The sequence below is a fragment of the Pinus tabuliformis genome, chromosome 4_1 (assembly GCF_031772625.1).
Source record: "Pinus tabuliformis cultivar Carrire ecotype Pingquan chromosome 4_1, CPIR1, whole genome shotgun sequence".
Lineage (NCBI taxonomy): Eukaryota > Viridiplantae > Streptophyta > Pinopsida > Pinales > Pinaceae > Pinus > Pinus tabuliformis.
In genome coordinates, this window is record NC_142303.1 from 114344586 (window position 1) to 114632943 (window position 288358).

Genomic DNA, 288358 nt, shown 5'->3' on the forward strand with positions numbered 1-288358 from the left:
TTTCTGATTTTGCATTGTTTATGATATAATAGATCAAGATGCTTTGATGGTGTTTTGTTACTTTGTTTCTACAGGTATTCTTTAAGTGGGATAAGTAGGAGAGCAGTTGCAAGCTCTGTCAAGGGGGAGAGAAATCAAGAAAGGAGTCAAGCGGAAGGTCCAAGTTGGTTCCTTTGCTTCTCTCTTATCTATCATACATAGAGGAAATCACAAATTGCTTTAAATTGTTTGTTTCTAGGATAGTTGCCAATCCTAGAGGGCTAGTCGATCGAAAAGACACTAGTTTTCTGAGAAACAAAATGGCGACTCCACTGGGGATCAAATAGATGATTTTTTGTTGTTGTTTTTGTTTGATTTATAAACTATAGACAGAGCCTGAAGTTAGCTAGATAGCCTTCGAATTTCTCTTGCTCTGCAATTGCATAGTAGATGAATGTCGCTTCAGTCAATCTCCAGTTTAGTTTATGAATTGAACATCTGACTTACAAGCATTATAGATGCTCTTTTGGTAGCTCAATAACCTCTCAAGATCATACCTCTGTACTTTGCTCTTTGCTGTCCATCCTAGCTCAGCGTCACTAACTGAAATCAATTACAAATTTGAGCCAAAACCCATCTCAGTTGCGCTCCCTGGCCCATCGCATTGTCTGTCACTATCTACCAGTATGCATCGCACTTCCTCAGCCTGAAAATTTTGATGCATCCCTATTTCTATGAAGCACAGGTGCGATGACTGACTGAGCCTATTTCTCTCCTTGAAATTTGGGGGGTTTTGTCCTTGTTTTCAGTTCTATTTAGTTGTTTTAGTGCTTATGAACAGTATCTCATTATTGAAGCCTCCTTGCATTACATAGACCAGCCTCCATTGATTAGGATTAGTAAATGTTTTTATGTATTTTTCCATCATTTACAATCCTTTGTCGAAAAGTTGCTTAAATCGATCTGTCGTTTTGGTGCAAAAAGTGTCGTAACTGTCGTTTTGTGTCAAAAAGAGAAGTGTTGTTGAGTATACCTTCCCTGAATATTCAATTGAAATTTTCTTCAAGTATTTGATTTGATTTGTTGAAATTTGAAGTGTCGAAAGAATTTTCTATTCGAAATTGAAAAGTGTCATTTAGTCTTCCTTTCTATTTTGAAAAAGAAATTGTCGAGATGTTGCTTTGAGTAAAAATATTTCAGATCTTTGCTCTACTTAGTTTTCCTTTTTGGAAATTTTCACATTAAGGCAAACAAAAAACAAATACATGCATTTGCATTTCCATTTAGACTGTGTGTGAAAAATGATTTAGAAAAAGTGCATTTAGTGTGTGCTCTTTGCTCTTTGTTTGAAAGAATCGTAATCTTCTTTCCTTAGTAGCTAGGATTTTCATTGCTCAAAATAAACAATGACTGTTTATCATTGTAGACTTCATATTTAGGAATTTTAAATCTACATCATGTAGTGAACCATTGAAAGGCAAAATTTTAAACAAGATCAACTTTAAAATAAATTTCAATGAACTTAACAACACTTTGGAACCTAATGCAACAGATCTAGAGGTCTAGGCTAGAGATGTGTTCCGGCGTCATAAAAACTAGTAACTATCATTTTCAGAGAAGGTTGGGTGATTCCTCCTCTTTGATACAACAAGTGCTAGCACGGACTTGTGCTTCCCATACCGTCGAGTATATATTGGGAGATCACAATAGGCTTATATCCTTTATCCATAGGAAGTCGTTTCTGCCGCCCTATCAATCGCAATGCACTGAACACAGCATTCGTGAAGATTGACTGCCATACATAAGTCCTTGGTAATTTCTCTTTAATTTATCACCAAGGTGTATATTGCAGTTTTGTGATTGGTTTGCTAATCCCTCTGTCTAGATTTATAAAGTAGTCACTTTCGTTCCTTTTCGACTCCTTAAAAGAAAAGGTCCATCTCAGCACTTGTCACTTTGGGCTCATTAAAAATTGAAGGGGACTAGGGTCATATTTAGCTTTTTATCGACTCTTAAAAATTGAAAAAGAAAAGTTGTGTCAAAGCATCATTAAAATTTGTTAAATTCGGAATAACATCATTGTTCCTTCGTTGATCTTAGGTTGAGATATATGGAGACAAATTCAGGATCCACCAATCAAGGAATCCCTTTCGAAGGGAATCCTAGTCCTTTTTCCTCTTGGGGAAATATTGGTGCTCCATATATGGCCACATTGTCCCTTTCAAGAATTACAATTGGATTGTCGGTATGGCTATTCTCAACCTCTGTCATTCAAAATACTGTAATTCCTCAGCAATCAAATCAGAAACCAGTTGATATTGAAGTTGACCCTTCACCTTCTTCTTCATTTGTTTCTCCCTCCCTTTCTTCCTCTTCGCTTGGTGAAAATGGTAATGCTAGTAACGAAGTGGCTGGGAAGAAGAAGAAAGGGAAGGAGAAGAAGAAGAAGAAGCCAATTTAGCAAGGGGGCAACCATGCAGCATGTGGTGAAAATCAGTACACTAAATCTGCTAAACCTAGAGATCCATGCATAATTTATAGAGGAGACCATTTTCATTGAGAATGTTCGTGCATTCCTCAGATCGTGTGAGAATGGTCCCCCCATTCACAACAACCAGTGTCATCGACCTCTGGTGATCATGTTGATAGCACACCATCAACTAGTAATAATGGGCAGAAAAGAAAGGTCCAATTTCCATGTAGGTTATGTGAAGGGGATCATACCCTTCCCCGTTGTCCTTTTTTGGATGAAGCCAAAGGAGTCTTGCATGACCATCCTACTTCACCACAGCAACTTCCATCCAGATACAGGAAACTCTCCCCAAGTCCTTTACTAGTTGAAAATCTAACTAACATAACTCAATTGTTGGTCGAAGCGCCTATCATTGAAAGTGAATCTTTTGAGTCCATACTAGACCAAAGTCAACAGGTCAAAATGGCAGTCGACCTAGTTTTACCTTCAGAAGATCATATCCTTCCCAACGAGAGTGAGAACGATATCATTCAAATTCCTTTTGTCACTTCAGAGTCCGATGAACTTGGGGGCGATCTGCCCATTCCTTCACAACAGGAGGAAAATACCCCAATTCCTACTACTCAAGGGATTATTTCACTCATTTATTCGATACTCCCTCCAAGTAGTCTAGTCACCTCCTTTGATTGGAATTGACTAGCAAGATCCCGCCTCCCTTCTAATGTACCATTTCAGATCATAGTACAAGTTTACAAAATGATTGTGTCTGGCACTATCATAGATGAGGGTGCGTAAGTGAGTATCCTTTCCTCAACTGCTTGGAAAGTGCTTGGTTCGCCATCGCTTATGCCTATTACATACAATTTGTTAGGCTTTAACAAAGGAACCATTCAACCGTTAAGGATCCTTCCTAAGTTACCGATAACTTTGGGAAGGAAAACCGTTCACTTGAATGTGATGGTAGTCCAAGGGCCGTTAGATTACAATCTACTCCTCAGATGTGACTATGTTTACAACATGGAAGCTATTGTTTCAACACTCTTTCGAGTGATGTGTTTCCTATGTGAAGGAAAAATTGTCACTATTAACTAGCTTTCATTTCCCGGTTCAAGCATAGCTCCAAGTCGATCATCATCCTTGAATGGTCCTGTACATTAGCAGTGTTTCTCGAACCTTCATTCCATCCATCTAATTACCACAAGTAGTCCGGTGAATGTAACAAAGCTTAGGAGGCATGCACCCTTGTCTATTTTGAGATGAACCCAACTGAAAAGATAGGTTTCCCTGTAGGTTATGTTATTGGAAGTGCCATCCCACACCATTCACCTTTGTCCACTATGTGGACGAAGCCCAAGAAGTGTTTTGTCTAATCGCTGACAAAACCATCCTACCATATGAATTTTCCTTTAAGTGATTGGTCTGACACACCATTCACCTTTGTTTATTTGGTGAGCAAAGACAAGTAAGTGTTTTGTCTAATTGCTGACAGAAACCATCCTGCTTAACCACAGTGATTTTCATATGGTTACTAGAGACTCTCCTTTTCTCGATGCCTGGGAGCATGTAAACCTTTTTATGCAAGCTAAAAACGACTAATTTCATTTTTTTTATCCTTTTAGATTTTAAGCTTTCTAGCTTTTTAGCTTTTTATTTTTTAAATTCTTAGGTTAGGTGATTGGTCTAACACACCATTCACCTTTGTCTGCTCTATGGACAAAGCAAAGGAAGTGTTTTGTCTAACCGCTGATGAAACTATCCTACCTAACCTCAATAGTTCCTTAGCTTTTTAGTTTTTCTAGATTTTTAGTTTTGTTGTTTCTAGTTTACATAAAAAGAAAACAAAAAATATAAGCATATGTTGTTGCATGGTTCAAGCTCGTTAAAAAATAAACCTACCTCTGGGAAATGTTATCGCATGGTTCAAGCTCATTAAAAAATAAACCTACCACTGAGCATAGTTCCCCCACAGGTCAAGCTCATTAAAAAATGAACCCGCCTTCGTTAAACAACCTTTGTGATTGCCCTGCTATCAGCCTCTTGAGCCTTCATTGTGTTCCTGCCATCACCCCCATCCTTTTGCCTGATCATCTGCTTCCACTTGATTGTTTACCTTTTTGAGGGACTGTTACACTAAAAAATGTCACCATGACTATTTACAATTAGTATGGCTCTATCAACAGTCATGCTACCCTCTTAGGCAAGTCTTATGCCTCTGCTCTCCATGTCAAACTCCAAAAAAGAGAGAAAGTCTTTCTAAATGTATTTATCTCTGGGGACGCAGGTTCTCTCAACCTTACCTGCGGGTATGCATCCAATGTTCACAAAAGCTGCGTCTTTGGACGCTTTGTATGTAAAGGGGCAGGTGCGTCCCCCTGTAAAGGTTAAAATGCGCAAGTTTCATCTTTAAAAAGTCACTTGTGGTCATTTCTAGAGCATTCTAGAAGGTTGTTCGACGTGTATTGAGCGCCTCTAGATGGTTCATGCACTCCTACCAAAGAGGAACTTATCCCATCAATAGGGGAGCTATCCCATCCAAAGAGGGGATTATCCCATTGATGGTGGACCTGATTAACTTCCTCTTGAGCACTATAAATACAGGCATTGGGCCAGAAGGAGGAGAGGTTGAAAGCTATACATTTCTAAGGGTAAATGCTGCAGGAATTAGGACTCCCATTTAGAAGCTTGTGAGGAGAGATTGCCATCTTTGCTTGTTCTATTTGGAAGTGGGTGAGCTTTGTCAAAGTAAAGGAGAACTCTTGATGGACCCTGGGAGGGACTTGCACAACACCAAGGCTCAGGTTGTATTTGTTCCTTTTGTTACCTATTAATGCAAATGAGTCCATTCTTCTCAATAACTTGTTATTTATGAGTTATTTCATGTACTCCTTGGTCTATGTGTTAAATATGTTTTATTCTATGAGATTATCAAGTGATAATTAATTGTTTGATTGTTAGTGTATGCAGGTTTCAAAGTGAAGGAGGAGCTCATCCGGATCAGCGGAGCTGGACTGCTACAACAACGTTGGATTACAGGTAGGATCTAAACACTTGATTTCCCGTATAGTAAATGCATGTTTAGAGAAGGATTGCTCTTGTTTGTCTTGTTTGTCACTAGAGAGTCTTAGGCTCCTAGGGAGGTTGGTTGTGTCCGCACAATCGACTCTTTCCGCCTGACAAATTGGCGACTCCGCTAGGGACTCCATTGATGTGAAAGTCTTTTCCTTTGTATGAACTTTGCTCTGAGAAAATTGGTTTAATTTTCTGGTTTTTGGCTCTGTGACTTTGTTTTTGGGCGGGTTAGCTTAGGGTTAGATTCATTTTAGTTTTTCTTGAATTTTCCAGTAGGACGCACCCTCTGAGTATTGCACAGTGCGTGCCCGGACGCACTGTTGCTGTGTGCACAGAGTGGGCCTGCACCTGTCTTAACGGGTTGCCTGCATCCCCTGCTAAAATTTAAGAAAATTCCATTTTTTGCATTTTTTCTGTTAGATTTTGCTTTTTCTTAGTTTTTACTACCCAGATCCATTAGTCTCTTGTCAAAGATCTTCACCTAAGCTTGTTTCATTGGCATTCCTACTAAGCTTTCATCAATTGGGTGTTTTAAGTCTCTTTTTTGAGAAATTCTTGATTTGTTTTCCTTTGATCATTACTTGAAGGTTTCTCTCAGTCCTTTCACAGTTTTGCATCTTTTTGCTTTTGTTTTTATTTTTTGAGTGTTTTTATTTTTTGATCTTTGGAACTCTCACCCAATTTTCTCGACTTGCACTTGATTGGTTCTTAGATCACATTAGAATCGTCTTGTGTTTGAGAATTCTCTTGCATAGATCACATTTGCATAATTAGAATTCTCATTTTCAGGATATGAATAAAAAATGTGCATAGATTACATTTGCATACTTTTCAAGTGAATTGTGCATAGATTACAATTGCATCGTTTACATTCTGAAAAATCAATCGTAGATTTAGATCAGTTTTCTTTGATTTGAATTTACACAAAAATAAAAATGAAAAAAATGGTTTGGAATTGATTTGCATTAGTTTTTCTTGATAAAATTAGTGCATTAGAGAATTTGTTATATTTTCTCTTAGTGATCAATTTTTTTGCATTGTTCGAAGTGAATGGAAACTCTCTCCTTACTTTAGTTAGGATTCATCGAATTGAAAAGTTTACATTATCATATTCGATTGCATTCAGTTGAGTCGGGTCATAACACCATTGGTTTCGTATCCATTTACCCATTTGAGTAATAACAGCCTTAATAACACAGCGCTTAATTAAAATTCATCTAGTAATTTTTACATTTCTAAGGGCTCTGATACACCAACATAGCTTAGGCTAGTGTCTTGGAGTAGGAGAGTAATTAACTCTCCAAGACAGTAAAACCAAACAAGTAGCTCATCTTGTGGTAGGATAAATCCAATTGTTTCATTTGTACTCTGGGAAAGCTCCTCTTAAAGGAGAAGCACGAGCTCGTGTCCGAACCAGTGAGGGGATCAATCCTCCCTCGTTGGGAACGACGCCAGACATGCACCGATTACAAACGGTAAACCTCGGATTAACCATTGTCGAGGAGCCAGGGGTCACTTGTCGGTAAACCTTGGATTATTGTCAAGGAGCCGGCAAGGGGATTGAGCTTGATACTCTGCCCTTGCGTGCTGTCGGAGTGTAGACTGTTCCCCCAGGTGCATTTGTTGTTGTTGGTAACCTTAGTGACCATTATCTTTAGGGTTCTACCCAAGGTGACGGTGGAGGGAAGATCCCACTGTACCTGGAGCAGACGTCGGCTAGACTCACTTGGATTTTCTGGGGGGTTCACTTCACTCGAGACGGTTAAAGTGGAGGAACTTGGTCCAGTCTATTCATTAAGCAGGTTGTCGGGGTAACTGTTCCACCCGCCACTTCTGTACTGAATCTGACGATGTTGGGCTTCATCACCAACTAGTGTTTTCGGTCCGGAAGGCTTAATGTTTGTGTATGGTTTGACTCCTAGATTTGATAGCGCGTGTTAATTTGTTTGTTTTTACTTTTAGAGACCATAGGTGTGAATTGTGAATTTTAATTATCAGGTGTGAATTGTGAATTGTGAATTGTTAATTTTAGTTTTAAAAATTGTTAATAAAATTCACTGAAGTTGAATATAATGGCAAACGTTCCGGAATTTACCAACCTAGGAACCCCTCCTAATGAGAATCCTAGTACTTTTCCTTACTTTGGAAATGTTGGTCCTCCTTATATGGCTACTTTTTCATTACCTGGATTTACAATAGGTTTACCGATATGGTTATTTTCAACTTCGTTGGCCCAAAATACTCCAATTGTTCCATCTCAACCAGATGCTTCACCTCAACAGAGTTCACCATCTCAACATCACCAACCTTCTGTTGACCCTTTACGTTCTTTGCCTAATTTTTCTTCCTCCATTTCTTCCTCTTCGCCTGGTAAAAGCCTTGATGCTAGTAACCAGGAGGCTAAGAAGAAGAAGAAAGGGAAGAAGAAGCAGAAGAAGAAGAAGCAAGATAAGAAAGAAGTCAACCAACCAACCATTACTGTAAGTCTTAGTGGTGTTGAGGAATATTCCGACATGCATCGTAAACCAAAATACCCTTGCAGGCTTTGTAAGGGTGACCACTTCCTTGTCAATTGTCCTGGCATTCCAAAGGTCTTGGAAGTATGGTCAGAAAAATCTCATCAACTTTCCGTTGATCCATCAACCAGTGATAGTCAGGTTCCTGGGAAAAAGGGTAAAGTTAGGTTTCCTTGTAAGTTATGCAAAGGGAGTGATCAAACTCACATTTTCCCTCACATGGATGAAGCCTCAACATTGTTGGAAAATCTTCCTGTTCCACAGCAAGAATTTCCAACTGGTTACCGTAAACTTTCTCCCAACCTACCATCAACTGACGGAGTGATTGATCTAACTTCAAGGACAGTCGATCACACTCTTCCATTGGAGAGTGAAACTCATGTCACTCAGGTTGATGATCAACTAGTTGATCAAGTGGTCGATTCAATTTCACATTCGGTCGATCCCACTTTCCCTTCAGAGAGTGAACTTCATACCGCTCAGGTTCTTCTTGTTACATCAGATTCTTCTATGCCAGGGGGCATTTCACTTGTTTCTATAGAACCCCCTCCAAGCACTAAGCTCTTTTCCTTTGATTGGAATAGACTGACAGAACCTCGTCTTCCTTCCTCCATCCCTTTCCAAATCATTGCCAAGGCTGGTGGTAGGGACATACATCGTACTCAGGTAGATGAAGGTGCTTCTGTTAGTATTTTATCCTCAACTATTTGGAAAGCTTTGGGTTCCCCTCAGCTTGCACCTATTACGCAGAATCTGAAAGCTTTTAACAGAACCATTAGTGAACCTTTAGGGATCCTCCCTAAGTTTTCTATTACCTTGGAAGGTAAAACTGTCTGTATTGATCTTATGGTAGTTCGAGGTCCCTTGGATTTCAATTTACTCCTTGGGCGAGACTATGTTTATGCAATGAAAGCTGTCGTATCGACACTCTTTCGCGTGATGTCTTTCCCTCACAATGGCAGTATTGTGACTGTAGACCAGCTTTCGCTCCCTAGTCTTGTTTCAACTACCAATAATATGACATCCCTAAATGTTCCTGATTCTAAAGTGGTATCTACCCTGCCACGGGTTAATTATGTTGCAACTGGTCCCATGTTTTCAGTTACCGATGTAAGTGAGCCTCTCACTGTTTGCTCATCTTCCTTTGATTTAGATCCGGTAATTGACATGGAAAGCTCTATGGGATTACTTGAACACGATGTTCTTATCCCTTTTGAGTCCCTTGACATGTGTTCCTTCCAAAGAACTATTCTTCCTTCTGATGAAGACCTTTTGGAAGCCATGATCAAGGTGTGTCCATTGACATGTCTTTCTTCCAGTTGGAAGCCATGATCAGTGAGTACGAGGAAAGTTCCTTTTACTGTGTCAACCTCGTTAAAAAATGAATCAGTGAGTCATGAGCAAAGTTCCTTGTCTTGTGTCAAGCTCATTAAAAAATGAAACAAGGAGTTGCGAGGATAGTTTTTTCTTGTATCAACCTCATTAAAAAATGAAACAAGGAGTGGTGAGGAAAGTTCCTTTTACTGTGTCAACCTCGTTAAAAAATGAATCAGGTATGAGGATAGTTCTTTTCTTGTGTCAACCTCCTTAAAAAATGAAACAACTCCCTTTTCAAGTTAAATATTGAAAGTAAACCTTCATTCCATCCATCTGGTTGAATGCAATGAAGCTTGGGGGGCATGTACCTTTCTTTGCATCGTTATGCTGGGGGCATGCGAACTTTTAGAGCAGAGTTCCTTGTCTTGTGTCAAGCTCGTTAAAAAATGAAACAAGGGTAGGTTAAGTAGGTAGATTGTAGATAGTAGTCATGAGCATAGTTTCTTGTCTTGTGTCAAGCTCATTGAAAAATGAATCAAGGATTTTAGAGCAGAGTTCCTTGTCTTGTGTCAAGCTCGTTAAAAAATGAATCAAGGTTTTTAGAGTAGAGTTCCTTGTCTTGTGTCAAGCTCGTTAAAAAATGAATCAAGGTTTTTAGAGTAGAGTTTTTGTTAGGTAGATTGTAGAGAGTAGTAATGAGCATAGTTCCTTGTCTTGTGTCAAGCTCATTAAAAAATGAATCAAGGATTTTAGAGCACAGTTCCTTGTCTTGTGTCAAGCTCGTTAAAAAATGAATCAAGGTTTTTAGAGTAAAGTTTTGTAGGTAGATTGTAGAGAGTAATTATGAGCATAGTTCCTTATCTTGTGTCAAGCTCGTTTAAAAAATGAAACAAGGCTGTTGAGGATAGTTATTTTCTTGTGTCAACCTCACTAAAAAATGAAACAACTCCCACAAGTCTTTCCACGATCTTGAAAGTAAATCTTCATTCCATCCACCTCATTGAATGCAATGAAGCTTGGGGGGTATGTACCTCGTTTTGCGTCATTATGCTGGGGGCATGTGAACTTATAACAAGCATAGTTTTTCGTTTCAAGCTTGCGTAAACATGAAACCGAATCCGAGCATAGTTCTTTTCCTGTGTCAAGCTCGTTAAAAAATGAAACAAATCCTCCTCTAATTGAGTCGAGAGTTTGACTAGATCTCATAGATGTTAAGTTTTATTTTTTAGGTTAGTTATTTCAGAATTTTGCATAGTTTTCTTACAGTTTTAGGTCAAGTCTTTCAATGATCTCGTAACTCAACCTTCATTCCATCCAGCTTGTACTTGGTTGAATGAAATGAAGATGGGGGGCATGCGCTCTAGCAATCATGCTTAGGGGGCATCAAGCACAGTTTTCTCTCTGTTTCAAGCTTGTGTAAAAATGAAACTACTTTGAAGCATAGTTCTTCCCTGTTTCAAGCTTTTATAAAAATGAAACCTATCTCGAGTCAATTTCAGTTATTTTCAAGACTCGTTAAACTCATGAAAATACCGAGATTATTTTTCCATCTTTCATTCTCGTAAAACAAATGAAAATGTCGAGTTCTTTCCGTCTTTTCCTGCTCGTAAATTAAATTGAAAGTCGACCATATGAGTACATTTTTATCATTTTTTCGAACTCATTAAAATTTACGAAAAAATGAAAACCATGAGTACATTTTTATCATTTTTTCGAACTCGTTAAAACTTACGAAAAAGTGAAACCTCAGAGTCATCTTTTAAGCCCTTTTCTGACTCCTAAAAATGAAAAGATTGCCAAGCATTTCTTTTACACTCGTTAAAACGGAATTAAAAGACGGTCCCCTTATAGCTCTTTTCTGAGCGTAAAATCAACAAAAGATTGCCGGGTTTTTGTCGTTTGAAACTCGATACGGGAATAAAACGACGTGTCCTTGATCACTTTTTACTTTTCAGGTCAGTGGCACTAATTATGAAAGTGCTCCTTGGTCGCAAGATCAAGCGGTTCCCCCAGGTATTATTTTATACTTTTTCGGGCTTGAGGGACACAAATCTACGAAAAAGTTCAACTTGGAGTCTTCTTAAGTTTTTCAGACTCTCTAAAATTGAAAAACGCCGAGTTTCTCCTATACTAGGCTCGTTAAACATTTCACAGTAAAGGACCTGTTCAATTACAAACAGGAATGAACCACTCCTTCCTAGGGTTCGAATCAAAACTAGGTTGGACTCATCTGAAGGATGAGCTTATAATCAAGCATATGTTATCCTCCTCAAGCTTGTTAAAAATAAATAGGTACTTGCCAGAAATGGTGGGGGAAAGAGAGAAGAATGAGCCTATTTGTTACCTTTTGTCTCAGAAGAAACTTTATTACCACTCTTGAACACGACACTTTTCATTCACCTGGGTTGGGAAATCCTTTACCTCACAGTTGATCAAACCACTTTGAAAGTCTTCAGCCGGGTTCCAGGGATTAACTTTGAGTCGTTTATCACCAAGCCATCTGTTGTGTCATTATGTGTTCAAGAGGTCTGCAAGCAAAACTTTCATCTGCAAAATAATTGTCATCCATTTGACCATCCCTGAGTCAGTCCTTACAACAACATTTCTTCAACTTGAACAATGATTTCGTGTTGTGGGCTTGCCTGCAACGGGTCGCTTTCTATCGACATCAGCACATTATCTAGAGAGATGACTTAGGAATCGTCAGTACCTTGAAGTCTGCATGCATCAATGGCAGGTTTCTCGCCTTTGACGTCAGTTTAAATCATTAACTTTCGATCGAAGGACTCCGTGAAATGTTCGACATCGACTCATTCATTCACATCTCATGGATTGTACTGGGTACTTTGAGAACCATTAACATTACTGGTGGTCTCTCTCACACTTGTTAACAATTTACATCATCGACTGGTAATCAAGTGGTTTCTACCATGTTCGACATCAACTCATTTATTCGCATGGCTAGAATCGTACCAATTCGAGAAGTAGAAATGAAGACCCTGGATCTAGTTTCCACCATCCAGGCTGCGAGGAGTTTTGTATTCATTATCTAAGTAGACTAATCATAAACAGATGGCTGCGCCCATACTGTGTCTACAAAAGTCTATGATTATGATGTACTGCAAGATCATTCCTGTATCAGAGTAGTTAGTCTGTTAGTTAAAGTTTTAATCTGAGTATGGGAATGCCTACCTCAGTGATGATATAATCTTATACATGTATTTTGTGTTGAAAATTTCAGGTTCTGACCAGGCTCTCCACGAGATAATCCTTGAAATGATAAAGTGCTTCACCCTTCCTAGATAATACAAAACCCTCATCTATTACAGGCTTCGCACTTTAGGGGTCAATCTGTTACACTAAAAAATGTCACCATAACTATTTATAGTTAGTATGGCTCTATCAACAGTCATGCTACCCTCTTAGGCAAGTCTTATGCCTCTGCTCTCCATGTCAAACTCCAAAAAAGAGAGAAAGTCTTTCTAAATGTATTTATCTCTGGGGACACAGGTTCTCTCAACCTTACCTGTGGGTACGCATCCAATGTTCACAAAAGCTGCGTCTTTGGACGCTCTGTATGTAAAGGGGCAGGTGCATCCCCCTGTAAAGGTTAAAATGCGCAAGTTTCATCTTTAAAAAGTCACTTGTGGTCATTTCTAGAGCATTCTAGAAGGTTGTTCGACGTGTATTGAGCGCCTCTAGATGGTTCATGCACTCCTACCAAAGAGGAACTTATCCCATCAATAGGGGAGCTATCCCATCCAAAGAGGGGATTATCCCATTGATGGTGGACCTGATTAACTTCCTCTTGAGCACTATAAATACAGGCATTGGGCCAGAAGGAGGAGAGGTTGAAAGCTATACATTTCTAAGGGTAAATGCTGCAGGAATTAGGACTCCCATTTAGAAGCTTGTGAGGAGAGATTGCCATCTTTGCTTGTTCTATTTGGAAGTGGGTGAGCTTTGTCAAAGTAAAGGAGAACTCTTGATGGACCCTGGGAGGGACTTGCACAACACCAAGGCTCAGGTTGTATTTTTTCCTTTTGTTACCTATTAATGCAAATGAGTCCATTCTTCTCAATAACTTGTTATTTATGAGTTATTTCATGTACTCCTTGGTCTATGTGTTAAATATGTTTTATTCTATGAGATTATCAAGTGCTATTTAATCGTTTGATTGTTAGTGTATGCAGGTTTCAAAGTGAAGGAGGAGCTCATCCGGATCAGCGGAGCTGGACTGCTACAACAGCATTGGATTACAGGTAGGATCTAAACACTTGATTTCCCGTATAGTAAATGCATGTTTAGAGAAGGATTGCTCTTGTTTGTCTTGTTTTTCACTAGAGAGTCTTAGGCTCCTAGGGAGGTTGGTTGTGTCCGCCCAATCGACTCTTTCCGCCTGACAATTTGGCGACTCCGCTAGGGACTCCATTGATGTAAAAGTCTTTTCCTTTGTATGAACTTTGCTCTGAGAAAATTGGTTTATTTTTCTGGTTTTTGGCTCTGTGACTTTGTTTTTGGGCGGGTTAGCTTAGGGTTAGATTCATTTTAGTTTTTCTTGAATTTTCCAGTAGGACGCACCCTCTGAGTATTGCACAGTATGTCCCCGGACGCACTGTTGCTGTGTGCACAGAGCGGGCCCGCACCTGTCTTAACGGGTTGCCTGCGTCCCCTGCTAAAATTTAAGAAAATTCCATTTTTTGCATTTTTTCTGTTAGATTTTGCTTTTTCTTAGTTTTTACTGCCCAGATCCATTAGTCTCTTGTCAAAGATCTTCACCTAAGCTTGTTTCATTGGCATTCCTAGTAAGCTTTCATCAATTGGGTGTTTTAAGTCTCTTTTTTGAGAAATTCTTGATTTGTTTTCCTTTGATCATTACTTGAAGGCTTCTCTCAGTCCTTTCACAATTTTGCATCTTTTTGCTTTTGTTTTTATTTTTTGAGTGTTTTTATTTTTTGATCTTTGGAACTCTCACCCAATTTTCTCGACTTGCACTATATTGGTTCTTAGATCACATTAGAATCGTCTTGTGTTTGAGAATTCTCTTGCATAGATCACATTTGCATAATTAGAATTCTCATTTTCAGGATATGAATAAAAAATGTGCATAGATTACATTTGCATACTTTTCAAGTGAATTGTGCATAGATTACAATTGCATCGTTTACATTCTGAAAAATCAATCATAGATTTAGATCAGTTTTCTTTGATTTGAATTTACACAAAAATAAAAATGAAAAAAATGGTTTGGAATTGATTTGCATTAGTTTTTCTTGATAAAATTAGTGCATTAGAGAATTTGTTATATTTTCTCTTAGTGATCAATTTTTTTGCATTGTTGGAAGTGAATGGAAACTCTCTCCTTACTTTAGTTAGGATTCATCGAATTGAAAAGTTTACATTATCATATTCGATTGCATTCAGTTGAGTCGGGTCATAACACCATTGGTTTCGTATCCATTTACCCATTTGAGTAATAACAGCCTTAATAACACAGCGCTTAACTAAAATTCATCTAGTAATTTTTACATTTCTAAGGGCTCTGATACACCAACATAGCTTAGGCTAGTGTCTTGGAGTAGGAGAGTAATTAACTCTCCAAGACAGTAAAACCAAACAAGTAGCTCATCTTGTGGTAGGATAAATCCAATTGTTCCATTTGTACTCTGGGAAAGCTCCTCTTAAAGGAGAAGCACGAGCTCGTGTCCGAACCAGTGAGGGGATCAATCCTCCCTCGTTGGGAACGACGCCAGACATGCACGTATTACAAACGGTAAACCTCGGATTAACCATTGTCGAGGAGCCAGGGGTCACTTGTCGGTAAACCTTGGATTATTGTCAAGGAGCCGGCAAGGGGATTGAGCTTGATACTCTGCCCTTGCGTGCTGTTGGAGTGTAGACTGTTCCCCCAGGTGCATTTGTTGCTGTTGGTAACCTTAGTGACCATTATCTTTAGGGTTCTACCCAAGGTGACGGTGGAGGGAAGATCCCACTGTACCTGGAGCAGACGTCAGATAGACTCACTTGGATTTTCTGGGGGGTTCACTTCACTCGAGACGGTTAAAGTGGAGGAACTTGGTCCAGTCTATTCATTAAGCAGGTTTTCGGGGTAACTGTTCCACCCGCCACTTCTGTACTGAATCCGACGATGTTGGGCTTCATCACCAACTAGTGTTTTCGGTCCGGAAGGCTTAATGTTTGTGTATGGTTTGACTCCTAGATTTGATAGCGCGTGTTAATTTGTTTGTTTTTACTTTTAGAGACCATAGGTGTGAATTGTGAATTTTAATTATTAGGTGTGAATTGTGAATTGTTAATTTTAGTTTTAAAAATTGTTAATAAAATTCACTGAAGTTGAATATAATGGCAAACGTTCCGGAATTTACCAACCTAGGAACCCCTCCTAATGAGAATCCTAGTACTTTTCCTTACTTTGGAAATGTTGGTCCTCCTTATATGGCTACTTTTTGATTACCTGGATTTACAATAGGTTTACCGATATGATTATTTTCAACTTCGTTGGCCCAAAATACTCCAATTGTTCCATCTCAACTGGATGCTTCACCTCAACAGAGTTCACCATCTCAACATCACCAACCTTCTGTTGACCCTTTACCTTCTTTGCCTAATTTTTCTTCCTCCATTTCTTCCTCTTCGCCTGGTAAAAGCCTTGATGCTAGTAACCAGGAGGCTAAGAAGAAGAAGAAAGGGAAGAAGAAGCAGAAGAAGAAGAAGCAAGATAAGAAAGAAGTCAACCAACCAACCATGACTGTAAGTCTTAGTGGTGTTGAGGAAAATTCCGACATGCATCGTAAACCAAAATACCCTTGCACGCTTTGTAAGGGTGACCACTTCCTTGTCAATTGTCCTGGCATTCCAAAGGTCTTTGAAGTATGGTCAGAAAAATCTCATCAACTTTCCGTTGATCCATCAACCAGTGATAGTCAGGTTCCTGGGAAAAAGGGTAAAGTTAGGTTTCCTTGTAAGTTATGCAAAGGGAGTCATCAAACTCACATTTGCCCTCACATGGATGAAGCCTCAACATTGTTGGAAAATCTTCCTGTTGCACAGCAAGAATTTCCAACTGGTTACCGTAAACTTTCTCCCAACCTACCATCAACTGACGGAGTGATTGATCTAACTTCAAGGACAGTCGATCACACTCTTCCATTGGAGAGTGAAACTCATGTCACTCAGGTTGATGATCAACTAGTTGATCAAGTGGTCGATTCAATTTCACATTCGGTCGATCCCACTTTCCCTTCAGAGAGTGAACTTCATACCGCTCAGGTTCTTCTTGTTACATCATATTCTTCTATGCCAGGGGGCATTTCACCTGTTTCTATAGAACCCCCTCCAAGCACTAAGCTCTTTTCCTTTGATTGGAATAGACTGACAGAACCTCGTCTTCCTTCCTCCATCCCTTTCCAAATAATTGCCAAGGCTGGTGGTAGGGACATACATCGTACTCAGGTAGATGAAGGTGCTTCTGTTAGTATTTTATCCTCAACTGTTTGGAAAGCTTTGGGTTCCCCTCAGCTTGCGCCTATTACGTAGAATCTGAAAGCTTTTAACAGAACCATTAGTGAACATTTAGGGATCCTCCCTAAGTTTTCTATTACCTTGGAAGGTAAAACTGTCTGTATTGATCTTATGGTAGTTCGAGGTCCCTTGGATTTCAATTTACTCCTTGGGCGAGACTATGTTTATGCAATGAAAGCTGTCGTATCGACACTCTTTTGTGTGATGTCTTTCCCTCACAATGGCAGTATTGTGACTGTAGACTAGCTTTCGCTCCCTAGTCTTGTTTCAACTACCAATAATATGACATCCCTAAATGTTCCTGATTCTAAAGTGGTATCTACCCTGCCACGCATTAATTATGTGGCAACTGGTCCCATGTTTTCAGTTACCGATGTAAGTGAGCCTCTCACTGTTTGCTCATCTTCCTTTGATTTAGATCCGGTAATTGACATGGAAAGCTCTATGGGATTACTTGAACACGATGTTCTTATCCCTTTTGAGTCCCTTGACATGTGTTCCTTCCAAAGAACTATTCTTCCTTCTGATGAAGACCTTTTGGAAGCCATGATCAAGGTGTGTCCATTGACATGTCTTTCTTCCAGTTGGAAGCCATGATCAGTGAGTACGAGGAAAGTTCCTTTTACTGTGTCAACCTCGTTAAAAAATGAATCAGTGAGTCATGAGCAAAGTTCCTTGTCTTGTGTCAAGCTCATTAAAAAATGAAACAAGGAGTTGCGAGGATAGTTTTTTCTTGTATCAACCTCGTTAAAAAATGAAACAAGGAGTCGTGAGGAAAGTTCCTTTTACTGTGTCAACCTCGTTAAAAAATGAATCAGGTATGAGGATAGTTCTTTTCTTGTGTCAACCTCCTTAAAAAATGAAACAACTCCCTTTTTAAGTTAAATATTGAAAGTAAACCTTCATTCCATCCATCTGGTTGAATGCAATGAAGCTTGGGGGGCATGTACCTTTCTTTGCATCGTTATGCTGGGGGCATGCGAACTTTTAGAGCAGAGTTCCTTGTCTTGTGTCAAGCTCGTTAAAAAATGAAACAAGGGTAGGTTAAGTAGGTAGATTGTAGACAGTAGTCATGAGCATAGTTTCTTGTCTTGTGTCAAGCTCATTGAAAAATGAATCAAGGATTTTAGAGCAGAGTTCCTTGTCTTGTGTCAAGCTCGTTAAAAAATGAATCAAGGTTTTTAGAGTAGAGTTCCTTGTCTTGTGTCAAGCTCGTTAAAAAATGAATCAAGGTTTTTAGAGTAGAGTTTTTGTTAGGTAGATTGTAGAGAGTAGTAATGAGCATAGTTCCTTGTCTTGTGTCAAGCTCATTAAAAAATGAATCAAGGATTTTAGAGCACAGTTCCTTGTCTTGTGTCAAGCTCGTTAAAAAATGAATCAAGGTTTTTAGAGTAAAGTTTTGTAGGTAGATTGTAGAGAGTAATTATGAGCATAGTTCCTTATCTTGTGTCAAGCTCGTTTAAAAAATGAAACAAGGCTGTTGAGGATAGTTCTTTTCTTGTGTCAACCTCACTAAAAAATGAAACAACTCCCACAAGTCTTTCCATGATCTTGAAAGTAAATCTTCATTCCATCCACCTCATTGAATGCAATGAAGCTTGGGGGGTATGTACCTCGTTTTGCGTCATTATGCTGGGGGCATGTGAACTTATAACAAGCATAGTTTTTCGTTTCAAGCTTGCGTAAACATGAAACCGAATCCGAGCATAGTTCTTTTCCTGTGTCAAGCTCGTTAAAAAATGAAACAAATCCTCCTCTAATTGAGTCGAGAGTTTGACTAGATCTCATAGATGTTAAGTTTTATTTTTTAGGTTAGTTATTTCAGAATTTTGCATAGTTTTCTTACAGTTTTAGGTCAAGTCTTTCAATGATCTCATAACTCAACCTTCATTCCATCCAACTTGTACTTGGTTGAATGAAATGAAGCTGGGGGGCATGCGCTCTAGCAATCATGCTTAGGGGGCATCAAGCACAGTTTTCTCTCTGTTTCAAGCTTGTGTAAAAATGAAACTACTTTGAAGCATAGTTTTTCCCTGTTTCAAGCTTTTGTAAAAATGAAACCTATCTCGAGTCAATTTCAGTTATTTTCAAGACTCGTTAAACTCATGAAAATACCGAGATTATTTTGCCATCTTTCATTCTCGTAAAACAAATGAAAATGCTGAGTTCTTTCTGTCTTTTCCTGCTCGTAAATTAAATTGAAAGTCGACCATATGAGTACATTTTTATCATTTTTTCGAACTCATTAAAATTTATGAAAAAATGAAAACCATGAGTACATTTTTATCATTTTTTCGAACTCGTTAAAACTTACGAAAAAGTGAAACCTCAGAGTCATATTTTAAGCCCTTTTCTGACTCCTAAAAATGAAAAGATTGCCGAGCGTTTCTTTTACACTCGTTAAAACGGAATTAAAAGACGGTCCCCTTATAGCTCTTTTCTGACCATAAAATCAGGAAAAGATTGCCGAGTTTTTGTCGTTTCAAACTCGATACGGGAATAAAACGACGTGTCCTTGATCGCTTTTTACTTTTCAGGTCAGTGGCACTAATTATGAAAGTACTCCTTGGTCGCAAGATCAAGCGGTTCCCCCAGGTATTATTTTATACTTTTTCGGGCTTGAGGGACACAAATCTACGAAAAAGTTCAACTTGGAGTCTTCTTAAGTTTTTCAGACTCTCTAAAATTGAAAAACGCCGAGTTTCTCCTATACTGGGCTCGTTAAACATTTCACAGTAAAGGACCTGTTCAATTACAAACAGGAACGAACCACTCCTTCCTAGGGTTCGAATCAAAACTAGGTTGGACTCATCCGAAGGATGAGCTTATAATCAAGCATATGTTATCCTCCTCAAGCTTGTTAAAAATAAATAGGTACTTGCCAGAAATGGTGGGGGAAAAGAGAGAAGAATGAGCCTATTTGTTACCTTTTGTCTCAGAAGAAACTTTATTACCACTCTTGAACACGACACTTTTCATTCACCTGGGTTGGGAAATCCTTTACCTCACAGTTGATCAAACCACTTTGAAAGTCTTCAGCTGGGTTCCAGGGATTAATTTTGAGTCGTTTATCACCAAGCCATCTGTTGTGTCGTTATGTGTTCAAGAGGTCTGCAAGCAAAACTTTCATCTGCAAAATAATTGTCATCCATTTGACCATCCCTGAGTCAGTCCTTACAGCAACATTTCTTCAACTTGAACAATGATTTCGTGTTGTGGGCTTGCCTGCAACGGGTCGCTTTCTATCGACATCAGCACATTATCTAGAGAGATGACTTAGGAATCGTCAGTACCTTGAAGTCTGCATGCATCAATGGCAGGTTTCTCACCTTTGACGTCAGTTTACATCATTAACTTTCGATCGAAGGACTCCGTGAAATGTTCGACATCAACTCATTCATTCACATCTCATGGATTGTACTGGGTACTTTGAGAACCATTGACATTACTGGTGGTCTCTCTCACACTTGTTAACAATTTACATCATCGACTGGTAATCAAGTGGTTTCTACCATGTTCGACATCAACTCATTTATTCGCATGGCTAGAATCGTACCAATTCGAGAAGTAGAAATGAAGACCCTGGATCTAGTTTCCACCATCCAGGCTGCGAGGAGTTTTGTATTCATTATCTAAGTAGACTAATCATAAACAGATGGCTGCGCCCATACTGTGTCTACAAAAGTCTATGATTATGATGTACTGCAAGATCATTCCTGTATCAGAGTAGTTAGTCTGTTAGTTAAAGTTTTAATCTGAGTATGGGAATGCCTACCTTAGTGATGATATAATCTTATACATGTATTTTGTGTTGAAAATTGCAGGTTCTGACCAGGCTCTCCACGAGATAATCCTTGAAATGATAAAGTGCTTCACCCTTCCTAGATAATAGAAAACCCTAATCTATTACAGGCTTCGCACTTTAGGGGGAAATCTGTTACACTAAAAAATGTCACCATGACTATTTACAGTTAGTATGGCTCTATCAACAGTCATGCTACCCTCTTAGGCAAGTCTTATGCCTCTGCTCTCCATGTCAAACTCCAAAAAAGAGAGAAAGTCTTTCTAAATGTATTTATCTCTGGGGACGCAGGTTCTCTCAACCTTACCTGCGGGTACGCATCCAATGTTCACAAAAGCTGCGTCTTTGTACGCTCTGTATGTAAAGGGGCAGGTGCGTCCCCCTGTAAAGGTTAAAATGCGCAAGTTTCATCTTTAAAAAGTCACTTGTGGTCATTTCTAGAGCATTCTAGAAGGTTGTTCGACGTGTATTGAGCGCCTCTAGATGGTTCATGCACTCCTACCAAAGAGGAACTTATCCCATCAATAGGGGAGCTATCCCATCCAAAGAGGGGATTATCCCATTGATGGTGGACCTGATTAACTTCCTCTTGAGCACTATAAATACAGGCATTGGGCCAGAAGGAGGAGAGGTTGAAAGCTATACATTTCTAAGGGTAAATGCTGCAGGAATTAGGACTCCCATTTAGAAGCTTGTGAGGAGAGATTGCCATCTTTGCTTGTTCTATTTGGAAGTGGGTGAGCTTTGTCAAAGTAAAGGAGAACTCTTGATGGACCCTGGGAGGGACTTGCACAACACCCTTAGTTCCTTATCTTGTGTCAATCTCGTTTAAAAAATGAAACAAGGGTTTTGAGGATAGTTCTTTTCCTATGTCAACCTCATTAAAAGATGAAACAACTCCCACAAGTCTTTCCAAAATCTTGAAAGTAAAGCTTCATTCCATCCACCTCATTGAATGCAATGAAGCTTGGGGGGCATGTACCTTGAATTGCATCATTATGCTGGGGGCATGCGAACTTATAACAAGCATAGTTTTTCGTTTCAAGCTTGCGTAAACATGAAACCGAATCCTAGCATAGTTCTTTTCCTGTGTCAAGCTCGTTAAAAAATGAAACAAATCCTCCTCTACTTGAGTCGAGAGTTTGACTAGATCTCATAAATGTTCAGTTGTATATTTAGGTTAGTTATTTCAGTTTTTGCGTAATTTTCTTACAGTTTTAGGTCGAGTCTTTCAAATGATCTCGTTCATGAACCTTCATTCCATCCAGATTGTACTTAGTTGAATGAAATGGAGTTGGGGGGCATGCACTCTAGCAGTTACGCTTAGGGAGCATCAAGCACAGTTTTCTCTCTGTTTCAAGCTTGTGTAAAAATGAAACTACTTTGAAGCATAGTTTTTCTCTGTTTCAAGCTTTTGTAAAAATGAAACCTATCTCGAGTCAATTTCAGTTATTTTCAAGACTCGTTAAACTCATGAAAATCCCGAGATTATTTTGCTATCTTTCATTCTCGTAAAACAAATGAAAATGTCGAGTTCTTTCCGTCTTTTCTTGCTCGTAAATTAAATTGAAAGTCGGCCATATGAGTACATTTTTTATCATTTTTTCGAACTCATTAAAACTTACGAAAAAGTGAAACCTTAGAGTCATCTTTTAAGCCCTTTTTTGACTCCTAAAATATGAAAAGATTGCCGAGCGTTTCTTTTACACTCGTTAAAACGGAATTAAAAGACGGTCCCCTTATAGCTCTTTTCTGACCGTAAAATCAGGAAAAGATTGCCGGGTTTTTGTCGTTTCAAACTCGATACTGGAAATAAAACGATGTGTCCTTGATCGCTTTTTACTTTTCAGGTCAGTGGCACTAATTATGAAAGTACTCCTTGGTCGCAAGATCAAGCGGTTCCCCCAGGTATTATTTTATACTTTTTCGGGCTTGAGGGACACAAATTTACGAAAAAGTTCACCTTGGAGTCTTCTTTAGTTTTTTCAGACTCTCTAAAAATGAAAAACGCCGAGTTTCTCCTATACTGGACTCGTTAAAATTTCACAGCACAGGACTTGTTCAATTACAAACAGGAACGAACCACTCCTTCCTAGGGTTCGAATCAAAACTAGGTTGGACTCATCCGAAGGATGAGCTTATAATCAAGCATATGTTATCCTCCTCAAGCTTGTTAAAAATAAAGAGGTACTTGCCAGAAATGGTGAGGGGAAAAGAGAGAAGAATGAGCCTATTTGTTACCTTTTGTCTCAGAAGAAACTTTATTACCACTCTTGAACACGACACTTTTCATTCACCTGGGTTGGGAAATCCTTTACCTAACAGTTGATCAAACCACTTTGAAAGTCTTCAGCCGGGTTCCGGGGATTAACTTTGAGTCGTTTATCACCAAGCCATCTGTTGTGTCATTATGTGTTCAAGAGGTCTGCAAGCAAAACTTTCATCTTCAAAATACTTGTCATCCATTTGACCATCCCTGAGTCAGTCCTTATAGCAACATTTCTTCAACTTGAACAATGATTTCATGTTGCGGGCTTGCCTGCAACGATTCGCTTTCTATCGACATCAGCACATTATCTAGAGAGATGACTTAGAAATCGTCAGTACCTTGAAGTCTGCATGCATCAATGGCAGGTTTTCTCGCCTTTGACGTCAGTTTACATCATTGACTTTCGATCGAAGGATTCCGGAAATGTTCGACATCAACTCATTCATTCACATCTCATGGATTGTACTGGGTACTTTGAGAACCATTGACATTACTGGTGGTCTCTCTCACGCTTGTTAACAGTTTACATCATCGACTGGTAATCAAGTGGTTTCTACCATGCTCGACATCAACTCATTTATTCGCATGGCTAGAATCGTACCAATTCGGGAAGTAGAAATGAAGACACTGGATCTAGTTTCCACCATCCAGGCTGCGAGGAGTTTTGTATTCATTATCTAAGTAGACTAATCATAAACAGATGGCTGTGCCCATACTGTGTCTACAAAAGTCTATGATTATGATGTACTACAAGATCATTCTTGTATCAGAGTAGTTAGTCTGTTAGTTAAAGTTTTGATCTGAGTATGGGAATGCCTACCTCGGTGATGATATAATCTTATACATGTATTTTGTGTTGAAAATTGCTGGTTCTGACCAGGCTCTCCACGAGATAGTCCTTGAAATGATAAAGCGCTTCACCCTTCCTAGATAATACAAAACCCTAATCTATTTCAGGCTTCACACTTTAGGGGGCAATCTGTTACACTAAAAAATGTCACCATGGCTATTTACAGTTAGTATGGCTCTATCAACAGTCATGCTATCCTCTTAGGCAAGTCTTATGCCTCTGATCTCCATGTCAAACTCCAAAAAGAGAGAAAGTCTTTATAAATGTATTTATCTCTGGGGTCGCAGGTTCTCTCAACCTTACCTGCGGGTACGCACCCAATGTTCACAAAAGCTGCGTCTTTGGACGCTCTGTATGTAAAGGGGCAGGTGCGTCCCCCTGTAAAGGTCAAAATGCGCAAGTTTCATCTTTAAAAAGTTACTTGTGGTCATTTCTAGAGCATTCTAGAAGGTTGTTCGACGTGTATTGAGCGCCTCCAGATGGTTCATGCACTCCTACCAAAGAGGAACTTATCCCATCAATAAGGGAGCTATCCCATCCAAAGAGGGGATTATCCCATTGATGGTGGACCTGATTAACTTCCTCTTGAGAACTATAAATACAGGCATTGGGCCAGAAGGAGGAGAGGTTGAAAGCTATACATTTCTAAGGGTAAATGCTGCAGGAATTTGAACTCCCATTTAGAAACTTGTGAGGAGAGATTGCCATCTTTGATTGTTCTATTTGGAAGTGGGTGAGCTTTGTCAAAGTAAAGGAGAACTCTTGATGGACCCTGGGAGGGACTTGCACAAGACCAAGGCTCAGGTTGTATTTGTTCCTTTTGTTACCTATTAATGCAAATGAGTCCATTCTTCTCAATAACTTGTTATTTATGAGTTGTTTCATGTACTCCTTGGTCTATGTGTTAAATATGTTTTATTCTATGAGATTATCAAGTGCTATTTAATCGTTTGATTGTTAGTGTATGCAGGTTTCAAAGTGAAGGAGGAGCTCATCCGGATCAGTGAAGCTGGACTGCTACAACAGCGCTGGACTACAGGTAGGATCTGAACACTTGATTTCCCATATAGTAAATGCATGTTTAGAGAAGGATTGCTCTTGTTTGTCACTAGAGAGTCTTAGGCTCCTAGGGAGGTTGGTTGTGTCCGCACAATCGACTCTTTCCACCTGACAGGGATAGCTGCAATTGCACTTGTTAGCCACCCTCTTCACATCACCATGTTTTAAGAAGTTTCAAGCTTACCCGGAACCAGTTGCTACCCTAAACACCACTCGTTCCTAAAAAATGAGTCTCCTTTAAAATCTTTTTAGACTCGTTAAATATGAAAATATTGTCAAGCTATTGGCCTTTATAGCTTCTTAAAGTAATGGGAAGTGCCATCCCTCCTATATATTTTAATCTTTTTCGGACCTAAGGGATTATCTCATGAAAAATTTTGAGCGCTTGTCTTTTTCGGCTCACTAAAGTGATAAAAAAGTCATCCCTTTCGTATTATTTTATCCTTTTTCAGACTTAAGGGATTATGCTACGGAAAATAATTGCTGGAATTTCCTTTTCATCCCTTTTCAAACTCTCTAAACATGAGAAGGACCGAGTTATCTTTGTTGTTAAACTTGTTAAAACGATAGCGACAAACTTGTCAACCCAGACAAGAACGAGTTTCACTGTCATTAGGCTCGCTAAAACATAGCAACAGATTTGCCTGAAGGGAAAATTATAGAACAAGCATATGTTATCCTCCTCAAGCTTGACAAAAATAAAGAGGTACTGGTCAGCAATGACTGGGGAAAAAGGGAAGAAAACTTGAAGAATTCTATGGTAGTAGGTCGCTCTTGAACATGATACTTTCACTCCATCACCATGATTGAGTCGGGTTGGGTTATTCTGTTCACCGGTCATATCACCATTGGTCCTCCACACCATCCATCTTTTGGGGTTAATGCTACCAATCCATCTCAGTGTCACCAATATGTTCAAGAAAAGTAATTCAGTTGAGAATTCACCATCCAGTTATTGCCTCATCCACTGCAATACCTTCACCCTTCATTTTTCATGGCCGACATTCCTGAACCTTGTTTCGTCAGATCGTTTTCACCTCCATAAAATCATTTGCTTTGTTTTGAGTCATAGATGTGGGATACATTAAGTCCCTCCTATGATGGGTCACTTCTTGTTGACATCAGCTCATTATCCAAGAAGTTGACTTAGAAACAACCCTTTTAGTACTTTGAAGCTTGCATGCCTCAATGGCAATTTTCTCACTTCCGGCGACAGGTTGACATCAATGGCCTTCGATCGAAAGATTTTGCGTGGTGTTCGACATCGGATCATATATTCACACCACGTGAATTGTACTATAGTACCTTGAGGGTCATTATCATTATCGGTGATTCCTCTCGCATTTGTTAACAACTTACATTATTGGCTGGTAATCAGGCGATGTCTTTCCATGTTTGACTTCAGGACATGTTTTCACATGGATTGACTTGTATATCAGGTGAAGATTGAACGAGTTTGAAGACCCCATATCTAGTTTCATCCATCCAGGCTACGATATATCCAAGAATATAAAGACATCAAATGTACACAGAAGCTGCACAGATGGTCATCCAAGCCAGGGATGATGACTCTACATATAAAGAATCACCAGCCTGCAACCGCAGACGATTATCTGTTCTATATACATGAAAATGAATTTATAAAGCTGAGCATGGGAATGCCCGCCTCAATTGGATCATGAAAATAATATGATGATGATGTATTGTATTGTATCTTATACAGGTCACCTTCCAGTTCGAATACCTTGGATCCTCATTGTTGGGGGGAAAAGTATCTAATGCAGAATGCCTCTATCCCACTCTAAGGGTGATAGTACCTCAGCAACAATAGAATGCAAAGCTATTCAAGGATTCTTCTTTATGAGATGAGAGAGGGAAGAAAAGGATGATCTACTAACCGTTATCTTGCGCTAATAGTCGATCCAGTCTTCACTCCTTGCTGCTTGCTCCTAGCTCCTTGCCCTTTCACCGGCCCAACTGCACACAGATCCTGTAAAAGCACAAGAAAAGGAAACTACAAGAAGCATACATCCATAATCGATTATAGGATTAGCATAAATCAAATATACAAGCATCTATTCATCATAAAGACACATGCATATAGAAGAACCTCAAATACTTTATTGATAATAGAAGTAAAGTTCTGAGAGAGTTACAACCACAATGGGCCCAATCCAGCAACACCTCCCAGCTGGAAGAAATCTCCTCTTCACCTCCTTCAAGCAAAACACCCAATAGCTCTATACACAAACCAACAACACTTCCTTACTTGCACAAAATTCTATCCTCCCTAGACCTCATGAGAGAGATCTATATATAGGGTTTTGGAGAAAGGATGAGTCATCTTGAGACTGGCCTGAAGCTGACTTGTGTCCTCTCCCACTTTAGTTAATCTTCAATTCTTGAGTCCACTTGGAGAATCTTGCTTCCACTTGGAGATCAAGACCCTCTTACTCATCACTAGGCGAATTCCTTGACCCAAGTGTCAGTTTGGAAGCTTCCTGGGCAGTTGACACCTTGCAGAATGACTGTGCCACTTGGCCAATCTCGCCCAGCGCAGGTAGCCTTCATTATTTTTGACCTTCAGCGCAGGTACAAGGAGGAGCAGTTGACATTCAGCGCAGATGCTCAGTGGAGCAGCTGACATGATCCTGAAATAGCCTGTTTTTGAGTGTTTTCAGGTGGAGAACTGATTTTCAGTGCTGTGGTTTGCAGACCTTGTTCCTCTAAGGGTAAGAACAACATGTTTAGGGACTTTGGATCCCTCAGATTATTGACATTTAATGCTCCATGCTGTTAGGCACAAAAATGTCTATAACAGTTGCCCCCTAAAGTATGAGGTCGTTTATCGGGTGAAATGCTTTATTAGGAGGATCCAAAGTTCATTCAATCGGCTGAGAAGTGCCCTGCAATAAAACAATACAATACATTATTTTTCATTCTGCTTTCATGATCTAGCTGAGGCGGGCATTCCCATGCTCAACTTTATAAATTCATTCTGGTACATATAACAGACGACCGTCTGATGATAGACTGATAATTCTCTGCTGAAATTATCATCCTTTGAGTAGGATGATCATCTGCTGCAATGATGTACATATCAAATGTCTTTATATCCTGAATATATATCGCAGCCCGGATGGATGAAACTAGATCCGGGGTCTTCAATCTCGTTCGATCTTCACTCTAAGTACAAGTCGATCCATGTGAGAATTGCGTTGAAGTCGAACATGGAAAGACATCGCTTGATTACCGGTCAATAATGTAAACCGTTAACAAGCGCGAGAGGAATCACCAATAATGACAATGACCCTCAAGGTACTGCAGTACAATTCACGTGGTGTGAATAAAGGACTTGGCGTCGAACACCACGCAAAATCTTCTGGTCGAAGGTCATTGATGTATACCTGTCGCCGGAAGTGAGAAACTTGCCATTGAGGCATGCAAGCTTCAAAGTACTGGGGGGGTGTTCCTAGATCAACTTCTTGGATAATGAGCTGAAGTCGACAAGAAGCGATCCGTCAAAGGAGGGCCTTAATGAATCCCACATCAGTGACACAGAACGGAGCTAATGACTTTAGTGGAGGTGAAAACAAACTGTGAGATATGATTCAGGGTGGCGATCATGGGTGGATGAAGGATAATGTATGGCAGTGGATGGGACACGGTTGACTCTTTCTGAACACATCTCTTGAACATATAACGACACTAATGTGATGGATCGGTAGCATTACCCCAAATACGGATGGTTTGGCGAGGACCATGGTGATGAGACCGGTGAATGAAACAACCCAACCCGATGTGGTACGGAGGACAAAGTGTCATGTTCAAGAGCTACTTGCTACCATCAAAGCTTTGACGTTCTCCCAATTTTTCCCCAGTCATTTCTGACCAGTACCTCTTTATTTTTGTCAAGCTTGAGGAGGATAACATATGCTTGTTCTATAACCTGCCCTTCGGGCAAGCCCATCGCTATGTTTTAACGAGCCTAGCGATAGGGAAACTCGTTCTCGTCTAAAGACAAGTTTGTCGCTATTTAACCATTTTAACGAGTCTAGCGACAAAGACAAATCGGTCCTTTTCATTTTTAGAGAGTCTAAAAATGTACAGAAAGTTAACTCCAAAATTCCTTTTTCGTCATCTAATCCCTTAAGTCTGAAAAAGTATAAAACAATACAAAAGGGATGAATTTTCGATAACTTTAACGAGCCGAATAAAACAAGCGCTCGACCTTTTTGTGCAATAATCCCTCAGGTCCAAAAAGATTAAAATCTAGAGGAGGGATAGCTCTTCCGGTCCTTTTAACGAGCTGGAAGGCCAAAACTCGGCAATCTTTTCATATTTTACGAGTCAGTTGAAAAGAGCTTAAAGAAGACTCGTCTTTTGAGGAACGAGTGATAAACAGGGATAGCAGCAGATTCCAGGTACAGGTTGGAATTTTCCAATCACGGCAGTGTCACAAGGATGGCTAAGTGGAATCACTCTTCGCAGCTGTTCCTCAAAATGGGTAAACAATCATATGGAGGTGAACGATAGGCCAAATGGAATGGAGGTGGCAGGTGCAAAACACGACCAAGGCTTTTATGGCTAATAAATTTACGATCACAATGGTTATTTACCAGGATAGGTTCATTTTTTAATGAGCTTGAACTCTGGCGGAACCTTTTCTCACGCTTTTCTATTTTTTAACGAGCATAAATTCCGCGGTAAAACTGCTTGAACTTGCGCTTATTTTTTAACGAGCATGAACTTTATGCTAAAACTGCTCGAATTGTGGTCAAATTTTTGATTTTTTTTTTTACCATTACTAGCTTTTCTCTTTTCAAATATAGTACTGTATTTTCAGTTGCTGCAACAAAATATGTTAGAAATGGATAATATTTGCATGAAAATGAGAATATAACCCTAATATTTCACTTTGTACTATGTAAAAATCCATTAAAAGGTGTTTTTACCTCTCATTTACCATTTCATTTGCATTTGGTTTATTGGAGCTCTAGAGGTGCCTCTTCCCCCTTGATTTTCACCAGCTGATTCTAGGAGATTCTGCGGACGATTTTCGGCGCCGTCTGGACCAGGTAGGAGCTAAACCCTAGCTCTTTCTTTTCATGGTTTCCTTTTCCTGTTTTTTGCCTGTTTTTCGGTCTTTCTGAGTCCCTGGGGTTTTGCCAGGGCGCCCTAGGATCAGCGTAGGTTTCCCTTTCGAAACCTGCGCTGAAGGTCAAGCTGCCTTAAGGCAGCCTGACCCTCAGCGCAATTGGGAGACTTCCTGCCTGCGCTGGGCTCAAAAAGACTGAGTTTTAAGGTTATTTTTTATGATTTTTCGCCAGTTTTTCACCAAAACAGGAACTCATTCTCTCTCTTGTTTGCTTTGCAGGGTGACTTGAGCAAAATGTCTCTTACATGGCGAGAACGAGAACATGAAGAGGAGGACATGATTGCCCTCCATGACCCGGTCACGGTGAACGCGCTGCGGAACTGTGGCCTGCTGAAGTTCTTCCGGATCTCTAGTATGAGAGCACAGATTTCTTTACTGCAGTATATGCTTGATGCTTGGGATCCTATTAACCAAGTATTCTAGATTAGGGGGAAGATCATCCCCTTGACCATAGAGGACATGTACTTCTTGACTGGGTTGTCAAGACGTGGTGCCTTCGTTTCCTTATCAGGTACGGCCCGGGGGACTGATTCCACCAGAGATTATGTCCGCCGGTATTGCAGGGAAGGTTCTCAGCCGAGCAGAGACAGCAAGATTGTTATCCGTGAGATTGCTGATCGGGCTCTCAGGTCCATTCTATTTACTATTGGCAGGATGGCCGACAGCGCAGCTTTACATGTTGCCAACAGGTCTTATATGCAGCACGCCCTGGAGTGTCTCCAACCGAAAGTATTCAACTGGTGTGATGCAGTACTTGTTCAGATGAAAAGTCAATTGACCAAGATAAAGGACGGGAAGCTGAAGAACTTTGGATTTTGTTCTATTCTGACTGCCTTTGCCTTGGAGAAAATCCCACTGATGCAGCCTCAGTACATCATGCTTGACTTGCCCTCTCCGACCGAGCCACGCATGCAGAGGTGGGTTAACCACATGTCTAGGCATGCAGGTCAACCTCAGATTACTTTCACTGAGGCCTTCTTTAGGTGGTTCGAGCGCCAGGAGATGGCATTTTCTGAGTATCCATATGTAGGTATGGATTTCCGAGGTGATCCAGATTTGGTTCTACCGGATGGCGAGCAGTGGGGTGCCATTGGTAAACTCTTTGACCACATTACTATTTATTGTTCTTATTCATAACGTTGCTGTGCTTTATTCTATCAAGACTTTTAATTGTACTCATGGGTGCATGCAGATATTGGTCCTGTTCGTCCAGTAGTTCGTCCGAGATCGCCAGCTGCTGCCCCAGCAGGGGAACCTGCTAGGAGAGTTGTTATCCGCGATCTTGACGACACCGAGACCCTTACAGCTGTGCAGGAGCAGGTTGAGAGCCTTACTCGTGGCCTTCCGGATGTACAGATCGACGAGTTACCTTTACAGATGCAGCGTCATACCATTGGTGTGCCTAGACGATGGACTCGTCTCTTACGCATGATTGCACAGGCCGTGACGTACTATCATGAGCACCATTAGGCTAGGGTGCCCCCTAGCATCTTTTTGAGTTTTTAGGTCACATGACCAATTTTGTCTTGGTTACAGAACATTATGTATGAACTTATATAAACAGCTTATATATTTTGATTTTCGGATTTTATTCTGGTTGATTTACGTGATCCATATGTACAATCTTTGATGATGTGTCCTTTTTATAAATGTTGCAAATGTCTATCTAACACATAGTTTGCTAATGAGTCGGTTAATGTGTTTAAATTTCTTGAAATATGTTGATATTGAATTGAATCAAATCGTCTTTCCAAGATCTTAACTCTTAGGAACATGCGATAAATAGCTGGATTGCGAACAGAATATATACCATTGAGTTGTAGTATGACGAGCTATGAGTCTAGCCTGACAATTAGTCGGCGTATGCCACGTGCGATGGCATCAGAGAGTAGTTCTATCAACGCGCTATACATAGCGATGTTATTCGTTGATTGCCCAATACATACACCTCTGAAACTTACTAACTCGCCGCTTGGATCAAAAATGGGCCAGGCTGCGGAGGACAGGTTTCGCGAACTACGACTCGCTCCATCGGCATATCCAACACATGTCTCCATAAGGTTTGACATCTGTCATCAATGAAAAAGGTGGATCACTCGACCAGAAGAAATGCTTTAGCGAAAACAAAATACAACAAAAGCATACAAGTTACTATTTAAGCATAGTAACGCTTGAGATACAACCCGTTGCGGGGCTGCGCTAGTGGAATTCCATCGTAATCCATTAACTCATAGGCTCCTTTTGCTAACACCCTTTTAACAATATAGGGGCCCATCCATAAGGACTTGAATTTACCTGCTCCCAATTTATCGGATTCTTGATCATAAAGCAAGACCAAATCACCTTCGGAGAAGACACGGGGTTTGACATTTTTGTCGAACTGAGCCTTGACTCGTTTCGTATGGGCCTCGTTAGCCAACGCGGCATCACGACGGGTTTCATCCAACTGGATTAATTCCAAGAAACGAGCCTCTTCCTCTGAAGTTCCGAGGAGGAGGTCGATCGCGAGTTTAAGCGACGAAATTTCGCACTGGATCGGCAAGACTACTTCCAGGCCATACACCAATTGAAAAGGCGTGAACCCGGTTGCGTTCTTTACCGAGGTCCGGTAAGACCACAAAGCTGAGTACAGGATTAGGTGCCATCTTCTTTTATGAACCCCGATCATCCTTTGCAACATACGCTTCAGGACCTTGTTGATTGCTTCAACTTGTCCGTTGGCTTGCGGATAATATGGGGTAGAGCTGTCGTGAGATAGCCCTAGCTTGGCAGCTAATTCGACCCTCATGTGATTGCGAAAATGCGATCCATGATCTGTAACTATAGCCTGTGGTATGCTGAACCTGGCGACTACATGATTGAAAAAGAAAAGGGCAGCTACTTCACCGGTGTTATCCAATGTAGGCATCGCCTCGGCCCATTTGGTAAAATAGTCAACAACGACTATTATATACCCATGCCCCCCGGTCGAGGTGGGGTTACATTGCATGAAATCGATGCCCCACTTGGCGAAGGGCCCAACAGCAACTATAGGCTGCAAGGGTGCGGGTGGTCGTTTGGTTTTGCTATCAAAGATTTGACAAGCATGGCAACTTCTGACTGCTATTATGCAATCTTTGAACATGGTTGGCCAGAAGTATCCTGCTTGTAGGATTCTTTGTGTTGTTGCATATCCAGACTGATGCCCCCCACACGCGCCTGAATGACAATCATTCAGGGCTTTTTCGGCCTCCTCATGGGTAAGGCACCTCCTCAGAACTGTATCGACACCACGACGGTAAAGTGTATCACCGACGATCATGTAGTCTTTTGCTTGGTATCGTATACGTTTTTGTTCTGAATGAGAGGTATTAGACCTAAAATTTTGGGTTTGGAGATAAACTATGATATCTCCATACCACTCATCGCTTGCAAAAGTGAGAAACAAACTTTCGTCCACGATTGACTCTTCTGATGTTTCATCGTTGGACGACGATGGGAAATCACATAATAATTCTGCGAAAACTAGAGCTTTCTTTGATTTGGATTTTACAAATTCCAGATCAAACTCTTGAAGGATCGCTATCCATTTCGAATATTTGCCCCCAAGCAACTGTCGTGACAATATATAAGTCATGGGGTTGCAATCTGACAAGATGGTAGTTTTCCGAAAGAGGACATAATGTCGAAACCTTTGAATCGCTTGAACAACTGCAAGCGCTAGTTTTTCCACATAAGAATATTTAATTTCTGTATCGTTTAAGTTTTTACTTAAATAATAGATAGGATGTTCAATTCCATCGACTTCTTGAACTAAAACCATCGCAATGGTCGTATCCGCTGCAGCCAGATACAGGTTAAAATCTCTTTGATAGTCCGGGGCGTACATTAATGATGCTTTTACTAGACAATCTTTCAGAGCATCAAAGGAAGCTTGCGCTACCTGGTCCCAGACAAAAGGTACATCCTTTTTCAAAAGACGAGTATAACCTTTAGCAATTTCAGCGTAATATGGAATGAACCTCCTTAGAAAGTTTGCTTTCCCTTGGAGTTTCTGAATCTGAAGCAAATTTGAAGGTGGAGGCAAATTAATGATTGCCTGAACCTTACAGGGGTCGAGACGAATCCCATCTTTAGAGACTACAAAGCCAAGTAAACGACCAGAACTGACGCAAAACACACATTTGTGCAGATTGAGTCTTATCTTGTAATGTCGACAACGTAGAAATATCGCTCTTAAATGCTGCGGATGATCAGTCCGCTTTCGTGAATGAGTCGGAAGATCGTCGAGATAAGGTTGAACAATGTTCTTGATGTCATGGAAGGCATAATTCATCGCCCTCTGAAACGTCACCCCTGCGTTCTTTAAACCAAAGGGTAATTTTCGATAAGCGAATGTGCCCCACGGACAAATAAATGCAGTCTTTGACTAGTCCTGTGGGCGGATATTTATTTGATTATACCCGGAAAATCCATCCATAAATGAAAAGATTTCACATCCGGCGCATTCATCAATTATCTGGTCGATGAAGGGTGTAGGGTAGTTGTCCTTCGGACAAGCTTGGTTTACATCCCTATAATCAACACACACTCTAATCATCCCTTGTTTTTTCATAACAGGGACAATATTCGATACCCAATCGGTTAGAGGAACCGGGTAGATGAATCCAGCATGGAGGAGTTTTTCAACTTCCGCCTTAATGGCAGCGGCTTTCTTCGGGTGCACCTGCCGAAGCCGTTGTCTTACTGGTTTGACATCAGGATACATTTTGATTTCATGTTCAACGATACTCGAGTAAATGCCTGGCATTTCATCATATGACCAAGCAAAGACATCTCTAAATTCACGAAAAAGAGCATTATATATTTCCAGTTCTGAAGGGGAACAACCTTTGCCGACATAAATATTCTCTACAACATCTGTTTTAGTCGAGATATTTATGGCTATAGTCTCTTCAATATTGGATAGGTTTCGCTCGGAATCCACCGTATTTACAGTATTCGTTAGGAATTCAAATACTGAAGGGTGATAAAGGTCGCTTTGAGTGTCTTCTTCATATTCCGGAAGAAGGGAACGATGGTGGTGATCATTCCATGGTGTCCCCTCAATCATCATTGATTGTAAGATCCCTTCATCAGTCCCATGTATTTTCGACCAAGGATCTAGTGGGGTTCCATACTCTCTAGACCTATCTACCCAAACGCTTGACGAGCGTTGATTTGGGCTCGCCTCCCATGCCTGAAACATTGATTGCTACAATATTTCCAAAGGGCTTGGGGACAATGCCGTTGTATGATCCATGTTGACCTTCGTGGAAGATATCATGTTGCAGGTTGCTACAAACGGTACACTTCCTGAATAAACAGGAGGTGGTAGCGCGAAAGTTCCCATCAAAATGGGGTCTTTCAATAATCCTACTCCGATATCTTGAATTGAATGGTTACTTTCATGGATCATGGGAATGCTTCCTGTAACTTGTGAACCATTTGGGAGGAAGTTCTGTTGGTCGACGATCGTAATCCCTCCTTCAAACGGGAATGCGATCTTCCTAAAGTAAGTCGACACGACAGCTGCCATGGCATAAATCCATGGTCTTCCCAGTAGGATGTTATAATCAAGATTTCCATCAATGACTTCAACATCAATTTCTACTATTTTTCCTCCAAGTTCAACTTTCAAGTTATTAAGGATACCGTAAGGGGTATAAGTCCTTCCATCGAAAGCCTTTAATGTCGTCGATGATCGAGACAAGGTTGGAGATCCTAAAGTTTTCCAGCAGCTCATCGACATAATACATGTCGATGCCCCCTCATCAATTATCGTTCTGTGAACAGTTTTGTTGAGGGCTTTCACTTGAATAAGGAAAGCTAATTGAGCCGGTAACTGAGGATCATATCCCTTGTGATCAAAGGATACCAGATTTGAATCCTTAGGATCTACTCCACCAATTACTGATAACAATGCCTGCCTTTGGGTTGGACAATTTTGTAGCACTTCAAGAGTCGACATAGCGGATGGCGATTGGGCCAAATATTCCACTATATTATAATGTTGCGCCACTCTGGCGCGAGGATTAAATGTCGACTTATGTACTACACCCTTTGGCGGTTTTATTGTTAATTCAGGGATGGTGGGTGTAACTTCTGTCGAAGTTGTTGTCGAACTACTTGGTTGATCTTTACCCTTTTCGTTCGACACCTGAGGATTTCCATAATCTTTGTTCCTTGTTGAAATCAAAGCATCATTCAGCTGTTTCGAAACCGACAACATAAGAACTTGTGACGGGGAAGCATTTCCACTATCAACCAGATTTTGACTTGGGTTAGGAAATGGATCGGTTAACACAGCTGATGTTTGGGAACTTTTAAAGAACCTCTTTAACTCAGCTTTGAATGGGAAATTCTTTATGTTATGATCCTTATCATCACATATTAGACATGGATAATTTTGTTTCCCTTTTCCAGGAGGGTTTGAAGAATTCTCCTTAGGCGATGATTCACCTTGTTTTTTCTTCTTCCCTTTGTTTTGTTTTTACTTCTTGCTTCCTGGTTGATTGGTTTCTTTGCCTTTATCTTCCAAAACGGCATTTACTTCCGAAGCAAGAATATCCGTTTTTGCATTTTGATCCAAATTCTTACGGGCTTTCTTTGCGGAAGCCTTTATCGATTTCGTGTTTGCGGTGCCAATCACGCCATCACCGGCATGAGAGTCACTATTTGATTTAGGAGGGGGAGGAATTGAAAATTCCGGTCTAGGGGCATCAGGTATTTTGTCATAGAGTGTGCCGGACTGGGTATACACCAAGTCCAAATACTGTGCACGAGCAATAACTTGCTCCTCTGTTACGACTCCCCCCTTAGCCACATTTTCCGTAATAGCCGGAAGTAACGACTTTATAAACCATTCAGCTAATAGCTGATCGGGAACATATGTTTTCACCATCCTACGACGACGACGCCACTCATGTATATGATCAGATATATGGGTAGCAGTTGTCTGTTTGAAGTTGGTCAATATTTCTGTTCCCGTTTCATACCTTATCGGTAATTGAAAATGGTTTAAGAAGGTTGTGGCTAGGGAACTAAAGTTGTCGAAAGAGGCTCTTGGCAATTCAATATACCATTTGGCCGCTGGACCTATCAATGTCCTCTGAAAAAGGCGAAGTCTTATCGAATCATCGTTAAGGGTGTTCGACGAACACCACAGATGAAAGGTCATCACGTGATTCGACGGGTCTTCACCTGGATTTCCATTGAATTTAGGAATGTCAGATGGAAGTTTATGAGGAATCGCTAGCCACCAAGGGGCATAAGCAATCGGATCGTTCGTTAACCGATGTAAATCAGGTAACTCTAAAGTTGCCACGAATGGTAACTGTTGATTCAGGTTAGGCGAAGCGTAACCAGGGTACGATGGAATCGCTTGAGCAGTGGATCTTTGCATACCAGCATAATGTAATTGATGTTGGTATGATTGATACGGTTGGTGGACTTGACCACTGTAAAATGGTTGGTTTTGACCGTTTTGGATATACGGTTGTCCACTATTTGCAAAGATGTGCTGCTCAGAACCTTGGTATACTTGCTGGAACTGCGGTTGGTGGTATTGTACAAGCCATGGTTGTGACGCCATGTTCTGTTGCGCCATGCTAACCATTGGACCAAGGTGTGGGGTAATTGTACCCGTTTGTACTTGTGTCGACCCACCAGTTGGCGATTGTGGTTGTGACCCATGGTCAAGCGACTGTTGCATTACAACCTGAGGTTGACATGTAACAGGTATCGCTTGAACTTGCGACACGGTTACAATAGCCGGTGTGGTTGGGATGTTTGTCATAGGTACACACTGTTGCATAGAATATACAATCCTTGGTTGTTGAGGTAGCATGGGTACCCAACTACTTGATGCAATTCCAGTATAACCTGAACATTGTTGTGAACTCACATACGGATACCCTCCCGGAGGGGGTAATGAAAGGGCATATTGCCCCCCATATGGTAGCAATCCGGAATTAAAAGGGATTGATGGCCCAGATTGTCCTCCATGAGGGTCAATCTGTTGAGTCTCAACATAAGAGTTGTCGGGTATTACTCCGGATGAACAAATTGGAACAGACCACACTGTCGAAATAGTCCCTTGGTGGACTCCTTCTAGCTGTTGAGAACTAGTTGGGATAGCTGGTATGCCGGCAAACATCGTCAGGGTGACGGCAGGAGCTTTTGCTGTCACTATGTCTTTTGACACAGTCCTAGATGATGACGGTTGTTCAGACATTTTAATTCTATCCAATAGATTGCCTAGCGATTCTACAGGAACTTCCACTTGTGGTGGATTAACTTCTGATGAAGGAAATAGAGTGACCCCGACTCCAAAATGAGTTGGAGTACTTGCTTGCGGATCCTCTGCAATTTCCTCTATCGCAATCAAACTTGGTGGAAGAGGAAGACCGTCAGGTCCGTAAAATATATCTGGTGCCGAAGAAGTGGTTGCTTCGACAGCGACAGTTGTTTGAGGAGCAAAACTTTTTGGACTGGTTACAGATGGAACTGGTTCAGTTACACAAGTATTTGCCCCCAGACTAGGATCAGTATTACTGTCCTTCTGTGGCTGTTGAACTTCTTCTATAGAGGCAGGGTTTCCAGAAATGTTAGGAGTAACCGGAACCTCGGATGTAGTAGGAACACTTGTCCTAACTTTCAAAGGAGATTTTGACCTGGTTAAACGCGTTCGCTTTGCTCATACTGTTTTCGATTCCGGGGACAAAGACGGTTGACTCGCAAGCATCCGCGAACGACGAATTTTGAATTGAATTTCTTCCACGATTGCGGATTACTCGATCAACCAAAATATTAAAAGGGGAAATTTGTGTTTCCGAATTGAATGAATTTTATTAGACGCTTTTAGACACAACTTGCTTTTTCACTTTTTAAGAGTCGAGAAAAAGCTAAAGATGACTCTAGTCTCCTTCGATGTATTAACGAGCCCAAAGTGACAAATGCTCGGTTGGAATTTTTCAATTATAGAGTTTGAAAAAGGCCAAAAGAAACTGCTCTAGAGATCTAGGCAGAGGGTGTGCCAAACCTTTCGCAAAACCACAGAATACGTTTTACGGTACGAGTGGTCGATCTTCGTGAATGCTGTGTTCACTGCATTGCGATCAGTAGGGCGGCCGACACGGTTTCCTATGGATAAAGGCTTTGATCCTATAGGGGTCTCCCAATATATATGCGACGGTACGTGGGAGCACAAGTCCGTATTAGTGCCACCGACTCTCAGGAGGAATCATCCACCTTCGTCGAGATCGACAGTCACTATGTTTAACGACGCCGGAACACGTCTCTAGCTTAGACCTCTAGATGTTTGCGTTATGTTTCAAAGCGTTGTTAGGTTCATTCAATATATTTTAAGTTGATCCTTTCAAAGTTTGCATTTCAAGGTTCACCACGAGATGTATTGATACAAATTCCTAAATGCAGTCTAAGATGAGAAGCAAGCTTTTCAAATCTTTTCGACTTATGAAAATCTTAACTACTGAGGGAAAAGAGAGATACCTTTTCACACAGATCAAAGAGCACTCGCTAATGCACTTTTTCCTTAAATCAACATACAAACTTAATGCAAAATGCAAAAATGCAAGTATTTCTTTTCTCTTCCTTAATGTTTGATGAGATACAGAAAGAAAGTTGTTGTATAATTTCGAATTCAATTTCAAGTGAAAGCAAACAAGTTTGTCCAAAATCGAAAAACACCTTACGATTCACTTGTTTCGACACTTAGAAATATATAAATTCAAACCATATAACGAAAGCGACAAACTCAATCAACTATGAACAACAAATAAACTAACTCTTAAGATCAGAACGACACTTAATCACAGGTCTAGATCTAAGAGGTCAATGCAAGACTGGTTCACTTTTGTTATGGGAAACTGTAAATGACACAAGAAATACAAAATAAAAAATACAGTTTCTTTATACAACTGAGGCGGAATAATGACAAAGGAAGATGGTTTTAGATAGGCCTACTGACTGGCAACAAACAGCAAAAAACAAGAGTGAAAACAAATCAAGACACAGCAGGAAACCTCAGTAACTCAAGCCAAGACTGGTCCAGTGCAGGTGTAACACTGCCTGTTTGACCTTCAGTGCAGGTAGCCCCTTCGGGAACTGCGCTGAAATGCAGACTGCCTTTGTACAGCCTGCAATGAAGAACGAGACTTTCGTCCGTCTTGGTTTCCGGGTCACAGATTGCTCAAAAATTCACAGTTTTTGCTCAAATCAGAAGCTATCAGTCAAGGACACACTAAGGGATGTAAAGGAGGATGAAAAGCTATCACTAAGAGCTTATTAGAGTCCTTGTGGATCAGCTCTTCAAATCATAAACTTGCTCAGAAACTGAGCTAGAGTAGCTGCCCTCTACTTTGTATTTGATGGATCCAAATACAGTTCGATTCGGTACTCTCCTTTTTTATGAAATGAATAGCAAGAAACACAACAAACCAACAAGATACGCTCCCCAGCGGAGTCGCCAATTTGTTGGGGGGAAAAGTATCTAATGCAGAATGCCTCTATCCCACTCTAAGGGTGATAGTACCTCAGCAACAACAGAATGCAAAGCTATTCAAGGATTCTTCTTTATGAGATGAGAGAGGGAAGAAAAGGATTATCTACTAACCATTATCTTGCGCTAATAGTCGATCCAGTCTTCACTCCTTGCTGCTTGCTCCTAGCTCCTTGCCCTTTCACCGGCCCAGCTGCACACAGATCCTATAAAAGCACAAGAAAAGGAAACTACAAGAAGCATACATCCATAATCGATTATAGGATTAGCATAAATCAAATATACAAGCATCTATTCATCATAAAGACACATGCATATAGAAGAACCTCAAATACTTTATTGATAATAGAAGTAAAGTTCTGAGAGAGTTACAACCACAATGGGCCCAATCCAGCAATGCCTCCCAGCTGGAAGAAATCTCCTCTTCACCTCCTTCAAGCAAAACACCCAATAGCTCTATACACAAACCAACAACACTTCCTTACTTGCACAAAATTCCAGCCTCCCTAGACCTCATGAGAGAGATCTATATATAGGGTTTTGGAGAAAGGATGAGTCATCTTGAGACTGGCCTGAAGCTGACTTGTGTCCTCTCCCACTTTAGTTAATCTTCAGTTCTTGAGTCCACTTGGAGAATCTTGCTTCCACTTGGAGATCAAGACGCTCTTACTCATCACTAGGCGAATTCCTTGACCCAAGTGTCAGTTTGGAAGCTTCCTGGGCAGTTGACACCTTGCAGAATGACTGTGCCACTTGGCCAATCTTGCCCAGCGCAGGTAGCCTTCATCAGTTTTGACCTTCAGCGCAGGTACAAGGAGGAGCAGTTGACATTCAGCGCAGATGCTCAGTGGAGCAACTGACATGATCCCGAAATAGCCTGTTTTTGAGTGTTTTTAGGTGGAGAACTGATTTTCAGTGCTGTGGTTTGCAGAACTTGTTCCTCTAAGGGTAAGAACAACATGTTTAGGGACTTTGGATCCCTCAGATTATTGACATTTCATGCTCCATGCTGTTAGGCACAAAAATGTCTATAACACTCATGATAAAGCATTTCACCCGACATCAAAAGGTTTATGATTTCATGCTTTAGGGGGCAACTGTTATAGACATATTTGGGCATTGCAACCCCAAACTTATATGTCAATAAACTAGGGCTCTTTAACCCCTAAAAGTGTTGTTTCATACCCTAAAGGATCATGGTCAACTGATTACATCATTCCCCAAAAGTTCTGTTAGTGTCACTATATTCATCCCTCCATCAGTGATCAAATTCTCTTGTTGCATTGTAGGTGTCTCATTCGATCAGTTGCATTCCATTAGGGTCATGGATCATCTAATGGTAGTGGTATATTATAATTTTTCTCTCATGATCTTTACCTGCTAGCCCATTTTCATACATTTAGGTCATTTGCAGTCATTTTTGTCTTTATATCTGCAAAAGTCATTTTTTAGGGTTTTAGGTCTCATTAGGTCTAGGGTTTCATCAATAAGGTCTTGTAAACACTTAATAATGTTCAGCAGGCACATGAGGAGGTGAAATAAGGTCTCAACAACAATAATTTCAATAATCACATGTTCAGTGATTGATTTTTCCTCAAAACCCTGTTTTGAGGAAAAACAAAGTTTTTTATGTTTCATGTACAAATTTGATGTAATTTCATTTTTTCCATATGTAATAATTTCAGAGGCAGCCATGGTCACCTTGCCAAGCCTCTGCAACTCCAGTTCCTGCAAAAGAAACAAAATTCCAAAGTATTTAGTCCATCAAAGGAAAAAAGCCAAGCAAAATGCCAAAACAAAGTTTTAAAAGAAAGTGAAAGTCAAACATTAGCAAAGTGGGTTTTCTTGAGTGAAAAATCAAAGCCATTGCTATATAAAGTGTTTTCATGACAAAGAAGGCTCATTTGTGTTCACAAGTGAAGGAGAGCAAGAGAATTTCCATCTCCAAAGCCGAGAGAATGATTTTCTATTCAGAACAGGGGAAATTGTAGGCGCGGTGCACTCATCCAGTGCGGCACACCGGGCAGTAGTTTACAGTGTATTTTTATAAGGGGCACGATGCATCGAGGTAGCGTGGTGCACCTGCGAGGTGGTGTGGCACACAGGTCTACAAAGCCCAAAATCATTCACATCTTCCTCCAAAGGCTCTCAAATTGTAAACTCCTCATCTTACAAGTAAGTCGACACTCCCTCATGGCCAATGAATGAGTTTGCTTAGTGTTCTTGGTGATTCAATAGGGAAATATTGAAACCCTAGCTCCTTGCATTGCTTATTGAAAAAACACTACCTAGGGTTTTCAAATTGTTGTTTTTGTTGCTAAATCCCTCCCTTATCATTTTCACTTCCTCACTCCCTCACTTCATTTTCTCCCTCCCTTTTCATTCATATTTACCCATTCCATATTCCCCATATCCCTAAATTACTAACCCTAATCCCTACCTTTACTTATCTCAAACCCTAATTAAAAAATCCTAAACCCTAAGTATTATTCCCTAAACCCTTTCATTCCCCAAAAACCCTACAAACAACATACCCAACCTCTCATACACAGTCCCTCCAAAATCCCTCATTCATTCTTATCTTTTAGCAGTAATTTCCTATTGTCACTCTAAAATCTCTTCATACTCATCTAAGAAAAATTAGGCATTGGAAAAACATGGAGTTAGATTCTTCCTATGACAGAAATGAGGAAACAGTGAGTGACTCTTCCAGAGAAATTCATGAACCAGAGAGACCCCACAAGAGTGGAAAACATAACTGGGAGGAGCCTACTTCACTTGTTGAGCTGTTGGCTTGTCCTCTTGTAGTCACATGCTTCCAACATCAATCTTGTTATCAATTTTGTGAGATGGTGGAAAGAGTCAAGTACCACCATGAGCTTGCTAGACTGTTTGTGCTCCATATTCACAATGGCCAAGTCAATTTGGCAGGTGTGACATTCACCTTGACACCTGAGACTATAGCCCAAGAAACCGGTATTCCAAATGTAGGTGAGCAGTGGAATAAGGGGCAACTGGTAGACAGAGATCATTATGAGCCTTATATCAAGGCTGGTTTTGAGAGACATGTCAGTAGGGTCTTCCCATTTAGGTAACTACAAGACACATATGCTCCCTTCATGAAACTCATAATTAAATATTTCAGCTGTGAGGGTAGATTTACTCGTCTCTACACCTATCACATCAGATTGTTGATGCACTTTACTAGGGTGAGGATGATGAACCTCTCCTATTTCATTTGCCAAAATATTGAGAAGATGACCAGACTAGTGCAAATGAATCCTCCTCACCAGCAGTATAAAAACATCTATCACTTTGCACTAATCAAAATTCTGGTTTTGCAATAGCTTAGTCTACTGAATGTTTCATGGGAGGATTTCATCTCACATGAGGTCTTTACTAGTCCTTAAGTGCCCCCACCAGTTTTTCATGAGGTAGGAGAGCCTTCACAACAGTGAGAGGTGCATGAGACACAAACCACCAGTGTGCTAGTGTTGTCACATACCAAAAGGGCACTAGGAGATTGTTTGCAACAACAAAACGAGTACTATCTCCACCCAGGGTGGAAGGGGTCTCATTTCCTCCATCATCAGAGTAGGTACAGGACAAGTGTAAGTAGCCATTACATGATGAGGGACCTTCAGAAGGTCAAGAGGCAGATTTCATTCTTATTTAGGATGATGACACTGATTTGGGCTCCCAAAGCTCAAAGCTCAAGGAGATCATTTAGGAGAAACAAGAGGACATTCATCACTTGTCTCTCAACCTGGAAAGAGCCAAGTGTATAACAAACTATTTGGAGTAGAGAAATAAATAGTTAGAGGATCAGCAAACCATCATGGAGCTTCAAAACATAAGAGAAAATTGACAAGCTACCAAGAGGAGGAAAGTCAAGTTGACACCACTTGAACAAGAAATTGAAGCTGATCGTGAATCTTGGCTTGAGAGGATAAACATGCACTTGGAAAAGATGCTGGAGAAGGTTAACATAGAGAAAAAGATGTTGAGGCACATGGCCTACCACTACTTGGTGAGAAACAAAGCTTGCAAAGTGAGAATTAGGACTTTGAAGGCCAAGTTGAAAAAAGAATTGAGGAAGAGAAAAGAGCAAGATAAACTCTAGATCTTGGCTGAGGCTTCCTTAGCCCAACATAGGACTTGATGAAGGACACTCAGCCCAAATTTCTTGGAGTAAAAAACAGGGTTTTCTGCCTGGTGCGCCATGCCACCTGGTGCACGCTTTTTCTAGGGACCTCCTTTGGAGGAAAGATTAGCATTTTTGGATTCCTCAGGAAAAAGTATGAATAGTCACACATGGCCAAGAAATTTTGTCAAGTTTTGAGCTTCCAAAAGGGTCAAAAATACCTCAAAAATGCCCTTTCTACCCCTTTTTTCCCACACAGGAAGCAGTGTTGAGAGAACTCATTTTTGGAGGGGCAAATGGACACCCAATTAAAAAATTCCACTTGTTTTGGAAAGTAGATAGGCAGGCCTTTCCAACAAGCCTACTTGGAGAAAATTTGGTGCATGGAAAGGCCTCCAAAATCAGCTCCAAAGTAGCGCAGCACACAGGGACAGGAGCGCGGCACATAGGATGAAAATTTGTCATTTTGGCCAAAAAACTTTGTATTTCGCCTAGTTTTTTCTCAGTTTGAATTTTCTCTCTCTAATAGTCAAACTCATGATGTAATTTGATGTGACTTGATGGATTTTGATGTAAATATGCTAAAATTTCACTCTTGGAGGTAGATACACCATGAAAAGGTAGTTTGAAACTGAATGAATAAGTTTCCTAGGTTTTAGAGGCAAGCTATTCCACTGCCTACTTTTTAGTTCTTAGTTTAGATCTTGTTGAAACAGCTCCTAAACTCATGAATTCGACCCCTAAAGCCTAGCATGAGTTGTTTGTTGCCTATATCTAATATTTTTTCAGTCATTTTTAAATGTTGGACTCTTGGGAATGTTTTGAGTATTATTGTACATTCATATCTGCAGTTTGGCAAAGGAATAGACCAGGGTTTGGAGCACTTTATGGGATTCTTGTGGCAACTTGATTTGGTATAGTTTTTCCTTATGTAATTGCAAGTTTACATGTTTATGTATGCCATCATCTCTCTCTATTCATCTTAACTAAATGAAATAAGGATAAAGGTAGAATTCATTGAAGTTGTAGTGCTCTACCTAGGGTTTGTTTAGTTATTTATGTTTTCAGCTGCTTGAAGAGGATCCCTGAGACTTTCATGCCCTATCCAACTCCTCACCAGTGTAAAATCTCTCCATCTCACTCAATTTGAAGTACTAAACCATTTTCCTACCCCACCCCATAGAGATCTCTGCAAGATTGTGTCCATTCCCCGGACCCAAATCTGCCTTTCACATTTGAGCCAACAAACCAAAATTAAATTCAATCAAACTCCTCTGAGCATATACCTAGCCTAAAATCAGTCTTTACATTAGTCATCTCAAGCTTTATTGGCCATCTTCTTTTGAGATTGACAAGGAGAGAGCCCTCTCCCGACCTAGTAGGGCTAGCTACCAGGTTAAGCATGGTTTGATGTTACCCTAGATCCTGCCTTTCTCAGCCTAAGGTAGATTTAGGCCCTAACAGGTTCCACCTAAAAAACCATCCAGAACTGGCCAAAAGTGGACCATACTGACTACTCCACTATTAGTTTGTGATGCATACTGGCTCCTACACTAGCTAGGTGCGATGCAGAGTGAAGAGGCCTTATGTGGGGTGCAATGAGCGAGAATGGACAAATGTTAGAGACAGTTTGCTAAATGGATGCTCATGGAATCTTCTAGAAACTTCTCCTATGACACTTGCCTCTCTGAATTTGCCCAGGGATGAGTAAGAGATCCAAGAAATCTCCAAGTGGAACTAAGAACAACAAGTGGAATGACACTAATCAAAAACCCAGAGATGAATCACACCCTTGCAGAAATCTATAAATGGATCTCTCATCTGAGAGATCTAGAGGCTGGAATTTTGTAATTTGTAAGGAAGTGCTGATAGTTTGTATCTGAGAAAGAACATTGTATTGTTGGGTGATCTTGCTTTTCATGAGGTGAAGAGGGCTTTGATGCTGGAAGGATGATGATGGATTAGACAGTTGGGTTGTGATTCTCCCTTCATATTTAATAATTTTTTTTGAGTTTTCCTCCATACAATCGTGTATTTGTGAATGTTGTTATTTGTGAATGTTGTTGTATGTTCATTGTATTTTTGATTCTGCATTGTTTATGATATAATAGATTAAGATGATTTGATGGTGTTTTTTTACTTTGTTTCTACAGTTATTTTCTAAGCGGGATAAGTAGGAGAGGAGTTGCAAGCTTTGTCAAGGGGGAGAGAAATCAAGCAAGGAGTCAAGCGGAAGATCCAGGTTGGTTCCTTTGCTTCTCTCTTATCTATCATACATAGAGGAAGTCATGAATTTATTTAAACTATTTGTTTCTAGGATAGCTGTCAATCCTAGAGGGCTAGTTGATCGAAAAGACACTAGTTTTCCTAGAAACAGAGAGATACCTATATATAGAGATCCACGAGATCTTTTTCTGCTCCTTTCCAATTGAGCTATACGAGTGGATCGCGAAGCTAGTAGATAGCCAAGGAAGGTGGAGACTTGACGGTCCTATTTTTTGGACCCTAGAGTTAGTATAGAAATTGGAAGCATTTGACAACAAGATCGTCTGCGCTGTTGATCATTGGCTCAATCGCGTCATAGGAGGGTTTGTGACTAAATTCACGGTCAACACCTCAGTTAGCTATAGCGAGGCGGAGCGACACTTTTTCAAAGGACCACGAGGTAAGTACATGAAATATTTGAATACGTAGGTTAAAATGCTATTGTGCGAAAAATGGGTTATGCAGCTACCTTGATGTTCAGAACTACGCGAAGTGGAAAAACTTATAGGAACAAAGGAAAAAAAGGGTCCGGAGTATAGCCCATTGGTTTCACCTCCATGAGGTGACAAGGAAGGGATAACAAATATTTCTCTACGAAGTGTTATTCAGTTAATAAGAAAAGGATTCCCACGAATACCACCTCCAACCACACCGCCTCTGACTTCACCACCTTCACCTGTGACTTCACCCATACTAGCTCCACCTCCACCGCAGTTCAGTGTAGAAAATTTAGTGATGCTTCCTTTATTTAAAGGCTTGGGAAATGAGGACCCTGACCAATTCTGGTTCATTGTGAAAGCTGTATGGGAAGCTCAAGGCATTTCAGATGGTCATATAAAGAAGGCGACAATGGTTAGTTCTCTGCAAGATCGTGCGCTAAGATGGTATATCAAGTAGTCTAATGATAACCCAAATGTTGGAGTGGCAAACATCTAGACAACACTGAATAGGGAGTTCAGTAGGCCTAAATCTGAGGCACAACCGATTATGGGATTCAAGGAGATCACGATGAAACTAGGCGAGATGCCTTGGGAGCTAGATCAGAGGTTGAAGTGTAAAATCCACGAAGCCAACATGAATTTGACAGACAGAAAGCATCGCGAGTGGTTTGTGGCTTCGCTACTCCCACACTTAAGGGTTGCACTATCACAACAAAATATAACGACTCAAGTAGAGGCCTTGGAGATTTCCACGAGACTACATGAAACTCCGATACAAGATCCAAATCTATGGGTTTAGTAGATCCATCCACAATTGAAGAATATGTGCCTTGAGATGTAAAGTCTGAAGAAGGACAAAACGGTTCAACCCGAGGTGCACGAAGAGGTATGGTGCCTGAAATGCAAGTTAGGTTCATGAAAAAGACCATTGCTCGGTCTTTACGAACTATATTGTAGGAGGAAGATTGATGCCTTTGAGGCCAAAAGCTCAAGCATGACCTAACGCGGGGCCTGCATTTTGGTGCGCTATATGCCAGGTAGTAGGAAAACATGCCACGAGTAACTGCCATTTTCTACAGAGGTTTGTACAGACACTGCAATAGCTGTTCTGCAACTTTTGTAGGTTAGTAGGGCATGATGAGCATAATTGCAAGAGTTATGAATTGATGATGGATAGAACTCCCACCTAGAGGGTTTAGGCAGAAATGTGGCCCCTTGACTAGAGCATAGGGATGGCATAGACGAGGCCAAGGTGGAGGAGGACCTGGCAGAGGTTGAGGATAGTTAATTTTCTATAATTATGAAGGACCAAGACACTATGCCCGTGATTGCACTAAACCAACACGTCCGTCATGAAAGTATTGCATGTTGTTCGATCACGAAATGGAAGATTGTCCTACACTGATAGCAAGGATATGTGACAAAGGGGAACTACCACCTCTGCCAACTTAGAACCTGTAGATGATGAGGTCTGAGCTGTGCGAAGTGGATCCAAATGTAAATATAGTGCTCAGAAGTGGAATCACGAGAGGAGATGACAAGGAGAAACAACTAGAAGACAGTACCTAGGTTTGTAAAGCTTTGGCAAAGGAGGCTGAGTTTGATTTGGAGCGTGCACATGAAATCTTCATGGAAGCTAAGAAGAGCTTCACTGAGGCCTCCACCTCAGGAAGCAAGGATAAGCATGATAAATAGATGGACCCTTTTATGGTCACAACCTTCCTTGAGACCTACATGAAGTTACTGCGCAATAGTAAGGCTGTGAAGGGATTACAAGAGCTCATCAATAGATGTGATGGAACCGCTCCGGGTGAGCCATGCGTAGTACGAAAGATTGGAAAGCTGCTATAGGGATTAATGCATGGTGTATGGAGAATGAAGGAACCCTCAAGGGTCTTCCTAGGACCCTTGGAAGACTATAAGATTATCTGCAACTGTCACAAATATACATGCATGTCCATATTCAATAACTAACTATCAAACCAAGACAGATTCATTACCTCAAGTCTCCGTGTAGAGTTGCTGGAGAGTGCAATGCAGCTAGGTGGAAGTCTCTTGAGTCGGCTCCAGATCAAGCCTTACACATAGAAGAGACAAGCGTAATCACAACATAGAACCTTGAAAATTGATCTATGAATATACAAAAGATATCTAGTTGCACATAACTAAGCTACTCATGCTAAAAGACATTGAATAAACATATAAATGAATTATAGTACCAACAACATGGAGTAGATAGTACAACTGCATTTCTATATTAATGTTGAAAGAGTGATTACAACCATTGGTTGCATCAGCCTTCCCTTATCCCTCTAGATCCTCTCTCTCTCTCTCCCTTCTTACCAACTTCTTATGCTTAAGTTTGAGACTCTGCTCAACAATCAAGTAAGCTATCCTTTCAAATGATTTGACCTCTATCACAATATCCCTAGCTTTCCTTATGTAGCATGTGAAGTTAGGGTTGCTAAATTTCTCCCTGAGTTTCCTTAGGTAAAAGCAATGATGTTGTCATTCTTTATAGCTCTTTCCCATTTTCTTACTTCATTAGGATTAAAAATCCCCCAAATAGGTCGAACTTGGATGTTTCCTTGCTTTTCTGAGTTGATCTAGGAGAGAATATAGGGATATTTCTTAGTTAATCCACTCCTTTGACTTTTAGATCTTCATTAGGGTTCACTAACGATGTCCCCGACGTAACATGTAGAGTTACTTGGGTCGCTAACGCTCCCTTAGGCTTGCAAAGAAGCTTTATAAAGTAGGTTGTTAGTGTATGGGCAATGTTAGCTTGGAAATAAGTGTTACACAGTAATTTATCACTGCCTTCCTGTCAGTCACCCTGCTGTGTCCAGAAGTCACAATCACTAAGTGTTTGATCCCTGAACTGGCTTAAAACCCATTTTTCCAAAGTTTTGTGCATCAGCGCGTCTGTTCCTAAAATAACCGCGATGACCAGTGCCTCACAGTGTATTTCGTGCGCTGCCATCGCGGAAGAACATCACTTTTCCGCGATGATGCACAGCGCGGCTTTCTCGTGTTCTTCCGCGCTGACATGACTTGTTCAGTTATTGTTATGTGCTGACAGCGCGGCAGTCTCCATATAATCCGCGCTGATCCAGTTTGGGCGAATTTGTTCAAACAACCAGCCTTCCAGATCTCTCCAGGCTTGGTTGTTAGCTTTGTGAATATCGACTCCCTTCTATGGCATGTCTGTTCGACCCTTTGCAACTACTCCCCTTGAAGATAAGCTCATCCTTCCACTTTTTTAGGAGACTCCTTCTCCTATATAAACTTCCACCACTACCATGAGCAGCTAGTTAGAAACTAGTGGGAACTAGCTAGACTTAGCTTGGATTGTACAGAGCTTGTAGTGCTCAGATTGCTGCTATAGGTTTGGTGTGTTAGGAGTGGAAGTGATTGATTGCTTGGGGAAGTTTGTTTGTGACATTTGTGTGAGAGAGAGAGAGTTGTTTGTCTTGGGAGAACCATCCTCAAAGGTGAATGCTTGAGATACATGCTGACTGATCCCTCCTGAGAAGTTTATCGACGTCAGAACATTTGGTTGTACTCTTCTCTATTCTGATTAATAATAGATGACTGCTATTATTGTTCCATTCTCGTTTGTTTATGCAATGGATAAATGTGAATTATGTCTTTTCTGACTGGCATATAGTTACTTTTACTAGATTTCACGCTTGCGTTTGCCTTCTCTTCGTGTGTGCAGGTGTCCGTTCGCGGGGATCGCGGAGGACTGTGACCAGCCGAAGCGGAGGAGCGAAGGAGACATCTCTTCGTCCAACGACAGCGCAGGAATCCAAGTAGGTGCTCTTTACTTCTTGTTTAATTGTAACTAGGAACATGCGTGGCAGCATTGTGTGATTGTTGCTAGACCCCTATTGGGCTAGTAGGGATCGCCTCTATCCGTAGAGGGGATTTACCTCTCCAACAATTTGGCGACTCCACTGGGGAACAGCCTTTTTGTCTCTTGAGTCCATCTTTGTGTTTGAATTTGATTGCTCTCTTTTTGAAATTGGGGATTAATTATCAGTCTTTTGCGTTTCCTGGGTTGATCTGGGAGATGCCCCTGTTTGATTGAAAGATTGGCTATTTTGATTTGGGAGTTTTGATTTGCCTGTCACTATTTTTGAGCTCCATCGCGGATTTAATTTTAACAGTCGCGCTGAAAATCGGATCATCGCGGAAAAGACGTGTATATCCGCGATGTCAGCGCCGCTTTCTAGCTTAATTCCGCGCTGACTGTGTTTTTCTAGCTTAATTCCGCGCTGACTCTGCTTTTCTGATATCATCTCGGTTTTTGGGGCAAAAGTCGCGCTGACAGCTCGGGTGGTCTGTGTAAAAGTTGCGCTGACATGGGTTTTTAGTGTAAAACTTGCGCTGACTCCTGAAAAGTTGTTTTTATAACTTTATCTCCTGAATTCATCAATCTTTCTTATCCCCTGTGGTTTCTTGTCCCTCATTAGCTTGTTTTGATTGCTTTTTGGTTAAGGGATGCTCTCTCTTTGGTTTCATTCGAGTGACTCTTGTGTTTTTAGACCATGTGACCGAGCCCTTTAGAAGTTTCATCGAGAAACCGTTTGCTTGGGTTACTTGTCTATTCAAGTTTCATCCACAACCTTCTTATTGATTTGCTTGAGGCTTTTTCACTGCTTGTTGCTGGTTGATTTTTAGTGTCGATTATTGAACCACTTTTTATGTTGATTCGATTTCTTCACTACCAAGCATAGATTACGATTGTTTGGATCGATCAGTTCACATTCGCTTCCTCCTTGTTACAATCCTTGCTTGTCTTGACGAGCTTAGATTACATAGCTCGTGCAGACCTTTGTTTTCCTTTGATTTGGAAGCTTTGGTTGAATGTTTAGGGAACTTAGTGTGCTTTCATTAAGTAGTTTACTTGGTGTTCCGGTTCCTCCAAATTATTTTAGATGCTTTGTGTCACTGAAAGAAAATCAAACTAGTCGCTTTGTTTTTAAAAATTGAAAAGGAAAAGAATGTTTCATTGATTTGCATTTTCAAGAGAAAAAGCTTTCCTTTCCTCGCTTTTAGTTGCATTAGGCTGTTTGATTGATTGTGTTCGTTTTGTTTGATTGAAATCTCTTTACCCTTTCATAGCTAGGATTCATCGAACAAAATGATTTTCTTTGGCATGTAGTCTGCATCTAGGTAATTGTGAGAGAACATACGATAGAGCTTGAAATCGAAACTTAATCTCAAGATCAACTATAAAATGAACCGAATGAATCTAAAAACGCATTGGAACTAAACGCAAATATCTAGAGGTCTAGGTTAGAGACGTGTTCCGGCGTCTTTAAACATAGTCACTGTTGTTTCACATTAGGTTGGGTGATTCCTCCTTCTGTGACTCGATAGTGGTCTAACACGGACTGCGCTCCCACGTACCGTCGCGTATATAGGGAGACCCCACTAGGCTTTTATCCTTTATCCATAGGAAGCCGAGTCTGCCGCCTTACGATTCGCAATGCAGTGAACACAGCATTCACGAAGATTGACCACCCGTACCCTAAAAAGTATTCTGTGGTTTTGCGAAAAGTTTGGCACACCCTTTACCTAGAGTTCCAGAGCAGTCGCTTTTGATCCTTTTCGGACTCCCTAAACGAAAAGGTGCCTGTGAGCGTCTTGTCACTTCGTGCTCATTAAACATTCGAAGGAGACTAGAGTCATCTTTTCGTCCTTTTCTCGACTCTTGAAACATGAAAAGGTCAAGTTTGGTTCCAGTGTCTTAACAATTTATTCGGCCTCGATAACATTTCCTGATTAGATCTCGTGTGCGTTAGCTTGAGTAGGTTTCGTTTTCGTTTGCTATGGCAACTTTTCCGGGATTCACTAACCCAGGTTCCCCATCTGATGGGAATCCAGGACAATTCCCTCCTCTTGGGAATGTTGGTGCTCCATATATGGCGACGTTGTCCCTACCAGGGTTAACTGTCGGGTTGCCTGTGTGGTTGTTTTCCACCTCTTTGGTCTCTACCGTATCGGCTGTTAGTCCATCAGTCCCTCCACCTGAACAACGTCATGTTGATCCAAAGGTGGATCTCTCCCCTTCGACGCCTACTTCTACGTCATCCTCTTGTACTTCGCCTGGTGAAATTCTCGATGTGAGTAACCAGGTGGCTAAGAAGAAGAAGAGGAAGACCAAGAAGAAGAAGTCCCCTAAGGGAGAGCCTACACACACAGTCCCCCTCTCAAGTCCAGCTATCCACTCCAGTGCACCTGAAGTCGGGTCACCTTCTGCTCCTCCGCGGAAGGTCAAGTTTCCTTGTCGATTATGCAAGGAGGACCATCTCCTTCGTGATTGCCCTGGCATTCCCAGGGTATTAGAAGTTTGGTCTCACGATTTGGCCCGCCCTCCATCGTCCACTGATGATCATGGCGATGCTACCTCATCAGCTAGGAATGGTAAGGAGAAAGGGAAGTTTCGAATCCCCTGTCGACTTTGTGAAGGCAAACATCCCCTTCACCTTTGTCCCCTCATGGATAAAGCCTCTGCTGTGTTGGAAAGTCTTGCTGCTCCTCCGAATCCATTTCCCGCCGGTTATCAACGTCTTTCTACAACTGTAGATCGCGCCCTTGTTGACAAAGAGATTGTTTCAGATTCCTCTTTTGTCCAAGCCCCTCTTCCCGAACCTGGCTGTTCCCAGTCTGTTCCAGACCCGCCGTTGGTCGGAAAGAGTGTTGATTCGAGTTCACCTCCTCTCAAGCACTCTGTTTCGGAAGAGCAAAATTCTCATGTTCTTCTCGTCTCCTCAGATTCTCCTGAGCTTGATAAAGGTTCTCCTGAAACCTCTCCGGAGAATTTAGATTCGGTTCTTTCCGAGCAGGGGGGCAACCATATGGTTCCCCCACCAAGTAGTTCGGTCATTTCCTTTGATTGGAGTCGTTTGACTACCCCTCCCCTTCCATCCCACGTGCCTTTCTGGGTCACCGCCTATGCTTGCAATAAGGCGCTACCTGGCACTGTGTTAGACGAAGGAGCATCGGTTAGTCTTATGCCCGTTACTACTTGGCGAGCTTTGGGTTCCCCATCGCTTGTACCTGTCGCACCGCATCTCACCGCATTTGACGGAGGAACGAGTCAGCCATTAGGGATCCTCCCGAAGTTTCCTATTACTTTGGGGGGCAAGACTGTCTATATAGACATCTCAGTTACCCAAGGTTCTTTAGACTTCAGTCTTCTCCTTGGTCGTGATTATGTGTATGCCATGGGAGCCCTTGTTTCTTCACTTTTCCGTGTGGTTTGTTTTCCACACGATGGAAGAATCGTGACGTTCGATCAATTATCGTTCGTTCGTCCACAAGCCCCTCCGGCGCACTCGTCCTTCCCTCCTGGCTTTCATCCACAAGTTGCATCTGCCTCGCCGCAAATCAACTATGTGGCCACCTACCCTGTGCCCGTACCCAGTGATGACACCATCGTGCATAGTGTCCTGGGGGCATTGGATCCTGACTTCCGAGATATTGACCTCCCACCGGGAGCGCCACTCTTGGAAGCCCCGACTTCCTATTCATTATGATGAAGTTCGGGTGGAGCATAGTTCCTTTCCTGTGTCAAGCTCCTTAAAAAATGAAACTAGGTCTGGTCGGAGCATAGTTCCTTTCCGGTGTCAAGCTCCTTAAAAAATGAAACTGGATCTGGCCGAGGATAGTTTTGATCTTGTGGCGACCTCGTTAAAAAACGAAACAAGGTGGTCGGAGCATAGTTCACTTTCCTATGTCAAGCTCCCTAAAAAATGAAATTGGGCTTGGTCGGAGCATAGTTCCTTTCCTGTGTCAAGCTCCTTAAAAAATGAAACTAGGTCTGGTCGGAGCATAGTTCCTTTCCGGTGTCAAGCTCCTTAAAAAATGAAACTGGATCTGGCCGAGGATAGTTTTGATCTTGTGGCGACCTCGTTAAAAAACGAAACAAGGTGGTCGGAGCATAGTTCACTTTCCTATGTCAAGCTCCCTAAAAAATGAAATTGGGCTTGGTCGGAGCATAGTTCGCTTTCCTGTGTCAAGCTCCTTAAAAAATGCAACTAGGTGTCCGAGGATAGTTTTGATCTTGTGGCGACCTCGTTAAAAAACGAAACAAGGTGGTCCGAGCATAGTTCCTAATCTTGTGTCAAGCTCGTTAAAAAATGAAACAAGGGTTATGAGGATAGTTCTTTTGCTGTGTCAACCTCATTAAAAAATGAAACACCTCCCTTTCCAAATCGAGTCTTTCCTAGATCTCGAGAGTCAACCTTCATTCCATCCACTTTGTTGAATGCAATGAAGCTTGGGGGGCATGTACCTCGTTTTGCGTCATTATGCTGGGGGCATGCGAACTTATAACAAGCATAGTTTTTCGTTTCAAGCTTGTGTAAACATGAAACCGAATCCAAGCAAAGTTCTTCGCGGTTCAAGCTTGTGTAAAAATGAACCCATACCCGATTTACATCTCGTGATTGCCATTTTTATCCGCTGAATTCTGCTAGATGAGCCTTGGTTGTTTCATTCCATCGCCACCATCTCTTTGGCCGATCATATGCTCTCACTTGGTTCTTTATCCTTTCCTGAGGAACCGCAGCGATGAGTGGTTTTATTAGCCAGCCTCTTGACCATTACACGTTTTGAGCAGTTCCACCATTGCCGGAACCAGTTGCTACCTTTTATACCACTCGTTCCTCTAGGACGAGTCGCCTTTAAGCTCTTTTCTGACTCGTAAAATATGAAAAGATTGCCGAGTATTTTTCCCTTTTTGACTCGTTAAAGAGAATAAAAATGGAGGTCTTCTTTCAGCTCTTTCCCGACCGTTTAAAGATGAAAAGATTGCCGAGGCTCCCTTTCAGCTCGTTAAAGGGAACGAAAGGCGGTCATTTTTAAGCTCTTTTTCCGACCGTTAAACCAAAAAGATCGCCGGGTGTTTGTCGTTTCGCACTCGATATTGGCTCTAAAATGACGTGTCTTCGACCACTTTTTTACTTTTTCCGGTCGGAGACACTATTCATGAAAAGTACTCCTCGGTTGTAATGACCGGGCGGTTCTTTCGAGCACAGTTTTATACTTTTTCGGGCTCGAGAGACACAACTGTACGAAAAAGGACCCCCCTGGAGTCTCCTTTTCCGCTGTCTTTTCAGACTCTCTAAACAAGAAAAGACGCCGAGTTTTTCCTTTGTCAGGCTCGTTAAACACTTGATGACATCGGACATTGTCAAAATGACACTCTTCAAGCATATGCTATCCCCGTCAAGCTTGTCCTCCAAAAATAACCGGGGTACCTGCCAGAAATGGTGGGGAAATGGAACTGTAATCACAGTCGTCTCGGCAGTACGTCGCTCTTGAACACGGCACTCCGCTGTTTCGTGTCTGGGTGGGGTCATCTCATCTCGTTTTCACTAACCTCCATGGGTTTGGGACATCCTATTTGACCTCTCATCTGTTTATTGCCATCATCATCCTACCCGCTGCTCATTTGATGTCAAGTACTGCCAAATCCGTTATAGTGCCGTTATGTGTTCAAGAGAAGTTGTCCTCTGCCACAAAGCAACCTCGTTCGCTATCTCATCACAAATTATTATACCTCTGTCTCGTGTCGCTGATGTGGGAAACATTATGGCCCACCTTCGATCAAGGCCACTTCTCGTCGACTTCAACTCATTATCCGAGAAAGTGACTTAGAGACTCCTTCCAGGTGCCTTGGAGCCTGCATGCCTCAATGGCAGGTTCCTCGTGTTCGACGCAAGGTTTACATCATTGACCTACGATCGAATGATTCCGTGGGTGTTCGACACCAACTCATTGATTCACACGCTACGGATTGTACCTATAGTACCTTGAGGGCCATTGTCATTATTGGTGGTACCTCTCGCGTCTATTAACGGTTCTCATCATTGACCGGTAATCAGGCGATGTTCATACATGTTCGACTCCAACCCCTGTATTCACATGTGTGGACCTGTACTCTGTTCGGGTCGAGATGGAGCGCAAGACCCTGGATCCTTGCTCACTGTGGTCCAGGCTGCGATTTTGTGGATAATCATTACATGACTCATCGATGGATGGCTGCGCCCATACCTGAGTCTTCATGGATGGCTGCGACCATACCTTGTCTTTATTATGGTCTCTTTAGCTGGGTGGCTGCGTCCATACCATAGACCAGTCTCGCATGTCTTTTGGATGGCTGCGCCCATGCCTAGACTGCATGTATATGATTGTCAGAGATTTTTCGGTACTTCCTGGTGGTGTTCCAGTTCGGCGTGTGTTGTAAAGCATTTCACCCCTCCCACTCTCTCGGTCTTCATGCTTTAGGGGGCATCTGTTACACAGTAATTTATCACTGCCTTCCTGTCAGTCACCCTGCTGTGTCCAGAAGTCACAATCACTAAGTGTTTGATCCCTGAACTGGCTTAAAACCCATTTTTCCAAAGTTTTGTGCATCAGCGCGTCTGTTCCTAAAATAACTGCGATGACCAGTGCCTCACAGTGTATTTCGTGCGCTGCCATCGCGGAAGAACATCACTTTTCCGCGATGATGCACAGCGCGGCTTTCTCGTGTTCTTCCGCGCTGACATGACTTGTTCAGTTATTGTTATGTGCTGACAGCGCGGCAGTCTCCATATAATCCGCGCTGATCCAGTTTGGGCGAATTTGTTCAAACAACCAGCCTTCCAGATCTCTCCAGGCTTGGTTGTTAGCTTTGTGAATATCGACTCCCTTCTATGGCATGTCTGTTCGACCCTTTGCAACTACTCCCCTTGAAGATAAGCTCATCCTTCCACTTTTTTAGGAGACTCCTTCTCCTATATAAACTTCCACCACTACCATGAGCAGCTAGTTAGAAACTAGTGGGAACTAGCTAGACTTAGCTTGGATTGTACAGAGCTTGTAGTGCTCAGATTGCTGCTATAGGTTTGGTGTGTTAGGAGTGGAAGTGATTGATTGCTTGGGGAAGTTTGTTTGTGACATTTGTGTGAGAGAGAGAGAGTTGTTTGTCTTGGGAGAACCATCCTCAAAGGTGAATGCTTGAGATACATGCTGACTGATCCCTCCTGAGAAGTTTATCGACGTCAGAACATTTGGTTGTACTCTTCTCTATTCTGATTAATAATAGATGACTGCTATTATTGTTCCATTCTCGTTTGTTTATGCAATGGATAAATGTGAATTATGTCTTTTCTGACTGGCATATAGTTACTTTTACTAGATTTCACGCTTGCGTTTGCCTTCTCTTCGTGTGTGCAGGTGTCCGTTCGCGGGGATCGCGGAGGACTGTGACCAGCCGAAGCGGAGGAGCGAAGGAGACATCTCTTCGTCCAACGACAGCGCAGGAATCCAAGTAGGTGCTCTTTACTTCTTGTTTAATTGTAACTAGGAACATGCGTGGCAGCATTGTGTGATTGTTGCTAGACCCCTATTGGGCTAGTAGGGATCGCCTCTATCCGTAGAGGGGATTTACCTCTCCAACAATAAGGCTTGCAAACTTGGTCATTGCTTTAGTCATCATGTCTTTCCCCTCTGAGCTGATGAGGAGGTCATTTTACTATATAACAGATGCCCCCTAAAGTGTGATATCAGAGGCTACAACGATGGCCGAAATACTTTACTTAACTATTCTGTTCCTTCTTGACAAAAAGAGAGAGAGGATCGGAGCTTTGGGCGATATGGGAACCCTGATACAACACATATATAAAATAACTAAAATCATGTCCTGAGTCAGGCATTCCCACGCTAGTAGCTATCTCAGAGTGATTTTCTCAATGAAGAGATATGACAACTCTGGCGCCTGGTAAGCACAATGAAGATCTAGTGTCATAATAGGATCATTTTGATGACCTATCTCCAAAAAACAATATACGCAATTTGGGAGAGGAAACAAGGCTGAGTGATGTAAGCATCTACCCAAGGTCTTGAATTCCGCTTCACTGAACAACATAGATCAATGCATGTGAATATATGCGTTGATGTCGAACGTGCACAAAATCGTCTGATTACCAATCAATAATGGAGACTGTTAATAGACGCGAGTAAGGCCACCAATAATGGTGATGGTCTCCAAGATGCATAGTACAATCTAGCGAGTGTGAAAAATGTTTTTGTCATCGAACACTCGTAGAATTGCTTAACTAGGAGCTAATAATGAGAACCATTGATCAAACACAAGGTGACTTGCCACTGAAGTCTGCAAGTACCAAGGCACTGAATGTGTTTTTGGGTTGTCTTCCTAGATAGAGTGTTGAAGTCGACAGGAAGAGACTTGTCGAAAGGTAGGCAATAATATGTCCTACATTAATTGACATGAAATGGGACAAGAATGATTTGTTTTTTGAGGAATCTTTGAGCATTGGTTCAAAATGACGGAGGGCATGAAGAAAGAATATGCTTGATGGGTTGATGGAGGAAACAAAAGGTTATCCCTTGAACAATAGAAGGCACAACAACAGTCTTAACCATGCAGCACTAGACTCATGAACACCAAAGAGTGTTAGGATACAGAGATGCAAGAACATCGGGGTATTTAGGCTAAACTCATAGGATGGTAAGATTCATATTGAGAGGCCGTCACAAGGAAGGTTTATCTGAGGGAGTGCCATGTTCAAGGGAATGACTACTACCAAACCACACTTTCAAATACTGAACATAGTTGTATTGTCCACTTTCCCCATCTGATTAGTTTAGTGAGTCTACAGGGGTAAACTCATTGATCTTTTCATATTTTGATAGTCTGAAAACGACCCCAAAAAGAGAAACTCTATGTCCTATCTGATTAGTTTAATGGGTTCAGATAGGCAAACTCGTTGATCTTTTCATGTTTTAAGAGTCTAAAAAGAATCGTAAAAAGAGTGACTCTATACCTTGCCTGTGTAATTTAATGAGTCCATACGAGACAACTCGGTGGTATTTTCATATTTAGAGAGTATGAAAAGATCGTAAAGAACGTCTCGAGGGTGGTCCCTTTGTCATAGTTTTTAACCGGTTGTGACAAAAGTTTAATAGTATACCCGGATCGGTTACTTTTCCATGAGTTAATCTATTGAGTCCAGATAAAGAGAAAGATCAATAGATGTTGACCTCATTTTGTTACGAGTACGAGGAGACAGACTAAACTCGATATTCGTCGTGAATTTTTAATGAGTCACGCGACGACAAACTCAATACCTTCATCGAATTTTAATGAGTCAAATGAAGAAAACTCAAGGTATCTTTTTCAGTTTAGTGAGCAAGGAAAAAGAGGTAAAATAACTGTTCATTCCTTCTTTGTAGATTTAATGAGCCCGAAGAAGGGAAAAACTCAGGGATTTTTCGATTTAAGAGCGAGAAATTGTCTCAAAAAAGCAAGTGCTCTTGTTGTTGCCATAGATTTTTAATGAGCCCGGTGACAAAAAATCGTGATTTTTCAGTTTAATGAGTGAGAAAAGTAGCTAAAAGAATGCTCGGGCTGTCTTCATAAGTTTTTAACAAGCCTGAGAAAAAACTCAGGATTTTTTTTAGTTTTACAAGTGAGAATAAAACACCTAAAAACAATGCTCAAATGATATTTTTTAGTTTAATGAGCTAGAAAAAAAGTGAAAAAGAGTTGCTCAGACCGTTGTCGTATGTGTTTAATGAGCCCAACGATGAAAAAATCGGGGATTTTTCGATTTAAGAGAGAGAAATTATCCCATAAAAGAAAGCGCTCATTGAGAATTGCATGCGGTGATTGTTGCCATTCATTCCTAAAAGTACTTTCATAAAAAAAACAGAAAGAAGTAGAAAAAAGCAACAATTCCTGTCAATATGGGGTCATGCATGATAATAAATAATGGGGAATGGACTACTTCCTCTTTAATTATTTCAATAAATCATGTCTCCAAAAATAAATGTAAGAAAGTTCTTGAGCTTTCACATTCACCCTTTTCACTATTTGAGAACTGTGAGAGCGTTTTGGAGCCAAAGAGGAGCAAATTTTCCATGGATGATTGCGGGAGATCTGAGCGACCATTCGATGTGCTATCAATCTAAGGTAGATTCCAAAACCATGATCTTTTCTTTACTTAAACTCTATTATGAGTTTCTAGGGTGGATTTTTGCAGATCTGGGGAGCCCTAAATTAGTATTTGCACACTAATGCCCTATTGCAGGCCTGTAGGGAGTGTTAAATGTCCTTTACGATCTGATGTAGGGTGTTAATCCCCCCTGTGTACCACTGGGGGGAGCGTTAAAGCCTTAGAGTGCATTTTAAAAACCCATGCAGTGATTCTTGAAGCTTTGTTGCCCCATTTTGACTGATTTTTGGGTTGTTTTGCACAAGTTTCAGGCCATTATGACTAGCCTATGGAGAGAACGGGCCCATGACAGTGAGGAATTGCTGATGCTAAATGATCCAACATGCTTAGTTGAATTGCGCCGATGCAGTTTGTTTACGTATGTAAAGTTGGACTTGATGAAAGGGTAGGAGGACTTGTTGAGATGGATTATCCAGCGGTGGGATGAACATGAGCAAGTGTTCAGGATTGTAGATCATGAGTTGTCCATTGACCATGATGATATTTACTTTTTAACTAGTTTATCATGCCGAGGAGCACAAGAAAACCTGGCCGAGGTTAGGCCTGATCTTAGATCCACCCTAGAGCTGGTTCAATCTTACTGTATCCCTGAGAGTGAACTCGTCAGAAAAAACGTCCCAATAGAGAGTGTTAGAGCCTAGATTTGCCTCAGGTTGAAAAGACAAGGTTCTAGGTCTACATCAAACCACGCTCAGCCTCCTAGCTAGCCCTACGAGGACAGGAGAGGGCTCTCTCCGGGTCAATCTCAGCAAAAGATAATCGATGGGGCTTGATATGACTGATTTAACAACTGATCTTAGGCTAGGTATGAAGTGAAAGGATTTAATTTGAGTTTTTGGGGGTTTTGTTGGAAAAAAGGGACGGGCAAATTTTGGGTTCGGGGATGAGGACTAGTTTTTGTAGAGTTCCGGTTGGGGCAAGGTAGGCAGTAGTTTTGATGCTTTAGATTAAATGAATGGATGGAGAAGACCATTGAGGAGATAAGGAGGGCGTGAGGGTATCAAGAATCCTCCTCAAACTGAAGAAAACATTGAGAATTAAACAAAACTACAGGCAGAGCACAAAAAACTCATGGATTTTACCTTTGTCACTTAACTTGTTTAATTCAGAAGTAAAGAGAAGGGAAATAGCATACATAAAACATCAATGAACTTACAATTACATGAAGAAACACACCATCAAAACACAGAGCCACAAGGATCCCAACAAGTGCTGCAAAACCTTGGTCTTTCCTTAGCCAAAAATGCAGAGATAAAATGTACAATGATGTGCCAAGCAATCCCAAGTGTCCTATTAGAGCCTAGATTTACCTCAGGCTGAAAAGGTAATATTCTAGGTCCACATCAAAACACACTCTACCTCGTAGCTAGCCCTACGAGGATAGGAGAGGGATCTCTCCGGGTCAATCTCAGCAAAAGATAATCGGATGGGGGCTTGAGATGACTTAAAATGGGAACTGATTTTAGGCTAGTAAATAAATATGAAAGAGGTAATTTATTAGATGACTGAATTTTCTGGGTTGTATGGGACAAAGGACAACATGAGCTGGGAAATTAAATTAAAGACATAGAATATTTCGTGAGTCAAGATAGGCAGGAGGTTTAGCAATCAAACTAAAATAACATGGAGTGGAAAGACTGTTGAGAAGCTAAAAAGGGCATACACATGAATCCTTTTCAGACAGAAGAAGAGACACAAAGCATGAATGCCTTTCCAAGGCAGGGCAGTAAACTGGATTCTACCTTTCTTACTTAAAAGCATTCAACTGGAAATGATCATGAATGGACAGTAAAACATAACAGGATACATGAAACAGAAAGAAGAAACATATGCTAAACTAATACCACATGAATCTCATGAATCAGAGCTGCATCATTTTATTAATCTCTGGGCCAAACTGTATAGTGAAGCACTAAATTTTTCTTCCAGACCCTTTTCCAAAACTCAGACCTCTTACAAATGATTTACAATACAATAAATAGACAGATGGATGAAAATAAGGAATTGTTTGATCATTATTAACAAACTGAAGTTGAAGAGCTAGCCATCTATTCTGAAAAGGAGCAGCATTACATGTGAAATCTGTTTGATGACCAATGGAGAGGCGGAAACTATAGCTATAGACCCTTTGAATCATAACTGAAGTCAAAATCGAATCCTATTCCTTTGCTAAATTTTGAGCCTAGAATCGTGTAGTTGCTGATTTTAGGCCTAAAAACTCCACTTCTTGAATGCCACTTTGCACATTCCTACACAACTGCCCTCAGATTTCTGGAGATGCGTTTGCCACTTTACTAAAATTGGGAAAAGATCTCCAATATTTTAATGCTAAAATATGGGTCAAATCCGCCACATATGTTCTTTAAATCTAAAGATGAATCGAATGCCCAAGTATAGTAATGACTGCCACCTAGGACATTTTTCAAGCCTTGCTAGAGGTCAAATACTTTTAATGGGTTATGACTAAATGCTTATGCAATGAAATTTTCCAAACAAGGTACTGTAATTATTAGATTATGTTAATTCTGACAAAGAACTCCTTGTATGTTTGGAAAATATCATGAAATCGCAAATGGATATCAACCATGATGTTGGCCTACGCCAAGAACTCCTTTCCAGCAAAACACCCCACGCCAAATGCAACTGCACCAGTTGAAACGCAAGAGACCTGGGCTCCATGTTGGGGTTGCAAGGTGAATATTACGGCAGTAGCATCAACATATAATGGAAAGACATGGCTAATACGACTTTTGCTTCCAATAGTGCGAAGTTCTGACCCACACATGTTTTTGGACCAGATCCAAATGGCACAGTGGACGTTTTTGCGACCTTCTTTAATCCCTTCATTAAATCGCCCTGGATTTAAACTCATTTTCATAATTTCCAAACCACTTCCAAACACCAGCTAACATCAATAGTCGAAGCCCACAAACTTACTTGGATCACTAGAAAACCGAATGGATTTGAAATTTGGTGAAGCGGCGGAGAAAATTTGATTGGGGGCTCTGTGCGCCGCGCACAAACCCAGTGCACCGCGCTCACTGGATGCACCCTGCCCATTGGAAATTACACAGTAGACTTCGGCTCTATGCGCCGCGCGGCCTATGTGTGCTACGCCTTCTCCCAACGCACCGCACAGCACTCTAATACCCAGTTTCAGCTCCAAACTCACGATTTCATTCCTCCACATCGACTTTTGTGATGTCTTTGGCATGCAAATGAATTGACAATTGTGGAAACATCTTATGCATCAAAATGATTTTAATTCTCGCTTCCATCTTTGTAGTGTTTCAGAATTGGCATTTCTTCCCTTTGATTTTTTGGCTAAAACGATGGCTTTTTGGTTGATTTGTTTTGTAGGGATCACAAATTTGAATATACCAATTTGAATAAAGTATCGTGGATTGTCATGGACATTTGGAGACATAACTGCCCGTGCTATTCTTTGAGAAAGGTGATGAAATGGTAGAGTTTGGATGAAAACAATACTAGGACCTGTATATTTAATGTGGGAATCTATAGTGCTTGACAAAACAACAACACATGATGCGTCAACAACTAGTACTTCTCCAAGTGCCAAATTTTTCTGTACAACAGACCCTCTCATAGCTATAAAAGCAAGGCCACACCCAACCAGTTTCTATCTCAAAATTCCCTCACCACCAAAAACTCTAGGATGCGCCCTCCTTTTCACCGTAGTTGACATTGTCACATCATTAAGTGAACAGAGGTATGCATCTGGCTGACAAATAATTTCTCCACCAAAAGTGGCCAGATCAATCGGAAGTATTCTTGCAAGAGACGGTGCTGCCACTCCAACAAAACCATCTTGGGAGCCAGAATTCACAAATGCAGTGGTTGCAAAATTCTTCCCAAAAAACCATTGCCATATACCGCCTCCATTCTTTGGAGGCAATATGTTTTCCATCTGAATATATCTAGACATATAGCACATCGTACCAGGCTTGGCAATGACTATCTCATGTGGTTTTAACATAATTTGCAGTGTCTGAGCTTCTCCACCCAATATCTGGAATGGTGTTACCGCTGCCTGTGGACTCTAGTACATATAAGGCCGAAACGGAGTAGAAAGTGAAGGAGCATCCACTGTTTAGAGTGCCACCATTGCTCACCAAGGCTGCGCCTGAAGATGTTGACAACTGGAAACTTGAAAACTGTATATGACATTTATTACAAAGAACAAAATGACGACTTTCTTCAAAATAGGGTTTTGAAGAAAAGTCATGATCAAGCAAGATAACAACGAAATTTTTCAATGAGAACTTATTCTGATCTTCCCTTAGGCCTACTGTCCTGTAAATGACTGAAATCAACTTTGATGATCTTTGAGAAATTTTGACCAACCTAGGAGGTACAACCATGAGGGAAACAGGTGAAGAGACCCTTCCGTCAGACATTGGCATGACCCTAATGGAATGCAAATAGAAGCGCTGAATGAGACACATAAAATGAGATGCAATAAGAGAAATGATCTCTGATGGAGGGATGACCAGACCGACTCTAACGGAGAGGATTAGGTCTAGATCTATGAGGGCCATTTTATGGTTGATTGTGCATTTGGTGGGGTCAAAGAGTCCCCACATTGCAACAAAGACCCAACTATTGCTTGTAGTTGACTGTGTCCAACCTCAGATGTTCAACTGGTGTGAAACAGTGGTTTTCCAATTGAAGGCATAATTGAATGCATGCAAGACTCGAACCCAACAGAGTTTCGGGTATGGCACTGATCTGAATTTGATCCTCAAACAATTCCATGATTGTTAAGAATGAATGACAGACTTCAAGAAATCTTATAACTATTAGAAATAACCTTTGAATAATGGTAATTTGTAGCCAGCATGGAGCAATGAGGACGTTCGGTCAAAGCGCACTGACTGTTGGCCCATGGAGATTGTGCATGGCTCAAAAATGGTAGTTGCATAGACAACTTTCAGTCTGCTAGGATTTCAAAGAAACATGCATTCATACAGCCATTATGCTATTATAAGCAAATTCTATGATAAGGGTACGTACCTTTGGTCCTAAGTTTGAGAAAGCCCTTAGGGTCCAAACCCTTCTTGGAGTTCCCTTCTTCTCTTTTGTCCTGCAAAACAACCAATTCAAAGAACATAGCAGTATATGGACAAAAACTTATAAAGAGACCATCTTCATGTTATAAAGAAAGGTAGTTAGTTATGAAATCCAAACAACCATTTACATACGAATTCAAACATGAATATCATTAACATAAAGAAGATTCATTTCGGGAACCAAGACATGTGTTTCTTTTATTATAGACAAATAAAGTACATAAAAAGGAATATCTTCACCTGATTCACCTTCAGCAGGCTCCAAGCAAAGCTTCCTTCCGGATCCGTTCCAGCCTCAAGGCTCTAACAAACTCCTTCCATGACTCTCTCCATGATGTCATAAATGGTGGATGAACATCAACACACAAGGAAACAAAGGTTTCCTATACAAAATGGGGGAAGTGCATAAGGCACAAGGGACTTCAGACTTGGTCAAGGGAAAAATATCAGCATAATAACCTTTCTCTCTCTTCTCTCCTCCTTTAGGCCTTCCCATTGAGGTCCTTTTATACCTTCTCCAAACTAGTTTTTTAGTTAGGAGTTGGTTGGGAACAGTTGGGCCACGGGCTCTAACAGGTGATCAACAAGTAAAACCCGCGATCTCCACCTGAAAATAAGGAGTTTTATATTTTTTTAAGTGTTTTAATACATACACGCGGGTTGGCTATACATAGACCCGCGTATACACACGTTTAACTTAGGGCAATGTCACATATAAGGGATAAAACATTGTTTTTTTAAATTTTGGGACCAGGTCTGGAAGGAGGGGTTGCCCTAGGCCATGAGTGTAGCATCACAAATCATAAGAGTGAGATTTGGAGCTATAACAGATGCCCCCTAATATATGAGGTCAGAAGGGGTACATGATGGCTGAAATATATTATGCAAGTACATGGAAAGGAAGTTTGTCAAAAACCGAGGAGGACTTCACCAGAATTCAGCCTGCCAAGCCACCAAAGGAGATCAGAAAGAAACACTGTTTGAGGCGGGCATACCCATGCTCAGAAAAAGTAAAGCATGTCCGCATATAAAGTACAAGCGGATCCACTAAGTATACAAGTATAAATGACTTAAATATACATAATCGATCATCTGATCATGATGAAAAAGTACATGTTTGAATATCACATATAAGACTGTCAATGATGCTGAAAGATACAACGGATCACTGATATCAAAGACTGATCCTGTTGGGTCCCTATAATACTAGTGATTACCCCATTACTATTGTAGTTATACCCCTTATTTATATTGTTGTGCCCCTATTACCCACATATTGTTATTTCTGTGCCCCATAGAATCCCTCTATTATTATTTTTGTGGCTTTATATTATTATTGTTAGGTCGACTGGATTATATTGTGACTCCTTAGACTCCTATATATAGAAAGGAGGTTTTGTCATTTGTATCATCCAGGAATGGTTCATTTATGTAATGTAAAGGAGGTTTCCCCCTCGAAGAGGCTGAATTCTAAGGCGTTGATCTTTCTTTTCTATATTTTCTTGAGCTGGTTTCATAACATTTGGTATCAGAGCTTTGGATTCTAGGGTTTCGCTGCTCCAAACAGGTCATAGTGGCATTTTCGATATAACGTTTTTTCTGTAATGTTTCAGAAGTTGCAAAAAAAGCCCATGTGAGAAGAAATCACGCTGAACCTTGGGTCCGAATTTCAGATTTGTTTGCGTGATAGTTTCGGAGATATGATCTGAGGAAGTTGGTCTTTTTGCAGACTCCTGAATTACACTCAAAACAGGTGACCTAGGGAAAATCGTCATAACTTTCTTTCTGAGCATCGGATTGAAATTTCGTAAGAAGTTACAGAAAGAGGACGGACTTTAGTTTTATTTTATATATTTTCCAGAGTCAAAGGTTGAAAAAGTGACACGTGGCACGTCGTACAATTTCGCTCTACTGAACTAGTCTATAATCAAGTCACTGTGGGAGATTTCACATAACTCTTCCTTGGAGAATCCAATTTGGGTCAGACTTGTGACATTGGAAAGAGAACACAGAGGGCTACTACAAGTCACAAATTCAGAACTAGATAATCAGAAAGTACAAAGATACATCGGAGGCAATATCGAGCTCCTACAAAGTGAAAAAAGGTGTGTAGATTTTCTTTAATTTTTGCTTAAGCTTGGTTTGAAAATTTATTTTGAAGGAATTCAAAGGGCATATTAGAGAATTATTATCGGTAATGGATGCCCCGAGGAAAGAAAATGCAAACACCTAGTAAGGAGCCTGAAAGCTCTAGCATGACTCATGAAGAAGAAGAAGAAATGCTATATGATATATCAAAATTACAAGAACAAGTGCAACGAGTGTCACTTGGACAAAAAGCAACAGAATCTAAAATGGATGGTTTAAGGAAAGATGTAGAAGCTAAGATGGATGGTTTAAAGAAAGGTGTAGAAGCTAAGATGGATGGCATGGAAGCTAAGGTGAATGACATGGACGCTAAAATTGATGGCATGGATGATAAGATGGATAAGTTGCTACAAGAAATGGTCACTAAGGGTGAAAGAGTACTAAAGGAAACTCATGATGAAAGAAATGTTAATCATGATTCCATAGACTCTAATGTTGGATAGAAGACTCACCATGTTCCAAAAATCGATATGAGGAAGTTTGATGGCAAGGATCCCACCACATGGATATTACAGATGGAGCAATTCTTCGATCTCAATAATGTGCAAAACACACAAAAGGTACGTATGGCAACATTATATTTGGAACCAAATCAGTTTGTATGGTATCAATGGCTTTGTTCTCATAAACAGTTTATCACTTGGGCAATTTTTACGGAAGAATTGATAGCACATTATGAGGATACAAAAAGCAACACTTTTTTTAGCCAATTGATAAGTCTCAAACAAAAGGGTTCAATAATGGAGCACATTGAGGAGTTCCAAAAATTGAACATAAGGGTAAAAGATATTCCAGAGGAGCATAGGATTGATGTGTTCATAGGGTCTTTAAAGGATAATATCCAACATGATGTGCGCCTTTGGGAACCTAATTCATTAGAGAATGCATTCAGGTTAGCAAGAAAAATGGAAAGCAAAATTATGGCAACTAGGAAGCATACCATTCACAACTATAAAGATGGAAGTGTTGTTGCCCATAGTCTTCCACAACCTACAAGGTTGACACCACAACAATTGGAAGAAAAAAGAGCAAAAGGGCTTTGTTACAATTGTGATAGCAAACACACAAAAGGTCATAAGTGTGCTGAGAAGAAATTATTCTACATAGATTGTGAAGAGGAAGAAGAAAAGGAGCAAGAAAGGTCAAAAGAAGAGGATATATTCCAGGAACAAAGCCTAGATGAAGAACAAATAAATCCGACCATATCTTGTAATGCTTTAGCGGGAATTACCACTCCTCAAACCATCAAGATAGAAGGACAAATCAAGAAGAAAAAGGTAATAGTGTTGATTGATTCAGGAAGCACCCACAATTTTATTCATTGTAGGGTAGCAAAAGAATTGAATTGCTTCCTATATCCAGCACCAGAGTGTCAAGTGATGATTGCAAATGGAGGAACAATAAATTGTTCTGGAAAGTGCCATAATATCAAGCTATCCATGGGAGAATATGTATTGACTAGCCCAATGCTTTCCATTCCAATGGGAGATGCTGATGTTGTACTAGGAGTCCAATGGCTACAATCCTTGGGTACAATAGCTTTTAATTTTCAAGAAATTTTCATGAAATTTTCTGTGGAAGGAAAGGAAGTTGAATTAAGGGGTATTGCAGGGAAACCAGGAAAGATAATCAGCTCTAATGGCATGACAAAGCTTCTAAAAAAGGAGCAAAGAGGTGTAATTGCACAATTATGTTCGCTAGATGTTTCCACATTGGAATCATCTATTTCTCCAGATCTCCAAAAAGTCCTGGACAATCATTCCAAGGTATTTGAGACTCCCAAAGGTCTCCCACCTATGCGTGATCATGATCATGCTATTCATCTGATTCCAAGAAGTGTTCCTCCAAACATCAGGCCGTACAGATAGCCATATGTCCAAAAAAGTGAAATTGAACGTATGGTTGCAGAAATGCTAGAGGCTGGTATAATTCAACCGAGTCAAAGTTCTTTCTCAGCTCCAGTAGTATTGGTGCACAAGAAGGATGGATCATGGCGCATGTGTCCAGATTATAGGGAGCTCAACAAGCTCACTATTAAAGATAAGTTCCCCATTCCTGTCATTGATGAATTACTGGATGAATTGCATGGATCAATTTACTTCACCAAGTTGGATCTTCGTTCGGGATATCATCAAATCAGAATGAAGATTGAAGACATTCCGAAAATGGCATTTAGAACTCATGAGGGTCATTATGAATTTTTGGTCATGCCTTTTGGCCTTACCAATGCACCTTCAACATTTCAAGGTTTGATGAATTCAATTTTCAAACCATTCCTTAGAAAATTTGTGTTAGTATTTTTTGATGATATACTAATCTACATCAAGTCTTGGAAGGATCATGTTGAACATGTTGACAAGGTGCTACAACTATTGGAGGAGAAACAATTATATGCAAAAAGATCCCAATGTTTCTTTGGAGTCCAGGAGGTGGAATATTTGGGTCATATTGTATCTCATGAAGGAGTTAAGGTAGACCCTAGCAAAATTAAAGCCATTAAGGAATGGAAAATCCCCACATCCATAAAGCATCTGCGAGGATTTCTTGGGTTGACAGGGTATTATCGCAAGTTTGTTAAGAATTATGGGAGAATAGCAGCACCTCTAACAACATTATTGAAGAAAGATTCATTTTCATGGACTCCGGAAGCAACAAAGGCCTTTAAACATCTTAAAGAGGCAATGTGCCAAGCACCAGTCTTAGCTACGCCAGACTTCACAAAAACCTTTATTGTGGAATGTGATGCTTCAGGAAATGGAATTGGTACTGTTCTAATGCAAGATGAAAGACCCATTGCTTTTGAAAGTCGTCCAATCAAGGGAAAGTTTTTAAGCAAAGCTATTTATGAGAAGGAAATGTTGGCAATACTCCATGCACTTAAGAAATGGCGACCCTACCTAATGGGAAGACACTTCAAGGTAAAAACGGATCATGATAGCCTTAAATACTTTTTAGAACAAAGATTATCCTCTGAAGAGCAACAAAAGTGGGTCACAAAGATGTTGGGTTATGAATTTGAAATCATCTACAAAAAAGGGAAGCAAAATGTGGTGGCAGATGCACTCTCAAGAAAGGATGAGGATATGGAAGCATTGTTGTGTGCCATTTCTATTATCCAACCAGATTGGATAAACGAAGCAAAGGAGGAATGGAAGAATGACGAAGAAGTGTGGGCACTTATTCGAAAGCTACAACAAGATTCAAGTACTTCTGATACATTTAACTGGAAAAATGATTCGTTATGGTACAAAGATCGCTTATACCTCTGTAAGAATTCCCAGCTAAAACAAAATATTCTTATGGAATTGCACACTTCTCCCTTAGGAGGGCACTGAGGATTTTTAAAAACTTACCACAGGGTCAAGAAGGAATTTTTTTGGGATGGCCTTAAATCAGATATTCAAAAGTTTGTAGCGGAATGTTTGGTTTTCCAACAAAATAAAGTTGAAACAATTAAGACATCGGGTCTATTACAACCTTTATCCATTCCAAGCCAACGTTGGGAGGAGGTTTCAATGGATTTTATCACAGGTTTACACAAGTCTGAGGGAAAGAGTGTCATCATGGTGGTAGTTGACAGACTTACCAAGTATGCACACTTTTGTGCATTATCACATCCATTTAAAGCCAGTACAGTTTCTACTGCATTTATGGAAACAGTTCAAAAGCTACATGGAAACCCAAAGATTATTGTAAGTGACAGAGATCCCATTTTCACTGGAAATTTTTGGACAGAATTATTTTCTTGTCTTGGTACTCAGTTAGCTCATAGCTCATTTTATCATCCTCAATCTGATGAGAAAACTGAGATAGTAAACATATGTTTGGAAGGATATCTTCGTTGCTTTGTATCTGATAAACATACACAATGGGTCAAATGGTTGCCTTTGGCTGAATGGCAGTATAACACTTCCTTCCATAAAGCAACAAAAATGACCCCATTTATGGCACTTTATGGGTACCAAACACCATCAATCACATCATATTTAAGAGAAAATTCTAAGGTTCAAGCAGTCACAGAAACAAATTATAGTGGAACCGGAAGCAGTCACAGAAACAAGAACTCGACAGCTACGAAATCGATCATTTTCAGAGTATATTATCAAGTGGAAGAAATTATCCGCTGAAGATTCCACATGGGAGGATGAGAATTTTATGCAGAAGTATCCAGAACTGCTCAAGCATTGAGGACAACACTTTTTTTGAAGGAGAGGGGCATGTTGGGTCCCTATAATACTAGTGATTACCCCATTACTATTGTATTTATACCCCTTATTTATATTGTTGTGCCCCTATTACCCACATATTGTTATTTCTGTGCCCCATAGAATCCCTCTATTATTATTTTTGTGGCTTTATATTATTATTGTTAGGTCGGCTGGATTATATTGTGACTCCTTAGACTCCTATATATAGAAAGGAGGTTTTGTCATTTGTATCATCCAGGAATTGTTCATTTATGTAATGTAAAGGAGGTTGCCCCCTCGAAGAGGCTGAATTCTAAGGCGTTGATCTTTCTTTTCTATCTTTTCTTGAGCTGGTTTCATAACAGATCCCAAAAGGTACCAACTAAACATGATGGAATAGGATGGTACTACACTGCAAACTCAGGTGCCAGCATATAGAATGTCGCCATGACTGACTGCAACATATAAAGTGGAGTGGTATCAACTAGCAGCAACAGGAGCAACTGTCAAGTGAACCAATGAATGCTGATACAACCTGAGGTCTTCACTGACTGCCGTGGTACATTTCTACACCATGGGAATAAATGATCTGAAGTCGACCATGTGAGAAATCATTTGATTACCGGTCATTGATGTATACCGTTAACAAACGCGAGACTACTCACCGATAATGATAATGAGCATCAAGGTACCCAGTACAATCTAACAAGTGTGAATAGATGAGTTGGAGTCGAACACCTGTAAGAATCTATCGATAAGGAGACAATGATGGTTTCCCACTGTCGATAGCGAAGGATCTGCCACTAATGACTGCAAACCCCAAGGTATTGCCAAATGGACTCTAGATCTTTGCCCCAGAGCAATGAGTCGTAGTCAATAGGGAAAGATCCGCTAGAAGGAAGGCATTAAGGCATCCTTCATCAATCTAGCGCGAGTGTAACCCGTAGGCCAATAATGTGGAAGGAATCAGACGAAAAAGATGTAGTAACCCAACCGAAGTACGTTTCCGGCGTACACAAGATGTGGCTAGCACACGGCAGAAACCCTCTGAACCAACCAATAATGAAAGCTGACACAGAGGCGAGGTATCCACCAATAGGGTCAAATGGAAACCAAGGTACTGAACGAATCCCAATGTGTGATAATGTAAGTTGACGTCGAACACAAGGGAAACCACTCAGTCAAAGACCCATGATACTGATCGATGCTGAGCACAAGGTGACTTATCAATAATGAAAATAGGGCTAGGGTGTGGCTCTAGGCCTGTCCTCAGAGAAAGATGTCGTTGTCGATAAGGACAAGACCCGCCAGCAAGAAGTAAATGGGGACCTTCTCAAACCGGCACGAGTAAAGGACCAATATAACTGATGTGACGATAGACATGACACTGACAACCAGGGATGGCCGACTGAAAAATGAGTCAAGAGACACCGCAGAGAGGCCGACTCAGGCTAACTTCCCTTGAACAAAAGCACGACTCAATGTGACTATGTGGCAGCATATGATGACTCTGTATAAGTTCGTCATGCAGGAGGCACGAACGAACCCTCCATATGATTGGAAGAGATAACCAATCGGGGGAGAACTGACTCAATAACAAGGTTAAGGCGTACCTAAGTCAAACTAAATCCTGCCCAAACGGAGGAGACTTTGTTTTGAGTGCTTTGTTCAAGGGCGACACGACTGACTCTAGCTGCCAACAATAAATGGAAATACTGTCCCGTTCCCGCTCTTTTTGGAATATTTAATTGTTTTGTCTTTTTCTGTTAAGATGGAAAAAGAATAAAAGAATGCTATGGTATAGTGGAAAGAACGAGTGTCGGTGAAACATATGATCTAGTTCCTGGGAAAGGAACGTTCCTATGCTCAATGCAGGGAGGTGAAAACTGGTCGGTGACACTCAAAGGTATGTTCCTTCCACGGGTCAAGGTGTGTCAAGCTGCAGAAGTCAAAGGTATGCAAGGTTGATTTTGCAGACATCATGGTTGAAAGTTGGCTTAAACACGAGTCCAAGTGAAGCCGACTCTAGGCCAAAAGGTGCAAGTGGTCAACATGCACTGCAGTAGTACAACTCAACACAAAGGAGCCTCTAGGGTATAAGGCTAGAACAAAGCGGAGAAGCTAAGAGGAATGAGTCTTCAATGCATAAGTCATGGCGGGACTACAGAGGACTCCTGAGCCTACTCAAATCGGAGCAGCATGGGCAACAAATGTCAGTGAGGTGCTAACTACGATGCCCATGTAAAGGATGGCTCTACCATCATGTCATGATTTAAAGAATCGGTGAGTGAAGATGGCTTACGAACCATAACACGATGGGATCGACCTTATGGCAGATGTATCAGTCAAATGGAGGCTAGTATGCATAATGCAACGGAAAAATGGTGTCCCTAACCTATATGCCAGTGAGAACACGATACCTGCCATGACGGGTTAGCAGTCATGGAACCGTCTCGAAACTGAAAAACGTCCAAAATGTCCTGAAAAACAAACCATTCTCGACATTCCAAGCTCCCAAGTTAAAAGTCACATGAGGCCAAACAAAATAAAATTTTGAAAAATTTTTGCATTTTCAAAACTTATAAAAAGAATTTTGGACTCACCATTTTTACCATTTGAGTTTGAGAGCAAAGGTTTTGGAGCAAAAGGAGCAAACTTCCCATAGCCAGATTCAACCATTCAAATTCGTCAAAATCCTCCAGGTAACTCTTATACTTAGGTTGCAATTGATTGTGACAGGTTTTAAGATTTTTGATTGATGTTTCACTGTTGAACTTTTGTCAAAAATTTCCTCGCGGCGTATACGCGGGTTGGTAATATTGAACCCGCGTACACGCGGGCCCTATACGCGACTGTGTGCACAGGGACCCGCGTATACGCCGCGAACCATTTTTAAACAAAAACTAACGGTTTTGAATTGATTTTTTCTCAGGATGCCTGTCACGTGGTGTGAAAGAAAGCACACAGCGGTAGATAATGAAGTTATGAATAGTCCAAAAGCATTAGATGCCCTACAGGGATGCGGTTTGCTTAAATTTTTCAAATTTCCAAATATGAAAGCAAACACGCGTCTGCTTGAGATGCTCATTGATTATTGGGACGTCGATGAGGAAGCCTTTATGATCGATCAGATGCCGCTCAGGGTAGAAGTGGAGGATATCTATTTTATCATGGGACTTTCCCGAAGGGGAGAGGTAGTACATTCCCGAGGCAGGACACGGAGTAGCCTCACGATAGAGGACTATGTACAGATATACTGCCCGGAACATCCCAAGAAGGTTGGGAGCCATATTTCCATCACACATGTGGCGATTTTATCACTTAGGATAATCCTGTTCACCATAGCTCGAGTGAACGGATCATCCTCTCTGCATCAGGCATCACGGCTAACCATAAGTGTGGCAGTTGCAGGGAAAATTTTAAGAACCCCCCCTAAATTTATAAATATAATAAATGGGCGAATCTCCATGGTATATAGGAAAAATGGAAGGCGATTTTATCAATAATATAATATGTATATATAATTTTTTGGCGAATATCTCACCAGGCATGGCGAATATTTTACTCAATTATAAAATCTTGTAAGATCTTGGCGAGTCTTTCACTAAATAATAAAACTTTGTAAAGTCCTAGTGAATCTTAGAATAGGCTACATGCTGGTTTAATTCCCCCATTTAAATAGGCTACATTCCAGGTGAATACCATGGGTCAATACCATGTGCCATTTTGGTGAATACCATGGGTCAATACCATGTGCCGTTTTTATTTTTATTAATTCTAATATTAGGGTTAATAATGGTTTTTTGCATGGTATTAATAACAATCTAGTCCATGGTATTTGTCCCATAGTATTTTGGCCATAGGTTTCACCTAAATATAACCCATTTTTTGAGTGTTCGTAAATATAAAAAAATGTTTTATTTGTTTACCATACCTCTCGTTTATTTATATTTTTATTAATTTACCATACCTCTTTTAAAACTATGGTATTTGGCCCATAGGATTCACTTAAATAAAACCTCTTTCTTTAGCCTTCATAAATAGAACGAGGGTTATGGACTAAATATAAAAAGAGGTTTTATTTATTTACGATAAGTCTAGTTTATTTATATTTTTATTTATTTACCATACCTTTTGAGTAAGTATAAAAAGACGTTTTATTTATTTACCATACCTCCACTTTACTTATATTTTTATTTGTTTACACCCTTACATGTATATAAGGTGACTTATGGAGTAAATATAAAAAATGTTTTATTTATTTACCATACCTCTCGTTTATTTATATTTTTTTTAATTTACCATACCTCTTTCATAAATATGGTATTTGGCCCATAGGATTCACTTAAATAAAACCTATTCTTGAAAATGGGCGAATGGATTCACTTAAATAAAACCTATTCTTGAAAATGGGCGAATGGAAGGTTGTAAGTCCTAATTTCAAGGGCTAAATTTACCTTATTTACCCTCTCCCTTAAAATAAGGTGGGCTATTTGAGGTGATTTGTAAAAATGTACTATGATACAAAATATTCGCCCACTAAAAATTTAAAACCCCTTAATTTCGCCAAAGGGCGAACATTCGCCCCTAAAATTATCCTTGGGCAGTTGACTGTCTCACTACTATGTTCGACTGGTGTACTCCTCTTCTGGCCAACATGAAGAGCCAACTCACTTCTATCGGGAGGGGACAGACCAAGAACTTTGGATATGGGACTATCTTGTGCACTTTCTTTTTCGAGAAGGTTCCCGCACTCCGCCCCAGGGTAGGAATTTCCATCAGCACCCCATGCGATCCACGCATGGGCCGGTGGGCTGATCTAATGAAACATCTGGGGGGTGGGGAGGTCCCAAGGACTGCCTTCAACGATGATTTCTTCATCTGGTGGGATCAGCAGATCATCGCCGTGGATGACTACCCCTATGCTGGGCTGGATTTCTGAGGAGATCCTGATCTAGCGTTACCACCGAATGCAGCATGGGGCGAGATTGGTAAGAATTTTTGATTTTATGATTTTTTTGGATTTTTCAAATATAATGATGAATTTTGAAAAATATTTTTGATGAGATTCAAATGACTGATATGATGATCATGTTCCAGACATTGGGCCAGTACGACCAGATGGATTCCCGCGGCATGGACGGCGCGGCCGAGGAGCCGAAGAGGCGGCTGTTGATACAGAACGGACTCTAAACAACGTCCAACGACACTTGGCGAGACTGAGCTGCCGAGTACCGATGGCTACTATAGAGGACCTTCCTGAGGATATGCAGCGTCATGTGGTTGGCATGCCACGTGACTGGGTTCGCACTTTTCGGCGTGTGGCCACTGCGATAGTTACATACTTAGATGCTCATCCTGAGCCGAGGCGTTAGATATTCCAGACATGATTATGGGCATTTGAGTCCCAATTTTGTATATTTTTGGACACACATATTTACACTCGAGACGCTTTATGATATATATATATATATACAGTTTGACTTTTTGATGCTTGATTTTATTGTGATGAGTGATTGATGTGCCAGCCTAATGCTTGATTAGCGATAGAATCAGCTAACCAATTATGAGATCTTGGAATATGAAAATAATTAATATAAATAAATGATCTTTGCAACAACCTCACCCTTAAATACTAGCGATATAAAGATGGATCCCTTACCCGATAAATGTTATTTAATTGAGACACTATCATTGAGAATCAAGATACACTACCAACGAGTCGATCCCATGAGAGATTGCCTCGGATAATAAATTAATAACAACAATATACTCGGCCATATTGTTTGAAGCAGGACCGATACATACACCTCTTGATGCCATCAATTGACCAGTTGGATAATAAAGTACCCAAGCCGCGGAATCAAGATTCCGAGTGTGCCGACTAGCACCATCGGCAAACCCAAAATAGACCAAATTATCCATCAACACCTGCCACAGCAGACCAAAAAGTGCTGATATCAGAAAACTCTCGATGATATATGTACAAATATACATAAAGTACAAAGAAGCCATTGCCTGGCCAAAACTAAGCAAAGTACTTCTTTAGGTAGAGCCCGTTTCGGGGCTCCGCCAGCTTGTTTCCCTCGAAATCAATTAACTCATACGATCCTTTTTCTAAAACTCGTTTAATAATGAAAGGACCGTACCACATAGGCTTAAATTTGCTTGCCCCCAAGGTGTCTTTATCTTGGTCATAGACCAAGACAAGGTCACCTTCAAAAAAGATTTGAGGACGGACATACTTATCATACTGTGTTTTAACCCTTTTCTTGTGAGCCTCATTCATCGTGGCGGCATCTTCGCGCTGCTCATCGAGATGTTCCAAGTGAACTAGGCGCTATTCAAGACTCGAAGTCTCAGGAAGGAGCTCAACAACTAAATTAAGAGATGTAATTTAACATTCAACCAGAAAGATAGATTCCATCCCATAAACCAACTGAAAAGGTGTAAAACCAGTAGTCGTTTTGATGGAGGTTCGGTATGCCCAAAGAGCTAAATACAACATAATGTGCCAATTGGACCGATTTTTATCGATCTTTCGTTGGAGTATCATCTTAAGAGTTTTATTGACTGCCTCGACCTGTTCATTGGCCTAAGGATAATAATGGGACGAATTCTCCTGGCAGAAACCTAATTTAAGAGCCAATTCGGACATCAGTTGATTCTGGAAATGACTGCCATGGTCAGTGACAATCTCTCTTGGGATACCGAATCTTGAGATAACCTGATTGAAAAGAAAAAATGCTGCCGTGTCACTATCATTCTTATAAGTAGGCATGGCCTCAGCCCACTTCGTAAAGTAGTCTACAGCCACGATAATGTACTTGTGACTTACCGCTGAAGGCAGATTACAGGTTGTAAAATCAATACCCCACTTAGTAAAGGGACCGACGGTGACAACGGGAAAAAGAGGAGCTGGATGCACACACATCTTCCGAGTAAAAATTTGACACGGGTGACAGCGTTTGACCGCTTCCACACATTCTTTAAAGAGTGAAGGCCAAAAATAGCCGGCACATAAGATGTGCTGGGCTATAGCAAGCCCTGATAGATGACCACCACAAGCTCCACTATGGAAGTCATTGAGCATGGACTCTGCTTCCTCTAAGGTTAAACAACGCCGAAGGATTGAATCAACCCCTCGATGGTATAATGTGTCACTGATGATAACATAGTTTTTAGCTAGGTGACGTAATTTTCGACGTTCATCCTTGGAGAAAGTAGAGGGAAACTTCGAAGTCTGGAGATAGACTATGATATCTCCATACCAAGGGTCGAGTGAAGAGATGAGGAATAAATGTTCGTTGGGAAAACTTTCCTCATAAACAGTATCCTCTCCACAAGGTAGCTCAAAAATTAGCTCTGCGAAAACCATGGATTTCTTAGACTTGGCAGACAAGAACTCGAGATCGAATTCTTGCAAAATGACTATCCATCTATTATATTTGCCCCCAATCACTCGCCTACTGAGGACAAATTGAAATGGATTGACCGCTGCTAAGACAAAATTTTTGCGTAGCAGGATATAATGACGGAGCCGCTGGACAATGTGGACAACTGCCAAGGCCAACTTCTCAACCAGAGAATAGCGAAGTTTAGGACCTATTAAGCCTCGACTCAAATAATAAATCACGTGCTCGGCGAGAGCATCGTCCTCCTAAACGAGAACCATACCAATGGTTGATTCTGCTGCAGCGAGATATAAAAGGAAGTCTCTACCATAATCCGGTGGACTCAAAAGCGGGGCAGAGACTAATGCCTTTTTCAAAGCATGAAACAACCGCTGCACAAAGTCGTCCCACACAAATGGAACTCCTTTCCATAGCAAACACATGAACCCTTTACTGATCTCGGCATAGTTTTCTATAAACCAAAGAAATTAGCCTTCCCTTGAAGACTTTGAAGTTGTCGAATTGAGGACGGCGGAGGCAACTGCACTATTGCCTCAACCTTGAAGGGATCAACCCGAATCCCTTCATTGGACACGATGAACCCTAACAACCGACCGGACGTAACCGCAAAACGCACTTGTTGGTATTCAACCGGATTTTATAAAAATGACATCGCCCAAAAACCAATCGAAGATGACTAGGGTGATCAGTTCTCTTTCGAGAACGAGCAGCGAGATCATCCAAGTATGCCTCGATGACATGTTTGATGTCGTGGAAAGCATATGACATAGCCCGCTGAAAAGTGGCTCCAACATTTTTAAGACCAAAAGGCATCTTTCTATATGCAAAGGTACCCCAGGGACATATAAAGGCTGTCTTATGTTGATCTTCAGGACGGATAGAAATTTGATTATAACCCGAAAAACCATCCATGAAGGAAAAAATTTCATTACCCGCACACTCGTCGATAATCTGATCAATGAATGGTGTGGGGTAATTATCTTTCGGACAAGCCTTGTTTAGGTCCCGAAAATCGATGCATACTCGGATTATTCCTTTCTTTTTATCCACAGGGACTGGATTAGAAACCCAATCAGTAAGAGGAACAGGGTATATAAAACCCGCCCTTAGCAGCTTCTCAACCTCAGCTTTGATAGCTACTGCTTTCCTAGGGTTAACCGGCCGAAGCCTTTGACGAACCGGTTTGGCATTTTCATACGTCTTGATCTCATGTTGAACTATAGAAGGATCAATGCCAGGCATTTCCTCATAAGACCAAGCAAATACATCACGAAATTCCTTAAATAGGTCGGTGTAAATTTGAATTTCTTCAGGGGAACACTCAATTCCGATGAAGAGATTCTCGATGACGTTAGGGTACCTAGAGATGTTTATAGGTATCGTTTTTGAAATCATCGACATATTACCTTCAGAATGAATGTGTGCTGGAGCCAAAGGGTTTGACACCGTACAAACATCACTAGTGAGGAGCTCGGAGAATCTAGATTCTACTTCCTACAACAGAGGAAGAAAGTATGAACAATGGTGTAAGTCTTCCCAAGGTCGATCTATACCCATCATTACTTCGAGGATTGCTTCTTTAGAAGGTAAAACCGAATCTAAGCAGTCCAAGGAAGAGGTAGAATCAAGGCTCCAGGCCGGGGCCACATGACCATCTAACTCCTCTTCGGAAAAAGGAATAGAGTGGTTGTCTGCAGAGTCTACGATAGACTAATATCTAAGCTTAGCTACAGATATAGGAAATGCCATTCCATTTACTTGTCCTTCAATTAATGTGGTCGTAGGTGAAGGCAAGGTCCAAGGGTCTAAAAAATAACGAGTTCGAAAGAACTCTTCTCAAGGAGACTCCTTAGATGATGAAATAACATTGATTTTAGTGAAAGGAGAGGGAAGATCAAATGTACCCATCAATGAGGAATACATCCATACTCCTAAATTCTCAGTAGGCGGGTGAGGGTTATCCACTAAAGGAACATTAGAGTCCGAGCTTGCTTGAGGATCGACTGGACAATAGTCCAATTGATCAACCTTAACGATTTTTCCCTCATGAGGAAAGCAAATGACACGAAACAGAGTCAAAACAACGTCATCCATTTCGTATACCCAGTTCCTTCCTAATAGGAGATTATAGTCTAAGTTAGCATCTATGACTTCTACTTCAATTTTGACGACCTTCCCCCCAACACATATAGGAAAGGCCGGGATAATCCCATGCGGCTTATGAGAATGACCATCAAATGCTGTCAAGACGGTGGGTGAAGGAACAACCGAAGGCGATCCAATAGCCTTCCAGCATGACATCTACATGACGCATGTGGAAGCTCCTTCATCTATAATGGTGCGAAAAATATTTATTTTTTGGTATGTAGACTTTATTTGGAAATCCATATGATGAGGGAGTCACTTTTTGACATTTAACATGTCAAAAGTGAGCACTAAAGAGTTAGCTGGATCGACTGCTCCAATCGCAGAGAGTAAAGCACTTAACTCAGCCGAACATGACTGGAGAACCTCTAAAGCGTACATGGCGCATGGACTTTGAGCCAGATCCTCCACAATGGAGTAATTCTGGGCGGCCCTAGCATTAGGATTAATAGTCGTACGTTTAGCGGAACCTTTCGGTATCCGTGGTATAGTCTCGACAGGGGGTCGCTCAATATGAAGGTCAGTACTTCCGGGAACAGTCTTGTCCTTGGAAGTTTCGGCTTCACCATAATCACGTGACCGAGTAGCCACATGGATGTTAGAACCCATCATGAAAACGTTTGACGATTTTTCCCCTTCCTGGTTGCCCCCTGCGGAGGTTCCAGGGTTTGAACTCGTGCCAGCAAGAAGTTGCTGCCCTTGGGGAAATGGGTTGGTTAACACAACTTGAGAACTAGAAGTCCCTTGCTGTCCGAACAAGCGCTGAGCATCTTCAATCTTAGGGCAGAGATGAGTTAGATGGTCTCCACTGCACAACTTGCATGGAAACTTGACTTTCTTTCTCGACTCATTTCTACCACCACTAGCATTGTTGCCGGACTTATTTGCATCAGGCTTCCCATCTTGGTTCTTTTTCTTACCTCGTCCTTTCTTTTTCCCATTGGAATTTTGATTTCCTTTGGGGTTATCATATTGGACGACATTAATTGAAGAAGTTTGGGAAGCGGAGGGATTAGACGACGTGACTTGGTTGTTAGAAGCAGTTTGCAAGGACAACTGTTGCAATTGATTCAACAAGTTCACTGTAGTTATGTCTATTGACCCAATGATACCATCCGCATGCAGACCTGGCTTCGACTTAGCTACGTCAACCTTAGATCCAGGAGCATCTGGCAAGTATTTTTGTAGGATCCCAGACTGAGAGTAGATCAATTCTAATTGTTGGGCCCTAAAAATGGCTTTCTCCTCAGAATAGACCCCAGACATGGAGAAATCCTTGGAGATCTCGGGTTGTAAAGATTTCAAAAACCACTCGAGACGGTACTCCAGAGGGATTTCGGCTTTAATGAGCCTCTTTCTCCGTCTCCATTCCTGAATATGGTCAGAAATGTGAGTTGCCTTATCCTGACAAAAAGTGGCCAGAAGTTCAGTTCCGGCATCATAGCGGACAGGCAACTGGAAATGATTTAAGAAAATATTGGCTAAGTCAGCGAAAGATGTAAAGATGCCCCCTGGCAACTCTATATACCATTTGGCCGCATTACCAGTCAATGTGCGCTGAAAGAGTCTCAACCTAATCGAGTCATCGATAAGGGAGTTAGATGAGCACCAAAAGTGGAATGTGGTCACATGGTCGCCTAGGTCTTCACCACTCTTCCCTTCGAATTTTGGAATGCCCGAAGGGAGTTTGGTTGGGACCGGAGGCCAGGCCGGATTGTACTTGATTGGGTCATTTGTTAACTTAGTGAGATTTGGCAAGTTCAACGTTGCCAGAAACGGAAGCCTAGGAGGACCTTGGGGATTCCACCCAGACTGGGTAGAACTCCCAAAGTTCTGAAAAGATTGTCCTAGAATTTGGGAGGCACCAGGCTGCCCGAAGTAACCAATAGAACTGGCTGAACCAAAAGGCAATCTTTGTGATCCAGCAAAATTCAGAGCTTGACCAACTCCGGCTGTATAGCCTCCATAACCAGCAAAGTTTCCTCCTAAAGGATTGTAAGGAGTTGATAACCCCTGATATGGATTCCAAGCCGAGGCTAGGGGAGGAATACTTTGAAACGAACTAACTGTGGAGTACGGCCTATTCCCTTGTTCGCCGAAAAATGGATTCCCAGTTCCCGCGCTACTAACCCCAGGGTTAGTCCAACCTTGGAAAGGATTGCTGCTTTGTCCTATAGAAGAAAAAGGCATGGATCCTACCATTGGGTTGGAACGTGGTATATGACCACTTCCGAAAGGAAAACCTTGGAATGAAGCCGATCCGCCCATCATGGACGTAGTGGCACTAAATGGAACCGATGGAATACCCTGTGAGTGGGTGCCAAATGGGAAGAATCCAGTACCAAAAGCATTGGTTTGGGCATTTCCACTAGGGGACGGAATGGAGGTAGGCCCAACGAAATATGTGCTAGCAAAAGATCCAAACAAGGAAGCAGAGGAGATGGAAATCGTTCCTCCCCCTTGCACCGATGTTGGGGTTTGCATAGTTGTAGAACTTGTAGAAGCCATGCTTTCAGTAGTGGTCATCGATGGTAAGCGCGTAGTGTAACCTGGACTTGACGGTCTATGCGTCGGAGTCCCAACGTATTGCAATACGTCTGGATGAATAGATGGTAGGGGAGAATTCAGAGCCACTAGCGACTCTGAGAGTTCTTCTACCTCTATGTTATTCTCCGCTTGAAAGAGAACTCGAGAAAGGACTGGAGTGTCCCTCTCTTGTTCAGAAGTGCCATGCCTTACTTGAACACTAATGCCCCCGAGAGGAGGATCAATCCCCGATGCGTCAACCGACGTGGGACGGAACCCACCGGTAGTATTGCCTCTGCGCCTTCTAGGAGAAGGCTCTAAACTTGGTGGCGAAAGACCACGAAGTCTTCGAGACCGTCTAGGAGATCGGTCAACCACTTTGAATTTTTTGTTATGATCTAACTAAAGACTCAAAAAATTGAAAGCTAGGCCAACTAAGAGCACAGACCACACACTATAAAGTCCCTAAAGATACAGCCAGTCAAACAACTTCCAAGTATTTTCCTTTAGGGTGATTAAGACCGGACACCAAAATACGAGAAAGTGAATTAAGGGGACTTCCGAAGATAGTCTGGGATGATGAGGGCCCAGTCCTATCAGCAAAGGTATCAGAGGAAGTTATGCTGACCTCCTAACAACAGCCTGCGCTAGTGCAAGTCCCCAAGCTTCGCAAGGGTGCCCTCCAGTAGTACTGTCGAGAGTGATGCAACGTCAACCTCAGGTGCCACGGGATTCCCCTCCGCAGCCACCTGTGTAGATCCCTAGGAGTAGCAACTATGGATACCAACTCGTCACAGAAGCTAGGCGGAACAGTCGTGAGGTAAGTTCGGACAAGTAGGAGAGGGGGTATCTCTCTTCCCTGTCTTCACAGACCCTCATGCTTAACTCCCAGATCCGGAGCTTTCCCGGTCTTCCTAATGCTATTGGATTTTCTCTCGTTATTCAGACTCCTACGTTTGACATTTATATGGCCTTGGAGAGTTAACTCTCCACTCGCCTAATCCAAGGCCCTAAAATCCTAAACTTGTTGGTGTAACTGACTAAAACAAAAAGTTCTAGTGAATTTTAGTTAGCGCTTGATTTTAAATTAGGCTTTTCTTTAAGTCACAAGGTAACGGAAGTGAAACTAGTGGTGTTTTTTGACGCAAAATAAATTAATAAAAACTTAACTACATGCACATGCACTTTTTTGTTTTTCGATGAAGAGCAATTTCTATAGGGTTCAGAGGTACTTCTAATAAAACAAATTTTTCTTTTCTTTTCGTTAATTCACGCTTCACACTCACAAAGCTATATATGCCTAAAAAGATATGCAAATCTATCCTAATGCAACAAATATATGCGGATGAAAGATTTAAAACTACTCTAAAAACAAAAATAAAAGTTGCTTGCTTATCAATCTTTATCTTTCCACTTACAATGTCTAGATGGAATATGAGATGCTACCATTCATTTCGTCTAAACACTAAAAACAAGTTCTAAGACAAACATAAAGCACTTTCACTTCACTAAAAGGAAACCAAATGAAAACCAAGTTCAAGAAAGCAAAAACTAAGTTTTTCAAAAAGATTTTCTTCAAAAGTAACAAGCAAAAAAGTCTTTTCAAAAAATGCTCTCAACAACACTGAAACTTGTGATTGAAGAAGAGGCAATTAAACACTTTTGCAAATCGACACCACACAATGGATGAAAACTCAACAAAAATAAATGTGTTTGAAATTGCTCTTAACAATCAAAAGTAGCAATGAAAGCTTTGGCAATGAAAACCAAAAGATCAAAAAGACAAATTCCAAGAAAGTGTCAATCAACAACTTTCATGAAACAAAGAAGGGGATGGTCACAAAAAGGGGTTTTGTCAAGCAAACAAAAAGTCACCAAAAGCAAGATTAACACAAAGATTGAAATCAATCTTCCTACCCTGATGAAACAGAGCAGCCAAGATTCCTAGCAAGAAATCTTGCGTTCTTTAGCAAAAAACGATGACGCTTGCAATCAACAAAAAACAAGACCAATACTCCTTATAATCAGAGAGAATTCGGAACAAGATGCTCGCTTTAAAACAAATAACTGATACTGGACAGTGATTGTTTCAGACTAAATCAAACCACTAGACAAACCTTCAGAGACAAAAAGATTTACAAATCTTGAAAGTTGCAAGATATACGTGACTGTATTGATGTACAGATTGCGTGTATACGTGACTATAACTGAGGAAACATGCATGTACGCGGGTTCACTCAAAGAAACTAGCGTATATACGCCTCTGTAAATAAGAAAAACAACGTATATGAAAGGTTTCAAGAAAAATAAAAAAAACAAACTGAAGAAACTGGCAAAACTTAAAGTTCAAAAACAGACCAGATAGTAACAGCAAGCAGACAAGGTAGCTGAGCCCTGATTGGCTTGAAAAACACCCAAACTAGGAACAACAAGAGTGTTGTCCCCAGCGAAGTCGCCAATTCTGATGGAGGGAAATGTTCCCCTAGGGCTTTTGGGTTGAAACCCTAGCATACTGAAAGTTGTCTATGCAAAGAAACATGCATTCATACAGCCATTATGCTATTATAAGAAAATTCTATGATAAGGGTATGTACCTTTGGTCCTACGTTTGAGAAGGCCCTTAGGGTCCAAACCCTTCTTGGAGTTCCCTTCTTCTCTTTTGTCCTGCAAAACAACCAATTCAAAGAACACAACAGTATATGGACAAAAACTTATAAAGAAACCATTTTCATGTTATAAAGAAAGGTAGTTAGTTATGAAATCCAAACAACCATTTACATACGAATTCAAACATGAATATCATTAACATAAAGAAAATTCATTTCGGGAACCAAGACATGTGTTTCTTTTATTATAGACAAATAAAGTACATAAAAAGAAATATCTTCACCTGAGTCACCTTCAGCAAGCTCCAAGCAAAGCTTCCTCCCAGATCTGTTCCAGCCTCAAGTCTCTAACAAACTCCTTCCATGACTCTCTCCATGATGTCATAAATGGTGGATGAACATCAACACATAAGGAAACAAAGGTTTCCTGTACAAAATGGGGGAAGTGCAGAAGGAATAAGGGACTTCAGACCTGGTCAAGGGAAAAATCTCAACATAATAACCTTTCTCTCTCTTCTCTCCTCCTTTAGGCCTTCCCATTGAGGTCTTTTTATACCTTCTCCAAAGTAGTTTTTTAGTTAGGAGTTGGTTGGGAACAGTTGGGCCACGGGCACTAACAGGTGATCAACAGGTAAAACCCGCGATCTCCACTCGAAAATAATGAGTTTTATATTTTTTTAAGTGTTTTAATACATACACGCAGGTTGGCTATACACAGACCCACGTATACATGCGTTTAACTCAGGGCAATGTCGCGTATGAGGGATAAAACACTGTTTTTTTAAATTTTGGGACCAGGTCTGGAAGGAGGGGTTGCCCTAGGCCATGAGTGCAGCATCAAAAATCATAAGAGTGAGATTTGGAGCTATAACAAATGGTTTTTAAGACGCCATTGACAACCTCTACTTGACCATTAGCTTGGAGGTAGTAGGAGGATGATTGATCCTAGCGAAAACCTAACAGGGATGATAAGTCAGACATCATGTGATTCTAAAAATGAGACCTATGGTCTGTAATGATCGTGCAGGGTACACCGAAGTGATAGATGACTTTATTAAATAAGAATAGCACCGCAGTTTCCCCATCGGTCCGGAAGGTGGGAAGGGCTTCGGCCCATTTCGTAAAATAGTCCACAACTACAATAATATAGTTGTGTCCAGTAGAGGAAACGGGATTGCAAGTGATGAAGTCTATCCCCCATTTGGCAAAGGGGCCGACGGAGATAACCAGGTGCAGTAGGGCTGGACGAGTGCGCATTTTCTTTGTAAAAACTTGACAAGGATGGCATTGTCAGATTGCCTTGATACAATCCTTGAACAAGGTCAGCCAGTAGTAGCCTGCGCACAAAATTTTCTTTCCAATAGATATGCGAGAAAGATGACTGCCACATTCCCCAACATGGTAGTCATTTAAAACGTGTTCCACATGTTCATGAGTGAGGAAACATCGAAGAACTGTATCCACACCACAATGATATAATGTATTGTTAAGCGCTAAATAGTGTTGCGCTTGGTGGCGGATGCGACGATGGTCACCTAACGATAGCTCAGGGTGGAACTGTTGCACTTGGAGGTAGATAAGAATGTCACCATACCAAGAGTTAGTAGTGTCAATAAGATATACTGCTTCATTCAGAAGAGGATCGTGGGCTATCTCGTTAGGATCGACAATGGGAAGATCCGACATAAGTTCGACGAAGAATAAGGAATTTTTCGCCTTGGTAGCAATGAAAACCAAATCAAATTGTTGGAGGATCACGATCCATTTTAAATATTTCTCTCCAATAACTTGACGAGACAAAATGTGTCTCATGGGATTCTCCAAGGCGATGACAGTAGTCTATCGCAGTAGTATGTAATGTCGTAACTGGTTGAGAGCAAAGATGACTGCCAATGACAACTTTTCCACATGTGAATATCTGAGTTCAGGCCCATCCAGGCATTTTGACAGATAATATATCACATTTTCACTCCAGTCATCATGAAATTGAACCAAGACCATTCCTAGAGAGGATAGCGAGGCTACTAGGTATAGAAGAAAGTCGTGTCCATAATTGGGAGCGCTAAGGAGTGGGGATGATATAAGCACCTTTTTCAAGGCATCAAATGATCATTGAGATTGATCATCCCACAGATTTGAGACTCCCTTCTTAAGTAGGCACATAAAACCTTTCATCAACTCAGCATAGTTTACAATGAACCATCGTAAAAAGTTTTCTTTCCCTTGCAAACGTTGGAGCTACAGTATGGATTGTGGTTTGGGCAATTAAGTAATTTCCTTTACCTTATTAGGATCAACCCTAATCCCATACTTGGAGACAATGAATCCAAGTAAGCCTCTAGAGTCGAAAAAGAAAATGCATTTATGTGGATTTAGATGTATGTTATAAAACGGACACCTAAGAAAGATGGCTCTTAAATGATCTAGGTGCTGCGTTTGCTGCTTGGAATGGGCTGGAAGGTCATCCAAGTAAGCTTGAATGATATGTCTAATATCATGAAATGTGTAGTCCATCGCCTTTTGAAATGTTACTCCAACATTCTTTAAACCAAATGGGATTTTTCAATAGGGAAATATTCCCCATGGGCAAACGAAGGCAGTTTTGTGCTAGTCTTTGGGTTTTATAGAAATCTAGCTGTAAACTGATAATCCATCCATGAATGAAAATGATTCACAACCGACGCAGTCGTCGATGATCTGGTCGATTAATGGTGTCAGATAATTATCCTTGGGACACGAAACATTCAAGTCTCGATAGTTGACACATATGCGGATGGTTCCTTGTTTCTTATCCACAGGAACCACACTGGAAACCCATTCTATTAAGGGAACGAGATAGACAAAATCAACACGTATTATGCTTTCCACCTAAATTTTAATGGTTGCCATTTTGCGAGGATGGACTAGTTGAAGCCTTTGGCAGACAGGTTTAACATTGTCATATCTATTGATCTCATGCTCGACAATAGATGGATCTATTCCATGCATTTCCTTGTAAGACCAAGTGAATACATCGCGAAATTCCTTAAAAAGGCAGCTGAAGCTTGGAATTTCCTTAGGATTGCAATCTTCTCCAATCTGGATGTTTTCCACGATGCCCGTCATGATAGAAATATTGATGAGAAATGTCTTTGAAATATTGTCCATGTTTCCTTCCATGTCCAAAGTTTGGATAGTCATATATAGTGAGGAAATGATTTATAGTGTGTTAGGTGAGAGGATTTGAAGAGGCATCATGTTCGAATCAGATATCGAAACATGATGGTGTGAGTCCTCCTAAGGTCACTCTTCTAAAATCATGATTTCTCTAATAGATTTGTCCGTAGGTAGGACTTGATTGAGGGGATCAGAAGAAGGAGCAGTTATGGGAGGGGTAGTGGTATCGTTGGCCGTGACCAAAGTGACTGGAGATTCAGATGCAGATTGAATGGCTTGGTAGGCCAATTCAGATAGTCATAGCGGCATTTGTTCTTTATAAGTGTCAATTTCTGAAGGGGCCAGTAGGATCCAAGGGTTGGTCGGTTCATTAGGAATGGATGAAACCATATTGACCATTTGAGGAACCGCTTGCGATATAAGAGGGAAACAACTCGTCAAGGAAGAGACCTTCAGTAGAATGGTATCGATACTGACATAAGAGTCAGGTACACCACCCACTAAGGGTACAAAGCTGCTTGGTAATGGGGAATAATCAGGGGTGCAAAAAGATAGCTGGTCAATTGTGACTACCTTTCCATCCAATGGAAATAGGATGATGTGAAAGACAGTAGACACAATGGTCATCATGGCATAAGTCCAACTGCGACCCAATAAGAGATTATAGTCAAGCTTTTTATCTACGACTTCGATGTCCACCGTTACCATTTTCCCATACAAGGTGATGGGGTAGCTAGCTAGGTAACCTTTTGGGATGAAAGTGTGGCCATCAAAAGCTTTAAGGGAATTCAACGGTGGGGATAGGATTGGAGAACCCAAAGCGAGCCAACATGAAGCCAACATTACGCAGGTAGAAGTACCTTCTTCAATGATAGTTCTATGTATAACTTTACCTTTTGAAAAGATTTGGACTTGAAATGCAAGCTGGTGAGAAAGGGGAGGTTTACACTTTTCCGTGTCAAAAATTGCAAGCATGGAACCCTGTGGGTCGAAACCACCAATGGCCAAAATCAAAGCTTTCCTTTGTGCTGGACATGTTCGTAATAATTCGAGTGCCGACATAGCTGATGATGCTTGCACCAAGTCCTCTACAATGTTGTAGTTTTGGGCGGCACATGCAGATGTATTGTGTGTTGTGTGTTGAAGTGCCCCTTTAGGGTGGCAAATCACAAGGTCAGCAATTGGCCTTTTGATATGAAGATCGTTAGGCGGCGGTGGGTTCTGACTTGAGGAGGGTTCCTCTGCATAAGCGAAAGGAGCTCCATAAGATTTGGCTTTGGTTTGTATATGTACTGTTTCAAAGGTGTAAATGGTAGAGGGTCCTTCACTAGCTGAAGGATGTTGCAAACCACCATTACCCCCTTGCTGGGGTTGGGGTTGGTTTGCAATAAGGTGTTGCTTCTGTTGAGCAGGGAAAGGATTATTCAAGACAGCAAGGGTCTTTCCAGTATCCTTTTTAGCAATGAAATTTGTGCATTCCTGAAGATGCGGGCATTGATAGGTCATGTGGCCTTCGACACAGATTTTGTAACGAAATCTGGCGGGTTTATCCTTTCCATCATCAGGGGGCGCAATAGCCTTTTACTTTGGGTTTTGCTACTTTGTTGACTGCTCTTCAACAAGAGTGGTCTTTTTATTATTATTCTTGTTCTTACCACTGGTTTCTTGCGTAGACTATAAAGAGTTGATCATGGTGGTAGGAGGAGCAGTCGATTTGGTAGAGGGGTCCACTGAAATCTGGGCAATGTGACTGCTGAGTTGTTTTACAACAGCCCCGAAGGTTGCGTTGATGATCCCATCGGTGTGAGCTCTAGGTTGCTGAGTAGCGAGAGCATTGGAGTTGTGAGGGGCATTGGGAATTACGTCGTATACAGTTATAGACTGTAAATATATCATATCTAAGTCCTAGGCACAATGTATGGATTGGTCTTCTATGACCGCCCCACCTAAGGCGTCGTCCTTAGCGATTTAGGGGAGTAGAGACTTGCATAACCAATCCACTAAGAGATAGTCTGGGAGGGGAGCTTTGACTAACCTCGACCTACGTCTCCATTCATGTATATGATCAGAGATGTGGGTGGCAGTATCCTGACGTAATGAAGTGAGAAGTTTTGTCCCAGTTTCATAGCAGATGGGTAGCTGGAAGTGCTTTAACAATTCCATCGCTAGAGCGTCAAAGGTATTGACTCACGCGTGTGGTAGCTCAATGTACCACTTGGTTGCGTTGCCAGTAAGAGTGTAGGGAAAAAGACGTAACCAGATACTATCATCGACCATGGAGTTAGAAACACACCATAGATGATAGGTGGTGATGTGTGTACCTGGATCCTCCCCTTGTTTCTCTTCGAACTTAGGGATGTCTGCCGGTATTTTATGCAGGATTGGTAGCCAAAGTATGTTATGATAGATGGGGTCTGTTATCACAAAATCAGTACTAAGGGCTGCAACCAAGTAAGATCTTGTGTAACTCTTTCAACCAGACTTTAGACTAGGAATTAGCCTTCCTAGTCAGAGAGGGCTCTCTCACAGACTTTTGATAGAAATCAATCACAACAACAGATGGCTAACTCTTCACACACTTATGAAAATAAAGCTGGTTGGACACACATCAAATTTGGTCTTCATTGGGCTATGGAGTCTCACACATTTAATAAACAAAAGTACAGTCATTTCATAGAAGTCAAGGCTCTTTGCATCAGATGTTCAAACATATTTCACATAAACCACAGCTTGCTAAACATACAGGAAGTCAGAGCATTAAAAATGAATTCTGAGTGATTATGTTATAACAAGGCTGTAAAAGAACATTGAGAGAATACACCACCATCACATTTGAACAAAATAATCCATTGAGAATCTTGAGAAGAAATAACCACTGTTTTACTATTACTGTAACAAGTCTTTACATTGGCCCAAATAAACTCTGTTTTTGTATAAAATATCCAACCTTTTTTACATCAGAGTCATTTCTATATATAGGAAAACCAAAAATACAACTACTTGAGACTCCTCAACAAGCATGAAGGGAGCTCGAAATCCTATCATTAATTGCCTTATCCATATCTTAACAAACTAATTAATTACAAAGGTATTGCGCTGTGAAAACATAGAGTCCCATTCCCATTGAAACTCTAAGTCTATCTCCTCGTGTGCATTGATACTTTCTTGAACTTTGACACCTGTATCACTTCAGTAATATCCAAGACATGCTGGAGGAACATACACTAAATGAGCAGCTTCGGATACTTGATATGTGGATGATTCATCAATTAATAAGGATCTGTGCCCTATTTTCACGGTCTCTGCCTCCCATTAGTCTTTTTGCATTAAAAGAGTATGCTCCAAGCCATTTAATCTTCTAATAACCACGCATAATGCAATAAGCCTTATGATCTGGACACCTTGTGAACTGAACAGGTGTACCACTCAAAATCTCGGTAACCCTACCAGAACCCTAATAATTCGGATATAAAGTGATTTTAGGAAGACTTTAACAAAAGACAAAAATTTCACCTTTTCCTTAAATACTCACACCTGTCACCTTTTGAATATCTGAATAGCTTTGTATAATCTCCATGCTGGCCTCAAGTCATCCCTTTAAGATTTGCTGACCTCAGCATCAATTTCATTTTTTTCACATAAACAGTCATCTACAGCAGTTTCGTAGCGCGCTACGAAACTGCTGTAGGTAATCAAAACAAAGCATATGAATCTTAAAGCACTAATGACTTAACTCTGTGATTTCTTCAGCTATTTTACACGGGTGTAAGGACTCCAAAAAGTTTCAAAACAATGACAGCCAAAATTTACCAAAACTTGAAAAGCAAATTTCCCCTTTGATTAATCAGCTAGTTTGCCTAGCTTCCTCTTTAAACTGCTAACTTCTTCCTTTAAAGCCTTGTTTTCTGCTCTTAAGCTTGTGTTCATTTGTTTCATGATTTTTGCCTGCTTCAGAGCTGGCACTGTCCATAAATATGCATCAGACACTGAATCAGTTTGGCTCATTAAACTTGTTCTGCCTTTTATTACAGCCTTTTTATAATTTGCATATCTCACTGCCCTTTCCTTAGAAACATTTTTAATCTGAGGTATTTCTTCTTGTGTTGTTCCTGCTTGTTTCTTGATAGCAATAACATTTCCACCTTGACTGATGATAACCCTATTACCCTTGCTCTTACTTTTGGCTGCTTGAACTGTTCTGGTCAAAACCTCAAGTACATCTGTACTAGGCACTTCTAAAGGTGCCTTCTCTTTCTGCGCTTTCTCCACTTCTTTCATTTGTCTTCTTGTGACTGGTCTACGTGGCTTGAAAGCATATTCTTTACTAGGCTCTTCAAATTTCAACCTTTTTGAAGCTCTTGGTTTTTTAGTACTTTCGGGTGAAGATTGAGTGAGGTCAATATGCATTGGCTGCACTGGGTGATCTTGCTCAAATTCTATTGGTTCAATCTGTATTGGCTGATCTTGCTCAAGTTCAATGGCTTCAAGTAAGTCATTTAAACTGCCTTTTGAAATAGGGCTTTCTTCCACAGTAATTGACTTACCCTTCTCCTTGTTTAGTTGACCTCTGGTTTTCACCCTTGAAATCTTTTCAACTTCACTTGGTTTAGCTTTATCCTTCTTTTTCTGGATCTTCTGCTTTGATGACTGAGGTGTCTCCTTAGATGATGGCTTAGGAGTTTCCTTTGCTGATGATTTAGGTGTCTCTTTTGCTGCCACAGACTTCTCTGATTTCCTTAACTTGGTTTTAGGCTTCTTTTGGTCTGTCACCTCTTTTCTGAGCTCAGCCAGAGTGGGTTCTTCACTCTTTTCTTCCCTTTCCCTCACAGGCAATGGAGTGAGGCCTGTTTTGCTTGGAAAACCGGCCATAAACACAAATGAATCCCAATCTCTGCCAATCTTTTGTAAACCATCCAACACCAGCAACTTTACTAAACCATGATGAAACAAGGATGTTTCACAACCATCTTTCTTTAACTGGATTTTATCACACATTTTACTAATGCTTCTGAACAAATAGAAAGGTATATCTATTGAAGCCTTACCTGTGAAATGCAACAAAAGTTTGAAGTGGTAGGAGTAAACTTTATTGTACCTTCCCTTGCATGTTAGGTATTTCTGGATGCATGTGAGGAGCATAGCATAATGTTCTTTTATGTAACTCCTTGGCACCGCTTTGGTGAGGTCTTCATTTACATAAGGTTCCTTCAAAAATTCTTTACAGGGACTCATGTCGAATTTAAAGTTTTTGAACCATTCTTGACCTCCCCTCGGAATTTCAGTGACAGTGGAAATAGCTTCAGGAGACACAGGAAACTCTAACATTGACACCTTTGAATTCAGTCCAGTAAAATTCAATGCGAAAGCCTTCATTACCTCTGCATGTCCTCCCTTCAACTTCTCGCAGAACCTCCAACAACCAGCATTTCGAAAGGCTCTTGCTACACCTTCATCCCTGAGTGTAACATCAAGCCCCTCTGGCTCTGTCCTCAAGCACTTACCGGATCGATGTTCCCTCTTTTCCATCTTGCTTCAAATGTTTTCACACAGGGAACTAATGGCAGCTATAGCGCGAAAACAATATCAACTCTGAAGTGCAGGCTCGCTTGCAATGATTCCTTTAAATAGGACTTGGGCTTCTCATACAGCAAACATGTTTACACATTATGAAAACACATTATGATATAACCATACCTCGTAAAATCCCTTAAGCTGACATTCATATGCATGACTCTGGACCTTATGGCGGAATGATGATTTATCATGACCTGGAGAGGACGTGAACTGACAAACATGAACGGACCTATGACTCACCCCTCCCGGATTTGACATTCGAAGAAAAAGCGCTACAAAAACCCTGAAACCCCGATTTCGTAGCGCCGACAGTTCAAATTTAACAAGACGCGCTACGAAATGGCTGATAAACAGTACGCTGTGAAAAGACAGAAACATCATTGCGCAGCTAAATTGACCAATCAGACATGCGCTGCGAAACTGCGCAAAGTACTAATGACATGACATGCCTTAACTGACAATGATGGAGGGTATCTAACTATTTTTTTCTTACACGAACTTACATCAATACCTTTTGAAATTCAAATTTCAAATTGACATACACCTATAAACCTATTCACAAAACTGAAAACCTTTATATGAAACTTGTGGACAACATTACATACATGAACTATAGTTCTAAGTGATAACAGGGTCATTTGTAAGTTTGTACAAATTGGGGATACCAAGCATTGCCAAAAAAGGAAAAGTGTGTGATGCCCCTGAATCAAACCAAGGCGATGACATATGACATGAGGATCCTTGCGGTTCTCCCATCATGTGGTTCCTAATATTGTACATAGGTTGTGTGGTATAGTAGGTGCCTTGGTGTACGGTATTATAATGTAGATGTCCATAGGGATTGTTAGGCTAGGGGACAGAATTGTCCCCAGGATAAGTAGTGCCCCCTTGACTCATTTGAGGTTGAGAGTAGGGTGCCCCCATGAATTGATTGGGACCTCCTTGAGGAGTCCCGCTCGCCACAGAACTAACCATAAGTCATTGACTAGCATAAGGAGTGTTCATGTCAATCAGTGACTAACCATCCATGCTTGAGAACGGAGGGGGAACTGTTATGCTCCCCGTTGGTATATGCATATTAGGAGTGCCCCCAGATATTTGAATCTGGGGGTTATAACTATACAATGGATGCCAACCATATTATTAGTTGAAGGGACCCACGCTAATTGTGCTATATTGAGCATTATAAGGAGCACTGTATGTAGCACTTGTAGAAGGTACAGGGTTTGACACTAAAGGGGTGAAACCCAGAATAGACTAGGTTCCACTCGTGGAGGGTGTCATGTTAGGGTTTGAACCTGGGACAAATGGGATAGCAGGGTTCACCATCAAGGGTGTGGTACTGACTGTCGCTTGGGGAAGTGGTGGGGGACCAAAAGATTCCAAAAAGTCCCACGACTCATTAGTGATTGACGAGATAGGTGGAAGTGTTCCAACTGCAGACAAAAGAGGTACAGATGCAACGGGAACCAAGAGTGGGCCCAATGGATTCATGATCAGAGGATTGTATGGAGGAAGAAATCCATCGGCAAATAAATCCTCTAGTAAGATTGAATCGTCGGATGTCCAAACTAATTCTGTGTGAGATCTCGTAGACTGGTTTCCCAAAGACAGGGAATCTGGTTCACTGGAGCTCGGTGGATCCTCCACAATGAGTGGGAGAAGTCCTAACAATCGTCTAGATTAACGACGAGGGCCGGATGTAGCCATGGTGGCAGATAATTTTTATCAATAAATTTTACAGTGATGTTTATTAAAGTCTCAATGATAACACTTTGGCACCTAAAAAAATAAAAAATACACTAATTAAATCAATTAGCAAGCAGAGGGAAATGACCATGTCTGATAAGCACCGATCACTGGAGGTGAAACACAGTATGAAAATGAATAACAGAGAGAGTTAGCCAAATGTAGAGTTATAGTTACTATAGAGCTTTGCCCGAACCTCAAATTGAGGGGCCAAGTACTCTCGTGAAGGCGAGCACCCTCCCAAAAACTGAAGACAGAGTAGGTCCATCTATGTTAGTTACCAAGGCAGCTCGCCCCAGTCACCTTGTGCTAGTCACTAAAATTATGGCCACTAAGGATACCTCAGATCACAGACAATAACAGGGGGAAATAGTCATAGAAAATACATTGTATGGGCAGGATACCTGAGTCCCCAACTTAGTTCTGATATCTCTGAAGGGATCCCTGATACATAGAATACCCAAAGGAGATGTAAGCAAAGGCGGGCTACCTTCACATACAGTCCAATGTTGTCTCGTATTTAGATTTTCTTTTACTAGAGTGGTCCTAGTAGTATGAGTGCAGAAGCATTTCTCTCTTTAATGACACTAGTTTTGGTGTATGATCTTGTGCAATTTACTCACACTTCCTATCCTAAGATCCTAGCCTAAACTAATGTGTGTTTACTCTATAAAGAGTTACTGATTGATTTCATTAGGTAGATTTTAAGTGTACATTGTTAGAGTCTTCGGTAGGGGTGTTGACGTATAAGATTTTATGGAACTTTGACACAAATCATGCAAAGACAATGCTTGTAAATTTTCAATTTCGATGAATAAGTTGTTTTTACAAAGGGAGAGTCATTCATACATCAATATTCATTCCATGCATCCTATTTAGTACAACACTAGAATAACTGGAAAAAAATTTCAATGCTCACTAACAACCACTGAAACCAAATAATGTAGAACTTAACCACCTAAGAAGAAAACAAAAAAAAATTGATTTTTTCTTTTATGAAAATAAAAACTTTTAAGAAGAAAAGCTATTTTCTTTAAAAAAAAAATTCAGGACACAAATCAGTCAAACAAAACATAGCTATAGTTCCCTTATCAGTCCAGAAGCAAGTTTCCCAACCCTTTGAGGTCACAGACACAACTCTACATCAAAAAATGGGTGACTAACGCTCTGTTGTAGAGGCCACAGAGAGTTACTGGAGGCACTAATGCTCTATTTGTGTAGCCACAAAGCTTTATAAAGATCTATTTACACTGCTAACTTGCGTTAGTGAGGGAAAACACTTCAGAAAAGGGTTGTGGGGATCAGATCCATGGCTGAGCAATGAAAGAAGAGTGCTACAAGGTATTGAGTGGTCAGAAAAGGAATGAAGAAGTACAGGAAGGTTTAGAAGGAGGAGAAAACTAGGAAATTTTTGGGAAAACTGGGAACTAAAGTGTAGTCCCCATTGGAGTCACCAATTCTGCTATAGGGATTAATGCACGGTATATGGAGAATGAAGGAAACCTCAAGGGTATTCATGAGACCCTTAGTAGACTGTAAGATTATCTGCAACTGTCACAAAGATACATGCATGTTCAAATTAATAACTAACTATCAAAGCAAGATGGATTCATTACCTCGAGTCTACATGTAGAGTTTCTGGAGAGCACAATGCAGCTAGGTGGAAGTCTCGTGAGCTGACTCCAGATCAAGACCTGCACATAGAAGAGACAAGCGTAATCACAACATAAAACCTTGAAAATTGATGTATGAATATATAAAAGACATCTAGTTGCACATAACTAAGCTACTCATGCTAAAAGACATTGAATGAACATATAAATGAATTATAGTACCAACACTGCAGTGTAGATAATACAACTGGAGTTCTATATTAATGTCGAAAGAGTGATTACAACCATTAGTTGCATCAAGGATTCCTTCCCAGTCCTACAGTTCATATGCCCCTGAGTGGAGGACTTTGGTTATGACATAGGGACCTAGCCAAATGGGTCGAAGCGTACATGCCTCGAAGAGATTATCTTTTGGATGATATAGGGATACGAAATCATCCTCTTGGAAAGAACAAAACCTAACCTCTTTTGCCAATTAGGTTTGTACCCACTCCTTGTGAGCTGCGAGTGCTAAATCGTGATATTGACGGGTTTTATCCAGTTGTTTGAGGTATAGTAGGTGTTCTTCTTTGGCTGTGGGGCCCGGCATGGGTCCAACGGCTGTTTCGAGGGAAGGAATTGGCCACCCATTTCATTTTTCTTCATCGTAAAGTTGGATCTCATGTGCGACAAACGACGGATTAAAGTCAGGCATTTCCTCATGAGACCAAACAAATTCATCATGGAATTCCTCATGTAGGTAGGTGGAGCTTGCAATTTCCTTAGGACTGCAATCTACTCACATCTGGGTGTCTTCCACAATGCCTGTCATGATAGAAATATCTATGGGCATTGACCTGGAAGTGTCGTCCATATTTTCTTCCACCCCAAAGGTTTGGATGCTTGTATAGGGTTGGGAAATGATTTCATTCATGTTAGAGGATAGGACTTGAAGAGGCATTATGTTCGAATTAGATGTCAAACCCCAAAGATGCCAATCCTCCCAATGTTTCTCTCCAAAACTCATGATTTCATCAACGGCTTCGTCCGTAGATGGGAGTTGATCACATGGATCTAAAGGAGGAGTGGCTATGAAAAATTGGCTGGTACCGTCGGTGATAGCCAACATGACCAGAGATGTGGATGCGGATTCAATGCCTTGGTAGGTCGATTCAGTTGGTGACAGTGGAATTTGGTCTCCGAATGTGTCAAGGCTTGAAGACGCCGTTAGGATCTAGGGATCGGTCAGTTCATAAGGAATTGATGAAAGCATATTGACCGATTGTGGAACCTGCGATGACCGAAGAGGAAAACAACCCATCATGGAGGAAGCCTTCAACAAACTGATACCTATACTAACAAAATTGTTATTTACACCTCCTACTAGGGGTATGGATCCACTTGGTAATGGTGAATAATCAGGGGTGCAGAAAGACAACTGATCCACTGTAATGAGCTTTCCATGCAATGGAAATAGGATGATATGAAAGACATTGGATATGACAGCCATCATGGTGTATGTCCAATTGCGACCCAGCAACAGATTATAGTCGAGTCTCTTGTCCACAACTTCTACGTCCACCGTTACTATTTTCCCAGCCAAAGTGATGGGAAACCTAGCTAAGTATCCTTTTGGGATAAAGGTGTGGCCGTCGAAAACTTTAATGGATTTCAATGATAGGGAGAGGGTTGGGGAACCCAAGGCGAGCCAACATGAAGCCGACATGACGTAGGTTGAAGCACCTTCATTGATGACAGTTCGGTGTATACCTTTACCTTTTGAAGTGATATGCACCTGAAATGCAAGCTAGTGGGAAAGGGGAGGTTTACACTTGTCCATGTCAAAAATAGCAAGCATGGAATCCGTAGGGTCAATACCCCTGATAGCCAAAAGCAAAGCGTTCTTTTGGCTGGGGCATGTTTGTAATACTTTGAGCACCGACATGGCGGATGGCACTTGCGCCAAATCCTATATGATGTTGTAGTGTTTGGTGGCATGTGCAAATGTGTTGTGCGTTGTGCATCAAAGTGCCCTTTTTGGGGGTCGAATTACAAAGTCCCCAACCAGCCTTTCAATATGCAAATCATTGGGTGGCGATGGGTTTGGACATATAGATGGTTCTGCTGCTAGAGTGACAAGAGCTCCATAAGATTTGGCTCTTGTGGCTAGTTCTACCGTTTCAAATGTGTGAACGGTAGAACTTCCTTCACTAGCTGAAGGATGTTGCGAACCATTGCTGCCCCCTAACATGGGTTCTGGTTGGTTGGCAACAAGATTTTGCTGTTATTGATTAGGAAAAGGATTTCTAAGGACAACAAGTGCCTTACCAGAATCTTTCTTGGTAAGGTAATCCGCGCATTCTTGAAGACACGGACCACGCCAGGTTACGTGATCTTCAAGACAGAGTTTGCATGAATAGTTGGTGCCTTTATCCTTTTCATTATTGGTAGGCGCAATGACCTTCTGTTTCGGGTTGGGCTGCTTAGATGGCTGCTCCTCAGAAGAAGTAGTCTTGTTGTTATTCTTCTTGTTCTTGCTACTGGATTTCTATGTAGACTACACAAAGTTAATCGCAGTGGCAGCAAGAGCAGTCACTTCAGTGGAGGGGTTCACTGCCAACTTGGCAATGGAACAATTCTAATCTGTCACCTAGATATATATACCCTAAACCCAGCTCATGGATACATCATTGATTAAATATTATCTATTGTCGCGTCCCCTGATGATGGACTCACTTGGCAGTCCGAAACGTTGGGTTCACAAAACTCTTCAACAGGTCATTCCTCCTCTATCTAAAACAATTGAATTGTTTTACAGTGACCCCGGAGGTTGTGCCGACGATCCCATCGCTGTGTGCTCCAGGGTGCTGAGTGGTGGGAGGATTGGGGTTACTGGGAGCATAGGGGATAATGTCGTAGAGAGTGCTAGACCGTGAATAAATCAAATCTAAGTGTTGGGCATGACATATGGATTGGTCCTCTATGACTGCACCACCTAGAGTGACATCTCTAACGATTTGTGGGAGTAATGACCTACAAAACTAGTTTGTTAAGAGAAAATCAGGGATGGGAGCTTTGACTAACCTTTCTTCTACGTCTCCATTCATGGATATGATTAGAGATGTGGGTGGCAGTATCCTGATGAAATGAAGTAAGGAGCTCTGTCCCTATCTCATCACAGTTAGGTAACTGAAAGTGCTTTAGAAACTCCATCGCTAAGGCATCAAAGGTATTCACTGACGCACGTGGTAACTCAATATACCACTTTGCAGCATTGCCAGTGAGGGTGCGGGGAAAAAGACATAACCAGACATTGTCATCCACCATGGAGTTAGAAACATACTAGAGATGGTAGGTGGTGACATGAGTGTCTGGATCCTCTCCTTATTTTCCCTCAAACTTAGGAATGTCCATCGGTATTTTATGCAGGATAGGTGACCATTGTAAGTTATGGTAGATGTGGTCATTTGTCAACTTGTATAAGTAGGGAATATCCAATATTTCCAAAAAAGGCAAATTTTTGGGTGCCCCCGACTTAGAACATGGTGATGATGGATGACTTAAGGAGCTCTGTGCTCCTCCCATTGTTTGGTTCCCTATGGTGTACATGGGCTGCGTGGTGTAGCAGTTGCTTTGTGGTACGGTGTTGTAAAGTGGATTTCCATGAGGATTTTGATATTGGGGTATGAAGTTGCCCCTAGTATAAGTGATGCCCCCATGACTCATCTGAGCTTATGAGTAGCATGCCCCCATGGATTGGGTGGGAATCCCTTGTGGATTCCCAACTGACACAGAACTAACCATATGGCTCTGATTGATAGAGGGAACACTCATGTCAATCAGTGACTGTCTATGCATGCCTAAGAATGGTGGGGGAACTGTGACATTCCCCGCCAGCATGTGCATATTGGGAACCACTCCAAATATCTAAATCCGGGGGTTGGTGATCAGGTGTTCATGTCTTAAGTGTCGTAAAAATGCTCAAAATTCAAAGCTCTCAGAACTAGTTCAAAGCTGAATGACTGGAAAGTGCTCGTCCTCCCGATTCCGGCGCCGCAAACGGTTTGAAAAACAGTCGCCGTATGAGGAAGATATGGCCAAAAGAATATTTTGCCCAAAACATTAGAAAATTTGAATTTTTAAAAAAAATTAAAAAAGGAATATTCCGCAGAATATTCCTTGGAATATTTCGCAGAATATTCCTTGGAATACTCCGTAGACTATTCCTTGGAATATTTCATAGAATATTCCTTGGAATATTTCACAGAATATTCCTTGGAATATTCCAGAGAATATTCCCTTTCGGCAGCCATTCACAAGCCGCCACGTGGCCCCAAATGACGTCAGCAAAACTGTTTTGTGCGCATGTTAAAAATTTTGGGCTTGGGCCGGGTTTGAACCTGCAACCTTTGCCCGGTCATTACAACAGCTTACCAACGCGCCACCGAGGGCGGACTTGATCGAGGGCGGAGAAATATTATTTTAAATTTTAACTGTTGTTGAGCGGGAAAATGAAGGGGGCCAGCCCTAAGCGGCCAGCCCCCAACTCCATATGACCTTGACCCAGAACCAGGAGCTAAGCGCTAACCGCCAGCCCAAACGGTCAGCACGCAATCCGAGGCAGACATTTATTGTAACAGCAGTTCAGTTGGCGGCGGATTTGGAGGAGCGCCAAATTTGGCGGTCCCGCCATATTTGGCGGGCTTAACTGGCCGTCACTAAATGTAACTGGGGTTTTGTTAGGCCAAACTGGCAGTCAGGAGTAAATGGCCATAACTTTGGCTAGGAAAGTCGGTTTTGGACGAATTGTTTGTTGATTTTGGGTATTTTCGACCTTCTGAAGCTATTGGTGCAGGTATTACAGCCATCAGAGGTCATTTGCATATGTTTTGGAGCCGTGAAAGTTCTAGGAGCCACTAGGGGCCAGTATTGGGAAGACTGTACAAGGTTGCAGGTATCCATTGGAGGTGATCCAATAGTCAATATTGAAGGATTCAAGTATTCTGAATCCATTTCTACCATCTATTTCTCTTGTAGATGCTTCTATTCAGCTGTATTTTCAGTTTGAGCATTTAATAAAAACAAGGACAAGCCCGGTTGGGAGCTTTGGACCCAGCAGACGTAGCCCTGGAGGGGGTGAACTGCTTTATCAACTTCTTTTGCATATGTGGTTGATTTATTTTGCAGAACAAATTCATTTTAATGTGTTAAACAGTAAAAGGAAATAACTCTGCTATGCTTGAATGGGTCATGAACAGCTGAAAATTTCATGTGTTTTCCTTCTGCAAGACATGGAAATCTTTTAAACATGTTTAATTCTGAATTGAATACCTTGCAAACAAATTTCAAGTAGTTTCAAATTCAGATCAAGTTGGTATCAGAGCTCAGGGTTTTTGTGCAAAGATCTTCTAACTGTCTTGCAAGTATTGATGCTTACCAGGTTGAAACTTAAAAGAGGGGAAGGACAGTTGACTAGAGAACGAGAGAATCCTCAGTCAAGGAAGGCCAGAGAGCCATCACCTCCACCTTCAATTTCACCCTCAAGAGTCTCAACAGAAGCTTCAAGGATGTCTGAACATGAAGGAGAAATTCCTATAGAGACAGATCCAAGAGAAGAAGAAAGAGTCTTCAGAAAGGCTTTCTTAGATCTCACTGAAATGGTGAGGATATTGTACCAAGAAAGAAATGAGAAATTGGCTGGAGAAGGGTCCAAACATCCACATGAAGGAGAGGGCTCTTCAGGAGGTAAGAAGGATGATGATCATTCCAAGAAAGGACATGGAGGTAATGGTGATCCACCACCCCCATCTTCACCTTCTTCCTCTTCATCCTCGTCTCCTTCTGTTCATAAGCATAGATCCTCTGGAAAAAGTCCTTTTTTGAAGCTTGATGTAACATTCGAATTACCTATGTTTAATGGTGAAGTGAATGCAGAAAAGCTTGACAACTGGATTAGGCAGTTGGAAGTTTACTTGAGGATCCAAAATATGCATGATGATGCCACAAAGATTCAGTTGGCTTCTTTGAGAATGGATGGAGCAGCCTTGGTCTGGTGGGAGGCCAAGACTAAAGAGGAGATCAAGAAATTTGGTAAGGTTACCTTAACATGGCCTGAATTTCTGTTAGCCATTAAAAAACAGTTTTATCCTCTTGCTCACATGCAGAAAGCCATTATGAACTGGCAAAATTTCAGACAACTTAAGGGTCAGAGTGTCCAAGACTACACCCAAGAATTCAGGAGAAGAGCTCTCTTGCTAGGGGTAGATTTACAGACCCAAGAAACCTTGCTGAAATACATTGGTGGCTTGCATAGCTACCTTAGACACACCATCTTGATGTTTAACCCTACTAGCCTGGACGAGGTTTGTGTCCAAGCTACCCATTTAGAGGCAAGGGGAAAAAACACATTTGAAGAGGGTAGAAACAAGCCCCCCAAGGGGAAAAGCAAAGAGAAAACCTCCAAGGGAAAGGGCAAAAAGAATGCATCTGTCAAGCAGGAGAGTGAGAAAGTGATCTGTAAACAATGTTCTAAACCAGGCCATGAGGAGAAAAACTATTGGAAATTACATCCTGAAAAAAGATCTCAATCTAACAAATCCAAAGGGAAACATAAAACTGCTGCTACTACATCTACACCACAAGATTTAGGGGAAGATTCAGGTGATGAAACCAAAATTGCAGCCATGGGTTTGAAAAACTTGAAGGGAAAAGAAATTGAAACTCAAGCCAGCACTAGTACCTCAAACTGCCATGTACAAGCTCCTAATGAGGAAGAAAGAATTGAACTGTTTCATGTGAGGGTGATTTCAAAAAATACTAAGATTGACACACTTTTTGATAGTGGGTCACAAGCAAACCTTATATCAGAGGACTTGGTCAAGCAACTTAAACTTGAGACCGTTCCACATCCGAAGCCATATCCACTTGGATGGATTTGCAAGGATGCAAATTTACAAGTTTCAAGAAAGTGCACATTGCGCTTTGCAATTACTGCACATTTTATTGACACAATTGAACTTGATGTGGTACCTTTTGATATAGCAGGAATTGTTTTGGGAAGTCCTTACTTGTTTGACAGGAAAGCTATCTTTCATCGCCATGAAAATAAATATCATCTGTTCAAAGATGGCAAGGAGTTCATTGTTAGAGCTCATCGCAAGAAGAAAAATATAGCGACGGTGAATGCAGGACAGGTAAAAAGGTTGGTCAATTCAAGTAAGAATTTTGTTCTTCTTATGATTAAGCCCAAGGTTGATGTGAATCATGAGTCATTTGACAATTGTGATCCAAAACTTAAATCAGATCTATATGATGTAGTTGATGCATATCATGAGATGTTTCAGGAGCCAACAGGTTTGCCTCCTAAGAGGGAGATTCAACATGAAATCCATTTGCATCCAGATTGTCCTATTCCAAACATAGGCATGTACCGCATGTCTATTATGGAGAATGCTGAAATAAAGAAGAAAATCAAGGACTTGTTGAACAAGGGTTTCATAAGGCCAAGTACTTCGCCATGTGGGTCACCGATTGTATTGATTCCAAAGAAATATGGCACTTGGCGTATGTGTGTTGATTTCAGGGCCTTGAACAAGATAATGGTAAAGAATCATTATCCACTCCCAAGGATAGATGATTTGCTAGACCAACTGAAAGATGCTCGATATTTCACTAAGCTAGACTTGCGCAGTGGATATCATCAAGTAAGAATTGAAGAAAGTGACATTTGGAAGACAGACTTTAAAACCAAACAAGGACTCTTTGAGTGGCTTGTGATGCCATTTGGTTTTTGCAATGCACCTGCAACTTTCATGCGGGTAATGGATGATGTCTTGCGTCCTTTTCTTGATGATTTCGTTATTGTCTACTTAGATGACATCTTAATTTTCAGCAAGTCTAGAGAAGATCATGTCATGCATGTTAGAAAAGTACTTGATGTTTTGAAGAAGAATCAGTTATTTCTTAAAATGTCAAAGTGTGAATTTGGAAAGACTTATTTGGTTTATTTGGGACACATAGTAGGAGGAGGTGCTTTGAGAATTGATCCTGCTAAGATTGAGGCTATTGTGAAGTGGCCTACTCCCAAATCCATAACAGAGGTAAGAAGTTTTTTGGGTGCAGCTCAATATTGGAGGAAGTTTATCTCTAACTTCTCTTCTATAGCAGCTCCTATGCATGCAGTGACAAGTGTGAAGCATGCTTTCCAATGGGGAGGCAAGCATCAAAAAGCTTTCGAATCTTTGAAAGAGAAGATTAGTTCAGCTCCAGTCCTTGCATTACCGGATTTGAGACAGCCATTTGAGATACAAATTGATGCTAGTGATTATGCTATGGGTGCAGTTCTTCTATAACATGGTAAGCCTATTGCTTTTCATTCTGAAACTTTTAATGGTGCTGTTGTAAATTATCCTACATATGATAAGGAGTTGTATGTGTTGGTACAAAGCTTCAAAAAGTGGAAACACTATTTGATGGGCAAAGAAACTGTTATACATACCGACCATCAGCCCTTACAGTACTTGCAATCACAAAGCAAGTTACAACAGTCACGACACTTCAGATGGATGGGCTTCTTGCAACAGTTCCATTTGGTAATAAGGTATAAGAAAGGTACTTTGAATAAGGTTGCTGATATGCTTTCAAGGCCTATTATTGGTGTTGTTACTTTACTTAAGAATGCTTCCATTGTACATGATAGTTACATAGAACAATATGCATCTGATGATGACTTTAAAGATGTGTATGCTAACTTGAGTAAAGGGAATCATGTAGAGGAAAATGATTATCACATGCATAACAATTTGCTATTTCATTTGGGCAAGTTGTGTATACCACACGGGGAGAGGATAAATGTCATAAGATAAGCTCATTCTTCTCTTATTGCTGGTCATTTTGGTGTGAGCAAAACAGTTGCACATCTACAGAGGTATTGCTATTGGCCTCGCATGGTAGATTCTGTTTCAAGGTTCATAAGAGGTTGTTCATTATGTGCTACAAGCAAGCCTAGCAATAGGAAGCTTGGTTTGTATACTCCTTTGCCGGTACCTTCTAGACCATGGGAGAGCATCTCTATGGATTTTGTAGGAGGTTTGCCAAAATCTAGAAAGCAGCATGATTATTTATACGTAGTAGTTGATCGTTTCAGCAAAATGTGTATACTTATGCCTTGTAAGAAAACTATAACTGCTGAACAAACTACTGAATTATATTTTCATCATGTATGGATTCAGTTTGGTTTGCCTACTTCCATTATTAGTGACAGGGATTCCAGATTTGTGGGGAATTTTTGGTCCAACCTATGAGAGATGATGGACACAAAGTTGAAGAAAAGCACTGCTTTCCATCCACAAACAGATGGACAAACCGAAGTTGTGAACAGAACCAATGTGCACCTCTTGAGAGGTTATTGCAGCAAGCATCCCAAGCTTTGGGATGAACATTTTCACTAAATACAACATGCTTACAACCATGCCAAGCACTCTTCCACAAACACCTCACCGTTTGAAGCTTGTTTTGGTTACTTGCCAAAATCACCTCTTGATTTCATTCTTGAGAAAGATGTCGCCATTGAGGGACATAGTGACATTGACAAAGCTCGTTCATTCATTGAAAGAATTCAGCAAATACATCAGCAAATTCAAGAACAGCTTGAGAAGAGTCAAGGCAAGTACAAGGAAAGACACGACAAGCATAAAGTCGATCACAAGTTCCAAGAAGGGGATGAGGTATGGCTGTACATTAGTAAGGAAAGAATGCAAGGAGAAGGTAAAAAGTTGAAGCCTATTCGTTATGGTCCATTCAAAATCCCCAAGAAGGTTGGAAATAATGCTTTTCAATTAGATTTGCCTTCCTACATGCAAATGTATTCTGTTGTCAATGTGGAGAACTTACGTTTGTATGAACCTCCTTTGATTGTTGATCATGAAAGTGCTGTTCAACTACCATCTATAGAAGATTTCTCGCCAGAATTCTTAGATGAGCTGAAAGAAGATACAATCCTTGACAGAAGGACACACACTTCAAGGAGGGGTAGTGTAGATTATGTTCGGGTTGGTTTCAAAGGCAGCAAACCGAACAAGGAAAAGTGGATGGAGGTGGACAGAGTGAGGGAGCTATACCCTCACCTTTTTAACAGGTAGTTGAAGGCTTTTGGGGTCCAAAAGATTCCCAATGGGGAGGCGTGATCAGGTGTTCATGTCCTAAGTGTCGTAAAAATGCTCAAAATTCAAAGTGCTCAGAACTGGTTCAAAGCTAAATGTCTGGAAAGTGCTCTTCCTCCCGATTCCGGCGCCGCAAACGGTTCGAAAAACGGTCGTCGTATGAGGAAGATATGGCCAAAAGAATATTTTGCCCAAAACATTAGAAAATTTGAATTTTTTAAAAAAATTAAAAAAGAAATATTCCGCAGAATATTCCTTGGAATATTCCAGAGAATATTCCATTTCGACAGCCAATCACAGGCCTGCCACGTGGCCCCAGATGACGTCAGAAAAACTATTTTGTGCGCATGTTAAAAATTTTGGGCATGGGCCGGGTTTGAACCCACGACCTTTGCCCAGTCATTACAACGGCTTACCAACGCGCCACCGAGGGCAGACTTGATCAAAGGGCGGAGAAATATTATTTTAAATTTTAAATGTTGTTGAGCGGGAAAATGAAGGGGGCTAGCCCCTAAGCGGCCAGCCCCCAACTCCATATGACCTCGACCCGGAACTAGGAGCTAAGCACTAACCGCCAGCCCAAACGGTCAGCACGCAATCCGAGGCAGACATTTATTGTAACAGCAGTTCAGTTGGCAGTGTATTTGGCGGAGCACCAAATTTGGCGGTCCCACCATATTTGGCGGGCTTAAGTGGCTGTCACTAAATGTAACTGGGGTTTTGTTAGGCCAAACTGGCAGTCAGGAGTAAATGGTCATAACTTTGGCTAGGAAAGTCAGTTTTGGACGATTTGTTTTTTGATTTTGGGTATTTTCGACCTTCTGAAGTCATTGGTGCAGGTCTTACAGCCATCAGAGGTCATTTGCATACGTTTTGGAGCCGTGAAATTCTAGGAGCCACTAGGGGCCAGTATTGGGAAGACTGTACAGGGTTGCAGGTATCCGTTGGAGGTGATCCAATAGTCAATCCTGAAGGATTCAAGTGTTCTGAATCCATTTCTACCATCTATTTCTCCTGTAGATGCTTCTATTTAGCTGTATTTTCAATTTGAGCATTTAATAAAAATAAGGACAAGCCCGGTTGGGAGCTTTGGACCCAGCAAACGTAGCCCTGGAGGGGGTGAACTACTTTATCAACTTCTTTTGCATATGTGGTCGATTTATTTTGTAGAGCAAATTCATTTTAATGTGTTAAACAGTAAAAGGAAATAACTCTACTATGCTTGAATGGGTCATGAACAGCTGAAAATTTCATGTGTTTTCCTTCTGCAAGACATGGAAATATTTTAAACATGTTTAATTCTGAATTGAATACCTTGCAAACAAATTTCAAGTAGTTTCAAATTCAGATGAGTTGGAACTATACATTGGTGGCCAACCTTGTTGTTGGTAAACTAGAACCGCGCCCATAGTGCTGGAATTGAGTGTTATATGGAGCACTATATGTGGCACTAGTCAAAGGTATGCTTTGTGGCACCATAGGAGTGGAACCTGGCATTTGTTGGGTTCCATTTATAGAGGGTGTTATGTGGGTTGCAGTACCTAGGATGAACGGGATAGCGGGATTCCACATTACCGGTGTTGTGATGATCGTCGACTGGGGAAGTGGTAGAGGACCAACAGTGTCTCTATAATTCCACAACCCTTGAGGCATTGACTGGATAGATGGGAAAGTTCAACCTACTGAAGAAGGAAGTACAGGTACCATGGGAGTAACGATAGGTTCTGACAGATCTATAAGCGGAGTGTTAAAATGAGGAAGAAACCCTTTCATGAAGAAATCCTCTGGCAAACTAGAATTGTCAGTCATCCAGATAGATCCCGTGTGCGATTTAGGAGATTGATTCCTCAAAGATGAGGAATCTAAGTTAGTGGAATTCGATTGAACCTCCATAATGAGTGGAGGAAGTCCTAACAATCGTCTAGATTGACGATGAGGGTTGGATGTAGCCGTAGTGACTGTTAAGTTTTATCAAATAGATTTAATGTGATATTCTTTAAAGTCTCGAAAACAATAGCACTCAGGTACCTAAAAAGAAAAAATATACTAAATATGTCAATCATCAAATAGAGGGAAATTACCTTGTCTGATAAGCACCGATTACTGGAGATGAAACCCAGTTTCTCAATGAGTAATAAAGAAGGATGGCCAAATGTACGGTTACAGTTACTTTTGAGCTTCGCCTGATGTTGCACTAAAAATTGTCACCTTGACATTCTGCAATATGTGTGAGTCCATTACCACTCATATTTTCCTCCTTTGCATGCCTAAAGCCTCAGTTCTTCATATCAAGCCTTGAAAGTAAGAGAAAAGTGCTAAAAGTCTTTAAAACTCTGGTTCTGCACTTTCTCTTTGCATTACTTGCGGTCCTGTACCTAATGGTCATGTCCCCTACGCACCTAACTGCTCTGTCTCTGTGTTATGGGTGTGGACCCCTGTAAAAGTTAAAAAGGCAAGAGTACATTCTAAAAAACTCACTTTTAGTCATTTCTAGAAGCTTCTGGAAGGAATCTTGAGTTGGCGAGTTCACTCTCTTAAGGTTCATGCATCCCATACCTTAAGGAGCTAACCCCTTGATGTGAGGAGCTTATCCCTTTGAAGGAGGATTCTATCCCTTCATAGATGGACTTGTAACCTCCTCCTCTGCACTATAAAATGAAGCATTGGGCTGGTTACTTGGGAGGTTAGAAGCTGAATATTTTTGAGGTGAAATGCTGCTAGAACTTAGTCTTCTTTAGTTGAGCTTTTATGAGGAGAGATTACATACCTCTAAGATCTCATTTGGAAGAGTGCAAGGCTTGTCAAAGTAAAGGAAATTCCTATTTCGGACCCCTGGAAGAGCTTGTTCAACATCAAGGCTGAAAAGGTTGTAAGGTTCTTCTACTTCAAAGTTAATACAAATAATTTTCTTTTTCTCAATAAGTTGTTCATTTATGGTTTATTTTATGGATTCCTTGATCACCATAATAGACATGATTTATGATATTTTCTATGCAGGTGCTATTTAATGTTTTCTTTTTTGTGATTGCAGGTCCTTAAAGATAACTCTTTTGAATGATTGAGGGATGACTACAATGAACAAGCACTGGATCTAAGGTAGGATCTTAACACCTTTGTAGTATTTACTTATAAATCGCATATGTCTAGAGAAAGATAGGTTTGTTTGTCTGTTTGTTGCTAGACTATATTCTGATACTAGGGAGATTGGCCTTATCTGCAAGATCGATTTATCTGGCCAACACCCGAACCTTAGATTGAGGGGATAAGTACTCTCGTGAAGACGAGCACCCTCCCAAAAATTGAAGACAAAGTAGATCCGTCCGTTTGAGGTACCAGGACAACCCGTCACAGTCACCTTAGGTAAGTACATAGAAGTTTTGGCCACTAGAGATACCTCAAATCACAGACATTACCAAGGGGGACATAGTCATAGACAACACGCTATGTGGGCAGGATACCTGAGTCCTTGACTTAGTTCCGAAATCCCCAAAGGGACCCCCAATACATAGAATGCCCAAAGGAGTTGTAAGAGAAGGCGGGCTATCTTTAATCAAAGTCCGATGTTGTCTCGTATTTCGCTCCGTTGTTAGTGGAGTGGTCTTGGTAATATGAGTGCAGAAGGATTTTTCACTCGTTAACGACACTAGTTCTGATTTTCAACCTTGGGCAGTTCACTCACATGCTTATTCCCAGGTCCTAATCTAGCTAATGTTGGTTCTGTTATCACCCCAAGAAACTCACCTAGGTTGTAAATCGGCGATGCTCAAGAACATTACAAATTCAACAATTATGTTGGATAAAATGATGAATAAATGGAAGGTATGGTGCACATTCAAGCCAGATAACCACTCCTACTATGATTATCCCCAGACATGGGTGAAGACCCCCAAACTACAAGGCTTTTAACTACCAACTACTCACAGTTTAAGGTAAAGGTGATGATGGAGAAGACTAATTACAGCAGTAGATGCACAGGACCCTGTGATGGCCAGCTGCAACCAGTTAGTAGATCTGTAAAACTATTATTTAATACACAGATAGGATGACAGCTCTCTGGTATTTAAACAACAACAATCTGCAAGAAATTTCAATGAACCACTAAATTATAATATAGAGGTGGGATGACAACCCATCTGATGTTAAACATTTACAGCACATCAAATAAATGCAAAGCAGGCACAGTCTGGAACATAAAAGAAGTGGGAAGTGAGCAAGTGACAACAAAAGAAGCTTGTATTAGTTGGAAATCAAGACCAAAAGCTGCAGGTCTCATCGTATTTACAGTCTCCATAAGTTGAAGATTACAACAGCCTAGCATTCATCCAATACTCATCAACCTGATTACATCTCTCTTCTGGGTATATATGGTGTTTCATTACAAAATATCTCTGCTAACCTACGCGTGAAGGGATCATAATGGATCACCAACCGCTCTAACTGCTTGGTATGGGTCTCTGATGCAAATCTGACTGTGTTTGTAAAGGATTTGACCTTCTCTGGTGCCCCGTAGTCCTCCTTTGGCAGGTGGAGTGAAATATGGATGAAGTCCATGACTGATAAATGTTGTTATCTGCCCAATGCCATCCATGCTTCTACTCGGCCATACTGCGTATTGAATGTAATTTCCTGTTGCGCTGTACTGCTCCATGTCCGCTTTAACCAGCTCTGTGCCATTGATAAATCCTGCCCCCTTTGCCTCATTTGAACATCAAAGGTTCATTCATGTATATTTTCTCTATCAGGTCCGCCTTTCGGGTCACAGTCGCATATCATAGCCGGCTTCTCCCTTTATTTGAAAATCTATAAAAACGCTGCAAAACACGAAAACTTGCCTTTGGTGGACTTCAAAAGTTAAACAGTTTTGTTTTGGAAACCCATCGGGTCCGGGTTTCATCGCATAGCACGCATATACGAAAATGTTGTGTACCCTTTGGTTTTCCCAATTGCGATATTTCCAATGCGATCTGGGCTGATGTCGCTGATCACTTGCTTTTCCCTATATTTGGAAATAAATGAAAAAATCTAGAAAAACATGAAAAAATGCCTCCGGCGGACTTGAAAATATATATACTTTGCTTCTCGGACCCTTTCGGGTCTGGGCTTCATCGCTATCAGCGCTTGCCCAATACCTCCTTATATTTCGTTATATAACGAAAATGCGCCAAAAACCATTGAAAATGGCTTTAGCGCGGACCTGAAAATTTATCAAAGATCACTTTAAATGCCATCGGGTCCGACCCATTGGGTTGCACGCATGCCTTATATAAAAGCCCCGCCCCTTTGGTTTTGTCGATAGCGAAAAACTGATGCAGCGTGAGCCGTTGATCTGTGCACGCGATCAACGGTCCTCGCTTAAGCGCTATTCTCCATTGCCATTGCCCTTTTGAAAGCGCCGATTGTGATACGCCGATGCAACCCGCCGATGCGACCATCGGCGATTGCTGATCAGCAGTGTCCCACTATCTGTAAGTCCTCCTCTGCGACCTGCCGATCTGATCATCGGCGATCGCTGATCGGCGGGGTCCCGCGTCGTTGCCACTGCCCGCCTGCGCCGATTGCGAAATTCCGATGCGATCTGGACCGTTGATCAGCTAGATCAAACGACTGTCGCACATTTGGTCCTTTAAGCCTGCTATTTGGGTTTTTGCATGGTTTTGGAGTGTTTTTGCCTCCCGATAGTGTATTTCCGCCCTCCCAAGGGCTTTCCTCTTGCGATAGTTCTGATCGGTAGAAGGCCTTAAGAGGATTTTGAACACTTCCATGTGTGCTTTGAACCATTTTTAAGCACCACCAAGCGGATCAAGCCTGTCTCTAACCATAGGGAATCCTCGTTGTATAGTAGAGCTAACATTGGCTCCTTCTGGGGATGAGATCCTCCCTGTGAGATCTCAAGAACCTGCAGATCAATGCCTTTCTAACAACAAACAAATTAGCCAAAATTCCTAGTGTTCCATTGGGCATGGAGTCTACTACACCTAAAAAAAATTGATAAAAGGACAATATTTACAGCTTTAAGGCCAAAGACCTTAAATCACATAAATTTTTAAAAACCACCCATTAACTGGGCCATCAAAAATTGTCTCTCCTCGCATACTTTTCAGTATGAAGGTATTGTTCCCTTGAATTTGTGAAATGATGAAAGGGCCTGTCCAGAGAGCATGAAATTTCCCATGATTGCCTTTCTTTTCTTTAAATGCATCCCATTTCAAAACCAAATCCCCAACCTGCAAATTATTTCTTTTTGCCTTCTTGTCAAAGGCCTTGATCTTTTTCTGATGTGCTGCAGCTTTTTCAACCAACTGTTCTCTAATCTGATACAAATATGTTAAATCAATGATTCTACTTGCTATATCATCTTCTTCATCCCGCTCTGTTTGGAGAAACTTTTCCACAGGGAGGGTAAGTTGAATAGGAAAAACAGCCTCAGTACCATACACCAGCTTGAATGGAGAACTTCCTGTAGATCTCTTGATGGTCACTCTGTCCGCCCAAAGTGCATACTTGAGCTTGGCATCCCAATTCTTTTTATTATCCTCTAACAGCTTCTTAATTATCCTAAGTAGACTTTTATTAGAGGATTCCGCTAGACCATTCCCTTGAGGGTAATAAGAGGTGGAATGAACAAGTTTAATGCCCATTGAATCACACATTTCCACCAACTCTTTTGCCCTGAATGCTGCTGCATTATCTGTTATTAGCTTATGTGGGCAACCAAATCTGCTAAAAATGTTTTCTGTTAAAAACTTCATGACCACATTATGATTAGCTTTCCTTGTAGGGATTGCTTCAATCCATTTTGCTCTTTTTCCATCCACATTAGGTTGCATTAAAACATCCTTTATTGCAGCAGAAGGCACGTATGCAATTATCTTGGAATGCAAGATATACACTCTGAAAGCTTTCAAAGATTTGATAAGAGCATATGCCTGCTTTTCAATAATATCATACCTTAGTTCAGCATCCCTCAAATTCTTGCTGAAAAAAGCCACTGGATGCTCTGGACCTTCTTCATCTTGCTGCAACAGAACAGCTGCAATGGTATCCTTAGAGGCAAATGAAAACAGGTGAAACTCCTTGCTATAGTTAGGGCTTATTAACGTGGGAGCTTCCATAATAGCCTTCTTAATGGACTCGAAAGATTTTCTTGCTGCATCAGTAAATTTTACCTCTGCTCCCTTTTTCAACATGGAGGTTACGTGCTTAACTAGCTCTGCAAAATTCGGAATGAACCTCCTTACAAAGTTAATTTTTCCCAGAAAAGACTGTATGTCTTTCTTTGATCTTGGGAGAGTCAAAGCCTGAATTGCTTTCACTCTTTCTGGGTCAATTTGAACGCTTGCAGCAGACACTACATGTCCCAAAAACTTACCTTCTTCCAAAGCAAATTGGGATTTTTTTGGATTGACTGAAATTCCAAACCTCCTGCACTTCAAAAACACTCGTTTCAAATGTTGTAAATGATCATGATGGCTGCTGGAATAAACTGTTATGTCATCAAGGTAGATTAGCACAAATTTGTCCTTCTCTCCCACAAAAGCTATATCCATAGCTGTCTGAAAGGTGGCTCTAGCATTCATCATCCCAAACGACATTTTAGCATACATGAACGTGCCCCAAGGAGTGGTGAATGTAGTCTTTTCTTGATCATCTGGGTGCACATCAATTTGATTAAAGCCTGAAAATCCATCTATAAAAGACATTACTTTGGCTCGTGAGACTTGTTGCAACAAATGCTCCATTTTTGGCAGAGGATAATTATCTTTTTTGGAACATTTATTTAGATTCTTGAAATCAACACATAGTCTGATTTCTCCACTCTTCTTCCTCACAACTACCAGATTGGCCACCCATTTAGAATATCTGAGAGGCACTATAATCTTAGCAGCCAACAACTTTTTAATTTATTTCTCAACCAGAGGAAGGAGCATAGGATTCATTGGTCTCAGCTTCTGTTTGAAAGGAATAGTGTCTTTCTCAAGCGGAATTTTATGCTAAATTATATTCTTGTCGAATGTTTTCAGATCATTGTACTCCCAAGCGAATACATCAGCAAATTGCCTCATTAATTTGTAGTATTCAGCACTCTGGTCAACAGATAGATTAGCAGACAGATTTATAAATTTGGGCTGACGTGGACTTCCTATATCATGCTTACAAACTGCAGATTGATCTTCTTTTTGGGCAGCTTTGTAAGGCACATCATTGTGGTCAAACAATCTCTCAAGAGGAATTAGACCTTTAGGAATATGGTTACTAGGAAGCTGGACAATGCTATTGTTTCCAATCTTATTTCTACGCTGGGACTTGGGATTTTCTAACAAAGCATCATTATTTTGGTCAATTTGCATTTCAGAGAACTCATCAATGAATTGAAGGAACCTATTTATCTCATCATTGCCATCAAAAACTTTCCAATGGTGGACATTATCAGGCAAGGAGGGTCTATACTTCATTTGTACCTCATAAACTAGTTTGGGAGGCAATGGAGGGATGAACAAACTAACTGAAACAACAAGGGAATAAACAAGCTGATTTTGGGCTCTAGGAATATATGAAATGCAAAAAAAATCAAAAAACTCTTTGACTCTCCATACCTCATCTCTGTATACTCTCAGCCTCGGATGCTTTGCTTGGAATGTTTTATTTACTTGCTGAATTATCAGATTAGCATCTCCAAATACCTTCAGATTTTTTATTCCTCTGTCTTTGACTTCATGAAGGCCCAAGAGCAGTGCTTCATATTCTGCTATGTTGTTTTTCACTTGAAAAACCAGCTTTAGAGACAATTGAACTCTTTCTTGTCGTGGAGATACTAGCACCACCCCTACTCCTACAGTCTCCTTGGTACATGCTCCATCAAAGAACATCTCCCAAATCTAACTTCCTATATCATGCCCGGCCTGAGCTGTTGGTTTCCTAATCTGCAATGAGGCCTTCTGAGATTCTTCTATTTGGAGAATGCATGCTCCAAAATCAGTGTCCACTGAATATATGGGATGTTTTGTAGGATTCTTCTCATCACTGATGATATATGCCAATTGTGCTTCTCTATATAACCTCCTGCTTTCTCCTCCAAACACTGGGACAGTTGCATAAGATAGATCATTCTGTAGTGTCCCACCTAGTCTCTTAATCCACCCTCTAGACAACAACATACCAAACTTAGGAGGGACATCAACGACCACTATATCCATCATCATACCCTTCATGGGTAGTTGGGTTAAGGTAATGGCCATATCCTTAATTAATCCAAGGCATTTTACCTTACTTGAATCAAAAGAGAACAAATCATGATAGGGTCTAGTGATATCAAGGCCTAACTCTTCCATGACAGCTTTAGGCATTAGATTCTGGCTGGCCCCTGTGTCTAGTAGGAAATTGTGGAGGATTTTATCATGGATAGTTAATGAAACATAGAAAGATGGAGAATTATTATCAGCAGGTTCAATCATGGGGCTAAGCACAATAGCAGGCTTCTCATCTTGAAAATTGATAGAATCAATGGAGGTTTGTCTAGATTCTAGTTCAAGGGCTTCAAGGATGGGTTTTCTAAAAAATTCACTCTTCACCAACTCAGCCAGAGGCATAGATATTTTCAATTTCTGAACTTCTGACTCAAAAATAAAAGAAGAGAATACTTTATCAGCAGTTTTTACCTCTTGAACTGGAGATTTGAGGATGACAGGATCAGCTACTAGTCTTCTTTGCTTGGTATTCTGTGGCGCTATTTGGGCAGCATCTTCTTGTGCGACATTTTCCTTGGCATTATTTGCATTGGATCTTAGATTATATTTTTGCTGCTTCTCACCAGATTGCAGAACAGCACCGCTGTCCCACCTCTGACTGTTTTGCTCTTGCAGCAATGACTCTTCATATTCGGCCAATGTTAAAAACGTAGCGCTGCCTTTATCTTCCATGTAGTGAATTTCATCCTCATTTTCTTCAAATTGTTCCCCCTCCATGACTACATTTTGAAAGGGAGCCTTAACCTTATGATCTTCTTTTGCTTCTTCACCCCTTTGCATAATTTGTAGCTGCTCATTTTCTTTTCTGAATGGGTTTGGATTTCTTGGAGCAAATGTGTTTTGCTGCCTTGTTTTGCCTAAAGTCTGCTCAACCTTTAGCTTAGAAATTTCAGCAGCGAATGACTCAATCATCTTAATCATTTTGTCTAATTTAGGCTCTGAAGTTGAGGTAGGGGAAGAAGAAGCCTCGCCTCTCAGCCTTCTTCTATCAACTTGACTCTTTAACTTCTCTGCTGCCATAATATTGGATTCCACCTCCAGGGCTGCATCTTTCATATCACTCAGAGTAGCACATCGTCTTTCTCTCAACAATAAGCAGAAATGAGAGTCAAAAGCATTGGCATAAGTGAGTTTGGCGGCGGTGGGGGTAGGGTTTACCTCAGCTAGTATTTTACTATACATTTTATTAAATCTTTTATTGAAGTTAGGCAAAGACTCACCCTTTTCTCTTTTCAAGTTTCCAAACTTAGTATGATAATACAACAAGCCCTTCTTATCTCCCCATTGCTTCAAAAATACCTCATCTAATGCTTCAAAATCTGTTATGGATCTTTGGTGTAATTCTCTAAACCACTTCCTAGCCTCACCATCAAGGTTGTGGACAAAAACTCTCATCCATACATCATTCTCACTTATATCTAAATTATCAACATAACTGTAAAAAGCTTCAAGATGTTCTTCTGCTGTCACTCCCTCTGTTCCAGTAAATTTAGGCATATATTTTTTATATTCTCCCACAGGCATAGGATTTAGAGGCACAGGCAATACCAGAGGCCCATATCTAGTAGCAACAATTCTCTCAATCCTAGTAGATGCTTTCTGTCCTGCCATGTTTGGAATATGTGGAAGAAGACTAACAGATGGAGCAGTAGGAAATAATGCAATGGATGGCAGAGATATTGGGATGTTTTGGACAGTATGGGAAGCTTTCTTTGGAGTGAGATTCAAAGGGAACTAACTGCACAAGGGGCTGAACTAATCTCTGAAGGAATTTCTTTATTAACAGTGCTGGGCTCTAAGCCTTCAAACTGTAATTCTCCAGCTATGACTTCATCTTTCAGAGATAGATTAGAGTTTTTAGGCTTACCTGATCCTAATGCCCCTTTCTGTGATGATTTATTCGATTTAACAATTCTCTCAGGGTCATGCAATGGTTCAACTGGAGATTTCTGAGGATTTCTTCGAGTATGCCTCACAAACTGAGCCAGAACTTCAATGTGGAGTCGCTAAAGGATGGTCTTCCACCAATGGAGTCGCCAGACAGATGATTACAACCAACGTCTGTATTCAAAACTTGTCTGTCATCAAAGCTTGAAACTATGTCATTCTCCTAGGGAAGCTTGAGCTCCTATTCTCCTCTCCCCGGCAACGACGCCAATTAATGTTATCACCCCAAGAAACTCACCTAGGTTGTAAATCTGTGATGCTCAGGAACATTAATTATTCAACAATTATGTTGGATAAAATGATGAATAAATGGAAGGTATGCTGCACATTCAAGCTAGATAACCACTCCTACTATGATTATCCCTAGACATGGGTGAAGACCCCCAAACTACAAGGCTTTTAACTACCAACTACTCACAGTTTAATGTAAAGGTGATGATGGAGAAGACTAATTACAGCAGCAGATGCACAGGACCCTGTGATGGCCAACTGCAACCAGTTAGTAGATCTGTAAAACTATTATTTAATACACATACAGGATGACAACTCCCTGGTTTTTAAACAACAGCAATATGCAAGAAATTTCAATGAACCACTAAATTATAATACAGAGGTGGGATGAAAACCCCTCTGATGTTAAACATTTACAACACATCAAAGAAATGCAAAGCAGGCACAGCCTAGAACATAGAAGAAGTGAGAAGTGAGAAAGTGACAACAAAAGAAGCTTGTATTAGTTGGAAATCAAGACCAAAAGCTGCAGGTCTCATAGTATTTACAGCCTCCAGAAGTTGAAGATTACAATAGCCTAGCATTCATCCTGTTATCACTCTGGTTGTCCCTTTTGACTCCTAAAGGGATACGACCGAGGTAACCACAAACCAACTTTGGACTGTCGGCCCTAGCCTGCCTGCAGTCAGAGAGGGCTCTCTCTTTATGATTTAGCTTTGTTGAAAGGGATGATTTTAGGCTAGATATGATGCACAGGGGTTTTGATTGAGTTTTGGTGGGAAAACTGACACTTTCAGGTAGAGAGGCTGAGTATAGTCTGAATGTTTCAAACCATTGGGCGTGGAGTCAAGGAGGGGAACTGCTGGTGTCTTTCCTTAATAACAGTGAGGGGAAAATGGAGCAAGATAACTGAAGGAGAAGCAACTTTCAGGTTCAAAGGATGGCATGAATGCTAAAGAAAGAGAGGCAGTTAAGAATCTCTCCAATAGATTAGCAGAGAAAGTAACAGGGCGCTACCTAGGGGCAGTTACGAATCCCTAGATAATTGGCCAGCACAGGTGAACTAGGGAAAACATGAGCCAAAAGGAATTCAATGTTCATAACCAATTCATTTAGAAGAAAACATCAAGAAACAGCAGGAATTGAGCATAGAGAGCATTTAAACTAATTCTAGGATATTCTTTCTTCCTGCTATTTAGATAATGGCAAACACATAAACAGAGATAAGAGGCACTTATTGCTTCAGGCCGCAGCGCAGGAATTCCATCTTCAACTCTTCAACACATTCATCAACAACATAGAGTTTTCTCTCCAAGCTTTAAGTAATCTTTGATTATGGAAAAGTTCAGGTATACACAGCGAGTCTCTAGTGAAAATTATCAATTAACCAACCCTTAAAACTATACAGAGAGTGGTATATATAGGGCCAAAACTCTCTGCAGAGTTCCTTTATTAAATTTTGACCTAATTAGGTCATAAAAAATGACTACTTGACCTAATCCTATCGAGAAATAAATGCAAAGAATGTCTCGGGCCGTGCTCAGGGCCGATGTGTCAAAACTGAATGAATGATGCTGTCCTCGGTGGCTTGCTGCAGTGTTTTCTGCAATAAATGGGTATGGGTTTATGCTTTCCTGTTGTCCTAGTGCCTTGAATGCCTCGACGGTGATTTGAAGGCAAGGATGGGCTGATGCTTATCAATTTGATTTTCTGGGGGCTTCATAAATGTTCAGGTGCCTCGAGCCCCTAAAAAAATCATGACTGATTCTCTCTGGCGTCCTTTCTTCCACTAATACTCTCTGACAAAATCTGGGCTGCTGATCTGCTGTGCTGCGGGTCTAATCACCAGTAAATGGCCATTGTTCGGCCTCTGTATCATCTGGAAGTGTCTTCTGATCATTTTGGTATGCTCTGTGAAGAAAACAGATCATTTTTGCGCCTTTTCGGGCTTCCTGGGGCTGCATGGAACGAAGATTCCTTAAAGATTCCCTGAAGATTCTCCATTTTGGCCCAAAAAATCTGGCGATGAGCGATTTGCGCAAATCGCTGATTAGAAACTGCCTCACAATTCGATTCCGGGGCTCTGAAGTGCGACTTTTGTGCCTCTGCGCCCAAAAAATGTTGATGACGTCAGCATTGTACAGCGGGTGACGTCAGCATGATGTCAGCATGGCGACGTGGCGCGATGACGTCAGCATGACATCATCATGTACGGATGATGATGTGGCAGGTACGGTGGCGGGGACATGTGGCGGTGACATGGCAGGAGGCCACGCAGACAGGTGACTCATCGGGTGACTGGATAGGGGGTGACGTGGGCTGGTGACGTCACCGGGCAGGGCGGTAAGCAGTATGTGGCGCACCGCTTATGGGGGATGGCAGTTTCGGAGGGAGGGGCTCCGTGTTGTGGGGAAAAATGCCTATGCAGGACGATCCTATCCACCTAAGGTGTGACAGTGCCTTAGCAACAAACAGAGACAGCTATTCTAGTATTCTTCCTTTATGAATTAAGAATGAAGAGAGATGGATGGACTAACCGGTGTCTTCCGTTTGTCCCTCGATCCGGTTTCTCTTCTCTTTGGGTGTTCACAACTACTTGCCTTCTCGCTCGCCCAGCTTCAACAGGTCTCTGCAAGATTACAAGATAAGAACACTACACAAAGACATAGATTCATAAACATAACTAGTTCAGGATTAGAAGTAAACTAAACATACTAAAGCAACCATACATCAAAGATACATCAGTATATAGGAGAAAACCAAGATAGCTTTATTGATGTATAACAAGGTTCAGGAAGAGATACAACCCAGAGGGCTTCAATCCAGCATCTCCTTCCCAGCAAAATGGAATTCCTATCTTCACCTCCCTTCAAAGCATTAAGCACCCAATGATTCCAGTCTCAAACCAACAGCAATTCTTTGCAATAACAAAATTCCAGCCCTTAGATCTCATGGAGGAGAGATCCATATATAGATGTTTGGAGAGAGGATGAGTCAGCTTGAGATCTGACTAGTGTCCTCTCCCTCTGTCAGTTCTTGATTCCACTTGGAGGTTCTTGCTTCCACTTGGAGATTTGGAACCTCTTACTCATCACCAGTCGAATTCCCTGAGGCAAGTGTCATTTTGGAAGCTTCCTGGGTTTTGACACCTTGAGAAATGAGCTTGCCACATGTCCACTCTCGCTCAGCGCAGGTAGGCAGTGTTGGCTTTGACATCCAGCGTAGGTAGCCAGTGTTGGCTTTGACATTCAGCGCAGATAGCCAGTGGAGCCATTGACATGATCCTGAATTGACTTGTTTTTGAGCAGTTTCTGGTGGAGAACTTCTGTGAATTGCTGTGGTTTGTTAGCCTTGTTCCTCTAGGGGTAGGAACAACATGTTTAGGGACTTTGGATCCCTTAGATTATGGACATTTCATGCTCAATGCTGCAAGGCACAAAAATGTCTATAACAGTTGCCCCCTAAAGTATGAGGCCGTTTATCGGGTGAAATGCTTTATCCAGGAGGGTCCAAAGTTCATCCAATGCTGGGAGGAGACCTGTAGTGAGATACAATACAATACATTATTTTTCATACTGCTTTCATGATCTAGCTGAGGCGGGCATTCCCATGCTCAGCTTTATAAATTCATTTCTTTGTACATAGAACAGATAATCGTCTGATGGTAGACTGATAATTTTGATGAAATTATCATCCTTTGAGTAGGATGATCATCTGCTACAATGATGTACATGTCAAATGTCTTTATCTTTCCTGAATATATATTGCAGCCTAGATGGATGAAACTAGATCCGGGGTCTTCAAACTCGTTCGATCTTCACTATAAGAAAAAAAGATCCATGTGAGAATTGTTCTGAAGTCGAACATGGAAAGACATCGCTTGATTACCGGTCAATGAGGTAAACCGTTAACAAGCGCGAGAGGAATCACTGATAATGATAATGACCCTCAAGGTACTGCAGTACAATTTACGTGGTGTGAATAAAGGACTTGGCGTCGAACACCACGCAAAATATTCTGGTCGAAGGTCATTGACGTATACCTGTTGCCAGAAGTGAGAAACTTGCCATTGAGGCATGCAAGCTTCAAAGTACTGAAGGGGTTGTTCCTAGATCAACTTCTTGGATAATGATCTGATGTCGACAAGAAGCGATCCGTCAAAGGAGGGCCTTAATGAATCCCACATCAGTGACACGGAACGAAGCTAATGATTTTGATGGAGGAGAAAACGATCTGTGACATATGATTCAGGGTGGCAGTCATGAATGGATGAAGGATAATATATGGCAGTGGATGGGACACGGTTGACTCTTTCTGAACGACTTCTCTTGAACATATGGCGACACTGATGCGATGGATCGGTAGCACTACCCCAAATATGGATGGTATGGCGAGACCATGGTGATGTGACCGGTGAATGAAACAACCCAACCCGATTGTGGTACAGAGGAAAAGTGTCATGTTCAAGAGCGACTTGCTACCATCAAAGTTTTCTTTAGTTTCTCCCAATTTTTCCCCAGTCATTGCTGACCAGTACCTCTTTATTTTTGTCAAGCTTGAGGAGGATAACATATGCTTGTTCTATAACCTGCCCTTCGGGCAAGCCCATCGCTATGTTTTAACGAGCCTAGAGATAGTGAAACTCGTTCTCGTCTAAAGACAAGTTTGTCGCTATTTAGTGATTTTAATGAGTCTAACGACAAGGATAACTCGGTCCTTTTCATTTTTAGAGAGTCTGAAAAGATACATAAAGTTAACTCCGAAAGTCCTTTTTCGTCATCTAATCCCTTTAGTCCGAAAAAGTATAAAACAATACAGAAGGGATGAGTTTTCGATAGTTTTAACGAGCCGAACAAAACAAGCGCTCGATCTTTTTGTGCAATAATCCCTCAGGTCCAAAAAGATTAAAATCTAGAGGAGGGATAGCACTTCCGGTTGCTTTAATGAGCTGGAAGGCCAAAACTCAGCAATATTTTCATATTTTACGAGTCAGTTGAAAAGAGCTTAAAGAAGACTCATCTTTTGAGGAACGAGTGATAAACAGGGTTAGCAGCTCATTCCAGGTACAGGTTGGAATTTTCCAATCACGGCAGTGTCACAAGGATGGCTAGGCGAAATCACTCTTCACAACTGTTCCTCAAAATGGGTAAACAATCATATGGAGGTGAACGATTGGCCAAATGAAAAGTGGAGGTGACGGTGCAAACACGACCAAGGCTTTAATGGCTGATAAAGTTACATTCACAGTGGTTATTTACCGGGATAGGTTCATTTTTTAACGAGCTTGAACGCGGAAAAACACTGCTCAAGCTTATGTTTATTTTTTAAGGAGCATGAACTATGCGGTAAAACTGCTCGGATCTTGCGTTTATTTTTTAACGAGCATGAACTTTGTGCTAAAACTGCTCATTTATACCAGTCATATGATAAGAGTGTCTCATTGAAGATGCTATTTTTTAGGGAGCTTAGATCTGACGTAAGCTTTGCTCCGGATCCTTTCGTTATGAAAGTTCAGAAACGACTAATCCTACGAGTTTAAAGGGTTAGAGGTCCTAAAAATTTTAAAAATAAATAGTCGCACCTTGCTTGCACCCCAAAAGGTTTTCATGCCCCCAGGCATAAAGCACGATTTCAAGGTTACCTCTACTTCACTTCTGCCAAAACATTTTTTTTAACGAGAGAGGCTTACCTCTTTCAGGTTACCCAAAGATTGTCTCGTTCACGGAGCAAACAAAACATTTCTTCGGCGATTTCTACCGAAATAGACAAAGGTGAGCGACGTAGCCCACCAACTCACATAACTTTGACAAAAGAATCTTATTCTAGAACAACCCTCTTCCTAGACGGATGGGGTACGGACTAGTCATATTCTCCCGTGGAAACCTACCATATACCCAAAGTTTCCCTGCCGAAGCAGACCAGGACGCATCCCCCTGGGTTCCAATCATATCCTCCCGGATTACTCGCGCTCATCAAGAGGACGGACCGTGGGTTGAGACACTTCTTGCGTGAATAGACCATTTAGGGATGGTACATGACTATTTGCGATGCGTGATCCGAGAAATGAAAGTTGGTCCACGAGCTTGACCACTCTTCCTTCATGCGGAAAACACATTACTCTAAAGAGTGAGGAGACGATGGCTCCCATGCAATATATATAGTCTCGTCCAAGGAGTAGGTTATAATCCAAGGGTCCTTGAACGACCATCACGTTCATTTGAATGATCTTCCCTTTCAATGTGATGGGCACATTGGGGAGGATCCCTAAAGGTCGACTGGTTCCTTTATCAAAGCCTGATAGATTTCTCATTTTAGGCAAAAGCGCTGGCGAACCAAGCGCTTTCCAAGCAATAGAGGAAAGGATACTCACAGATGCCCCTTCATCAATGATAGTGCCAGCCATTACCATTCTGTATATTTGGACGATAATTCTGAATGGTATACTGGCTGGCAACCGGGGTTTGCCTAGTTGGTTCCAGTCGAACGAGACAACTAGGTTGGTTGATGGTGGGACCGAATAGACGGCAGGATATCGCTCTCACGAACTTCCTTCCTGCGATAAAGGAATGGTGGCATTGCCCCTTGTTCATTAGAGTCAGTGTTGATGAAGAGAATTTGGACGGTGTTATCTTTATTCTCCTCTGTGATGGTATCATTCGAAGATAGAGCCTCTGAAGGCAATACCGGGTCAACTGCCGCCTCAACCTTTTGACTTTCATCAGGTATGGATTCAGACGGTTCATCTCCAATGATAGGTGCTTCGGTTGACCACCTGAGCGGGCCAGCCGGGTTCTCAACTAGCGAAGGACTTGGCAGGAGTCTTTGATATCCAGGAGGAAGTTGCGCTCTTAAAATCGGGCGATCTTCCAGAACTCTTTTTGCCTCATCTAAGAAGGGACAATGGTGGATGGCATGATCGCCTTCACACAGTCTGCAGGGAAATTTAACTTTCCCTCTCTGTCCTGGGGCTTCACTCCCACTAGTTGATGGTGAGCAGTCGACATGGCTATCAGAGGTCGACGCTACCGAATTGTGCAAACGGGGGGACCAGTCCCTTAGTATCCGAGGGATACAGGGACAATCTCTGTGGAAGTGGTCTCCCTTGCATATGACACATGGCGATTTAGGCCTAGTGAGTGCTGTGTGTGGATTTTTGTCAGACGACACTTGTTTGCCCCCAGTCGCCTTTGGCTCCTTCTTCTTCTTCTCCTTCTTCTCCTTAGGAACTCGGTTTTTTGTTCTACCAGTTCCGTCAAGCGAAGAGGAAGGAGGAGAGGAAGAGTTATATGAAGTCGAAGGCTGGTGGGCAACTCTTGTCTGGTCTAACTGTTGACTCGACTGTTCAGGAATCGTGGTGTTCTGAACGACATTGGTTGAAAAGAGCCAGACTGGTAGGCCAATTGTCAGTCCTGGAAGCCACAATGTGGCCATGTGGGGCGCACCAACATCTCCCCAAGAGGAGAAGGGACTAGGATTTCCACCTATTAGAAAATTATATATTACGGAGCAATGGAACACATAAAATATTGCAGAAATATAAACACAGAAAACGCACAAAACAAGAGAGACACAGATATACGTGGTTCACCCAGTTTGGGCTACGTCCACCCCGAACAGCCAGTCCTTCCTTTCTATTATCCAGCAAAATGAAGAGATACAACCTACAGCAAAACCGCTGTAATATCCTCTGTTTTCTCTCACAGTCTCACCTCTATGTTTCTCGCTCACCGAATACACATCTATATCACAGCCTCAAATACAATGCCCTCATATAAAGAGAGGGGTTGCCTTCTAGGGAAAAAAACCCTAAACTAAACATAAGCTCTACCGTCAGATCATCCGCCTAATGAACGGCCCAGATTGACTAGAAATTACTATACTTTTACAAGGCAATTTTACATTTATTTTTGGCTTCGGGGGCGCTGCCCCCGAGCCCCCGCCGGGGGACCGCTGGCCCCCGGACCCCCCAGCCGGGGGGGATGGTCCCCCCCGGACCCCCGCGGGGGGGACAAGTCCCCCTCGCGTGGAGGGGTGTACAAACTTCCTGGGGTATACATCCAGCTGAAACAAATACCTCTGAACAATCATGCTCCACACACAACAATCTCCCACTTGGAGAATGATTGTAGAAACTCCACTGCTGCTTCATTTGCTGGACAATGACTCCTCTTTGGACCTGGCTGTTCCTCATCTTCTTTGTCATCCTTGAAGACCAATTGAAACTGAGCATATTCCCAGTTTCTCCCTGGTTACAACTTTTGTTAGCATATCTGCAGGATTCTGGCTAGTGTGTATCTTTTCCAGCTTCAACTCTCCATCTTCCAACACTGATCGTATGAAATGGTACTTGAGCTGTATGTGTTTTGTCCTGGAATGAAATGTTGAGTTCTTTGCAAGATGAATGGCACTTTGGCTATCACTGTATAACGTGCCCTTATCATGCTCCTTACCCAATTCACCCATAAACCTTTGTAACCAAATCATTTCTTTACTAGCCTCTGTAGCAGCAACATACTCTGCTTCTGTTGTTGAGAGTGCAACAACACTTTGGATTTTTGAAACCCAACTGACAGTTGTTCCTCCAACAGTAAATACATATCCTGTAGTGCTCCTCCTATTATCTCTGTCACCTGCCATATCTGCATCAACATATCCCTGTAGAGAAATGTTTGAACCACCAAATCATAATGCTTGATTTGTGGTACCTTTCAAATATCTGAGAATCCATTTTACTGCCATCCAATGTTCCTTTCCTGGATTGTTCATGTACCTGCTTACAACTCCCACTGCATGTGAAATATCAGGCCTTGTGCAGACCATTGCATACATTAAGCTTCCAACTGCTGATGCATATGGAACTTTAGACATATAATCCATGTCTTCTTGGGTCTTTGGGCACATTTCCTTGCTAAGTTTGAAATGGCTAGCAAAAGGTGTACTAACCGGTTTTGCATTTTGCATATTAAATATTTTCAACACCTTTTGTATGTACTCATTCTGAGACAATGTTAATTTGCGATTTTTCCTGTCTCTAGTTATTCTCATACCAAGGATTTGTTTTGCAGCTCCCAAATCCTTCATTGCAAATGAATTTGCCAATTTTCTTTTGAGTACATTTATTTCCTGCATGTTAGATCCTGCAACAAGCATGTCATCTACATACAATAACAATATAATATAGCTGCCATCATTTTGCTTTTTCAGATAAACACAATGATCAGAGTGACATCTAGTATAACCTTGTTCAGACATAAACTTGTCAAATTTTAGATACCACTGCCTTGGAGCCTGTTTTAAGCCATACAAGCTTTTCTTCAACCTGCATACTAGTTTCTCCTTCCCTTTCACCTCATATCCTTGTGGCTGCTGCATATATATCTCTTCCTCCAAATCCCCATGGAGAAAGGTTGTCTTTACATCTAACTGCTCAAGATGCAAATCTTCAGCTGCTACAAGACTTAAAATAGTTCTGATTGAAGTCATTTTAACAACAGGAGAAAATATTTCATCAAAATCAATACCTTTCTTCTGTGCAAACCCCTTCACCACAAGTCTAGCTTTGTACCTCTGTTTTCCTCCATCTTCTTCCTTCAGCCTGTAAACCCATTTATTCTTCAATGTAGCTTTTCCTGCAGGCAACCTGACCAAATCCCAAGTCTGGTTATGCATTAAGGAGTCCATCTCTTCTTCCATGGCTACCTCCCACTTTTTCCTGCTTTCAACCTGCATTGCTTCTTCATAACATTCAGGTTCACCGGAATCAGTCAACAATAAATAATATAATGAAGGAGAATATCGTTCAGGGGGTCTACTTGTCCTGGTAGATCTTCTAACACCACTTTCAGGTGTTTGGGGTGCCTGTTGTTGCTGTTGTTGTGGTTGTTGATTATTATTATTTTCAGGCACCTTTACTTTTTCAGTGATTTCATCAAGAACTGTGTATTCCTTGTTTTCGTTTTCTTTCTTCTTTTCCTACAACTGATTCTTATACAAGACCTTTTCATTGAATATTACATCTCTACTCCTAATGATTTTGTGATTTTCATAATCATATAAGCGATAACCAAAATCATTAACACCATATCCAATAAAGGTACATTTCTTTGACTTTGCCTCAAGATTTGTTCTATTCTCTTTATCAATATGGACAAAGGCCTCACAACCAAAAGGCTTTAAAAAAGAGTAGTTTACCTTTTTACCTGTCCATGCTTCCTCCGGAACACCACCATCCAAGGAACTTGAAGGCCCTCTGTTTATTAGATAAAGAGCAGTATCTACAGCATCTGCCCAAAACTGTAAAGGCAATCCTGCATGCAATCTCATGCACCTTGCACGCTCCATGATTGTTCTGTTCATCCTTTCTGACACACCATTTTCTTGTGGTGTTCTTGGAACTGTCTTCTCTCTGCGAATTCCATGTTATGAATAGTACCTATAAAACTCTTTGCTGCAATATTCACCTCCATTATCTGATCTAAGACACTTCAATTTCTTTCCTGTCTCAATCTCAACCAAAGCTTTCCATTTCTTGAAAGTATCAAATACATCAGATTTATTCTTAATACAATAAATCCAAGTTTTTCTAGTTGCATCATCAATAAAGGTAACATAATAACGAGAGCCACCAAGAGATGATACCTGAGCAGGTCCCCATACGTCTGTATGCACAAGCTCTAATTTTTAGTTCTTCTTTTCTTTCCCGACTCTGAGAAATCTGACTCTCTTCTGTTTTCCATAAATGCAATTCTCGCAGAAGTCCAAATCAACATTCTTCAAACCCGGCAACAAATTCCTTGAGTGAAGAATCTTCATCCCCTTTTCACTCATGTGTCCGAGCCTATGATGCCATAATGCTGCATCTGCTCCTTTGGAAGTTAAAGCATTAACAGAGTTAGAAATACCATTGCATAAATACAATGTACCAACCTTTTCGCCTTTTGCTATTACGAGGGCTCCTTTAGTGACCTTCCAAGCTTTATTTGTGAAAGTTGTCACACAACCTTCACTGCCTAACTGCCCTGTTGAAATCAGATTTTTCTTTAGATCTGGAACATGCCTTACCTCCTTTAGTAGCCATTGGTTTCCATTCTGCTGTTTTACAAGAACCTTACCCATTCCAACGATTTTACAGGGTTTGTCATCACCCAGACGAACTTGTCCAAAATCTCCTTGAACATAGTCATAAAAGTATTTCTTTTCAGGTGTGGCATGGAATGAGGCCCCTGAATCTACCACCCAGGAATCAGTAATATTTTCGAAAGAAAGAATCAAAGCATCTTGTAACACCTCACCTGTCACATTTGCTTCATGATCGTTTTCTTGCTGTGCATCTCCTTCTTTTCCCTTCTGAGATCTACAGTCTTTCTTTAGGTGTCCTTTCTTTCCACATTTCCAGCACACTATCCCCGATCTGGACTTGGATCTGCCTTTCCTTGATTTACTGCAATATCCTGAGCTCTTTCCTCTTTCCATTTTTCTTCCTCTAGACTCTGCACTCAAAGCATTTCCCGATGTCTCACCGGAGCTTTTCCGTCGCATTTCCTCGCTAAGGATAGCACCGACAACATCATCAAACTTTAAAGTACTAGATCCAGAAACGGAGTTACTAATGGCCATTACCAAACCATTCCAACTTTCTGGTAATGAGCACAAGAATAACAGAGCTCTAACTTCATCATCAAAGTTTACCCCTACAGAACTTAACTGACTTGTAACTGTATTAAAATCATTTAAATGGTTTGCAACAGATCCACCTTCCGACATATTCATATTAAATAACCGTTTCATCAGAAATACCTTGTTTGAGGCCGAGGGTTTTTCATATAGTTTCGACAACGTCTGCATCAAACCCTCTGTCGTGGTTTCCTTCGAAATGTTGAAGGCGACTGACGCAGCAAGGCACAACCGTATTGTTCCGAGTGCCTTTCTATCGAGAAGGTTCCATTCTTCGTCTTTCATACCCGTCGGCATCTTTGTTTTTCCGCCCAATGGTAGGTATAGATCTTTCTGATACAGATAATCTTCCATCTGCATCTTCCACAGCGAGAAGTTTTGGCGGTTAAATTTCTTGACCCTAAACTTACCATCTTCCGCCATTGCTCCCACTCGAACCAGGAACCCTTCTTTCCTGCGAGTTTATCAGCCAAATAGACCTTCGGCTCTGATACCAGTTGTTAGAAAATTATATATTACGGAGCAATGGAACACATAAAATATTGCAGAAATATAAACTCAAAAAACGCACAAAACAAGAGAGACACAGATATACGTGGTTCACCCAGTTTGGGCTACGTCCACCCCGAACAGCCAGTCCTTCCTTTCTATTATCCAGCAAAATGAAGAGATACAACCTACAGCAAAACCGCTGTAATATCCTCTGTTTTCTCTCACAGTCTCACCTCTATGTTTCTCGCTCACCGAATACACATCTATATCACAGCCTCAAATACAATGCCCTCATATAAAGAGAGGGGTTGCCTTCTAGGGCAAAAAACCCTAAACTAAACATAAGCTCTACCGTCAGATCATCCGCCTAATGAACAGCCCAGATTGACTAGAAATTACTATACGTTTACAAGGCAATTTTACATTTATTTTTGGCTTCGGGGGCGCTTCCCTCGAGCCCCCGCCGGGGGACCGCTGGCCCCCGGACCCCCCAGCCGGGGGGGATGGTCCCCCCCGCGTGGAGGGGTGTACAAACTTCCTGGGGTATACATCCGGCTGAAACAAAGACCTCTGAACAATCATGCTCCACACACAACACCACCAAGGGGAATTCCTTGGTTGGTGTGCTCCATCTTTTCAACCTAAAGATCAACGCGGGAATAAAGGGTGATTTTTCTGTTTAAAATAAATTTTTAATGACGCTTTAGACACAACTTGCTTTTTCACTTTTAAAGAGTCGAGAAAAAGCTAAAGATGACTCTAGTCTCCTTCGATGTTTTAACGAGACCGAAGTGACCAATGCTCGGATGGACTTTTTCTGTTATAGAGTCTGAAAAAGGCCAAAAGGAACTGCTCTGGAGTTATAGGCAGAGGGTGTGCCAAACTTTTCGCAAAACCGCAGAATACTTTTTAAGGTACGGGTGGTCGATCTTCCTGAATGTTGTGTTCAGTGCATTGCAATCAGTAGGGTGGCCGACACGACTTCCTAAGGATAAAGGTTATATTCCTATAGGGGTCTCCCAATATATACGCGACGGTGCGTGGGAGCACAATCCATACTGGCGCTATCGTCCTTCAAGAGGAATCACCCACCTTCCACGAGATCGACAGTCACCAGGCTTAACGACGCGGGAACACGTCTCTAGCCTAGACCTCTATGTTGTGCGTTATGTTGCAAAGTGTTGTTAAGTTCATTCAGTTTATTTTAAGTTGATCTTTTTAGAAGTTTTCCTTTCTGGATCACCACGAGATGTATGGTACAATTCCTAAATGCAGTCTAAGATGATAAGCAAGCTTTATATCTTTTCAACTTTGAAAATCCTAGCTACTAAGGGAAAAGAAAGACACCATCTTTTCTCAAAGAGCAATCAGCACACTCTAATGCACTTTTTCCTAAATCAAGCATGCAAACTATCAAAATGCAAATGCATAATGCAGGTGTTTGTTTTCTGCTTTCTTAGTATTGATGCCTACAAAGAAAGCTTTTTGTACAACTTTGAATTTTCTTTTAAATGACAAGTACAAACAAGTTTACTTTTTCGAAATCATAAAGGGTAGAAGAGATTACAACACTTTACGACTTTCGAAATGAATACTTGTTTCGACACTTAAAAGAGACAAACTCAAACCAATAAGCAAAAGCAAATGTATAATCAACTATAAACAGCCAATGAACTCTCTCCTAAGATCACAATCAACAGATCTGAATCAAGGGCTACAGGATGATCATTTCACTCATGCAAAGGAAAACTGTAAATGAAGCCACAAACACATAAAAACAATCACAGCCTTTTTGTACAAAAGGAGGCGGAATTTAAGCAGAGAAAAGGAGTTATCAGACTGGTACCTATGCTGGTTACAGGCTGCAAAAAAACAGAGATCAAAACAGGGAAACAGAGAGCAGAGAACCCCAGCTGCACAAGGCAAAACTGGTTCAGCGCAACCTCAACATTGTGGTTTTGAAATTCAGCACAGGTAGCCTTCACGGGACCTGTGTTGAAATGCAGAATGCCTTCACAGGGTTCGCGCTGAACGAGAAATGAGAGTTTCTCACTGGGTTCTGGGTCACAGATTGCTAATTAATCAACGGTTTCAGGCCAAATAAAAGCAACAAGCAAGGTATAATCAAAGGGATGCTTTGAGAGGGTACTAAGATCTATCACAAAGGATCATCAAATCATTTGTGAGTCCATTGTTCAGATCATAGACAAAATCCAGTGAAGGATCAAGGCAGCAACTGTCTACTTTGCAACTGAGAATAGCAGAAGCAGTTCGATTGTTGCTGTTGAGTCTATGAAACAAACAATGATAGAGACACAAATAAAATGACTAAAACAAATCTCCCCAGCGGAGTCGCCAATTTGTTGTGGGGAAAAATGCCTATGCAGGACGATCCTATCCACCTAAGGTGTGACAGTGCCTTAGCAACAAACAGAGACAGCTATTCTAGTATTCTTCCTTTATGAATTAAGAATGAAGAGAGATGGATGGACTAACCGGTGTCTTCCATTTGTCCCTCGATCCGGTTTCTCTTCTCTTTGGGTGTTCACAGCTACTTGCCTTCTCGCTCGCCCAGCTTCAACAAGTCTCTGCAAGATTACAAGAGAAGAACACTACACAAAGACATAGATTCATAAACATAACTAGTTCAGGATTAGAAGTAAACTAAACATACTAATGAAACCATACATCAAAGATACATCAGTATATAGGAGAAAACCAAGATAGCTTTATTGATGTATAACAAGGTTCAGGAAGAGATACAACCCAGAGGGCTCCAATCCAGCATCTCCTTCCCAACAAAATGGAATTCCTATCTTCACCTCCCTTCAAAGAATTAAGCACCCAATGATTCCAGTCTCAAACCAACAACAATTCTTTGCAATAACAAAATTCCAGCCCTTAGATCTCATGGAGGAGAGATCCATATATAGATGTTTGGAGAGAGGATGAGTCAGCTTGAGATCTGACTAGTGTCCTCTCCCTCTATCAGTTCCTGATTCCACTTGGAGGTTCTTGCTTCCACTTGGAGATTTGGAACCTCTTACTCATCACCAGTCGAATTCCCTGAGGCAAGTGTCATTTTGGAAGCTTCCTGGGTTTTGACACCTTGAGAAATGAGCTTGCCACATGTCCACTCTCACTCAGCACAGGTAGCCAGTGTTGGCTTTGACATTCAGCGCAGGTAGCCAGTGTTGGCTTTGAAATTCAGCGCAGATAGCCAGTGGAGCCATTGACATGATCCTAAATTGACTTGTTTTTTAGCAGTTTCTGGTGGAGAACTTCTGTGAATTGTTGTGGTTTGTTAGCCTTGTTCCTCTAGGGGTAGGAACAACATGTTTAGGGACTTTGGATCCCTTAGATTATGGACATTTCATGATCAATGCTGCAAGGCACAAAAATGTCTATAACACTCCGCCACAGCCCGGCACCTGATGCGTGGCGGGAGTACGATAGCAAAACCGCTGAACTCCCGGACGTTAAAGGCCAGGCGCGTCGGGGATGAGGATGCCCGCCAGCCATTGATCTGTGGGGCTGTGGATCAGACGGCTAGTGGCGGATGCGAAGGGACGGCGGGTTAGGGGGTGGGAATATTCACAGGAATATTCCTTTTTTAATACGCGCGGCGAATGGGTTATAAACTTAGGAAAACGGGTTTATGGGGTTTATATGCGGCGGGGGTTAATATTTATGCACAGGAACTTTGGTTTAGGGGCCAAATGTGGGTTTTTACAGCGGTGGGGTGAAATTTTACAAGGGGAAATGTGAAAACATGGGTTTTTTGGGCTAAGGAAGAGGTTACTAGCTGACCAGATGTCAAACTAGCTCCTTAATGACTCGGATGGGCTAAAAACAGTCCCAGATGGACTGAGATTCCCCGGACTTAGTAAAATTATGGCTATAATGCCAGGGAGGGGTATTTACATAGGGGAGTGTTATATACATGGTTAAAATAGGGGAAGAGGGAAAATTGTTAGGGAGTTATATAATAAGGGTGATGAGAAGAAGGGAGAGGTTAATGAACTCCAGCCTGAGTACCTCCAACTGAAAAACTGCCTCAAACCAAAAATGGATTTCTTTATCAAAACTGGAACACAACAGTGGTACTTGGAGTAGCACAATCCTATGAAGATTTCTTTTGGCCATCTGTAGCAAATATGGACCATTGCAGCATGCATAGCACGACATATTTGGCATGTAAAACTGTCGATCATGAAAGATGATTAACCTGCTGCAGCAGGAGGCTAACAGTGGCTCCACTTGGGGATGGCTTTTCCTTGTGAAAAGTCAAGAACAACAGGTCAGACTGCCTTGTATTCAATTGTTACTGTGTTCTGCAAATTTCTCTTGGCTGGCTGCCTTATTGATCCTACCTACCTACCTACCCTAACCAGCACTTACTTTGTTGTTAGGTGAAGTGAAATAGCCAATGCAGCCACTTAAGTAATAATAACATGAGTGGGCTTTGCTGCTTGTGCTTGCTAGTGACACCAACTGAGATTTTGCAATTTGTCATGGCTTTGTCAATCTTTGAGAAGATTAGGAAGCTACTGACCTCCTTTGCGGTGTTTAAATACTGCACAAAACTGTCCTGCAACATATATATACAATTTTTTGGCTGAATTAAAGAATTGTACAAAGGTTCAGGATCACTACCATGCCTTGGAGTCGGGAGATCATTGACAACTCGATACTGAGCCTTGCAGCCTGTTGATGGCGACGTGCACTGATCTCTTTCATCATTCTGCCTGCCAGCAGATAGGTCATTCAGTACTTGCAGAGGTGCTTGTAATTTATTACAATCTGGCTCGAATAGGGCCTGACTGATCTGTGCAGGCTGCTGGTCTTCTTCTTCTTTGAATAATTCATATGGCTGAAAACAAAGAGGCAGGGGATCCACTTGGATCATCTGGTCATATGCTTCTGCTTCTGGGTCCTCCTCAATCTGATATTCAATGGCTCTTTGGGGCTGCAAAACTAGAGGCGATACCTTTGGAACAATATCTTGATTAACCTCCAGACGGTCAATAGCAACAGGTGGTGACACTTGATCATATATAGCATGATAGTTATCCTTGATAAATTGAAAAGATTCAAAACAAAAGGGTAAAGTTCCTTCACCGAAATCGACACACTCTGCGTTTTCCTCCTTTTCTTCATAGCTGAGACGGGCATGCTGATCATTGGGTTCAGGTTGCTGAACCTGAACACTGCTTCCTGCCAAAATAGGATCTGATTCCTCTGCAAGGCTGATTTGATCATTAGGCTCATAGTCATCATCATACAGATCATATTTGGGCATACAGTTGAAAGAAGAGAAGCTATTATATTCACACAGTATATCAGGAGACTGCTCCATCATATATGGCTGGACGAATATGTCATCTGTTTTGTGGTAGGTTTGTTCGTGAATTTCACTACTTTCCTGTTGTGAAACAGATCTGTTCTGGTGCTCTGAACTTTCCACTTTCATTGTGATCAGCTACATCATTTCCTCTGTCTTTTGTAACATACTATGAAATATTTCTTCTTGCTCTGCTTTGCGCTGTTCCTCCCTCCTTCTTAGATTTGCTTCCACGTCCACAGCTATGTCCTGCATCTGTTTCAAAGTGGACAGGCATCTTTCTCTCAGACAGAATTCCATTTCTACGTCAAATGCTCTAGGATATTGCAATAGAGCTAGATCAAGGGGAGGTCTTATATTTAGAGGCATGGCTTGATAAACTTGATTGAATCTGTCTGAAAACTGCTGAACAGATTCATCTGGATGCCTTTCTAAATGATTATATTCTTCGATGAGCAAGAAGAGATTACCTCTGATCATCCATCTATCAAGGAAAAGCTTGGCACACTGCTGAAACTTAGAGATGCTCGCCTCAGGCAATGCTTTAAACCAAGTCCTAGCTTCGCTTTGCAAAAAAAGGGCAAATAGTCTAAGACTGACATCTTCATCTTCCACTTCAAATGTATTAAGATAATCTTCAAAAGCCCGGATATGTTTTTGGTGTTGTATGGAAAAGTATCCGACTCGGATGACCCTATCCCACTCTAAGGGTGATAGTACCTCAGCAACAACTGTAAAGAAAACTACTTAAGGTTTACTTCTTTATGAAAGCAAAAGAGAGTGGATAAATGCACTAACCGTAGCCTTGCGCTTAATGTCGAATCCAAACTCTTCTCTTCGCTGCTTGCTCCCAGCTCTTTGCTCTTTTGCCGGCCCAGCTACAATGAGATCCTGCAAAATGACAAAGAAGGAAACTACAAGAGGCATGCAATCATAACTGATTCACGGATTAGCATAAACCAAATATACAATTATCACAAAACATCATTGGAACAAATGCATATAGAAGAACCTCAATAGCTTTTATTAATGAAGAAGTAAAGGTTCTGAGAGTGTTACAACCTTTGAAGGCCCCAATCCAGCAACACCTCCCAGCAGAAAGAATTTCTCTTCTTCACCTCCCTCAAGCAATCACCCAATAGCTCTATAGTGAAACCAACAGCATATCATTACTTTGCACAAAATTCCAGCCTCCTGAGCTCATAGGAGAGAGCTCAATATATAGATGAATTGAGAAAGGATGAGTCAGCTTGCAACTGATGTGTAGCTGCCTTGTGTCCTCTCTCTCTTCAGTTGATCTTCAGTTCTTGAGTCCACTTGGAGAACCTTGCTTCCACTTGGAGAAACAGAGCCTCTGACTCATCACAAGGCGAAATCCCTGATCCAAGTGTCATTTTTGGAAGATTCCAGAGCAATGACTCAGTGTGCCACTTGTCCCATCTCGCTCAGCGTAGGTGGCCTTTGTTCCACTTGCTTTGCAACGCAGGTACACCATGGAGGAGTTGAGTTTCAGCGCAGAAGCCTAGTGGAGCACCTGCTTTGATTTCAGGATTGCTTGTTTTTGAGTGTTTTCAGGTGGAGAACTGATCTGAGAGCTGTTGGTTTGCTGACCTTGTTCCTCTAGGGGTAGGAACATCATGTTTAGGGACTTTGGATCCCTTGGATTATTGACAATTCATGCCTGATGCTGCAAGGCACAAAATTGTCTATAACAGATGCCCCCTAAAGTATGAGGTCGTTTATCGGGTGAAATGCTTTATTAGGAGGATCCGAAGTTCATTCAATCTGCTGAGAAGTGTCATGTAATAAGATACAATACAATACATTATTTTTCATACTTTTTCATGATCTAGCTGAGGCGGGCATTCCCATGCTCAACTTTATAAATACATTTTGGTACATAGAACAGACGATCGTCTGATGGTAGACTGATAATTCTCTGCTGAAATTATCATCCTTTGAGAAGGATGATCATCTGCTGTAATGATGTACATGTCAAATGTCTTTATATCCTGAATATATATCGCAGCCCGGATGGATGAAACTAGATCCGGGGTCTTCAATCTCTTCCGATCTTCACTCGATGTACAAGTCGATCCATGTGAGAATTTCTTTAAGTCGAACATGGAAAGACATCGCTTGATTACCGGTTAATGATGTAAACCGTTAACAAGCGCGAGAGGAATCACCGATAAGGATAATGACCCTCAAGGTACGGCAGTACAATTCACATGGTGGGAATAAAAGACTTGGCGTCGACCACCATGCAAAATCTTCTGGTCAAAGGTCATTGATGTATACCTGTCGCCAGAAGTGAGAAACTTGCCATTGAGGCATGCAAGCTTCAAAGTACTGAAGGGGGTGTTCCTAGATCAACTCCTTGGATAATGCGTTGATGTCGACAAGGAGCGATCCGTCAAAGGAGGGCCTTAATGAATCCCACATCAGTGACACGGAACGGAGCTAGTGATTGTGATGAGGTGAGAACAAACTGTGATGTATGATTCAGGGTGGCGGTCATGAAATGGATGAAGGACAATGTATGGCAGTGGATGGGACACGGTTGACTCTTTTGCAGAACAACATCTCTTGAACATATAACGACACTGATGTGATGGATTGGTAGCATTACCCCAAATGTGGATGGTGTGGCGAGGACCATGGTGATGAGACCGGTGAATGAAACAACCCAACCCGATGTGATACGGAGGACAAAGTGTCATGTTCAAGAGCGTCTTGCTACCATTAAAGCTGTGAGGTTCTCCCAATTTTTCCCCAGTCATTGCTGACCAGTACCTCTTTATTTTTATCAAGCTTGAGGAGGATAACATATACTTGTTCTATAACCTGCCCTTCGGGCAAGCCTATCGCTATGTTTTAACGAGCTTAGCGATAGGGAAACTCGTTCTCGTCTAAAGACAAGTTTGTCGCTATTTAATAATTTTAACGAGTCTAACGACAAGGATAACTCGGTCCTTTTCATTTTTAGAGAGTCTGAAAAGGTACATAAAGTCAACTCCAAAATTCCTTTTTCGTCATCTAATCCCTTAAGTCTGAAAAAGTATAAAACAATACAGAAGGGATGAATTTTCGATTTCTTTAACGAGCCGAACAAAACAAGCGCTCGATCTTTTTGTGCAATAATCCCTCAGGTCCAAAAAGATTAAAATCTAGAGGAGGGATAGCTCTTCCGGTCTTTTAATGAGCTGGAAGGCCAAAACTCGGCAAACTTTTCATATTTTACGAGTCAGTGAAAAGAGCTCAAAGAAGACTCGTCTTTTGAGGAACGAGTGATAAACAGGGATAGCAGCAGATTCCAGGTACAGGTTGGAATTTTCCAATCACGGCAGTGTCACAAGGATGGCTAAGTGAAATCACTCTTCGCAGTTGTTCCTCACAATGGGTAAACAAACATATGGAGATGAACGATTGGCCAAATGAACGAATGGAGGTGAGACTGCAAGAACACGACCAAGGGCTTTAATATGGCAGTCAAAGGTTACATTTCTCAAGGTTATTTACCGGTTCATTTTTTCTGAGTGAGCTTGAACTGTAGGGGAAGATTGCTCACAACTTATGTTTATTTTTTAACGAGCATGAACTATGTGCAAAAACTGCTCGATTCTCTTGCGTTTATTTTTTAACGAGCATGAACATTGCTAAAACTGCTCGAAGATGCCCCCAGCATAATAATGCAGACGAGGCATATGCCCCCTAAACTTTTGAGGGGACATTTCATTTTTTTAATGAGGTTGACATCGTAAAGAACTATCCTCTTGACTTCTTATTTCATTTTTTAACGAGGTTGACATGATATAAGAACTATCCTCGTAACTTTTAGATCCATTAAAAATAGAAGGCTTCATATTCCGTTGCACCCATCTCCGTAAGATTACTTGGTGGTGGTGGGGCAAAAGTGCCCATTAAAGAAGGGCCTTTTAGGAAAATTACTCCGATATATTGGAGAGGATGATTGCCTCCATGGATCGTTGGAATGCTTCTTGTATTGGATGGCGGTACAACTTCTGTCGAAGTTGTTGTCGAACTGCCTGATCGACTTTTTCTCTCGCCATTCAACAACTGCGAATTCCCATGGCTTTTGTTTAATGTTGAAATTAAAGCATCATCTTGGCGCTTAAAACTTGACAACATCATAACTTGTGATGGGGAAGCATTTCCACTATCAACCAAATTCTGACTTGAGTCGGGAAATGGATCAGTCAACACAGCTGGAGTATGCGAATTCTTTACGAATCTTTTAAACTCAGCTTTGTACGGGCAATCTGCCGTCAAATGATCCTCGTCACATATGTGACACCTCCCAGGTGGTTTCTCCCCTCTATGAGGAGTTTTTCGAGGAGATGACTTTTTCCGATCTTTCTTCCCTTTGTTTTAATTCTTCTTGCTTCCTGGTTGATTGGTTTCTTTGCCCTTATCTGTCGATACGGAATTTACTTCCGAAGCAAGAACTTCTTCATGCGCATTTTGATTCGAATCCTTACGGGCCTTCTTTTGATGGGTCCTTTTCGGATTCGTGTTTGCCGTGCTAATCACGCCATCGCCGGCATGAGAGTCACTATTTGATTTAGGAGGAGGAGGGATTGAAAACTCTGGTCTAGGGGCGTCTAGTATTTTGTCATAGAGCGTGCCGGACTGAGTATATACTAAGTCCAAATATTGTGCACGAGCGATAACCTGCTCTTCTGTTACGACTCCCCCCTTTGCCACATCTTCCGTTATGGCCGGAAGTAATGACTTTATAAACCACTCAGCTAAAATCTGATTAGGAACGTATGTTTTAACCATTCTTCGTTGACGTCGCCACTCATGTATATGATCTGATATATGAGTTGCGGTTGTCTGTTTGAAGTTGGTCAATATCTCTGTTCCCGTTTCATACCTTATTGGTAATTGAAAGTGGGTTAAGAATGTCGTGGCAAGGGAGCTAAAATTGTCGAACGAAGCTCTAGGCAATTCTATATACCATTTTTCCGCTGGACCTGTCAATGTCCTCTGAAAGAGGCGAAGCCTTATCGAATCATCATTTAAAGTGTTCGACGAACACCATAGATGAAATGTCATCACATGATTCGACGGGTCTTCACCTGGATTTCCATTGAATTTAGGAATGTCGGATGGAAGTTTGTGTGGAATCACTGGCCACCAAGGGGCGTAAGCAATTGGATAATTGGTTAACCGATGTAAATCAGGCAACTCTAAAGTCGCCACGAATGGTAACTGTTGATTCAAGTTAGGTGAAGCGTAACCAGGATACGATGGAATCGCCTGAACAGTTGGTCTTTGCATACCAGCATAATGGAGTTGATGTTGGTATGATTGATATGGTTGATGGACCTGACCACTATAAAGTGGTTGATTTTGACCATTTTGGATATATGGTTGTCCAGTATTCGCAAAGATTTGCTGTTCAGAACCTTGGTACACTTGTTGGAATTGTGGCTGTTGGTATTGCACTATCCACGGTTGTGATACCATGGGTTGTTGCGCTACACTAACCATTGAACCAAGATGTGGGGTGATTGTACCCGATTGTACTTGTGTCGCCCCACCAGTAGGCGATTGTGGTTGGGTCGCAGGGTCAAGGGGCTGTTGCATGAGAACCTGAGATATCTGAGGTTGACATACAACAGGCATCGTTTGAACTTGCGACACGGTTACAATAGCCGGTGTAGTTGGGATGTTCGTCACAGGTACACACTGTTGCATAGAATATACAACTCTTGGTGGCTGGGATAGCATAGGTACCCAACTACTCGTTGCAATTCCACCATAACTTGAATAAGGTTGAGAACTCCCGTATGGGTACCCTCCCGGAGGGGGTAATGAAAGGGCATACTGCCCCCCATACGGTGGTAATCCAGAGCTCAAGGCGATTGATTGTCCTGGAGGACTGGATGGCCTAAATTGATTCCCAAAAGGGTCAATTTGTTGAGTCTCACCATAAGAGTTACCAGAAATTACTCCGGAACAAACAGGAATAGACCATACTGTCGAGATAGTCCCTTGGTGGACTCCTTCTAGCGACTGAGAGCTAGTCGGGACAGATGGTATGCCGGCGATCATTGTTGGATTTGCAGCAGGTAATTCTGATGTCGCCGTGTCATTTGACACAGTCCTAGATGTCGATGGTTGTTCAGAAATTTTTAGTCTATCCAATTGATTGCCTAGTGATTCTACAAGAACTTCCACTGGTGATGGACAAACTTCTGTCGTAGCAGGAAATAGAGTGACCCCTACTCCAAAATGAGTTGGAGTGGATACTTGCGGTTCCTCTATAATTTTCTCTATCGCAATCAGACCAGGTGGAAGAGGAAGACCGTTAGGTCCGTAATAGATTTCCGGTGCCGAAGAAGGGGTTGTATCGACAGCGACAGATGTTTGAGGAACAAAACTCTCTGGACCGGTTACAGATGGAACTGGTTCAGTCATACAAGTATTTGCCCCCAGACTAGGATCAATATTACTGTCCTTCTGTGGCGGTTGAACTTCTTCTATGGAGGCAGGGTTTCCGGAAATGTTTGGAGTAACCAGAATCTCAGATGTTGTTGGAACACTTGTTCTAACTTTTAAAGGAGATTTTGAACTGGTTCGACGAGTTCGCTTTGTCCGGACTGTTTTCGATTCCGGAGACAAAGACGGTTGACTCGCAAGCCTCCGAGAACGACGGATATTCAATTGACTTTCTTCCACGATTGCGGATTACTCGATCAACCAAAATATAAAGGGGAAAATTTGTGTTTCCGATTTGAATGAATTTTATTGGACGCTTTTAAACATAACTTTGCTTTTTCATGTTTTAAGAGTCGAGAAAAAGCTAAAGATGACTCTAGTCTCCTTCGATGTATTAACGAGCCCGAAGTGACAAATGCTCGGTTGGACCTTTTCAGTTATAGAGTTTGAAAAGGGCAAAAAGAAACTGCTCTGGAGATCTAGGCAGAGGGTGTGCCAAACCTTTCGCGAAACCACAAAATACGTTTTACGGTACGGGTGGTCGATCTTTGTGAATGCTGTGTTCACTGCATCGCGATCAGTAGGGCGGTCGACACGGCTTCCTATGGATAAAGGATGATTGCCTATAGGGGTCTCCCAATATATACGCGACGGTACGTGGGAGTACAAGTCCGTATTAGTGCCACCGACTCTCAGGAGGAATCACCCACCTTCGTAGAAATCGACAGTCACTATGTTTAACGACGCCGGAACACGTCTCTACCTAGACCTCTATGTGTTTGCGTTATGTTTCAAATGCGTTGTTAGGTTCATTCAGTATATTTTAAGTTGATCTTTTTAAAGTTTGCCTTTCAAGGTTCACCACGAGATGTATATGACAAATTCCTAAATGCAGCCTAAGATGAGAAGCAAGCTTTTTCAAATCTTTTTGATTGATGAAAATCTTAAATACTGAGGGAGAAGAAAGGCAAATTCTTTTCACACAGTTCATACAACACAAACTAATGCACTTTCTCCTAAATCATCATGCAAACTTTTTCAAATGCAAAATGCATAATGCATGTATTTTCTTTTCCCTTTCTTAATGTTGATGTATTACAAAAAGAAAGTTGTTATATAACTTTGATTTCGATTTAAAGCGAAAACAAACAAGTTTGTCCAAAATCAAAAGACACCTTAAGATTCACTTGTTTAATCACTGGAAATACATGAAATTAAACCATAATGACGAAAGTAAAATGACTAATCAGCTATGGATAGCAAACAAGCTAACTCTTTAGACCGGCAAAATGCCTAACACAGGTTCAGATCTAAGAGGCCAAAGCAAGACTAGTTTACTCTTCGTTATGGGAAATTGTAAATGAAATAAGAAATACAAAAGAACAAGTACAATTTCGTTATATAACAGAGGCATAATGATGGCAAGTAATGTTGGTTTCAGAACAGGCACAAGACTGGTAACTGGCTGCCAAATCTATAATGAAAACAGGCAAGAGAAAGGGAGGAAACCCCAACTACACTAGGCAAAATTGGGCCAACGCAGGTGCTGCACAGCCAGTCTGGCTCTCAGCGCAGGTAGCCCCTTCGGGACCTGCGTTGCAAAGCAAGTAGCCTGTGTACTACCTGCTTTGGAAAACGAAAGTTACGTTTTCTCAGTTTCCGGGTCACAATTTTCTCAAAAATGCACAGTTTTTGCTCAAATCAGAAGCAATCAGTCAAGAACACTCAAAGGGATGACAAGGAAGGTGAAAAACTATCACTAAGAGCTTACAAGGACCCTTGTAGATCAGCTCTTCAAATCATGAACACACTCAGAAATGAGCAGGAGTAGCTTCCCTCTACTTCGCTTTTGATATAGTCAAAAGCTTTTCGATTTGGTACTCTTTTGTTCAGGAAATGAATAGCAAAATACTACAAACACAATCAAACGGATACGATCCCCAGTGGAGTCGCCAGTTTGTTGTAGGGAAAAGTATCCGACTCGGATGACCCTATCCCACTCTAAGGGTGATAGTACCTCAGCAACAACTGTAAAGAAAACTACTTAAGGTTTACTTCTTTATGAAAGCAAAAGAGAGTGGATAAATGCACTAACCGTAGCCTTGCGCTTAATGTCGAATCCAAACTCTTCTCTTCGTTGCTTGCTCCCAGCTCTTTTCTCTTTTGCCGGCCCAGCTACAATGAGATCCTGCAAAATGACAAAGAAGGAAACTACAAGAGGCATGCAATCATAACTGATTCACGGATTAGCATAAACCAAATATACAATTATCACAAAACATCATTGGAACAAATGCATATAGAAGAACCTCAATAGCTTTTATTAATGAAGAAGTAAAGGTTCTGAGAGTGTTACAACCTTTGAAGGCCCCAATCCAGCAACACCTCCCAGCAGAAAGAATTTCTCTTCTTCACCTCCCTCAAGCAATCACCCAATAGCTCTATAGTGAAACCAACAACATATCATTACTTTGCACAAAATTCCAGCCTCCTGAGCTCATAGGAGAGAGCTCAATATATAGATGAATTGAGAAAGGATGAGTCAGCTTGCAACTGATGTGTAGCTGCCTTGTGTCCTCTCTCTCTTCAATTGATCTTCAGTTCTTGAGTCCACTTGGAGAACCTTGCTTCCACTTGGAGAAACAGAGCCTCTGACTCATCACAAGGCGAAATCCCTGATCCAAGTGTCATTTTTGGAAGATTCCAGAGCAATGACTCAGTGTGCCACTTGTCCCATCTCGCTCAGCGCAGGTGGCCTTTTTTCCACTTGCTTTGCAACGCAGGTACACCATGGAGGAGTTGAGTTTCAGCGCAGAAGCCTAGTGGAGCACCTGCTTTGATTTCAGGATTGCTTGTTTTTGAGTGTTTTCAGGTGGAGAACTGATCTGAGAGCTGTTGGTTTGCTGACCTTGTTCCTCTAGGGGTAGGAACATCATGTTTAGGGACTTTGGATCCCTTGGATTATTGATAATTCATGCCTGATGCTGCAAGGCACAAAATTGTCTATAACATCTGGGCAGTAGTGCCATTCTCTCCATCAAATCTAGGGAGATATTCAGGATGATTTGCCGGCAGGGGACCAAGCACAGGAGGCAAAATGAGCGTCTTATATCTTTCAGGAACTTTACGAGGCACGGGAGTATGTACAGGAACTAGTAGGCATTTGAAAGCTGCTGCCCTAATGTGCAAGGAGGCTTTTCAACAATCTTTTCCAAAGGAAAAACACAAAAATCTGACATAAAATCACTTTTAAAGTACAATATGCATAACAAAATCTGGTGCAAGAGAAAGAACATGGTCTCTTGGATGATCATCCAAATCAAGAGCCTGATCTGCTTATATAATTCCTTCGGGTTGATTTCTCCAGCGGAGTCTTTATTATTAGGATGATGTGGAGTCACCAGGTGGAAGAATCAACCTTAAAGTGCTTGATCTCTGTCCACCATCATAGATCAGAGCTGAACATGAAAAACCCTGAAGAAAAGGAATACTTTCTCCAGAAAATGAGGCGAACTGGTCAAAATTGAGGATTCACACTAATAAACACATGATTCATGTCCCCAGTGGAGTCGCCATTATGTTATCACTCAGGTTGTCCCTTTTGACTCCTAAAGGGATACGGCCGAGGTAACCACAAACCAACTTTGAACTGCTGGCCCTAGCCTGCCTGCAGTCAGAGAGGGCTCTCTCTTTATGATTTAGCTTTGTTGAAAGGGATGATATTAGGCTAGATATGATGCACAGGGGTTTTGATTGAGTTTTGGTGGGAAAACTGACACTTTCAGGTAGAGAGGCTGAGTATAGTCTGAATGTTTCAAACCATTGGGCATGGAGTCAAGGAGGGGAATTGTTGGTGTCTTTCCTTAATAATAGTGAGGGAAACAAAATGGAGCAAGATAACTGAAGCAGAAGCAACGTTCAGGTTCAAAGGATGGCATGAATGCTAAAGAAAGAGAGGCAGTTAAGAATCTCTCCAACAGATTAGCAGAGAAAGTAACAGGGCGCTACCTAGGGGCAGTTAAGAATCCCTAGATAATTGGCCAGCACAGGTGAACTGGGGCAAACATGAGCCAGAAGGAATTCAATGTTCATAACCAATTCATTCAGAAGAAAACATCAAGAAACAATAGGAATTGAGCATAGAGAGTATTTAAACTAATTCTAGGCTATTCTTTCTTCCTGCTATTTAGATAATGGAAAACACATAAACAGAGATAAGAGGCACTTAATGCTTCAGGCCGCAGCATAGGAATTCCATATTCAACTCTGTTAGCTACCTATACCAATAGGTTTCATATTTCATGATTGGCACTGAAAAGGTCCAAATATGCTCTGCTTTGATGATGCAAATATCACATATTTCCATAAAAATACAATCTGTGCTTATAGCTTGGTATGGACTCAAATTTTGATGGATGGTCCAACAGTCTAAACTGGATCATGTCATGTTTTAAATTTTCAGTTGTAGAATAGAGAAAGGAGTCTGTCCAAACTGTTTAATATTGGTAGACAAGTAGTTCAGGTAGAGAAGAAAAGGCTCCCAATAGCTTAATCTGGGACCTTGGAAGAAATAAGGGTAAAAGTAGATAGAAAAACAAAAGAAAAAGCCAAAGAAAAGAAAAGGCAAGTAAGGGTCTGCAAGCCTAAATGCACCCTTCAAGAAGAAACAAAAAATGCTAGGCAAAATAGCTGGGTAAGTAGATGGGGTTGTAGAAGTGGTATTCCTTTCAGATTTAACCTTGATGGTCAAGATGAGAAAAGAAAAACAAAGAAGCATGTCTAACTTCCCAATTATCCCTTTTCCCACTCATTACTAACATCCCCTCATCAATTGAATTACTTAGAAAACTTGAGGTTTGATGGTGGTTTTATTCATTGAAAAGCCACATTTCTTGTCTAAAAATTCTTTTCATTGTGATCTACTCCCTAGACTAAGTGAGTTTCAAGTAAACTTAGTGATTTTTCCCCTTCATTCACATATTCCCCCATATTAACTCTAACTCTACTATGTAATTCCCCTATGTTACCCTTTCCCTAGTATTATTAACACCATGGTGTATAAACCCCCAAGCATTCTATAAATATCCTCCTCTTAGCATTATAGCTAAATATGTCTGTCTAAAGGGAGACTTTAGTCCACCTGGGACTATGTTCAACCCTGTCCTGGGGCTGCTCTAACCTCTGGTTATGAGCAACAACCTTCCCCTGAGCTCTCACCTTCCCTCTGCTCACAAAAACCCAAAAATCCCCAAAAAACCTTGCCAAAAACCCCTTTTTTCCCTTTAACCAGCTTCATTGGCAAAAATACACTAAAAACCCACTTTTTTCCTCTATCCAAAGTCTAAGCACCGGGCGCATTTTTGCAAAAATATTCATAAAAAACCCATTTTTACGTTATCCAATGGTTCGGGCGCTATTTTGGTTTTATTTTAAAAATACACTAAAAAACCATTGAAATCCTTCATACCCCAATAGTCTTCCGCTAAGCACGCATCCCAAAAAATATATTTTTTTCCCGCCCCCCTTCCATATCGCTCGATCACTTCATCATCCTGTCAGCTGTCCGATCGAGAGCCTCTGATCGGACGACCCTTATGCATATCGGGTTGGTCCCCACGCCCGACAGTTAGCGCCCGAGAAACTGACGAAGGGTTACGTCAGTCCTCGACCACGCGTCACCTTCTCAGTCTCTCGGAGCGGCCTCTGACAAAACCGGGGCCGTATTGTAAGCGGTCCGAGAAAACCGTTACCACGGTTTCATTTACCGCCCGGTTTTGCTGGTCCCTGTCACGCCCACGTCAGAGCCACGTCGCTGCCACCCCGCTGTCGCATCACCTCATTCGTCCGTCCCTTCGCTAACATGTCTGCCACTTCAGCATATCCATGGACCAACCAGGACCTGCCACATCACCCGGTGATGTCATGCTGAAGTCATCCGACTCCGACCCCACCCAATGACGTCATGCTGACGTCATCCCAAAAAGGCGCCAATATGACAAAAATCTATTTTTAGGCCAAAATTTCGTGTTTTTTCTACTTTTGCCGAAAGAGACTGTTGTTGTTCCTGCATGTATTTAACGACCAGACCAACACCAACCTGCACTGTTCGACTACAAACCGCGGGCGCCTCCGTCGTACCTGCATTTGCAACTGTCAGTGGCAATCCGCAAGGTATTTCTCGAGATCATTCTCTGCACCTGGTTTTTATCCAAATTTCTACAAACAAACTGTTAAGGGAGTGTTAAAACACTGAATTCACCGTCTAGTATCCAGTAACCTGCACCTATTTCCCTCTGGCAAGGCAACGAACAATTTACGAAACCTGCATTTGACTGAAACAACCTGAATTCACAGGTAGCTCGCGCAATCGTGAGCTAGAAACCTCTGCTGGCTAAATTCACCATAGAAAAGTTCTGGTCAGCCCTGCTATTTGTCTTTATCAATCTGTTAAACAGTATTTCAATTGTTGTGTGCTCAATTCACCCTCTGGTCCCTAAAATTCACACTTTCATTGTAAGGAATCACCTCTGTGTTGTTCTACTTACTTCAACCAGTTCACCTGCAAGTCAGAAGCTTAATAGACCATGGAAACTCCAATTGCACTGAACATCAAGCCTCTCAATACCCCTCACAGGGAGTTAGAATGGAAAGCTCTGGGAGATATGGATTATTAGATGTTAGACTATTTTCCATTAGGCTCTAAATATAATATTCAGTTGCTAAATGAGTTGAAAGCCCAGCACCTTACTGGAGCTGATATCCTAGGGATTTGGGACTCAAACTTGCCCATCTAAAACCTCCCCCAGGTAAATCCTATGCCAAAATTGATCCACAGATGCCAGGAGTGCTATGATCCATGCCAAAGAGCTGTTCTCAGCCCCACAGGCTCAATTCTGTTCCATATCACCCCAGAGAGCATAAATGAGATGCTGCATTTCCACACTGCAAAACCATTGACCCCCCTCTACATGCAGAACTTGATAAAGAAGGGGACTAAGTTGTCAAATGACCATATCATCAAAATCAATCAGCTGTTTATACAACCAAGCTCTGAAGCCATCAGAACTCCTCCTATTGGATATGCATACTTAAATAAATTGGGCAGAATGCTTGTGGATTTGATCAGCTATGTCCTAGGGTTCAGGGGAGTGGAGGATGTGGATGATAGTATAATGGAAATGCTGTCTATATTCTCTCCTGGAAAGCCTCCAGCTGTACATTATGACTATGCCACATATATTGCAGATAGGATCCATGACCAGCTAATGAATCTGCAAAGGGAAAGACTGTTCAGATACACTTCGTACATTTACCATCTATTCTTGTTTTATCAACCAGGCAGCTTCCTCATTCCCCTGAAGCAAGTTAATGCCCAGGGGAATCCAAGGTCAGTTGTGTTTTGGACCTCTGTTTTTCATTGCACCTCTGTATCACCATACACATACTGTGAGTTCATAGACTTGTTCATTCATCCAGCTATAACATTATTGTATGGTGTTTCTCCTCCAAGGTTAACTGATGACATGAGGAGAATTCTCCATCTAAACAAAACCTACAGCATTGGTAATTGGTACTTTTACCAACACCACACAGTGATCAGAGTATATGGCTGTGAGTTGAAGCCTTATAGGCTGCCAAGGTATGTCCCTATGAGACTTTTTGCCCTGGAATACTTTAGGCAATTTGGGAATGCCGACTACCTCCACTTCCAAAGTAAGAACAAGAAGGCGTAGTTGAAGGTAAGGAGCCAGCTGGGCCCTTTCCTATATAACAAAAGAGAGGAGGGATGGAAAGAGGCAAATAGTATCCTAGAGGCCCTCAAACTGCAAACTAGTTTTGAGTGGATACCCTATGACCCCAATCATTTTGTTTCCCTCAGGAGGATAAAATACAAATTGGGTACCTATTCACATATGAGGCTGCCTGAGATTGAGGAGTATGCCAATGCATTGAGCTGGAAAAAGGGCACCCTAGAAGAGGAAAATACTAGTGAAGAGCTGCTAGAAAGAGAGGTTAGAAATATTCAAAAAGAAGCTGACTTGGAAACTTGTGGACAAGTCCCCCTCTCATATCAAAGACAACTTGGAGCAGCTGCCTCATCCTCAACAACACATCAGCAAGTTGCCATGAATACTCCACAGACATCCAACAAAGGCAAAGAAAAGCAGATGGAACAGCCACCTCCTATGACTGAAGAGCAAAAGGAAACACTAGTGCAACAACAAGAAGAAATGATGCAGCAGGAAGTGCAGCAACAAACACAACACCAACAACAAGAAGAACAAAGACAGGAGCAGCCTGTCCAGCAAGAGAAAACAGTGGAAGCCCCTAAATCCACTGAACAAACTGTGCCTCCAAGGCAAGAAACTTCAGCTGAGGCATCAATCCTCCAAACTCCACAAAAGGAGGATACAAGCAGGAAAAGGGACAGAGAGACTCCCCTTACAACATCAGCAACTCATGGGGAGAAAAGACAGAGAATCAATCCCTTCTCAGAGGAAGAAATGCCAATGGGACAGTCTTTTGGTATGGTCCCACCCAGCAGGGAAGCATCAGCAAGTTCCTTTCAACAGGAACAGGATAGAGCAATGGGAGGAGAAGTGAGTTCCTCAAATCAGCAAAGGGAAGGTGGACTCAGTATTAAACAACAGTTCATCGACATTAAGAGGAGAAATGAGCCCATCAAGATACAACTGTATAACCATCTGTTAAACATGGCTCCCACCAATCAGCAAAGACTCATGTCTGCATATGATGTGCAGGAAGGCAAAATGATCATGAGTCATTTTATGCCAACAGCAGTACAGCCCCAATCTGCCTCTGACTACTTGAGGACTAACCTGGAGGTCCTTGCCAAGCATATCCACCCAATGGACAAAATAGAACTGCATAAGCAAACGGGTGAGATGGTCTATGCTTCCCTGGCAGACCAAACATTGGATAATTACAGGCTACAAAATAGCCTTAACAACACAGCTGCTCAGCTTGAGTTGGAGAAAGCATCCTCTCAAGCAAAGGACAACAGAATTAGGTCCTTAGAAGACATCATCATAGAGATTGGGCATGATCCCAAAGATATCAAGGGCATACAAGAGATATTAAAATTGAGGGATGCAGACATGGCAGCTTTGAGGAGAAAGATCAAACTCCCAGCCACAATTCACCCTCAAACAGATGATGTTGCCCAGCAAAGACATGATCAAGAGGCCACAACCTTGTTGATATCTCTGTACAAGCAGCTAATCCAAACTCAAGAAAAACTGGGAGAATCGGAGGCTGCAAAAGCAGCACTACAGGCAGCCTTGAAACAAAGAGAAGAAGGTCAAACCTCCCAGCCTCCTCCTGAAGTAATCAACCTTGAGGAAGCTGCTCCAACTACTGCTCCTCCTCCTCAGCAAACAGAACCTACAGCACCAACTACATCGACAGCTGCACCAACAACAGAGCAGACTCATAGTCTGGATATGCAAAAGCTTCAAAATGAGATTCAAGTCCTGGAAGCTCAAATGTTAGAGCTTAATCAAGCCAAAGAATCTTTGGCTAAAGTAAATGAAAGGTATGATAAGAGAAAACAGAATGTGGCTGAGAAGGAAAGAGATATAAAAGCTCTCAAAAAGAGAATAACTGAGCTTGAAAAAGAGCTCACACTAGATAAGGTGACAGCAGAGCTCAAAACAGTCCTATGGGCCAATATTGGCCAGTCCATTACTAATCAGTGGCAATTCATTGAGACCATAGATGAGGAGTCAGCGCTCATTACAAAGGCAAATAGGGAGATACACAGAGCAAGAGCAAGCCTTGGCAACATGCCTGATGCTGCCAATAGGATGATCAACATATTGAATAACAGGACAAGCTCTCAACTGACCACCATGGGAATTGCTCACAGGACTGAGACAATCTCAATGGTTAAAAGGGTCCTGACATTAAGAAACCTGGTTGGAACATTAGAAAGGAGAACCCAAGATATGCAGACCGAAATCAACAGGTTCATGGACAGGTTTCAGGTGTTACAAAACAGAGGCCTCCCCAGCATACTAAGCAGTGTGGGAATACTGCTTACCCATGAAAATTATGCTAAAAGGGTCAATGCCTTTGCTGCAAGTCAAATTGCAGGACAGCCCAGCACTTCAGCAGAATCAGGGCCAGCATCAGGGCAGACTCTATATAATAGGGTGGAAAACCTGTTTTTCATCATGAACGAGATCAATCATCTGTTCGATGTGCCTCCAATTTTCTATAAATATACAGAAGCAGATGAAACCATAGAGGCAATTGTGAAGCACCAATTGCCCACACAGGAAGTCTGGAACAGATTGACACATCTAATATTATCAAGCCAGAACCTGTAATGTCAAGTTTTGCAAATTTATAAGTGATCATGCACACGGAAAATTTTGGTAGATAAGCATACAAAGGAAGGATGAAAGGCTGAGCCAACTCAGCAGGGCTATTCGGTCACCACAGCAGCAAGCACAGTCACAGGTGGCAGGGCCGAGAAGATACAGCGCAACAAACGTAAAGACACATTTTCTAGCATTAAAGCAAAGCGTTCCAACCGACTCAGTGACCTCCAAAGGTCAAAATATCCTCTGACAGACTTAAAGAGTAGTTATGTTGCATTCAAAGCTGTAATAACTTCTTTTCTACTTTTCTGTACGAAGTAATGAAGATATTTCTCTCTCAGATGACTCAATGCCTGAGATATTTTGTATAAACATTTCTATAAAGTCCCCTTCGCATGAGTTTGCAAGGGTGGTTGTTGATTTCATTTCTATATTTCTGTTGTTGTACAACTCTCAGAGAAATAATACAAAAGGTGGATGGAATTTCCAAAGCTCTGTGTTCCTTGATGCACTGTGGTGGCTGGCTGAATGTTACAGGATTCCTGCATGTTTCATAGCACAATAAGTCTTCTTTAAAACTCTGTGTTATATGTTTTCTAGTCTTTCACCTTCTTTCATGTTTATGAGTTTTTACACTTAATGGCAAAGTAAAAGAATAGTTCCAGGATTTAATCACAGATTACCCTGAACTCAATCTAAGCTGTTATAAATGTTTTCTTCAGATAGAGTAAATAAGGTGTAATTCTTAATTGCTACACTTTTCAAGCTATATCTCTCACTGTGATAAATATTTTCAGGAATTCAAGTTTGCTCCTGAGGCATCTATCTCTTTCCCACACCCCAGCTTAGTGGAAAATTCTTGAATGCTTTTCACTGGTTGTTCACATGTCACCATCATAATCTAACTTTGTTATATGAAGTATTTAAATGGCCCTGTAATTTCAGCAAATCATCTCAAGGTTTCTAAACACTTGTAGCCACAGACTCCATTGCCCAATGAAATAAACTCATCTGCAGATTGCACACTTCAAGTACAGAAAGATATCCCTCAACCAAAGCATAAAACTAAGCACCCTCATTTCATAGCTAGCCTAAAAATCTCCACAGAACAGAGACAAATTATAAAGAGAGAGCCCTCTCTGATTACAGTGTGGCTAGGCACTGTAATCCAAAGATTGGTTAGTGGTTACCCCGGCCGTATTCCCTTAGAGTCAAAGGGAACAACCTGGGTGTTAACATAAATGGCGACTCGGCTGGGGACTTCTTAGGATTTTCCAATTTCTATACATCTCTCAAAGCTGCAAATCAAGCCTGAAAATCAGTCAGGAAGCCTTCAAAACTGTTTCTGTATCACATTGACAGCTTTAGGGAAGAGCTGTTTCAGTGAGTCTTCATCTCAGCTTTGGAATATATATAGCCATTCTAAAATCTTTATCCAGTCCTTGAAGATATAAAAAATTCCAATAAAATCCTAAAAAAAAAAAACAGTTAGAAGCTGGCTCCCAAGAAAAATCCACGGTATACCAGGGCAAATCCTGACCCTAATCCACCCATCATTGTTGATAATCCAAATACTATCCCTAGAAACATTAAGAGGCAGCAAAAGCAGGAGCAGCTTGCTGATTTAACCTCAGATTCAGATCATCCCAGCCTTATCTCTACCCCATGCAAGGTCCTTTTCCGGCCTACCCCTAATTCCCCTAGTTCACCATCCACATCTCAAAGTCCTCCTCTCACATCTTCATCCACTGCACATATCCCCTTGAACAATGCTCTAGGTTCACCCTTACCTATTACCCCTGTGATACCCACTATTTCTATTATCCCAACTGCCCCTGTTAATCCTCTAAACCCTGTAAATATGGCTAACAAGTATGCACCCTTGCAGATACCAGCTAATGCTGCAGCTCTACCCCAAGATTACCAAACCAAAATCTCATATTTTGACTCCAATGGCCCTCTGACAGCTGTCCAGCATGCCAAAAGGATGCAAGACCATTTTGAGACCTATGAAATAGATGATGACAGTGTGAGAATGAGGATGTTTGTGCAAAGCCTAACTGGGGATGTAAGAACTTGGTTTAGATCCCTGAATGCAAACTCCATCACAACTCCTGATGAACTGTATCAAGCCTTTACTAGTAGATGGGAGAAGAAGAAAGATCCTCTGCACATACTTGGGGAATATGACACTATCAAAAGAGGTCCCCAAGAGACTGTTTTGGAGTATTGTGCAAAATTCAACAATGTATATAACGCAATCCCACAAAATTTAAGACCCCCTCCTGATTTAGCTTTGTACAAATTCCCTGATGGTTTTGACCCTGACATGGCCTATCAGTTGAAGGAAAGAGATCCTCAATCCCTTGCAGAGGCCCAAAGGGTTGGTGTTACAGTGGAAGCCAACCTAATTGCCAAAAGGAACAGGGCAAGGTTGGAAAAGAGGACTGCTTTCAAAGAGGAACCCTCTGCCTTTGATCAAAAGCTAGATGCAATTCTCACTGGAATGAAAAGATTGGGTGATAGAGTGGAATCGGTTGAAAGAAAATCATCATGGGAAGCACCACAAAACAACCCTCCTAGGAATCCAAATTTTAGGAGAACTCAAAACCTAGGCATTGGAAAACCCAGTGCTGATCAAGACATAAGACCCCCTTTCCAAGAAAATTATGCAGAAACTTCCACATCAACAGAGCCCAATGAAGATCCTGAGATTAATTTAATGGGTCTAGATGGTGAAAGTCAAGTTTTCTTAACACAAGAAGATCATGAGGATGATGAAATCAAATTGTTCCAAACTAAATCAGGTGAATCCTTTGACTTCAAACAAGGCTATGATACTGCTGTTTATGAAGTCCATAAACAATACAAGCTGAGGAGCAGAACTGTGAATGTAAACCAGCCTGAAAAGATAAAGGATAATCAGCAGCCTGAAAGAGTCATAGTCACAGAACCTAATGACAAAACAAATTCACCTGCAGAAAAAGTGATTATTGAGGAGATCACTGAACCAATGTCCTTAAAACAGCAACCTATGGCTACTTCATCCTCTCACCCTAATTCAAATATTACTCCTCAAGAGATGAGTAAAAAGGATAAGTCCCAAAGTCAAGATAAAAATCAAGAAGAAGATTTAATGAACAAGGAAAGGACTGTTATCCATAACCCCAAGACCCAATCTGAAAAACCTTTTGACCTAGAAACTGAAATTGGCAAACTAAAAATAGCAATCCCTCTCTCAGAACTAGCCAAACATGACATCTATAAACTACAAATTAAGAAGTCCCTTCAACTCACTAGCAACAAAGATGATGTCAATGTGCTGGATGACACCCCAGAATTACTGTTTGGCCCGGAAGTGGATGGAAAAACGGTAGCCACAGGGGTATTACCTTTTTATGTCAGCTTACACATTCATGATAAAATACTACATAATGCAATGTTTGACTCAGGTGCCTCTCACAATCTTATGCCAAAAGCAGTCATGGAGAGATTGAATCTAGACATAACAAGACCATACAAGGACCTATTTTCCTTTGACTCCAGCCAAGTCAAGTGTCTGGGTCTCATAAAAGATTTATGTGTGTCTCTGGTTCAATACCCAAACAAGACAATCCTAATGGATGTGGTAGTTGCTGATATTCCACCTAAGTATGGGATGCTGTTATCAAGATCTTGGGGAGCTAAACTCCAAGGTTCCCTGCAATTAGACATGTCATATGCCACCATCTCTGTTTTTGGGCAACCAAAAAGACTGTACAGAGAAACACTCATGAAATACATGGTCAGCAGTGAAGAAAAGCCTCAAAACTTTCCCATATATGCTGTCCATTCAGACATAGACTCATACATTCTCTTCAATGACAGCACAACTCCCTCAAAAGGTGAGGTTGAAACCAAGATACTCATACAGGAGGAAGACTCAAACGAAAGAATTACCACCCATGAAACAACAGTCAATCAAACACTAGATACTTCTGCTTTTCTAAATATCAAGCATACCTAATCAAATGATGAAACTGTCCTAGAAGACAAGCTAGATGAAAAACCACAACTTCTACTCACACTCCCAGCCCATGAAAAAATTATTAAATCTCCTTCCCAACAGGATATTCTATGGTTCCTTGAATTTGATGGCTCAGTCAACAAGTTAGGGGCAGGAGCTGGAGTTTGGGTACACAATAAAGAAAATAGTCATGCAGAAGGCAGAGCCTATAGATTGAACTTCAGATGTACTAATAACATGGCAGAATATGAAGCTCTTTTACTAGGCCTCAAGTTAGTAAAGTTCTTACAAGCTGCCAGGGTTTCAATCATGGGTGATTCAGATTTAGTTATCCAACAAGTGAAGGGAAATTTTGTCACCAATGACAAAAGACTAAGGACTTATAGGTCTGTTGTTGCTGAGGTACTAAACTTTTTCTCTGAATTCCAAATCACTAAAATTCCTAGAACCCACAATCTACATGCTCATAGTTTAGCCACCTTTGCAAGTACCTGCAAGCTGCCTTTTGAGCCCCATCATTGTTTTACAGCTGAGGTAAAACACAGACCCTCCATTCCAAACAATGTTAATGATTGGCAAGTATTTGAGGATGACAAGCAAATAAACCATTTTTTAACTCTGCAACAAGAATTTGCAGGATTAAATATTGATACTGATACAGCAAGTCAATCACAAATACTTGATACAACAAGTCAATCACAAATACTTGATACAGCAAGTCAATCACAAATACTTGATACAGCAAGTCAATCACAAATACTTGATACAGCAAGTCAATCACAAATAATTGATGGAGCAAGTCCATCACAAATACAGTTTCAACAGATTACTCACCCAATATCACCTAGAACAGCAAAACAAATGCTAAATCCAACTATTTTCAACAAAGACAACATTCAGAAAATTCAATCAATCAATTGTGAGGAAGTGGCCAATGCTGAAACTGAAATCATAGAGCTGAAAGACAATTTTCTACCAACAGGCCTAACTCCACTAGAGGACATCTTTGATTCAAATGATATCCCCAGAAAACCAAAAATGCAGCCCTTAAATGCAGCCATTGAAGAATGCAACATAGGTACAATTGACAAACCCAAAATAATTAAATTGTCTGCTTCTTTACCTCCTGACCAAAAGCCTAAATACATTGACCTCTTTAAAGAGTTCCAGGATGTCTTTGCATGGAGTTATGAGGACCTAAAGTCCTATGACACCTCTGTTATCCAGCATACAATCCCTCTCAAACCTGATCAAAAGCCCTTTAAACAAAAATTGAGGAGAATCAATCCTATGCTTCTCCCAGCAATGGAACAAGAGGTACAGAAAATGTTCAAGGCTGGCATCATAGCACCAATCAGATTCTCTGAATGGATCTCCAACTTAGTCCCTACAAGAAAGAAAACTGGGGAAATAAGGTTGTGTGTGGATTTAAGGAATCTGAACCAAGTATCCCTCAAAGACAACTATCCCTTACCCAAGATGGATCACATTCTCCAAAGAGTGGTAGGGGCCTCAAGGATCTCATTACTGGATGGATTTTCAGGCTTCAATCAAATCCTGGTACACCCTGATGATCAAGACAAAACGGCATTCACTACCCCATGGGGAACTTTCAAATATGTAAAGATGCCTTTTGGATTAAAAAATGCAGGGGAAACTTTTCAAAGAGCCATGGATATTGCTTTTGCCAAGGAGATTCATGAATTTTTAGTCATTTACCTAGATGACCTTACACCTTTCTCAAAATCAGACCAAGAACATATAAAACATTTGAGACAGATCTTCCTAAAATGCAGAAAATATGGAATTTCCTTGAATCCCAAGAAATCCCTGTTTGGTTTAGAGGAAGGTAAACTATTGGGCCACATCATTTCTAAAGATGGCATTAGAATTGACCCAGATAGGATACAGGCTATCCTACAAATGCCCCACCCAAGAAATGTCAAAGAGTTGCAAGGATTCTTGGGAAAAATCAATTTCTTGAGAAGGTTTATCCCAAACTTAGCAGAACTAATCAGATTATTAAATAACATGCTAAAGAAAGATTCAAAAGTCAAATGGACTGTTGAAGCCAATCAAGCCTTTGAAGGTATAAAACTGGCCCTTACCCAAACCCCAGTGTTGACCAATCCTCAGTTTGACAGAGAATTTATCATTTTCTCTTTTTCCTCCCAGCATACTATTGCTGCTGTTTTATTGCAAAAAGATGACCAAGGAAATGAGAAGCCAATTGCTTTCTTTAGCAAAGCTCTTAGAGATGCACCTTTAAAGTATCAAATCATGGAAAAGCAAGCTTATGCTTTGGTCAAAGCCATTAAAGACTTTAGGATTTATATCCTTTATTCCCATGTTATAGCATATGTGCCAAGTCCTATTGTCAAAGACATTCTCACCCAAGAAAATTTAGAGGGCAGAAGAGGAAAGTGGATTGCCAACATCTTGGAATTTGATATTGAGATAAAACCTACAAAACTAATAAAAGGGCAAGGCTTGGCCAAATTAATGACAGAAGCAAATTTCCAAGCCTTAGACATTAACCAGCTGGACAGTGAACCGGAGCTGGCGACTCCAAAGATCAATGTAGCCTTTGAACAATCCCCTTGGTACTCTGATATATTTTATGTATTGCAAAACCTGTGTGCTCCCCCAGGATTGTCCAGAACTAAATGTAGGTTTTTAAAAATGAAAGCTTCTAAATTTTGTGTTATGGATGGAAATTTATTGTGGAAAAACCATGAAGGAATATTGCTAAACTGCCTAATTGAGAATGAAACTGACAATATCATAAAGGAATTTCATGCAGGTGACTGTGGTGGACACTTGTACTGGAAGTCCACTGTGGATAAAATACTAAGGGTTGGGTACTACTGGCCCACCATGTTCTCTGATGTCAAGAAAATCACAACCTCATGTCATAAATGTCAAGTGTTTGAGGGAAAGAGACAGACATAGTTGTTGCCACTTCCCTTAAGGCCTATTGCAACAGAGAGACCTTTTCAACAATGGGGCTTGGATTTCATTGGGGAAATTCATCCCTCATCTTCAGGCCAACATAGATGGATCTTAACAGCCACAGACTACTTCACCAAGTGGATTGAAGCTGTTCCATGCAGACAAGCAAATGATTCCACTATCATTCAGTTATTGGAGAACAACATATTGGCTAGATTTGGGTGTCCTGGCAAAATAATAACAGACAATGCTGCTGCTTTTAGATCCAAGAAAATGGTGAACTTCTGCCATAAATTTCACATCACCTTGGGTCATTCTACTGCATACTATCCCCAAGGAAATGGCCTTGCTGAGTCATCAAATAAAAGTCTGGTAAACATCATAAAGAAAGTACTAGAAGAGAACAAAAAGAATTGGCATAAGAAGCTTGTGAATGCCCTATGGGCAGATAGACTAACAACCAAAAGATCAATTGGTACCAACCCATATGAGTTGGTTTATGGATTAGAGGCCAAATTTCCTTCAACACTAGGAGTGCCTGTTATGAAACTTCTTCAAGAAAGCCAAGCTGAACCAAATGATATGCAGAGAAGAATCAATCAAATCATATGTTTACAGCAAACTAGAGACCAAGTTTTCAGCAGAGTTCAAGTTCTACAAGAAAAATTAAAGAAGGCATTTGATAGAAGAACTAAGGCAGAAGATTTCAACATTGGTGACAAAGTCCTCAAGTGGGATTCAAGAAGAGAGGATAAGGGAAAACATGGAAAATTTGATTCCCTTTGGAGAGGACCATTTGCTATCCAAGCAGTACAAGGAAACAACACTTATTTCCTTAAGAGTCTCAATGAAACTGATTTGGATGAGGGTCCTGTGAATGGCAGGATGCTGAAGCACTATTTTGAATATCACCCATAAGTGCAACCTGAGTCTTCCCTTGTACATATCCAGATGTATATATTATTTTCTGTCAACATGTAAAAATGCAATTTCTCAGAGTTTTCTTAAACTGCCAGCAAAAGGTGAATAGAATCAGAGGTCTACCAAGAAGAGAAGCACACAATTTTGGCATTTCAAAACAGCAAACTTCAAGATTGGCAAGAGCAGTCAAGGAGCAAGGCAATCTGACCTGCTGTTCTTGGTCTTTCAAATAAAACACCATCCCCATGTGGAGCCACTATTAGCTACCTATACCAATAGGTTTCATATTTCATGATTGGAACTAAAAAGGTCCAAATATGCTCTGCTTTGATGATGCAAAGATCACATATTTCCATAAAAATACAATCTGTGCTTATAGCTTGGTATGGACTCAAATTTTGATGGATGGTCCAACAGTCTAAACTGGATCATGTCATGTTTTAAATTTTCAGTTGTAGAATAGAGAAAGGAGTCTGTCCAAACTGTTTAATCTTGGCAGACAAGTAGTTCAGGTAGAGAAGAAAAGGCTCCCAACAGCTTAATCTGGGACCTTGGAAGAAATAAGGGTAGAAGTAGATAGAAAAACAAAAGAAAAAGCCAAAGAAAAGAAAAGGCAAGTAAGGGTCTGCAAGCCTAAATGCACCCTTCAAGAAGAAACAAAAAATGCTAGGAAAAATAGCTGGGTAAGTAGATGGGGTTGCAGAAGTGGTATTCCTCTCAGATTTAACCTTGATGGTCAAGATGAGAAAAGAAAAACAAAGAAGCATGTCTAAATTCCCAATTATCCCTTTTCCCACTCATTACTAACATCCCCTCATCAATTGAATTACTTAGAAAACTTGAGGTTTGATGGTGGTTTTATTCATTGAAAAGCCACATTTCTTGTCTAAAAATTCTTTTCATTTTGATCTACTCCCTAGACTAAGTGAGTTTCAAGTAAACTTAGTGATTTTTCCCCTTCATTCACATATTCCCCCATATTAACTCTAACTCTACTATGTAATTCCCCTATGTTACCCTTTCCCTAGTATTATTAACACCATGGTGTATAATCCCCCAAGCATTCTATAAATATCCTCCTCTTAGCATTATAGCTAAATATGTCTGTCTAAAGGGAGACTTTAGTCCACCTGGGACTGTGGTCAACCCTGTCCTGGGGCTGCTCTAACCTCTGGTTATGAGCAACAACCTTCCCCTGAGCTCTCACCTTCCCTCTGCTCACAAAAACCCAAAAATCCCCAAAAAACCTTGCCAAAAACCCCTTTTTTCCCTTTAACCCGCTTCATTGGCAAAAATACTCTAAAAACCCACTTTTTTCCTTTATCCAAAGTCTAAGCACCGGGCACATTTTTGCAAAAATATTCATAAAAAACCCATTTTTACGTTATCCAATGGTTCGGGCGCTATTTTGGTTTTATTTTGAAAATACACTAAAAAACCACTGAAATCCTTCATACCCCAATAGTCTTCCGCTAAGCACGCATCCCAAAAAATATATTTTTTTCCCGCCCCCCTTCCGTATCGCTCGATCACTTCATCAACCTGTCAGCCGTCCGATCGAGCGCCTCTGATCGGACGGCCCTTATGCATATCGGGTTGGTCCTGACGCCCGACAGTTAGCGCCCGAGAAACTGACGAAGGCTTACGTCAGTCCTCGGCCACGCGTCACCTTCTCAGTCTCTCGGAGCGGCCTCTGACAAAACTGGGGCCGTATTGTAAGCGGTCCGAGAAAACCGTTACCACCGTTTCACTTACCGCCCGGTTTTGCTGGTCCCTGTCACGCCCACGTCAGAGCCACGTCGCTGCCACCCCGCCGTCGCATCACCTCATTCGTTCGTCCCTTCGCTGACATGTCCGCCACTTTAGCATATCCATGGACCAACTAGGACCTGCCACATCACCCGGTGAAGTCATGCTGACGTCATCCGACTCCGACCCCACGCGATGACGTCATGCTGACGTCATCCCAAAAAGGCGCCAATATGACAAAAATATATTTTTAGGCCAAAATTTCGTGTTTTTTCTACTTTTGCCGAAAGAGACTGTTGTTGTTCCTGCATGTATTTAACGACCGGACCAACGCCAACCTGCACTGTTCGACTCCAAACCGCGGGCGCCTCCGTCGTACCTGCATTTGCAACTGTCAGTGGCAATCCGCAAGGTATTTCTCGAGATCATTCTCTGCACCTGGTTTTTATCCAAATTTCTACAAACAAACTGTTAAGGGAGTGTTAAAACATTGAATTCACCGTCTAGTATCCAGTAACCTGCACCTATTTCCCTATGGCAAGGCAACGAACAGTTTACGAAATCTGCATTTGACTGAAACAACCTGAATTCACAGGTAGCTCGCGCAATCGTGAGCTAGATACCTCTGCTGGCTAAATTCACCATAGAAAAGTTCTGGTCAGCCCTGCTATTTGTCTTTATCAATCTGTTAAACAGTATTTCAATTGCTGTGTGCTCAATTCACCCTCTGGTCCCTAAAATTAACACTTTCATCGTAAGGAATCACCTTTGTGTTGTTCTGCTTACTTCAACCAGTTCACCTGCAAGTCAGAAGCTTAATAGACCATGGAAACTCCAATTGCACTGAACATCAAGCCTCTCAATACCCCTCACAGGGAGTTAGAATGGAAAGCTCTGGGAGATATGGATTATCAGATGTTAGACTATTTTCCATTAGGCTCTAAATATAATATTCAGTTGCTAAATGAGTTGAAAGCCCAGCACCTTAGTGGAGCTAATATCCTAGAGATTTGGGACTCAAACTTGCCCATCTACAACCTCCCCCAGGTAAATCCTATGCTAGAATTGATCCACAGATGCCAGGAGTGCTATGATCCATGCCAAAGAGCTGTTCTCAGCCCCACAGGCTCAATTCTGTTCCATATCACCCCAGAGAGCATAAATGAGATGCTGCATTTCCACACTGCAAAACCATTGACCCCCCTCTACATGCAGAACTTGATAAAGAAGGGGACTAAGTTGTCAAATGACCAGATCATCAAAATCAATCAGCTGTTTATACAACCAAGCTCTGAAGCCATCAGAACTCCTTCTATTGGATATGCATATTTAAATAAATTGGGCAGAATGCTAGTGGATTTGATCAGCTATGTCCTAGGGTTCAGGGGAGTGGAGGATGTGGATGATAGTATAATGGCAATGTTGTATATATTCTCTCCTGGAAAGCCTCCAGCTGTACATTATGACTATGCCACATATATTGCAAATAGGATCCATGACCAGCTAATGAATCTGCAAAGGGAAAGACTGTTCAGATACACTTCGTACATTTACCATCTATTCTTGTTTTATCAACCAGGCAGCTTCCTCATTCCCCTGAAGCAAGTTAATGCCCAGGGGAATCCAAGGTCAGTTGTGTTTTGGACCTCTGTTTTTCATTGCACCTCTGTATCACCATACACATACTGTGAGTTCATAGACTTGTTCATTCATCCAGCTATGACATTATTGTATGGTGTTTCTCCTCCAAGGTTAACTGATGACATGAGGAGAATTCTCCATCTAAACAAAACCTACAGCATTGGTAATTGGTACTTTTACCAACACCACACAGTGATCAGATTATATTGCTGTGAGTTGAAGCCTTATAGGCTGCCAAGGTATGTCCCTATGAGACTTTTTGCCCTGGAATACTTCAGGCAATTTGGGAATGCCGACTACCTCCACTTCCAAAGTAAGAACAAGAAGGCGCAGTTGAAGGTAAGGAGCCAGCTGGGCCCTTTCCTATATAACAAAAGAGAGGAGGGATGGAAAGAGGCAAATAGTATCCTAGAGGCCCTCAAACTACAAACTAGTTTTGAGTGGATACCCTATGACCCCAATCATTTTGTTTCCCTCAGGAGGATAAAATACAAATTGGGTACCTATTCACATATGAGGCTGCCTGAGATTGAGCAGTATGCCAATGCATTGAGCTGGAAAAAGGGCACCCTAGAAGAGGAAAATACTAGTGAAGAGCTGCTAGAAAGAGAGGCTAGAAATATTCAAAAAGAAGCTGACTTGGAAACTTGTGGACAAGTCCCCCTCTCATATCAAAGACAACTTGGAGCAGCTGCCTCATCCTCAACAACATATCAGCAAGCTGCCATGAATACTCCACAGACATCCAACAAAGGCAAAGAAAAGCAGATGGAACAGCCACCTCCTATGACTGAAGAGCAAATGGAAACACTAGTGCAACAACAAGAAGAAATGATGCAGCAGGAAGTGCAGCAACAAACACAACACCAACAGCAAGAAGAACAAAGACAGGAGCAGCCTGTCCAGCAAGAGCAAACAGTGGAAGCCCCTAAATCCACTAAAAAAACTGTGCCTCCAAGGCAAGAAACTTCAGCTGAGGCATCAATCCTCCAAACTCCACAAAAGGAGGATACAAGCAGGAAAAGGGACAGAGAGACTCCCCTTACAACATCAGCAACTCATGGGGAGAAAAGACAGAGAATCAATCCCTTCTCAGAGGAAGAAATGCCAATGGGACAGTCTTTTGGTATGGTCCCACCCAGCAGGGAAGCATCAGCAAGTTCCTTTCAACAGGAACAGGATAGAGCAATGGGAGGAGAAGTGAGTTCCTCAAATCAACAAAGGGAAGGTGGACTCAGTATTAAACAACAGTTCATCGACATTAAGAGGAGAAATGAGCCCATCAAGATACAGCTGTATAACCATCTGTTAAACATGGCTCCCACGAATCAGCAAAGACTCATGTCTACATATGATGTGCAAGAAGGCAAAATGATCATGAGTCATTTTATGCCAACAACAGTACAACCCCAATCTGCCTCTGACTACTTGAGGACTAACCTGGAGGTCCTTGCCAAGGATATCCACCCAATGGACAAAATAGAACTGCACAAGCAAACGGGTGAGATGGTCTATGCTTCCCTGGCAGACCAAACATTGGATAACTACAGGCTACAAAATAGCCTTAACAACACAACTGCTCAGCTTGAGTTGGAGAAAGCATCCTCTCAAGCAAAGGACAACAGAATTAGGTCCTTAGAAGGCATCATCATAGAGATTGGGCATGATCCCAAAGATATCAAGGGCATACAAGATATATTAAAATTGAGGGATGCAGACATGGCAGCTTTGAGGAGAAAGATCAAACTCCCAGCCACAATTCACCCTCAAACAGATGATGTTGCCCAGCAAAGACATGATCAAGAGGCCACAACCTTGTTGATATCTTTGTACAAGCAGCTAATCCAAACCCAAGAAAAACTGGGAGAATCGGAGGCTGCAAAAGCAGCACTACAGGCAGCCTTGAAACGAAGAGAAGAAGGTCAAACCTCCCAGCCTCCTCCTGAAGTAATCAACCTTGAGGAAGCTGCTCCAACTACTGCTCCTCCTCCTCAGCAAACAGAACCTACAGCACCAACTACATAGACTACTGCACCAACAACAGAGCAGACTCATAGTCTGGATATGCAGGAGCTTCAAAATGAGATTCAAGTCCTGAAAGCTCAAATGTTAGAGCTTAATCAAGCCAAAGAATCTTTGGCTAAAGTAAATGAAAGGTATGATAAGAGCAAATAGAGTGTGGCTGAGAAGGAAAGAGATCTAAAAGCTCTCAAAAAGAGAATAACTGAGCTTGAAAAAGAGCTCACACTAGATAAGGTGACAGCAGATCTCAAAACAGTCCTATGGGCCAATATTGGCCAGTCCATTACTGATCAGTGGCAATTCATTGAGACCATCGATGAGCAGTCAGCGCTCATTACAAAAGAAAATAAGGAGATACACAGAGCAAGAGCAAGCCTTGGCAACATGCCTGATGCTGCCAATAGGATGATCAACATATTGAATAACAGGACAAGCTCTCAACTGACCACCATGGGAATTTCTCACAGGACTGAGACAATCTCAATGGTTAAAAGGGTCCTGACATTAAGAAACCTGGTTGGAACATTAGAAAGGAGAACCCAAGATATGCAGACCGAAATCAACAGGTTCATGGACAGGTTTCAGGTGTTACAAAACAGAGGCCTCCCCAGCATACTAAGCAGTGTGGGAAGACTGCTTACCCATGAAAATTATGCTAAAAGGGTCAATGCCTTTGCTGCAAGTCAAATTGCAGGACAGCCCAACACTTCAGTAGAATCAGGGCCAGCATTAGGGCAGACTCTATATAATAGGGTGGAAAACCTGTTTTTCATCATGAACGAGATCAATCATCTGTTCGATGTGCCTCCAAATTTCTATAAATATACAGAAGCAGATGAAACCATAGAGGCAATTGTGAAGCACCAGTTGCCCACACAGGAAGTCTGGAACAGATTGACACAGCTAATATTATCAAGCCAGAACCTGTAATGTCAAGTTTTGCAAATTTATAAGTGATCATGCACACGGAAAATTTTGGTAGATAAGCATACAAAGGAAGGATGAAAGGCTGAGCCAACTCAGCAGGGCTATTCGGTCACCACAGCAGCAAGCACAGTCACAGGTGGCAGGGCCGAGAAGATACAGCGCAGCAAACATAAAGACACATTTTCCAGCATTAAAGCAAAGCGTTCCAACCGACTCAGTGACCTCCAAAGGTCAAAATATCCTCTGACAGACTTAAAGAGCAGTTATGTTACATTCAAGGCTGTAATAACTTCTTTTCTACTTTTCTGTACGAAGTAATGAAGATATTTCTCTCTCAGATGACTCAATGCCTGAGATATTTTGTATAAACATTTCTATAAAGTCCCCTTCGCATGAGTTGGCAAGGGTGGTTGTTGATTTCATTTCTATATTTCTGTTGCTGTACAACTCTCAGAGAAATAATAAAAAAAGTGGATGGAATTTCCAAAGCTTTGTGTTCCTTGATGCACTGTGGTGGCTGGCTGAATGTTACAGGATTCTTGCATGTTTCATAGCACAATAAGTCTTCTTTAAAACTCTGTGTTATATGTTTTCTAGTCTTTCACCTTCTTTCATGTTTATGAGTTTTTACACTTAATGGCAAAGTAAAAGAATAGTTCCAGGATTTAATCACAGATTACCCTGAACTCAATCTAAGCTGTTATAAATGTTTTCTTCAGATAGAGTAAATAAGGTGTAATTCTTAATTGCCACACTTTTCAAGCTATATCTCTCACTGTGATAAATATTTTCAGGAATTCAAGTTTGCTCCTGAGGCATCTATCTCTTTCCCACACCCCAACTTAGTGGAAAAATCTTGAATGCTTTTCACTGGTTGTTCACATGTCACCATCATAATCTAACTTTGTTATATGAAGTATTTAAATGGCCCTGTAATTTCAGCAAATCATCTCAAGGTTTCTAAACACTTGTAGCCACAGACTCCATTGCCCAATGAAATAAACTCATCTGCAGATTGCACACTTCAAGTACAGAAAGATATCCCTCAACCAAAGCATAAAACTAAGCACCCTCATTTCATAGCTAGCCTAAAAATCTCCACAGAACAGAGACAAATTATAAAGAGAGAGCCCTCTCTGATTACAGTGTGGCTAGGCACTGTAATCCAAATATTGGTTAGTGGTTACCCCGGCCGTATTCCCTTAGAGTCAAAGGGAACAACCTGGGTGTTAACAAACTCTTCAACACATTCATCAACAACAGACAGTTCGCTCTCCAAGCTTTAAGAAATCTTTGATTATGGAAAAGTTCAGGTATACAAAGCGAGTCTCTAGTGAAAATTATCAATTAACCAACCCTTAAAACTATACAGAGGGTGGTATATATAGGGCCAAAACTCTCTGCAGAGTTCCTTTATTACATTTTGACCTAATTAGGTCATAAAAAATGACTACTTGACCTCATCCTGTCTAGAAATAAATGCAAAGAATGTCTCGGGCCGTGCTCAGGGCCGATGTGTCAAAACTGAATGAATGATGCTGTCCTCGGTGGCTTGCTGCAGTGTTTTCTGCAATAAATGGGTATGGGTTTATGATTTCCTGCTGTCCTGGTTCCTTGAATGCCTTGACGGTGATTTGAAGGCAAGGATGGGCTGATGCTTATCGATTTGATTTTCTGGGGGCTTCATAAATGTTCAGGTGCCTCGAGCCCCTAAAAAAATCATGACTGATTCTCTCTGGCGTCCTTTCTTCCACTGATACTCTTTGACAAAATCTGTGTTGTTGATTTGCTATGCTTTGGGTCTAATCACCAGTAAATGGCTGTTGTTCGGCCTCTGTATCATCTGGAATTGTCTTATGATCATTTTGGTATGCTCTGTGAAGAAAACATATCATTTTTGCGCCTTTTCGGGCTTCCTGGGGCTGCATGGAGCGAAGATTCCCTGAAGATTCTCCATTTTGGCCCAAAAAATCCTGCGATGAGTGATTGGCGCAAATCGCTGATCAAAAACTGCCTCAGAATTCGATTCCGGGGCTCCGAAGTGCGACTTTTGCGCCTCTGCGCCCAAAAAATGTTGATGACGTCAGCATTGTACGGAAGGTGACGTCAGCATGGCGACGTGGCAGGATGATGTCATCATGATGTCATCACGTACGGACGATGACGTGGTAGGTACAGTGGCGGGGACACATGGCAGTGACATGGCAGGCGGCCACGCAGGCAAGTGACTCATCGGGTGACTGGACAGGGGGTGACGTGGGCTGGTGACGTCACCGGGCGGGGCGGTAAGTGGTATGTGGCGCACCGCTTATGGGGGATGGCGGTTTCGGAGGGAGGGGCTCCGCCACATCCCGGCGCCTGACGCGTGATGGGAGTACGGTAGCAAAACCGCCGAACTCCCAGATGTTAAAGGCCGAGCGCGTCGGGGATGAGGATGCCCGCCAGCCATTGATCTGTGGGGCTGTGGATCAGACGGCTGGCGGCGGATGCGAAGGGACGATGGGTTAGGGGGTGGGAATATTCGCAGGAATATTCCTTTTTTAATACGCGCGGCGGATGGGTTATAAACTTAGGAAAATGGGTTTATGGGGTTTATATGCGGCGTGGGTTAATATTTATGCACAGGAACTTTGGGTTAGGGGCCAAATGTGGATTTTTACAGCGGTGGGGTGAAATTTTTACAAGGGGAAATGTGAAAACATGGGTTTTTTGGGCTAAGGAAGAGGTTACTAGCTGACCAGATGTCAAACTAGCTCCTTAATGACTCAGATGGGCTAAAAACTGTCCCAGATGGACTGAGATTCCCCGGACTTAGTAAAATTATGGCTATAATGCCAGGGAGGGGTATTTACATAAGGGAGTGTTATATACATGGTTAAAATAGGGGAAGAGGGAAAATTGTTAGGGAGTTATATAATAAGGGTGATGAGAAGAAGGGAGAGGTTAATGAACTCCAGTCTGAGTACCTCCAACTGAAAAACTGCCTCAAACCAAAAATGGATTGCTTTATCAAAACTGGAACACAACAGTGGCACTTGGAGTAGCACAATCCTATGAAGATTTCTTTTGGCCATCTGTAGAAAATATGGAATATTGCAGCATGCATAGCACGACATATTTGGCATGTAAAACTGTCGATCATGAAAGATGATTAACCTGCTGCAGCAGGAGGCTAAGACATCCAACACTCATCAACCTGATTACATCTCTCTTCTGGGTATATATGGTGTTTCATTACAAAATATCTCTGCTAACCTACGTGTGAAGGGATCATGATTGATCACCAACCGCTCTAACTACTTGGTATGGGTCTCTGATACAAATCTGACTGTGTTGGTAAAGGATTTGACCTTCTCTGGTGCCCCGTAGTCCTCCTTTGGCAGGTGGAGTGAAATATGGATGAAGTCCATGACTGATAAATGCTGTTATCTGCCCAATGTCATCCATGCTTCTACTCGGCCATACTGCGTATTGAATGCAATTGCCTGCTGCGCTGTACTGCTCCATGTCCGCTTTAACCAGCTCCGTGCCATTGAGAAATCCTGCCCTCTTTGCCTCATTTGAACATCAAAGGTTCATTCATGCATATTTTCTCTATCGGGTCCGCCTTTCGGGTCACGGTCGCATATCATAGCCGGCTTCTCCCTTTATTTGAAAATCTATAAAAACGCTGCAAAACACGAAAAATTTCCTTTGGCGGACTTCAAAAGTTAAACAGTTTTGTTTTGGAAACCCATCGGGTCTGGGTTTCATCGTAAGCGTGCATATACGAAAATGTTGTGTACCCTTTGGTTTTTCTGATTGCGATATTGCCGATGCGATCTGGGCCGATGCCGCCGATCCCTTTCTTTTCCCTATATTTCGAAATACATGAAAAACACTAGAAAAACATGAAAAAATGCCTCCGACGAACTTGAAAATATATATACTTTGCTTCCTGGACCCTTTCGGGTCCGGGCTTCATCGCTATCGGCGCTCGCCCAATACCTTTTTATGTTTCGTTATATAACGAAAATGCGCCAAAAACCATTGAAAACGACTTTAGCACGGACCTGAAAATTTATCAAAGATCACTTTAAATGCCATCGGGTCGCACGCATGCCTTATATAAAAACCCTACCCCTTTGGTTTGGCGATAGCGAAAAATCGATGCAGCGTGAGCCGTTGATCTGTGCACGCGATCAACAGTCCTCGCTTAAGCGCTATTCTCCATTGCCATTTCCCTTTTGAAAGGTTGATTGCAATACGCCGATGCGACCCGCTGATGCAACCATCGGCGATCGCTGATCGGCAGTGTCCCACTATCTGTAAGTCCTCCTTTGCGACCCGCCGATCCGATCATCGACGATCGCTGATCGGTGGGGTCCCGCGTTGCTGCCACTGCCCGCCTGTGCCGATTGCGAAATGCCGATGCGGTCTAGACCGTTGATCGGCCAGATCAAACGACTATCACGCATTTGGTCCTTTAAGCCTGCTATTTGGGTTTTTGCATGGTTTTGGAGTGTTTTTGCCTCCCGATAGTGTATTTCCGCCCGCCCAAGGGCTTTCCTCTTGCGATAGTTCTGATCAGTAGAAGGCCTTAAGAGGATTTTGAACACTTCCATGTGTGCTTTGAACCCTTTTTAAGCACCACCAAGCGGATCAAGCCTGTCTCTAACCATAGGGAATCCTCGTTGTATAGCAGAGCTAACAGGTTCGCTCAAAAAAGAGTAACTGATTGATTTTAATGTAAATTTTAGTGTGCTTGCTTATTTGTCTTTGGTAGGGGTGTTGACGTATGAATATGATGAGACTCTCGACTCAATAAACCATGCAGAACAATGATTTGAATTTTTTTTTCAATTTCTTATGCAAACAAGTCTTATTCTACACATGTATCATTTCACATATTCATGGATTCATCAGTGCATCTAAAACCATTCAACACTTGCATAACTGAAAGTTTCTTTTCTCAATATTCCCTAACAACTATTGAAAACCAAAATGAAGCAACCTACAACTATTTTGACAGAAGGAGATATACAGTTTATCAGCTTCTTAAAAAAATTGTCATTTATGAGAGAAAAAATAAAACATTTTCTTAAAAATAAATTTTTAAGACACCAAATTTGAACATGATACTGTTGCAGAGCTTACTTTAGCCCCTGAGACAAGTTTCCCCTCTTTTGGTCCACAAAATCTTCTGAAAAACATGGAAATGGGAGACTAACGCTCTGTTTCTATGTAAACAGAGAGTTAGTTTGGCCACTAACGCTCCCTGTGCACAGTTAAAGATCTTTATAAAGCTCTGTGTAGACTAGCAACCTGCGTTAGTGAGGGAAATAGCTCAAAAAGAGGGCTTTTTGGATCAGTTTCTGAGGAAAATGCAACTTTGCAGGATGCAACAAGGTAGATGGTTGATCAGAAAAGGATTTGAAGAAGTGGGAAGCTCATAGAAGAAAGAGAAGAACTGAGAGGAGTCCAGGTTGACTAGGAACTAGATGTATAGTTCCCAGCGGAGTCACCAATTCTACTATGGGGTAAAATGCATAAGATGAAAACTACCCTCAAAGGTTTTCCCGGGACCTTCGATAGACTGTAAGATTATTTGCAAAAGCTACCTATTACACATATGCTCATCTATCATACATAAATTGACAGGGTATGGAAAGAGGATCACCTTTGGTTCCTTCTAGATTCGCTTGGGCATCTCTGTGCGGTAAGAAGAACTCCTTCTAAGCCGGCTCCAAGATGATTCTTGCACAAAAGACAAAGCAAACCAATCACATTATACACTTCTGAAAACTAATGAAAGAATCCGTAAAAAACATGTATAAATGTTCAACTTAACTACTCAACTCGGCATGCATCAGAATGAACAAATAAATGCACAATATCACCGACACTTTGGAGTAAGGAACACAATTGCAGTTCTATATTTAGAATGGAAGAGTGATTACAACAATCCATTGCATCAGCCTTCCTTACCCCTTCTTCCTCTCTCTCTCCTTCTTTCAGCTTAGCTCCTTCAAGAATATGACAGTTCACAACAGCTCTATGGGCTATCCTTCTAAATGCTCTCACCCTTTTGCAATGGCCCTCTCATTGCTTATGTAGCAATCGAATTAGGGTTGCCAAGATCCACCTATAGTTCATTAGGGTAGAAGCCATGAACCTACCCTGTTTACAAGATTTTTCCCATTTGCCTTCATTCTTGGAATAGAATTTCTCCAAATATCTTGATTTTTGTAGTTTCCTTACTTTTCTTGCATAAATATAGGGATTTAATATCTAGATATTTATGAGCAGATTTGTTCGCATGACCTTCTGAACATCACTTAAGTTCACTAACGCTCCCCCTGGGCTAACAATAAGAGTTATCAGGGTGACTAATGCTCCTTTATGCTTGGTAACAAGCTTTATAAAGTAGGTTGTTAGTGTATAGAGAGCATTAGTGTGGATTCTGGGCCTGCAATTGTGGTCATTTCTTCAGTCATCTTGTCTTTCACCTCTGAGTTGATTAGGAGGTCAATTTGTCCTATAACACTAGTTCCTCTCTTTCTCTCCCTTCTTGCAAACTTCTTATGCTTAAGTCTGAGACTCTGCTCGACAATCAAGTAAGCTATCCTTTCAAATGATCTGACCTCTATCACAACAGCCCTAGCTCTGCTTATGTAGCATGCGAAGTTAGGGTTGCCAAGTTTGTCCATGAGTTTCCTTAGGTAAAAGCAATGAGTTTGCCATTATTTTGAGCTCTTTCCCATTTTCCTACTTCATTAGGATTAGAAATCCCCCAAATAGGTCGAACTTGGATGTTTCCTTGCTTTGCTGAGTTGGTTTAGGAGAGAATATAGGGATATTTCTTAGTCAATCCACTCCTTTAACCTTTAGATCTTCATTAGGGTTCACCAATGTTTTCCCCTAGGTAATAAGTAGAGTTACTTGGGTCACTAACACTCCCTTAGGCTTGCAGAAAAGCTTTATAAAGTAGGTTGTCAGTGTATAGGCAACGTTAGCTTGGAAACTAATGAGCCCCAGAAATGGGTAATTATATGGCCTCATTCTACCTCTTATTTTGACTTAATCCACCATTCTCATTAGTTTATTGCATGCTTTTGAATATTTTTATGCTAATAGAGTGAATTGGGTTAGTCATTTTGTCATTTAGTCTAATATGTGCCTTATGCAGATTTTTTGGTCAATTTTGGACAAAGTCAAGGGATTTATGAGCAAATGGCAGCCAAAACTCAAGGAAATTAGGGAAGAGGACTTGTAAGGGGGGTGTCTACTTCATTTGTGACCCCCTTTCCTCGAATCTTGCATCAGCAACTCGAAGCACAAGGGTCCACATTGATGATTCCAAGGGGCATCCGAGCAAGTAAAGAAGGACTACTGTTTATCTCCAGTCCTAGGAAGCCGAGTTCCTTGATTTTAGGACTGTTGAAGGACTCCATTTGTATAAATAAGAAGGCTTAGAGCCTCAGTAGGTTAGCTAGTTATTAGTAGATTTTCACACTTTTGTGTAGCATTGTGTTCAACTCATTTTTGAGTTCCTTTTTGCGAACAATTTATGTAATTTGACTGCGATTTTTGATAATGAAGATGAAACAGTTTTTGAGCCATAACTGATCTCTTTCAGAGGGCCGAAGCTCTTGAGTTAGGGCCCAACCCAAGCTACCTAGCAGCTCCTACTATGTACTTATATGTTTTTTCTTTATTTCATGAGTTAATTTTGTTGCATAGATTCATTTTACTTTGTTAGATTAGGTTGCTTTTGATGGTTAGCATAGTTGTTTTTGTTTTAGTTGTTCAAATAGGTTACTACAGTGATAGAATAAGATTCAAAAAGGCCAATAGTAGGCCCTGATCTCCTTTCTCCCTTCCTGGGACTATGATTTGAGGTCAAGGCACTACTGTTGCCACCAAAAACACAGTTTTTGCTCTTCCATGCAACTGCTAGTGTGATACCTCGGTTTGGAAAGATTGATATTGGTTCAGATTCAGTTGCTTAGATCATTTCCTATTCTTTTACCATAGATCTCTCTGCATGATTTTCTTTTCACAGGTTACTATTCACCATTTTCTACTTTTAGGTCAGAAATTAGGTCAAGCGAGAGAAATTTCAGTTGTTAGTCCTCTCTTTGAACATTTTTTGTAAGTAGATGTGTAGATCTCTTTCAGGACACCTCAGCTCACCATACATCCATAAACCAGCTAGAACTAGCTCACTTCTCATAGATTTCCCAAGTCATTTGCAACATTTTGCCAAACTGCCCTAATTTCTGCATTTTTCTCCATAAAGCTGCTTTCTTGCCATTTGAACACATCCAACCATAACGTTCGTTCCTGATCTTACTTGAAAAGTTATAGACACCTCAACACCTTTATCTAGCCTTCAGTTCCCCTTTCCCATCATTTTTCCACCTTCAAAACTCCAAAAATAGCTCTCGGCCTCCTCCTGTAGATCCCGTGCAACGTCTTGTAGAATTTATTGTGAGTGATTTTTCAAAGTCTGATCACTATGGAAGTCTTCAGAAGGGTACTAGGGGCTTCTTAGGACCTCTCCACGCCTCCATCACCCTCTCCCAAAGCCAACTCCATCTTCCTTTGCCACCAAACCTCTGCACAGTCACATCCTGATAAATCACAAGCATAATAATTTCACATAAAAACACTCAAAAACAAAAAAGATGTTTTCTTCTCATTTCTTTTTAGAAGTAGCTTGAATAAATGCAATTTACCTTTTCAGTAGTCAATGGCACTCATTTCATTAGTTTTCATCTCTTTTCTTGTAAAAGTAGGGTTAATAGGTAAATTAGGGTTTGCTAGGGTTTGCGTTACATTTCAGTTTTCCTTCTCTTTCTGCAGATAGAATATTCCTTGTAGAGTTAGCTTCCTTTCATCACAGTTAAAAGCTTCTTTTGAGAATCCATAGAAGTTGGCTTAAGCTCCTAGCGATCTTGTGCCAGTTGACCAAGTGCCAGCCTATAGTAAGAGCTAGTACTTGTGCATACAGCACCGTCGCTTCCAAGTTTGTTACGAACTACTGGGTTGATAAAAGTAAAGAAGGAAGCCCGAGGAGTTGCAGCATTATTGCTGCAATACTGGAGCTCACCATTCTTTTTGGATCCATTGTTGGGGAAGCCTCAGAGTATTTTGTGATTGCTGCTTTTCTTCTATTTTCTACTGCAACATTCTGCTAAGTAGTTTATTTCAACAAAAGTAAAGTAGTTGTTTCATTTCAATTCTACAAAAGTAGATTAGGCGTTTTCTACTTTCATTTCAATTATGTAATTTCCATTTCAGAAAAGTAGATTAGGCATTTCCTGCTTTCATTTCAATTCTGCAATTTCCATTTCAGCAAAAGTAAATTAGTCATTTCCTTGCTTTCATTTCAATTCTACAATTTCTATTTCAGCAAACGTATATTAGTCATTTCCTGCGTTCATTCCAATTCTGCAATTTCCATTCCTGCAAAGTAGATTATTCATTTCCTTGTTTTCATTTCAATTCTTCAATTTCATTTTAGCAAGTTCATTTCAGATTAGTTGCAATTTGTTTGTATATTCAATTTTAGTTTTATAGGTACATGCAGAAAAAACAAAAACCACCCAAAAAGAGATTTCCTTTCATGCCTCGTAGGAACAGAGACAATTCAGGAAAATTCCTACCCAACACCCCCACCACATCACATAGTCATCCTTCTCTCTTCTTTGGTGGCAGTGATCCAGAAGAACCTATAGGTGAACCTCCAGAGATATACAAAGATCCTATAGCAGAAGAAGAGCAAGAAACCATTCCTCCTGACACCATGGCTGAAAACAGAAACGTTACAAGAAATGGGGAAAGAGTAGAGGGTACCTTTCCTATCTGGGAGACCAATGGGGATACTAAAATGAAAAACATAAGTCCCTCAGCCTTACCACACTTCCATGGATTAACTACCAAAGATTCTGATACCTTCTTGTTTGAATTTGTTGTTCTCTGTCGAACCTATGACTATGCAGAGGATGAGCAGAAGTTGAAACTGTTTCCCTCTACCCTCAAGGATGTAACATTGCGTTGGTTCATGGGGTTATCTACCAACAGCATCAGAACTTGGGCTTAGATGTTGCAAGCCTTTAAAAACAAATACCGGGACTACTGTAGGTCAGAGGATACCAAGGAAGAGATATTCCGAATGACCATGGGAAGTGATGAATCTTTAGAAGGCTCTAAAGAGAGGTTTTAGCTTAGTTATAAAAGGGCTAGGTGCACACTTGACCCTGAATCGCTGAAGTTGGTCTTGCTCAAAGGAGTCCCTGAAGACCTTCTAGATACCCTCCATTTGCTAGCTGGGGGATACAATTACCAACTACCTTATGATGACATAAATACTATGTTTCGAAACCATTCTAGGGCAGCCAGAAAGAGAGGTAGGGGAAGTCAGCCTTTAGCTAGTACATCCTCATCCAGTTCATCTCTTAGAAGTGAATTTGAGTGTTGGCTGGAAGATTTCAAGAGTGAGATGAGGCAGACTCTTGCCATGCAAATGGATACCTTGCATATCAAAAGAAAGCAAGAGGAAGCAGAGAGGGCTTTGGCCACCTTTTGTTCTAGATGCACCAGAAGTCGTCCTAGGAACGAATGTCCATTGAACTCTATAGAAGTGTGTTTAGTATGTGAAGAAAACCATTCTATGAATCAGTTCCCTTCATTCCCTAGACTTAAAGTTGCATACCAGGGGGTCGAAGGAGCCGTTGAACCACTCTACTTCATGAACCAAAGGAGGCCACATGGGCCCAGACCTTACCAACAGGGAATGCAAGGGACATTCCCAACCTATTACAACCCCAATCAAGCCACTTCCATGCAATCTTGGGGACCCCCTTCTCATCCATCCTGGTCCACACCCCCTCCTTGGTCATATCCATCTCAATACCATGCTCAATTAGCTTCTCATTCGTTCCACTCTTATGCTCAGCCATAGCCTCAGTGGAATGCACCTCATCAGGGGTGGAGGCCCTAATACAACTCTCCTCCCACTCTTTTGCGTCCACCACCTGCTCAACCAAAACCATTGCCTCCTACTCCACCAAGGCAACCCCAAATACTTGCTCAACCGAACCTGAACTTGAATAACAGATAGGCCCAATAGGTATATAGTGGGGAAACATCATGCCTGACCTATGCTATGGAGATTCAGGAGATTAACCTATGATCTGAGAAGGTTCTCCCAATAACCAACCTCCCCCTAAGGAGGATGAGGAAGAAAAATAAGAAAGTGAACCAAAGGATATTCCACCCTTTCCTGAGAGATTAACTGGAACCACACAACCGACCCCAGAAGAAACTGAACTTCTCGGGGAATTAAAACAGTTATGTGTAGAGATACCACTTCTCCAAGCCATAAAGGATGTGCCTATATACAACAAGATGATCAAGGAGAAGTCCTTCAGGCACCCAGGTAGGCGCAAGAGAGATGCTCCAACTATCAATGTCATAGGACAACTGTCCGACCTGATGTTGGGGCAGGTAATCTGTCCGAAATATGTAGACGCTGGAAGTCCTGTAGTCGATGTCCACATCAATGGCACCATAATCCCCTATACCCTGATTGATCTAGGGGCTACCATTAATGTGATGACCAAGAACACTATGCTCAAGCTCAACCAAGGAAAATTTTAAGGATGGAAAATTTTCTTGAAGTTTAAAACATTGGCGAATCTCACTAATCCCTAATATGAAAATTATAAATGTTTATTGATATATTTGTAAAATTAATCAAATTTATAATTATTTTATATATAGTCTCTCTATAATGTTGGCGATTTTTAAGGTAAAATAATTTTATATTCTAAAATTTGGGCGAATCGTCTTTTATAAAATTGGAAATTGGCGAATCTTTTTTTTGGAAAAATCATGGAAAATTAGCCCACTGGGCGAACATTAGCCCCTAAAATTTTCCATGAGCTCAACCTTCTGGGCTCCTTGAGAAAGTCCACAACTGTACTATAGTTAGCAGAACGCTCCATTGTGACCCCTGAGGGGATTGTGGAAGATGTAATGGTCTCCATCGATTCTTGGGAGTACCCTACTGATTTCCTAGTTCTCTAGCCAAAGGAAAAGCTCACTGGGTATCCTCTCATCCTGGGAAGGCCCTAGTTGGCTACCGCAGATGCCTACATCAGTTGTCGAGCTGGGAACATGACAATCAAGAACGGGCATATGTCCAAGCAACTAGTCCTATATCCTCCTACCCAGCGTTTGTTAGAACATGATTTACCTCTCTGGTTGGAGGAGGAAGATGAGGATGAAGCCTATTCTGCACCACTGTGTGTAGTAGAAGATACCATGGGGGCCCCACAAACCGAGGATGATCTTATTGAAAACTTGATTCAGAATCCACCCCCCAGTGTGTTGCCATTAGAAGAGCTGGTGGAAGAAACCCAAGCCAATCCTTTAGTTGATCTCTGCATGGCTGATCCGACCTCTCTCCGAGTTAAGAATGTGGAATTCAACCTAGAAAGAACCTTGAAGATCAACTCATCCCTATCCACCTCTCAAGAGAAAGAACTATGTAGCTTATTGAAAAACCACTTGGATGCTTTTGCCTGGAGCTATAAGGAGATGAAGGGAGTGAACCCTTTAGTCTATACTCATCACATTTACATTAAGGAAGATTGCAAACCAGTCAGACAGCCTCAGAGGAGGATGAATCCAGCCCTTAAAGACATTTTCAAAGAAGAACTGCAAAAGTTGTTGGATGCAGGATTCATTTACCCCATCTCTGACAATGAATGGGTCGCTCCTTTGGTACTAGTGCCAAAGAAAAATGGGAAGTGGAGAATCTATGTCGATTATCAGGAACTAAACAAGGCCACCAAGAAGGACCATTTTCCTTTGCCTTTCATAGATCAAGTGTTAGATGGCCTGGCAGGGAAGAATTTCTTCTCCTTCCTCGATGGGTTTAGCGGGTACAACCAGATCCAAATAAGCCCGGAAGACCAAGATAAGACCACTTTCACTTGTCTTTGGGGTACCTCTACATACCGGGTCCTTCCCTTCGGATTGTGCAATGCTCCCGCCACTTTCTAGAGAGCTGTATTGAGTATATTTGCTGAATTGGTTCATGATGCAGTGGAAATCTATATCGATGAATTCACCCCTTATGGTTCTAACATCCAGGAAGCTTTGACTAACCTAGGAAAATCTTTAGACAAATGCATTGAAATGAACCTGTCCCTCAGTCCTAAAAAATGCAAATTCCTGATGACTGAGGGGACCGTGCTAGGTCATACAATTTCTCAGCAAGGATTACAGGGGGATCCCAACAAAAATGCCATCATCCAAAGGGTCCCACCTCCTCAAAAGGTAAGAGATGTTGGGATTTTCCTAGGTTTAGCAGGGTATTATAGAAGATTCATTAAATATTTTAGTAAGCTAGCCTCTCCATTGTTTGGTATTTTCGAGAAAGATGCTGAGTTCATATGGAATGACAACTGTCAAGAGGCTCTGGATACCTTGAAATGTAAACTGGTGACTGCCCCAATTTTGAGAGGTCCAAACTGGGCCCTACCTTTCCACATTCATACAGATGCCTCGAACAAAACGATAGGAGCAACCTTAGGGCAAATTGATGAGAAGCTACCTTATGCCATATATTTTGTAAGTAAAAACTTGTCTAAGGCAGAATTAAACTACACTATAACAAAAAAGGAGCTCCTAGCTATAGTCCATTCCCTAAATAAGTTCAGACACTACATCACCAGCTATCAAACATTCATACACACTGATCATGATGCAATTAGGTATTTAATGAATGAACCAGATGTAAATGCTCGTATTATTAGATGGTTACTTTTATTGCAGCAATTTGATTTAACCATTGTTGATAAGCCAGGTAAGGAAAATGTTGTAGCTAATTTTCTGTCTAGACTAGATCTACCTGTAGGTGAGGAAGGAATGGTGGATGATCAAATGCTAGATGAACACCTATTTACTATCTTAGTACTCTCTCCATGGTTTGCTGATATAGCAAATTACTTGGTTTTAGCACAGTTCCCGCCACACCTTTCCTCAAACGAGAAGAGCAAGATTGTGACGAAAAGTGCCCCATTCACCTGGATTGGGGGCAATCTCTTCAAACTTGGCCCAGATCAGATTTTGAGGAGATGTGTTAGGGAGGAGGAAGTTTTTGACATTCTCCTTGTTATCACTCAGGTTGTCCCCAGGTTGGAATAAGGGATACGGCCGAGGTAACAAATTCTAAGCTATTCTTTCTTTATGCTACTTAGATAGTGGTAAACAATAAAACGGAGGTAAGATGCACTTATTTCTTCGGGCTGCAGCACAAGAATTCCATCTTCAGTCTCCATAAACACTAACAATACAACAAATAGTCTCTTCTAAGAACTTTCGACAATCTTTGATTACAGAAACAACTTCAGGTATACAGTGAGAGTCTCTAGTGAAAATTCTCAATTGACCAACCCTTCAAACAATGTAGAGGGCGATATATATAGGAAAAAACTCTCTACAATTGCTTTTATTACATCTTGACCTAAACAGGTCCTAAAGAATGACTAATTTGACCTAATTCTATCAGAAATAAATGCATGAAAAATATCTCGGGTTGCGCTGAGGGCGACCGTATCAAAACTGAATAAATTATGTTGTCCTCGGTGGCTTGGTGCAATGTTTTCTGAAATAAATGTGTATGGGTTTCTGCTTCCTTGCTGTCTGGTGGCTTTGAATGCCTTTATTGTGATTTGAGGGCCAGAATGGGCTTACGCCTCTTGACTTGACTTTTTGGGAACTCATTAATGTTCAGGTGCTTCGAGCCCATAAAAGATCTTGGCTGATATGGGCTACCGCTCTGATGTGCTCTGCGTTACATCAACATTTAATGGTCATTGTTCGGCTCTCTATCTTCCTTAAAACTGTCTTCGACTCCTTTCTGAATGCTTCACGAAGAAAACCGGGTCATTCTGCGCCTTTCGGGCTTGCTGGGGGCTGCGCGATTTGAGGCTTTCCATTTTGGCCCATTTTACCCAGCGATGCGTGATTTGCGCTAGGCACAAATCATGCATCAAAAACTGCCTCAGAAACTGATTCCAGGGCTCCAGAGTGCGATTTTCTCCCTTCGTGCCAAAATTGCTGATGACGTCAGCATGGTGGGGCCTTGTACGGCAGATGACGTGGCAAGATGATGTCAGCATGATGACATCATCACGTACGGAGATGACGTGGTAGTACGGAAGGGGACACGGTGGCAGGACATGTGGCAGGTTGACTCGGTGGTACAGTGGCAGGAGGCCACGTAGGCGGATGACACGGCAGGTGATGTGGAGCTTACGTCACAGGGGGGAGGGCGGTAAGTGGTTTATGGGCGCACCGCCTTTGGACAGAGGTGGTTTCGGGGGAGGGGGCTCCGCCACAGCCCAGAGGGCGATGCGTGGCGGGAGTACAGCGGGAATACTGCCCATCTCCGGGATGCTAACCTTTGGGCGGCTTGGAGATGGGAAGGCCCGCCCACCGTATATCTCAGGCGGGCCAGATCTAATGGTTGGCGGGGAAGATGATACGACGGAGGGATAAGGGGCGGGAATATACACGGAATATTCCAATTTTAATACGGCGCGGTGGGGGGTAAAACTATGGTTTATGTGGGTTATGGGGGTTATAAATGGGCGGGTTAATGTATTTACGCTTGGGACTTTAGCATAAGGGGTAAAACATGGGTTTTTTGAGGGTTTATGAGCGGGGGTTTAACGATTTATACACAAAAACTTAGGATAAGGGCGGAAATGTGGGTTTTTGAGGGTTTTAGGGCTAGGGGAGAGGTTGTTAGCATGACCAGGTGTCATACTAACCCCATTTAGGACACGGATGGGCTAAAAACAGCCCCAGATAGACTGTTTTTTCCCTGACTTAGAAGAAATATGGCTATATTGCCAGGGAGGGGATATTTACATAGGGGAGTTTTATATGCATAGTTTTAGTAGGGGAAGGGGAAAACTGATAGGGAGTTACATACTAGAGTTAGTAGTTAATATGGAGATGATAAGCAAGCACTAAGGTGGGGGACCTTAGGCTAATTTTCGAGGGAAAAGTGACTCATAGATGAGGAATAAAGGATCCTTGAGTGAAGCAGATCTTCACCAAGACAAATGACATGGAAAATGATGAATACTAAGAGGAATCAAGCAGATCTTGACCTCTTTGGGGAAATTAGTAAGTGACTTGGGGAATAAGAGGAAGGGGGAGTTAGTGATGTCCAGCTTGAGCTCCTCCAGGTGAAACCTGCCTGATAATTGTGATATGAAAAGATAAAACACTTTGTAACACAAAATTGATCATAAATTATCATTCTGCAATCTCACAGCTACCTACCCAGCCTACTCACCTAACATGTTTTCTTCTTTTTATTTGGGTGCACTTAGACTTGCAGACCCAGATTTACAATTTTTTTTTTTTTTTTTGATTTCCTATCTAAGTCTACACTTATTTCTGCCAGGGCCCAGATTAAGCAGTTGGGTCCCTTTGATTCTCTACCTATCTACAAATCTCCCAATATTAAACTGTTTGGACAAATACATTATCTATATTCTAAAACGGGAAATTGAAACCTAGGGAGACGAAGATTAGACTGTTTGGACCTCCCTTAAATGAAAACTCCTCAAAACTGGAACAACTCATCAAAATTGGAGTACAGCATTGGCATTGGAACTAAGCACACTTCACGGCTTTCTTCTTTGGTCTCTTCTAGAAATATGGAACACTGCAGCTTGCAAAGTATGACATATTTGGCATGTAAAAATGTCAATCATGAAAAATGAAACCCTGTTGCAACAGGAAGCTAACACTCCTAACCTGTCATGATGGGCCCTGTGGGGGCCATTTTGCAGCAAAAAGGATTGCCTTCAAAATCAAGCAGGTTACTATTGGCCCACTCTTCATCAAGATGTAAGGAGATATATCAGCCAATGTGACCGGTGTCAAAGGATAGGGAAACCTACTCCAAGGGATGAGATGCCCCTGCAACCTCAAGTGACTTTCGAGCCATTTGAGAAGGGGGCATGGACTTTGTGGGTCCTGTCAACCCTCCTTCAAAACAGAAATATTACAGCATTGTGTGCACTGATTATCTGACAAAATGGGTAGAAACAAAAGCAGTCAAGGCAGCAACAGAAGAAAAACTAGCTGAGTTTTTGAGAGAGAATATCTTCTACAAGTTTGGCTATCCAAGAGAATTAGTCGTAGACTAAGGGAGTCATTTTACCTCCAATTTGATTGAAGACCTACTCACACATCACAAAATTAAGCACATAACTTCCACCCCTTATCATCTGCAAGCAAATGGATAAGTGGAAGTCACTAACAGAGCTTTGGAAGGAGTTTTGACCAAGGTAGTGAGAAGCAGTAGAAAAGATTGGGAAAATCGATTAGTTGAGGCCATCTGGGCCTATAACACCACTTGGAAAACCACCACAGGGTTCACACCCTATGAGTTGGTCTATGGGAAGAAGGCTTTGCTGTCAATATATTTTGAATATAACGCACTAAGGATGGCAGCTCAGCTGGACCTAATTCTTAGCCATGCACAAAAGGAAAGGTCACTTCAATTAAATGGATTGGATGAACAGAGATTGTAGGCCCTTCTCCACTCAGAGGTAGTTCAGCTTCAAAGGAAAATATGGCATGACAGACACCTCAAAGAGGAACAATTCTAGGAAGGAGATTGGGCGGTGCTGTATGATTCAAGATATAAATATTTCAAGGGAAAATTGAGGACAAGATGGATGGGACCATACATAGTAGAAAAGTGCAATGACAATGGTTTAGTTCTGATCTGGACCATCAATGAAGATGCCATCCCCATGCTCGTCAATGGGCATAGGTTGAAGATCTACAGGAAGCCCCTCTCCAAGCAAGAATTCATTAAGAATCTGAGTAAAACAGTGTTGGTAGTGGAGCAGGTTTCTGCCTCCACCCCACCCACACTCTAAACAAAAAAAAACAAAAACAAAAACAAAAACAAAAACAAAAAGAAAAAAAGAAAAAAGGAAAAACATAAAAAGGAAAAAAAGGAAAAAAAATAATAAAAGATCCCTGGTTGGAAACCTCCTGGAGGCACTCAAAGTAGGTAGTGAAGGTCAAAACCTCCTGGAGGCACCCCAACTGTCTCAAAAAAAAAAAAAAAAGAGAAAAAAAGAGAAAAAAACTAACTTCTTTTGAATGTATTGCAGATTGCAAGAGGGAACAGAAGAAAAAGGAACATGGCCAGGCTGAATACACCCCTGATAGATCATTTCTCCATCGCCATTTTCTTTTCCCAAGCCCTGGTCTCACTTTTTCAGGAAATTATGCATCCTACAGGAAGCTCTGTGCATTCTACAGGTGGCTCCTATAGAAACCACATAGAGCTTGAAATCAAGTTCAGAAAAGAATCAGAGGGCTAGAAATTTGTCCTGAAGACCTGTGGACCTCCCTGCCACCATTCATCCTCCCAAATCTCCATTCCATACCTACACCATTGCATTTCCACTCACTTCTTTATTCCCTGCACAGAACACACAGAAATCATGTTTCTTTTGTTTTTTCTAAAAAAAGATAAAAATGAAGAATAAACCGCAACATCCTTAACTTATTTCTTACCTAGTGTATGCCAACTACTTTTCCTTTTCCTTTAGAACCTTCCTCAGCTATCTCTTCAGTCCCTGCTCAAACCTTAGCCAGAAATTTTAGAGGGAGAAGCAGTTACAGGAAATCCTGCAGGATTCCTGTAACAGCTGATCCCCTTAAAAATCGAGCTTTAAAGGCATGGTCAATGCAGCCACAGATGATAAAACACTAGCATGAGGTAGCCAAGCCACCAGTTTAGAAGCCATGAGCACCAACAATAGTAGCAATACATGAGCAGAGTGCCAAAGTCTGAGCATGCAAAGCACAATAGCAATTAACAGGGAAGTGACGAAACCCGTTCCTTTGTTCCATGAGTATAATTTAGAAACTGCATGAACAATTGAGATGGTCATGATTAAATGAAATCAGGGGCCAACTAACTGGCCACCCTCGTCTAGTTCAAATATCACCCCTCGTCTAGTTCAAACAAGCCTCGTCTAATTCAAATCATTCAATGGGTGCAATCGGCACGTGTGTTCAGTCAAATCGGGAAGAAAACTCAAAAAAGGTAGTGGTGGCGGTGTATAATGGGAGTGATGGAAGTGATTGCGGGTAGGCGGCATGAAGTATCATAATGGCACTGGAGTAGGGACCAATGGTCTGGATGGGGATAACATACCCTTCCTGCCACCTCACCTTGTCATCGCAGAATATGCCCGTAAGCTTAAGTATGCTGCAGTCGACGCCTTCATCAACTTTGTTTTCATTTGCATTGTCATGCTCTCGACTGCAACAACTTACCTACCACCTTCAGAACCTCGAAATAGTCACTCTCTACCATTTTCAAAACCCTTCTGCTTATCGGGCTCTACAGGAGTATTATTGCACTCTACAGGAGTGGAAACACAATCTATTGGAGCCTTTCTACAGGAAGGCCAGTGAGTGGCTCTGTAGAGGGAAAATTCAGGATTTTATGCCAAATTTGAGCTCGAAAAAAAGGTAGGCTCAGAAATCCCACTCTGCATTTCATAGATCTACAAAAGGTGGTGGTATTTGAAGAAAAGTATTGAGTTGAAAAGAAAGGAAAAATTGAGAATAGAAGTTTGCCTGTGTTTTTAAATATATACAATCTCTCCATTTTACTCTCTGCACTGAAATTCTATCTCTTTCTCCTCTGTGGTATTCTCTTGTGTAAATAAATGATACAACCATAGGAAATTAAGCCTGTAAAGCAGTGAATTTGCATTGGGTGGTTTTCTTACTTTGTGAAAAGAAAAAAACATTGTCTTACTCTCTATTTTTTTTTTAAAATATATTGATTTCCTCAAACAGCCCGAGAAGTAAATTAAGGTTGAGAACAGAGTTTGAAGGGTAGGAAAGTTGCAATTTGTTTTTGTTAAAAAGAAGAAACACGAAAAACTCTCTCTGGTTCCAAAAAAAACATCAGCTATTCCTCTCTTTCCGAGTTTGAAATTTGTTGTCTCCCTCCTCACCTGAGAATTTCCAGCAGTCACTAAACATCATGATAGGGGGTTTTATGAGGAAGGAGCCTCTGAATTCCACCAAACTGCATGAACACCTAGAAGTGGTGGCCCTCTTTACCAAGGAAAATTGGATTCCTTTCTTTGAGAAGTTTCATGGGTATGATGAGGAAGTCACAGAGGAATTTTTATTATCTTTAAGACCCCACTCAAAAACCCATGCTACAGTCAGTTTCAGGGGTCTAACCATAGAACTTACACTAGAGTTCATCAGCAGAATTACAAGTCTTCCACTTGGGCTCCCCTGGAGCAAAGGAGAAAAACCATTAGGTGAAGTTGCTAAGAAGACCTTTTTCCAGCTTGATGACCATCCTATGGAGGATGAGAATGGGATCAGAAGGACAAGTATACCTTATCCATGGGGTGAGGTCAGCTATCAGATCATGAAATATATCTCCTGTGAATGAAGATACAACATATTCTATGGGTATCACTTCAGATTTTTACATGAACTAAGATATGGCATGGACCTACCTGCATCTAGAAAACTCAGTCTTCCATACTTTCTCCTCCAATCCTTGATAGAGCGTAGCACCAAATTGAATGCAGGGGTTCCAAACCAACTGGCTTACCATGGGCTCATTAAATTGCTGGTGGAGGATGCCCTCCACACTTACACAATCCCTATAGCCTAGGAGATTTTTAGGAACATGACTAAAGAAGATGACATAAAAACTCTCACTGATGACCTTAGTCCATCTAGAAGTGAAGAGGAGGAATAAAAAGAGGAAGCTAAGAAGGAAATCCATGAAGAAGAACAAAACATTCAATTGGAAGAAGAAAAAGAAAAAGATAGAGAGAAGAGGAGAAACATGACACCACCATAGATAAGCCTAAAGCAGAGAAAAAGACAACATCAAAAGTAAAAAAAAGGGAAAACCACAGTAGAGAAAAGGAAGAGGACAAGAACTGAAAAGAAGAAGCCCAAGACAACTCAGAAAAAGGCTGCCACAGGAAAGGCAGAAACTCAGCAAGCAGAGGAGAAAACAACACTAGAGATAGCAGGCACAGGTAAAAAAACAGATGGGAAGGAAGAAGCACAACAAGAAGAAGTGTCTCCTAAGACACTAGCAAGAGAAGCAGCAATTGTTCTTGCTGCACTTAGTACTCTAGCCAAGCCCAAAGGAAAAAGGAAGAGACAACCATCTATGTACTTCAAAGCTCAAAAGAGCACTAGAATCAAGATGGGGAAGCCTCATCCACCTTGAAAGGAACCCACCATCATTGAGGATGTACCTGCTATAACAAAGGAGGAATCTCCCTCCAAAATCTCCATCACTTACGAGAGAGGAAGCCCTAAGACCTCTACCTGGAAAGAAAGCATCAAACTAATGGACTCTAAAGCAGTCCTACAGGAGGTGCAGACCTCTCTACAGGAGACATTGGCAAAGCTCAAAGAAACTGAAAAACTTGAAAAGAAGGCAGAAGAACAGACCCAGGAGGAAGATAAGGCAAACAAGATGCCAGAGCCTGGACCTCAGCTTAACTTAGGCTCCTACTACAACCTTCTGGAAGGTGGGAAGATCATCCCACAAAAGTTTGCAGTGCCTCTTTTCTTCGAGTTGGAAAAGGAAAGAGTCAGTGCCCATACGTGGATGCAGATTGCTAAATCAAAAGGCATAGAAGACATTGGGCACATGGAAAACAAGTTGAGAGAGATGGGCAAAGAATTGAGCATGGTCAAGCATACAGAAAGCATCAGCAGAGCTCATTTGGAGGAAGAAAATGAAATGTTGAAGAAGCAGCTACAAGAAAGGGAACCTCAAGGAGGAAAGGAGCTGTCGGTATTAAAAAGACAGCAATAGGAAGGGGAACCCCAGACAGATAGTGAGACATTGATGAAACAACAACAGGAAAAATAATCCCAGGTAGAAAATGAAGTGCTGATTTTGAAAAGGTAGCTACAGGTAAAGGAAGCCCAGTTAGCCTGCATGGCTAGCTAGGCAATGGAGGCATTGCAGTGTAGGCAGCCAGCCAAATCATATGCAATGTACCTCAAATATTAGTGGCTCCAATTTTAGATTAAGACACTAGCCCAAAGGGGCACAATACCTTTTCAGGATTATGGCCAATTCATGCATTTGTGTGATCATAGTTCATCTGAGGATAAATCAAAGCTAGAAAAATTTTACTTGCACAACATGGCACTTACTGACATGAATTATCCAAATGCTGCATTGGGAGACTTACAGTTGATGGCTATGGCATCTTGGATGAGCCATGAAGAGAAAAGGGTAGTGGAAATCCAGAAAATGATGGCAAAAGAGCTGAGTGAGCCCTTGATGATTAGAGCAGAACCAGTAGACCCCTTAGCTCTCATCTATGCCCACCAACACCTTGCAGCTAATCCTCAAGTTGTCCTAGACTATGTTGATAAGCAGGCCCAGGCTATTGCTCACTTCAAGGACATGGAGAGATTGTTCGGGGATGACTGCATTCATGCTTGCATGAGAAGGTGGAATACCTTGCCACACAGCCTAAGGATTAGGGAGTATCACTCCCCAAACAGGATGAGGGAAGCCATGAGAAGAGTGCCCCTGTATAAGCACTCAATGCAAAGATTGAAGGCAAATTGGATTGGCCATAAATTCAATCCTCCACTGCTACTAGGACTGTTGGAAGGAGTAAGAGAGGAGGAAGAACAGAAACAATGGGAAAAAGTGGATAGGAAAGCAGGTTTCCATGATAAATAGGAAGACATCACATCAGAGGCTTGGGATGTCAGGGAATCTGTTAGAGCCATCAAGGATGAAGAGTTAGATTAGTTGCTCAGAGGATGAGCAACCCATTCAGTAGGAGGTGATGATGATCCCTAGAAATGGGTAATTATATGGGCTCATTCTACCTCTTATTTCAACTTAATCCACCATTCTCATTAGTTTATATATGTTTTTGAATATATTTATGCTAATAAAGTGAATTGGGTTAGTCATTTTTCCATGTAGTCTAATATGTGCCTTATGCAGATTTTTTGGTCAATTTTGGACAAAGTCAAGGGATTTATGAGCAAATGGCAGCCAAAACTCGAGGAAAGCAGGGAAGAGGACTTGTAGTGGGGTGTCTCCTTCATTTATGATCCCCTTTCCTTAAATCCTCCATCAGCATCTCGGAGCACAAGGGTCCACATTGATGATTCCAAGGGGCAGCCGAGCAAGTAAAGAAGGACCACTATTTATCTCCAGTCCTAGGAAGCCAAGTTCCTTGATTCTAGGAGGACTGTTGAAGGACTCTATTTGTATAAATAAGAAGGCTTAGAGCCTCATTAGGTTAGCCAGTTATTATTAGATTTTCGCACTTTTGTGCAACATTGTGTTCAGCTCATTTTTGAGTTCCTTTTTGAGAACAATTTATGTAATGTGACTGCTATTTTTGATAATGAAGATGAAACAGTTTTTGAGCCAGCATTGATCTCTTTCAGAGGGTTGAAGCTCTTGGGTTAGGGCCCAACCCAAGCTGCCCAACACCTCCTACTATGTACTTATATGTTTTTGCTTCAGTTCATGAGTTAATTTCTGTTGCGTAGATTCATTTTACTTTGTTAGATTAGGTTGCTTTTGATGGTTAGCATAGGTTTTTTTGTTTCAGTTGTTCAAGTAGGTTACTACACTGATAGAATAAGATTCAAAAAGGCCAACAACAAGCCCTGATCTTCTTTCTACCTTCTTGGGACTATGATTTGAGGTCAAGGGGCTACTGCTGCCACCAAAAACACAGCTTTTGCTCTTCCATGCAACTGCTAGTGTGATACCACGGTTTGGAAAGATTGATATTGGTTTAGATTCAGTTTCTTAGATCATTTCCAATTCTTTTACCATAGATCTCTCTACATGATTTTCTATTCATAGGTTACTATTCAGCATTTTCTGTTTTTAGTTCAAAAATTAGGTCAAGCTAGAGAAATTTCAGTTTTTAGTCCTTTCTTTGAATAGTTTTTGTAAGTAGATGTGTAGCTCTCTTGCAGGACACCTTAGCTCACCATACATCCATAAACCAGCTAGCACCAGCTCACTTCTCATAGATTTCCCAAGTCATTTGCAACATTTTGCCAAACTACCCTAATTTTTGCGTTTTTCTCCATAAAGTTGCTTTCTTGCCATTTGAACAAATCCAACCATCACGTTCGTTCCTGATCTTCCCTAACAAGTTCTAGACAACTCAACGCCTTCATTTGTCCTTCAGTTCCCCTTTCCCATCATTTTTCTACCTTCAAAACTCCAAAGATAGCTCTCAGCCTCCTCCTGTAGATCCCTTGCAACCTCCTGTAGAATTTCCTATGAGTGATTTTTCGAAGTCCGATCACTATGGAAGTCTTCAAAAGGGTACTAGGGGCTTCTTAGGACCTCTCCACACCTCCCTCACCCTTTTCCAAAGCCAAATCCATCTTCCTTTGCCACCAAACCTCTGCACAGTCACAACCAGATAAATCACAAGCATAATAATTTGACATAAAAACACTCAAAAACACAAAAAGATGTTTTCTTCTCATTTCTTTTTAGAAGTAGCTTGAATAAATGAAATTTACCTTTTTAGTAGTCAATGGCACTCATTTCATCAATTTTCATCTCTTTTCTTGCAAAAGTAGGGTTAATAGGTAAGTTAGGGTTTGCTAGGGTTTGCTATGGTTTGCGTTACATTTTAGTTTTCCTTCTTTTTCTATAGATAGAATAGTCCTTGTAGAGTTAGCTTCCTTTCATCACAGTTAAAAGCTTCTTCTGAGAATCCATAGAAGTTGGCTTAAGCTCCTAGTGATCTTGCGCCAGCTGACCAAGTGACAACCTGTAGTAAAAGCTAGTACTTGTGTATACAACACCATCACTTCCAAGTTTGTTACAAACTACTGGGTTGATAAAAGTAAAGAAGGAAGCCCCAGAAGTTGCAGCATTATTGCTGCAATATTGGAGCTCACCAGAAACAAGGCTTGTGAACTTGTTCATTGCTTCATCATCATGTCTTTCCCCTTTGAGTTGATGAGGAGGTCATTTTACTGTATAACACAAGCATAAAACAAGAACATGATGGGATATTAGACTAACTACGCAGATAGGAGATTATGAAATGAATCAAGTTATTTTGAATATGGGGTCAGATGAGAACGCCCTACCAAATCACACTTGGGAATGGATGGGGAGACCCTGTTACACAGTAATTTGTCACTGACTCTGCATTCCCTGATCCTAGATACTTCTGGTCCATGTTACTGACATCTGAGTTGTGTCATGTTGCCAATTATGTGTCATTACCTTCCTTGCAATCTCAGGAATAGTGCCTCATTTCATTATCCCTGAAGAAGACCCCTTTTACCTAAGTTTTTGGGTCGTCATGAGTCAGGAGTTATCCCCCTCGTGAAGATTGTCAAGTTAACACTAGCCCTAGCAAAGTCTTCGCTCTGTCCCTATGTTCCACCCACAACGAGCCAGATTTGGCAAGTTTTTCAAGGACTCGTCAAAACTTCGAGATGAATTGCTTCATGGGCAGTCCTAGGGCTAGTTGTTGTGTCAGTTGAGCTCGCCTTTCTCCTCTAGGATAGTTGTTCCACCTTTTGTGCAACCTCCCTAAGAGATAAGCTCTTGCTTCCTTCTCTTATGGGACCTCTCCCTCCTATAAATATCTCCTCCATGAATAACATCAATTAGCTTAGATGTAATGGAATGATAGCTAGATGTAATTTGATAGTTTCAAGTTTCTAAGAGAGGAGTAGAGGTAGATATTTTTATTGGAGTGTGGAAGTAGCCTCATTTGTATTTTGATTTGAGAGATGCTTGAGTAGAGTTGGCTTGAGAGCTTTCTAGTATCAACCCTTTTAGACAGGAGAGAGAGTCATATGTTCCCTTGGGAGATGGTTCACAAGTAAATGCTTATGGAGACATACCAACAAGACCCTTCAAGGAGGCTTACGATGTTAAGGCCCAGTTGTAAGTTTAATTTGATTTATATTAATACAAATCAATAGTTTTTTTCCTATGTCGCGCGTAAAATTATATGTCGATAGCTTGAGGTTCCTTGACTCTTCAAGTAGATTGTTTGGTTGTTTTCTATTTGCATTTGTGGTGTTTCTCTACATGTTGTTTTCAGGTATGAACAACTAGAAGAACGAAGAGCTGGAGCAACACGACGAGGACTTCATCGAACGTCGGATTGAAGGTAGGTCTTCACAACACCAACTTTCTAAGAAAATTTTCTTTGGTATTGTCTGTGTAGTGACTAGACCCACTGTAGGGCTAGAGGGGTTGCCTCTGTCCACAGAGGGAACTTACCTATGTCACAAGTTGGTGAATCCATTGGGCACTTGTCTTTTGTCTTTTGTGTTGATTGGATTTGTTTGTTTAATGTATTCCTTACTATTTGGGTAGCATACTTCATTCTAGAAGCTATTGGACTACTTCTATAGCCTTCCCACCCTTTTGAGTGATAGATCTAGCCCTGCTCTAGTCAAGCTTTCATGTTTTGCTTTTTATTCTGGGTCGTCGTTGTTTATTTCCTAACACTCATGAAGTAGTCATGTCTACGTTGTCTTCTGGCTTGCACCTTTTATTGTACGGCGTGAATGAATTGTCTAACAATCACACCGAGGCCTGAAATTGGCTCGGTGTAGATAACTGATGTACTTTCACGATGATGTCGCAAAGTGCTTGGTTAGGGAGGTGCGATGATTTGTTGTCAGTGCATGTTGCTAGTGTTTTACTTGCGACGATTCCTATGAGTTTCAAATTTTGAGGTTTGTTTGGTTGATCAACCAGTGTGTTTTGTCCTCAGAGCTTGTTTTTCTTCTCTTTGTTGTGTCAAAAGTGTTGGTTGTTAAGATTCTTGATTTCGGTTTTTAAGTCTTTTTAAATCCTCTCTCTTGAACCGTGTGACCTAAATACACTAGGGTTTTTCCACTGCTTGGTTTGCTTGGGTCACTCATTCACTGAGATCTTTAGACTCTGCTTGGTAAAATCTCTCTCATTGTTTGAGGCTTCTTCTTTTTTGTTGTTTGTCATTCTCTTGATTGGTGTATGTGTTTGATCACCGAAATTCCTTGTCTTGTTCATTCGGGCTCCTTTCGCTTGGCATAAATTTCTTTTCTTCCCAGCCAATGAGATAGTTTTTCAGTTTTATAAAAAGGATTATTTCTTTAGTTTGAGTATTTGATTCATTTGTGCATGTAATTGCTTATCGTTTATTCAAGAAAATCAAAAAGTGCATTCATCTTGTATTAAGGTTTGAAAAACGATTTTTTGCATTAGTAGATTCTTGAGATTAAGACATTGAAAAGCAAAAAGTGTATTTCTCATTCTTTCTTGGATTGCTTGCAAGTTTGAGAAGATCGTCAAAGTGTTCCTTTTTCTTTAATTGGTTTGCTTGTTTTCCATTCATTTGTTATGCATTGAACCTCTCACTCTTCCTTAGCTAGTTATTCATCCAACGAAAATGGTCCTTCTGCTCATCTAGTTGCATTCTAGGAGTGTTAAGGATACATTCGATAGGGCCTTAAAATCAAGACTTAATTCAAGATTAACTGTTAAAATTTATTGAATGAACTTAAAAATGCATTGGAACCTAATGCTCACATATCTAGAGGTTTAGGCTAGAGACGCGTTCCAGTGTCGTTAAACTTAGTTCCTATTGTTCTCACTAAGGTTGGGTGATTCCTGCTTTTTTGATACAATAGATGCTAGTACGGATTTGTGCTCCCCATACCGTCGCGTATATATTGGGAGACCCCACTAGTTTATCATCTTATTATCCATAGGAAGCTGACTCTACCACCTTACGAGTTGTAATGCACCAAACATAGTGTTTGGGAAGATTGACTGTAGTACGGGAAGTCCTTGGTAATTTCTCTTTCATTTTATTACCAAGGTGTATATGCAGTTTTTGAATTTTCTGGTAAACCTCTTGCCTAGAATTCCAGAGCAGTCACTTTCATTCCTTTTCAACTCTTTAAAAGTAAAAGGAACATCAAAGCACTTGTCCTTTGCTCATTTCCAATCAAAAGTGATGGAGTCACCTTTTGTTCTTTTCTCGACTCTTAAAACATGAAATGGCAACATTTTGTTTCAATGTTCTAAAATTAACTTCCCACGAAACATTCCTGGTAACAGTTGATTTCCTTAGTGATTCTCTAGAGTCGATTCGAATGGCAATATTTCCGAAGTCTACCAATCAAGGGTTCCCCTCAGAAGGGAACCCTGGTCCTTTTCCTTCCTTCAAAAACACTGGTGCTCATTATATGGCAACATTGTCCCTCCCTAGGTTAACCATTGTTTACTTGTCTAGTTATTTTCGACCTCAGTAATCCCGAGTGTCTCAACTCCAGCCCCGCCATCTCCTTCATTCAAATCACACCACGAAGATTCTAAGGTTGACCCCTTGCCTTCTTCCCCTATTTCTTCACCTTCCTCTTCCACTTTGCTTGGTGAAAGTTTCAAATCTATTAACCAGGAGGCTAAGAAGAAGAAGAAGAAGATGAAGAAGAAGAAGTCAGCTAAGTGAGGGGTTGACCATGCGAATGTTACTCCCAATGCACCCTCTGTAGGCAAACCTTCTTATCTTCCACAGAAGGTTAAGTTCCCCTGCAGGTTGTGTAAGGGCGATCATCTCCTCCTAGGTTTCCCTGGCATTCCCAGAGTTTTGAAGGTATGGTCTCAAAATTTGGATCAACCATCCTCATCGACCTTTGGAGATCATGTTAATGCTACGCTCTTAGCTAGTGATGGTAAGAAGAAAGGGAAGATTATATTTCCCTGTAGGTTATGTGAAGGAGAACATCTTCTTCACCTTTGTCCTCTTATGGATAATGCCTCCAAAGTTTTGGAAAAACTTACAGATTCTTACCCCCAACTCCCTGTTGGTTATTAGAGGCTTTCTTCTGACCCTCCCCCAGTTGGTCAAGAGATTGAATTAGATTCATCTCCTACCCACCCTGTTGTTCCTGAGCCTGACTCTCTAGTGTCTATTCTTGACCAACCATTGGTCGAAGAGAGTGTCGACTTGGTTTCAGCACTAGTTGCCCACTCTATTCTGGAAGTGCATACTGATCATATTGCTCATGTTCTTCTCCTCTCTTCCGATTCTCATGAATCAAAGGATGGCCCTCCTATCTCGGCTACTCAGGAGAGTCCTTCTTCTATTCTTGCAGCACATGGGGCTAATCATACGATACCCCCACCAAGTAGTTCGGTCATTTCCTTTGATTGGAGTCACTTAACTACTTTCCGCCTCGCATCCTATGTGCCTTTCTAGATCACAATGCATGCCTATAATATGGCAGTCCCTGGCACTCTATTGGATGAAGGTGCATCTGTTAGCCTCATGTCTTCCACTACTAGGCAATATTTGGGCTCCCCATGGCTTGTGCCTGTCACCCAGAATCTGTTGGCTTTCGACGAAGGAATTAGACAACCCTTAGGGATCCTTCCAAAGCTCCCCATTACTTTGAGAGGCAGGACTGTCTATATAGACGTGATGGTCATCCAAGGTTTGTTAGATTTCAATCTTCTCCTTGGCCGTGACTATATTTATGTCATGGGAGCTCTAGTTTCTTTACTTTTCATGTGGTTTGCTTTCTACATGACGGACGAATTGTGACTCTTGATCAATTGTCATTCGTTAGTCACCAGATACCTCCTTTGCAACCATCGTCCCCTATTAGCTCTTGTTTGAAAGTAGTGCTTTCCCCACCACAAGTCAATTATGTGGCTACTCATTCCACCTCTGCATCTGTTGATGATCACACAGATGGTCTTGTAGATCATGTATTGGGGGCATTGGAACCTGATCTGTCATTGGTACTGTTAAGGGATAAAGTCCCCTAGGGCTTTGGGTCAGAACTCTAGCAGAGCAAGAGTAATCTACAGCAAGAAAAAAGCATATAACTCAGGCAAAATACTTAAACAAGCAAACTATGCGAGGATGTACATACCCAGGAGTCCTTTCATTCAGGTAGTTCCAGCCAAGGTTCAAACCCTCTACAACTCCTCATGATCTTTGAACCTGCAAAACAACCAATTCAAAGACGCACATCAGCATATAGATAAAGCATTATGGTGAAATCAACTTTATAACATATAGGTAGATGGTTAGTTATACATTGAAATAGTCATTCATATATAAACCATAACAATAACATTAGATGCATGAACAAAGTTGATATTAGGAACAAGACAATGTTTCTTTTATTGCAGATAACTATAATAAAAACATAGAAAGAGTTCCCCTGAGTCTTCCTCTTTCGGCTCCAAGCAGAACCATCCTCCAGGTCTGTCTAGTCCCGGTCTTCAAAAGGCTTCTTCCATAACTAATACAAGGATATCTCCAACAAGTGAAAGGATATCAACTCTCAAGGAAACAAGGGTTTCCTGAACTTGGGGAAGTGCTTGAAGCACATGGATCTTCAGACTTGATCAGGGGATAATATTAGCAGAGTAATTCTCTATTTTCTCCTCCTTAAGACCTTCCCATTAAAGTCTTTTATACTTCTCCAAAATTAGATTTTTAGTTGGGAATAGTTGGGCCACGGGGGTAAAGCACTATTTTTTAAATATTTGGACTAAGTCTGGAAGAAGGGGTTGCCCTAGGCCATAAACCAAGCATCATAAATTCAAAGGGTGATATTTGGAGCTATAATAGATGCCCCCTCATATATGAGATTAGAAGGGGTACATGATGGCTGAAATGTATTAATTATATGGAAAGGAAACCTATCAAAAACTGAGAAGGACTTAACCAGATTTTACCCTGCCAAGCCAGCAAAAGAATATTAGAAAGAAACAACTATCTAAGGTAGGCATACCCATGCTCAAAGAAAGTAAAGCATGCCCGTATATAAAGTACATGTGGATCCACTATGTATACAAGTATAAGGAACTGAAAGTACATAACGAATCATCTAATCATGATCGAATAAGTACATGTCTGAATATCACATATAAGAAGATGATCAATGAAGCTGATCACTGATGTCAAAAACTGATCCCAATAGTACCAAATGAACATCATGGAATAAGATGGTACTATATCGCAACTTAGATGCCAGCATATAGGATGTCGTTGTGAAGGACTGCAACATATAATATGGAATGGTGTCAACTAGTAGCAATAGAAGCAACAGGCAAGTGAACCAAAGCATGATGATGAAACCTAAGGTCCTCATCGATCGTTGTGGTACATTTCTACACAACGGGAATAAATTATCTGAAGTAGACCATGTGAGAAATCGTTTGATTACCGGTCATTGATATATACCATTAAAAAACGTGAGACCACTCATCGATAATGATAATGAGAGTCAAGGTACCCAGTACAATCTAACAAGTGCGAATAGATGAGTTGAAGTTGAACACCTGGAAGAATCTGTCAATCAGGAGACAATGATGGTTTCCCACTGTTGATAGTGAAGGATCTGCCACTGATGACTGCAAACCCCAAGGTACTACCAAATGGACTATAGACCTTTGCCCTAGAGCAATGAGTCATAGTCGATAGGGAAAGATCCGCTAGAAGGAAGGCATTAAGGCATCCTTCATCAGTCTAGTGTGAGTGTAACCTGTAGGCCAATAATGTGGAAGGAATTGGACGAAAAAAGATGTAGTAACTCGACCGAAGCACATTTTTGGTGTACACAAGATGTAGCTATTGCACGATAGAAACCCTTTGAACCAACCAATAATGAAAGCTGACACAGAGGCGAGGAATCCACCAATAGGATCAAATGGAAACCAAGGCACTGCACGAATCCCAATGTGTGATAATGAAAGTTGATGTCGAGCACAAGGGAAACCACTCAGTCAAAGACACATGATACTTATTGATGCTGAGCATAAGGTGACCTATCAATAATGAAAATAGGGCTAGGGTGCAGCTCTAGGCCTGTCCTCAGAGTAAGATGTCGTCATCAATAAGGAAAATACTCGCCAACAAGAAGTCAATGGAGACCTTATCAAACTTGCATGAGTAAAGGACCAATATAATTGATGTGATTATAGACAAGACATTGACAACCAGGGATGGCCGACTGAAAAATAGGTCAAGGGACACCGCAAAGAGGCTGACTCAGGCTTACTTCCCTTGAACAAAAGCATGACTCAATGATGACCATGTGGCAGCATATGATGACTCTATATAAGTTCGTCATGCAAGAAGCATGAACGAACTCTCCATATGATTGGAAGAGATAACCAATTAGAGGAGAACTGACTCAATGACAAGGTTAAGGCATACCTAAGTCAAACTAAATCTCGCCCAAATGGAGGAGAGACTTTCTTTTGAGTGCTTTGTTCAAGGGTGACATAACTGACTCTAGCTGCCAACAATAAATGGAAATATTGTCCCATTCCCGCTCTTTTTTGGAATATGTAATTTTTTTGTCTTTTTCTTTAAGCTGGAAAAATAATAAAAGAATTCTATAGTACAGTGGAAATAACGAGTGTCAGTGAAACAGATGATCTAGCTCCTAGGATGGGAACATTCCTATGCTCAATGTAGGGAGGAAAAAATGGTCAAGGACACTTAAAGGGATGTTCCTTCCATGGGTCTGAAGGTGTGTCAAGTTGCAGAAGCTAAGGGATTGCAAGTTTGATTTTGTAGACTTCATGGTCAAAAAGTGGCTTAAACATGAGTCCAAGTGAAGCCGGCTCAAGCCCAAAAGGTGCAAATGGTCAAAATGCAATGCAGTAGTACAACTCAACACAAAGGAGCCTCTAGGGTATAAGGCCAGAATGAAGCGAAGAAGCAAAGAGGAATGAGTCTTCAACGCACAAGTCATGGCGGGACTAGAGGGGACTCCCAAGCCTACTCAATGAAGCAACATGGGAAACCAATGTCAATGAGGTGCTAGCTATGATGCCCACGAAAAGGATGGCTCTACCATCGTGTCATGATTTAAAAAGTCACTGAATGAAGATGGTTTACGAACCATAACACGATGGGATCGACCCTATGGCAAGTGTACCGACAAATGGAGGCTAGTATGCAAAATGCAACGGAAAAATGGCTTCCCTAACCTATATGCCAGTGAGTAAATGATACCTGCCATGATAGGTCAACAGTCATGGAACTGACTTGAATTTTTTGAAAAAGCATCCAAAATGTCTTGAAAAACAACTTATTCTTGATAATCCAAGCTCCTAAGTTAAAATATTCATAAGACAAAACAAAATAAAGTTTTGAAAAAATTTGAAATTTTTAAAGCTTATAAAATGACTTTTTGACTCACCATTGTTACCATTTGTGCTGAGAGAAAAAACTGTGGAGAAAAAATAGGCCAAAGAAGATTAAAAAATGTTGATATCACAAAAAAAAACTCTCAATAAAAATATGTACAAAAATACAAAATATACAAAGAGGCCATTGCTCGGTCGTAACATAAGAAAAGTTCCTCTTAAGGTAGAGCCCATCAGGGGGCTCCACCAGCTTGTTCCTAGCAATGTTTATATGTATAGTCATTGAGCCAATCAATATATTACCTTTGGCAGATAACTGTGTTGGAGCCAAAGGAACTGTACAAACATTGCTAGTAGGCAGACTGGTGGACCTAGATTCGACTTCATGCAAAGGAGGACGAAAATATGAACGACGATGGAAATCTTCCAATAATTGATCTACCATCATCATTGCTTTGAATATTGCTTCGTCAGATGGAAAAATTGTATCTAAGCAATCCATAACAAAAGTAGAGTCAAGCTTCCAAGCAGGAGCCATAGTACCATCTAACTCTTCCTCTGAAAAGGTAGTCGGATGGTTGTCTACAGAGTTATCAATAAATTCATATCTAAGTTCTGCTATAGAGATAAAAGGTGCTATTCCACCCACCTACCCCTCATCTGATGTGGTCGCAAATGAAGGTAAGGTTCCAAGATCCGAGAAATAATGAGTTTGAACAAACTATTTTCGTAGAGGCTCCTTGGAGGATATAATCATATCGATTCTAGTTGAAGGAAGGGGAAGATAAAAAACACCCATCAAGGAAGAGTACATCCCAACTCCTAGATTCTCGATAGGTTGACGAGAGTTATCCACCAACGGAATAGTAGAATCCAAATTTGCACGAGGGTCAACTAGAGAATAATCCAATTGATCAACCTTAACAATTTTCCCCTCATGAGGAAAACAAAGGACTTGAAACAGAGTCGAAACAACAACATCCATTTCATAAATCCAATTCCGTCCTAAGAGGAGATTGTAATCTAGGTTGGCGTCAATGATTTCTACTTCGATGTTAACGACCTTTCCTCCAACACATATAAGAAAGGCTGGGATAATCCCATGTGGCCTATGAAAATGTCCGCCAAATGCCGTCAAGAGTGTGGGTGAAGGAACAACCGAAGGCGATCCAATGGCCTTCCAACATGACATAGACATTACGCACATGGAAGCTCCCTGATCTACAACTATTCGAAAAATGTTAGTTTTATGGTAAGTAGACTTTATTTGAAAATCCATATGATGAGGGAGTCTCTTTTTGACATTGAGCATGTCAAAAGTGAGCACTAAAGAATTGTTTAGATAAACTTCCCCTATCGCTGAAAGCAAAGCACTTCGTTGAGCTGGACATGACTGGAGTACCTCTAAAGCAGACATAGTGCATGGACTTTGAGCCAGATCCTCAACAATGGAGTAGTTCTAGGCTACCCTGGCATTAGGGTTGATAGTCACACGTTTGGCGGAACCTTTTAGTATTCGAGGTATAGACTCAACAGAGGGTCACTCAATATGAAGTGGATCGGTAGTTCCAGGAACAGATTTATCCTTGGATGTTTTAGCTTCACCATAATCACGTGACCTTGTGGACATGTTGACGTGACAACCCATCATGAAAACATTTGAGGAATTGTCCCCCTCCTTGTTTCCCCGTGCAGAGGTACCAGGGTTTGAGTTTGCGTCAGCAAGCAACTGCTACCCTTGGGGGAAAGGGTTAGTTAAGATCACTTAGGAGCTAGAAGACCCTTGTTGCACTAACAAGCGTTGAGCATCTTGAATTTTTGGGCAGAGATGAATCAAATGGTCTCCACTACATAACTTGCATGGAAACTTAACTTTCTTCTTAAACTATTTTCCACCCTCACCAGCATTATTGCCAGGCTTATTCTCATTACCCTTCCATCCTGATTCTTCTTTTTACCTCGTCCCTTCTTCTTCCCATCAAAATTTTGATTTCCTTTGGGGTTAGAAGCCCGAACAATGTTTATAGAAGAAGGTTGAAAAGGTGGAGTAGTAAACAATGCAGCCTGATTGGAAGAAGCAGTTTGAATGGACAACTACTACAATTGGCTCAGAAGGTTCACCGCATTTGCATCAATCGATCCAACAATACTGTCAGCATGCAGACTTGGCTATATCAACTGTGGATCTAAGAGCATCAGGCTAGATTTTCTGAAGAGTCCTAGACTAAGAATATATCAGTTCTAATTGCTGGGCGCGAAAGAGAGCCTGTTCTTCAGAATAAACTCTGGACATAGAAACATCCTTAGAGATCTCGGGTTGTAATGATTTTAAAAACCATTCGAGGTGGAATTCAGGTGGAATTTCGGCTTTAATGAGCTTCTTTCTCTTTCTCCATTCCTGAATATGATCAGAAATGTGAGTAGCCATGTCTTGATGAAAATTGGCCAGAAGTTCAGTTTCGGCTTCGTAACGGACAGTCAACTGAAAATGGTTTAAGAAAATGTTAGTGAAATTGGTGAAAGATGTAAAAGTTCCCTCTGGCAACTCTATATATCACTTAGCCGCATTGCCAGTTAAGGTGCGTTGAAATAGTCTCAACCTAATAAAATCATCAATGAGGGAGTTCGATGGGCACCATAAATGGAATGTGGTTACATGGTCGCCTAGGTCTTCACCTCTCTTCCCTTTGAATTTTGGAATATCCGATGGAAGTTTGGTTGGGACTGGAGGCCAAGCCAGACTATATCTGATTGGATCATTCGTTAACTTAGTCAAGTCTGGAAGATTGAGCGTGGCCAGAAAAGGAAGTCTCGGAGGACCCTGGGGATTCCACCCAGATTGGGCGGGGTTCTCGAAAGTATGAAAAGAATGACCTGGATTTTGAAAGGCACCAGGTTGCCCTAAGTAATTGGTAGAACCTTCTAAACCAAAAGGTGACCCTTGTGGTCCAACAAAACTTGGAGTTTGACCAACTCCAGCGGAAACACCTCTGTAACCAGCAAAGTTTCCCCCTAACGAATTATTGTAAGGAATGGACAACCCTTAGTAAGGGTTCTAAGCATTAGCTAAGGGTGGCAAACTTCGAAATGAATTGACCGAGGAGTACGACACATTTCCTAGTTGGCCAAAAAACAAATTCCCAATTTCAATCCCACTAACCATAGGGTTAGTCCAACTCTAAAAAGGATTAGTACCTTGACCTGTGAAAGGAAAAGGCATAGACCCTACCGTTAGATTGGAATGTGGTATCTGACCAGTTCCAAAAGGAAAACCCTAAAAAGATGCCGATCCACTCATCATGGATGTGGAGGCAGTTAATGGTACACTTAATGGAATTGAAGGAATACCTTGAGAAGGCATTCCAAAAGGGAGGAATCCAAAACTAGATGCATGTGCTTGGGAACTTCCACTCATCGATGGGATGGAAGTAGACCCAAACAAGGATGTGCTAGTAGTAGATCCAAATAAAGATGTAGAAGGGATGGAAATAGTTCCTACCCCTTGTACTGATATAGGAGTCTGCATACTCGAAGCACTCGTGGTGGATGCCATGCTTCCAGCAGTGGTCATCGAAGGAATGTTTGTACGTGGACCTGAGCTTGAAGGCCTGAGTGTCGGAGTTCTGACGTATAACAATACATTTAGATGATCAAAAGGGAGAGGAGAATTCAGAGCCGTAACCGACTCTGAGAGCTCTTCTACCTCAATATTATCTTTCAACTGGAAGAGTACTTGAGAAAGAACTGGTGTGCCCCTCTCTAGCTCTATGGTAGTACTAGGTCTACCTTGTTCACTAATGCTCATAAGCGGAGGATCAATCTCCGATGTGTCAGCTGCCACTTGTTGAAAACCACTGGCAGAATCACTCCTAAACCTTCTAGGAGAATGCTTTGGACTCGTATGTGAAAGCCCACGAAGTCTACGGGACCGTCTAAGTGATCAGTCAACCACTTTGAATTATTTTAATAATATCTATTTAAAGACTCAAGAAATTTGAAAGCTAAGCCAACTAGGAGCACACAACACACACTAAAAATGTCCCTAAAGAATTCAGCAGTCAAACAACTTCCAAGTTTTTCCACTCTAGGTGATTAGGACCAGACACCAAAATACAAGAAAGTGAATAATAAGGGCCTTCCGAAAATAGATTGGGGTAATTACGCCCCAAGTCTACTAGTGAAGGTATCAGAGGTAGTTATGCTGACCTCCAGACAACAGTGTTTGCTAGTGCAAGCCCCCAAGCTTCGAAAGAGTGCCCTCCAGAAGTACCGTAGAACGTGATGCAACATCAACCTCAAGTGCCATAGGATTCCCCTCTGCAGCCACCTGTGGAGATCCCTAGGATAGGCAACTAAATATACCAACTCATATCAGAAGCCGGGCGTAACAGTCGTGAGGTAAGATCTGACAAATAAGAGAGGGGGTATCTCTCATGCTTATCTTCAAAAACCCTCGTGCTTAACTCCCAGTCACAGAGCTTTCCTGGTCTCCCTAATGCTATTGGATTTTCACTCTTTATTCAGACTTCTACATTTGACAATTTAGAGTGACCTTAGAGAGTTTACTTTCCTCTCACCTAATCCAAGGCCCTAAATAACCTAAAACTTGTTGGTGTACTTATTGACAATATAAAAAGTTCTAATTTATTTTATTAGTGCTTGATTTTAAGTGGCTGTTATTTTTAAGTCAAAGGGACAATACGGAAGTGAAAATGATGGTGTTCATTGACACAAAAGAAATTAATGAAAAACTAACTTATATGCAATGCACTTGTTTGTTCTTCGATGAAAATCAACTTCTACTTGGGTTCTAAGAAACTTCTATTAAAGAAAAAAAAATTCTTTTTCTTTTCTTGTAACAGACTTCACACTCACAAAAACTAAAAGACAATTGATGCTCTAATGATGCGAAACTACCCTAATGCAAGGTGTATGTGATGATGCAAAAATTCTAGATTAATCTAAAAAGAAAATGAAAGTAATTTCTTTTATAATCCAACTTAAGTGTTTTGAAAGGAATAAGAATTTTGAACACAAATTCTTTCCCCAAACAAGGACTAAACACAAAGATCCCAAATCACTCTCAAAAACCAAAAGAAACCAAACTCAAATTCGGCAAAGAAAGCAAAAACAATGTTTTTGAAGGACTTTTCTTTTTTCAAAAAAGCAATAAAAGAAAATTTTCGAAAGCACTCAAAATGCTACCAAAGACTCGAAGATCAAAAGCAAATCACAAGGAAACTTTGCAAGTTGTCAATTCAACACGAATGAAAACTTAAAAAAATAGGTGTTTCAAGATCCACTAAACGATCCAAAGGCAACAAAAAGAGGTTTAAGATGTTGATCAAGAAATAAGGAAAGGCACACTTTCAAACTTGTCAACAAAAAATTTCGAAAAGCAAGAAGAAGTGAATGGCCACAAAATTAAGGGGAAGCAAAGCAAGCAAACCATAAAAATAAAGTTTGACACAAAGATTGCAAGCAATCTTCTATTCCAGAAGACCAGAACAATCAAGAACTTCTACAATAAGTCTTGTGCATTGAAACACAAATGATAAAACTCACTATAAAGCAAATCGAGACCAAAAACTCTTCAAAGCAGGAGAGAACTCGAAACAGTAAGTTCACTGAAAAACTAAAATCTGAAAATAGAAACTGACCACTCAAGAAGCACACAGGCCAAGAAACAAATCTTTCCAGATAAAAAGACTTGAACAAATCATGCAAAACAAATGTATACCCGACTGTGTCTCTACACAGCCGCATGTACATGCATTTTAGTCAAAAGAAACCCATGTATACATAGTTTCAGTTGAGAGAAACTAGCGTGTATATGGTTTTGTAACCCAACAAAGGTGCGTATATAAAGGTTTACAAGAAAAACAAAAAATGAGGCCTGATGAAAAGGATCAAACTTGAAGTCTGAGTTCCTACAAGAGCAGACAGTACAATCACAGCAAGAAAACTGAAAGTTGAGCCCTGATTGGCACTAAATAACCCAAACTAGGAACAACAAGATTGTTGTCCCCAGTGGAGTCACCAATTCTGTTAAGGAATAAAATCTCCTAGGGCTTTGGGTCAGAACCCTAGCAGAGCAGGAGTAATCTACAGTAAGAAACAAGCGTATAACTCAGGAAAAATGCTTAAATGAGCAAACTATGTGAGGATGTACATACTCGGGGGTCCTTTGTTTGGGTAGTTCTAGCCAGGGTTCAAACCCTCTGCAACTCCTCATGATATTTGAACCTGCAAAACAACCAATTGAAAGACACACAACAGCATATAGATAAAGCATTATAGTGAAATCAACTTTATAACATATAAGTAGATGGTTAGTTATACATTGAAATAGTCATTCATATATAAACCATAAGAATAACATCAGATGCATGAACAAAGTTGATATCAGGAACAAGATAGTGTTTCTTTTATTGCAGATAACTATAATAAAAGCATATAAAGAGTTCACCTGAGTCTTCCTCTTCTGGCTCCAAGTGGAACCGTCCTCCAGGTCTACCCAGTCCCGGTCTTCAAAAGGCTCCTTCCATAACCAATACAAGGATATCTCCAACAAGTGAAAGGATATCAACTCTCAAGGAAGCAAGGGTTTCCTGAACTTGGGGAAGTGCTTGAAGCATAAGGATCTTCAAACTTGATCAGGGGATAATCTCAGCAGAGTAATTCTCTATTTTCTCTCCTCCTTAAGGCCTTCCCATTGAAGTCTTTTTATACTTCTCCCAAAGTAGTTTTTTAGTTGGGAAATAGTTGGGAATAGTTGGGCCATGGGCACTAATAGGTAATAAACAGGTAATGCCCGTGATCTCTACCCAGAATTAAGGAAATTTATTTTTTTTAAGTGTTTTAAGACATATACGTGGGTTGGGTATATACTGACCAACATGTACATGCATTTAATACAGGGCAAAGTCGCGTACAGGGAGTAAAACACTATTTTTTTAATATTTGGACCAATTCTGGAAGGAGGGGTTGCCCTAGGGCATAAACCAAGCATCACAAATACAAAGGGTGATATTTGGAGCTATAACAAGTACCCAATGACATGTATTTGTCCCATAGCATTTTTCTTCCATCTAGTGAAGACCTCTTGGATGCCATGTTATCATATGGCCCGTGAACAATTTTAACCGAGTATAGTTCCTTGTCTTGTTTCAACCTCATTAAAAAATGAAGCAAAGGGTATGAGGAGAGTTCCTTGTCTTGTGTTAACCTCATTAAAAAATGAAACAAAGGGTATGAGGAGAGTTCCTTATCTTTTGTCAACCTTGTTAAAAAATGAAACAAGGAGTATGAGGAGAGTTCCCTTACTGTGTCAACCTTGTTTAAAAATGAAACAACTCCCTTTTCCAAATCGAGTCTTTGATTAAGATCTTGTAAAATCCCAGTCGAGTCTTTCCAAGATCTTGAAAGTGAACCTTCCTTCCATCCACCTAGTTGAATGAAATGAAGCTTGGGGGGCATGTACCTCGATGAGTCATTACGTTGGGGGCATGTTGTTGGCATTATGATACAGGTATTGTCCTTGATGGCAACTCACTCAGATAAAAGATCATAGTATAGCAGGTGAACAACAAAGAATTACAGATCAGTCTTCACAAAATGAAGAAAGAGATGTATACGCAGGGTCACCATTGACCAAGCTACGTATACACACAGGTTCACTGTATACAAGTCACATATACGTACACATGCAATTTCATAGAAGGAAATGTGCGTATAGCTTGGAAAACTAAGTTTATGGTCTGAAGTGTTTGGTCCATGGTATTTTGATCCATGGTATTTGTCCAAGGTATCTAGTTCGAGGTATTGACACTAGGTATATGGTCCAAGGTATTGGTCGTAAGTGGTTTTAGTCCATGGTATTGAGAAAGGCCTACAAACTAAGGAGGAGAAGATCACTAGGCCAGGGTGTGCAAGTATCGAATATCTAATGAATTGTGAGATGTAGTATGTAGGTTATTGGGTTATGGTGTAGTGTTGGATCTGAACCAAGGATGAACCTTAGCAGATGATGAGGGATTAGATCTAATGATGGATCAGAATCTTAAGGCATAAAATGAAGTATCATTATGACTTTTTTCTCATGTATATTCTAGTTCTGAATACTGACGCATATATTATTCTGTAAATGATATGATTTGGGTATAATTAAAGTCTAGAATAGCTACAGAACTCTGAATTTATATTTGTAGATGTATACGCTGGTTGTCTTTGAGAAAAGCACATATACACGCAGGTTCAACACATGGAAGTAGTGTATACCTTAAAAAATATGTTTTAGTTGCTTTTGTTTGTTGTTGCAGAGTTCGATGTCTTGGCTTGGGTTTTGGTTACTATATTCTGGTGACAGTATTCTAAATGATCAGATTGATGGGTTGTCAAAGTGATTGATTGATTCAGTTGTGGTTGGTTCAAAAGGTAACTGGGTGATGCATATATATTTGATGATTGAATGTCAGCTATGATGTTGTTGATGGGTCCAGCCTAAAAATTTATGAAACGTGGTCCCTGGAGGAAGAGAGAAGGTTGTAGCCTTCTGTAGGTTGGCGCCTACGCACTAGTAATCATATCGGCTAGTACAATAGCTAGGGGGTTGTAGCTCCCTTCCAGTAGTAGTTGGAAAACGAGAGAAGGTTGTAGCCTTTTACAGGTCAAAGCCTGCGTACTGGTATAAGGCTGTACCAGTACAAAATTGTAAACAGAATTTTCTTATTATTAAAAGAAGACAGAGACGACAGCAGCAGGTGGTTTTTACCCACATTGGGTTTCCACCTTATATCTTGGTGTTCATGTGTGATGCTTATGCTTTATTCTACTTTTACTACACTGTCTAATTAATATCTGACATACTGATTAATATTCAATACTTGATAAATTGGGTAAATCAAAAAGTTCTCTGCATATACGCTGGTTGCTTTAATAACAGTCGTGTGTACATGCTGGTTCACTTAGCTAAAGTAGTGTATACAAATCTGCCTATGGAAATGAAAAATTATTGAGTTACTAATACTGATTCACCCCCCCTCTTAGTATTATTTCCAACAATTGGTATCAGAGCAGGTCCTTCAGAAGAAGCTTGATCGCTTTAAAGAAGATCCATCATCATGTGTAATAAAGAAAGTGGGGGATCCATTAGACTGCCAATCTTTGATGGGAGCAACTTTGTTTATTGGAAGATAAGAACCACAACCTACCTTCAATCACTTGGAACAGATGTCTGGGAAATCGTGGAAGGAGGATATACATTTCCATCAGCAATTCCTACAGATACGGCAAGTAAAAAGAAATATGAAACCAATTCCAGGGCTATCAATACATTGTTGGAAAGTCTGTCATAATCAGAGTTTGTCAAAGTTATGCAGCTCAAATCAACCAAAGAAATATGGGACAAAATCGTTATAAGCTACGAAGGAGACTCTCAGGTAAAACGTGCTAAACTGCAAGCTCTCAGAATTCAATATGAAACTCTTATGATGCACAATGATGAAAGTATTGCTAGTTACTTCTTACGTATAGATGAGGTTGTTAATTGCATGAAAAATTTGAGTGAAGAGATAAAGGAAGTTACCTTAGTCGAGAAAGTTTTAAGATCCTTGTTTGCTAAATTTGAATCAAAAGTATCTTCCATAGAAGAAAAACAGGATCTTGAAACTATTACTATGACAAAGCTTCACGAAATCTTAACTGCCTTTGAGATGAGAAAAGGAAGCCCATCAGATATGAGAGAAGTCATCAACCTCCACTAAAAGCTGTCTTGATATAGCAAAGAACAGTGAACAATATGACAATTGTCAACAAAGGCATAAAGCAGATCACCAGGTAAATCAAGCTCAGTTTTCTCCAAGGATGAATAGAAGTTACAACCAACCTCAGGTAAAACATACTCAATTTGTTTCAAAGATGAATAGAAACTACAATCACCAGATAAATAGATTCGATAATCGCATGAACTTATTCAATGGTCAATGTTTCTCATGTCATAATTTTGGACACAAAGCCACTCAATGTGTTGCTTACAAAACCATCATGACGAGAGAAGCACAAAATAAAAGGAATGTGACAGGGATCAAGAAAAGTTCCTATAATAACTTTTCTCTTCTTGAAAATGAAATAGAATGCTCAATCTGTAACAACTTTGGCCATGAATAATCTGAATGTAGGAGTAAATTTCGGCATATATCTCAAAAGGAGAAAACTTCATTAAATCCCAAAATATGGAGAAAGAAAGAACCACAAACCACAAACAGAAATATTTGGTATAGCCTTGTATGTAGAAGGACAAGAAAACTAGTGGTACATTGACAATGGATCCTCAAAACACATGACAGGTGACAAAGAAAAACTACACTCATATAAGGCCTTAGAAAAGGAAAAAAATGTCTCATTTGGGAATGACACGCCTCCTGTCAGAAGAGGTAAAGGCTCTGTTTTCTTGAAAGAAAAAGTTAAAGCTGGGAATGTTATGTATGTTGATGGTCTAAAGCATAACCTGTTGAGTGTGAGTCAAATGTGTGATCAAGGAAATGAAGTGGTGTTTTGATCAAATGGATGTGTTTTTCATGAGCTTGATACAAGAGAAATCGTGATCAAAGGTACAAGAACTCCAAACAACTTATACATACTCAAGGGAGGACAACAACAGTGCTATCTAAGCAAAAATGATGAAAAATGGCTACAGCACAGAAGATTGGGACATCTAAGCTTTTCTCAAATAATAAAAGCATGCAGATTCTAGGTTGTTCATGATCTTATAAATATCAACATTCCTAAAAATACTAAATGCAAATCATCTCAATTTGGTAAGCAAACAAGATCTCACTTCATCGAAAAGGAAGGGTCAGCTAGTAAGCCTCTTGAACTTGTTCATACTAATTTATGTGGACCATCAAGGAAAAATTCACCTCGTGGAGAAGAATACTTTATATTGTTCATTGATGATTTTTCTAGAATGTGTTAGATAGGTCTTCTAAAGCATAAAGATGAAGCATTTGAAAAGTTCAAAGCCTTCAAAGCTTTGGTTGAAAATGAATTAGATCGCAAAATCAAATGCCTCAGATTTGATCGAGGAGGGGAATTTACCTCGGATGAATTCTTTGACTTTTGTGAACAACATGGAATAAAAAGGAAGTTCTCCACTGCAAGGACTCCTCATCAAAATGGAGTGGTAGAAAGGGTGAACAAAACTATTCAACAAATGGCTCGAGCTATGATAGATGAATATGGAACTCCTGCAACCTTCTGGGATGAAGCTGCATTCACCACCATCACTATTCTCAACCAAGAAAATGTTCAAGTAAACAACACTCAAACTCCACATGAACTTTGGTATGGTAAGACTCCTACTGTAAAATACTTCAAAGTTTTTGGAAGGAAATGTTACATCAAAAAGACTGATGAAAAACTTGGTAAGTTTGAATCCAGAGCAGATGAAGGTATTCTTCTTGGATGCTTGATCCGAATTGGATCCATAAAGAACTGTCAAAATAACCATGACTTTATCAAGTCGGGACCAACATCAAAGAATTCAAAACAGCGATCAAAAAACCTTTGAACTAATGGTAGTTGGTAGCCAACTTGGAATGACGAGGACCTCGGTCAAAGCACACTGACTGAGGCCCATGGAGACTGTGTGGGAGGTGAAATTAGCCCCTGGGAGGCCCATATCGGGAAATAGAGGAGGTTTTTGATGCTCGATTACCGCTAATCATGCATCGTTGGGAGAAAAGGCTCAAAATGTAGAAGCCCTGAGCATTGGTCACATGGAGAGCTAGAGAACCTAAGGACAAAAGGTGAAAAGGCTAAAAGCTAAAAGGCAGGACTTGCTCTGAAACCGCTGGTATTGATTAGGGGCTCCTTAAATAGTAACTGTTTTTGGATGAAAGTGGAGAAATTCCACCAGTGAGCGATGCATGGTGAGTGGAGGAGAGAGAAAACCACTGCTCATCACCTGCTAACGGTCGAGCAAGTCAACCGTGTGAAATGAGAGGATGGCGTTGGATCTGGGGGGGTCCAAATCGAACAGTTGACATCGCACCTGACGAAAAGATCAGATTTAACAAGGGAATAAGCCTCAATTTAGAAGGATTTGAGGTCCGCTTTGACCGCCACGGTGGAGGAAGACTCGTTCTATGACATAACTGAAGAATTGAACTGACGAAGCAGGCTGGCACCATTTATAGGAGGACATATGGCCACTCCCTGTGAGCCTGATGATGATGCCTAACAGTGAACTCCAAGTGCAGCTGTAGTAGGTGATTCAATGGAGGTGGAAGAGGAACTAAACAGACATGGGAACGAATGACCTTAAAGCCATGAACAGAGACAAAAGAAAACAAGAGAGAGACATAGAGAGACAAAGAGACCAGAACCCCGAGAGGAGGACGAAACACAAACATAAGAAGACAGTGAAGCAAAGAAAAGTAGAAGAGAAGATAGAGGGCTGAGCTAACCAAAGGTAGCATCGATCACCATCCCCAAAGAGGATCTGTCAGACCAGAGAGGTCAAAGAGCTGGTAGGAACAGAGTCTGTGCACTCTAGTGGCTTGGGGAATCCAAGAACCACCCTGCCAAGCAAATATGTTTCAGGTGACTCATATTGAGCTCCTGCATTGTAATTCTTTGCTTAAGACACAATAAAATAAGGCCACCACTGAGAGCTAGACCAGAGATGTATCCCTGGAGGATAGGGTGAACTCCTTATTAATTTCTTGTGTTCTTGTATTTTCTTACTGTATTTCTCTATTGTATTTCCATTTCAAGTGTCTGTGTATTTGCAATCTGATTGATCCATTGCTTAGATAACATAGACATACACACCAACACATGAGTCTATAATACCTTTATTCAATAAATCTTTAACTGAGGTCACTCATAGGGTGATTATTAGATCAAGTGGTATCAGAGTTTTAGGCTGTAAGGTTAGACAAGCTTGTGTTGGCTTAGCTATTGAATGCTCACTAGATCAAAGCTCAAATTAGGAGAAGGAGAGTTGGTGGAAACTAATCCTGAAATTGGGAGTGTCTATCCTTGGAAGACAATGTCAAAGGAAGGTTCTATGGGGCCAGACCCTCAATTCATAGAAATTTTCCTAGCTATAAAGTCTACGGTAGAAGAAATGTACAAGGACTTTAGAAAGCATAAGAATGAAGACTCCTCAGGTTCTAAACAAGATAAAGAAGAAGATAAGTCTCATTTCCATGACCACTCCAAGGGAAAAGGGAAAGAGGAAAGCTTTCTCACACCTCCTAATAGCCCCATGCATAATAAGAAAGCATCTTTAATCAAGCTAGATGTTAAATTTGATTTGCCTATATATGATGGAGAGCTAAATGCTGAAAAGTTGGACAATTGGATAAGACAAATTGATGTGTATTGCAGAGTATAGAACATAGACTCAAACAAGAGTAAGATTCAGCTGGCAAGCCTACGCCTAGGAGGCACTGCGTTGGTTTGGTGGGAAGGCATGACCCAAGCTGATATGAAAAGACATGGTAAGACTATCTCTGTCTGGAGTGAATTTGTTTCTGCAATAAAAAAGCAGTTCTATCCATTGGCCTACATGCAACAAGCCATGATGAGTTGGCAAACCCTTCAGCAATTGAAAGGGTAAAGTGTGCAAGGGTATACTCAAGAATTTAGAAAGAGAGCATTGATGCTAGGTATCTCATTAGACTCACCAGAAACTCTTTTGAAGTACATTGGTGGTCTACACAACGACATGAGGCATACCATCCTCATGTTCAATCCCACTAGTATAGATGAGGTATCTATACAAGCTACTCATCTAGAAGCTAGAGGAAAGAATGGAAATCCAGAAGTTGGGGGACCATCCTGTTAACACTCAGGTTGTCCCTTGGCTCCTTAAGGCATATGGCCGAGGTAACCACAAACCAATCTTTGGATTGCAGGTCCTAGCCTACCTGCAATCAGAGAGGGCTCTCTCTTTATGATTTAGCTTTGTTTAGGGCTGGTTTTAGGCTAGATGTGATGCTCTTGGGTTTTGTTTAAGTTTTGGTGGGAAGGATGATGCTTTCAAGCAGAGTTGGGATGCATAGTGTGAGAAGTTCGAACCATTGGGCATGGAGTCATGGTTTAGGGCTGCTGGTGCGTTTTCTTGGTCACAAGAGGAATACAGAGCAGGATAGCTACACATAGAACAACATTCAAGCTGAAATAAGGGTGAAATGGAAGTCAGAAATGAAAGGCAACTAAGAATCTTTCATCTAACTAACAGAGGGAAAGGTGAATGAAATTTATCTAGGAGCAGTCAAGAATTCCTAAATAACAGTGATACATGGATGGAATAGAGCAAATATGAGCCATGAGGTATTCATATTTATGCCTAAATCAGAAGAAAACATATAGAAATCACAGAAACTGAGCATAGAGTGCTGCTAGGTAAATTCTAAGCTAGTCTTTCTTTCTGCAATTTAGATGGTGGCACATAGATGATATAACATATATAAATTGAAAAACAGAGACAAGGAAGACTTATTGAGCCATGTGGGAGCACGAGAATCCTGTAGTCATTCTTCAGCCATTAAAACATCCAACAAAAAGTCCATCAACAGGCTCTTCAACAATCTTTGATTATAGAAGTTCACAAATATACAACACAAGTCTAGACTCTGGATTATCAACCAACCAACCCTTTAAACAATGGATCAGGGTGGTTTTTATAGGGAAAATATCCCAAGATATCTATAAAACAGATCTTAAATAGATCTGATGAAATGAGTGCTTCTAACCTAATCTCTACTGAAATAAATGCAACAAATATCCATCTAAGCTGCGCTGGAGGCAACAGCATTACAAAATGAGTTAATATGGGATTTTGGAGCTCTGCGCTGGCTATTTATCATAACTGCGCTTTAACACTTGCTCTGCTTCTTTATATTCGGCTCTTCCACCTTTAGATAGCTTTGAATCCAATTAAATCTGATGTAATTCAGCTTTAAATGGCTTTAACTCTGTTTTTGCGCTTACTTGACTTTGTTTGGGTCTCTTTATTGTTCACCTGCTTTGATATTGTCGATCTAATACTCTTTGCCGCTTCACTGATACTCTTTAATTGGATCTGGGATTTATCTTTCCTCTGATACTCTTTATCACTTGAATGAGGCCACTTTCTCTGCCTTGATATGCTTGAAACTGTCAAATTGCCCCTGCTTTATCTCTTTTATGGCCAAAAATACTGCTGTAATGCTTTCCATGGCCTATAGAGGAGCATCGGCACTGGCCGATCAAAAGTTTCCCAAAAATGAAGAAATGACTGCAAATAGAGGAGGATGCGTGGACTGGAGGCTTGTCGGGGCCGAAAATCTGTATTTTGGAGCAATCTGAGCTTGGAGCGATCCAAAACTGTTAAAGCATGCCTTGTTTCTTTGTTGATGGGCTACACGAGGGTGTTGAACTGATACATGCAAAAATGGCCCATTTTGATTTTATAAGGCCAAAAGCCTTAACACATGAAAATCCATCAAAAATGGGCGGGAGCGATTACTGTTGCCAAAAAATAGATCTGGGTCGTTGGATCCGGCGCGGGCCGATCCAACGGCCAGGATTAGATCGCAATATCGCTGGCAGGAGGTCCATCGGGGGTGGGTATTATATATATATGTGAATGCCGACGGAGCGATCACCGATATCACTATCGGCGATCGGGGGAGGATGGCTTATTAACACATGGTGATGGGCTAGCGAAATGGAGGGGGCGCGATTGAATATGGGCCGTCAGATCTGGAGGCTTGATCCGACGGCCACAAACAAATCGGCACATCACTATCGGGGCGGACATGGGGCACAGCCTTTACATATTGCGATTGTCGAAATAGGGAGCGCCCCAACAAGATCAGGGCCATTGATCTGAGGGCCCGATCCAACGGCTCCCGATAAGTCCGAGCATCGGCGATCGGCGGGGACCGGGGGTGTGGCCACATTGAAATATTTGCGATGGTCGACTGCCGATATCGCTATCGGTGGAGCATCCATCGGGGACTATAAAAAGGGGCCAACTGTTAACTGCCTCCTCCGACAGCGATATCGCGTCGGAGGGGAGGAACATGGGATCGGAGGCATATTTTCTAACTCGGCCAAAGGTTATTGTGATCGGGGGAAGGCCTCTCCGATCGGAGGAAGAATATATGACATCGGAGGGGTTTATGTGTATCGGAAGGGGCTCTTTGAAGATCGGAGGGAGGTTTTCAATGTTTTTGAGGGATTTTTAATGATTTTGAAGGGTTTCTAATGCTTCGGAAGGGGTCTGAAAGCATGAAAAGAAGGATTTATGCCTTGGAAAAGGAAAAACAAGGCCAAAAGATGGATTTTATACATTTGGAGGGGAATTTTATGCATAGGAAGGGGTCCTCTGCATTGGAAGATGGTTTAGAGGGGCAAAATGAGGGTTCTTGCTAAGTTTCAGGCAAACTTAGCAATTCCCAAGTGAACTTATGGCTATTTTTCAACAAGGGGGAGGGGATAAGTATTTAGGGGGTTTTTATACATATTTTTAATAAGGGGAAGGGGAAATAGATAGGGATTTACATAATAGAGTTAGTAGTTAACATGAAAGTGTGAAGAAAGCGCTAAGTATGGAAATCTTAGGCTATAAAGGGGAAATAGAACTTGTAGAAGAAATATGAGCACTCCTAAGCAAAGCAGATCTTTACTAAGGGAAATGATACGAAAAATGATGAATCTAAGAGATATCAAGCAGATCTTGACCTCTTTAGGGGAAGTTAGTGAATGTTTTGGGGAAGAGGAAGAAGAGGAAGTTAGACATGCCTCGCTTGAGCTGCTCCAAATGGAAAACTGCCTTATATATGTGATCTGAAGTAAAATATCACTTTGAAACACAAAATTGATCACAAACCAACATTCTACAACCTCAAAACTACCTACCCAGCCTACTTACCTAGCATTTTTTCTTCTTTTTGGTTTGGGTGCACTTGGACTAGCAAACCCAGCTTTTCAACTTTTCTTTTGGCTATCCTCCTATCTAAATCGATCCTTATTTCTTCCAGGGGCTCAGATTAAGCTGTTGAGCTCCCTTGCTTCTCTACCTATCTAAAATCTGCCAAGATTAAACAGTTTGGACAGATATTCATTCTCTATCTTCTAAAACAAGCAATTTAAACCTAGGGAAGCCAAGATTAAGCTGTTTGGCTTTCCCTTAACTGAAAACTCTTCAAAAATGGTATGATTCTTAAAAAATGGAACTTGATGGAAATATGGAACTTTGCAGCATGAAAAGATGACATATTTGGAAATTTCAACTGTCAATCATGAAATATGAACAACTATTGCAATAGGAGGCTAACACATCCCAACCCATTGCAAGCAAGAGCAAGGAGAAAAGAAAGCAGAAGTGGAAAGCAAGGAAGGCTAACACTGCACAGAAAGCAAAGCTTCATGCACTCACTGTAAAAAGGATGGGCATGATGATGAACATTGTTAGATTCTACATCCAGAGCTGAGACCTAAGAAGTCTAAGGGCAAGAAGAAGAAGACAGTTGCAACTATTAAGAAAGATTTGGGGTCAGACTCAAGAGATGAAACAACTATTGCAGCCACAGGTATAAAAGGTAATAATTCTGAAGCATCTACTAGTAATTCTACTCGATTTGTTATTGATGAAGAAAATGAGTGAAAAAGACATGAGATTTTCCATATTCGAGTTGTTTCCAAAAATAAAAAGATTCATACTTTGTTTGATAGTGGCTCACAAGTAAATCTAACTTTTGAAGCAATTGTAAAGAAATTGGGATTAGCAGCTACACCTCATAAGAAACCATACCCATTAGGATGGTTGAATGATAAAGCACAACTACAAGTGATTAGACAATGCAAACTCAAGTTTCCTTTTGGGTCAACATTTGTAGATGAGGTTGAGTTAGACATAATTCCTTTGGATATATGTGGAATTGTTTTAGGAAGTCCTTACTTGTATGATAGAAAGGCATTCTTCTATAGAGCTGAGAACAAGTATCTACTTGTTAAAGATGGAATTGAATACTTTGTAAGAGCTCATAAGCTCAAGAATAATTATACTCTCATAAACTCAGGGTAGATGAAAAGAATGATAAATTCATGCAAACAATTCTTACTGATGGTTGTAAAGGAAAAGAAACCTGATAAAACCAATGTATTTGAGCGCTGTAATGCTGAACAACAAGCTGATATAGGAAAGGTTGTTTCAGAGTATGATGTCTTATTTCAGGAACCTAAAGGTCTGCAACCTAAAAAGGGAATAGTACATGATATTATTTTGCAACAAGATGTTCCATTGCCTAACATTGGAATGTACAGGTTGTCTGCTTTAGAGAATGCTGAAATCAAGAATCAGGTGCAGGAGTTTCTCAAGAAGGGATTCATTATGCCTAGCACATCACCATGTGGGTCACCAATCATTTTGGTGGGAAAAAAAGATGGCTCGTGGAGAATGTGCATTGATTACAAAGCACTAAATAAGATAACCATAAAAAATCGTTATCCCCTTCCTCGCATAGATGATCTTTTAGATCAATTGAAGGAAGATGTTTATTTCACCAAGCTAGATTTTCACAGTGGATACCATCAGGTCAGAGTTGCAGAGCAAGATGCATGGAAGACTACTTTCAAAACAAAGTAGGGATTGTATGAATGGTTGGTTATGCCTTTTGGCTTGACCAATGCTCCTGCTACTTTCATGAGATTAATGAATGATGTACTCAGACCTTTTCTTGATGATTTTGTTATTGTGTATCTGGATGACATTTTGATTTTTAGAAAAACGTGGGAAGAACATTTAAAGCATGTTAAGCAGATAGTAGATGTTTTGAAAAGAGAAAAACTTTGTGTTAAACTCTCAAAATGTGAATTTGGAAAAACATCTCTAAACTACTTGGGTCATATAGTAGGGGGTGGTGAATTGAAAATAGATCCCTCTAAATTGGCAGTCATTGTAAACTGGCCTAAACCCAAGTCTACTATAGAAGTGAGAAGCTTCTTAGGAGTAGCACAATATTGGAGGAAGTTCGTTTCTAACTTTTCCTCAATTGCAGCTCCCTTACATGCTTTAACAGGATTGAACAAGGTGTTTTAGTGGGGAGGCAAACATCAGAAATCCTTTGACACCTTGAAAGAAAAGATTAGTAGAACACCTGTATTAGCACTCCCTGATCTACAAAGGCCATTTGAGATCCAAACTGATCCCAGTGACTATGCCATGGGAGCAGTGTTGAAATATCATGGTAAACCCATATATTATCATTCTAAGACTTTTAATCCTGCAGTAGTTAACTATCCTACATACGACAAAGAATTGTATGCATTAGTTCAGAGTGTGAAAAAGTGGAAACATTACTTAATGGGTAAAGAGACAATAGTACATACTGATCATCAACCACTTTAATATTTCTACTCCCAAACTAAGTTGCAGCAATCAAGACATTACAGATGGATGGGTTTTCTACAACAGTTTCATTTAGTCATCAGATATAAAAAGGGCATACATAACAAAGTTGCAGACATGTTATCTAGACCCATTTTAAATGCATCTACCATACTTGAGCATAATTTTGCAATACATGTTGGAAATAATACTGAGAGGGGGGGTGAATCAGTATTATCAAGCCAGATATTTCATTTTTAAATTCCAGATGATATACGCTACTTCAATTAATAAAAACCGCGTATATACGCAACTACAGATAAAGAAACCCACGCATATAAAGCAGAATTATAATTTGAATTATCTTTCAGATGTTAGTTATTAATCTATGATTCAGATGCACATAAACAGTATCAGAAATAGTGAAACAGAGCAGAAGACAGTCACACACAAGAACACAAGATATAAGGAGGAAACCCAATGTGGCTGAAAACCCCCTGCTGCAATTCGTCTCTATCTTCTTTTCAATTAGAAATTTCTCTTTACAATGTTTTGTACTGGTGCAGTCTTTACCAGTACGCAGGCTACAACCTACAGAGAGCTACAACTCTCTCCAGCTTTCCTGGAAGGGAGCTCCAACCCCCTAAGTTATTGTACTAGTTTGAGATACTAGTACGAAGGCTCCTACCTGAAGAAGGCTGCAACCTTCTCTTTGCTTTCAGGGATCTCGTTTCATTTATTTTCAGACTGGATCCACAAGTGACATCAATCAAACATCAAGAATTTTTGCATAACCCAAACTCCTTTTCACCAATCAAAAGCTGAAACAAATAAGCACTTCTCTGACCACTGTACCCAGAACTCAGTAATTGTAGTCAAACACCAATTCTGAACCCAGAACACTGCAGCAATAAAACAGAAGCAGCTAGAACATAAATCTAGATATATACGCTACTTCACCGTTCAGCAACCTGCGAGTATACACTTTTGTTCCTCAATCAACCTGTGTATACGCTACTTTCATTCACGAAAAAAGCATGTATACGCACCTGCAATTCACTGAACCTGCGTACAGATCTATAAAGGATAATTTATTCTGTTAAGCATTCAGACATTAGTTAACCCAGATTTATAGATCAAGAGAGCGCCACATATAATAGATCAAAATTATACAGAGATACCAATGTTCAAGCCTTGAGATTTTGATCCATCAATAGCCCTTATCCTTCTTGCGCTTAGGTTCCTTCTTTCTCAGATCTAGATCTGCACCATAACCAGATCACACGTATTCTAGATCTAGCACAATATCAGATATTCAATTAATTCAGATCGTACCTTGCCTCATGATCTCCTTCCTCTTTTATAGTTTTAGGCTTTCCACAATACCACGGTCCAAAACCATAATAAACCAATACCAAGGGCCAAAAACCTGGGGCCAACTCTTCTGACGAGATACCATGGTCCACAACAATAGGTTCAAGTTCCAAGGACTAACAACCATGGACCAAAAATACATTTTCCACCATGTACACGCTTTTATGTGCATAAAAGTGCGTGTATACGCATACGCGACTTCTGAACGTATAACCCGCGTGTATACGCGTCTTCGGCAAGGTGTACCTGTGTATACAAGATTTCCTTCATTCTGAGCACCTGAACTGGGATCTATCACCAAAGTGAGTTGCCATCAAGGACAACACCTGTACCATAGTGCCACCCTTGTGCCAAAATGCCAAAAATCTCCCCCTTTGGACTTGATGGCAACCTCAAAGTCATTCTCCCCCTTTGTCATCAAGGGAAAAGGGTTGTGCTCCCCTTGAGTATATGCTGATATCTCTGCTCTGCTGTGCTGAACATGCTCCCCCTGACTGTAGGCAAGGTCTGCAAAAAGATGTTCTTCATGAAGAACCATGACTTAAACATCATAAAAGACCTACCTATCATCAAAAGACTCAATACATACAACCATCACCCAACCAAGTGGGGATCATCCACCCAACCAAGTGGGGATACATTAGAAATTTACATATGACAACCAATCACATCAATCATCCCAGGCATAGTGGGGAAACCAAAATAGGTCGTTACATGACCTTGATAAAATAATATACATGACATAGAGATGAAATATCAAGACTTATGCAAATGACCAATAACTACTATCAGCAGCATCTGACAATCACTGTATATATCATCAACCATGTTCTCCTTCTGTTCTCCTTTCTGCAGCTGATCCACCTGAACCAAAAACAGCTTGAGTACTAGAACCAAGAGCTTCTAAAGTAATGCCAACAATGCATTATTAGAATATTATCTTCTCCCCCTGAACCTGTGCCTGATGGTCTCTGACAGACCCATATCAGACTCTCTTCAACCAGAGTTTGTTCTTGTTGATTTTCTTCAGAACTCCATATACACGACTGCACTTGCATAAATCAGCATATGTGTGTGGATACCCCTCATCAAACTCGCGTACACCAACTTTTCTTGGAACAGACAAGCTTCAACAGCAGGATGAAGCATCAACGACTCCCAACTTCTGTCTGAGATATTCAAAAGTTTCCCTGGGCAGTGGTTTAGTGAGTATATCAGCAACTTGTTCCTTAGAAGGAACATACTCCAATTTGACCTTTTCTTCCAACACTTGTTCCCGGAGAAAGTGATACTTGATCGGTATGTGCTTGGTCTTTGAATGCATGACTGGGTTCTTTGAAATTCTTATTGCACTTGTATTATCACATAAGATAGAGACAGGTGGAGTACAAGTTATTTGAAAGTCCTGCAAGGTTTGCATCATCCAAAGGAGTTGTGTGCAACAAGATGCAACAACCACATATTCTGCTTCAGCTGTAGATAAAGCAATCGAACTATGTTTCTTGCTGAACCAAGATACTAATCTGGAACCCATAAAAAATGCACCGCCACTTGTGCTCTTCCTGTCATCCACGCTTCCGGCCCAATCTGCATCTGTGTAAGCATGAAGAGTGAGATCTGTATCTCTAGGATACCATAGGCCATAGTTTTGAGTTCCTTGAAGGTACTTGAAGATTCTTTTGACTGCCTAAAGATGAGTTTCCTTTGGGTTGGCTTGAAACCTTCCAACTATTCCCACTGCATACATAATATCTGGTCGTGTACCTGTCAAATAAAGCAAACTCCCAATCATGGATCTATAGGTTGGTTGATGCACTACTGCTGATTCATCATTTTCACTGAGGCTACATCCTGTAATCATGGGGGTACAAATAGGTTTTGAATCTTCCATGCCATACTTCTTTGGAATCTACTTGAGGTACTTGGTTTGAGACAAGAAGATACCGCCTTCATTTTGTTGGATTTGCAATCCAAGAAAGTATGTCAGTTCTCCAAGCAAGGACATTTCGAATTCTTTCTGCATTACCAAGGCAAAGCTTTGACTCATAGCTTCTTCATTGCTTCCAAAGATAATATCATCTACATACACAACAAGTATTAGCAATTTGTTATTTTCAATTTTTATATAGAGATTGCTATCTGCTGATCCTTTTGAAAAACCTTGTTGATGAAGGTATTTGTCCAACCGGTAGTACCAAGCCCTTGGAGCTTGTTTAAGCCCATAGAGAGCCTTTTTAAGTCTGCATACAAGATTTGGATCATTTCCAAGGATAAAGCCGTCTGGTTGCTCAATGTACACTTCTTCTTCTAAGTCTCCATTCAAAAAGGCTGACTTCACGTCCATTTGAAATACTTTGAATTTTTGAAAGCTAGAGAGGGCAAGGAACATTCTGATGGCCTCAAGTCTAGCAATGGGAGAAAAAGTTTCTTCAAAGTCTATTCCTTCCTGTTGAGCATACCCTTTGCAAACACGCCTGGCCTTGTTTCTAATAACTTCCCCATTTTCATTTAACTTGTTCTTGAAGATCCATTTTGTTCCTATGACATTCTTGTCTTTTGGTCTAGGAACCAACTCCCAAGTGTTGTTCTTTTTGATCTGCTCAAGCTCTTCATCCATTGCCTTAACCCAACACTCATCTTTGCATGCTTCTTTTACATTTTACGGTTCATTGGAAGAGAGCAATGCCAAATAGCTTGAAGCTTCTGCTATTGTTATTCTTGTTTGTATACCTGCCTCTTTCTGCCCCAAAATTTGAGATTCTGGATGATTCTTCTGAACATATCTGGATGGAGTCTTCTCTTCTATCCTTATCTGTTCCTCTGGTGCCTCTTGGGGTTCTTCTTCATCATCTGCCTGATTTGGACAGTAGTCTTCATCCTCATCGATATTTTCATGATTTACTTGCCTGGGGATGTATCCTTTTTCATCAACCACTACATCAATACTGTCAACAATTCTTCCAAGTCTTTTATTGTAACACTTATATGCTTTGCTGTAGGGAGAATAACCAAGAAGAATGCCTTCATCTGCTCTAGGTTCAAGTTTTCCAAGCTGCTCATCAGTATTCTTAATACGGCATTTGCTCCCAAAAATTTTTAAATTCTTTACCGAAGGAGTCTCACCATACCATAGCTCATGAGGAGTTTGAGTGTTGTTTACTCGGACATTTGTTTTGTTGAGAATAACAACCGCAGCATATGCAGCTTCACCCCAGAAAGTTGCGGGAGTTCCGGATTCATCAAGCATAGCACGAGCCATTTGTTGGACTGTTCTGTTCATCCTTTCTACCACTCCATTTTGTTGAGGAGTTCTAGCTGTGGAGAATTCACTTCTTATCCCATGTTCTTCACAAAAATCAAAAAATTCATTTGAGGTAAACTCCCCACCTCTGTCGGACCTGAGCCACTTAATTTTGTAACTTGATTCATTTTCAACCAAGGCTTTGAAGGATTTGAATTTTTCGAATGCTTCATCTTTGTGCTTCATAAGTCCTAACCAAACAAACCTGGAGAAATCGTCAATGAATAATATCAAGTATTCTTCTCCTCGTGGTGTCCTTTTCCTAAAAGGACCACATACATCTGTATGGACTAGCTCAAGAGGCATGCTAGCTGATCCTTCCTTCTCTGGAAAGTTAGTTCTGGTTTGTTTTCCAAACTGACATGATTTGCATATGGTGTTGTCTGGAATTTTGATACCTGGAAGACCACGAACTGCCTAATATTTGCATGCCTTCCTTATTTGTGAAAAGCTTAGATGCCCCAGCCTTCGGTGCCATAACCAATGTTCATCATCCTTGCTCAAATAGCATTGTTGTTGTCCTTCTTCAAATATGTATAGATTATTTGGATTTCTTCTGCCTTTGATCACTGTTTTCCCTGTATCAAGATCACGAACACAACACCCATTTGATCGAAATATTACTTCGGTTCCTTGGTCGTACATCTGACTGACACTTAGAAGATTATGCTTCAAGCCATCAACATACAAAACATTTCCAGCTTTGACCTTTTCTTTCAACTGAGCAGTGCCTTTTCCTTTTATAGCTGCAGGAGTATCATTTCCAAAAGAAACTTTCTTTCCCTTTTCTAAAGCAGAATATGATTCAAGTTTTTCTTTATCACCTGTCATATGCTTCGAACATCCACTGTCAATGTACCATAGATTTTCCTATTCCTCTGCATAAAAGGCTATCCCACATCTTTCTGTTTGGGGTTCCTTTATTCTCCATGTTCGTGTGCTTGAGGCTTGTTCCTTTATCTGCTGAAACCTGCTCCTGAATTCAGAATCTTTATGACCGAAGTTATTGAAAATAGAAAATTCAATTTCATTTTCAAGAGCCGAAAAGTTGTTATAGGTCCTTTTTGTAATCCCGGTCATACTTCTTTGTTTTTGAGCTTCTCTAGTCATGATCGTTTTATATGCAACACATTGAGCTGCTTTGTGACCAAAGTTATGGCAAGAGAAACATTGTCCATTGGCGAAACTTTTGCGGTTTTCAAATCTACCAGCCGAATGATTGTACTTTCTATTGTCATCCATTCTTGAAGAAAATTGAGAAGATTTTACCTGTGGCTGGTTGTAGCTTTTGTTCACCCTTAAGACGGATTGCCCTTGATTTACCTGATAGCCTTTGTTTGTTCTTGATGTAATTCGTCCTTGCTTCACCTGGTGATCTCCATTGTGCTTTTGCTCATTCCTTCTTGCTGCATCAAGATAACTCTTTAAGGTGGATGCTTGAGATGTTTCTCCATTATACCCCAGACCTGTCTTGTTTAGCGGAGAACGTTGTACATTGATGATCTCATCCAAAGTTTCAGATCCTTTGACAAACTTAAGATTAATAGCTTTGTTTTCTCAATTTCTTTTCTAAGGCCAACAATTTCACATTCTAATTTTTCAAGAAATTTTTCTTTTTCATCAATTTGAAATTGTAGAGTATCAATGATCACATTCTTTTCTTCTATACATGTCTTGAGTCTAGAAATCTCTTCATAAAAGCTATCCACATCTATAGCATCCATGTAATCATCATCTTCAAAGGCCATTAAAAGTTTATAGTTATTACCTCGTTCATCTTCATCACTATTTGATAGACCATCATTGTCTTCATGAGTGTAGTAGCTTTTCTTATTTGCATTTTGTTTCTTGTTCCATCTAATAGGTTCCTTTCCTTTGTTGATCTTATCCTTATGAGGACATTTGGTAGCATAGTGACCTACTCTTCCACAAGAAAAGCATTTGAAGGGAAACTTACCTCTGAACCGTCCAGCACTTGGTTGAAGATTTCTGACAAAATTTGATTCTTCTTCTTCTTCTGACCCATGTCCTGATTCATAGTACTCCCCTTTGCCTGAAGCCTTGAAGGAAGCTTCTCTCCTGTCAGATGGACCTCCTTTCCTCATTTCATAAGCAGTTAGAATTCCGTGTAGCTAAGACATAGTAAGAGTTCGTAGATTTTCCTTTTCTTCTATTGCAGACACTTTAGATTCAAACTTGGGGGATAATGATCTTAGAACTTTTTCAACCAAAATAGCTTCTTTTATTTCTTCACCCAAGTTTTTCATGCAATTAACAATCTCGTCTACCCGAAGGAAATAGTTAGCCACACTTTCATCATTATACATTCTGAGATTCTCATACTGAATCCTGAGGGTTTGAAGTTTAGCACGCTTTACCTGTTCATCTCCTTCGTAGCTCAATACAATCTTGTCCCATATTTCTTTTGCGGATTTCTATTGCATAACCTTCACGAATTCTATTTGAGATAAGCATCCCAGCAGAGTATTGACTGCTTTAGCATTTGTTTCATATTTCTTCTTCTCGGCCGGATCTGTAGGAGTAGCTGAAGGAAAAGTGTAGCCTGTATCTATGATATCCCAAACTTCTGTACCAAGAGATTGAAGATAGGAAGTAACTCTTACCTTCCAATAATTGAAGTTTGTCCCATCAAAAATTGGTGGCCTGATTGATGCTTCCCTCTCGTAGTTGCTCATAATGAATGATCTTCCTTCAAGTGATCAAGCTTCTCTGAAGGACCTGCTCCAATACCAATTGTTGGAAATAATACTGAGAGGGGGGGTGAATGAGTATTATCAAGCCAAATATTTCCTTTTTAAATTCCAGATGATATACGCTACTTCAGTTAATAAAAACTGCGTATATACGCAACTACAGATAACGAAACCCCCGTATATAAAGCAGACTTATAATTTGAATTATCTTTCAGATGTCAGTTATTAATCTGTGATTCAGATGCACATAAACAGTATCAGAAACAGTGAAACAGAGCAGAAGACAGTCACACACAAGAACACAAGATATAAGGAGGAAACCCAATGTGGGTGAAAACCCCTTGCTGCAATTCGTCTCTATCTTCTTTTCAATTATAAATTTCTCTTTACAATGTTTTGTACTGGTGCAGTCTTTACCAGTACGCAGGCTGCAACCTGTAGAGAGCTACAACTCTCTCCATCTTTCCTGGAAGGGAGCTCCAACCCCCTAAGTTCTTGTACTAGCTTGAGATACTAGTACGCAGGCTCCTACCTGCAGAAGGCTGCAACCTTCTCTTTGCTTTCAGGGACCTCGTTTCATTTATTTTCAGACTGGATCCACAAGTGACATCAATCAAACATCAAGAATTTCTGCATAACCCAAACTCCTTTTCACCAATCAAAAGCTGAAACAAATAAGCACTTCTCTGACCACTGTACCCAGAACTCAGTAACTGTAATCAAACACCAATTCTGAACCCAGAACACTGCAGCAATAAAACAGAAGCAGCTAGAACATAAATCTAGATATATACGCTACTTCACCGTTCAGCAACCTGCGAGTATACGCTTCTGTTCCTCAACCAACCTGCGTATACGCTACTTTCATTCACGAAAAAAGCGTGTATACGCACCTGCAATTCACTGAACCTGCGTACAGATCTATAAAGGATAATTTATTCTGTTAAGCATTCAGACATTAGTTAACCCAGATTTATAGATCAAGAGAGCGCCACATATAGTAGATCAAAATTATACAGAGATACCAATGTTCAAGCCTTGAGATTTTGATCCATCAATAGCCCTTATCCTTCTTGCGCTTAGGTTCCTTCTTTCTCAGATCTAGATCTGCAACATAACCCGATCACACGTATTCCAGATCTAGCACAATATCAGATATTCAATTAACTCATATCGTACCTTGCCTCATGATCTCCTTCCTCTTTTATAGTTTTAGGCCTTCCAAAATACCACGGTCCAAAACCATAATAAAACAATACCAAGGGCCAAAAACTTGGGGCCAACTCTTCTGATGAGATACCATGGTCCACAACCATAGGTTCAAGTTCCAAGGACTAACAACCATGGACCAAAAATACGTTTTCCACCATGTACGCGCTTTTATGTGCATAAAAGTGCGTGTATACGCATACGCGACTTCTGAACGTATAACCCGCGTGTATATCCATCTTCGGCAAGGTGTACCTACGTATACAAGATTTCCTTCATTCTAAGCACCTGAACTGGGATCTGTCACCAAAGTGAGTTGCCATCAAGGACAACACCTGTACCATAGCGCCACCCTTGTGCCAAAATTCCAACACTACATGAAGCCACATTAATATGCTCAAGATATGGACTTTAAAGATGTATATGCAACTTTGAGTCAAGGCAAAAGAGTAGAAGAATTAGACTATCATGTGAAGGAATGACTCTTATATCATTGTGGGAAACTCTGCATTCCACAAACTGAGAGAGTAAAGATAATTAGGGACGCACACACTTCTCTGATATCAGGTCACTTTGGGGTAAGTAAAATAGTTTCACAACTACAAAGGTTTTGTTATTGGCCAAAAATGAATGAGAAAATTTCTAGATATGTAAGAGGGTGTGCTATGTGTGCTAAAAGCAAGCCCAGCAACATAAAACTGGGCTTGTATACTCCATTTCTAGTTCCTTCTCACCCTTGGGAAAGTGTTTCCATGGATTTTGTTGGAGGACTGCCTAAATCTAGGAAAGGTCATGATTATTTATATATTGTTGTGGATAGATTCAGCAAAATGTGTATTTTTATACCTTGTAATAAACAGATTATAGCTGAACAGATTGAAAAATTATTCTTTGAACATGTATGGGTTAATTTTGGATTACCCACTTCCATTGTATCTGATCGAGACACCCAATTTGTGGGGAAGTTTTGGTCAAGTTTGTGGGAACTGATGGACATGAAACTGAAGAAAAGCACAACTTTTCATCCACAAACTGATGGCCGGACAAAAGTAGTTAACATGACAATGATCTAGTTACTGAGAGGATATTGCAGCGAACATCCTCAGCTTTGGGATGAACACTTGTGTTATGTGCAACATGCTTACAACAGAGCAAAGCATTCTTCTACACAGAGATCTCCTTTTGAGACTTGTTTTGGTTTCACACCAAGGTATCCTTTGGATTTTGTCTTTGGTAAAGATACCATGGTTGATGGACACAGTGATGTGGACAAGGTAACTAGGTTCATTGAACAGATCCAAGAGATCCACTAGGCAGTACAGGAATAGCTAGAAAAGAGCTAAGGCAAGTATAAGGCTAGGCATGACAAGCATCAGATGGAGCATAGTTTTCAATTTGGTGACCAGGTCTGGATGTATATCAGCAAGGATAGGATGCAAGGTGAAGGTAAGAAGCTAAAGCCTATCAGGTATGGACCCTTCAAGATACTTGAGAAGATTGGTGAAAATTCTTTTCGCCTTGATATACCAGCTTACCTGCACATCTACTCAGTCGTAAATGTAGATTGCTTGAGATTGTTTGAACCTTCAATGATTGAGGACCTGTTGTGCCCTACAAAAACCCCCCATTTCATATCATTCTTATTTACAAAAAAATTAACATATGGAATGGGTCCCTTTTAAAATTTTGGCATCAATTCTTGTATGTTCAAAAAGGCCGAATAATCAAACGAGTTTTCATGTATTTAAGCCTTTTTGGGATATTAATGTTTCAAATAATAAATAATCTTTTGTTATTGCGATAAAGCGATCGCAAGATCGCATATCGCAACAACATGAAAGATGCATTCAAATGGCATTTTGATCTCCGCCGATGCGATATCGCTATCGGCGATCGGCAATGTTACATGCACACCACTAACGGCACATGACTCATGCCCCGACGTGACGCGATATCGGTGATCGGCTATCGGCGATACCTCATGTGGAACCACTTTATTTTATAAATCCCAACCCGATGCGATATCGCTATCGGCCGTCGGCAGAATTCCATACACTTCAATAAGGCACCCGGTTCCTACCCCCGATGCGATGCGATATCGCAATCAGCAACCCCCAAACCACTTTATATGCACCTAACTTTGTTTCCATGCGCCGGCCCGATGCGATATCGCTTATCGGCTGTCGGCAGGATCTTTTGGTGATAATTGTGCAGCACTTATTTCCCGAGGCGATGCGATATCGCTCATCGGTGGTCAGCATTCTTAAAAGCCATTACTTAAAGCTCTAATTTTATATTCATATCCGGTTGACAAAGCGCCAATCCCAAAATTCCGTTAAATGCAAGGGATAAGATAATGCGTGTGTATTTAAAAGATTTTGCCCCTTCGATTAACGAACACCTGCGTTTAACCGCCAGAATATCTGTTGCACGCTTAAGTGAGTCATTCACCCGGATAATGGTGTAATCATCACATTTAATGGGTAGTAGGCCTCAAATCACCATTAATGCATCTACAATATCCTCTCAGTAATTGGATCCGCAGCCACTTTTGAAAATTAATCTTGGCACGCTTCAAATGATATATCTATCCCACCATGAAGCGTCATTGTTATTATGTTGTTACGATTTCTCTTGCAATTGTGTAGAATTCGTATTTTGAGAGAAGCTTAAGCATGATGGGGAAAAGATCCAAGAGGACTGTTAGTGTCAGTCTTTTCAGCCTTCCTACAGTGATCAAATATGCTCTTACAAAGTGATCTCAGAGTGTCAAGGTCAAATTTTGTCATTTCAGTGAGTCTTCAAACAAAATTTGGTCACTGGGCATTAGGTCTAGGGTTTGCCCAAATGTCAGTCCATGTCATCATTCAGCTGAGCCTATCATCATTCAGAGGGTTGTCATTATCATGTCAGTATCTAATGAGTCATTTCACACCTTGTTCATGTTTCAGTTGCACTTTGGCAAGTTCATTTCCCTCTCCTAGGGTTTTGAAGCCAATTTCTCTTGGGCGGTCAAATCATCGGCAAAACTTGTTTCCAGATGTTCATACACCTTCCCCTATCCTTAAAATACCCTATCAAATGCTTCCCATCCCTTAGATCCCCCAAATTCCTCATTTTTGCACAAACCCTAGTTTCTAGCTACAACTTGGCGATTTTCTAGGTTTGGCCTGTGTTTTGTCCTTTTCGACCCCTTCCCCTCACTCAATCTCTGAGATTCCACTTTCCCCTACTTCCTAACATCCCTCCCCACTCCCAAAAATTTCCCCAAGAATTTGGAAGCCCTCTATCCCCTTCATTTCGCTCCATTTCGACAAAATCCCTTGTTTCACACATCGGGACAAGTTTCACTCAAAAGTTGTTTCTGAGTAATCAAAGATGAATTTTGCAAAATGGAGATGTTTTTGTCCACAACATGCCAAAGAAGAAAAACCTCCTTCACTTTTTACACAGGTGTCATGGTTTGAGAGAAATGTCAAAAATACCGGCGAGAACGAAGGTGCTCCAAGGACGGTTGGCCAAAGCACAAAAACGAAGGAAAACGCCCAATCCACTCCAAACTTTGGCCGAAGCCTCTTTGACTGAGCCTGGTACTTGATTGGGGATTCCCAGCCCAAATTTCAAGAAATTTGGAGAAAATTTTGTCATTTGTGAATTTTTTGGGAAATTTACAGGTTTTGGCCATTGGAGTGGTCTCACCCCGCGCGCGACCACTCGTGGGGACAGCTCAGAATGAGAAAAACTTTGCATTTTTGGAATTTTCATGCAAAAATACACTTGCCTATGCATGGGGACAAATTTTTATGGAGATTTGGGCCTCCAAAAGCTCAAAATACATGCACATTTTGACTTTCTGCCCCTTTTTTGAGTTGCAGAAAGCTGCCTTGGGAGAAATGACTTTTGAGGGGTCAAATCAACTCTAAATTCAGAAATTCCAGTGGGGTTGGAAACTAGACTCATAGCCCTTTCCAACAAGCTATCTTGCACCTGATTTGGACACCAGGGAGGCCTTCAAACACAGCTGCCAATGTGCGCGACCACTCCAAGGGAGGGGCACGACCACTCAGGGAAATTTCACCATTTTGACTATTTCGGCCTGCAAAACACTGTTTTTACTTTGGTTGACTCTTGATGTATGTAAATGATGGATTGTTGGGTAATTTTCATGGCACATGGATACATTTACTCTCCTTTAACACTTCTAGAAGTTTCCTTGATGTAAATAGTGAATATTAAATGCATGAATGGGTTACCTAAGTTTTAGAGGCAAGTTGTTTTGACTACCTATTATCTAGTGCTCAGTTTAGAATTAGCTCAAACAGCTCCTAGGAAGCTGAGCTCGACCCCTAGAGGTGGGGAAAGGAGTTAGATCATCTATATTATGCCTTCTCTTGCTCATTTTCATGGTTGGACTCTTGAGGGAGAAGCTCTATTGTATATTTTACTTGTATCTCTGCAATTTGAGGAAAAGGAAGGCCAGGGTTTTGCAGACATCATTGTGGATTATTGTGTTGATGGTGTGTTTCCTACTTGTCATTGTAATTGTTTTTATGTGTTCCATCTCTTATTCTATTGCTGCTAATTAAACAAAAGAAGTGATAAAGTTTGAATTCATGCATGCCATGCTCAGCTTTCAATTTTGTTTAATAGTTATGTTTTCCACTGTCTAGAGAGGATTCAAAGTCATTGTTTGCCCTCTTTAGCTCCCTCTCTTTCTTCCTTGATCATCCATCTCAGCTTAAGGCATCAGCACAAACTCCTACCTTGCCCCAAAGACCCACCTGTAAAAACTGATCTCAATCCCCACACCCTGAATTGCACTCCCTCCAATTGCCACCAAAAACCCCAAAAACTTTAAATCAACCCTCCTTATCAGTTTACTAGCCTAATATCTTTGATCCTAATTGGGTCAGCTCATCCTATTGAAAGATCTACCGAGTTTGACCGGAGAGAGCCTTCTCATACCCCGTAGGGCTAGCTACGAGGTGAAATGGTTTGATGTTGCCTTGAAGGTTTACCTTCCTCAGCCTAGGGTGAAATCTCAAGCGCTAACAAGGACTACGGGCTCTGTTGTTACACCCGTAGCAGGTCAAGCTGCTGCAGATAAGAAGAAAGGCCTCATTTCAGACACTACGTGCACTGGTCTTAACAAGACTACATGGCAGGGCACATATAATTTATTAGAAGCTGAGCAACCGGAAGTTTCAGTGACAGTGGCTACTGCGGACTCACTCAAAAAGCCCGACGCAACTCTCAAAGAGTTGGCTGATTCCTTTCTTCACAGAATAGCGACCAGAGAGCAAGTCCTTCCCTACACCGATGTAGTGCGATGGGCAATCGAGGAAATTCCAATCATTGACAGAACATTCCACACAAGAGACGGACGGATTTTCAGGTCGTTTAAGCCAGAGCACCTAAGGCAAATGTATCATCTGCCTGAGCCAGAGAAAATCTACAACAAAGACTTCGTGGAGAAGTTTGCAGCTGAAAATGAAGTACCATCCGAGCCCATTCGGGATTGGAGGCAGAACCCGGCCAAACACAAGCACAAAAGCTCGGGTAAGTACTCCGTTGATTCTTTGGCTTCTCCCTATTGCTATGTGGGAATTATGATGTGTAGGCTATGGGGATTACATGATTCTGCCAATTTCGATATAGAAATGGTTCCCCTGATGGAGGCCGCTGTTAATAGTATAATCATGGATTGGGCCACCATTCTTTCTGATAATTTGACTGTAGCTGTTCGGGATTTTAGAGCTAAATCTGTAGTCACCGAAAGGAAAATCCCCCCATTTTATTATAACGCCTACATTATGGACACATTGTGTTTTAACTCTGAGTTTCCCATCCTCGGTTGGAGATGGACCACCCAGGACCCTTCGCCCATTCATTTGTATCATCAGAAATTGTGGAAGTCCTCTTATAAGGACCATTTGTATCAAATTTGCAATGGTTTTATGCTTCCCATTCATTATTCCATTTTTGATCGGCCTATTCCCAAAATTTCCTATCTCGCTTCCTTCGACTTACCACCTGTAGTAGGATGGTTTGGAGAAGAGCATTTTACCTATATTAGGGTTTATGGAAGCCAAGCCAAACCGCATGTTCTCCCTCTATATGTTCCAGACAAACTGTTAGCCCGAGAGATATCCTACCAAATTATGGCCGAGAGTGTAACCCAAACACTCAAGAAAGAGAAGAAGAGGGGCTGGCCCCCTTTTCCCTTGAGGATGGGTGTTTTCACTCTGCATAATCTTCAGCATGCAGAAAAGGAGGCTATAAAGATGCAAGCTTTATCCCTGCCCACTATACCAGCCAGACTCTATGATCCTAAGAAGACTGCTTTCATTGCCCTAGAACAGGCCAAACTGACTAAGATTGACCATCAAGAGGATGAGTTTGATGACCTGTTCGTAGCTGCCGATTCAATAAGCCAAACCAAGCAGCTTGCCAAGATGAGATACAATGATGAGAATTTAACTGAGTTCAATAAACTTAGAGAGCAGAGGTTGCAAACACTGCCTCTAGATTTATTGTCATTAACCTCAGCGTCCTCCTCAAGCGAGCCCGGTCAGAAACAAACAAGCCAACCTCCTATTATAAATAAAGAACAAAAGAAACAACAGGAGGAAAGGCAAGAGAAGCAGCAGGCAGAGAAGCAGAGAAAGGAGCAATCTGAAAGGCAAAAGAAGGAGCAAATGGATAAACAGCAGAAAGAGCAGAAGGAACAAGAACAGAGAAAGCAGAAGCAGATGGAGGAACAGCAAAAGAAGGAAGAAGAAGAAAAACAAAAGAAAGAACTGGCAGATAGGCAGAAAAAGGAATTAGTGGATAAGAAAAGAAGAGAGCAAGAAGAGAAACAGAGAAAGGAGTTAGAAGAACAGCAGCAGAAAGAGTTGGAGGAGCAAAAGAGATTGGAACAAGAAAAAGAGCGGAGCAAATCCCAAACAGAGCAACATAAACAGACCTCCATAGATCCTGAATTGCTTTAACAATGGAATCAATTCGATTCCATTATCAGTGGAAAGGAAGGCTCCAAAGACGCACCAGACACCACTTCTTCTCAGGTTCTAAGCAGAACCAGCGGCCCACCCACTTCAAAGGATCTCGAGGTAATCACCAAAGACCCTTCCGATCAGATTGTGCTCCAGGTGGAAGATATTCCTCCCCTGGACGTTTTCTACAGCCCTAGGCACAAAGTAGTTGTTAAGCACTCAAGGAAGAGACGAAGGCTTGATCAACCTTCCATCTTTCCTGAGCAAACAGTCATGGGGAATGTAGTCTGGAAGGAGGAATTGGACCCCTCCGATGATCTAACCAAGCTATCGCAGTATGCAGGAGCTTATTCTGCAGCGACTATTGATAAAGCATCAGAGGTAAGTCTTTTGTTAAAGACTAAGGACCAGGAGATTTGTGCATTGCAAGCAGAAGTAGCCGAGGCGCGAAACAAGGCAGCACAGGTAGAAGAGCAGTTGCTGGCACAACAACAAGCAAACAATGTATTAACCCAGCAACTGCAGACTGAAAAACACAGGATTGATCAGAGCGCAATCCAGAAGCAGAAAGAATTAACAGAGGCATTGGCACAATTGAGAGCGGCAAACGAGCTAATGATGAAGTCAAAGGATGAGCAAATCGCTCAACTGTTAGCACAACTCGAAGATATCAAAGGGACCAAGAAAGTCGAATATTTCGGAGCAGAGGCAGGTCAAATAAATAGTGCATTAATCTCTCAGGTTAGACTCTTGTGACAACAACTAACTGAGGCTGAGCCATTATGTGAAGTATCTACAGCAGTATGTCAGCAAATTGAAAAAGCCAGAAATGAGCTAGATCAGACCGAAGAAACCATAGCCTCATATCTTGATTGGCAAGATACTGATGTGGGGAAAGCGGCAAACTTGCCTAGGATCTATGAGCCATTCAAGGACATACTCTTCACAGAATGGAGCACTCAGATGATGAAAGCAGAAAGGGCAGCTTTAAGGTGTAAAATGATTGGCAACAATATGATTGATTTAGTCAACAATACACTCTATTTAGCCAACATGATCTCTCAGTGCACACCTGGAAGCGCGAACATGATTGAACAAACAAGTTATCATGAACTGGAGGAAAAGAGAAAGTTAATTGCTGGAGTTAATACTTTAACCTCCGATGCATATTGGTTCTTTCTAATCAAGCCGCACACTCAAAGGTCGGCTCTTAAGTGTTTAACAGATGCTCTCAAATGCCTAATCCCCGACATTCAGGATGCCACATATGATGCCCAACTCACATTGCGTCTCAACACTCCACCGGAAGTAGAGCCAATGCTGGAGATATGTCAGTTGAGGTTTAACGGGAAAGAGCCCACCGAATGAAGCATTGCTACCGACTGCCAGATCACCAAAAAAGATGGAAAATATTTATTGATGCCAATTTCATAGCTGTTCAGTTAGATATTTATATTAGATTAGTATTTATAGACCCTTTCATTGTTTTGGAAAGGGTCGTAAAATTTTGTAATAGACTTCAAGGCTGAAGTTTGCACTACTGTGCTTCAGCCTATATTCTTTTGTGAAACTCGACTGATAGTCCTTAATTTGACGAGAAGGCTTTTTTATGCAATTGTGCACTATTGTCTCTTGTTTGGAATGCTTTCTGGTTTGAAGGAAGGACTGCGACATAGCGATTAATGCATCGGATTGTTAAACAGCTTACATGGTACTTTTATCTGCACCTGTTTTCTTTCCTCTTATATGAATTGTTGTGTTATTATTTTTGCTATTGTTGAATACATGTATGCGCTGTAACAGCAAATATTCATTTCATTCCACTATTGGATGTTTTGTGATATGACCTTTCTTTTAATCATGCATGTAGCAATGATATGAATGACAATGTGTAGTAATTCGCTATTATCGCTCTGCATAACTAATTATGCAGAGCAATTTTAAATGATTTAAACGTCTATGATTTAGTGTTAGAGTCATCTATATGCCTACCTTAAAGCACAGATTATCAAATGCTACGCTTTGAAATATTGATAAGTCCCGGGATTAGATTATAGTTAATATATATTTCGCCGATAGTTTTAGCTGTTCACTTATCACTATCATACCTCATAAGTTACTCGTCCATCCCACTTTTATCCATTATTGGGAAACTGGTCCCATTATCCCGAGTCGGAGCCACTATTCCAAACGGAAAAGGAGCTGTACTAAGGTCCGGACCGGGTGGTTTCCCCTTTGTTGTGGCAGCGATTTTCGAGGCCTCAACAAAATTGGCGCTAGAAGGAGGGCCTCAACTATGAATGGCACATAAGTCCAAACCTATAAGCCATTCCAAGAGTACTTCCCCCTCCGAATCCCCTCGATCTTCCCATTTGTATACTGATTCGCCGGTATCCAAACAAGAAGAAGAGGAATCAACTACCACTGCTCAAACCCATCATACCACAGAACAATTAAGTCTTGAATCACCTGAAGTTCAGTCTCTAATCCATAAACTTCAGAGCTTCTCGATTTCACCACAAAAATCTGAGGTATCAGAAAGCAGTGCGACTTCGCAGTTCAACCTCACTCACCCTCTCACCAAACTTCAGAGCGAAAAACTCGGTATTGAACCCACTGAGTTTCCTTTACCTAAAAGGAAAAGGGCAAAGAAAATTACTGAAGGATCTGATAGTGAAGGGCTTTCATCCACCTCCTCCATTACATTTTCTCCTCTGCGAGGTCAACCATCCACTTCCGCATTGCAAATTGTCGCCCATCAGACATCAGAAACCTCAATATCCCAACCTATTCACTCCTCACCTCTTATCCCTTCCCATACATCTGGAATCCCAACAGTAGTGTCAACCACTGTTGCTATCATAATGGAAGATCCATGGACTAGGCTAGGGGCAGTCAATATGCCTGCACCCTTGCATGATTTACCCGATGCTCTCGAAAAATGGCTTCCTAAATTCAATCTAGATGATGGGACCCAGGCTGAAGAACACATCAACAACTTTATGTTAGCAGTTAACCTAAAAGGAGTGACAGAGCAAGATGTTTTTGTAAGAATTTTCCCTTACACTTTACAAGGATCAGCAGGATCCTGGTATTTTTCCTTACCTTCTAGTTCGATTACCAGTTGGAACACATGCCAAGAGCAGTTTCTTACCAAATATGGAGATGATAGGTCCTTAGCAACTTTAATAAACGACCTCTCCAATTTGAGAATAGAGCACAGGGAACCAATAAAGGAGTTTAATGCCAGATTTAATAAACTCCTGAATAAAATCCCTACCGCTTCTAAACCAAGTGAACAAATCCGAAGCGAATGGTATATCACTGCCCTACCTGCCAACATAGCCATTTTTGTAGACAGGGCTGGCAAACCTACCTTAGCTGAAAACATGAGAGAGGCACTTGCTGTTGAAAAGCGCATCAATGCTCTAGAAAAGAAAGCTGCTTTGGAAGATAGAAAAGCTAAAAAAGTCTCGTTTAAAGAAGATTCCAAGAAGAAAACCCCAAAAGACCCGTATAACATGGAAGGTTTACAAAAGGTCCTTAAAACATTGTCTAACGAAATGGTTGAGATAAAGAAGCAGGTGGCCGAAACTTCAAACAAAAGACCATTTAGAACTTTTAAGAAAACTGAATCAAAGCCGCCCAATGTTATATCTAACGTTGATTCAGACCAAGAAGAAGAGGAAGAGGAAACATCTTCACAGACCGATGATGAAGAAGAAGTAGCTGAATGCCATGGAATGTGGGATTTTATACTCCCAAACTCTGATACCGAGAATGAGGAAGAAGCCTTTCCGGTTACTACAAGAAGTAAAACCATTCCTGAACCCGCCCAGGCAACTTCAAAAAAGAGGAGCGCAGGTGCTACTACAGCAAAAGAAAAAGTTCCCCCAAAGAAGTCACCAGTAGTAGTTCCCCAAAACCAACCTTCAACTTCTAGTTCTCTTTCAACATCCAAGACACTAGTGGTATCCGATTCAATGGAATATAACATTGTTGATGACATGAAGAAAACTAAGGCAAATATAACCATGTTTGAACTTAGCAAACTTAAGCATCAACAAAAGCTAATTCTCAAAGAATTAAATGTTGTTCCCTCTACTCCCCTTCCCAGTGCAAGAGCTGCCAACGATTCAGGTCAGCCTCCTGCAGGTATGGTTGAAATTACCGATTCAGTTTTAATTGGAGATAAATCAAATTCTCACACTCCACCCTTCCTGCTGACTTATGAGATTTATAATAGAAACCTGCACAACTGTTTAATTGATTCAGGGGCCTCATCTAATATAATGCCAGCTTCAGTTTGCTCTAAGCTGAACATTGAACCCCAGAAGTCTGCCATTCATATTGTGCAGTTGGATAGGACTAAGGTGCAGGTTGTGGGAGAAATTAATTCTGTAACCATCAGGTTGTCAGCCGACCCCAGAATTGTTCAGAGGATTGACATCTTAATTTCTGACATACCTGAATTTTATGGTTTGATTTTAAGCAGAGATTGGTCCGAAAAGCTGCATGGGTATATTTCCACAGATTGGTCACATATGTGGCTTCCCTACAAGGGAAAGCCGAATCAAATAAGGATCGATCGGGAGAAGCATATGACCCACACAGTTACTGAATTTGAGCAAGAAAACCAACCTGTGGCATTCAACAACAATATTTTGGGGAACTATTCATCTGAATCATTCTTTGGCAACTTTGTTGCCCAACCATCTCCTTTTCCAGTCAATCATTTTACGTCTCAGATTGAAATTTTTTCACAAACAGATAAATCCAGATGCTTTAATGATGCTGAGAAAACTGTAGATATTTTTGTTAATACTTCTTTATTTTGGTCTTTATATTTTGATGGCTCTAAATCCAGTGAAGGCTCTGGAGCAGGTTGCATTTTGGTTAGCCCGCAAGGAGAAAAGACAATGTTGTCTTGTAGGTTAGAATTTGAGTGTACTAATAACACAGTTGAATATGAAGCTTTGGTCCAGGGTTTATATAAAGCGATCGGCCTTGGAGTGCGATATCTAAAAGTGTTCGGCGATTCGGAAATCATTGTTAAACAAGTTAGAAATGCAATTCATTGCCTTTCGACTCACCTTAAGCATTATCAATCGCTAGTGCAGGATCTTACCTCACACTTTTTAGCCTTCAACATTTCTTCCATTCCTAGGTCACAAAATTCAGCAGCCGACCTACTAGCCAATGTAGCTTCTAAGCTTCTACCTTCCGAAGACTACAGCCTTGATAGATTTTGTGTAGAATTACTTTTTAGGCCTTCAATTCCTGACAATGTCACTAATTGGAGAGTATTTAATCATGACGAAGATATCTTGCAGTTTCTAACTTCGTAAAAATCCTATGACAATCAAGTCATTGAGGAAGATGATCACAATCTACAGATGAAACAAGCGCCTCAAGAAAATTCAATTCCCAAACCCGTGGTGAAGCTTGAAGATCTTTATGATATCAAAGACAGGTTTAAACCTGTAATTAATGCAAAGCTTCAAAGTTCCACCCTTAGGTTTGAATTAATAAATCTAGGCACTGACGATGCTCCTCAAAACATCAACTTAGGAATAGGAATTTCCCAAGAAGAAAAGGAAGCATTGATTAAACTATTGAGAAAAAAAAAACAGGTCTTTGCTTGGAAATATGATGACTTAAAGACATATGATACATCTATTATCCAGCATACCATCCCTATTCTTCCTGATCAGAAACCAATTCAGCAAAAGTTAAGAAAAATACATCCAAATTTGGAGGGCCAGATAAAGTCGGAGCTTAATAAGCTCTTGAAAGCCAAAATTATTTTTCCAGTCCGACATTCAAACTGGGTCTCTAATATGGTGCCAGTCAGAAAGAAGAATGGCGACATTCGAATCTGTATTGATTTTAGGAACCTGAATAAAGCGAGCTTGAAAGATAATTTCCCGTTACCTACTATGGAGCAAATTCTCCAATCAGTAGCAGGCTCTGAATTGATGTCCTTTCTTGATGGATTCTCCGGATATAACCAAGTTTTGGTTCATCCTGATGACCAACTTAAAACCACATTCAGAACAAAATGGGGAACTTATGCATATCAGAAAATGCCTTTTGGACTCATAAATGCGGGAGCGACATTCCAGAGAGCCATGGATATAGCCTTCAAAAGGTTGATTAATCGATCAGTAGTCGTCTATCTAGACGACATTACTGTATATTCTAAAAAGAGATATAATCATTTGCATGACTTAAATCAAATCTTTCAGCGATGCAAAAGATATGGTATTTCTCTAAACCCAAAGAAGTCTTTCTTTGCTCTTGACCAAGGAAAGCTCTTAGGCTTTATAGTATCCAAAGATGGCATTTATATTGATCCTGGTCAGATTAAGGAAATTTCTGAAATCCCTTTCCCACACAATAAAAAATCGATGCAGTCATTTTTGGGTCAGATTAATTTTATCAAACGATTTGTTCCAGATTTCTCTCAAATTGTATTACCACTTCAGACAATGATCAAGAAGAATTCAGTCTTCAAGTGGGGATTAGAAGAAAAGCAAGCTTTTGATGTTATCAAGCAATCAATAATCAACGCCCTAGCCTTGAATACTCCCAATTTTTCTAATCATTTTACATTGTATACCGTTGCGTCCAATGTATCCTATGCTGCAGCTCTCACGCAGCCAAATGCTAACAACTTGGAAGCACCCATTTCATTTTTTAGCTCAAATCTTCAGGGTGCCGAACTAAATTATTCCGATGTGGAGAAACAAGCCTTTGCTATGTTCAAAGTAGTTAAACATTACAGGCCCTTTATTTTGAAAACTCACACGAAAGTTATAGTCCCTTTCCCAGCGGTAAGGCAACTATTAATTCAAAAAGAACTAGGTGAAAGAAGGGCCAATTGGGTCACAGCGCTTCAAGAATATGAGCTAGAAATAAAACTAGCAAAGATTGTTAGGGGCCAAGGTTTTTGCAGGATATTGGCAGGAGCATCAAACATTCCTGAATCAAGCGATATGGATCAGACTGAATCAATCAATCAGATAAGTGTCACTGATTCTGAATCTCAATATGCAGATTTAATATTTTATTTGAAGAACGGTTATGCTCCTCCAAATTTATCTTACAAATATAAAAGGGCCATTAGGTTAAAAGCAAATAATTTCACTCTCATTGATGATGTGCTTTTTAGACAAAATTATGATTCTATCCTATTAAGATGTCTTGAGAAACCTGAAGCTCAAAAGGTTTTACAGGAGCTACATGATGGGCCGGCGGGAGGACATTTTGGAGTAGACACAACAGCCCACAAAGTTATTCATGCTGGATACTATTGGCCTACACTGTTTAGAGATGCTCATGAATACGTAAGAAAATGCTTCAATTGCCAAACTTCTAGTGGAAGACAACGGAAATCAGCTTTCCCTCTGCAACCTGTCAACATTGAACAACCATTTGAACAATGGGGATTAGATATCATTGGAGAAATTACTCCACCATCTTCCAAACAACATAGGTATATCCTCACCGCTACCGATTATTTTACCAAATGGGTAGAGGCTATTCCTTTGAAGGCAGCAAATTCAGAGGCAATCATCGAGTTCATAGACCAATTCATCATTACCAGGTTTGGTGTCCCAAACGCTCTCGTTTTTTATAATGCTTCCTATTTCTCAGGAAATGCTATATATGATTTCGCTATTAAGAGAGGGTTTACACTGAAATATTCTGCTAATTATTATCCCCAGGGAAATGGTTTAGCCGAATCTACTAATAAGAATCTCATCAAAATTATTAAGCGAACTGTTGAACAGAATCATAGAAACTGGCACAAATCTCTAATTTTTGCATTATGGGCTGACAGGGTTACACAAAAGGCTTCTATAGGTTCTTCCCCATTTAACCTAGTATATGGAAAAGAAGCAGTATTGCCTACCAATCTTGTTCTACCCTCTTTAGCCCTAGTACAGTACATCGAAGAGACTCCTTCTTCCTCTATCCAACTTAGACATGACCAGATTCTCAAATTAGAAGAAGAAAGAGAGAAAGCCAGAATCACTCACGCCAAACATCAACAAATCATCAAAGCTTCATTTGACTTAACCTCATCCGATTCCAAACACTTTCAAGTTGGTGACTTAGTTCTCAAATGGCACAAGGCCCATGAAGATAAAGGTAAGCATACCAAATTTCAGAAAATGTGGCTTGGACCGTTTCAGATCTATGAGAAGATATGCCATTCAACCTTTATATTGCAAGATTTATCAGGGTTGAGAGATTCTCTCCCTGTTAATGGCCTGATCTTGAAGAAATTCTTTAATTGAGAAGGTAATCCCTTCTCCTCTTTGTAGATTTGTGTAGTTTGTAGGATCGATAGGAAATAAAACTGTAGAGTATCTCCATTGACCTTTAGCTTGGTTTGAAGAAGCTGTCTCACAAAATAATACGAATATTTGCTTTTAGATAGTAGAACCCTCAAGCAAAAGGAATAATTTCTAGGAAACTAGATATCTGTGTGTTCTGAAATCACCACCTAACGTTTTGAAGACTCTTCTCGAAAGGTAAAAGTTCTGTGAATCATTTTCTGTTTTCAAAACTGGTCTCCAAAGGTTATTCATTTTAAGAGGAAAACTAACCCATTTTCAGCATCTTCAACTCTTCACCTGTCATCCATTTGCTCTTAAGGAGAAAATTGTTCACCACATTCACTAAAGTTTATGGTTACTCAGAGTGTAATTCTAAAATATAGAAGATTAAAGATAAGAGGTCTTATTACAAGCCTACTTACCATGTTCATAGGAAAGTAATTTGACTGACATTACCAATACTGCCTATCATAACAGGGTAATGGCTTGAAATTTCAAGACAAGATGTCTCATCACGAGCCGGCTTGTTCAGTTAAATTATTACCAGTGAATGGCATTGTCAACAGCTGGCCACCAAACCAGGACAATGGCTTTTTATCTTATCAATGACAAAGAAAAAAAAAAAAAAAACAGATAAAAAATAAAATATGGGAACATATTTTAGTTTCATTCTGTTAACTACAATCTTATGTGAATGGAAAAGTGAATAATACTATGGTTAAAAGGTATCCCTGTCGAGACTATAAACGTTTGCTGGCAGCAGAGGCTCTACCTATGACAGAGGGGTTAATTATAAAAGCTAATTTGGGAAAGTTTTTGTTTTATCATTATAAACCAATAAAGGCCTATTTTAAGACTTAGAATGTATTTATTTTTCTCAAAACCAAAAGGAAAGAAGTTAACAGAATTCACTTGGTTCAGAACGCGCGAATATCCAGTTAAATTAGAAGTTTTCCCTTATGATTGAGTTTCTATTTTCAAAAAAGCTTAAGTGTTTGTTTTAATTTTAGAGATAACTGGTTCTTCCAGCGAATCGCCAATTGTTGTGCCCTACAACAACCCCCCATTTCATATCATTCTTATTTACAAAAAAATTAACATATGGAATGGGTCCCTTTTAAAATTTTGGCATCAATGCTTGTATGTTCAAAAAGGCCAGATAATCAAACGCGTTTTCATGTATTTAAGCCTTTTTGGGATATTAATGTTTCAAATAATAAATAATCTTTTGTTATTGCGATAAAGCGATCGCAAGATCGCATATCGCAACAACATGAAAGATGCATTCAAATGGCATTTTGATCTCCGCCGATGCGATATCGCTATCGGTGATCGGCAATGTTACATGCACACCACTAACGGCACATGACTCATGCCCCGACGCGACGTGATATCGGCGATTGGCTATTGGCGATACCTCATGTGGAACCACTTTATTTTATAAATCCCAACCCGATGCGATATCGCTATCGGCCGTCGGCAGAATTCCATACACTTCAATAAGGCACCCGGTTCCTACCCCCGATGCGATGCGATATCGCAATCAGCAACCCCCAAACCACTTTATATGCACCTAACTCTGTTTCCATGCACCGGCCCGATGCGATATCGCTTATCGGCTGTCGGCAGGATCTTTTGGTGATAATTGTGCAGCACTTATTTCCCGAGGCGATGCGATATCGCTCATCGGTGGTCAGCATTCTTAAAAGCCATTACTTAAAGCTCTAATTTTATATTCATATCCAGTTGACAAAGCGCTAATCCCAAAATGCCGTTAAATGCAAGGGATAAGGTAATGCGTGTGTATTTAAAAGATTTTGCCCCTTCAATTAACGAACACCTGCGTTTAACCGCCAGAATATCTGTTGCACGCTTAAGTGAGTCATTCACCCGGATAACGGTGTAATCATCACATTTAATGGGTAGTAGGCCTCAAACCACCATTAATTCATCTGCAATATCCTCTCAGTAATTGGATCCGCAGCCACTTTTGAAAATTAATCTTGGCATGCTTCAAATGATATATCTATCCCGCCGTGAAGCGTCATTGTTATTATGTTGTTACGATTTCTCTTGCAATTGTGTAGAATTTGTCTTTTGAGAGAAGCTTAAGCATGATGGGGAAAAGATCCAAGAGGACTACGGGCTCTGTTGTTACACCCGTAGCAGGTCAAGCTGCTGCAGATAAGAAGAAAGGCCTCATTTCAGACACTACGTGCACTGGTCTTAACAAGACTACATGGCAGGGCACATATAATTTACTAGAAGTTGAGCAACCGGAAGTTTCAGTGATAGTGGCTACTGCGGACTCACTCAAAAAGTCCGACGCAACTCTCAAAGAGTTGGCTGATTCCTTTCTTCACAGAATAGCGGCCAGAGAGCAAGTCCTTCCCTACACCGATGTAGTGCGATGGGCAATCGAGGAAATTCCAATCATTGACAGAACGTTCCACACAAGAGACGGACGGATTTTCGGGTCGTTTAAGCCAGAGCACCTAAGGCAAATGTATCACCTGCCTGAGCCAGAGAAAATCTACAACAAAGACTTCGTGGAGAAGTTTGCAGCTGAAAATGAAGTACCATCCGAGCCCATTCAGGATTGGAGGCAGAACCCGGCCAAAGACAAGCACGAAAGCTCGGGTAAGTACTCTGTTGATTCTTTGGCTTCTCCCTATTGCTATGTGGGAATTATGATGTGTAGGCTATGGGGATTACATGATTCTGCCAATTTCGATATAGAAATGGTTCCCCTGATGGAGGCCGCTGTTAATAGTATAATCATGGATTGGGCCACCATTCTTTCTGATAAGTTGACTATAGCTGTTCGGGATTTTAGAGCTAAATCTGTAGTCACCGAAAGGAAAATCCCCCCATTTTATTATAGCGCCTACATTATGGACACATTGTGTTTTAACTCTGACTTTCCCATCCTCGGTTGGAGATGGACCACCCAGGACCCTTCGCCCATTCATTTGTATCATCAGAAATTGTGGAAGTCCTCTTATAAGGACCATTTGTATCAAATTTGCAATGGTTTTATGCTTCCCATTCATTATTCCATTTTTGATCGGCCTATTCCCAAAATTTCCTATCTCGCTTCCTTCGACTTACCAGCTGTAGCAGGATGGTTTGGAGAAGAGAATTTTACCTATATTAGGGTTTATGGAAGCCAAGCCAAACCGCATGTTCTCCCTCTATATGTTCCAGACAAACTGTTAGCCCGAGAGATATCCTACCAAATTATGGCCGAGAGTGTAACCCAAACACTCAAGAAAGAGAAGAAGAGGGGCTGGCCCCCTTTTCCCTTGAGGATGGGTGTTTTCACTCTGCATAATCTTCAGCATGCAGAAAAGGAGGCTATAAAGATGCAAGCTTTATCCCTGCCCACTATGCCAGCCAGACTCTATGATCCTAAGAAGACTGCTTTCATTGCCCTAGAACAGGCCAAACTGACTAAGATTGACCATCAAGAGGATGAGTTTGATGACCTGTTCGTAGCTGCCGATTCAATAAGCCAAACCAAGCAGCTTGCCAAGATGAGATACAATGATGAGAATTTAACTGAGTTCAATAAACTTAGAGAGCAGAGGTTGCAAACTCTGCCTCTAGATTTATTGTCATTAACCTCAGCATCCTCCTCAAGCGAGCCCGGTCAGAAACAGACAAGCCAACCTCCTATTATAAATAAAGAACAAAAGAAACAACAGGAGGAAAGGCAAGAGAAGCAGCAGGCAGAGAAGCAGAGAAAGGAGCAATCTAAAAGGCAAAAGAAGGAGCAAATGGATAAACAACAGAAAGAGCAGAAGGAACAAGAACAGAGAAAGCAGAAGCAGATGGAGGAACAGCGGAAGAAGTAAGAAGAAGAAAAACAAAAGAAAGAACTGGCAGATAGGCAGAAAAAGGAATTAGCGGATAAGCAAAGAAGAGAGCAAGAAGAGAAACAGAGAAAGGAGTTAGAAGAACAGCAGCAGAAAGAGTTGGAGGAGCAAGAGAGATTGGAACAAGAAAAAGAGCAGAGCAAATCCCAGACAGAGCAAAATAAATAGACCTCCATAGATCCTGAATTGATTAAACAATGGAATCAATTCGATTCCATTATCAGTGGAAAGGAAGGCTCCAAAGACGCACCAGACACCACTTCTTCTCAGGTTCTAAGCGGAACCAGCGGCCCATCCACTTCAAAGGATCTCGAGGTAATCACCAAAGACCCTTCCGATCAGATTGTGCTCCAGGTGGAAGATATTCCTCCCCTGGACGTTTTCTGCAGCCCTAGGCACAAAGCAGTTGTTAAGCGCTCAAGGAAGAGACGAAGGCTTGATCAACCTTCCATCTTTCCTAAGCAAACAGTCACGGGGAATGTAGTCTGGAAGGAGGAGTTCGACCCCTCCGATGATCTAACCAAGCTATCGCAGTATGCAGGAGCTTATTCTGCAGCGACTATTGATAAAGCATCAGAGGTAAGTCTTTTGTTAAAGACTAAGGACCAAGAGATTTGTGCATTGCAAGCAGAAGTAGCCGAGGCGCGAAACAAGGCAGCACAGGTAGAAGAGCAGTTGCTGGCACAACAGCAAGCAAACAATGTATTAACCCAGCAACTGCAGACTGAAAAACACAGGATTGATCAGAGCGCAATCCAGAAGCAGAAAGAATTAACAGAGGCATTGGCACAATTGAGAGCGGAAAACGAGCTAATGACGAAGTCAAAGGATGAGAAAATCGCTCAACTGTTAGCACAGCTCGAAGATATCAAAGGCACCAAGAAAGTCGAAGATTTCAGAGCAGAGGCAGCTCAAATAAATAGTGCATTAATCTCTCAGGTTAGACTCTTGTGCCAACAACTAACTGAGGCTGAGCCATTATGTGAAGTATCTACAGCAGTATGTCAGCAAATTGAAAAAGCCAGAAATGAGCTAGATCAGACCGAAGAAACCATAGCCTCATATCTTGATTGGCAAGATACTGATGTGGGGAAAGCGGCAAACTTGCCTAGGATCTATGAGCCATTCAAGGACATACTCTTCACGGAATGGAGCACTCAGATGATGAAAGCAGAAAGGGCAGCTTCAAGGTGTAAAATGATTGCCAAAAATATGATTGATTTAGTCAACAATAAACTCTATTTAGCCAACATGATCTCTCAGTGCACACCTGGAAGCATAACCACTGCGAACATGATTGAACAAACAAGTTATCATGAACTGGAGGAAAAGAGAAAGTTAATCGCTGGAGTTAATACTTTAACCTCCGACGCATATTGGCTCTTTCTAATCAAGCCGCACACTCAAAGGTCAGCTCTTAAGTGTTTAACAGATGCTCTCAAATGCCTAATCCCCGACATTCAGGATGCCACATATGATGCCCAGCTCACGTCGCGTCTCAACACTCCACCGGAAGTAGAGCCAATGCTGGCGATATGTCAGTTGAGGTTTAAAGGCAAAGAGCCCACCGAATGAAGCATTGCTGCCGACTGCCAGATCGCCAAAAAAGATGGAAAATATTTATTGATGCCAATTTCATAGCTGTTCAGGTTTTCTTAGATATTTAGATTAGATTAGTATTTATAGACCCTTTCATTGTTTTGGAAAGGGTCGTAAAATTTTGTAATAGACTTAAAGGCTGAAGTTTTCACTACTGTGCTTTAGCCTATATTCTTTTGTGAAACTCGACCGATAGTCCTTAATTTGACGAGAAGGCTATTTTATGCAATTGTGCACTATTGTCTCTTGTTTGGAATGCTTTCTGGTTTGAAGGAAGGACTGCGACATAGCGATTAATGCATCGGATTGTTAAACAACTTACATGGTACTTTTATCTGCATCTGTTTTCTTTCCTCTTATATGAATTGCTGTGTTATTATTTTTGCTATTGTTGAATACATGTATGCGCTGTAACAGCAAATATTCATTTCATTCCACTATTGGATGTTTTGTGATATGCCCTTTCTTTTAATCATGCATGTAGCAATGATATGAATGACAATGTGTAGTAATTCGCTATTATCGCTCTGCATAACTAATTATGCAGAGCAATTTTAAATGATTTAAACGTCTATGCTTTAGTGTTAGAGTCATCTATATGCCTGCCTTAAAGCACAGATTATCAAATGCTACGCTTTGAAAGATTGATAAGTCCCGGGATTAGATTATAGTTAACATATATTTCGCCGATAGTTTTAGCTGTTCACTTATCACTATCATACCTCATAAGTTACTCGTCCATCCCACTTTTTTCCATTATTGGGAAACTGGTCCCATTATCCCCAGTCGGAGCCACTATTCCAAACGGAAAAAGAGCTGTACTAAGGTTTGGACCGGGTGGTTTCCCCTTTGTTGTGGCAGCGATTTTCGAGGCCTCAACAGGACCCTGAAGAGAAAACTCAGCTGCCTTCTATAGATGACCTGCTACCTGAATATCTTAATGAATTGCAGGAAGACACTGTGATGGACAGGAAGGTGAGGACAATGCATAGGGGAGATGTGGAGTACCTCAAAGTTTAGCTTAAAGGTTCAAAGCCAAGCAGTGCAAAGTGGATTGAGATTGGGCAAGTGAGAAAGCAATACCCTCACTTATTCGTTGCTTGAAAACCAACTTTTGGTGGTCCAAAAACTTTTTCAGTGGGAAGGCCATGATCCATAAAGAACTATCAAAAGAACCATGACTGTATCAAGTTGGGACCAACATCAAAGAATTAAAAACAGCGATCAAAAAACCTCTGAACCAGTAGTAGTTGGCATCCAACGTGGAACGACAAGGACCTCGGTCAAAGCGCACTGACCGAGGCTCATGGAGATTACGCAGGAGGCAGAACTAGCCCCTGGGAGGCCCAGATCAGGAAACAGAGGAGGTTTCATGCATCACTGGGTGAAATGGCTTGAAATGGAGAAGCCCCAAGCATTGGTTAAAAGCTAAAAGGTTAAAAGCTAAAAGGCGAGACTTGCTCTGAAACCGACATTGATTGGGGGCTCCTTGAATGGTAAGCGGTTTGGATGAAAGTTAAGCGATTCCACTTAGTGAATGATGTGTGGTGAGTGAAGGAGAGAGAAAACCACCACTCATCATGTGCTAATGGTCGAGCAAGTCAACCATGCGAATGAGAGGATGACGTTGGATCTAGGGGGTCCAGATCGGATGGTTGACATCGCGCCTAACGACAAGATTGGATTTAACAAGGGAATAAGCCGTGATTTAGAAGGATTTGAGGTCCAGTTTGACTGCCACCGTGGAGGAAGACTCGTTCCATGACATAACCGAAGAATTGAACCGATGAAGCAGGCTGGTGCCATTTACAGGAGGACATGTGGCCACTCCCTGTGAGCTTGATGATGACGTCGAATAGGGAACTCCAAGCACAACTGCAATAGGCGATTCGATGGAGGTTTCAGAGGAACTGAATAGACATGGGAATGAATGGCCTTAAAGCCATGAATAGAGACAGAAGAAAACAAGAGAGAGACATAGAGAGATAGAGAGACTAGAACCCCGAGAGGAGGATGGAACACAGACAGAAGAAGATAGTGAAGCAAAGAAAAGCAGAAGAGAAGACAGAGGGCTAAGCTAACCAAAGGCAACATCGAGCACCAGAGAGCTTGAGAGATCCAAGCCATCCCAAAAGAGGATCTGTCAAACTAGAGAGGTCAAAGAGCTGGTAGGAACAAAGTCTGTGCACTCCAGTGGCTTGGGGAATCCAAGAACCACCCTGCCAAGCAAATCTGTTTTAGGTGATTCATATTGAGCTCATGCATTGTAATTCTCTGCTTAAGACACAATAAAATAAGGCCACCACTGAGAGCTGGACTGGAGATGTAGCCCTGGAGGATAAGGTGAACTCCTTATTAATTTCTTGTGTTCTTGTATTTTCTTACTGTATTTCTCTGTTGTATTTCCATTTCAAGTGTCTGTGTATTTACAATTTGATTGATCCGTTGCTTAAATAACATAGACAGACACACCAGCACATGTGTCTGTAATACCTTTATTCAATAAATATTTAACTAAGGTCACTCATAAGGTGATTATCAGATCACTACTCTTCCCAAAGTAAAGGATGTAAATGTTATAATAAAGGACTTGGGAAAATTATTGAAATTATTGATGTTGTGGTTGATGAAGCATGCAAAAATAAAAAATAGATAAAAACCGAAGATTATGACAATGAAGAAGATGAGAATCATTTTCCCACATCAAATCACAATGATTCTAAAGAAGGGACCAATGAAGCAATAGAAGAAGAGATAATGATAGAAGAAAAGACTCCATCCAGGTATGTTAAGAAAAATCATCCAGAAACTCAAATTTTAGGGGAAAAAGGGGTAGGTGTGCAGACAAGAAGAACTATTACCAAAGCCTCAAGCTATCTAGCATTACTATCTTCCACCAAACCTCAAAATGTAAATGAAGCATGTAGAGATGAATGATGGGTCAAGGCCATGAATGAAGAAATTGAGCAAATTGAAAAGAATAATACTTGGGAATTAGTTCCTAGACCTCATGATAAGTATATCACAGGAACCAAATGGATATTCAAAAACAAGATGAATGAAAATTGAGAAGCTATTAGAAACAAGGCCAGACTTGTTTGCAAAGGATATGCTCAACAAGAAGGTATAGATTTTGAAGAAACTTTTGCACTTGTTGCTAGACTTGAAGCCATAAGAATGTTTCTTGCTCTTTCTATTTTTCAGAAATTCAAAGTATACCAAATGGATGTAAAATCTACCTTTCTCAATGGAGGCTTAGAAGAAAAAGTCTATATTGAACAACCAGAAGGATTCATTCTTGTAAATGATGCAAAACTTGTATGCAAACTCAGAAAGGCTCTATATGGTCTAAAACAGGCTCCAAGGGCCTAGTATTACTGTCTTGACAAATATCTCCACCAATAGAGTTTTTGAAAGGGATCAGCAGGTAACAATCTATATACAAAGATTGACACTGGCAAATTACTAATAATTGTTGTTTATGTTGATGATATCATTTTTGGTAGCAATGAAGAATCCATGAGTCAGAATTTTTCTTCAGTAATGCAGCAATTATTTGAAATGTCCCTACTTGGTGAGCTTACCTATTTTCTTGGTCTACAAGTTCAACAAAATAAAGATGGTATTTTTCTCTCACAAACCAAATATCTCAAACAGATCTTGAAAAAGTACAGCATGGAAGATTCTAAACCAGTATGTACCCCAATGGTAACAGGATGCAGTCTTAGCTCAAATGATGAATCAACAGTGGTACATCAACCAACATACAAATCCATGATTAGCAGTTTGCTTTATCTAAAAGGTACTCGACCTGACATCATGCATGCAATAGGAATAGTTGGAAGATTCCAAGAAAATTCAAAGGAATCACACCTTCAGGCAGTCAAAAGGATTTTCAAATATCATGAAGGAACAAAGAAATTTGGTTTATGGTATCCTAGAGATACAGATATTACACTTCATGCCTATACAGATGTAGATTGGGTAGGAAGTGTTGATGATAAAAAAAGAACTAGTGGTGGTGCATTCTATATGGGTTCCAGGTTAGTGTCTTGGTTCAACAAGAAACAAAGTTCAATTGCATTATCTACAACTGAAGCAGAATACATGGCTGTTGTATCTTGCTGCACACAACTACTTTGGATGATGCAAACCTTGCAAGACATTCAGATCACATGTACTCCACCCATATCCATTATATGTGATAATACAAGTGCCATCAATATTTCAAAGAATCCAGTCATGCACTCCAAGACCAAGCACATACCCATCAAATATCATTTTCTACATGAACAAGTGCTTGAACAAAAGGTCAAATTGGAGTATGTTCCCTGCAAAGAACAGGTTGCTGATATATTCACTAAACCACTACCTAGAGAGACAATTGAATATCTCAGACAAAAGCTGGGAGTAGTTGTTGCATCATCTTGCTGTTAAATCCTATTTTTTTCAGAGAAAGGTGGTTATACGTGAGCTTCATGAAGCGTAATCACGTAAATACACGGTTTCTGTGGGCAAAGTCACATTTATGTTGGTTTGAAGAAAATAAATGGGACAGACTCAGAAAAAAAGGGGTCTGTTATGGTTCTGTCAATTATCTGCTCTATTTGATGATGGTCACAATTTGTTGATAACATATGGAAATATCTTGGTCCTCATAAAGTTGTTAATAACTTGATGTATATCTAATTGATGATGATGCTTTAATATCTCTTACTAACATATGCAATGATCAGATCTGACAGTGAATAGGTGGAACAGGTTCAGGGGGAGAACATGGTATGCTTCTAATAAAGCATTGTTGGCATTACGACTAGAAGTCTTTGGTACCCACTGAGTTCTTACTTTATGATGATAAGGGAACAAAGCAAGTTGATCTTGATGAGATCAAGGGGATGAGTTGATATATGATGACATACCTTGTCACAGGTTGATGATATTTTGGGAACTAATGATGGACATATACAGGTCGCTGGTCTAGATGTTGTTGACAAATGCTGCTGATGGTGCAGATCATATGATAGTTGCTGATGACTATCATGGTCTTGTTTAAGATATTTTGTCTCTGTTACATATATCATGTATATCATTTAATGTAAAGTTCATGAAAAGACCTAATTTTTAACCCCACTATGCATGGGATGGATGATGTAATGTTTCTTGTTTTTGTCATGTATAAACAATTGGTATATCCCCACTTGGTTTGGTGGATGAGTCAAATTTGCTATATCCCCACTTGGTTGGGAGATGGATGTATGTATGAGTCATTTGTGATAGGAAGGTCATTGGTGATGTATGTATAGCGTCATATTATTCTTTAGAACATCTTTGTGCAGACTTTGCTTGTGCTCAAGGGGAGCATGGACTCAATCATGGGAGCTCAAGCAACACACTTCAGCATATCAGAGAATTCAACATGTACTCAGGGGGAGCATGACCCTTTTCCCTTGAAGTCAAATGGGGAGAGTGACTTGGTGTGGTTTTTGCCATCAAGTCCAAAGGGGGAGATTTTTGGAATTATGATACAGGTATTATCCTTGATGGCAACTCACTCAGATGAAAGATCACAATATAACAGGTAAACAACAAATAATTACATATCAGTCTTCACATAATGAAGAAAGAGATGTATACGTGCAAGTTCACTATATACAAGCCGCGTATACGTACACACGCACTTTCATAGAAGGAAAAGCACGTATACCTTGGAAAACTAAGTTTCTGGTCTGAGGTATTTGTTCCATGGTATTTTGATCCATGGTATTGGTCCAACGTATCTAATCCGAGGTATTGACCCTAGGTATTTGGTCCAAGGTGTTGGTCCTAAGTGGTTTTGGTCCATGGTATTGAGAAAGGCCTACAAAATATAAAAGGAGGAGAAGATCATTAGGCCAGGGTGTGCAAGTATCGAATATCTAATGAATTGTGAGATCTAGTATGCAGGTTATTGGGTTATGGTGTAGTGCTAGATCTGAACCAAGGATGAACCTTTGCAGATGATGAGGGATTAGATCTAATGATGGATCGAGATCTTAAGGCGTAAAATGAACTAGCATTATGTGTTTTGGCTCATGTATATTCTATATCTAAATACTGATGCATATATTATTCTGTAAATGGTATGATCTGGGTGTAATTAAAGTTTGGAATAGTTGTAGAACTCTAAATTTATATTTGCATATGTATACACTAGTTGGCTTTGAGAAAAGCACGTATACACATAGGTTCAACACATGGAAGTAGCACATACCTTATAAAATATTTTTTAGTTGCTTCTGTTTGCTATTGTAGAGTTTGGTGTTCTGGCTTGGGTTCTGGTTACTGTATTTTGGGGACAATGTTTTGAATGATCATATTGATGGGTTGTCAAAGTGATTGATTGATTCGGTTGTGGTTGGTTCAAAAGGTGATTGGGTGATGTAGATATATTTCATGATTGAATGTTAGTTATGATGTTGTTGATGGATCCAATCTGAAAATTTATGAAATGTGGTCTCTGGAGGAAGAGAGAAGATTGTAACCTTTTGTAGGTCGACATACGTACTAGTAATCATATCGGCTAGTACAAGAGCTAGGGGGTTGTAGCTCCCTTCCAGTAGTAGCTGGAAAAAGAGAGAAGGTTGCAACCTTCTACAGGTCAAAGCCTGCGTACTGGTATAAGTCTGCACCTGTACAAAATTGTAAATAGAATTTTATTATTATTAAAAGAAGACAGAGACAATAGTAGTAGGTGGTTTTTAAACACATTGGGTTTCCACCTTATATCTTGGTGTTCATGTGTGATGCTTATGCTTTATTCTTCTTTTACTGCATTGCCTAATTAATATCTGACATACTGGTTAAAGTTCAATACTTGATAAATTGGGTAAATCAAAAAGTTCTATGCATATATGTTGGTTGCTTTAATAACAGTCGCATGTACATGCTGGTTCACTTAGCTAAAGTATCATATACAAATCTGCCTATGGAAATGAAAAATTATTGAGTTACTAATGCTTATTCAGGCCCCCCTCTCAGTATTATTTCCAACACATGCAAAATTACAACAAGCATAGTTTTTCATTTCAAGCTTGTGTAAACATGAAACCGAATCCAAGCAGAGTTGTCCATGGTTCAAGCTTACATAAAAATGAACCATGCCCAATTCACATCTCGTGATTGCCGTTTTTATCAATTGATTTATGCTAGATGAGCCTTGGTTTTTCTCCTTCCATCGTCACTATTTGTTTGGCCGACCATATGCTTTCACTTGGTTTTTTTCCTTTCCTAGGGACCGTAGTGATGAGTGGTTTTATTAGCTAGCCTCTTGATAATTACATGTTTTGAGCAGTTCCACCATTGCCGAAACCAATTGCTACCCTTTATACAACTTGTTCCTCTAGGACGGGTCATCTTTAAGCTCTTTTCTGACTCGTAAAAGATGAAAAGATTGCCAAGTATTTTTTCCCTTTTTGACTTGTTAAAGAGAATAAAAATGGGGGGTTCACTTTAAGCTCTTTTCAGACCCTTTTAAAAATGAAAATATTACTGAGCTCTTGTCACTTTGAACTCATTAAAGGATACGAAGCATCATCTACCCAATATAAGTTTACCCCTTTTACGGGCTGGGATATATTACTTACGAAAACAGTATACGTTGATCTATCATGGTCAATGGGTTCCCTTGCATATTATTTTCTACCTTTTCGGGTTCAAGGGACAAATTTACGAAGAGGGACCTTTGGATTTTTCTTTTCTGTGTCTCTTTCAAACTCTCTAAACATGAAAAATACTCCGAGTTTTACCTATGTCGAACTTGTTAAACCCTGACGTCATTGGACTTGTCAACATGATGAGATCAAGCTTCTCCTTCCTAGGGCTCGTTAAAAATCACTAGGTCGGATTCGTCTGAAGGATGAACTTACATTACAAGCATATGCCATCCCCTTCAAGCTTGTGTTTCAAAAATAATTTGGGTACTCACTAGAAATGGTGGGGGAAAATTTGGAAACATTCTATTGATTGTATTAGTTATTACGCCAGCTTGTCGCTCTTGGACATTGACACTCTTTTTGCTTCGTGTCGGGTTGGGATATCCTCATTTTATCATTAGCCTTCTGGTTTTTGGGTTAATAATTTTGCCTCATACCATATGATCCCTACTGCATCGTCATGACCTTTGATCCCTTGGTACCAAAATGCTGCCAAATTTTGGAGTCATGTCGCCGATATGTCCAAGAGCTTAATCCTTCTGTAGTTTGTAGCCTTACACACCTTCCTCAGATTCTCTATCTCATTCACAATCATCTTGTTCCTTTGTCTCACATCAATGATGTGGGCAAAATTATGGCCCTCCTTCGACCGGTTTCTTCCTGTCGACTTCAGCTCATTATCCGGAAAGTTGACCTAGAGACTCCTTTCTAGTACCTTGGAGCTTGCATGCCTCAATGGCAAGTTCTTTGCACTCGACGACAAGCTTGCATCATCGATCTTCGATCGGGTGATTTCACAAGTATTCGACTCCAGATCATTTTTCACACTTTGTGGATTATATTAGCAGTACCTTGAGAACCATTGACATTACCAGTGGTCTCTCTCGCGCTTGTTAATGGTTCACATCATTGGTCAGTAATCAAGTGATTTTCTAGTGTGCTCGACTTCAACACATCTATTCGCATATTAGAAATTGTAGAGTGGTCAGGTTGGGATTCAAGACCCTGGACTCAGATTACATAAGTCCAGGTTGTGTGGATTGATTTATACATGACTCTTTTGATTGGATGGCTGCGACCAAACATTAGTCGACTTTGTGGTCTTTCTGATTGGATGGTTGTGCCCATACCACATGTTATCACTCAGATTTTCACAGAAGATATAAGAAGGGGAAGGGGATCCGAGTTAACCACAAACCAATCTTTTAGATACCGAATCTAGCCAATCTGTATCCGGAGAGGGCTCTCTCTTTATGATTTAGCTTTGGTTTTGAAAGATATTAGGCTAGTTGTGAAGTTTAGGGGTTTGTTTGAATTTGGGTGGTGAGATTCAATAGCATAAGGGTAGGACTGAGCACTTTAGGCAATTGGGCTAATGGAGTAAAAGAAGATGGCTTAACTGGATTCAGTTTCTTAACAAAGGATGGTTTCATAGGGCAAGATGGTCAAATAGGAACAAATAAAGATTTAGAATAAATGGAATGGGTTCAAAATGGTTGAAGGGTAGTTAAGAATCCTTCAGCCTGTTTAAAGAGGGAACGTGAATGATTACTAATAAAGAGTAGTTAAGAATTCTTTACTAAATAATCAAAATGGACAAACTAGAAAACAGGAGCAATTAAGATTTCACTGTTTATCCTAATTTAGAAGAAAACATAGAGAATAATAATGATTGAAAACAGAGTGCAATCAAGCATATTTCGAATTATTCTTTTTTGTTTATCATTCAAATATGAAACATAGATGATATAAGAAACAAGGAAAACTTTAAAACACAAGGTATAGAGAACTTATTGATCTGGTGTTTGATTCAAGAAATCTGTGAAAAGTCCTTTGCTTTAATTCTTCATCCAGCAAGCCATACAAAGTTGGTCCAATTAGCACTTTATTCCAAAGTAATAAATATTATAGTAATGTCTAAGAATCCACACAAAATACTTCAAATGAAGAAGTATTTATACTAATTGTAAACTGAAATATCTTGAAAAAATATCAAGATTAGTTTCACAAATATCTCCAACTTTTTACATTAATAGAACTTAAATAAAGGACATTCAAAACTAATGAATCTATTTGGCAGTATTTCTATGGATTTATGGTGAAAAACAAGAGAAATTTTAATTTGATAACAACTCTTAGTTGATGATGAGGCATCCCAGTCACTAACTGCATCCTTCCTTTGTGCATTTTCGCCCTAGAAATTCTGCAAACTTAGGGTCCAATGATACACTTTTATATCTCAATCCGTGATAGATATGTAAAAAGTGAAAGAATTTTTTGTAGATAAGAATGATTTTGAGATAAGCCTCTCTCAATTTCCAAAAATTCATCTCCATCCATTCACAATATTCTCTGCAAAAATATGTCAAAAATAGGACTTTGCACAAACTAAAAAATAGGCTGTAAAGACATGCACTTATCTCCCTCGTGGTAATACCTGTGTAAAAAGTGAGATAGGTTTTAGTATATTAGCCTATTAGAAACAAAAATCTCTTCTAGTTTATCGAAATACTTCTTGTATTAGCCAAAATAGTTTCTGCAAAACTATGACTTAAACAGGAAATTTCTGAAGAATGTACCATTTTTTCTCTAATTTCGTCTTTTAACCTTAAACTTCTTTTGACTGTTTTTCACTTTTACTTTGGATAAACTTCATTGTAGCTGGTGAAAGTGTTTTCATATTTGTTTAACCCTCAATGTCTTCATGTTTAATTTTATTGTTTACTATTTACTTTTTACTTTTTACTTTTACCACTCTGTTTTTCATCTATCTTCACTTTGACATGAATTTGTATGATATGCTTTGTAATTGTGTTCCCTACTGCTTATCTTCATGATAGCTGATTTACTTGACTTGGTCTTCAATCTGATACTCTTTAATCCTGATACACTTTGACTATTCTTTACCGTGTCCTTTTACCTTCAATGTGTAGTTTAGGTTTTTACTCTCCGTTTCAATAGTAAATCCTTTTAATTCCATGTTTCCTCTGCCTGTCTTTCAACTATATGTTTTATTTTCCGTTTCTGTTTGAATAGACATGATAACAATATTGGATTAAATAGGTCTTATGACTAGTATTAATACTGTTTATCCAAGGCTGTGGTTTTCTGATCATTTGTAAAACAAAACAAACTGTTAATAAAGCATTGGCTTGTAGGAGAGGTCGAAAAGGTTTGATTTGAGCTTGAGAGGTCTGTGGAGTGAGTCCAAAACACTTTTTTGGAGGTAAACCATGCTTGAATCAGTTAACAGAGGCTTCAGGTGCCACAACTGGGTTACAAAGGGTTTTACTGCACAATCAGGTGACAATGAGCAAAAATGGGGTTTTTGTGTTTTAAATGGGTAAATGGTTAATATTGGCGGGTGAATGACAATGACAGGTTACATCAATGGGGGTGATTTGACGTTTTATATCATTTGCAAGAAGGCAGTAAACGGTTTCATATCGCACCACTTATGGGAGGCAAGAGGTATTGAGGGAGGGTTGCGCGATTCCATACACTGTGTGACATGTAGCACAGGTACTATTCACGAAACCACTCTCCATCACGCACTAAATGTTGACCAAAAGGATCGTGCGATATGTGCGATGACCATTGGATCCGCGGGAGCCAATCAGATGGTTGTCGGGGAGGTGAAGTGGTGGAAGGTTAAAGGAGGGCAGGCCCGATATAATTAACAAGTTAATAAATCATATCGGGGTGATTGTGAATGGACGGAGAGGTTATTAATTAACTGTGAGGGTTAATTAATCCCTTTTTATGCAGTGGGGGGATTAGGCTATTAACCAGTTACAGGTTAACTAGTTAATCCTATTAAAACATACTTATGGTTATAATTAACCAAAAGGGTAGAATATTGATATTTCGGGATTTTCATATATATGCAGTAATATGGGAAAGGGTAAACTTTCATTCGGGAGTTATATAATATAAGTCAGAAATTAATATGAACCAATGTGATAAAAAGCGCTAAGTAAAACATTAGAGTTTACATTTGACTTAGGCTTAAGTGAAAAAGGGGTTTTATGTAATATTGTGTATTTTTACTAAGTAAAATAGAATTTTACTAAGTAAAATAGAATTTTACCTTAGGAAAAGATTTATGAAAATGAATGAATGATGGTTTTAAGTACTTAGGCTTTTGAAATTATTGGGCCGAGGATCCGGTCCCTCCAAAAGTCAAAGAAATGCTCTGAGCCCCTCCAATTTAGCAAATACCATAGTGCTTAGGGAAAATTAGTGAATAACTAGGGAAAATGAGAAGGGGAGTTAATTATTGTGACTTTGCCTTGCTTGAGATGCTTTCAAAATACTGTTTGCCTTGGCCTTGTGATGAAAGTGAAAGATTAACATCTTTAAAGACATTAATCATCACATATAATTCTGCAACAATCATCTACCTACCCTACCTACTTTAACCTAGTTTTCTTCTTTATTAGGATGCACTTATACTGGCAAACCCTTATCAAATCTTCCTTTTCTTTTACATGGCAAGCCTACCTAAGTCTACACTTATTACATCCAAGGGCTCAGATTAAGCTATTGAGCTCCTTTTATTTACTCTACCTATCTACTTATCTGCCAAGATTACACTATTTGGTCAGATTTTATTCTCTATCTCTAAAACATAAAATTCAAATATGAACTAGCTAAGCTTAAGCTGTTTGATTGTTCATCAATTGTGGCATAAATTACAAGTTGCACACAATTGTTTATTCTACAATAGCAAAAAGTAGTGGCATTTAGACTTGCACACTTTCCTTGGTCTTTCTTTTTTTCGGGGTTCATTTTCTTTCATTTTATTGACCATGTTTATTCTTTTTACCCTTTGATTTTTATTTTAAGGTATACCCTCTTTACATTTTTAATTTTTTAATTTTTTTTTTTTTTTTTGAAAATATGGAAAACCTTTGCAACAAGTAACGGTATGAACATATTACATAGCTCATCAAGTCAATCATGATATATGACACCTATTGGTATAGGAGCATAACACTGGCTCCACTTGGGGATGGCTTTTCTTGGTGGAAAGTCAAGAACAACAAGTCAGATAGCCTCTGAATGATTTTGACTACACTATGAAATCTTCTTCTACTTGTTGCTTTATTCATATGTATGACAGTAATGTTTCTGGAGCTTAGGGCCTTTTTTTCGGGCTTCAACTTCACAATCTTACCATCCAATCAACACCAAACATTTATTCTACCTTCTTGAATCCTACTTGAGAACCTTGTCACTTGGGTAGGAATTTTTAGCCTTGGTCCTTTTATCAAAATCTTCTTAACCTTTTCCTGCACAACTTGAGATCTGACCAAAAACTAAAAGGCGCTGCAACCTTTAAACCAAATTAGTAAATCATCAAGACCTTAGGGTGCTTTGCTTGGATTCAAATCTTTAAGGATTTATTTCATAATCTACTGAAAACTGAATTAAATCAAACTGAAATCCTACCTACTTACTCTAATCATCTATCTGGCTGCTATTTAGGTAAAATGAAACAACCAATGCAACCACTCAAGCATCATATACATTGGTGACCATTGTTGCTTGTGCTTGTTGGTGTTTAAAATTGAGATCTTGCAATCAAATATAGCTTTGTTAACCTTTAAGAAGATAAGGAAATTCTTGATCTCCTTTGTTGGATCTAGAAACTGTACAAAAGGATCTTGTAAAATATATACACTTTTCTTGAACTGATTCAAACAACTATACATCTGTTGTGTATGGCCTACATGCCATGAAACTGAAATGTTACTTTTAGCTTTAACACCCTACATGTTTTCAACTACTCTTTGTGATGATATTTCTACTGATTGTAATGTCTATCTGGTAAAACCATTATCATCTTTATTTTGACTCTCATAGTCTGTTAATGGAGAAAAAATTTGATTGCATTAATCATTCAGCCTATTAGCTATTGGATCATAAAGAACTTGGAAGGATTGCTGCAACTTATTACATATAGGTTCGAATGGAACTTCATAGATTTCTAAAAGATGCTCCTCCTTTTATTTAAAAATGTTATACCACATTTCCTTTAAAAATTGAAATGATTCAAAACAAAAAGGTAGGGAATCAACTTGGATCATTTGATCATATGTTCCGGCTTCCAAGTCTTCTTCTGCAACCTGACATTCAATGGCATTTTGAGGCTGCAAATCTAGATATGAGAAGTCTTGAACAGATATTTTATTGCCCTCTAGATAGTTAATATCAAGACTTGTTGACATTTTATTTCTAATTGCATGATAGTTATCTCTGATAAATTGAAATGAATCAAAACAAAATGGTAAAGTTCCTTCATTGATTTCAAAATTTTCTGCACTTTCCTCCTCATTCTCATGGCTGAAATGAACAAGTTGATCACTATTTTCAAGCTACTAAACCTAGACCTCCTTATTCCCCAAACTAGCCTTTGATTGCTCTATAAAGTTAGTTTGGATTTGAAGATCATAATTATCATCATACTGATCATATTTGGGCAAATCATCAAAAGAAGTAATGTCATTAAACATACACATTAGATCAGGAGATTGCTCCTCCTCATATTGATCTATGAATCTATCTTTTGATCTATGGTAGTTGGAATTAACAGGGATTTGTTCATGGATATCAACATCTTATTTTTGTGAAACAAATGTGTCATGGTGATTTTGAACAAAACATTCAACTTTCATTGTGATCTTATGAATCATTTTCTCTATTTTCTTTATCAAAATGTCGAGTTTTTCCTCTTTCTCTGCTTTCAACTTTTCTCTTCTAATTTGCAGATTAACTTCTACATCTACTGCCATGTTCTACATCTGTTCCATTGTTGATGGATTTCTTTCTCTTAGATGAAATTATATCTATGAATCAAATGCTCTTGGGTAATGCAAAAGAGTTGAATCAGGGGGAGATCTTATATTTAATGGTATTGAATAACAGGCTTGATTAAATCTATCTGAAAATTGTTGTATTGTTTCATCTGGATGTCTTTTTAATTGATTATATTCTTCTATGATTATGAGAAAATTGACTTTGATTATCCATCTATCAAGGAAGAGTTTGAGAAACTGCTCGAGATTTGAGATGCTTGCTTCAGGCAGGGTTTTGAACCAACTCTTGACTTTGTCTTGCAAAGAAATAGCAAAAAACCTAATACTAACATCCTCTTCATCTACTTCAAATAAGTTAAGATAATCCTCAAAAGTTTGAATATGCTTTTGGGTAGTAATACCATTCTCTCCATCAAACCTAGGGAGATACTTGGGATAATCATTAGGGAAAGCATGGAGTGTAGGAGGTAAAATGAGTGGCTTATATCTATCAGGAACTTTATAAGGGATAGGAACATGTATAGGGATTGTATGATCAGTCTTGAATGTTTGATTCTCCTCAATTAGAAAATGATCTTCATAAGAATTAGAAGACTGCTGTTCAAATATGTAAGGAGACTTTATATCTACATTTTTCAAAGGAAAATAATAAAAATTTAATCTAAAATCATCTCTAAAATACAATATACATTGAAAAACTTTATCAATGAGAAAGAACATAATGTCTTGGATAACAATCCAAGTTAAAAGCCTGATCTTTTCACACAGTTCTTTCAGGTTCATTTCTCTAGTGGAGTCTTGATTGTGAAATTGATTTGGAGTCACGAGGTGGATGATTTTAACCTTTGTGTGTCTGATCACTGTCCACCATCATAGATCAGATCTAAACCTGTAAAACAATTCTGAAGAAAACGTTAGTTCTCCAGGAAACCAAATTTTGAGTACTTTATGATTATTTTGCTTTTTTATGAATTTTCAAAATGACTTCTATGATTTCTTTAAGAGGCTTTAGATATGAGATTTAAACTTTCTTAAAGACTCATTTAACAAGAGGAACTAATCAAGTGTTTGAAACCAGATGTTCAATCCATAAAATAGACTGGAGATAGACTGAAGCAACTTTCATCTACTTATGCTCTTGCAAAGCAAGAGCAGTTTGAAGGCTAATTAGCTAACTTCAGGCTCCATCTGTAGTTTAGAAAGTGAACAAAAATAACAACAAATCTTCATTCCCCAGTGGAGTCACCATTATGTTATCACTTAGATTTTTCCAGAAGTTGTAAGAAGGGGAAAGGGGTCTGAGGTAACCACAAACTAATCTTTTAGATACAGAATCTAGCCGATCTGTATCCAGAGAGGGCTCTCTATTTATGATTTAGCTGGGTTTTGAAAGATATTAGGCTAGTTGTGATGTTTAGGGGTTTGTTTGAATTTGGGTGGTGAGATTCAATAACAGAAGGGTAGGACTGAGTACTTTAGGCCATTGGGCTAATGGAGTCAAAGAAGATGGCTTAACTGGATTCAGTTTCTTAACAAAGGATGGTTTCACAAGGCAAGATGGTCAAACAGGGAACAAATAAAGATTTAGAATAAATGGAATGGGTTCAAAATGGTTGAAGGGTAGTTAAGAATCCTTCAACTTGTTTAAAGAGGGAATGTGAATGATTACTAATAAAGAGCAGTTAAGAATTATTTACTAAATAATCAAAATGGATGAACTAGAAAATAGGAGCAATTAAGATTTCACTGTTTATCCTAATTTAGAAGAAAACATAGAGAATAATAATGATTGAAAACAGAGTGCAATCAAGCATATTCCGAATTATTCTTTTTCATTTATCATTTAGATATGAAACATAGATGATATAAGAAACAAGGAAAACTTTAAAACACAAGGTATAGAGAACTTATTGATCTGGTGTTTGATTCAAGAAATCTGTGAAAAGTCCTTTGCTTTAATTCCTCATCTAGCAAGCCATACAAAGCTGGTACAATTAGCAGTTTATTCCAAAGTAATAAATATTACAACAATGTCTAAGAATCCAAACAAAATACTTCAAATGAAGAAATATTTATACTAATTGTAAACTGAAATATCTTGAAAAAATATCAAGATTAGTTTCACAAATATCTCCAACTGTTTACATTAATAGAACTTAAATAAACGACATTCAAAACTAATGAATCTATTTGGAACTATTTCTATGGATTTATGGTGATAAACAAGAGAAATTCGAATTTGATAGCAACTCTTAGTTGATGATGAGGCATCCCAGTCACTAACTACATCCTTCCTTTGTGCATTTCTGCCCTAGAAATTCTGCAAACTTAGGGTCCAATGATATTCTTGTATATCTCAATCCGTGATAGATATGTAAAAAGTGAAACAAATTTTTGTACATAAAAATGCTTTTGAGATAAACCTCTCTCAGTTTCCAAAAATTCATCTCCAGCTATTCACAATATTCTCTGCAAAAATATGTCAAAAACAAAACTTTTCACAAACTGAAAAATAGGTTGTGAAGACATGAACTTATCTCCCTCTTGGTAATACCTGTATAAAAAGTGAGATAGGTGTTTGTAGATTGTCCTGTTAGGAACAAAAACCTCTTCCAGTTTATCAAAATACGTCTTGGATTATCCACAATAGTTTCTGCAAAACTATGACTTAAACAAGAAATTTCTGAAGAATGTACCATTTTTGCTCTAATTTTGTTTTTTAACCTTAAAATTCTTTTGACTGTTTTTCACTTTTACTTTGGATAAACTTCATTGTAGCTGGTGAAAGTGTTTTCATATTTGTTTAACCTTTAACGTCTTCATGTTTACTTTTACTGTTTACTGTTTATTTTTTACTTTTTACTTTTACCACTCTGTTTTTCATCTATCTTTACTTTGACATGAATTTGTATGATATGCTTTGTAATTGTCTTCCCTGCTGTTTATCTTCATGATAGCTAATTTACTTGACTTGGTCTTCAATCTGATACTCTTTAATCCTGATACACTTTGACTGTTCTTTACTGTGTCCTTTTACCTTCAATGTGTAGTTTAGGTTTTTACTCTCTGTTTCAACAGTATATCCTTTTAATTCCATGTTTCCTCTGCTTGTCTTTCAACTGTATGTTTTATTTTCCATTTCTATTTGAATAGACATGATAACAATCTTGGAGTAAATAGGTCTTATGACTAGTATTAAGACTGTTTATTCAAGGCTATGGTCTTCTGATCATCTATAAAACAAAACAAACTGTTAATAAAGCATTGGCTTGTAGGAGAGGTTGAAAAGGTTTCATTTGAGCTTGAGAGGTCTTTGGAGTGAGTCTAAAATGATTTTTGGGAGGTAAACCATGCTTGAATCAGTTAACAGAGGCTTCAGGTGGTGCAGTTGGGTTACAAAGGGTTTTACTGCACAATTAGGTGAAAACGAGCAAAACTGGGGTTTCTGTGTTTTAAACGGGTAAATGATTGATATTGGCAGGTGAATGACAGCGACAGGTTACGTCAACGGGGCTGATTTGAAATTTTACATCATTTGTGGAAAGGTGGTAAACGGTTTCATATCGCACCGCTTATGGGAGGCGAGTGGTATTGAGGGAGGGTTGCGCGATTCCATACACTGTGTGACACATAGCAAAAGCACTATTCATGAAATCACTCTCCATCGCATGCTAAATGTCGACCAAAAGCATCATGTGATATGCGCGATGACCGTTGGATCTGCGGGAGCCAATCAAATGGTTGTCGGGGAGGTGAAGTGGCGGAAGGTTAAAGGAGGGCGGTCCTGATATAATTAACAAGTTAATAAATCATATCTGGGTGATTGTGAATGGACAGAGAGGTTATTAATTAACTGCGAGGGATAATTAATCCCTTTTTATGCAGTGGGGGGATTAGGTTGTTAACTAGTTACGGGTTAACTAGTTAATCCTATTAAAACATACTTATGGTTATAATTAACCAAATGGGCGGAATATTAATATTTCGGGATTTTTATATATATGCAGTAATACGAGAAAGGGTAAACTTTCATTCGAGAGTTATATAATATAAGTCAGAAATTAATATGAACCAATGTGATAAAAAGTGCTAAGTAAAACATTAGAGTTTACATTTGACTTAGGCTTAACTGAAAAAGGGGTTTTATGTAATATTGTGTATTTTTCCTAAGTAAAATAGAATTTTACTTTAGGAAAAGACTTATGAAAATGAATGAATGATGGTTTTAAGTTCTTAGGCTTTCAAAATTATTGGGCCGAGGGTTCGGTCCCTCCAAAAGTGGGAGAAACGCTCTAAGCCCCTCCAATTTAGCAAATACCTTAGTGCTTAGGGGAAATTAGTGAATAATTAGGGAAAATGAGAAGGAGAGTTAATTATTGTGACTTTGCTTTGCTTGAGATGCTTTCAACGTACTGTTTGCCTTGTCCTTGTGATGAAAGTGAAAGATTAACACCTTTAAAGACATTAATCATCACATATAATTATGCAACAATCATCTACCTACCCTACCTACTTTAACCTAGTTTTCTTCTTTATTAGGATGCACTTATACTGGCAAACCCTTATCAAATCTTCCTTTTCTTTTACATGGCAAGCCTACCTAAGTCTACACTTATTACATCCAAGGGCTCAGATTAAGCTATTGAGCTCCTTTTCTTTACTCTACCTATCTACTTATCTGCCAAGATTACACTGTTTGGTCAGATTTTATTCTCTATCTCTAAAACATAAAATTCAAATATGAACTAGCCAAGCTTAAGTTGTTTGGTTGTTCATCAATTGTGGCATAAATTACAAGCTGCACACAATTGTTTATTCTGCAACAGTAAAAAGTAGTGGCATTTAAACTTGCACACTTTCCTTTGTCTTTCTTTTTGTTGGGGTTCATTTTCTTTCATTTTTTTGACCATGTTTATTCTTTTTACCTTTTATTTTTCTTTTAGGGTATACCCTCTTTACATTTTTTTTTTTTTTTTTTTTTTTTTTTGAAAATATGCAAAAACTTTGCAACAAGTAGAGGTATGAACATATTACATAGCTCATCAATTCAATTATGACATATGACACATTTATATTTATCTTCTGGATGGCTACGCCCATGCCTTATGCATATGTATTTCCTTTCACTATGTACTCATGTATCAGAGATATTAGTTGTACTTGCATCTACATGTTCTCTATGAGGACGTTCTATTTTAGTTATGGATTCGTAAAGCATTTCACCCCTCCCACTCTCTCGGACTTCATGCTTTAGTGGGCATCTGTTACACAGTAATTTGTCACCAACTCTGCATTACTGATATCTGTGCTATGTCATGTTGCCAATTATGTGTCAATACCTTCCTTTCAATCTCAAGAAGAGTGCCTCATTTCATTATCCCTAAAGAAAACCCATTTTACCTAAGTTTATGGGTCATCGTGAGTCAAGAGTTAGCCCCCTCATGAAGACGGTCAAGTTAACAATAGCCCTAGCGAAGTCTTCGCTCTGTCCCTATGTTGCACCTGCGACGAGCCAGATTTGGCAAGTTTTGCAACAACTTGTCGAAACTTTGAGATGAATTGCTTCATGGGTGGTCCTAGGGCTGGTTGTTGGGTTAGTTGAGCTCACCTTTCTCCTCTGGGATAGTTGTTCCACCTTTTGTGCAACCTCCTATTATAGACATATTTGGGCACTGCAACCCCAAACTCATATGTCCATAAACCAAGGCCTCTTTAACCCCTAAAAGTGTTGTTTCATACTGTTATAGACATTTTTGTGCCTTACAACTTTGAGCATGAAATGTCCATAATCCAAGGGATCCAAAGTCCCTAAAAGAGTTGTTCCTGCCCCTAAAGGAACAAGGTCAACCAATGACAGCTTCTCCCAGAAGTTCTCCACCAAAAACTACTCAAAATCAGTCAATTCAGGATCAATTCAGATGCTCCACTAGCTGCCTGCGTTGCAAAGCACCCCAGTACACTAGCTAGGTGCATTGCAATGCACCTAAATGCACTACCAGGGTGCGCTGAGCGAGAAATGCCAAATGGAAGTGTCATTCCGTGAGGTGTACAGACAATGGAAGCTTCCATAATCTTCCTCAATGACACTTGCCTCACTGAGTTCAACCAAGGATGAGTAAGAGGCTCTCAGCCTCCAAGTGGAAGCAAGAACTGACAGAGAGAAGCCACAAGTCAAAACATAAGCTGACTCATCCTCTCTACTTACATCTATATATGGATCCTTCATCCCAGAGATCCAGGAGGCTGGAATTTTGTACTTTGCAGAGAATTGCTGTTGGTTTTAGATTGAGATTAGTGCATTGGGTGATTTATGCTTTGTTGGAGGTGAGGAAGGGATTCCTTTGCTAGGAGGTAGATGCTGGATCGGGACTCGCTTGGTTGTATCCCCTTTTGGACTTTCTTATCATATCAATAAAACTATTTGAGTTTCTCCTACATGTTGTGTATCAATGATGCTTTGTTATATTTGCATGTTTAGCTTAAATATGATCCTAAGCTAGTTATGAATGTAAATCTATGTCTTTTGTGTAGTTTTCCTCTTCTGTGATCTTGCAGGAACTTGGTGAAGCTGGACCAGTAAGGGAGCAGACAGCGGGAAGCGAACAAAGAGGAGAGCGATTGGATCAACAAACTAGCGAAAGACACAGGTTAGTTACATCCTTCCTCTTCGTTTACATTTCATAAAGAAGAATACGAAAGTAGTTTTCCTTGTTTGTTGCTAACACACTGTCACACATTAGAGTGGGATAGGGGAATTCTGAATAGATACTTTTCCCAACAACAAAATAGCGACTCCGCTGGGGATCGTATCTAGTTAGTTTATTTGTGTTTCTATTGTTGTTCTTCTCATAAACTTAGGAGTGGCGAATCGAACTGCATTTGCCATTTACAAATGCAAAGTAGAGATCTACTACTCTAGTCCATTCACTGGGCCTGTTTATGATCTGAACAGTTGATCCACAAATGCTCTAATTTCCCTTTGTGATAGCTCTTAGTCCTTCTTTAAATCATCCCTCTAATTGTACCTTGTTGATAGCTTTTATCCGGCCAAAAACCTTAGATCAAACTGCAAACCATGACCCGGAACCCGGAGACAATTCTCGTTTCTGCTTCAGTGCAGGCTCTGTGAAGAGACTCTGCATTTCAACGCAGGTCCCAAGAGGGCTACCTGCGCTGCAATTCAGTTTCTCTATGCAACAGGTGCGCTGATCAGCCTTTGCCCTGTGCAGCTGTGGTTCTTTGCTTCATTTTGTTCAGTTTTATCTCTGATTTTTGCAGCCTGTTATCACTGTGTGTACCTATTTGAAAACCCCTTTTATTTTCCTTAATTCCACCTCAGTTGTATAAAAGAAACTATATTTTTTTTGTGTATTTGTTACACCATTTACAGTTTCCCATTACAAAAGTAAACTAGTCATACTGTCGCCCTTAGATCTAGACCTGTCGTAAGTGTCGTTTTGATCTTAGGAGTGAGTTTGTTTGCTGTTGAAAGTTGATTACGCTTTTACTTTTGTCTTTTGGTTTGAATTTATGAATTTCTAGTGTCGAAACAAGTGTTTATTTCAAAATCATAAAGTGTCATAATCATCTCTACTTTGTTGATTTCAAAAAGAAGCTTGTTTGTGTTTTCACTTGAAATCGAGTTCAAATTTGTACAACAACTTTCTTTTTAGGCATCAATTTTAAGAAAGTGAAAACAAATACATGCACAAGTGCATTTTCATTTTGACAGTTTGTATGATTTGATTTAGGAAAAGTGCATTTACAGTGTGCCCTATGCTCTTTGAGAAAAGATTGTGTCTTTCTTTTCCCCTTGTAGCTAGGATTTTCATTGTTGAAAAGAGATAAAAGCTTGCTTATCATCTTTAGACTGCATTTAGGAATTGTATCTACATCTCGTGGTGATCCAAAAAGGCAAACTTCTAAGAAAGATCAACCTAAAATAAATTGAATGAACTTAACAACGCTTTGTAACTTAACGCACAACATAGAGGTCTAGGCTAGAGACGTGTTCCGGCGTCGTAAAACCTGGTAACTGTTGGCCTCACTGATGGTTGGGTGATTCCTCCTGAGAGACGATAAGTGCCAGTATGGATTATGCTCCCACGTACCGTCGAGTATATATTGGGAGACCCCTATAGGCTCAAAACCTTTATCCATAGGAAGCCGTGTCGGCCGCCCTACTGATCGCAATGCACTGAACACAGCATTCGAGAAGATTGACCGCCCGTACCCTAAAAAGTATTCTGCGGTTTTGCGATTGGTTTGGCACACCCTCTACCTAGAACTCCAGAGCAGTCCCTTTCGTTCCTTTTCAGACTCCTTAACGGAAAAGGTCCATCTGAGCACTTGTCACTTCAGGCTCATTAAAAATCGAAGGAGACTAGAGTCATCTTTTGTTTTTTCTCGACTCTTAAAAACTGAAAAAACAAGTTGTGTCCAAGCGTCGTTAAAATTTATTTTAAACGGAATATTCATACCCTTTTTTCCTGCGTTGATCTTTAGGTTGAGAAAATGGAGCCTACCAACCAAGGAATTCCCCTTGGTGGAAATCCTAGTCCCTTCTCCTCTTGGGGAGATGTTGGTGCGCCCCATATGGCCACATTGTCGCTTCCAGGACTGACAATTGGCTTGTTGGTTTGGCTCTTCTCAACCAATGTCGTTCAGAACACCACTATTCCTGAACAGTCGAATCAGCAGTTAGACGAGTCCAGAATTTCCCACCAACCTTCTACTTCCTCTAATTCTTCCTCTCTTCCTTCCTCTTCGCGTGACGGGACTGGTAAAGCTAAAAACCAAGTTCCTAAGGAGAAAAAGGAAAAGAAGAAGAAAGAGAAAAAGAAGAAGGAGCCAAAGGCAAATAAGGGAAAACAAGTGTCGTCTAATGAAAATCCACACATAGCACTGACTAGGTCTAAATCGCAATGTGTCATTTGCAAGGGAGACCACTTTCACAGAAATTGTCCTTGCATCCCTCGGATACTAAGGGACTGGTCTCCCCGTTTGCACAATCCGGTGTCGTCAACCTCTGATGGCCATGTTGAGAGCACACCGTCAACTAGCGAAAGTGAAGTTCCAGGACAAAAAGGGAGGGCTAGACCTCCCTGTAGATTGTACGAAGGCAACCATGCCCTCCACCGTTGTCCCTTCTTAGACGAAGCTAAAAGAGTTTTGGATGATCCTCTGGTTTCACCGTTACGACTTCCTCCTGGATATAAAAAAATCTTGCCGAGTCCTTCGTTAGTTGAGAATCCAGCTGGCCCGCTCAAGTGGTTAGCTGAAGCATCTATCATTGAGGATAAACCAACTGAATCCATACCAGACTAAAGTCAAAAGGTTGAGGTGGCAGTTGACCTGGTCTTGCCTTCAAAGGTTTTATCTTCGAATGATACAGTCACTGAAGAGGATAAGGATGACACCATCCAAATTCTCTTCCTCAACACAGACTCCGACGAACACGGGGGCAATCCACCCATTCCTTTATCGCAGGAAGGAAGTTCGTCAGAGCGATACCCGGCCATCTACTCGGTCCCACCACCAAGCAACCTAGTTGTATCCTTTGACTGGAACCAACTAGGCAGACCCAGTTTGCCAACAGGCATACCATTTCGAATTATCGTTCAAATATACAGAATGTTCATGGCTGGCACCATCATAGATGAGGGGGCATCTATGAGTATCCTTTCCTCTATTGCTTGGAAAGCGCTTGGTTCGCCATCTCTGTTGCCTGAAATGAGAAATCTGATAGGCTTTGATAAAGGAACCAGTCGACCTTTAGGGATCCTCCCCAATGTGCCCATAACATTGAAAGGGAAGACCATTCAAATGAACGTGATGGTCGTCCAAGGACCCTTGGATTATAACCTACTCCTTGGACGAGACTATATTTATTGCATGGGAGCCATCGTCTCCTCACTCTTTAGAGTAATGTGTTTTCCGCACGAAGGAAGAGTGGTCAAGCTCGTGGACTAGCTTTCATTTCCTGGATCACGCATCACAAATAGTCATATACCATCCCTAAATGGTCTCTTCACACAAGAAATGCCTCAACCCACGGTCTGTCCTCCCGATGAGCGCGAGTAATTCGGAGGGATAAGACTGGAACCCAGGGGGCATGCGTCCTAGTCTGCTTCGGCAGGAAAACTTTGGGTATAAGGTAGGTTTCCGCGGGAGAATATGACTAGTCCGTACTCCATCCGTGATTGGAATAGGGGTTGTTCTAGAATAAGATTCTTTTGTCAAAGTTATGTGTTTGGCACTCGTTGTCACTCACCTTTGTCTATCTCGGTAGACATCGCCGAGGAAGTGTTTTGTTTGCACCGCGAATAGAGCAATCTTTGGTAACCTGAAAGAGGTAGGCCTCTCCCGGTTAAACAAATGTTTTTCCTGCAAATTGAGGGGTAACCTTGAAACTCTATTTTATACCTGGGGGCATGCAAACCTTTTGGAATGCAAGCAAGGGGAGGCTATTTATTTTTTTAAATTTTTATGTCCTACCTTTAAACCTGTAGGCTAACCCTTTAAAATCGTAGGATTAGTTGTTTCCGAACTTGTATAACGAAAGGATGCAAGGCAAAGCTTTGTAAGGTGCAAGCTCCATAAAAAATGGCATCTTCAATGAGACATTCTTATCATATGACTGGATTAGTCGAGCAGTTTTAGCACATAGTTCATGCTCGTTAAAAAGTAAACATAAGATCGAGCAAGTGTTTCAACCCGCGTTTAAGCTCGTTAAAAAATGAACTATCCTCTGGTAAATAACCACCGTGAATGTAACATTATCAGCCATTAAAGCCTTGGTCGTGTTCGCACCGTCACCTCCACTTTTCCATTGGCCGATCATTCACCTCCATTTGATTGTTTACCCATTTTGAGGAACAGCCGCGAAGAGTGATTTCACTAGCCATCCTTGTGACACTGCCGTGATTGGAAAATTCCAACCCTTACCTGGAATCAGCTGCTACCTGTCTTATCACTCGTTCCTCAAAAGACGAGTCTTCTTTAAGCTCTTTTCATTTGACTCGTAAAATATGAAAAGATTGCCGAGTTTTGGCCTTCCAGCTCGTTAAAGCGACCGGAAGTGCTATCCCTCCTCTAGATTTTAATCTTTTTGGACCTGAGGGATTATTGCACAAAAAGATCGAGTGCTTGTTTTGTTCGGCTCGTTAAAACTATCGAAAATTCATCCCTTCTGTATTGTTTTATACTTTTTCGGACTCAAGGGATTAGATGACGAAAAAGGGACTTTGGAGTTATCTTTACGTACCTTTTCAGACTCTCTAAAAATGAAAAGGACCGAGTTATCTTTGTCTTTAGACTCGTTAAAAATATTAATAGCGACAAACTTGTCTTTAGACGAGAACGGGTTTCACTATCGCTAGGCTCGTTAAAACATAGCGATGGGTTTGCCCGAAGGGAAAATTATAGAACAAGCATATGTTATCCTCCTCAAGCTTGACAAAAATAAAGAGGTACTGGTCAGCAATGACTGGGGAAAAATTGGGAAGAAACTCAAAGAACCTTTATTGGTAGCGAGTCGCTCTTGAACATGACACTTCCACTCCGTGCCTAAGTCGGGTTGGGTTGTTTCATTCACCGGTCACATCACCATGGTCTCGCCATACCGTCCACCTTTTGGGTAAATGCTACCAATCCATCATATAAGTGTCGCCGATATGTTCAAGAGAAGTCATCCAGAGAAGTCACCCGTGTCCCATCGACTACCATACATTATACTTCATTCTTTCATGACCGCCACCCTGAACCATATATCATCAAATCGTTTTCACCTCCATCAAAATCATTTGCTCCGTTCTGTGTCACTGATGTGGGATACATTAAGGCCCTCCTTTGACGGATCGCTTCTTGTCGACATCATCTCATTATCCAAGAATTTGATATAGGAACACCCCCTTCAGTACTTTGAAGCTTGCATGCCTCAATGGCAAGTTTCTCACTTCCGACGACAGGTATACATCAATGACCTTCGACCGAAAGATTTTGCGTGGTGTTCGACGCCAAGTCCTTTATTCACACCACGTGAATTGTACTGTAGTACCTTGAGGGTCATTATCATTATCGGTGATTCCTCTCGCGCTTGTTAACAGTTTACATCATTGACTGGTAATCAAGCGATGTCTTTCCATGTTCGACTTCAAAACATTTCTCACATGGATTGACTTGTACTTAGAGTGAAGATCGGACGAGATTGAAGACCCCGGATCTAGTTTCATCCATTCGGGCTGCGATATATATTCAGGAAAAATAAAGACATTGACATGTACATCATTGCAGCACAGGTAATCATCCTACCAAAAGGATGGTGATTTCATCAAGATCATCAGTCTACCATCAAACGATTGTCTATCCTATGTACATAAAAATGAATTTATAAAGCTGAGCATGGGAATTCCTGCCTCAGCTAGATCATGAAAGCAATATGAAAAATAATGTATTGTATTGTATCTTATTACAGGTCTCCTCCCAGCATTGAAAGAACTTCGGATCCTCCTAATAAAGCATTTCACCCGATAAACGGCCTCATACTTTAGGGGGCAACTGTTATAGACATTTTTGTGCCTTACAGCTTTGAGCATGAAATGTCCATAATCCAAAGGATCCAAAGTCCCTAAAAGAGTTGTTCCTGCCCCTAAAGGAACAAGGTCAACCAATGACAGCTTCTCCCAGAAGTTCTCCACCAAAAACTACTCAGAATCAGTCAATTCAGGATCAATTCAAATGCTCCACTAGCTGCATGCGTTGCAAAGCACCCCAGTACACTAGCTAGGTGCGTTGCAATGCACCTAAATGCACTACCAGGGTGCGCTGAGCGAGAAATGCCAAATGGCAGTGTCATTCCGCGAGGTGTACAGACAATGGAAGCTTCTAGAATCTTCCTCAATGACACTTGTGTTATAGACATTTATGTGCCTTACAGCATGAAGCATGAAATGTCCATAATCTAAAGGATCCAAAGTCCCTAAACATGTTGTTCCTACCCCTAGAGGAACAAGGCCAAGTAACCACAGCAATCCAAATAAGTTCTCCACTGAAAATTACTCAAAAACAAGGCAACTCTGTATCATGTCAACTGCTACACTGGCTACCTGCACTGAATGTCAACTGCTACACTGGCTACCTGCGCTGAATGTCAACTCCAACACTAGCTACCTGTGTTGAATGAGTTTGGACATGTGGCATAGTCATTCCTCAAGGTGTCAATGCCCAGGAAGCTTCCAAAATGACACTTGGATTAGGGAATTCGACTGGTGATGAGTAAGAGGTTCTAGATCTCCAAGTGGAAGCAAGAACCTCCAAGTGGACTCAAGAACTGAAGAATAACTGAAGTGAGAGAGGACACTAGTTAGCTTCATGCCAGCTTCAAGCTGACTCATCCTTTCTCCAAAACTCCTATATATAGATCTCTCTCATGAGGTCTAAGGGGGGCTGGAATCTTGTGAATGTAAGGAAGTGATGTTGGTTTGAGTTTAGAACTATTGGGTGATTTTCTTTGAAGGAGGTGAAGAGGAGATTTCTTTCTACTGGGAGGTGATGCTGGATTGGGCCTTTTATGGTTGTATCACTTCCTGAACTTTACTTCTTCCATTAATAAAGCATTTGAGGTTCTTCTATATGCATGGGTCTCAATGGTGTATTGTTATACTTGTATATTTGATTTATTCTAATCCTTGAATCAATTATGAATGTATGCTTCTTGTAGTTTCCCTTTCTTGCCATTTTGCAGGATCTTGGTGTAGCTGGGCCAGTGAAAGAGCAAGGAGTTGGGAGCAAGCAGCAAGGAGAGAAGATTGGATCAATCATTAGCGGAAGACATCGGTTAGTGGATCTCTTCCTCCTCTCTCTTACATCTCATAAAGAAGTAATCTCAAATAGCTTTGCTTTGCTTGTTGTTGAGGTACTATCACCCTTAGAGTGGGATAGGGTCATTCCGTATTGGATACTTTTCCCAACAACAAATTGGTGACTCCGCTGGGGATCGTATCTTGTTGGTTGTTTGTGTTTCTGCTATTCATTTCATAAACACAGGGAGTACCGAATCGAACTGCATTTGGCTCTTTCAAATGCAAAGTAGAGGGCAGCTACTCTAGCTCAGTTTCTGGGCATGTTTATGATTTGAAGAGCTGATCCACAAGGACTCTGAACAACTCTTAGTGATAGCTTTTCATCCTCCTTTTCATCCCTTAGTGTGTACTTGATTGATAGCTTCTGATTTGGCCAAAAACTATGAATTTTTGAGCAATCTGTGACCCGGAAACTGAGAAAAACGAAAGTTTATCTCTTCAGTGCAGGCACTGTGAAGGCAGTCTGCATTTCAGCGCAGATCCCGAAGGGGCTACCTACGCTGAATGTCAAACTGACAGTGTACCACCTGCGCTGAACCAGTTTTGCCTTGTGCTACTGGGGTTCCCTGCTGTTTATTGCCCTGCTTTCATCCTTGTTTTTGCAGCCTGTTGTCAGTCAATGTACCTATCTAAAACCAACTTTCCTTGCCACTATTCCGCCTCGGTTGTATAAAGAAAATGTATTTGTTCTTTGTTTCTTATATCGTTTGCAGTTTCCCATAACGAAAGTGAACTAGTCTTGCTGTGGCCTCTTAGATCTAGACCTGTGATAAGTGTCGTTTTGATCTTAGGAGTTAGTTTGTTTGCTGTTCATAGCTGATTGAGCTTTTGCTTTCATCATATGGTTTGAATTTATATATTTCTAGTGTCGAAAAAAGTAAATCTTAAGGTGTGTTTTGATTTGGGACAAGCTTGTTTGCTTTCACTTGAAATTGAATTCAAAGTTACACAACAGTTTTCTTTTTGTATTACATCAACATTAAGAAAGAGAAAAGAAATACCTGCATTGTGCATGAGCATTTTGACAGCTTGCATGTTGATTTAGGAAAAAGTGCATTAGTGTGTGCTCTATGATCTGTGTGAAAAGATGATGTCTTTCTTTTCCCTCAGTAGTTAAGATTTTCAAAGTTGAAAGATTGAAAAGCTTGCTTATCATCTTAGACTGCATTTAGGAGTTGTACCATACATCTCGTGGTGATCCATAAAGGCAAACTGCTAAACAAGATCAACCTTAAAATAAATTGAATTTACATAACAACGCATTGAAACATAACGCAAACACATAGAGGTCTAAGCTAGAGACGTGTTCCAGCGTCGTTAAACGTGATATCTTAGCGTTGAGTGGTTGGGTGATTCCTCCACGGTGAAGCGATAAGTATCAATACGGACTTGTGCTCCCACGTACCGTCGCGTATATATTGGGAGACCCCTATAGGCATATATCTTTTACCCATAGGAAGCCGTGTCGGCCGCCTTACTGATCGCAATGCAGTGAACACAGCATTCACGAAGATCGACCACCCGTACCATAAAACGTATTCTGTGGTTTTGCGAAAAGTTTGGCACACTCTCTGCCTAGAACTCCAGAGTAGTTTCTTTTGGCCTTTTTCAAACTCTATAACTGAAAAAGTCCATCCGAGCATTTGTCACTTCGGGCTCGTTAAAACATCGAAGGAGACTAGAGTCATCTTTAGCTTTTTCTCGACTCTTAAAAATTGAAAAAGCAAGTTGTGTCTAAAGCGTCGTTATAAAATTTATTTTAAACGGAACACAATCACCCTTTATTCCTGCGTTGATCTTCGAAGTTAGTCTACCTTCATCACAAAGTTCTTGTAGAATCGCTAGGAAATCTTTTGGATAGACTAAATATGTCTGAACAACCGTCAACATCCAGGACCATGTCATCCGACACAGCAGCGGCAGAGCCTCCTGCTGCTACTCCAACGTTGTTCGCTGGTATACCATCTGTCCCGGCAAATTGTCAACAACAAGCTGGAGTCCAATCAGAGACTGTTTCGACGACATGGTTAGTTCCTATTTCTTCATTCGGATTATCATCTGGTATTTCTTATGTTGAAACTCAACAACTTGATCCAATGTGCCTTCAAAGGCTAGTCTACCCTTTAAGCACTGGATTGCCACCATATGGAGGGCAGTATGCCTTTTCATTGTTCCCCCCCGGAGAACAACCATATGGGAGTTTACAACAAAGTTTAGGTCAAACTGGAATTACATCCAACGGATGGGTACCAATACTGCCTCAGCAACGAAGGGTTGCATATTCAATGCAACCAGTCCACCCTGTGTCAAATGTCACCACTATACCTGGTATGTTAATTGCGTCGCAAGTACAAGCGCTACCTGTTGTATGTCAACCCCAAGTTTCTTAGGTTGCCATACAATAGCCTCTTGTCTCGATAACTCAATCACAACCTCCGGTTAGTGCCTCCTTATCTGGAGCGACTCAGGCTCAAACAAGTACTATGACTCCTCATCTTGGTCAATCATCCAGTATTGGACAACAGCAAATGGTCCAACAACCGGAGCTGGTTCAAACCCAACAACCGCAATTCCAGCAATCATATCAAGGACCCGAGCAACAAGTCTTTGTAAGTAATGGGCAACCGTATAATAACGGTTATGCCCATCAAACTTGTCAAAGTTGCCAGCATCAAATACATTATGCTGGTATGCAAAGACCCAATGCTCAGGCGATTCCATCTTATCCTAGGTATGCTCCGCCTAACCTGAATCAACAGTCGCCCTTTGTAGCAACTCTAGAATTACCAGATCTAAACCGGCTGACGAATGATCCAATTTCTTATGCCCCTTGGTGGCCAGCGATTCCGCATAAACTTCCATCAGACATTCCTAAATTCAATGGAAATCCAGGTGAAGACCCGTCGAATCACGTGATGACTTTTCATCTGTGGTGCTCGTCAAACACCCTGAACGATGATTCGATAAGGCTTCGCCTTTTTCAGAGGACATTGACAGGTCCAGTGGCTAAATGGTATATTGAATTACCTAGAGCCTCTTTCGACAATTTTAGCTCCCTAGCCACGACTTTCTTAACCCATTTTCAATTACCGATAAGGTATGAAACTGGAATGGAAATCTTAACCAACTTCAAGCAGACAACGGCCACACATATATCCGATCATATACATGAGTGGCGTCGTCGTCGCAGGATGGTAACGACTTACGTTCCAAATTAGCTGTTAGCTGAATGGTTTATAAAGTCGTTACTTCCTGCCATAACAGAAGATGTGGCCAAGGGGGGAGTAGTAACGGAGGAGCAAGTTATTGCTCGTGCACAATATCTAGACTTAGTATATACTCAGTCCGGCACGCTCTATGATAAAATACCTGACGCCCCTAGACCGGAATTCTCAATTCCTCCTCCTCCTAAATCAAACAATGACTCTCGTGCCAGTGATGGCGTGTTTGGCAAACACCAAACTTCTAGTCAAAATGCAAATGAGGAACTTCTTGCCTCGGAAGTAAATGCCATGTCGACCAACAAGGGCAAACAACTGAAGCAACCAGGGGGCAAGAAGAAAAAGAAAGGGAGAAAAAGGAAACCCCCAGCAGGGTGTCATATATGCGATGAGGATCATTGGACGAAAGATTGTCCACATATAGCTGAAGTTAAGAAACTCTTTAAGAGTTCAAAAAACCCAGTAGTATTGACTAATCCGTTTCCTAATCCAGGTCAAAATCTGGTTGCTAATCAAAATACTTCCCGATCCCAAGTGCTTATGTTGTCTACCTCAAAGCAGCAGAATGATGCTTCGCCAAGGAATAAAGATCACGGGAATCCACAGCGGTTGAATAACAAGGCTGATGAACAACCTAGTAGTTTGACGACAACTTTGACCAAAGTTGCGCCACCCATCATTCCTGAACAAATGATAAAGTCGCCAAAGGGAGTAGTACCCAAATCGACACTTAATCCTCGTGCAAAAATAGCACAGAATTACAATATAATAGAGGACCTGGCTAAATCGTCGTCCGCTATGTCGACACTCGAGGTACCGCAAAATTACCACTCCCAAGAGCAAGCTTTATTATCAGCAATAGGTGGGATTGGCCCAATGGATTCCAATCTCATGGCCTTTGATCATAAAGGATATGACCCTCAGTTACCAGCTCAACTAGCTTTCCTTATTCAAGTGAAAGCCCTCAACAAAACTGTTCATCGGACAATTATTGATGAGGGGGCATCTACATGTCTTATGTCGATGAGTTGCTGGAAAACTTTAGGCTCACCACCCTTGTCGAAATCGTCGACGATGTTAAAAGCATTTGATGGACGATCATACACTCCATACGGGATTTTAAGTAACTTGCAAGTTGAGCTGGGGGGAAAAACAGTAAAAGTTGATGTTGAAGTAATCGACGGAAACCTCGATTACAACATCCTGCTGGGAAGGCCCTGGATATATGCCATGGCCACAGTTGTGTCGACCTACTTCAGGAAGATTGCATTTCCCTTTCAAGGAGGAATTACAGTCATCGACCAACAAACTTTCCTCCCTGACAGTTCACAACTTACGGGAAGCATTCCAATGATCCATGGAAGCAATCATTCACTTCAAAATATTGGAGTAGGCCTCCTAAAAGACCCTGCCTTAATGGGTACTTTTGCCCTACCACCTGCAAGTAATCTGATGGAAGTGGCCACAGTGGAAACCTACAATATGAAATCTTCTATATCTAATGGATTCAGAAGATTCCTAAACATTTTTTCAGCGTGGATCATCGCCCTGATAGAAATACTGTAAATACAGTGGCCTCCGAGGACGGTTCTTATCTCGTGTCAACCTCGTTAAAAAATGAAACAAGGAGTCATGAGGGTAGTTCTTTTACTGTGTCAACCTCATTAAAAAATGAAACAAATCCCCTTTTCAAATCTCAAAGGTAAATCTTCATTCCAACCACCAAGTTGAATGCAATGAAGCTTGGGGGGCATGCACCTCAATTTGCGTTATTATGCTGGGGGCATGCAAACTTATCATCGAGCAGTTTTACCACGGAATTTATGCTCGTTAAAAAATAGAAAAGCGAGATTCGAGCAGTTTTAGCACATAGTTCATGCTCGTTAAAAAATAAACATAAGATTGAGCAGTGTTTTGGCGCATTCAAGCTCGTTAAATAAAAAATGAACCTATCCCGGTAAATAACCATTGTGATCTTAAATTTATTAGCCATAAAAAGCCTTGGTCGTGTTTGCACCTGCCACCTCCATTCCGTTTGGCCGATCGTTCACCTCCATATGATTGTTTACCCATTTTGAGGAACAGCTGCGAAGAGTGATTTCACCTAGCCATCCTTGTGACACTGCCGTGAATGGAAAATTCCAACCTGTACCTGGAATCTGCTGCTATCCCTGTTTATCACTCGTTCCTCAAAAGACGAGTCTTCTTTGAGCTCTTTTCAACTGACTCGTAAAATATGAAAAGTTTGCCGAGTTTTGGCCTTCCAGCTTGTTAAAGTGACCGGAAGAGCTATCCCTCTAGATTTTAATCTTTTTGGACTTGAGGGATTATTGCACAAAAAGGTCGAGCGCTTGTTTTATTCGGCTCGTTAAAGTTATCGAAAATTCATCCCTTCTGTATTGTTTTATACTTTTTTGGACTTAAGGGATTAGATGACGAAAAAGGAATTTTGGAGTTAACTTTATGTACCTTTTCAGACTCTCTAAAAGTGAAAAGGACCGAGTTTTCCTTGTCGTTAGACTCGTTAAAATGATTAAATAGCGACAAACTTGTCTTTAGACGAGAACGAGTTTCCCTATCACTAGGCTCGTTAAAACATAGCGATGGGCTTGCCCGAAGGGCAGGTTATAGAACAAGCATATGTTATCCTCCTCAAGCTTGACAAAAATAAAGAGGTGCTGGTCAGAAATGACTGGGGAAAAATTGGGAGAACCTCAAAGCTTTAATGGTAGCAAGTCGCTCTTGAACATGACACTTTTCCTCCGTATCACATCGGGTTGGGTTGTTTCATTCACCGGTCTCATCACCATGGTCTCGCCAAACCATCTGCATTTGGGGTAATGCTACTGATCCATCGCATCAGTGTCGTTATATGTTCAAGAGATGTTGTTCAGAAAGAGTCAACCGTGTCCCATCCACTACCATACATCATCTTTCATCCTTTCATGACCGCCACCCTGAATCATATTTCACAGATTGTTTTCACCTCCATTAAAATCATTAGCTCCGTTCCGTGTCACTGATGTGGGATTCATTAAGGCCCTCCTTTGACGGATCGCTTCTTGTCGACTTCAGCTCATTATCCAAGAAGTTGATCTAGGAACAAACCCCTTAGTACTTTGAAGCTTGCATGCCTCAATGGCAAGTTTCTCACTTCCGGCGACAGGTATACATTAATGACCTTCGACCAGAAGATTTTGCGTGGTGTTCGACACCAAGTCCTATATTCACACCACGTGAATTGTACTGCAGTACCTTGAGGGTCATTATCATTATCGGTGATTCCTCTCGCGCTTGTTAACGGTTTACATCATTGACCGGTAATCAAGCGATGTCTTTCCATGTTCGACTTCAGCGCAATTCTCACATGGATCGACTTGTACTTAGATTGAAGATCGAACGAGTTTGAAGACCCCGGATCTAGTTTCATCCATCCGGGCTGCAATATATATTCAGGAAATAAAGACACTGACATGTGCAGCAGATGATCATCCTACTCAAAGGATGATAATTTCAGTAGAGAATTATCAGTCTACCATCAGACGATCGTCTGTTCTATGTACAGAAAAATGTATTTATAAAGCTGAGCATGGGAATGCCCGCCTCAGCTAGATCATGAAAGCAGTATGAAAAATAATGTATTGTATTGTATCTTATTACAGGTCACCTCTCAGCGATTGAATGAACTTCAGATCCTCCTGATAAAGCATTTCACCCGATAAACGACCTCATACTTTAGGGGGCAACTGTTATAGACATTTTTGTGCCTTACAGCATGAAGCATGAAATGTCCATAATCTAAAGGATCCAAAGTCCCTAAACATGTTGTTCCTACCCCGAGAGGAACAAGGCCAAGTAACCACAGCAATCCAAATAAGTTCTCCACTGAAAATTACTCAAAAACAAGGCAATTCTGGATCATGTCAACTGCTACACTGGCTACCTGAACTGAATGTCAACTGCTACACTTGCTACCTGCGCTGAATGTCAACTCCAACACTAGCTACCTACGCTGAACGAGTTTGGACATGTGGCATAGTCATTCCTCAAGGTGTCAATGCCCAGGAAGCTTCTAAAATGACACTTGGATCAGGGAATTCGATTGGTGATGAGTAAGAGGTTCTAGATCTCCAAGTGGAAGCAAGAACCTCCAAGTGGACTCAAGAACTGAAGAATAACTGAAGTGAGAGAGGACACTAGTCAGCTTCATGCCAGCTTCAAGCTGACTCATCCTTTCTCCAAAACTCCTATATATAGATCTCTCTCATGAGGTCTAAGGGGGGTTGGAATCTTGTGAATGTAAGGAAGTGTTGTTGGTTTGAGTTTAGAACTATTGGGTGATTTGCTTTGAAGGAGGTGAAGAGGAGATTTCTTTCTGCTAGGAGGTGATGCTGGATTGGGCCTTTTATGGTTGTATCACTCCCTGAACTTTACTTCTTCCATTAATAAAGCATTTGAGGTTCTTCTATATGCATGGGTCTCAATGGTGTATTGTTATACTTGTATATTTGATTTATTCTAATCCTTGAATCAATTATGAATGTATGCTTCTTGTAGTTTCCCTTTCTTGCCATTTTGCAGGATCTTGGTGTAGCTGGGCCAGTGAAAGAGCAAGGAGTTGGGAGCAAGCAGCAAGGAGAGAAGATTGGATCAATCATTAGCGGAAGACATCGGTTAGTGGATCTCTTCCTCCTCTCTCTTACATCTCATAAAGAAGTAATCTCAAATAGATTTGCTTTGCTTGTTGCTGAGGTACTATCACTGTTATAGCTCCAAATCCCACTCTTATGGTTTGTGATGCTGCACTCATGGCCTAGGGCAACCCTTCCTTCCAGACCTGGTCCAAAAATTTAAAAAACAGTGTTTTATTCCCTATACGCGACATTGCCCTGAGTTAAAAGCGTGTACACGCG

At 40.7% G+C, this 288358-nt stretch overlaps 1 pseudogene; it reads right to left on the reverse strand.

The window, feature by feature from the left end:
• Positions 1–64712: 64712 nt before the first annotated feature.
• Positions 64713–203583, reverse strand: LOC149174471 (uncharacterized; annotated as a pseudogene).
• Positions 203584–288358: the final 84775 nt, after the last annotated feature.